We start from the raw sequence: 288,358 nt of genomic DNA, 5'->3' as shown, positions 1-288,358 counted from the left end.
TATACCACAAAAGTTACTACTAAAACATGTTTTACTTTCCAGAATAATACATAAAACTGTGCAGACATAAAACAGAAATACCGCAAAAGCAACACTGTAAATTGTCACTCATTAGTAGCGTCGTGATAAAATCATGTAACTGTCGCATAAACTAACCACTGTGTCATCTGGTATCTCACAGAAAGTACTTTAAATCCAGAATGTATTTTCAAGTAAACCAAAATGTTGCATTAAAATCTCATTAGCAGTACCAGTATATGTTCTAAGTATGTAAGTCTTATAGTCGTTACGTAATCGTGCAACTAACAAGCAAGAATGTACATACACAATAACACTGTGACGTCTGTTTACTATAACAATGCATTCGTAATTTCTGTTTAAATAAGTCTCTTGGTTCTTGATTGGATAATTAACTTCAAACATTGTTGCATGGTAACAGTTTCTAAGTCTGACAATGCATACTAGAAATGTGAAGTGAAAAGTTTTATGGCAAAGACAAAGTTAAAAAGCAGATTATCTTTCAATAAACGGTTTTACATGTGAAATGTGGTGCAATCCTTTACTCTTCCTAGTACGCAGAGTTTCAACTTCAACGCAATTATCATGTGGTATACGTGGGATTCTGTAAGGTCCACTGTAAACTAGAAAGTATTTGTGACTCAAGTGTTTCTTCTTATGTGATAATGAATGAGCTTTAATGAGAACTTTCTGACCAATGTATAATTTCTTTGCATTTGCTTTATCGTGTAGTTTTCTCCTTTTGTCTGCTGCAGATTTTATATTTTTAATAGCCAAATCAATTATGTCCTTGTGTCGAAGTTTACGTGTATTCGGGAAAGATACAAGCTCTCTGATTCTGTTCGGTGGTTCTTCATTCTTCAGTACAAGAGTAGGTGGTAAAGCAGTAGAGTCATGAGGCATTTCATTCAGCACATTTTGAAATAAGTGTAAATATCTGTCCCAATGCTGATGCTTTCTGTGACAATAAAGTCTGCAAAGCTTATTGATTTCTTTCATAATCCGTTCAGACAGGTTACAATGTGGTGAGTACAATGAAATAAAAACAGGTTTGATTTTATGATTCCGAAGCATGCGTGACCAAACAGCAGATCTGAATTGCGGTCCGTTATTTGAAATGACTTCAGCAACGTGGCCAACTTCACGTAAGAAATTTTTAACAAAGGCGTTGGATACCGACCGTCCAGTGGCTTTACGTAACGGAGTGAAAGAAACAAATTTTGGAGTAAGTTCAACAGCGACTAGAACTTACGAAAATCCATTCGATGTTCTGACAAGGGGTCCCAAGAGATCAACAGCAGCAAATTCTTTTAATTTAGAAGGAATAATAGGAAACAACGGAGCACGATGTGAGATAGTAGATGGTTTCGCCTTTTGACAAAGTTTACGAATAGACAAGACTCTTCGAATTCTCTTTTCCATATTGTTAAAATAACAAGTCGTTCGAAGAATATAATAACATTTTCGTGGACCAAAATGTGCGTAGCTGAAATGAATGTACCAAATGAGCTTATTAACAAAATCGTCTGGAATGCAAAGTACCCATAGCTTGTCATCAACAGTGCAGCGTTTGAAGAATATGTTGTTTCTAACCAGGTAATAATGCCGAATCTGAGTGTGTGTCTTTTCATGCCATTTACTTTTGATGTCTTTCCAAATCGGATCTTTATCTTGTTCATGAGCAATGTCCTTTAAAGATGTGGTGATGAAGTTTTCAAAGGCGACTTTCTGAATGTAAAGAATACTGAAATTTTTCTCGAGGTTGCCTGCTGTGTTACTTTTCTCAAGCCCAGCCGGTGCGTGTGACAGTGCGTCCGCAACAATGTTCTCCTTGCCGGGAATGTAGACTATTGTGAAGTGGAATTCTTGCAGAAACAATGCCCAACGTTTTAACCTGTCATGATTTGATTTTGAAGACATATGAAATTGTAATGCACGATGATCACTGTATACTTTTACGTGCTTACCAGAAAGAAAGAAACGATTCCGCACCTATTGAAATGGGGTGGACAAAAATATGGGAATATAAAAAACAATATGCAGTATTCTGCATCATACGCTGTAAGAAAACGGATGGCGATTGGACATATACAGGTTCTGAACGGTTTTCAAGGGAATCCTACGCGATTTTTCTTTCAAGTGACGATGATGAAGGTGGACAGCGAACATGCATCCTTATCTACACAGTAGACCACAAAGGCTCAATAATATCGAGATCTGGTGACTACAGTGGCTAGGGAAGATACCACAATTCAAACTGAGCTTAAGAAAACCAGTTGTGGACGATGCGAGCTGTGTCAGCAGGGGCTCTGTTGCCTTGGAACACCATTCGGGATCAAACATTGTACAATGGAGTCGACCTGATCCTCGAAAATTATCACATACTCCTTGGCAATAATGCTACCTTGCAAAGTAACCATGGGGGCCATAGAATACAACGATATGGCTGCAAAATCATCATATGTTTCACTCTTGGCACGTAAATTCGACTAGAATGTGGAAAGAGTGTGAAACAATACTCATCCGATCAAATGACTGCCATCCATTGCTACGTAGTCCAGGTTTCATGACTTCGGCACCACGTTTCCTGCTACAGGCGTTTGCGTCACAGATGAGTGATCTTGGAATACTAGCTCGCCCTGCAGGGGGCTCTCTTTGAGTTGTTTTGGTGCTGACAGGGTTTCCGAGTGCGACATTCAGTTCTGCAGTGACTATTGCAGCTATCGTCCTCTTACTTTTTGTCACAATCATCTTCAATGATCATCTGTCACAATCACTCAAAACACAGTTTCGTCCGCGTTGTGACTTATCGGATGATGTTTTTCCGCTTTCACTATATATACGGTATATACTTGCGACACAGTACCTCTTGAAACCCAAAACACTCCACCATACGAGCACCAACAATATGTGCGCGTTCGAATTGACTTAGCTCCGATATAATGCACTCCCAACTACACAGAATATTGTTCTGACCACGGCTGACACATGCAACGTATAGATGACATTGCACAGGTGCCGTTCGTGGTCAAACACGACAGCGCAACCTGCGTGCATGGCTAGCATCTGCATTTATGTTGAAGCATGCACTTCTCGCGCTGCTTCCCAATCTTTATCCAAACCCTGTAAATCACTTCGGCATGTCTAGAGGAAACTGCATTCAGGATAACGCGCAGCCTTCAGTCTTAGGAAACTTTAGATCCAGTCGCAAACCTGGTTGGACAGCCCACACGAACATCTTTTCTTCAGCAGGTATCAGTAAGGAACTGAATCAAAAGCTTTTTGGAAGTCTTGAAACAACGAATCGTCCTGATCACCTTAAATCAGGGCGCTTTACATGTAGAGCATGAAGACAGTGAGATGAAATTACTGTGACTGACGTATTTGTATCCATTCTTGGTCGGTCTTTATATAGTGAAATTCATCTGTAAATAAAAGTATAGGGCGGTAGCTTTGTGGCGGAACGCAAAACAACCGCATTTCAAACTAAGATTTACATTCTCCGAAGCTATATTATGCGATCAAAAGTATCCGGACACCTGGTTGAAAATGACTTACAAGTTCGTGGCGTTCTCCATCGGTAATGCTGGAATTCAGTATGGTGTTGGCCCACCCTCAGCCTTGATGATAGCTTCCACTGCCGCCCGGGGTGGCCGAGCGGTTCTAGGAGCTGCAGTCTGGATCCGCGCGACCGCTACGGTCCCAGGTTCGAATCCTGCCTCGGGCATGGATGTGTGTGATGTCCTTAGGTTAGTTAGGTTTAAGTAGTTTTAAGTTCTAGGGGACTGATGACCTCAGAAGTTAAGTCCCACAGTGCTCAGAGCCATTTGAACCATTTCAACCATAGCTTCCACTCTCGCAGGCATACATTCAATCAGGTGCTGGAAGGTATCTTGGTGAATTGTAGCCCATTCTCCACGGAGTGCTGCATGAGGAGAGGTATCGATGTCGGTCGGTGAGGCCTGGAACGAAGTCGGTGTACCTAAACATCCCAGAGATGTTATATAGGATTCAGATCAGGACTATGTGCAGGCCAGTTCATTACAGGGATTTTATTGTAGTGTAACCACTCCGCCATAGGCCTTGCATTACGAACAGGCTCTCGATCGTGTTGAAAGAGGCAATCGCCATCCCCGAATTGCTCTTCAACAGTGGGAAGCAAGAAGGTGTTTAAAACATCAATGTAGCCCTGTGCTGTGATATTACGACGCAAAACAACGAGGGGTGCAAGCCCTCTCCATGAAAAAACACGACCACACCAGAACACCACCATCTCCGAATTTTACTGTTGGCACTACACATGCTGGCAGATGACGTTTACCGGGCATTCGCCATACCCAGACCCTACCATCGGATCGCTACATTGCGTCCCGTGATTCGTCACTCCACACAACGCTTTTCCAGTCTTCAATCGTCCAATGTTTTCGCTCCCTACACAAAGCGAGGCGTCGTCTGGCATTTACCGGCGTGATGTGTGGCTTATGAAATACAAGTTTTCTCACCTTCCGCCTAACTGTCATAGTACTTGCAGTGGATCCTGATGCAGTCTGGGATTCCTGTGTGATGGTCTGGATAGATGTCTGCCTATTAAACATTACGATCCTCTTCAACTGTCGATGGTCTCTGTCAGTCAATAGGTCAGCCTGTACGCTATTGTGCTGTACGTGTCCCTTCACGTTTCCACTTCACTATCAAATCGGAAACAGCGCACCTAGGGATATTTAGGAGTGTGGAAATCTCGCGTGCAGACGTATGACACAAGTGACACCCAATCACCTGACCACGTTCGAAGTCCGTGAGCTCTGCTCTCTAATGAAATCTAATGACTACTGAGGTCGCTGATATGGAGTACCTGACAGTAGGTGGCAGTAGAATGCACCTAATATGAAAAACATATGTTTTGGGGGGTGTCCGGATACCTTTGATTACATAGTGTACGTGCTTAGCACAGGAGATCGTATATCGTTATTTGTCTTGTTTCCTTCCCTTCGATCGGCTGGGTATTTCAACTTACAAGAAAAGTCTACAGTATCACAGGTTTTTTACCAATGAGGATGGTGGTGGTGGTGGTGAAGGGGGGCAAGGGGGGGGGGAGGGTGCGATGAATCTCTTGAGTTGCGAAAAACCTTCAATATGTATGCCCAGGCGGAATGTCGACTCCCAACTTGGCCCGAAAGTTGTAAAAAAAATACAAAAACCTTCAAACCAATTTGGCAGTTGGCACACACCTGATCTCTGTTTTCAAGCAATGAGATGTTTGTTTGCAAGTGTAGCTGGACAAGCACATGCAGAAAGGCATGTTCTGCGCACCTCGAAATGGTACCTGCCCAGGCAAAAAAAGTTAAGTATTTGAAATGAACGACAGTAATTAAAAAATAAATGGCCAGTTGCGAGTAGGACTCGTGCTCTAAGGGTTTCGTGCGAACTTAGTTACGCATGTAGACAATTCATCCATCCTGGGATCGATAATCTCGACGATTTTTGCCCGTTATACACATTGATACTGGAAAGGTATCGGTCCTGACAATTCCAAGACTTTCGATAATGACTTAATTTTACGCTTGAGGTCGGATAGTAAATGAAAAAGATGTTTCCAGAATGAGATTTTCACTCTTCAGTGGAGTGGTGTGCGCTGATATTAAACTTCATGGCAGATTCAAACTGTGTGCCGCACCGAGACTCGAACTAGGGGACTTTGCCTTTCTGTCTACCATCTAAGCTACCCAAGGACGACTGACGACTCCGCCTCACAGATAATATATTTTTCTGAAATCGGATAACAAATGACAAAAACCAATTTTTTCGTGTGATATAATCAAAAACCAACGATTTTCTGATTTCTTTTCTGTACTTGCAGTGACAAACCTTCCTTACTGCAAAGTTTCATGATTCTGTGTCAACGGCAAGTACTCTATAGTATTTAACGACTGAGTCTGCGACTGTCAAAACCTATGACGTAAATGATGTAAAGGACGAAAGACCTTGACACGTCTACCCATGCCTGAGAAAAAGGGGTCTTAACAATCGGACAACAACATATAACAAAAAAAAAAAAAAATAAATAAATAAAAAAAAAAAATCACGTGATGTAATTACAAATAACAGTTTCTTGATTTTTTTTTTCACTTGCACTGTGAAACGTTGCTTATAGCCAAATTTCATGAATCCAGGTCAACGGAAAATACCCTTCTGTTTTGATGAGTGATTTTGCGAGTATCAAAATGTGTGACATAAATGGCCGTATCTTTTGGCTGCATTGACTTAGAAGCTTACATTTATTACTGCGCCAAGAAACTATAGACCTTAGTATGTGACACAAATTTCCACTTGATACGTCTACCCTTTTCTGATGAAAAGGATTTTTGACAGTCGGGCTGACAGACAGATAACAAATGACAAAAAAAGTTTCGTTTAGTATAATTATAAATCAACAATATTTTCGGATTTTTTTGATGTAGCTGTACTGTGAAACTTTGCTTCTTGACAAACTTTATGATTGTAGGTCAACGAGAAGTACCCTATACGTATTGATGGCAGAGTATTCGAGTATCAAAGAGTATTAAAATATGTGACATGGATGGCCGTATGAAGATTGGGTTGACTTAGTTGCTTCAGTATTTTTACACCGCCAAGGAATCGTAGACTTTAGTATGTGACGTAAATGTTAACTTGATATGTCTACCCGTTCCTCAGAAAACGGAAAATTCATCTGCAGCCAAGTTTTAGTCCATAATGGGTAAAAATAATTTAGATTTACTTTGGCTCGAAACCGCATCTAATCAAGACATTTATTTAGTCATCCTATTGTTGTTCAACCTAAAATAGATTTTAGAAAAGCAACAATAAAAGTAAGTGACGGTTTGCAGTAATTCTGTTTTTAGTTACTGTTCTTGCTTTCAAGTGACGTAAGTGCTTTAGAATCACTTCTTCTTGTGTTAAAGATGGTCTCATTTCAGTTTTGAATTTGAAAATTTGGTACTGGTTTTATCCCGCGCGAAAATATTTCAAACAGTAACTTCCAGCGAAAGAGCAAATGTGATTTTGTTACTTTTTGTCCCGAGACGAACTGCAGAAGCTAGGCGTCACAGCAAATTCAGCCAAAGGTCGATATCTGAAAAAAAAAAGAACTGCACAACAGCAGGTCGATCACTCGAACCAAACCAAATATCTCTTTCCTTTGTTTGAGTTTAAGCTTTCGGTTGCCAAGAAATCAGAAAAGGATTAATGTAATCTTATCCGATGGAACAGGAGAGTGTCTACTTATGTGGCGATAACTGCATCTGATCACAGCTTGATCAGTGGACTAGCAGACGACTGTAAACGAGGGTCCAGACATAAATCAAATAAGCTGGCGTTTCATACTGTGGTATATATTCTAACTGCTTAACGGATCTAGCGAAAACAACGTTACCGTATGTTGCTACTCACTATCTATCACACACCCATCCGACGTCGCTACTGTGTGCGAATAATTGTGGACTCGAGGACAATGTTGCGAAGGTCTCGCGAATTAAACAAACTGTTTCTAAACGTAACAGGCGCCCTTCAGTATTAAACACGATTTTCTTTCTCTTCTAGATTTGTATTGTATTGTATTGTATGTAAACTGGGGGCCTATAAACGACGGAGAGGTTCCGTCCCCGCCGCAGCTGCAGTAGTCCACAACCCCACGACAACCACCGCAGTCCACTTCACCCCTCCGCCGCCCCACACCGAATCCAGGGTTATTGTGCGGTTCGGCCCCCGGTGGACTCTTCCCCCCCCCCCCCCCCCCCCGCCCCCCAGGTAACATCTCACACCAGATGAGTGTAACCCCTGTGTTTGCGTGGTGGAGTAATGGTGGTGTACGCGTACGTGGAGAACTTGTTTGCGCAGCAATCTCCGACATAGTGTACCTGAGGCGGAAGGGGAACCAGCCCGCATTCGCCAAGGCAGATGGAAAACCGCCTAAAAACCATCCACAGACTGGCCGGCTAACCGGACCTCGACACAAGTCCGCCGGGCTGATTCGTGCCGCACAGTGGGTCAGAATCCCAAAAAGCTGGTCAAAATATAAGTAGTTGTTCAATTTGTACCAAACTTAGTATGTAAGGGTTTACGGAGTTTCTGATTAACAATATGATATCAAAAAGTGAAAAAAACAAAATGGCGGACCCAAGATGGCAGGTTCTATGTACACTACTATCATTTTTTACGTATAAAAGTAATTTTTAGGGAATTATCGAGGTTACTGATGATGACAGAGTTCAAAAAAATTAAAAATGGTGGATCCAAGATGGCGGTCAAAATCTATGTCATTTTATTTATTTATATTTACATATTTTTATTCATATAAAAGTCAGTATTTAGGGGTTATTGTAGTTAATGCTCAAAAAATAAACCAAAAAAGTGGAAAACTTGAAGAAAGGACCAAATATAGGTTACAACATGGTGTAAAATATTACAAAAAATTATTTCATTTTAATTACAATTATTTATTTTGTAAATTTTTTATAACTTAATTTACAAGTTTTCATTTTCTTATTCTTTTTCATCTTCTGCTTCAACTGAATCGTCATCATCCTCAAACACTGTGTCCTCATTTTCTGCATCTCCATCTGAATCTTCATAGTCTTCCGCCACAGGAACTAAGAGGGCAACGGCTTCTGGCGACAAACTCTTCAGTTTCATCGGCGAAGATTTGCGTAAGGAAGAAACGTAGGGGTCTGTCGTTGTCAACAATCTCCTGAACACGTCTTCCATAGTCTTAACTCTTGAAAACTTTCGAGAAAAACTCAGGCGATATTGCTTTATCAACTTATTGGTTGATTCCTGAGCATCCTCCGATAGTTGACCGATGGGTAAAATGGCCGAAGAAATAATGTCTGGACCGTGAATCAACAATCTATGGACTGCTGTTGGCATGTTGTACCAGGGGTATTCTTTCACGTAGTGCCTGGCAGTTGCTAAGGCGTATGCTCGAAACTTTTCAACGTCGATCTGACGTCCGCTGGAAATCGTCTGAAAAATTATATGGAAACGGTGGATTAGTTCTTCGGAAACTCCAGTTATCAGCGCTGATGTTGGAGTGTTTTCAAAAAAACGTCGAGCGGTGTTTCCGTCATTCGTACTGCCAAACCCTTGTTTCGGCATGTCAATTACAATTCGAAGCTGCTCTTTGAAAGCTTTTTGAATGTTGGCTTTCAGTATTGCTTTTTCCTCTTTATCTTCTGCTTTACGTGCCTGCCACTTTTTTGTTTTCATTTGGTCTGCCAAATGAATACAACATTCAAAACATCTAATCCAGGTGTGAAGAGCTGATAGTCCACCGGCCGGAGTGGCCGTGAGGTTCTAGGCGCTACAGTCTGGAACCGCGAGACCGCTACGGTCGCAGGTTCGAATCCTGCCTCGGGCATGGGTGTGTGTGATGTCCTTAGGTTATTTAGGTTAAAGTAGTTCTAAGTTCTAGGGGACTGATGACCTCAGAAGTTGAGTCCCATAGTGCTCAGAGCCATTTGAACCATTTTTTTGTTGATAGTCCGTACTGCAGATAATCGGCGGTAACTTGTTTTTTCAAAACATCGTCAATGTTATTAAAATGGGCAGCCGCAGCCTTGCAGAGATAGCACCGTTGCGCAGATTTCGTGTTGGTGATAGCATTGCACACTTTACCATCTACCATGGTCATGCATAAATTGTATTTAATGGAAATGTCTTTCCCATGAATAATTGTTTCGAATGACTGGAGTTGTTCGATCTGTTTGTCGTAATACGCTTTCTCATTTAATGACGTTTGCTCCGTTTCCTTTGTAAATTCTAACTTCAGTGGTCTGCAAGAGAGGGTTGAAGACGGCTTCGGATTAATCCATAAGATCTTTTCTTCTTTAGTTTCTTCATTTACACCTGCAAGTTTCAGTGGAACAAGCGAAGTGAAAAATAAAGTTGCATCTGAAATACTCGAATCTGAAAACTTCATTTTATACATACTTTGCCTGGAGGTTCCCTCAAAGCCCCACTTACAAATAAGGGCCATATTAGACATTTCCGAATCACTCATATGTAAAACATCGTCTCGTTTCAGCAGTAGAACACGTTGAACAGTGTGGTCTAACAAAGCTTGCAACCGTACCTCAGCTTTTGATTCGGTAAAAGTGAGGGTTACGTCTGGAGGGCAGCAAGCTTTTTTTGCTACCAAAACAGCTGAATACGGTGGATATAGTGTGTTTAAGCCTTTTCCTTTAGCCCCATTTCTCAAATGTTGGTAAGATTCTTTTGACAATTTCAAGTCGAAAAGGAGTACTAGACCTTCATTTGCATCATATGAGGATGGCGATGATGTTGAAAATCGCAAAGCCTGCCTTGTATTTTTTCACCTTGGATGGACTTGAGAGTGCGACGTCTTTCACAATCTTCGCAGCATCTGGGTGCCCCGAAGATCGAAGACTCATTTGCGCGGCGAACGATAATTCGACAGGACTGAACTTCGTAAGAATCTCCTCAGTTCTCCTTCTTTTAGACCTATCAGATAATGTTTCAAATTTTGTGGCAGGTCGGCCTGGTGATTGTCACACTTGCAAGTTTCGAATCAATCGGAATATATACTATTGTATTTAACCAGGTTTCGTTCTTCTTGAAAAAATATCCTTGTCGCCGAGTTGCTTCCTTATACTTGCTTCTTAACTTTGTTAACAAAATCGAAATGGTAGGCCTCATATCATAGGGAATTTTAATTGTATGTCCACTTTTTTCTGTCAACGACCTTTCCAAATGTTCTATGACCCCTTCCAAATCATTTGACAAATACTCTTTTGTTTTTAGAAAAATATCTTTCCTCGAAAATCCGATTCTGGAATACGCTGGATCAGAGGAAACTGAAATTTAAAAAAAAATCTGTGTTACACTTTTCGTCATTTTTCTAATTATTTTATTCTTTACAATGCTTCTACGTGTCGATTGTAATTTAAATTGTACAAATAAAACTCATAATTAATTGATTCTACTGTCATTTTTGAAGATGTCTGAACAATGACATTTTGCAAGTGTCGCTTAAAACGTGGCTCAAAGTCAGAATCGCAACTAGTCGCAGGATTTGAAGCTTAATTTACAAATATATACTTGGGTACACAGCGCAAAAGAAGGCGGAATGTCGTGGAATTCGTAACTTATCTCTATTTTTAAGCGCATTTTACGATTTTGTCATTCATTTCCCTGTAGTACGTTAATTGAAATGTAAACGTGCATAATTGATGATTTAATAGTGATATAAGTGTTTTTTCACTAGTACATACCTCCTGGAATACATTCCATATTGAAAGTATTGGTTTCACTTGCACAAAACATAAATAACTTCCTTCAACAACACGACTGTTTTTGTAGCCTGGCCAGCTGCGCGCACGCTAACAATGAACTGCCGCATTTGACGTGAGATATTACCGAACAAATGAACATCTGGTCGTACGCACAGCCGGCATTCAGTTGTCCCAGCATTGCTGCTGCCAACCTGATAGTCCAAAATCCCCATCTTTGAACTTTTTTTTTTCCTTTTTGGCCACGTTTTCAAGATTCTGCCCCACTGTGTGCCGGGGACCAGGCACTCCTTCCCAATCTGGAAAGCCTTGAGTTAGACCGCCCGGCTAATCGGGCGGGCCTTTTCTTGATTAGTAGATAGATAGTTTTTATTTTTATGTTTATTGTCATTTGGCGCTTTATGTTCGAGACGCGTCGTATGATACCCAGTGATAGCGTAAAATCACCACGGAACCTGCGTACTACAAGTTGAAAGATCCCTTTCGTCCGTCCTCTTATCTCTCTAGTCGGCGCTCGATATCTCATTCGCGCCCACGAAGAAAATTCATACAGTCTCGGCGATGTGCGGAGCGCAACAGAAATTACGTGACTTGTTGCTACGTAGATTACTCAGAAACATTTACTGGTGGATCTGAATTAATCCTCGGCACTGCTATCAGATTAACCTAAATGAAGGTCGCCAGCCTTCCATTCATCCATGAGGCAGGCTAAATCTTCTCAGATAATTAGTTACATGTTACATACATCATTTGAACGATTCTTTTATAGAAATTATGTGGAACGAGTCAGTTTACAGGATACGTGAACTTGCTTAAGTATTAACATTAACGAACACATTATTTTTTAGTCCTACTCATGCAACTTTATTTAAAAACTAAGTTTGTTTTACTTTCAAGCTACAAGTTTTTAAATAGAAATTCGTCCATGGAATAGTAGGGGTTGTCGAGGAAAAACGATTTTAGGTAAGATTTAAAGCTTGCTTTGCTACCTTGGAGGCACAGTATCTTATTTGTCAAATAATCAAAAACATTTTTTACTGTATATGGAATTTTTTTCTGGGTCACTTACAGCTTTATTAATGAGTCTTAAAGGTCATGTTGTCCTCTAGTGTTATTGGTAAGGACATCACTATTCTTCTCAAATTACCAGGGATTCATGCGAATCACTTTAGCAAACATATGTACCGTGGTGGTGCAATTAAACTGCCTAACTCGTTGAAAAGGTAACGCGATGCCGACCATGGGTGAACAGCACGTATTACTCTTACTGATGGCATTTGTGCAACCAGTGCTCTCTTTCTAAGTGGTGCACATCTAAATTTAATTGTTTGAGCTCAAAAATATGCTTCTTTCTGTTCAAATTTTCATTAACATGAACACATAATAATTTGTAGCATTCTGCCCTATTTACTGATTCTTGTTCAGGTCTTACATCAAATGTTGGTATGACTCCACTTGTGATTAACTGAATATAGCGTGCTTTCTGAAAAACTCTTCTGTGGCTTTCACTTTAACGGTATTTATCAAACACTAGTTTCGTCTGCAAACAGTACCAATTCTCATTGTTCAATGGCAAGTGGATGGTCATTGATACATATAATGAATAGGAGTGGATCCAAAATCAACCCTGTGGGACTCCCACCGTGGTTTTTCCCCAGCCACTAAAATTTTCTACTTTTCCGTTGTTGTTTGAATTACTTACACTACTGGCCATTAAAACTGCTACACCAAGAAGAAATGCAGATGACAAATGGGTATTCATTGGACAAATATGTTATACTAGAACTGACATGTGATTACATTTTCACGCAATTTGAGTGCATAGATCCTGAAAAATCAGTACCCAGAACAACCACCTTTGGCCATAATAACGATCTTGATACGCCTGGGCATTGAGTCAAACAGAGCTTGGATGGCGTGTACAGGTACAGCTGCCCATGCAGCTTCAACACGATACCACAGTTCATCAAGAGTAGTGACTGGCCTATTGTGACGAGCCAGTTGCTCGGCCACCATTGACCAGACGTTTTCAATTGGTGAGAGATCTGGAGAATGTGCTGGCCAGGGCAGCAGTCGAACATTTTCTGTATCCAGAAAGGCCCGTACAGGACCTGCAACATGCGGTCGTGCATTATCCTGCTGAAATGTAGGGTTTCGCAGGGATCGAATGAAGGGTAGAGCCACGGGTCGTAACACATGTGAAATCTAACGTCCACTGTTCAAAGTGCCCTCAATGCGAACAAGAGGTGACCGAAACTTGTAACCAATGGCACCCCATACCATCACGCCGGGTGATACGCAAGTATGGCGATGACGAATATACGCCTCCAACGTGCGTTCACCGCGATGTCGCCAAACACAGATGCGACCGTCATGATGCTGTAAACAGAACCTGGATTCATAGAAAAAATGACGTTTTGCCATTCGTGCACCCAGGTTCGTCGATGAGTACACCATCGCAGGCGCTCCTGTCTGTGATGCAGCGTCTCCGAGCTGATAGTCCATGCTGCTGCAAACGTCGTCGAACTGTTCGTGCAGATAGTGGTTGTCTTGCAAACGTCCCCATCTGTTGACTCAGGGATCGAGACGTGGCTGCACGATCCGTTACAACCATGCGGATAAGATGCCTGTCATCTGGTCTGCTAGTGATACGAGGCCGTTGGGATCCAGCACGGCGTTCCGTATTGCCCTCCTGAACCCACCGATTCCATATTCTGCTAACAGTCATTGGATCTCGACCAACGCGAGCAGCAATGTCGCGATACGATAAACCGCAATCGCGATAGGCTACAATCCGACCTTTATCAAAGTCGGAAACGTGATGGTACGCATTTCTCCTCCTTACACGAGGCATCACAACAACGTTTCACCAGGCATCGCCGGTCAACTGCCGTTTGTGTATGAGAAATCGGTTGGAAACATTCCTCATGTCAGCACGTTGTAGGTGTCGCCACCGGCGCCAACCTTGTGTGAATGCTCTGAAACGCTAATCATTTGCATATCACAGCATCTTCTTTCTGTTGGTTAAATTTCGCGTCTGTAGCACGTCATCTTCGTGGTGTAGCAATTTTAATGGCCAGTAGTGTATTTTCATACTATTTGTTAATTATTATCCGAACCAGTTGTGTGTAAAGCCATCAGTTCTATGAAATTTAAGTTTTTCGAAGAGTATAACTTGATGTACACAAACAGACGCCTTGGATATATCGCAAGTAATGCGAGCTGCCGATATTTTACTACTTAAGGCTCGTAATATTTTATTAGCGAGTTTGTAAATAGCATTCTCAGTCGAGCTAAACTCCTGGTATCCAAACTGCAACAAAGCCAGTAAGTAAAGCCCTGTAGCGATACGAGTATAAATACTTTCGGATAAACTCCGAGATCCGGCCGATGGATTAGAAAATGCACACCGCTAACAGTGCAATACACTACCTCGGGCTGGCTTCTAGAAATTTGCACCGATGATCTCCACAGCAACAAAACAACAGGCAATTTAAAGTCAACAAGTAACAGTCACACAAAAACAGCACATCTCTAGTTTACGTGAAAACAGATGTAATTTATTGGTTTCAACTAAACTTCGTGAAGCTTGTCACTTTTATCAAATATCACCTCGAGCATCAATAACTTTGTGCACTCACTATGAGACATGTGTTATGAATGACTAATGATAATTCGCTCTGACGAAGAAACGTCCCATATGACATGCCAATGACGTCGTGTCCTCATTTTGAGAAATCATGTGATGGGACCAGGAGCGGGTGCTCCTACGAAGGGAACTCTCATATTAATTATAAACTGTCATCAATGTGACCCATAATATGTCTGACTAACGATAATGTGCTCTCAGAAAGAGGCCTCTCGTGTGACAGGCGAATCACAACGGTGCACTAACTATGAAAACCATAAGATGCAGTGACATCACGTCATCACGAGACCTGTCATAGGTTCTAAGCATTGCGTTTCTGTAGTTTGCATTTTCAATCTCAGGATACTCAATACTCGGCCAATATTGAGGTTTTTAAACCTAAAGCATAAATGGTGAACTCTATTTTCAAATATTGCTGTATACAAGAGGGTCGAGGAGTACTATCCCAGTTTAATTCTGTCATCACAGCAAAGATGAGTAGTATAGATATTAATGTCAAGAGTGTTGAGAACATCTGAAACCGCTAAAACTGAACAAGACCCAAATGCCAAATGGAAACACTGTCAGATTATGTACAGTACGTTCAGCTGAGTTAACGCCTCTCTTAACTGCAGTATACCGTGGACACCTAACAAAAAGCTGTGGACAACTGTTGGAAAAAAGCGTAGGTCACACCTGCGTACAAGAAGGTTAGCAGAAATGATCCATAAAGGGGAAGGAAGCCTGTGTGCACTCCGTACGCATTCCGGGGGGAGTCATTCCGGATGTGGAAAGGGTGCTTCCGGATGCCATGAAGAGTGCAGGGTGCAGCCAACTGCAAGTGGTGGCTCATGTCGGTACCAATGACGTGTGTCGCTTTGGATCGGAGGAGATACTCTCTGGTTTCGGGTGACCAGTGGAAATGGTAAAGACTGCCAGTCTTGCTTGCGAGATTAAGGCGGAGCTCACCATCTGTAGCATCGTCGATGGAACCGGCTGTGGCCTTTGGAGCAAAGCCGAGAGGAGGGTCTGAATCAGAGGCTCAGGCGGTTCTGTGACCGTGTAGGCTGCAGATTCCTTAACTCGCGCCATCGGGTGGTGGGTTTCGGGTTCCGCTTAACAGATCAGCAGTCCACTACACACAGAATGCGGCTACACGGGTAGCGGAGACTGTGTGGAAGGGACTGGGCGGTCTTTTAGGTTAGATGCTCTCAGAAAACTACAGAAAGGGTGTCCGTCTAAAAAGGGGAAGGTACAACACAGTAAGGTAGTTGTAGAAACCATCGGTATTGTAGCTGTAAACTGTCGTAGCTGTATTTAGAAAGAAGCAGAGCTCCAAGCCCTAATAGAAGGCACTGAAGTTCAAATACTTATAGGTATGGAAATCTGGTTAAAGCCGGAAATAAGTTCAGCAGAAATTTTTTTAAACGACCTAACAGTGTTCAGAAAGGATTGAGTAAATACAGTTGGTGGTGGAGTATTTATTGTTGTAAGAAGTAGTTTACCTTGCAGTGAATTGAAGTAGATAGTTCCTGCGAAATAGTATGGGTAGAGGTTATACTTGACAATCGGACTAAACTATTAACTGGATCGTTTTACCGATCGCCCGACTCAGAAAATATCGTTGCTGAACAGTTCAAAGAAAATATGAGTCTCATTTCAAATAGGCACCTCACTCATATAATTATAGTCGGTGGTGACTTCAATATACCCTCGATATGCTGGAAAAATTATACATTTAAAGCCAGCGGCAGGCATAAAACGTCATCCGAAATTGTTCTGAATGATTTCTCAGAAAATTAATTTGAACAATTAGTTCATGACCCCACTCGAAGCGTAAATGGTTGCGGAAGCATACTTGACCTCTTAGAACAAATAATCCTGGAAAATAGGGAGTATCAGGACGAATACAGGGATCAACGACCACAAGGCAGTTGCCGCTAGGCTGAATACCGTAACACCCAAAACCATCAAAAAGAAACGCAAAGTACATCTATTTATAAAAGCTGATAAAAATTCTCTTAACGCCTTTTTAAGAGACAGTCTGCACTGCTTCCGATCTGATCATGTAAGCGTAGAGAAGATGAGGAATGATTGCAGACAGATAATATCGACGACAATTGAGAGATATATACCACATGAATTAATAAGTGAGGGTACTAATCCCCCATGGTACACAAATATGATCAGATCGCTGTTGAAGAAGCATGCCAAATTTAAAAGAACGCAAAATCCCCAAATTGGTAAAGTTTTGCAGAAGTTCCAAACACAGCTCGTACTTCAATGCGAGATGCTATTAATAATTTACACAACGAAACTTTGTCTCGGAATCTGGCAGAAAACCCAAAGAGATTCTGGTCATACACATATAGTGGCAAACGCAGTCAATAGCTTCACTTCGCGATAACAACGGTGAAGCCACTAAAGCAGAGTTACTAAACACGGTTTTCTGAAACTCCTTCACCAAAGAAGACGAACTAAATCTTCCTGAATTCCAATCAAGAACAACTGCCAAGATGAGAACTTAGGAGTAGATATCCTTGGTATAGGAAAGCAGTTTAAATCACTTGATAAAGGCAAGGCCTCCGGTCCAGATCGTATACCAGTCAGGTTCGTTTCAGAGTATGCTGATACAATAGCCCCATATTTAGCAATTATATAGAACCGCTCGCTCATAGAAAAATCCGTGCCTAAAGACTGGAAAATTGCTCAGGTCACACCAATATCCAAAAAGGGAAATGGGAGTAAACTACTGAATTACAGACGCGTATCACTAACGTCGACTTGCAGCAGAGTTTTGGAACACACGAGACTGTGTTCGAACATTATGAATTACGTCGAAGAAAACGATTTATTGACACGTAGTCAGCACCGATTCAGAAAATATCGTTCTTGCAAAACACAACTAGCTCTTTAAACTCATGAAGTAATGAATGCTATCGACAGGGGATGTCAAATTGATTCCGTATTTTTAGTCCAGAAGGCTTTCGACACCGTTCATCACAAGCGTCTTCTAACCAAACTGCGTGCCTACGGAGTATCGCGTCAGTTGTGCGACTGGATTCGTGATTTCCTGTCAGAAAGGTCACAGTTCGTAGTAATAGACGGAAAGTCATCGAGTAAAACAGAAGTAATATCCAACGTTCCCCGAGGAAGTGTTACAGGCCGTCTATTGTTCCTGATCTATATTAACGACATGGGAGACAATCTGAGTAGCCGTCTTAGATTGTTTGCATATGATGCTGTCATTTACCGTCTTGTTGCGTCATCAGATGACCAAACCGAATTGCAAAATAATTTAGATAAGATATCAGTATGGTGCGAAAAGTGGCAGTTGACCTTGAATAAAGAAAAGTATGAAGTTATTCACATGGGTACTAAAAGAAATCCGCTAAATTTCGATTACGCAATAAGTCACACAAATCTGAGGGCTGTAAATTCAACTAAATACTTAGGGATTACAGTTGCAAATAACTTAAATTGTAACGATCACATAGATAATGTTGTTGCTATAGCAAACCAAAGACTGCGATTCATTGGCAGAACACTTAGAACGTGCAACAGGTCTACTAAAGAGTCTGCTTACACCACGCTTGTCCGCTCTATTCTGGAGTACTGATGTGCTGTGTGGGATCCGCATCAGGTGGGACTGATGGATGACATCGAAAAAGTTCAAAGAATGGCAGCTCGTTTTGTATTTTCGAGAAATAGGGGAGATAGTGCCACAGACATGATACGTGAATTTGAGTGGCAATCATTAAAAAAAGGCGTTTATCGTTAAGGGATCTTCTCATGTAATTTCAGTCACCAGTTTTCTCCCCCGATTGCAAAAACATTCTGTTGGCACCCGCCTACATAGGGAGAAATGATCACGTTAAATAAGAGAAATCAGGGCACGCACAGAAAAATTTAAGTGCTCGTTTTTCCCGCGCGTCGTTGGAGAGTGGAACGGTAGAGAGACAACTTGAAGGTGGTTCATTGAACCCTCTGCCAAGCACTTTATTGTGAATACCAGAGTAATCACGTAGATGTAGATGTAAAGTATCGTCCAGCATCTTTGACATCCATCTGTTGTCGAATCTGAGAATTTGCACTACCTGATCAAAAGTACCCGCACATCCCTATGTAATGTGGAACTGATCACATGATGTCACGGAGGCGGACCCACGGGAAAAAAAAGAGACGAGGACGGGAGTATTGTGTTGTCAGTATAGAAAATGTGACGAACGTGAACTAGTAATTTGATGTCTTCTGACAAGGGAACCTCCCCATCGCACCCCCCTCAGATTTAGTTATAAGTTGGCACAATGGATAGGCCTTGAAAAACTGAACACAGATCAATTGAGAAATAGACAACAACAAGGCCGGAGGTACTGAAGGAGCGCCGTGGTCCCGTGGTTAGCGAGACCATCTGCGGAACGAAAGGTCCTAGGTCTTCCCTCGAGTGAAAATTTTAATTTTTTATTTTCAGTTTATGTGACAAACTCTTACGTTTTCTTCACTTTTTTGGGGGTGATCATCACATCCACAAGAAAACCTAAATCGGGCAAGGTAGAAGAATCTTTTTACCCGTTCGCTAAGTGTACAAGTTAGGTGGGTCGACAACATATTCCTGTCATGTGACGCACATGCCGTCACCAGTGTCGTATAGAATATATCAGATGTGTTTTCCTGTGGAGGAATCGGTTGATCTATGACCTTGCGATCAAATGTTTTCGGTTCCCATTGGCGAGGCACGTCCTTTCGTCTACTAATCGCACGGTTTTGCGGTGCGGTCGCAAAACACAGACACTAAACTTATTACAGTGAACAGAGACGTCAATGAACGAACGGACAGATCATAACTTTGCGAAAATAAAGAAAGTAAAATTTTCAGTCGAGGGAAGATTTGAACCAAGGACCGCTCGTTCCGCAGCTACTCACGCTAACCACAGGTCCATTTTTTTTTTTTTTTTTTTTTTTTTTTGTGCTCCTGAGACGACAGTTTCCTTGATGTTGCTTATATTGCTCATCGACTACTCAGTTCGTATATTTTGCTTATTTTTTTCATAGTTCTACACAACTTATTCCTGTTTTCTCGATTGATCTCTGTTCAGTTTTTCAAGGCCTATCTACTGCGCCAACTTATAACTATCTGAGGGGGGTGCGATGGGAAGGTTCCCTTGTGAGTAACAAGTTCCTCAGGGACCTTTCAGTCCACGTAAAGTTACCCAATTCGACTAGTGCCGATGTCAGTGGGAAGTGATAAACGCGAAGGAACAACCACAGCTAAACAGTGGCCAGGTTTACGTCATGTACTGATGGACAGGGACCGTCCGAGCATTGCGGACGGTGGCAGTAGAAAAATCGCATGAAACGAGCAGAAGGAATCTTCTTGAGTTTCAATGTGAAGTACGGTGGGCCGGCAGCGGTGGCCGAGCGGTTCTAGACGCTTCAGTCCGCAACCGCGCGACTGCTAAGATCACAGGTTCGAATCCTGCCTCGGGCATGGATGTGTGTCATGTCCTTAGGTTAGTTAGGCTTAAGTAGTTCTAAGTTCTAGGGGACTGATGACCTCAGATGTTGAGTCCCATAGTGCTCAGAGCCATTTCAACCATTTGAAGTACGGTGGAGGTGGTGTTAGGGTATGGGAGAGTTTTTACTGGTTAGGATGTGGTCGCCTTACTACGCTTCGGTAAACTCTAAACGCGGCAGGATATAAACACATTCTACAGCATCGTGTATTACGTACGGTGGAGGAACAGTTTGGACAGAGTGACTGCATCAGCATGACAATGCATCTGTGAGACAATGGACAGCATATGTGAGGCAGTGGCTTGTGGCCCTGAAATGGAGTGTCCGACCCAATGTACTCCCTGGAACCAAATGGAACACCTTTGGGATGAGTTAGAATGTAGATTTGCTCCAGACCCCAGAGTCCAACGTCACTACCTTGTCTGGTTTCAGCTCTTGAGGAGGAATGACCTTCCATTCCCCCACAGCAATTCAGACACCTCACTGGTAGAGATGAAGCCGTCATAAAGGCGAATGGTGGACACACCCGACATCAGTGTCCACTAACAGGTGTCCAAATATTTTCCATCAGACACTGCAGTCTGAGCTTAACGCAATGAGGCATCTCGTACAGAATGAGTTTCTCCACGCGAGACAGTACGGTTTGCTAAAATACGTGGCCATGCGACATCCAACTTGCGCTTTTCTCGAATGACATCTTGAAAGCCACGGCTTACCACAAAGGGGTGGATGCAGTAATCGTGACTTTCGAATGTCTTTGGACTCGGTACCACAACAACGCTTCCTAAAGAAAGTGCGATCGTATTGAGTGACTACCGCAGCTTGGTAGCAAGGACGCAGCACGTTACCTAGAGTTGAGAGTCACTGACACATGTACGAGCAAATTCACGAATAACAAACGGCTTCTGTCTCGGGTTCTTCGGCATACATTCGTCTGATAATTTTTCTGACCTTCCACGAATGTCCCAGGGAAGTGTGTCGGCACGGTCACTGTTGAATATGTATAGTAATGAGGTGGTAGTCAATATTAATTTTTACCTCAGATATTTTGCAGGTGATGCAGACACAGTAGGACTCATAGAAATACATGGCTGTAGCAATATGGAGGGGGAATAAAAAGCTAAGTTTCAAGAACCAGGATCCAGGAATTTGCTACAGCTGCATTCAAGAACAGACTAACTGTAGCGAGTGCATTAATTATCTCTGTGAAAATGGAATAGAAAGAAACCTTGAAATGTGGTACCGTGATAAACGCACTCTGCCATGCAGCTGCATCGTCATATGACAGACGGTGCTGGGTATACGACATTCATATTACATCGTGTGCACACGGAGCCACGACTACGCGTACCCACAGATGAGCAGCTGCATTCTCGAGTATTGCTGTTCTTTCTTTCTTGCTTCGACCAATGTTTTACTTGGATGTGGCATTAGTCCATAATACTATCATATTTTGTAGTGGCTGTCTTAATTACAGTAACGCACTGTATCAGATAACCCCGAGACTTGAATATTTGACCGCAGTCAAATCATTGGATTCAGGACAATGTCACAATCCAGTTTCCGAAGTCGAGCAGAAGCTGGGCTTTAAATGAGGAACACTGTCGCTGATGTAGCACTTATACCACGGGTCTCATGAAACAGACGTCGCCAGGGTCAACTACCGCCAAGGTCGACAACATGTGGACCCAAGTGGTCACTGCAGAGTGGCTTAAGCTCGCATTTTAACAGTGGCCAACTGGGCCACACCGCAGCAGTTCGCTCTCTAGTTCATCGGACAACAGCAACAACATCGTTTGGAAAGCGGTACCATCAGGAATCATTTCCTGGCGTAGGAGCACTGCAAACAACACACTGAAAGCGTTGTTTTCCTAATAATCCGCATCAGAATGCTTCTGACGAACGTATACGAGACTGGCACTGAAAGTGAGCCCCGAGACTACGTTCTCTCTCCATTCTTAATGCATGGTCCACTCACATTAATTTGACCACTGTCTAGGTTCCAAAATGGTTCAAATGGCTCTAACCACTATGGGACTTAACATCTGAGGTGATCAGTCCTCTAGACTTAGAAGTACTTAAACCTAACTAACGTAAGGATATCACACACATCCGTGCCTGAGGCAGGATTCGAACCTGCGACCGTAGCAGAGCCGCGGTTCCGAACTGAAGCGCCGAGAACCGCTCAGCCACAGCGGCCGGCGCCTAGGTTCCACGCCAGTGTGCAATAGCCCACTCACAGACGGCAGGTGGCAGAACTAGCAGCGGAGGGTATACAGGAAATCGGGAGGAAAATACATGCTTTGAATGGTGATAGTATTAATGATTCTAAACAAAAAACTTAGTATGCGCGTATGTCCTATTCCGAATGGATTCAGAGATAGAACACATTTAATGTACACTGTTATTTATTTTCTGTATTATTCAAACATTGTCATTGTTTACAACGTACCTCAATAGTGCAGAGGAAGTTGAGATGAGCAATTTGATACAGGACGGGAATCTATCTCAAATGGGCCTACAAAAACTATCAAAGCTACAGTGCATGTGAGTCGCTCAGAAGTTTCGATATTCTCGCGCACTCTTTGCGTCAGCTATTAGTCCTAGAGAAAAAATTAATAGCAAATTTCTTGTAGGAAATGTAATATAATTCTATTTTGTACTGTGACACGTTTTCGCTGGAAGGTCCGGTTTTCGAGGTATTGAAGAAAAATGTACAAGACCAATTGAGCCGTGGAAGGGGAACAAGGGGGAAATAAATGGTAGCACCAAAATTTTTCTTTTAACAGGGTGGCTTTATTGGTGTGAACAGTTACACTCACTTTTAATACAGCAGCAAAGGGAAAGCTGGGAAGACAATGAAGTTCAAATAACGACTCTCCAGAAATATGGCTTTACAAGTAAGATTAAATTTATGATTGTTAAAATTTTTTAAAGAAACTTTCAACAAATATCCCGTAATGCCTTCAGTAAAACAATAAGTAATAGGCGTAACGAGAAAGTGCAATCCACCCCAACATTTCCATAGATCATAGACACAAGTTGCACAATTTAACCGCAAGGATTTGCCAAGGTAAAATTTCCCCAAAATGTATAAGATAAATCATTACACTAAAATGCTGCATCAGTTATCAACATTGAAACACGTATGTAACGCAGCAGCGATGGCGAGGCATTGTAGCATCTGTGACCAGAGAGTATGCGCTTGACCGCGCGAGTGTTGCGAGTCTGTCAGTAGTCGTTGCGAGTCTGTCGAGTCAGTCGTTGCGAGTCTGTCAGTTCAGTCGTTGCGAGTCTGTAGCTCTGTCTAGTTGAGAGCAGTACTCAGTCTGTAGTCGTCATGCAGAGCGGTCGGTCAGTAGTAGCAGCCCAGTGCGGTTGTGTGATGTAGGCGGTCGGCAACACTGGTCAAGATGAGGAATAAGGTATACTGTTAATTAATATAATCATTAGATAATGAAAAATTTTATTTATTGTAATTATTCTCCAACAAGTCTCCCAATAATAATTTTTTATTTCAAAAGCATTTTCTCAAAAATTTAATTTTTTATTGAACTCAAGATTTCGTTGCACTTCCCATTTCATTCCACTTCTTTTGAAGAAAAATTCCAGTAAAATCACAAAAAAAGAGAATATTATTATTTGCAATGCAGTTCCTCCAAGCGGTGCGCAACAACAACAGCAGATATGTGACATTGATTTATTCTGAGGTAAGACTTTAATTCTGATTGTTTTACACAGGGCCAAAGACCGATATTTCGGTTTAATTGAATTTTCTTGTCACTGAATGGACTTTAATTTTTTGAAGGATTTATATTTGAGTCAGATTGCGTATTTCACATTTTTGTTGCCATTGTCAGTACATTTCATTGTGGGCAGGTTACGCTTAGAGCAATGTCCATCAGCATTTCTAATTAGCATCGTCCTTTTTCTTTTAAAATTTTTGTAGGGAGGTTACACTTGGTTCCCATTTCTATTGAGTAATGTCTTTTCTTTCAAAAATTTTGTGGGGAGGTTACACTTGGCGACACCCAGTCCAGGATCGTATTTCGTTGAGAGTCTTTTGAGCGACAGTCAGATATCTGCTCTTATTTGCTTAGATAATTAGGATTTAGCGCAACGCTGTTAATAATATTGTGACTTTCTCTCTACAGGTCAACGGCAATTTGTTGCTTTGTTGTATTTGTGTGTTGCTTTTGCATTGTGCTCATTTGTTTTGTGAAAAATTTTGACTATTGTAAAAATGCCGCGAAAGACTGTGAATAGTGTATCGCGAAGTATTGTGAATGAAATTACCGACTTAAACAACGTGACCGATAGTAATTGTGATACGCAACGTAATGATGACAATCCTGCGTTCACTAACAATCAGTGCATTCCAACCACTAATGATGACTTTCACCTTAATGATGAACAAACGAACTCAATTGCCTCGTCTGTTAACTTGACGACAATTGATGACGCAGAATGCTCTATTGTAATGAGCGCTGCAGAGCTTAACACAACCGATTTGGAAAACCCAAGTAACGAACAGACAAATTTGTCTAATGAATATGAACAGATCACACAAAGTAGGACGGATTTATTTAATTCCGAAATAGTGAGTGACAGTGTACATCGGACTGATAATCCTTTTTGTAAGTTGCAAAATGACCAAATGGTCACACAAAGTGCGACAACTGCAGGTACATCATTAAACAGTACTGAGAATAGAAATGCTAATTTTGGTTCGGATCAAATTATGACACTATTGCTGCAACGAATTAACCAAATAATGGAAAACCAAGACAACAGTAGTAAAGATATCAAACAACAGAGTGAAAATTTCAAACAACTTAGGGAAGATAACAGACAGCTTAGTGAACAAATTAGAGACGTTGCCGCGCAGTGCCATGACACTAAGGAACAGTTGCGCGTGGAAATTGAGGCTTGTTCACAAAAAAATAGCGAAGAAATAAAGTCGATTGCGCAAGAATTAAGGGAAATGCAAACAGCCGCAACAAATACACTCAGAGACGAAATTAGCGGAGTCGCCAAACAGTGCTCTGAAAAAGCTACACAATTACGGGACGAGTTTAGAGCAATGACGGTAGAACTTTCGCGCACTATGGACGCAAAGATAGACGCGAAATTCGAACAGCAGAACACTCAGATTAACGAGCGCTTTAATCAGCACATACAGAACAGTGATACGCGTTTCCGCAGATTTATTCAAGATCAAAACAAAGTAAAACGACAAGTCATGGAAACAATCAGTGCACAGAGACAAGAGGACAAACGTAAAATATTCGCGAAAGCGAAGACGTATGTAGACAATAATATTACTACAGTGTCCGACAAAATTAATACCATAGAACAATTGAACGCGGAATTACGGGATGAAATTTCTGATCTTAAAGCAAAAACAGATACACACACAGTAAATATTCAAACAGTGACAGATAGATTCGAACAACTAGATCTAACACAGGATTGCGATGTCATCAAAGCTGATGTTAAAAAACTGAGCGAAACTACGCGCAAGTTGCAAAAACAGATTAATGCGTCTGATTCTAAAACCGATGATCAGGTTAAAATACTGACTGAAAAATGTGATGAATTGGCCAGTCGTATTGATGCTATCGAAAATACTAATGACAATAAATCAGACGATACTGCACCGGTTTCATTTATCCAAACACCTGAATTTCAAAATTTACAGCAGACAATTAATGAGATCGATTCATCTAACAACACGTTACGTAGGAAGTTGTCAAATTTACAACAAGAAGTAACAGAGATAAAAAACATTTCAGTTAATAACATGCCACAACAGACGCCACTTTGCGAACATTTGTCTGACTCACGCAGCGTGTATAATGTGAATAATTTACAGAGACTACGCGAAGTAAAATCCGAAAAGCCACGCGACTTAAAATCTGAAAAGCTATGCAACTTGAAATCCGAAATGACACAGACGAACAGATTCACACACAAACCTGAACGTGTTATCAAACTGAGTGACGAGAACGTAGATTTCGAGCAATTTGCATTTGTAAGAAAATGTAAAGAATTTAATAATGACAGAGCACAGATACACGATTTGCACTGTATGCGACAATTTATCTTTGTACATTCACCGCTATTGCCTGTAATGCAGAAGCTAGCTTTGAAACAGATGCGACAATTTATTTTTGTATTAACAACAGCATTGCCTGTAATGAAGAAATTTGAATTAGCACGGATACAACAATTTGCCTTTGAAATTTTACAGCTATTGCGTGCAACGCAAAAGCTAAAATTTAGTTGCAGTGCGTAATTGACCTCAGGGGATTCATTACGCTTTAATGAATATGTGCCGTAGCGAGCATAGGGCCCCGAGCTGTAGTAGTGCTGTTTCATCTTTAGTTTTCTGCACTGCTGCCTTCTCTTCTACTATCCTTTATATCTATCCAAACTGCTCTTTAACTATTGCTCTACCTAGTATTAAGAAACAAGTAACGAAAACCGGATATGAGAAATATTTTACCGAATGTGACAATTTTCAGTAGGCACTCCCGTAATGACAACTATCGCCGTAATTTTAATAACAGATAAAATCATAATCATCAGTATGTGTAAAATTAACAGCAAACGCATTTTTGGTAACAATAGACGTTTTCCACCACAATAGCATGAAAGTCAGCCGCTTAGCATACCTAACCAACAATGCAGTCTACAAGGTCAACCAAACTTTAATGTTTCGCCGCGTGCACGTATAGTCCCAGCTCCAACAAATAGTAACGCATGGCAGCAAAGAAATAACTACATATAGACAACACACTATTTCAACTCCTATCGCAATGCGCCGTATAGAAATTACTATCATGACAGACGTAAAAATAACGAGCACAATTTTCAGCGTACATTTAATAACAGTCGATCTTATGAGCAGCAACAACATCAGCAACAACATATTATGATGAATGAAACAGACAATAGGTGTCATCCTTAGCGTAATACGTCAGTAAGAAATAACAGAGCAGTTCAAATAGTCGAAATGCCACAGCATCCTCCCGTAAATAATAGCACGTACGACAGAATTTGACCAGGCACAGTACAGATTGCATATTCCAGTAACGTAAGCAATAATTTTGACACGCAGAATTTTGTTCACGAAAATGTTATTAATTTTGACGCCATCCGACACACGTTTGCATTAAGGACAGAATTACGACGTATGTAGACGACATTCTTATCGCAGAAGCTAACTGGTCCGAACACAATCTGATTCTTGAACAACTGTTGCAAACTTTCCATGCACAAGGACTTACAGTTAACCTCAGTAAATCGCATTTTGGCAAAACTTCTATAAAATTTCTTGGACACGTAATTTCAGCAGAAGGCATTGCACCTGATCCGGAAAAACTTCAAGCTCTACGTGACATTAGTGTTCCTACGACGAAGAAGCAATTACGCAGTTTTTTGGGCTTAATTAACTTTTTTCGCAAATTTATTCATCACTCTGCTTTAGACACACCCAGATTATGTCAATTAACAGGTAAAAACAGTATTTGGTCTTGGGATAAGCAAGCACATTTTGAATTCATGAACCTGAAACATGCTCTGTTGAATGCACCACTATTATCGCACCCAGATCTCACCAGAAATTTTTCCATTGCCACTGACAGTTCCAACACCGCTTTAGGTGTACATATTTTTCAGGAAATTGAAGAAGATGGTTCTACAGTAATTAAAAACATCGCATTTGCAAGTCGCATTTTGTCACCTGCTGAACGAAATTACTCCGTTACAGAACTTGAAACATTATGTGTTGTATGGGCTTTTATGAGATTTAGGCACTTTCTTTATGGCAGACATACCACCGTTTACACAGACCACAGAGCGATACAATTTTTACTTTCGGCCAAATTCACGCATGATAGATTAAGCAGATGGAAACTTTATTTACAGGAATTTAATTTTACAATAGTTCACATTCCCGGCACACAAAATGTTATAGCAGACGCACTATCGCGTTCTCTCGGCAACAATCAGCAAGACGTAGCAACCAACTTCTGCAAAACAAATTTCAGTGTCATGTACATTCAGCAAGTCGCATTTGAAAATTTTATTTCATCGTCATTACAGGACATAGCACAAGAGCAAAATAAAGACAATGTGTGGAAAGAAATTAAACACCTTTGGCAAGATAGGAATAATGTTACGATTAGAAACCACTACACTGTACGCAATGACATTCTGTTTCGCCGCTCTCATCCTGACAGCAACATTTGGTTATTATGCATTCCTGACGAACTGGTTAACAAACTAATTTGGTACACTCATTTAAGTTACGCACATTACGGAGCAAGAAAATGTTTTCTTATACTGAGACAGAACTGTTATTTTGCCAACATGGAGAAACGTATACGACGAGTTTTAGCGTCTTGTAAAATTTGCCAGAAAGCTAAATCAGACACCACTTCACATATTCCTCCTTTATATCCCATTATACCTGTGAAATTAAGACACATGGCCGCAGTAGACATTTTTGGTCCGATTCCGAGAACTAACAGAGGTTTTTGCTACATTTTTGTCGCTGTTGAGCTCACTTCAAAATTTGTTACTTTCACTCCATTACGCAAAGCTACTGCTAAAACTGTTTCGAAAGCATTTGTAAAACATTTTCTATCTCAGGTAGGGCATGTAATGAAAGTAATTTCTGATAATGGATCTCAATTTCGTAGTAGCGTATGGACACGCATGTTACGAGCCAGAAACATTTCTCCGATCTATATATCCAAGTACCACGCTTCTTCGAACCCCTGTGAAAGATTAATGAAGGAAATTGGTAAACTGTGTAGAATATACTGCCACAAAAGACATATTGATTGGGATACACACATACTCTCATTCCAAGATGTAATTAATTCCATTCCAAATGAATCCACTATGCTATCTCCGTCCGTTATACTGAAAAACGTTGAACCACCGAACAAAATTAAAGAATTAATAGAATTTCCAAAAAGTCGTCGCCTACGACACCACGAAATAATTAACATTGCGCTGAACAACATCAAAAGTGCCGCAGAGCGCCGGAGAAGACAGCAAAAACAGGTTTGTAGACGCCGAGACTTTCACGTTGGACAGAAAATATTAGTACGTACACATTATTTATCCAGTAAATTAAAAGGTAAGTGCAGTAAATTTGAACTTCTATACGCAGGTCCATATCGGATTCGCAGCATCCCTCACCCCAATGTTATACATGTCGAAACTTTGAGAACTAGAAAATCGAAAGGCAATCACCATATATCAAACATTAAACCGTTTATTGAGTGAAGCCACTGTATGATTCAACACACTATGATGCCATTTACTAATGCAATTATTTCACGTGACTACTTATCGATGATTATCGTGTTTTTTCTTGGCAAGTGCCCGGCAAGGTAAGGTTAGCAGGTCGCTTTTCTTGTCGTTACACATCAGACCGTGCACATTTTCCATTTTTTTGTGTATGTGACTGTACTCCAGTTTTGTTTGTATGGACTATGAAATAGTTAAGATATAACACACACCAGTCGACTTTGACATTTTTTTTGCCTTATGACATCTCAACATCGTGACTGTTTCACATTTTTTTTGCTGCTGCATTGTATTATTCTGTGTATATCTTTGTTTTTGAACACTGTCAATGTTTTTGACATATTACGTTTTCTGTCATGTTATGCTGTAGGGTTAATTATGTTACCATAAACCAGTCATTATCTAGTGGGTATATGATTTAAATGCAGGACATTAATCTTTGTTCATCAATTTCAGAAAGGAATGATGATTCTAAGAAATAAATTTAACATAAATGGAATTTCACCTACGGAATAAACGAAAGGAGATGCAATAACTTTATGAGGAAGAGTAAATGGATCAGGATTAACAAACATTAACAAGAATATACTATACTCATCGAAGAATAGCAGTCTTAACTAATTTTTTCTTTCAGAATACAAGGTGATTGATGCAGGCTGTCAGACTGAACTACACATCTTAGTTTTAGTGATGAAATATGCTAGAGATAAGGAATAGTTATGAAATGAGTAATGAAGTGATTTTTTGCAGATGATAATGAATACTGATGAATAATGATGAAGGATATGCTGTTATGGATAATGAAGTTTTTTTTTTTTTACAGATGAGGATAATGTTGAAGTTATGTATTTATGTTATGTAGTTATTTAAGTATTTGTTGCAGTTTGCTTTGACAGCAGGTGTTACATTGCATAGTAGGATGACTGAAAGTTTTGGAAAGGACAGCTATGGAACACATTTTATACACATTTCACTACTTGTTAATTCGAAGTTCACTACTTTTCAGCATAGTGTGCGTTTCTTCTTTCAGGTCAATAATCCGTTTTTGTATTTTTTTTTCCAGGAGAAGTTTTTCATGACACTTACTAAACCTGTTACTTATTATACCTGTTCTAGTACTTGCATTTTTATATTTTTTACCCATTTGTGTTTATCATTTATAAATGTGATCACATGTACTGCCTTGTTACATAATCTTGCTACAGCTGACTCATGACGAATGACGTTACCTATCCTCATTTGCAGCAATAGGTCAAAAGCAAAAAGTATTATGCCTCAGCAATTAATTATCGATCCCAACGCAATGCATTGCTACCAAAAAAATGTATTACCAGTCCCACATAATGTCACTAGTTTATGATAATTCTGAATAATACTGATCAACTCTGAATAGCATGTCACTTGAGTAATGACCTCTTAATGAGACTATATTCAAAATAATGCTTTGTCACTAGCTAATAACTGCCACTGTTTGTTGTAATGATACTACTTATAATGCTTGTGATTACTAATGATTTGACTGTAATTCACTGATTTTAATAATGCCTTTGTAATGATCTGAATACTACTGAATGAGGAACACTGTTTATTGTAATGAGTACTTGTAATGCCCATGATTATTAATGCTATGACTGTAATTAACTGATTTTTAATAATGACTTCGTAATAATCTGAATAATACTGAATGATGATTTTATTCAATACTTGCTGGCCACTGAGTGCCAATAATTAATGTCACTCCACGAATTGTTATTAATTATGCCATTGATTAGCTCTTGTTTCCAATGTTGATACTTTGTAATTTGAAATGAATGTGACTGTTTAATAATACTTTGTAATTAGGAGAAGGCTAATAATTCTTAATATATTGGAATTTCAAATGATTAATTAACGATGCCATACTTTGTTGTTGGAAATGAATGTGACTGTTTCATAATGCTTTGTAATTAGGAAAAGACTAATGATTCTTAATAGATTGGAATGACACATAATTAATTAACTATGGTACTCAGAATGAGATTTTCACTCTGCAGCGGAGTGTGCGCTGATATGAAACTTCCTGGCAGATTAAAACTGTGTGCCCGACCGAGACTCGAACTCGGGACCTTTGCCTTTCGCGGGCAAGTGCTCTACCAACTGAGCTACCGAAGCACGACTCACGCCCGGTACTCACAGCTTTACTTCTGCCAGTACCTCGTCTCCTACCTTCCAAACTTTACAGAAGCTCTCCTCGCAGGAGAGCTTCTGTAAAGTTTGGAAGGTAGGAGACGAGGTACTGGCAGAAGTAAAGCTGTGAGTACCGGGCGTGAGTCGTGCTTCGGTAGCTCAGTTGGTAGAGCACTTGCCCGCGAAAGGCAAAGGTCCCGAGTTCGAGTCTCGGTCGGGCACACAGTTTTAATCTGCCAGGAAGTTTCATATCAGCGCACACTCCGCTGCAGAGTGAAAATCTCATTCTGGAAACATCCCCCAGGCTGTGGCTAAGCCATGTCTCCGCAATATCCTTTCTTTCAGGAGTGCTAGTTCTGCAAGGTTCGCAGGAGAGCTTCTGTAAAGTTTGGAAGGTAGGAGACGAGGTACTGGCAGAAGTAAAGCTGTGAGTACCGGGCGTGAGTCGTGCTTCGGTAGCTCAGTTGGTAGAGCACTTGCCCGCGAAAGGCAAAGGTCCCGAGTTCGAGTCTCGGTCGGGCACACAGTTTTAATCTGCCAGGAAGTTTCATATCAGCGCACACTCCGCTGCAGAGTGAAAATCTCATTCTGGAAACATCCCCCAGGCTGTGGCTAAGCCATGTCTCCGCAATATCCTTTCTTTCAGGAGTGCTAGTTCTGCAAGGTTCGCAGGAGAGCTTCTGTAAAGTTTGGAAGGTAGGAGACGAGGTACTGGCAGAAGTAAAGCTGTGAGTACCGGGCGTGAGTCGTGCTTCGGTAGCTCAGTTGGTAGAGCACTTGCCCGCGAAAGGCAAAGGTCCCGAGTTCGAGTCTCGGTCGGGCACACAGTTTTAATCTGCCAGGAAGTTTCATATCAGCGCACACTCCGCTGCAGAGTGAAAATCTCATTCTGGAAACATCCCCCAGGCTGTGGCTAAGCCATGTCTCCGCAATATCCTTTCTTTCAGGAGTGCTAGTTCTGCAAGGTTCGCAGGAGAGCTTCTGTAAAGTTTGGAAGGTAGGAGACGAGGTACTGGCAGAAGTAAAGCTGTGAGTACCGGGCGTGAGTCGTGCTTCGGTAGCTCAGTTGGTAGAGCACTTGCCCGCGAAAGGCAAAGGTCCCGAGTTCGAGTCTCGGTCGGGCACACAGTTTTAATCTGCCAGGAAGTTTCATATCAGCGCACACTCCGCTGCAGAGTGAAAATCTCATTCTGGAAACATCCCCCAGGCTGTGGCTAAGCCATGTCTCCGCAATATCCTTTCTTTCAGGAGTGCTAGTTCTGCAAGGTTCGCAGGAGAGCTTCTGTAAAGTTTGGAAGGTAGGAGACGAGGTACTGGCAGAAGTAAAGCTGTGAGTACCGGGCGTGAGTTGTGCTTCGGTAGCTCAGTTGGTAGAGCACTTGCCCGCGAAAGGCAAAGGTCCCGAGTTCGAGTCTCGGTCGGGCACACAGTTTTAATCTGCCAGGAAGTTTCATATCAGCGCACACTCCGCTGCAGAGTGAAAATCTCATTCTGGAAACATCCCCCAGGCTGTGGCTAAGCCATGTCTCCGCAATATCCTTTCTTTCAGGAGTGCTAGTTCTGCAAGGTTCGCAGGAGAGCTTCTGTAAAGTTTGGAAGGTAGGAGACGAGGTACTGGCAGAAGTAAAGCTGTGAGTACCGGGCGTGAGTCGTGCTTCGGTAGCTCAGTTGGTAGAGCACTTGCCCGCGAAAGGCAAAGGTCCCGAGTTCGAGTCTCGGTCGGGCACACAGTTTTAATCTGCCAGGAAGTTTCATATCAGCGCACACTCCGCTGCAGAGTGAAAATCTCATTCTGGAAACATCCCCCAGGCTGTGGCTAAGCCATGTCTCCGCAATATCCTTTCTTTCAGGAGTGCTAGTTCTGCAAGGTTCGCAGGAGAGCTTCTGTAAAGTTTGGAAGGTAGGAGACGAGGTACTGGCAGAAGTAAAGCTGTGAGTACCGGGCGTGAGTCGTGCTTCGGTAGCTCAGTTGGTAGAGCACTTGCCCGCGAAAGGCAAAGGTCCCGAGTTCGAGTCTCGGTCGGGCACACAGTTTTAATCTGCCAGGAAGTTTCAACTATGGTACTGTTTAATAATGCTTTGTAATTAATTAAGGCTAATAATTCTTACTATATTGAAATGACAAATGATCAATTAATTAACTGTAATTAGACAAATGATTAATTAACGACAAATGATTAATTAACTGTAATTAGACAAATGATTAATTAACTGTAATTAGACAAATATTAATTAACGACAAATGATTAATTAACTGTAATTAGGCAAAGGATAATGATTATTGGAATGACAAATGATTAATTAACTGTAATTAGGAGAAGGTTAATGATTCTTGATTATACTCTGTAACTGAAAAGAATGCGATTATTTCATAATGCTTTGTAAGCAGGAAAAGAAGGCTACTGATTCTATGTACAACAATTAATGAACATTTTTCTGTAATACTACATACTTGGTACAGAAATGTTCAATAACTGGGCTATGAATGCCACAAACTACTAATTAAGTCTGTAATTGTCAATATTATGTGACATAATGTCCTTCTCCTCATAAGCTAACTACCCTGAATTACTGCAATGTCCATTTGTCCTGTTTATCCTAGTGATCATGGAGCACTATCTTTGGTTTTGCACTAATTCTACGTTGGTGTGCCTTGTAAGAGTGTGGTGTTGACACGACATGCTGTCCACCACCGTGAGCAATGAAGACGTTATTATGGTCCCACTGTTTGGTGTACCTAATGTACTGCCAAAATGAAAACATGGAACATTACTACGACAGTTCAGTGTCTTTGCTACACTGATAAATTCTGATGGGAAAAGATCTTCAAGTTGTGTCACTTGGTGTTGTACTTCTGTGGAAAGATATGGACTTTCAGAGCAGCTGTGTGCAATCTAAAGTGCTACAACCATGATGCAATCCTTCCCTTTCCTATCCTGATTCTTGCCACATAGTTCATAGGTTATACATTTTTCGATTCGCTGAACTCCAATGCGAATACACTTATGTCACTTGTCAATATAATATTTTTGCCAGTCTGTTCATTTGTTCTGAATATGCTAAAGAATTTTTTCAGTGCCTGTGCACTTTATTATCTGTCAAATAATTTGTATATACTTTTCTGATTTGCTACTATGTTTTGTACTCACATTTTGTCTTTGTCTGATATATTTTGTACTTAGTGCGTGTGCACAACATTTACTTTATGTACTACATCTAATTATTCTTGCCAGTCTGTTTATTTGTTCTGCATATGCTAAAGAATTTTTTCAGTGCCTGTGCACTTTGTTATCTGTCAAATAATTTGTATATACTTTTCTGATTTGCTACTATGTTTTGTACTCACATTTTGTCTTTGTCTGATATATTTTGTACTTAGTGCGTGTGCACAACATTTACTTTATGTACTACATCTAATTATTCTTGCCAGTCTGTTTATTTGTTCTGCATATGCTAAAGAATTTTTTCAGTGCCTGTGCACTTTGTTATCTGTCAAAAATTTTGTATATACATTTTTCTGATTTGCTACTATGTTTTGTATTCACATTTTGTCTTTGTCTGGTATATTTTGTACTTAGTGCGTGTGCACAACATTTAAATATTCTGTAAGTTGTAGGATTTTGTTAATTAAAGAAAAATTTTGCCGCGCTTGGCAAGTCCAAATGACTCACCATCGCTGCCAAATTTTTGCCCCCCCAGTGGAGGGTTATGAAACACGTATGTAACGCAGCAGCGATGGCGAGGCATTGTAGCATCTGTGACCAGAGAGTATGCGCTTGACCGCGCGAGTGTTGCGAGTCTGTCAGTAGTCGTTGCGAGTCTGTCGAGTCAGTCGTTGCGAGTCTGTCAGTTCAGTCGTTGCGAGTCTGTAGCTCTGTCTAGTTGAGAGCAGTACTCAGTCTGTAGTCGTCATGCAGAGCGGTCGGTCAGTAGTAGCAGCCCAGTGCGGTTGTGTGATGTAGGCGGTCGGCAACACTGGTCAAGATGAGGAATAAGGTATACTGTTAATTAATATAATCATTAGATAATGAAAAATTTTATTTATTGTAATTATTCTCCAACAAGTCTCCCAATAATAATTTTTTATTTCAAAAGCATTTTCTCAAAAATTTAATTTTTTATTGAACTCAAGATTTCGTTGCACTTCCCATTTCATTCCACTTCTTTTGAAGAAAAATTCCAGTAAAATCACAAAAAAAGAGAATATTATTATTTGCAATGCAGTTCCTCCAAGCGGTGCGCAACAACAACAGCAGATATGTGACATTGATTTATTCTGAGGTAAGACTTTAATTCTGATTGTTTTACACAGGGCCAAAGACCGATATTTCGGTTTAATTGAATTTTCTTGTCACTGAATGGACTTTAATTTTTTGAAGGATTTATATTTGAGTCAGATTGCGTATTTCACATTTTTGTTGCCATTGTCAGTACATTTCATTGTGGGCAGGTTACGCTTAGAGCAATGTCCATCAGCATTTCTAATTAGCATCGTCCTTTCTTTAAAAATTTTGTGGGGAGGTTACACTTGGCTCCCCATTTCTATTAAGTATTGTCCATTTTCTTTCTTTTAAAATTACGGTGGGGAGGTTACAACATAAAAATTCACAAGGAGCCCAAGGCTAGATTTTAACATCGCAGCAGTAGGAAAGACAAAATTAGCTCAGTTAACAAGTACAATTACACCAAAACTCAAATACAAGTTAAAATTTAACACACACGGCGACAACCGCCAGCTTACAATAGTTCACAACATTATTCAATCTCATAGGTGCGCAGATGTCGTTACCAAGGGGAGTATGCGAACCAACGTTAAGCAATTATAACATGGCATAGATCAAATTACAGATTCAGCAGTCTATGCAGACAAGTCGGCAAGAAACGGTAAACAAGTCAGGAAACGATCATCGTCGCCCACATACACACTCGCGCACGGTCACAGAAGAGCCAACCGTAAGCCAGGGAGATAGGACAGGCAGGGTGCTAATAAAACAATTCGTCACGGGACCCACCGAACCACTGCACGGGAACTACCAAAATTCACTCACCTTAAACTTTACGTAAGACGCCCGGGCGAGGAAACGGGAAATCGTACCGGCACAGGCCAGCAAAAACCCCAGACAAACACACAGAATCCCATAAATTCCGAAACATAATTTAATCAATTATCCCTCAAAACCCCGGAACTTGGCACAAGCGAAATTACAGGCCACAGGATCCAAAGGCACTCTGCAGAAGAGTAAGGAGGGAAAAGGTTAAACAAAGTTCTGCAACGGCACAATAGAACGCCAAGAAAAACACACTAAGTGAGATACATCACCCCACAGAATTCCGAGAGACTCGAACACTGGGGTTTGCCCACGTTTCCGACACTATCATAACAACGAAGATAATCTTCTTAGCCACAGCACGCTGAGACACACAAACAGCACCAAACTTCCGAGGACGGAAAAGTACTCCCCTGTAAACTATATCCGGGAGCAGCACAGCCACAAGCTCCTGCCAAGGCGCGGTCCAGGGAAATCGCCGCGAGAAAGATGATCCAGCACGAGTATCGTCGCCCAGGCCTCAGCAAGGAGCAGTCAGAGAGGGCAGGAAAGCTGGTAACCAGGCGACGACTCCAACCACCGACCCGGGGAGCAGCAAGCAACACCATCCCCGGCCAGCGACAGCGCGGAGGGACCCACCGTCCGACGCGAAAGGCAATGCTCGAGCCGCATGCGCCCAAACTTGACTGCCCGCGCACACGCCACCGGGCAGAGACGGCGCCACCCGCCGCCAGGAGACGCCCCGTAACGGAGAAAGAAACAACGCTCGGAGGCCCAACGATCGAGAATCGATCGGGAATACCGCCGCCACGGCACACCAATGTTAAATGTGTTCCATCTCAGAAACCTTCTGGAATGGGGAGTATGTCTACAGGGTGATTCAAAAAGAATACCACAACTTTAAAAATGTGTATTTAATGAAAGAAACATAATATAACCTTCTGTTATACATCATTACAAAGAGTATTTAAAAAGGTTTTTTTTTCACTCAAAAACAAGTTCAGAGATGTTCAATATGGCCCCCTCCAGACACACGAGCAATATCAACCCGATACTCCAACTCGTTCCACACTCTCTGTAGCATATCAGGCGTAACAGTTTGGATAGCTGCTGTTATTTCTCGTTTCAAATCATCAATGGTGGCTGGGAAAGGTGGCCGAAACACCATATCCTTAACATACCCCCATAAGAAAAAATCGCAGGGGGTAAGATCAGGGCTTCTTGAAGGCCAGTGATGAAGTGCTCTGTCACGGGCTGCCTGGCGGCCGATCCATCGCCTCGGTTAGTTGACGTTCAGGTAGTTACGGACAGATAAGTGCCAATGTGGTGGCGCTCCATCCTGCTGAAATATGAATTGTTGTGCTTCTTGTTCGAGCTGAGGGAACAGCCAATTCTCTAACATCTCCAGATACTGTAGTCCAGTTACAGTAGCACCTTCGAAGAAAAAGGGACCCAAAAACTTTATTGGTTGAAATGGCACAGAAAACGTTCACCTTAGGCGAGTCACGTTCATACTGAGTTGTTTCCCGCGGATTCTTAGTGCCCCATATACAGACATTGTGACGGTTGACTTTCCCGTTAGTGTGGAAAGTTGCTTCATCATTAAACACAATCATTGAAACGAAAGATTCATCTGTTTCCATTTGAGCAAGGATAAAATCACAGAAATCGATTCTTTTAATCTTATCAGCTGCAGACAGTGCTTGAACCAATTTCAGACGATAAGGTTTAATAACTAACCTTTTTCGTAGGACTCTCCATACAGTTAATTGTGGAATTTGCAGCTCTCTGCTAGCTCTGCGAGTCGATTTTCCTGGGCTGCGAACAAATGCTTGCTGGATGCGTGCTACATTTTCATCACCCGTTCTCGGCCGTCTAGAACTTTTCCCTTTGCACAAACACCCATTCTCTGTAAACTGTTTATACCAACGTTTAAGACACCACCTATCAGGAGGTTTAACACCATACTTCGTTCGAAATGCACGCTGAACAACTGTCGTCGATTCACTTCTGCCGTACTCAATAACACAAAAAGCTTTCTGTTGAGCGGTCGCCATCTTAGCATCAACTGACGCTGACGCCTAGTCAACAGCGCCTCAAGCGAACAAATGTACAACTAAATGAAACTTGATAGCTCCCTTAATTCGCCGACAGATAGTGCTTAGCTCTGCCTTTTGTCGTTGCAGAGTTTTAAATTCCTAAAGTTGTGGTATTCTTTTTTAATCACCCTGTATATGGAGGTTTTTAAATTGAGAATTACTATCATTCCTCAATGTATGTACCTTTTCCTCCTTACTCACCCTGTATAAATAGTGTAGGGAGGGGGGGGGGAGGGGGGAGGCAAGGGCGCGGACAACAGTGCAGTCGTTGTTGTAATGCGGAAACGAAGCAATTTATCTTACGTCCAAAAGAATATACATTTGACTTTCGGGCCAATGGTGGAAGCATTTCCGAAACGACTAAGTTTCTAGGGGGGGTACGGGTGCCACCGTGTTCAAACTGTAGCGTGCGTAATAAAATGGCGCTATCCAAAACCGGCGCCAAGGCAATTGTGATGCACCATGGGCCATAGATGACAGGGGTGAACGACGGCTGCAGAGATGTGTTCGGGGACTGGCCGTCCAGGCGAACCACATGGCTACCAACAGTATCTCTTTAACGACCGTTCAGCGAACTTCGCTGCATATGGGCGTCTGCAGCAGTCGCCTGGTTCATGCACCCAAGCTGACTGCTGTTCACCGACGACGAAGGCTGGAATTTGCGCGCCAGTACCGCAACTGGGTGTACACTTAGTAGCGACAGGTGGCGTTTTCGGATGAATCATATTTTATGCTCCATTGGACAGATGGCCTTTGGCGTGCACTGCGCTAAGCATCTGAAACAAAAAACCTGCAACAATCGTCGGAACGGTGCAGGTCGGAGGACGGTGCGTTCTGGTCTGTGTTGTGTTTCCGTAGCATTCCTTGGTGATATCGTCACTCTGGAAGACACTGCATCAACACAAGTGTGTATCTATCCTTGGGGACCATGTTCTCTCCTAAGTGAAGCTTTTTCCTCGGCTAGATGGGATTTACCAGCAGGACATTACAATGTGTCAAACAGCTCTCAGTATACGCGCGTGATTCGAAGAGCACCAGGATCAGTTTATCGTACTCCCCGGATTTAAAGACACTCGAGAATATACGGGACCACGTCGCTCGGGCTGTTCGCACCGTGGACCCTCAACAGAGAAACCTAGCCCAGCTGGTCACGACACTGCTGGCGGCATGGCTCCACATTCCTGTCGGTTTCTTCCAGTACCTCATTGACTCTCTTCCTGCATGTCTCGCAACGGTTCGCCCTGCTGAAGGTGGTCATACTAATGTAACTGGACGGTGTATATGCTCTACAATGTTTGTATACGTGATACCCTTCTCCTGCCCATCTTCCTCTGATTAGTTAGTTAGCTAGATCTTCCATAGATTCTTTCAACGATTCTTTTATCGAAAAGATGTAGAACGAGTCACATTAAATGCCACGTATACATAATTACTGTTAACATTAGTAAGCCCATTATTTTTAGTTCTACTCATGCAGCTGCACCTAAAAGCAACGCTTCTTTCAAGCTACCAATTTTTTAAGTAGAAATTCATCAATGGAATGGAAGCAGTTGTCCAGGAAAACGATTTTAAATTAGATTTTAAGTCTGTTTCGCTACCTGTCAGAGATTTTATGTTATTGGGCAAAAGATCAAAAATTTTTGTTGTTGTGTATTGAACTCCTTTCTGAGCCACCTACTGTTTTATCAGTGGGTAACAAAGCTCACTTTTCCCTCTAGTATTGTAGGCATGGACGTCACTGTTCTTCTCAAATTTTCAGGGATTATTTATGACGAAGTTCAAAAAAATGGTTCAAATGGCTCTGAGCACTACGGGACTTAACATCTGAGGTCATCAGTCTCCTGGAACTTAGAACTACTTAAACCTAACTAACCTAAGGACAGCACAGACATCCGTGCCCGAGGTAGGATTCGAACCTGCGACCGTAGCGGTCGCGCGGTTCCGGACTGAAGCGCCTAGAACCGCACCGCCACCGCGGCCGGCTATGGCGAAGTTCATTAGCGAATATATGTGTTGCGATGATGCAGTTAAAATGCCCAACTCCTTAAATAAGTGCATACATGACGACCGCCGGTGAGCGCTACATATTCTTCTTATTATCGCTAATGTGCAATCAATAATTTCTTTCTAAGTGATGAGTTAACGCAACAAATTATTCTGTAAGACATTATCGTTATCCGTCCACCTCCAGAAACCGGTAACTACTCAAGATAAACCCTTCCAAAACCCAGAGAATAATTATAAGGTGAACCTCCTCAGTTCTGCCTCAACGAATTTGCATGATCACTAACAACCATCTTATCAAATAAACTACTACATTAAAATATCTTGGACTACTGCTTGACCATCAATTAACGTGAAAACTTCACAAGCTAACCATCCAACAGACGTCATCCAGCAGATTAAAACTATTAACGACCTTCGACATTCCACCAGTCCGCCATCTTCCACTCCTACAGAGCCATGATCCGACCTATTTCCACATATGCCGACGCGGCCTGTACAGTGGCTCCTCCAGCATTTGTAAGTCGCTCCCAATCCCCGAAAGACATGCACAGAAAAAACGTTTGTCTTGATTTGTTGCAACGTTTCGAAGCTGAGAGGGAGGCCATCTTCTCCCGCATTGTGACAGGTGATGAAACCTGGGTTCACTATTTTGAGCCCGAAACAAAACCACGGTCGATGGAATGGCGCCATTCGCACTCCCCACAGAAGAAAAAATTTAAAGCAAGTGCTTCCGCTGCTAAGGTCATGATCGCCGTGTTCTGGGACTGTGTAGATGTGATTATCATTGATGTGATGCCAAGGGACGAAATCATTACTTCGGAAGCACATGTCAACACGTTAACAAAACTCAAGAAGCGCTTCCGATGACTTCGGCAACCCAGCAGATGTTTTGTTGCAACACGATAACGCTCGGCCCCGCTCAAGTCTGAGGACTGCTGAACACATCGCTTAGCAAAGTTGGACAGTGTTACCCCATGCACCCGACAGCCCTGACCTAACCCCCTCGGACTTCCACTTGTTTGGCCCATTAAAGGATGCCATTCGTGGAAGATATTTTGAGAACGATGAGGAGGTGATTCACACAGTGAAGCAGTGGCTCCGCCACCAGGACAAGAATTGGTACCGACAGGGCGTACACGCCCTTGTTTCACGCTGGAGGAAGGCCATAACGGGATGGAGATTACGTGGAAAAATAGGATGTGTAGATAAAACACCATTCTTTCGTGTGTGTAATTCTCATTATGTTTAATAAAGAATTGCTGAAGAAAAAAACGCGGTGCATTACTTTCTGGGCAACCCTCGTACTCTACCAGGCCTGGTAACAACAATAAAAACGATCTACACTAAGGCAATCTGATGTCTGTTCTATCTGTCACAGACAATTGCAACTCTATTCATTTGCACAACCGCCAATGGTGCGTACACGTACGAAGTTAAATTGACATCTGGGTGCTTTACTTTTTTGTCAGTTAGTGTACTTTCGCTGAAGAACGGATCTTTGTACCATAGAAGTTCCATCCTCGCCTGTGAGGGGGAGATAATTAAATAAAAAAAAGAAATGAAAGTTAGAAAAGGATCTGTGCGGTACTTTGTCCTCGAATTGCGACAAATTTTGTAAGTCCCTTGAGGTTCTGTGGTATGTTTCCTGGACACCGAGGTATTCTTTGATATCTACATCCACATTTACACCCATACACTGGAAACCTCTGCAAAGCGCACGGCAGATGGTACTTCCCGTGTACCACGTATCAGGCTTTCTTCCCATTCGTGTACGAAGTGCTACCACGTAAACTGTCTTCTTTAATACGTTTACACCACACGAACGCGCGCATTTGCGTCTGTCGTACCAGGCGGCAAGTCTCGATGACTCGAGTACAGCTTGTTTTTCCCGTTACCTGTATAAATAGTATCCGGTCTTCCATTACTGGCAGAAAAGTGGCTCAGACACTAGAATAGAGAATACTGCGCAGCACCTGACAAACAAAGTCGTCAAGCTTCGCCATACATATGTATGCTCTGAGAGCTCCCAGGATGCGAGGAAATTCTATGCCCTTACCTCTTTGAGATTCATTCGCTGTCAAACGCAAGTATAAACCGCCTCTTTTGTCTGTTGGTTCGTTTAGCTATCAGTTGGTGATGTCCGAACAACAAGAAACAAGCGTGCAGAGAATACCATCTCCCAGCCTCCTACCAGTAGTCGCATTGAGGAATGAGAGTAGAAACCTACCAGATGCGATCTTGTTTTGTAAACACTGGAGGTTTCTGTCACGGAACGGTCCTTGCCCAAACTACTTTGTCCTCAAAAACTCGTTACACACCGGGCTACGCGGCAACAATTCAGCGTCGAAATGAGCGGGGCTCATATTGATGGGGCATTTCTTGATCTCTGGAAAGCTGTCGGTACAGTTCCGTAGCGTTACATAAAACAACACACGTCCTCACCGAATATGTGAACAGACGTGCAGTTGGGCTGAAGAGCCTCTAAACAAAAAGAACCCTGAACGTCGTTTTTTCACCGGTACACTCAAAGACAAAAAAGCGTCACACCGCGAAGGAATTGTCAGAAAGGATGGAAATCAGCAGATATGATGTTCATGTGCAGATAAACAAATGATCACAATTTACAAGAAATTGGATGATTTATTCAAGGCAAAGAGCTTCACAAATAGAGCAAGTCAATAATGGTTGGTCCACCTCTGGCCCTTATCCAAGCAACCGTTCAGCTTCTGATACAGTTGTTGGATGTCTCCTGAGGCATATCATGCCAAATTCTGTCCATGTGGCACGCTAGATCGTAAAAACCCAAGCTGTTTGAAGGGCCCTGTTCACCATAATGCTACAAACTGGGGAGAGATCCGGCGACTTTTCTGTCCAAGGTAGTGTTTGGCAAGCACGAAGACAAACAGTAGAAACTCTCGCAATGTGTGAGCGAGCATTGTCTTGCTGAAATATAAGCCCAGCATTGCTTGCCATGAAGGGCAACAAAACAGGGCTTAGAATACCGTCAGCGTACCGTTTGAAACGTCCCCTTAGAACAATTATACACAATATTTTTAAGCGCAACGCAATCTGACTTTCAATAATCCCTACAAAAGAATGGCCCTGACTAACATTAACCTATGCCTTTCACAAATCACTTACCTCACAAAAATCTTCGTTACTCGAACTACTGCAATACAGCGAGCGCTACTACTGCCAGCTAAATAAAAGATTCGAACTACGGAAGGCACTAACTACTGATAGGCATAGTTAGCAAATGAAAGATTTTAATAGAGAACAAACAATGTATTTACCTTAATAGTGTTGAAAAATCATAATATACATAGCAGTTCATGACATCCAGTCTTACAAATTTCAAAACTCCGCCATTTCTCTCCTCACATCCACCACTGCTGGCGGCTCACCTCCAACTGCGCAACTCTACGCGCTGTTAACATCCAGCTGCCCAACACTACAGTAGCCAACAACAATGCAAACCAGCCACAGACTGCACACAGCACAGCCAGTGATTTTCATACAGAGCGCTACGTGGCGTTACCAATCTTACATAGCCCCCATGCTCCCCACAAAAAATTTTACAAATTGTTTTGGGCAGTGGCCAATACAGATTTGAAAAAATTTTTCATAATTACAATAACAATGAAATCAAATGCACACACTTATTGATACAATGTTGGTCAAAAGCTAAAATTTTCTCACAGCCCATAAAGACAGTTCTGATCATTCATCACAGTAAAATTGCAGTGTTTTTTTTTTTTTTTTTCAAAGTCTGAGCAGTAAAGGAGAATGCTCACGGAAGTAGTGGATTTCCATGCAGTCTTGAAGAAGTAGTGTTATCCTTCCAATGGAAAGACAGTGCTGACTCTCGACATGCAGACAGGTAATGGGCAACAACAGAGCAAACCCACTGCAGAGTCAGTCGAAGTTTTGAAGAATGTTGGTAGGTAGGTCATCACAGAGTAGACCCACTGTAGTCCTGGTAGAGATTACGGTATTGGTGGGCCATCAAAGATGCAGACCCACTATAGTCCTTGTAGAGATAATGGTATTGATGGATCATCAAAGGTGTAGACCCACTGTAGTCCTTGTAGAGATGGCCAGCAGCCATCTGCTGCGACTGTGCAGGTGCACAACCACCATTGAAGAGTCTTGCGGAGAATATAGCAAGTCCATAAACCACCACTTGTGCACGCACAAAGTTTTTGGAATTGTCCTTAGAACCAGCAATGCTGTTAATCAGTCCCTTGCTGAATTATTAACACACGTGCAAACACTAACAGTCCCTACTCCTCACATATTGTCCATATACTATGACCAACAGAAACGTGTGCAGTGAATTGTAACTTACAAGCTACTTAATTTTATGAACTGGTGTCAATTACAATTTTATAACATAAGAATACAATAACAAAGGTACAAAATACATGATTAAAAACATAACAATACAGATAACATTTGTAGTACAGGCTTTACAAAAGAATCGAAATAACATATACATCAGTGTTACAGGAATTATGACATGAGTACATACAAACATTGTATTTACCTTAATAGTCATAATATATATAGCAGTTCATGACATCCAGTCTTACAAATTTCAAAACTCCGCCATTTCTCTCCCCACATCCACCACTGCTGGCGGCTCACCTCCAAATGCGCAACGCTACGCGCTGTTCACATCCAGCTGCCCAACACTACAGTAGCCAACAACAATGCAAACCAGCCACAAACTGCACACAGCACAGCTAGTGATTTTCATACAGAGCGCTACGTGGCGTTACCAATATAAAAACCTAAACAGCCTACTTACACGTTGTGCTGTAAGGGTTCCACGGAGACAATCAAAGGAGTACTAGTATGAAAAGAAATGGCGCCCCAGACTATGACTCCTGGCTGTCGGGCCGTGTAGTGGCGACAGTCAGCTTGGTATCCGACCGCTGTCTAGGGCATTCCCAGACACGTCTTTGGCCTGGAATCTCGTTGATAGAGTAAAACTGCCTTCAGTGATTGGTCCTGCTTCGAACTGAGCCCCGATGACCGTCTCGGGATTCTGACGATCTAACGCGGCAGTCAGAATATGGCACAATATCCCTCAGAAGGATATCCAAAAACTCCATCAATCAATGTCAAGCCGAGTAATTGGTTGCATACCGAACAGAGGTGGACCATCGCACTACTGACTTGGCCAATTTGTGAAGCTCTTTCTCTTGAATAAATCATACAATTTTTTCTGGAACTGTCACAATTTGTTTCTCAGCAAATGGACATCACATACACTGATTTTCATTCCATTCGGATAATTCCTTCGTGTTGCGTCTTTTTTGTTCTTTTCATCTCTTAGAGCGTATACCCGTGGTAGACAAAATAAAACTGACGTAGAAAATATTTGAAATACTGACGTGGAATTTACTCTTGTTAAGGAACTGAAGCTGGAAGCTGTGATTTCGGAGCACCAGTCGGCAGGGTTCACATTTCTGCACATGTGCATCTCCCGCTTGATCTATCCCGACTACTTCGCTGTGTCATTACTTTTGAGTAAGTGAGAGGAGCAGACGCGTTTAGTGAGCAGCTGAATGCAAAGCACACAGTGTTGCTCACGATGAATCAACACTTGATCACTGTCGAGTGTTATGCGAAGCACAATTCGTGGAAAGCGTTGCGGAATTGTTGGTGCAAGAAGTTAACACTGGAAGTGTTTAGGAAAAACCTTCAGCAAGGTTTTCAAAGCAAAGCCGGCCGAAGTGGCCGTGCGGTTAAAGGCGCTGCAGTCTGGAACCGCAAGACCGCTACGGTCGCAGGTTCGAATCCTGCCTCGGGCATGGATGTTTGTGATGTCCATAGGTTAGTTAGGTTTAACTAGTTCTAAGTTCTAGGGGACTAATGACCTCAGCAGTTGAGTCCCATAGTGCTCAGAGCCATTTGAACCATTTTTTTTCAAAGCAAAATTTAGCGACAAAATGGCACGAAACGGGTTCTGTCAGGAGTAAGAACCGTAATTACTCAGAACAGTAGAAAATATTGCCGGCCGGTGTGGCCGAGCGGTTCTAGGCGCTTCAGTTTGGAACCGCGCGACCGCTGCGGTCGCAGGTTCGAATCCTGCCTCGGGTATGGATGTGTGTGATGTCCTTAGGTTAGTTAGGTTTAAGTAGTTCTAAGTTCTAGGGGGACTGATGACCTCAGATGTTAAGTCCCATAGCGCTCAGAGCTATTTGAACCATTTTTGAACCAGAAAACATTGCTCAAGCGAAGGAAAGCCTGGAACAAAGTCCTACCAAATCTCAACGCCGTTTATTTGTGCCAGTGGAAATTAACAAATCGTACTGTCGAAACATCTGTATCCTTACGTATTTATTGCTGTTCATGAGTTAAAGAGTCCACACGAATTTCCGCGTGTTGGGTTCTGTTGGTTGTTTCTGAGTAAAGTGTAATTAAGACTTTTGAGTCCTCAGTTTTCCATTTCATCAGATGAGATCTGGTTGAACCTGCTACGGTATTTGAATTCACAAAAATGCGTCACTATGCATCAGAAAAATCCCATCGGTACTTTGAACAGCCGTTGCATAGTCTCATGGTCAATGATTGGTGCGTAGTGTCTGGTGTCCACATCGTAAGACGATTCTTTCACCGAACACTTAATGCTAATCGATGTTATGAGAAGCTGTTTATTCTATATGTGAATCAACTCAGAAGATGAACGACTGTATGGATATTTTGAGCAAGATGGAGCAACAGCATACACCGACTTGACAACTTCGTCACGAGTGCTTGAGGTGGTCTGTCGACAGAGGACAGTCAGCAGAAAAGTGCAATCCCCTGGCCAACTCGATCGCTTGATCTCTCTGCTTGTGAATTTTACCTGTCGGGCAAATTGAGGGTCAGGTGCACTCAAACAGACCTCACACACTGGGAGAGATAAAACAGAAAACTCAAACTGTATTGCTGCAACCTCTCAGGCAGAGTTGTTACGCTTGGTCAAAGTTAAATAAATCTAGCACAGCGCCGCATCAGCGTCAACAGACCATCTCCTGCATCTTCTGTGATATTCAGTAACAAGGGTCCAATCCCACGTTAATCTTATTGTAAATAAGAATGCTCACAACCTGCAGTGGAACACGGTACAAAGAAGAGGTTTACCATCGTGAAGACGCTAACTCACAAAATTCTAACGATCCACCGTCCAAAGCGAGTCAAGAAATGTACTACTTCTCCCTCGTTTAATGACTATGACGTAATATTAGAGAAATTCAGGTTCGTACGGAGGGAAAACGATACTAATGGGCTATGTAGGCGTCATACACACCGTGATTTGTGCACAGTTACAGATATAGTCGCACATCCTTGATGATTAGATTCCATATAGCTACCAAAAATAATGGGAATGTTGATTGTTACGTGTCATCGGCTGTCCCAAATAGTCTCACATATTTCATAAGGGATCGAGGTGGTGTGATTTAGCTGACGTGTCGACGTGCGGTAGGGTGACTGCGTACTCGTCAAACCAGTAACGTCTGCGTCCTGTGAAGACACCTGTTGTCATCTTGGAGGTTCGACTTTCGACAGCGTACCTGTTACGGAGGTCTTGGAGAAAGGACAACACTTAGTCATCGAGAATGTTGAAATGTACACTGGCTCACAAAAAAAGTGAAGCACCCAGAAGGGAGGAGGAGACGAAATGATACTTCACGGATTGAGAACGATTCCGATGTTATTTCAGTGATTACAAAATAGTGTCAGATTTACAAAGAACATGGCAGTAGGAGCCCACTTATAAGTATGATGTTGCACCCCTCTGGTCTGGACGCAAGTACTGATTCGGTTAAGAAGGGTGACACGAAGCCGTTATATACCCTCATCACTTCCCGTCTTCAGGGAGGGTCGTCGAACCGACGCACAAAACTATAGGACTATATCTCTGACTTCGATCTGTTGCACAATTTCGGAACATGTTTTATGCTCGCGTATTGCGACATTTCTGGTGCCCGGCAGACTCCTCTGTAGGAATCAACAAGGGTTCCGAAATTAACGATCGCGTGAAACCCAGGTCGCTCTGTTCGTCCACGAGACCCAGGAAGCAGTAGACACTGGTGACCATGTAGATGCCGCGTTCCTTGGCTTCCGGAAGGCGCTCGATACAGTTCCGCACAGCCGTATGCTGAGTAAAGTACGAGCGCGCCAAGAATAGGACTAGATTTGAGACTGGACTGAAGACTTCCTAGCAGATGGAACTGAACTCGTTGTTCTTAACGAGACAAAATCGACAGACCTTAAGGTAATTTCGAAAGTATCCCCAAGGAGTTTTAAAGCGCGTTGAAGTTTACGATACATATTAATGATGCAATGGAAAACACTGGACGATGCCGCTATCTGCAAGACCGTTGCAGCATCAGAACACCGTAGCGTAATCCAGAATGACCTGCAGAGAACCTATGACTATTGCAAGGAGTAGCAGCTCAACCTGACCGCAAATACACTGAAGCGCCAAAGAAACTCGTATAGGCATGCGCATTCAAATACAGAGATACGTAAACAGGCAGAATAGGGAGCTGCGATCGGCAACGTCTATAAAATGGTTCAAATGGCTCTGAGCACTATGGGACTTAACATCTTAGGTCATCAGTCCCCTATAACTTAGAACTACTTAAACCTAACTAACCTAAGGACATCACGCACATCCATGCCCGAGGCAGGATTCGAACCTGCGACTGTAGCAGTCCCGCGGGCCCGGACTGCAGCGCCAGAACCGCACGGCCACCGCGGCCGGCCAACGCCTATATAAGACAAGTGTCTGGCGCAGTTCTTAGATCGGTTAATAGTGCTACAATGGCAGGTTATCAAGATTTAAATGGGTTTGGACGTGGTGTTATAGTCGGCGCACAAGCGATGTGACACAGAATCTCCGGGGTACCGATGAAGTGGGGATCTACCCTTTCGACCATTCCATAAGTGTACCGTGAATATCAGGAATCTGGTAAAACGTCAAATGTCCTACATCACTGCGGCCGGAAAAACACCCTTCAAGAACGGGACCAACGACGACTGAAGAGAATCGTTCAACGTGACACAAGAGCAACCCTTCCGCAAACTGCTGCAGATTTCAATGCTGGGCCATTAACAAGTGTCAGCGTACAAACTATTCAATGAAACATCATCGACATGGACTTTCGGAGACGAAGGTCTACTCGTGTGCCCTCGATGACTGCACGACACAAAGCTTTACGCCTCGCCTGGGCCCGTAAACACCCACATTGGACTGTTGATAACTGGAAACATGTTACCTGGTCGGAGGAGCCTCATTTAAAATTGCGGATGGACGTGTACGGGTATGGTGACAACCTCGTGAATGTACGGACCCTGCTTGTCAGTAGGGGGCTGCTCAAACTGGTGGAGACTCTGTAATGGTGTTGGGCGTGTGCAGTTGAAGTGATATGTGACCCCTGATACGTCTACATACGACACTGACAGGTGACTCGTACGTAAGCATCCTGTCTGATCACCTGCATCCATTCGTGTCCATTGTGCAATTGGGCAATTACTGCAGGACAAAGAGACATCCTACACTTCCAGAATTGGCTCCAGGTACACCCTGGCTACCAAACTCCCCAGACACGTACAATATTGAGCATATTTGGGATGCCTTGCAAAGTGCTGTTCAGAAGAGATCTTCACCCCCTTGTGTAACACCTCCGTTTATTATTCTGACCTCGTCAGATCGAATAGCAGCCCAATATTTATTATTAATATGACCGTGTACCTAATGGGGCTGGTAATCGGAATTGACTGCTACGGAAGTTGTTACTTTCCAGTTCGTTCTGTTCAATACTGTAATAATGAAATGTCTGGTAACAAGAAAAACACCAACACAGTTTCACTAATTACGAACCTATATTCGTCTCAAAAACACAAAAAAAGGAGACAGCCACTGCCTTCGTCATACATATCTAATTACGACTAATCTCAGCACAGGCTTCTTCATTTTCCATTATCGTCACACGCTAATCCATCACTGCATCCAACACTTTCCCGGTATTATTTCTAGTACAAAGGGGTCTAACCACGGCGATGGCGACTCCCTTCTCCGTTAAAGCCTTGTATTTCAACAACAACCTCCACACACCTCTACCCGCAACTCCACACTCGCTCTCGCAACACGACACAATCGGTTGTTCGCCCTATCGGCCTGTGCCGAGTGCAAATTTATAGTAAGGGCCTACGGACCCCTTACAAGGACAAAGAGACATCGTACACTTCCAGAATTGGCTCCAAGTACACCCTGGCTACCAAACTCCCCAGACACGTACAGTATTGAGCATATTTGGGATGCCTTGCAAAGTGCTGTTCAGAAGAGATCTTCACCCCCCTTGTACTCTTACGGATTTATGGACAGCCCTGCAGGATTCATGGTGCACTACTTCAGACATTAGTCGAGTCCATGACACGTCATGTTGCGGCACTTCTGCATGTTCGCAGGGGCCCTACATGGTATTAGGTAGATGTACCAGTTCCTTTGGCTCTTCAGTGTAAATGTAACGAATTGCGAATACATAGGCAAAAATGTCCAGTACTGTTCGATAACGCTATTGCCCATAAACTACTGGCAACAGCAACGTCACTAAAATACGTAGGAGTGAGAGTCCGGAGTGACCTACACCCACGAGCCAAAACCTTATCACCATCAGTTCAGTAGCGTGTGGGCCACCTTTGCAACGCAGTACAGAGGCGCTCCTGTGTAAGACGCATTCGCCATGACCGTAGTAGGCTTCCGGAGGTATCTGGCTTCAGACTTCTACGCCTAGAATCACGTGTGTGTTGCCGCGGAGCTAGCGCCGACAGCGTCCCAAGTGTGTCCCATCGGGTTCCCATCAAGTGAAATTGGTGGCCAAGACATCAACGCGAGTTCACTGGCATGCGCAAGAAACCACTGTTGCGCAAACTTCAATGCGAGATACTTTTAATACACTGCAGAGCCAAAGAAACTGGTACACCTGCCTAATATCGTCTAGGGCCCCCGCGAGCACGCAGAAGTGCCGCAGCACGACGTGTCATGGACTAGACTAATGTCTGAAGTAATGCTGGAGAGAACTGACACCATGAATCCTGCAGGCCTGTCCATAAATCCGTAAGTGTACGAGGGGTGGAGATCTCTTCTGAACATCACTTTGCAATGCATCCCAAATATACTCAATACTGCACGTGTCTGGGGAGTTTGGTGGCCAGCGTAAGTGTGTAAACTCAGAAGGGTGTATCAGGGGCCACTCTGTAGCAATCCTGGAATTGTTAGATTCCGCTGGAATGCAGATGAATGGATGCAGGTGATCAGACAGGATGCTTACGTATGTATCACCTGTCAGGTTGGTATCCAGACGTATCAGTGATCTCATATCACTCCAACTGCACATGCCCCACACCATAACAGATCCTCCAGCAGCTTGAACTGTCCCCTGCTGACATGCAGGGTCCGTGAATTCATGAGGTTGTCTCCATACCCGTACACATCCATGCGCTCCATACCATTTTAAACGAGACTCGTCCGACCAAGCAACATGTTTCCAGTCATCAGCAGTCCAATATCGGTGTTGATGGGCCCAGCCGAGGCGTAAAGCTTTGTATCGTGCAGTCATCAGAGTACACAAGTGGGCCTTTGGCTCCGAAAGCCCATATCAAACATGTTTCGTTGAATGGTTTCCACACTGACACATGCGGGCTCATCACAGTACACTCGTGAAATGGTCGTACGGGAAAATCCCCTCTTCATCGCTACCTCGGAGACGCTGTGTCCCATCGCTCGTGCCCCAATTATAACATCACGTTCAAACTCACTTTAATCTTGATAACTTGACATTATACCAGCAGTAAGCAATCTAGCAACTGCCCCAGACACTCGTCTTACAATACATAGGCGCTGCCGGGCGCAGCGCCGTATTCTGCCTGTTTACATATCTCTGTATTTGAATACACATGCCTGTACCACTTTCTTTGACACTTCAGTGTAGTTTCCACAACATTCTCTGTCTCGAAATGTGGCAGAAAACCCAGTGAGATTCTGGTCGTATGTAAATTACGCCAGCAAGACGCAATCAGTACCTTCACTGCGCGATGACAGTAGTGATATCGATGACAGTCCAACTAAAGCAGAATTACTAAAAGCGGTTTTCCTAAATTCCTTCACAAAAGAAGACGAAGTAAATACTCCAGAATTCGAATCAAGAATAAGCGCCAGCATGAATAACTTATTTGGTTGATAGCAGCTTAAAACGCTTAAGAAAGGGGAGGCTTCCGGTCCAGATTGTATACCAATCAGGTTCCTTTCAGAGTATGCCGATACACTCGCACCTTATTTAGCAATCACGTACAACCGCTCGCTTGTAGAAAGATCCGTATCCAGAGGCTGGAATATTGCACAAGTCACACTTATACTCAAGAAAGGAAATAAGGGTAATTGACAGAATTACGCCTCCATATCATTAACGTCGATTTGCAGTACGATTTTGGAACACATACCGTGCTCGAACATTATGAGTCACCTAGAAGAAAACAATCTATTGACAGCCGACACGGATTCAGAAAGTAACGTTTTTCTGAAACACAGACAGCTCTTTTTTCTCACAAAGTAATCAGTGCTATCGACAGGGGACGTCAAATTGATTCCATATTTTTCGATTTCCAGAAGGATTTTCGCACTCGTCCTCACAGATCGTCTTCTAACCGAACTGCGTGCTTGTGTCTCAGTTATGTGACTGGATTGGTAATTTACTGTCAGAAGGATCATAGTTCATAATAACTGACCGAAAGTCATCGAGTAAAACAGAAGTAATCTCTGGCATTCCCCAAAGAAGTGTTATAGGCCACTTATAGTTTCTGATCTACATAAACGATTTGAGAGACAATCTGAGCAGCCCTCTTAGATTATTTGTAAATGATGCTGTCATTTATCTTTATGTAATGTCATGATGTGATCCAAACGTATTACATAAAGATTTAGACAAGATATCTGCATGGTGAAAAGAGTGGCAATTGACATGACCATTAGAAAGATTCCGGTAAATTTCAGTTACACGACAAATCAGCTTAATCTAAAGGTTGTAAACTCAGCTAAATGCTTATGGATTACAATTACGAGTAACTGAAGTTGGAACGATAACATAGATAATGTTGTCGGGAAAGCAAAGCAAAGACTGCCATTTATTGGCAGAACACTCAGAAAATGTAACAAGTCTACTAAAGAGACTGTTTACACTACGCTTGTCCGCCTTCTTCTCGAGTGTTGCTGTGCGGTGTGGGATCGGCATTAGAAAGTATTGAAAGAGGACATTGAAAAAGTTCAAAGAAGGGCAGCTCGTTTTGTATTGTAGCGAAATAGGGGAGAGGGTGGCACGAATATGATACACGAACTGGGGTGGCAGCCCTTATAACAAAGGCGTTTTTCGCTGCAGCAGGACCTTCTCATGAAATTTCAACAATCAACTTTGTCCTCCTAATGTGAAAATATTCTGCTAGTGCCGATCTACGTAAGAAGTAATGATCATCATAATAAAATAAGAGAAATCGGAGCTCACACGGAAAGATTTATTGTTGTTGTTGTTGTGGTCTTCAGTCCTGAGACTGGTTTGATGCTGCGCTCCATGCTACTCTACCCTGTGCAAGCTTCTTCATCTCCCAGTACCTACTGCAGCCTACATCCTTCTGAATCTGCTTAGTGTATTCATCTCTTGGTCTCTCTCTACGATTTCTACCCTCCACGCTGCCCTCCAGTACCAAATTGGTGATCCCTTGATGCCTCAGAACATGTCCTACCAACCGATCCCTTCTTCTAGTCAAGTTGTGCCACAAACTCCTCTTCTCCCAATTCTATTCAATACCTCCTCATTAGTTATGTGATCTACCCATCAAATCTTCAGCATTCTTCTGTAACACCACATTTCGAAAGCTTCTATTCTCTTCTTGTCTAAACTATTTATCGTCCATGTTTCACTTCCATACATGGCTACACTCCATACAAATACTTTCAGAAACGACTTCCTGACACTTAAATCAATACTCGATGTTAACAAATTTCTCTTCTTCAGAAACGCTTTCCTTGCCATTGCCAGTCTACATTTTATATCCTCTCTACTTCGACCATCATCAGTTATTGTGCTCCCCAAATAGCAAACCTCCTTTACTACTTTAAGTGTCTCATTTCCTAATCTAATTCCCTCAGCATCACCCGATTTAATTCGACTACATTCCATTATCCTCGTTTTGCTTTTGTTGATGTTCATCTTATATCCTCCTTTCAAGACACTGTCCATTCCGTTCAACTGCTCTTCCAAGTCCTTTGCTGTCTCTGACAGAATTACAATGTCATCGGCAAACCTCAAAGTTTTTATTTCTTCTCCATGGATTTTAACACCTACTCCGAATTTTTCTTTTGTTTCCTTTACTGCTTGCTCAATATGCAGATTGAATAACATCGGGGATAGGCTACAACCCTGTCTCACTCCCTTCCCAACCACTGCTTCCCTTTCATGTCCCTCGACTCTTATAACTGCCATCTGGTTTCTGTACAAATTGTAAATAGCCTTCCGCTCCCTGTATTTTACCCCTGCCACCTTCAGAATTTGAAAAAGAGTATTTCAGTCAACATTGCCATTGAAGGTCTCTAAGTCAACAAATGCTAGAAACGTAGGTTTGCCTTTCCTTAATCTTTCTTCTAAGATAAGTCGTAGGGTTAGTATTGCCTCACGTGTTCCAACATATCTACGGAATCCAAACTGAACTTCCCCGAAAGATTTAAGTGTTCGTTATTCCCGCGCGCTGTACGAAAGTGGAAGTGTAGAGAAGCAGCTTAAACACGGTTCAATGAACCCTGTGACAGGCACTTAATTGTGAATTGCTGAGTATTCATGTAGATGCAGATGTACATTCTGGCCTTCTGACACGGACAGTTATCTTGCTGGAAGGTGGCATCGCATGAAGGCATGGGTAAGGGAGCAGCTGGGCCGTGTAATGTGGAAAATACCTTTCGTACGACGTACCTGTTGACTAATAAAACGAAATATATATGATTACGTTGTAGACTGAAAATTAAAATCTTCTTCGGAGAAATCATAAGAAGATGCATATTTGTAAATGCAAACAAAGAATGAGCGTTCAATGTCTCGATCGGTTTCATCGTCAGATGGAACACGCAAGTATCGCACCACATACGTACTTTCAACAGTGATCATGAAACGAAATGGAGAGATATAATTATTTGAACCAGGTCAATGAAATAATTTTAATTAATTTGTCTGGCTCACCGAATACTATTTATCGTTTGTTGCTTCAGTGACGCTACAATATTGCATTCGCAGGCGCCGAGCATATCTATTCTAGCCTGTTGAACTCTCCAAAACACAGAATGGCTGGAAAATGGATCCTGACAAAGTTAAATTTTTGTAATGGAGCGAGGAAAAAAGAAGGGCGACAGAGATTCAAATCTCGCGGGCAGAATGCCTATGAATTCTCGAAATGTCAGAGACAGTCTTAGCTGACGATGTCGTTCTGCACTGTTTTCTCCAACACTTGCGTGCGCACCATCACTGCACTCTGCCAGATCTGCCACAAAACGCCGCCTATCTTGTTTTACAGTGCAGGTAGGAAACTGATCACCACCTTCTGTGGGGAGGCGTGAACGTCGAAGACCTGGTCGTCTACTCGTACGTAGTTCCTCCGACGAGCTCCGAATTTTCCGAGACGCTCGTCCCAGACACCGGGCCATAAAATTTAGCCATTATCAAAGCCGCTACGCCAGTGGACTTCGTCATTTGTGGCCCGTATCGTCGCTAGGATTCCCTGGACACCATTCGTGTCTGGTCCGCTTATACAGGCCTTTGAAGGTCAACGAAGGTAAAAAAAGGTGGCATGAACGTCCATTTAGAGAAGGTGTTCGAAGTGATGACCATTGGTATCAATGCCGTGCTGCAGTCTTCCTATCATGGATTGAGTGGTATTCCTTATCACTTCGGCACTTATCGAAGCACATTCTCTGACAATTCTCTCTCGCATATCCTAAGGTGCAGTTGGAACGTCTTTATAAACAACGTCTTTTACGAATCCCCACAAGAAAAAATCCAGAGGCGCCCTGTACATAACCTTTCGCTCCCTGTATTTTACCCCTGCTACCCTCAGAATTTCAAATATCGTATTCAGTCAAAATTGTCAAGAGCTTTCTCTAAGTCTACAAGTTCTACAAACTTAGGATTGCTTTTCCTTAACCTATCTTCTAAGGTAAGTCGCAGGGTAACATGTTCCTCACATGTTCCTACAATTCTCCCTAATCCAAACTAATCTTTCCCGAAGTCTGCATCTACTAGTTTCTCCAGTGTAATGTGAAGAATTCGTGTTAGTATTTTGCACCCATTTTTATTAAATTGATAGTTTGGTAACATTGAAACCTGTCAGCAGCCACTTTTCTTGGAATTGGAATTACATTCTTATCGAATTCCGATTGTACTTCGCCTGTCTCATACGTCTTGCACACCAAATGGAAGAGTTTTGTCATGGCTGGCTCTCTCAAGGAAGTCAGGAGTTCTGACGCGATGTCGTCTTCTCCAAAGGCCATGTTTCGACTTAGGTAGCCGCGCGTTATACCCGCCTGGTCTAGGCGCCTTGTCACGGTCCGTGCGGCTCCCCCCCCGTCGGAGGTTCGAGTCCTCCTCGGGCATGGTTGCATGTGTTGTCCGTAGCGTAAGTTAGTTAAGTTAGGTTAAGTAGCTCATAAGCCTAGGGACCGATGATCTCAGCAGTTGGGTCCCATAGGAACTTAACATAAATTTCCAAAATTTTCGACTTAGGTCTTTCAGCGTTCTGTCAAATGCTTTTCGCAGTATCATGTTGTAACCTCCCCACAAAATTATAAAATAAATAATATGAATATGATTCTAATTTAGTGTAACCTCAAAACAAAATTCTTTTCACATTTACCTCCACACAAACTTCTTTCTGATTTAATCTAAGCTCAAAATTCATTCACATTTAGCGTAACCTCAAAACAGAAAAATTCCTAAACCTCTCAACAGTAAAAATTATAATTATGTCGTTCACATTCGGTGTAACGTCCCAATAAAAAATTAATTCAGTAACCTGGTAATAAAACAATGTAACTAACCTCTCAATTAAATTGTCGCTCACTTACGACTTTTCAATAATTCACTGTGAATTTAACCTGGTAAATTTTGGACGACAGCAGTGCTGCGTCATGGCCCTGAAAGATCATTCTGAATAAAAAAAGGAAAAATTCTTACCCCAATGAAGTCGCCAGATACATCTGCTCTTACAATAAATTTTTCCGGCACAGCTCTGTGCAATGCTGGCCGATATATCTCTAATTTATGAAAGGAAGCAACTGATTTTTTTTCTTTTGCAACAATCGGGATGATCATGGATGGGAGAAATTAGTAAATTCTTTAAATTGAAATGAATGGTTGTTAAAAGTTATTTTTTATGAGCAAGATTATTATTACGAGATTTTTAAAACATTTACATGGCACTTGAGATAACGTTACTACATATGAGCGATGCTGCTTTTTACCTTATACAATAATACTCAAGCTCCGGCATCGTTGCACCACGACCAGGCCAGCCAACACGATGCACCATACCAGACCAGAGCAGACTCCAGACTAGCAACAACTTACTGCTACAGCTACACAGTTCCTACTGCAGTCAACACTGCTCTCTGGTCAGAGACCTTGCATATCGCAGGCAGCGCATGAGCAATACATTGAAATTACATCTGCTCGTACCTCTTACATTACCCTGCACTGGGGGGGGGGGGGGGGGGGGGGGGCAAAAATTTGGCAGCGATGGTGAGTCAATTGGACTTGCCATGAGCAACAAATTTTTCTAAAATCTACTTAATTAACTAATTTACAGTCACAGAGTATATGCATATATATATATATATATATATATATATATATATATATATATATATATATATATAAGTGCAGAACATGAAATGAAATAGAGTGCACATGCACTGAGTACAGAACATATCAAGCAATGACAAAATGTATACGCAATGAGTACAAAACATATTAACAAATGACATAAAGTGCACACGCACTGTATATATAAGAAATGACAAAATGTATACGCAATGAGTATAAAACATATTAACAAATGACATAAAGTGCACACGCACTGTGTGTGTATATATATATATATATATATATATATATATATATATATATATATTACCATTTTACAAGAACTAGGAAAGGAAAGGGAAGGATTGCATCATGGTTGTAGCACAGTAGGTTGCACGTAGCTGCACTGAAAGTCCATATCTTTCTACTGAAGCACAACACCAAGTGAGACAGTCTGAAGTTCTCTTCCCTGAAGTATTAATCAGTGTAGCCAAGACACTGAAATGTCGTATTAATATTCAATGTTATCATTTTGGTAGTACATTAGGTACACCAAACAGTGGGACCATAATAACATCTCCATCGTTCAAGGTGATGGACAGCATGATGTATCAACACCACATTTATGTAAGGTACACCAACGTAGAATTAGTGCAAAAACCAAATATAGTGCTCCATGACCATGAGGATAGACAGGACAAACGGATATTGCAGTAATTTCTGGTAATTAGGTCAGAAGGTAAAGGACATTAAGTCTTATGCTAGTCATCATTGAGAATTACACTAGTCTATTAACCGATTTGAGTAATTGTTGACACCCATTGCCTAGTTACTAAACATTCCTGTACTATGTATGGAGTATTACAGAACATCATTCATAAGTCATCTGATTACACTAAATATTGGCACTCATTGGCCAGTTACAAACCATATTTATGCATTGTTCAGAAGTCATCATTCAAACAGGAGTTAATGAGTGTAGCATCAAGCTACTGGTATTCATATATAATAGCATGTAAGTGACATAAGACAAATTTAAAATATAAGAAACAGTGGCATTCATTGGCCAGTTACAAAGTATTCATATAGGTTTATCATGTAAGTGACATAAGACAAATTTAAAATATAAGAAACAGTGGCATTCATTGGCCAGTTACAAAGTATTCATATAGTTTTATAAAACATTATTCAGTATTATTCAGAAGTCATCATTCAAAATGAGAGTTAATTATTGGCATAGCGTTTATAGAGTATAACAAAAATATTATTTACAGAAATTATTGGCATAGTATTTATACATTATTACAAAACATCTTTCAGTATTACTCAGAACTCATCATTCAAGTGACATAAGACATATTTAAAATGTAACACACTATAACTGTTACTCAAGGTCTGTGGTCCAATAATACATAGATATAATGGATTTAATACATCTGACAAATCTGCATTATATTTAGTACTATAAATATCTCTTAAACTAGTATCATTATTTGGGACTGCTAATACATTTTTTGTGCTAGCAATGCATTGCGTTGGGATCTATAATTAATTGCTGGGGCATGAAAATATTTGCTTTTGACTTATTGCTGCAAATAAGGATTAGTAACGTCATTCGTCATGAGTCAGCTGTAGCAAGGTTATGAAACAAGTAGAGTATATGTGATCACATTCATGAATGACACACACAAATGGGTAAAAAAATGCAAGTAGTAGAACAGGTTTAATAACTAACTGCTTATAGCACATTAATTTCATGAATAGCTTCTCCTGGAAAAAATACAAAATGGATTATTAAGCTGAAAGAAGAAATGCATATTATGCTGAAAAGTAGTGAACTTCGAATTAACAGGTAATGAAACGTGTACTCAATATGTATGTACTCTAGCTGTTCTTTCCAAAACATTCAGTCATTATACCATGCGATATAAGACATTCTGTCAAAACGAACTGCAACAAATACTTAAATAACTACTAACAATAAATATAAAAACTTCATCATTATCCTCATCTGCAAAGAAAAACTTCATAATTCATATTACCATAACTTCATCACTATCATCAGCTGCAAAGAAAAACCTCATTATTCATATTAGCATATTCTTCATATAACTATTCATCATCATTCATTATCATCTGCAAAAAGACACTTCATTATTCATTATTCATATTACCATTTACTTCATACAATTATTCATAGTATAGAGTTTCTTATTTCTAGCATATTTCATCAGTAAAACTAAGATGTGTAGTTCTGTCTGACAGCCTGCATCAATCGCCTCGTATTCTGAAAGAAAAAATTAGTTAAGACTGCTATCATACGATGTGTATAGTATATTCTTGTTAATGCTTGTTAATTCTGATCCATTTAGTCTTCATCACAAGGTATTCCATTTTCTTTCGTTCATTCCGAAGGTCAAATTCCCATTTCATAGTAATCCACTGTGGTTTGTTTAAGTTATTTCTTTTACACGTTATTGCTTTCTGAAAATGATGAAAAGGATTAATATCTTGCATTTAAATCATATACCCATTAAACAAAAACTTGTTTCTAGTGATATAATTAAGCATACAGCATATCATGACAGAAAACGTATTATGTCAAAAACATAGAGACTGTTCAGGTGCAAAAATGTACACACAGTCTCATAATGCAGTGGCAAAAAAATGTAAAATAGTCAAGCTGTTGAGATATCATAAGGCAAAAAGTCAAAGTCAACTGGTGTTTGTTATATCTTAAAGATTTCGTAGTGCATACAAATAAAACAGGAAAACAATCATACATACACGAAAAATGGAAAATGTGCACGGTCTGATATATAACGACAAGAAAAGCGACCTGCTAACCTTACCTTGCCGGGCACTTGCCAATAAAAACTATGATAATCATCAGTAAGTGTTCATATAAATATCTGCAAATGGCATTACAGTGCGACAAATGATAAAGTATGTTCATTCAATAAAGGGCTTAATATTGGAGACATGGTGATTGCCTTTACTTTTTCTGTTTCTCAAAGTTTCGACGTGTACTACATTGGGGTGAGGAATGCTGCGAATTCGATATGGACCTGCGTATAGAAGCTCAAATTTACTGCATCTACTCTTTCCTCTGTTGGATAAATAGTGTGTACGTGCTAATATCTTCTGTCCAATGTGAAAGTCATGGCGTGTACAAACCTGTTTTTGCTGTCTTCTCCGGCGCTCTGCGGCACGTTTGATGTTGTTGAGTGCAATGTCAATTATTTCATGGTGGCGTAGTCGACGAGATGTAGGAAAGGATACTAATCCTTTAATTTTGTTAGGTGGTTCAACATTTTTCAGTATAACAGTCGGAGATAACATAGTAGATTCATTTGATATGGAATTAATTACATCCTGGAATGAGAGTATGTGTGTGTCCCAATCAATATGTCTTTTGTGGCAGTATATTCTACATAGTTTACCAATTTCTTTCATTAGTCGTTCACGAGGGTTCGAAGAAACGTGATACCTGGATATATACACTCCTGGAAATGGAAAAAAGAACACATTGACACCGGTGTGTCAGACCCACCATACTTGCTCCGGACACTGCGAGAGGGCTGTACAAGCAATGATCACACGCACGGCACAGCGGACACACCAGGAACCGCGGTGTTGGCCGTCGAATGGCGCTAGCTGCGCAGCATTTGTGCACCGCCGCCGTCAGTGTCAGCCAGTTTGCCGTGGCATACGGAGCTCCATCGCAGTCTTTAACACTGGTAGCATGCCGCGACAGCGTGGACGTGAACCGTATGTGCAGTTGACGGACTTTGAGCGAGGGCGTATAGTGGGCATGCGGGAGGCCGGATGGACGTACCGCCGAATTGCTCAACACGTGGGGCGTGAGGTCTCCACAGTACATCGATGTTGTCGCCAGTGGTCGGCGTAAGGTGCACGTGCCCGTCGACCTGGGACCGGACCGCAGCGACGCACGGATGCACGCCAAGACCGTAGGATCCTACGCAGTGCCGTAGGGGACCGCACCGCCACTTCCCAGCAAATTGGGGACACTGTTGCTCCTGGGGTATCGGCGAGGACCATTCGCAACCGTCTCCATGAAGCTGGGCTACGGTCCCGCACACCGTTAGGCCGTCTTCCGCTCACGCCCCAACATCGTGCAGCCCGCCTCCAGTGGTGTCGCGACAGGCGTGAATGGAGGGACGAATGGAGACGTGTCGTCTTCAGCGATGAGAGTCGCTTCTGCCTTGGTGCCAATGATGGTCGTATGCGTGTTTGGCGCCGTGCAGGTGAGCGCCACAATCAGGACTGCATACGACCGAGGCACACAGGGCCAACACCCGGCATCATGGTGTGGGGAGCGATCTCCTACACTGGCCGTACACCACTGGTGATCGTCGAGGGGACACTGAATAGTGCACGGTACATCCAAACCGTCATCGAACCCATCGTTCTACCATTCCTAGACCGGCAAGGGAACTTGCTGTTCCAACAGGACAATGCACGTCCGCATGTATCCCGTGCCACCCAACGTGCTCTAGAAGGTGTAAGTCAACTACCCTGGCCAGCAAGATCTCCGTATCTGTCCCCCATTGAGCATGTTTGGGACTGGATGAAGCGTCGTCTCACGCGGTCTGCACGTCCAGCACGAACGCTGGTCCAACTGAGGCGCCAGGTGGAAATGGCATGGCAAGCCGTTCCACAGGACTACATCCAGCATCTCTACGATCGTCTCCATGGGAGAATAGCAGCCTGCATTGCTGCGAAAGGTGGATATACACTGTACTAGTGCCGACATTGTGCATGCTCTGTTGCCTGTGTCTATGTGCCTGTGGTTCTGTCAGTGTGATCATGTGATATATCTGACCCCAGGAATGTGTCAATAAAGTTTCCCCTTCCTGGGACAATGAATTCACGGTGTTCTTATTTCAATTTCCAGGAGTGTAGATCGGAGAAATGTTTGTTGCTCGTAACATACGTGTCCATATAGCAGATCGAAACTGTGGTCCATTGTCGGAAATTACTTTCAATACATGCCCTACATGAAATAGAAAATGTTTTACAAATGCTTTCGAAACAGTTTTAGCAGTAGCTTTGCGTAACGGACTGAAGGTAACAAATTTTGAAGTGAGTTCAACAGCGACAAAGATGTAGCAAAAACCTCTATTAGATCTGGGAATCGGACCAAAATGTCTACAGCGGCCATGTGTCTCAATTTAACAGGTACAATGGGATGTAACGGAGGAATATTTGAAGTCGTGTCTGACTTAGCTTTCTGGCAGATTTTACATGACGCTAAAACTCGTCAAATACGTTTCTCCATGTTGGCAAAATATCAGTTCTGTCTCAGTATAAGAAAACATTTTCTGGCTCCATAAAGTGCGTAACTTAAATGAGTATACCAAATTAATTTGTTAACCAGTTCGTCAGGAATGCATAGTAACCAATTGTTGCTGTCAGTGTGAGAGTGGCGAAACAGAATGTTATTGCGTACAGCGTAATGGTTTCTGATGGTAACATTATTCCTATCTTGCCAAAGGTGTTTAATTTCTTTCCATACGTTGTCTTTACTCTGCTCCTGTGCTATATCTCGTAATGACGACGAAATGAAATTTTCAAATGCAACTTGTTGAATATACATTACGCTAAAATTTGCTTGGCAGAAGTTGGTTCCGATGTCTTGCTTATTGTTGCTGAGAGAACGGGATAGTGCGTCTGCTACAACATTTTGTGTACCGGGAATGTGAACAATTGTAAAATTAAATTCCTGTAAATAAAGTTTCCATCTGCTTAACCTGTCATGTGTAAATTTTGCTGAAAGTAAAAACTGGATAGCTCTATGGTCTGTGTAAACGGTAGTGTGTCTTCCATAAAGAAAATGCCTAAATCTCGTAAATGCCCATACAACACATAATGTTTCAAGTTCTGTAACAGAACAATTGCGTTCAGCAGGTGACAGAATGCGACTCGCAAAGGCGATGTTTTTAATTACTGTAGAACCATCTTCAATGTCCTGAAAAATGTGTACGCCTAAAGCGGTGTTAGAGCTGTCGGTGGCAATGGAAAAATTTCTAGTAAGATTTAAATGTGATAAAAGTGGTGCAGTCAACAAAGCTTGTTTCAGATTGACAAATTCAGACTGTGCTTGGGTATCCCAGGACCAAATAGTGTTTTTACCTGTCAATTGACATAATCTAGGAGTGTCTAAAGCAGAGTAATGAATAAATTTACGAAAAAAGTTAATTAAACCCAAAAGACTGCGTAGTTGTTTCTTCGTCGTAGGTACAGTAATGTCACGTACAGCTTAAAGTTTTTCTGGGTCAGGCGCAATGCCTTCTGCTGAAATTACATGTCGAAGAAATTTTATCGAAGTTTTGCAAAGTGCGATATGCTAAGATTAACTGTGAGTCCTTGTGCACGAAGGGTTTGTAACAGTTGTTCAAGAATCAGATTGTGTTCAGACCAGTTAGCTTATGCGATAACAATGTTGTCTACATACGTTGTGATTCTGTCTTTCTTGCAAAAGTGTGTATCGGATGTCGTCAAAAGTAATAACATTTTGGTGAACAAGACTCTCTGTGCCAAAAGTATTGCTTGCGTTGCTGGAAGATGCAGCCGGCCTAAGTGGCCGAGCGGTTAAAGGCGCTACAGTCTGGAACCGCACGACCGCTACGGTCGCAGGTTCGAATCCTGCCTCGGGCATGAATGTGTGTGATGTCCTTAGGTTAGTTAGGTTTAAGTAGTTCTAAGTTCTAGGGGAATTATGACCACAGCAGTTGAGTCCCATAGTGCTCAGAGCCATTTTTTTGGAAGATGCAACCTGTACTCTATCTAGTCAAATTCTATCTGACGTGCTATTATTTGCCGGAGGATGCTGTGGCATTTCGACTATTTGTACTGTTCTGTTATTTCGTCCTGACGCATTATGTTCGGGATGATACCGACTGTCTGATTCATTCATGAAAATCTGTTGTTGCGGATGATTTTGCTGCTGGTAAGGCTGACTGTTATTAAACGTACGCTGAAAATTGTGCTCATTACTTTTACGTCTGTCATGATAGTCATTTCTATACGGTGCATTGCGATATGAGTTGAAATGGTGTGTTTTCTGTACGTACTGATTTCCTTGTTGCTGTGCATTACTATTTGGCGGAGCCGACGCTATACGCGTAGGCGGCAAAACATTAAAGCTTGGTTGACCTTGCACATTACATTGTTGGTTAGGTATGTTAGCCGGCTGGTTTTGATGCTGTTGCGGAGAAAAAGCCTCTATTGTTGCCAAATGCGTCTGCGATAGCTGAAAATTTTGTACATACTGATGATTAAAATTTTGTCTGTTATTAAAATTACGCTGATAGTTCTTGTTGCTTCGGGAGTGTCTAAAGAAAACTGTCACGTTCGGTAAAATTTGTCATATCAGGTTTTCTTTACTCATTCTTAATTCTAGATAGATAGATAGTTGAAGAGCTGTTTTGATAGATATAATGGATAGTAAAAGAGAAGCAGCAGTGCAGAAAACTAAAGATGAAATAGCACTACTATGGCTCGGGGCCCTGTGCACGCTACGGCACATATTCATCGAAGTGTAATGAATCCCCTGAGGTCAATTACGCGCTGCAAATAAATTTTGGTTTCTGTGTTACAGGCAATGCCGGTGAAAATTCAAAAACAAATTGTTGTTTCCAGTCCAATGCGTGAATCTGTGTTCTCTCATTATTAAATACCTCAGATATTTTTACGGATAAAAATTGCTTATAATCACAATTGTCTCTGAATGTGTGAACGGGTTCAGGATTGCATGAGAATCTATTTATCTGTATCTGTTCGGATTCTACGTCACGTAGTCTCTGTAAATTACCTAACTTATACTGGCTGTGTGAGTGTGACAAATGTTCGGAACGTGGCGTATGCTGTGACGTGTTAGTGACTGAAACATTTTTCATTTATACATCTACATCTACATCTACATTGATACTCCGCAAGCCACCCAACGGTGTGTGGCGGAGGGCACTTTACGTGCCACTGTCATTACCTCCCTTTCCTGTTCCAGTCGCGTATGGTTCGCGGGAAGAACGACTGTCTGAAAGCCTCCGTGCGCGCTCTAATCTCTCTAATTTTACATTCGTGATCTCCTCGGGAGGTATAAGTAGGGGGAAGCAATATATTCGATACCTCATCCAGAAACGCACCCTCTCGAAACCTGGCGAGCAAGCTACACCGCGATGCAGAGCGCCTCTCTTGCAGAGTCTGCCACTTGAGTTTATTAAACATCTCCGTAACGCTATCACGGTTACCAAATAACCCAGTGACGAAACGCGCCGCTCTTCTTTGGATCTTCTCTATCTCCTCCGTCAACCCGACCTGGTACGGATCCCACACTGATGAGCAATACTCAAGTATAGGTCGAACGAGTGTTTTGTAAGCCACCTCCTTTGTTGATGGACTACATTTTCTAAGCACTCTCCCAATGAATCTCAACCTGGTACCCGCCTTACCAACAATTAGTTTTATATGATCATTCCACTTCAAATCGTTCCGTACGCATACTCCCAGATATTTTACAGAAGTAACTGCTACCAGTGTTTGTTCCGCTATCATATAATCATACAATAAAGGATCCTTCTTTCTATGTATTCGCAATACATTACATTTGTCTATGTTAAGGGTCAGTTGCCACTCCCTGCACCAAGTGCCTATCCGCTGCAGATCTTCCTGTATTTCGCTACAATTTTCTAATGCAGCAACTTCTCTGTATACTACAGCATCATTTCTGTCACTTTAAAACGTTCGTAAATTTGGCTGATTTGTTGTTCAAATTTCTTATCGACTTCCGTATCCAGAGTGCGTGAAACTTCTGCTGACATTAATTTAAACTCGTCGCGTAACTGTGTTGCGTTTTCAGAACATTGTTTAGCGACTGCGCTAATTTCATCTCTAAGTGATTCTGTTGTGGCTGCATGTGTATTACTTAATTCTTGAGCCACAGATGTAATTTCTTCACTACTGTTGCTAGTACAAGCCTTAATTTCCTCACATAATTGTTCTTTAGTATCATGGCGTTGCACGGTAACGGCTGTAATCTGTTCACTAAGTTGTTTGTTCTGTTCATTAAGATTGTCGTGTCTTTTATTCGTCTGTTTGAAACTTTCATTAAATTGTTTGATCGACCTGTCATATTTTTCATTGAGTTGTTTGAAATGGTTGTCGTAATTTTCATTAAGTTGTTTGAGATTTTCATTAAGTTGTTTGTGCTCATTGTCTAGTTTTTCATTGATTTGTAGTAATAATGCTACAACTTGATCCCAGCCAAAATTAGCGGCTCTATTCTTTGTACTGTGTGATGGTGCATCTCCATGTGTCACGCCTTGTGCAACCATTTGGTCATTGTCTGACTCGCGAAAAGGTTTGCCAATTGGATACGCACTGTTGGTCACTACACCGGAATCAAACAAATCCGACATATTTCGAGTAAACCGTTCACCTTCATTAGAAACAATTATCCGTTCGCTACGTAAATTTTGCAAATCGGGTGTGTCAAGCTGGGCAGCGTTCATTGTAACGGAACGTGCCGCGTCATCAATTGTTACATTTACTCTGGACATAATTGCATTTGTTTGCTCATCATTAGGATCAAAATCAATATTAGTGATCGGCACGCACTTATTATCTGTAATTAGAGGATTATCACTATTACACTGGGTGTTGCAAGTATTATCGGTCAATTATTCGAGTCAGCTTTTTTACTCATTGCACATCGCGATGTACTGTTTTTCGCGGCAATTTCACAAATCAAAATTAAGCACAAAATGAAACAAAGTCAAAGCAAAAATGGAACAAATACAATTACAACAAAGAGCAATAAATTGCCGATGACCTGTGAAAGAAAGAGTGACAAATTAGTAAATGCGTTGCGCCAGATGCAAACTACATTTAAGTAAATAAGAGCAGATATATGACTACTTCTCAGAGATTCACAAAGAAATACGATCCTGGCCGGTTGTCGTCAAGTGTAACCTCCCAACAAAATTATAAAATAAATAATATGAATATGATTCTAATTTAGTGTAACCTCAAAACAAAATTCTTTTCACATTAACCTCCACACAAACTTCTTTCTGATTTAACCTAAGCTCAAAATTCATTCACATTTAGCGTAACCTCAAAACAGAAAAATCCCTAAACCTCTCAACAGTAAAAATTATAATTATGTCGTTCACATTCAGTGTAACGTCCCAATAAAAAAATAAATTCAGTAACCTGGTAATAAAGCAATGTAACTAACCTCTCAATTAAATTGTCGCTCACTTACGACTTTTCAGTAATTCACTGTGAATTTAACCCGGTAAATTTTGGACGACAGCAGTGCTGCGTCATGGTCCTGAAAGATCATTCTGAATAAAAAAAGGAAAAATTCTTACCTCAATGAAGTCGCCGGATATATCTGCTCTTACAATAAATTTTTCCTGCACAGCTCTGTGCAATGCTGGCCGATATATCTCTAATTCATGAAAGGAAGCAACTGATTTTTTTTTCTTTTGCAACAATCGGGATGATCATGGATGGGAGAAATTAGTAAATTCTTTAAATTGAAATTAATGGTTGTTAAAAGTTACTTTTTATGAGCAAGATTATTATTACGAGATTTTTAAAACATTTACATGGCACTTGAGATAACATTACTACATATGCGCGATGCTGCTTTTTACCTTATACAATAATACTCAGGCTCCGGCATCGCTGCACCGCGACCGGGCCAGCCAACACGATACACCATACCAGACCAGAGCAGACTCCAGACTAGCAACAGCTTACTGCTACAGCTACACAGTTCCTACTGCAGTCAACACTGCTCTCTGGTCAGAGACCTTGCATATCGCAGGCAGCGCATGAGCAATACATCGAAATTACATCTGCTCGTACCTCTTACAATGTTTCTCATCTCATCTTCATCTACGCCCTCTTCTATTTCTATAATATTGCCTTCAAGTTCATCTCCCTTGTGTAGACCCCAATTATACTCCTTCGACGTTTCAGTTTTCCATTGCTTGCTTAGGACTGGTTTTCCATCTGAGCTCTTGATATTCATATAGCTGTTACTCTTTTCCCCAAAGGCATTTTTAATTTTCCTGTAGGCAGTATCTATCTTTCCCCTAGCGAAATATGCTTCTAAATCCTTACATTTGTCCTCTAGCCATTCCTGCACTTTTCAGTTCTTGTCGATCTCGTTTTTTTAAACGTTTGTATTACTTGTCGCCTGCTTCATTCGCTACATTTTTATATTTTCTCCTTCTGTCAGTTACATTCAATATTCCTTGTGTTACCCAAGGATTTCTGCTAGGTCTTGTCTTTTTACCTACTTGATCCTCTGCTGCCTTCACTATTTCATCTCTTAAGGCTACCCATTTGTCTTCTACTGCATTCCTTCACCATGTCCTAGTCAACTGTTGCCTAATGCTCTCACTGAAACTCTCAACAACCTCTGGTTCTTTCAACTTATCCAGGTCTCATCTCCTTAATTTCCAGCCTTTTTCCAATTTCTTCAGTTTTAGCGTACAGCTCATAACGATAAAGTTTGGTTACAGTCGATATCTGCCCCTGGAAATGTCTTACAATTTAAAATGTCTCCTAAATCTCTGTCTCGCCATTATATAATCAAGTGTGAAACCTTCCAGTGTCTCTAGTCCTCTTCCACGTTTATAAGTTGCTTTTATGATTATTAAACCAAGTGTTAGAGATGGTTAAATTATGTTCTGTGAAAAATTCTACCACTCGGCTTCGTATTTCGTCCCTTTCCATAAGTTCATATTCGCCACAATTTTTCCTTCTGTTTCTTTTCCTATTATCGAATTCCAGTCCCCCATGACTATTAAATTTTCGTCTCCCTTAATTATCTGAATAATTTCTTTTATCTCATCATACATTTCCTCAGTCTCCTCCTCATCTGCATCTCCCCTGGTCACCACAGTTGCCAGCCTTTGTGATTTACTTTCGAGAGAAGTGTGCGTAAGCGCTATGCCCCTCAGTCATCGTTACCTGAACTTGCCATTATTCTGCAGATACAAAACAAGACTGGACCTGTATTTGACCATTCCGAGACGACTGAAAGCTGTTCTGAACGCCAACGGTTTTCCTACGCCGATCAGGCTTCCTTAGCCACAACGAAAATAGCAAGGGGATTCTTTTTTATGCAAAATATACCTGAAAATTCTTGCGGAATTTCAGGGGTGCTGGACTAAAGGATAAAAAAAATGTGCTGAAAATATCCCTGCAGAATACCAACTTGATTTCCAGCAAATAGAGGCACTTCCGATCAGTTATTTGTTATTGGAGAAGTAACTGAAAAATTTTATGAATATGGCAAAGATTTCCACTTCCTGTTTGTTGGTTTTTAGCAAGCTCTTGATAGTGTTAACAGGCCACCATTGTAGAAAGCACTAAAAGTATTGGTCGCATGTGACAATTTAAGAAGATTAGTTGGGTGAAAAATGAAGGATACAAAGTCAAACGTAAAGGCGAGCAACAAAATGAGCAAGAGTTCTAATTTTATAGATTTATCTCGGTACTACAAAGACTGATATAAAAAATAGACTAGAGAGGTACATAAACGATGAAATCCAGCGAGCTATGTGCATATGCAAATGATTTTGCAATTGTGGCAGGAAATATAGAGACCCACACAGGAACAAACGAAGTAATGGAAGCAGAAAGAGCAAAACAAACTTAACTGTAAACGAAAACAGACAAAATACGTGGTACACCAAATGATCTGAAGGGCTCTAATAAATGTTTTAAAGCTGTCGGTTGCTTTTGTATCCAGATGTCCTTAATAACCAGCGACAATAATATGAGACACTGCAAAAGAGAAAGGATACAAGGGGAAAGTAGAGCCTGTTATGCAAACTTACTGGTGATTGAGACGTGTGTAATTACAATAACCACAAAGTTAAAGTTTACTATTACCTTGTGCGACCAGATGTTGCAATGGGAAGGATCAGAGTTGAGGTCTACCAAAACAACGGTTCTGTAGTTTTGGTACAGTAAATTGTAGGATTATCGGTAGTATTGGTAGCACTGCTAGCGAAATAAGCATAATTGTATCTGTGAGAGAGAAAGTGAGAGCCGGCGACTTCTCTTTGTTATTTGTTTGTTTTGTACATAATTAGAGCTGCACATCGTTCAGTGTTAGTCCATTGAGTGTTTTATACCCTTAAAAATATAAGTTGCATTTTATAGGTAATAAAAATTGGTTGATCACGAAACTCCTGTGCTTTTATGTAAGCAAAGCAATTGTTTTGGATGAAAGTACAGTTGACATGCACAAGTAAATAAAAATCTTTATAATTATTGTTGTTATTTGGTATTCACTAGAACGTTTTTCATCATGATCAATGGCAAGAGTGGCCGGCCCGTGTGGCCGTGCGGTTCTAGGCGCTTCAGTCTGGAAGCGCGTGACCGCTACGGTCGCAGGTTCGAATTCTGCTTCGGGCATGGATGTGTGTGATGTCCTTAGGTTAGTTAGGTTTAAGTAGTTCTAAGTTCTAGGGGACTGATGACCACAGATATTAAGTCCCGTTGTGCTCAGAGCCAAAGGCAAGAGTTTCCTGTTATTATCGAAAGACACAAAGGAATTACAGACATCTTCTGCGAATGGGCATCGATTTAAATCAGTGGGGAGTGTTGAAAACTTGTGCCAGGCGAGGATTCGAACCAGGATATCCTGCTTACTACTCAGATGCTCTGACCATTGCATCATCCGGACACAGTGGACAGGAGACCTGGTTTCAAGTTCCAGTCCAGCACAAATTTTCAACTTTCCTCATTGATTTAAATCAATGTCCACTAGCGAAGTATGATATGTTTTTCTTCTGCATTTCTTTTTCTTTGATTTTACCTTTTTTTCAGAAAACTGCATTTTCTAGCGCTGTATGATAAACCTGCATTGTTTTTTATTTTTATTTCAACATCCGTCTGTTTCGCATTGCAAATCAACAATTTTCGAATAAGACCTGAATTAAACATTGACAATTTAAATTTTGCTGCAAATGTTGTTTATTTTTAAGAAACAGACAGGAGGATAACTATGCAGAACAATAATGTTCTGTAGGTCAAGAGGCCTTTTAACATCCTACTCAATTTTTAGAAGGTTCATCGCTTCCGTTTTCTAGAAGAATCTAGTAAGACATTGATTGTGTGCACAAACAAACCAATTAAAATGAGGTAACGCCTGATAGGTATGCAACGCACTTAACATAGAGGTAATGCAGTTATGGTCTTAACTGAGCACTGCTACAAGGAGAACTACTGCAGTCTACGCTTACTTATGGTAGTCTACGGTAGCCTACTCCTGTTTTACAACTGTAGACGGGACAGAACTGTAGAAATATGCCTGCGTATGAGTACGTGAGGCATGTGGAGAACCGTATGGCAATCAGCACCTGTGCTGAGACGAAGAGGATGCTGGCGAGCGACAGCAATGCAGCGCTGCATCAAAACAACCTTGTGCTGAAAGGGTGAAAATGGAGGGCTATCAATTGCACGGAGTGATTAAGGGGAAATGGCGCATGTCAAGCACGTGACAAGGGCTGCCAGGCGGCTGGGCAATGTCGGCCGCGTTATCACGGCAAGAGCAGAGCCTTTATCTGTGCCGTGTCCACAAGGGAGGGACAGCGACACTGACAGCGGCAGGGGTCCCAACCAACCCAGCGACGTCTGCCCGACTGCTGGGTGACCGATCGCGGCCACCTGCGTGACACTACTCACCTCTCTTCCTTCTCATGTTCCTGGCAAGTGTTCAACGCGATAAATAGGCTTCATCGGCAGGCCCCGTCTGTGGAACATGGTATCTCGGAAAGCGCCTGTGGTATGGCCACCCGCCGCTATACTCATTAGCCTGAAAAGTGGAAGAACAACGGTACTTTCTCACGAAAGACACAACTGATTTCTGCAACTGAACTTGAGGGCAATGTTATAGAAAAGGGGCAGGTAATAGATGAGGATGAGACGGAAGATATTACACTGTGAGAAGAATTGACAAAGCACTGAAAGACCTAAGTCCAAACAAGGCTCGTGGAGAGGACGGAAATTTCTCAGAACCACTGAAATTCTGGGGAGAACTGGCCATGACGATAGTCTTCCATCTAGTGCGCAAGATTTACACTGACGGAAAAAAATCGCAACACCAAAAAAATAATTTATATAGGATGACCAAATTTCGGAAATACATTTGTCTAGGTCACATATTTATGTGATTAACAATGCAAGATCATAGGTTAATGCATGCGTGAGAGAAGTCATTGCAAACGTGTAATACTGGTACATTTATAAACAGTGTAACCGCCAGAATGTTGAATGCACGCACGCAGACGTGCATGCATTGTGTTGTACAGATGTCGGATGTCAGTGTGTGGGATGAAGTTCCATGTATGTCGCACTTAGTCAATACAGGGGCGGTTAACGCTGTTTATGGATGACGCTGGAGTTATCTTCCGATGATAGCCCGTATGTGCTCCATTTGACACAGATCTGGTGACCGAACAGGCCAATGTAGCATGCAACACTCTGTAGTTGGGTTATATCAGCGATAGGTGAGCGTTATCCTGTTGAAAAATACCCCCTGGAACGCTGCTCAAGAATGGTATCACTACTGGTCGAATCACCAGATTTACGTACAATTTTGCGGTCAGGATGCGTCGGATAACCATGAGAGTGCTCCTGCTGTCATATGACATCTCACCCCTAACCATAACTCCAAGTTTAGGTCCAGCGTATCTAGCACGCAGGCAGATTTGTCGCAGGCCCTCGACTAGCCTCCTAACCTATACACGGCCATAACTGGCACCAAGGCAGAACCAGCTTTCATCAGAAAATACAACAGAATTCCACCCTTCCTTTCAGCGAACTCTGGCTTGACACTACTGAATCGCAAATGTTGCTGGTTTAGGGTAAATAGAATGCACGCTACAGGACTTCTGACTCGGAGCTGTCCCTGAAGTAACCTATTTGCAACTGTTCGTTACGTCACTGTGATGCCAATTGCTGCTCAAGTTGCTGCTACAGTAGTACGATATGCCAGAGCTATACGCTGAACACGATAGTCTTTCCTTTCGGCAGCGCCATGTGGTCGTTCGGAGTCCGGTCTTCTCGCGACGGTGCATTCTCGTGACCACCACTGTCAGCAATCATGTACAATGGCTACATTCCTGCCAAGTCTTTTTGCACTGCCGGAGAAGCAACTTCCAGCTTCTCGTAGTCGTATTACGCGACCCCATTCAAAGTCAGTGAGGTGTTGGTAACAGAGTCTTTGTCGCTTTAAAGACATTCTTGACTAACATCAGTTCACCACGTCCGACCTCAAAGGTAACTAACGCTCACGACCGTCACAGTGTGTATTTAAAGCAAACCTGATTTGCGTCCTCATAGTGGTGCTACTAGCGCCACTCTTATGCGACTGGCGCGAAATTTGATTAAACATCATCTTTCAGATGTAGAAACACGCTTACCAACTTTCGTTTGTGTTGCACAACTTCTTGATGGTCTCTGTTGATCCACTGTGGACATGGGACAGCGGGTGGTCAAATATTAAACAATGAAATTCGCCAAGCAGCCGTGCAATTCAGAAGTTATTTTACTTTCTTTTCGTTACCAGTTTCGGCAATTCATTATGCCATCTTGAGGCCTCTTGTGTACCTCTAAAAAATAATCGCGTTGACATACTGCAGCGTTGACTGGAACTTGATGATGTTGCGATTCTTTTTCGTCACTGTATGAGATAGGTGAGATATTCCCAGGCTTCAGCAAGAGTGTAATAATTCCAGTTCGGTGGAACGCAGATGCTGACAAGTGTAAATATTACCGAACTATCAGTTCAATAGGTCATGGCTGGAAAATACTGGCACGAATTTACAGAAGAATGACAGTGTTCCGGAGAAAAGTTAGAACACGCGAGGCAGCACTGCCCCTACAACTAGTCTTAGAACACAGGTTAACGAAAGGCTAACCGACGCCTATAGCATTCGTAAACTTAACTTTTGTCTATGTCGACTGGAATACATTTTTGCAAATTCTGAAGGTAACAGGGATTAAAAACAGGGAGCGAAAGGCTATGTACAACTTGTACAGAAACCATACGGCAGTTAAGAGAGCCGAAGAGCACGAAAGGGAAGCAGTGTTTGAGAAGGGTTGGAGACACGGGTGTGGCCTATCCTCGATGTTATTTGGTAGGTACATTGGGCAAGAAGTAAAGGGAACCAAAGAAAAATTTGGAATGAGAATTGAAATCCAGCGAGAAGAAATAAAAAGTTTGAGGTTTGCCGATGACATTGTAATTCTGTCAGAGATAGCAAAGGTCCTGGAAGAGCAGTTGAACAGAATGGACAGTGTCTTTAAAGGAGGATATAAGATGAACATCAACAAAAGGGAATTAGATTAGGAAATTAGACACTTAAAGTAGTAGATAAGTTTTGCTATCTGGGGAGCAAAATAACTGATGATGGTGAACTATACAGAATATAAAATGTAGACTGGCTATGGCAATGAAAGCGTTCCAAAGAAGACAAATTTGTTAACATCGAGTATAGATTTAAGTCTCAGAAAATCGTTTCTGAAAGTATTTGTATGGAGTGTAGTCATGTATGGAAGTGAAACATGGACGATAGATAGTTTGGACAAGAAGAGAACAGAAGCTTTCGAAATGTGGTGCTACAGAAGAATGCTGAACATTAGATTGGTGGATCATGTGACTAATGAGGAGGTATTGAACAGAACTGGGGAGAAACAAATTTGCGGTAAAAGCTGACTAAAAGAATGGACTGGTTACCAGGGAACATTATGAGAGATGATGGAATCGTCAATTCAGTGTTTGAGGGAAATGTGAAGAGAGGAGAGGGAGGTAAAAACTGTATAGGGAGACCAAGAGATGCAGGTTCAGGACGGAAGGAGTGGTAGTTAGTCGCAGATGAAGAGGCTTGCCCGGGATAGAGTAGCGTGAAGAGCTGCATGAAGCCAGTCTTCGGACTGAAGACCACGACAACAACACCGTTGGTCAATATGGAGAGAGCGCTCCAAATACGAAGATGGAAAACAGACAGTAAAATAAGATTATCAGCTATATTAATTCCTTTCACAGTTTACTGTGACGGCAGTTTCCAGTGACACATGATAGCTTTTTATTTTATGTTTTGCCGCCACTCTAAGAACGATGCAATACAGACCAACGTACATAACTTTGTTACGTGATGATGCTCTGTGGCCGAAACTGACAGCGAATGAAGGTTTATTTAATCAGCATCTCTGGGCGTTACTTAAATCGTTGATCGTAACAGCACCATCTTTCGCTGAAATGACGTAATATGCTGACTACCATTTTTCATGTTTCAAATTGTGGTCACAGGTTTGTTTCGCCCGCTGGAGAGTCACTGGGAAAGAACTGAACTGGAAGACTGTTGAAGACAGAGGGAAAATATCCCGAGAAAGTCTCCTAACGAAGTTCCAAGAACCGGCTTTAACTGATGGTTCTATGAGTAGACTATAGCCCCCTACATATCGCTCCCATAACAATTGTGAACGTAGGATTACAGTAATTACATGACGCACACAGGCGTTTAAACGATCATTTTTCCCGCGTTCCACTCGTGACTGGGACGGTAAGAAACGCTACGCCGGCCGCTGTGGCCGAGTGGTTCTAGGCGCTTCAGTCCGGAACCTCGCTGCTGCTAAGGTCGCAGGTTCGAATCCTGCCTCGGACATGGATGTGTGTGATGTCCTTAGGTTAGTTAGGTTTAAGTAGTTCTAAGTCTAGGGGACCGATGACCTCAGATGTTAAGTCTCATAGTGCTTAGAGCCATATGAACCATTTTTGAAGAAAGCCTAATAACTGGTACAATGGGCCGTATCCCCTGCATTCACTCTGCTGAGGTTCGTACAGTATAGTTGTAGATGCACTTGTAGATTAGTGTTCTCGTCTGCCTGTCTTACAATCTTCCCATTGTGCTTCCTGAGATTAACGTAAATCATCTTCTCTCTTGCCCGTCTCACCACTTGTTCTCAGAAACAGGAATGCATTTCCAGACCCAAAGTAGATACGCTGAGGAGGAAACGGTGACTGTAGTTATGTTTCGCGGCAGACTGACAGAGCGCAGACACTGATCCCTGGGCGACGGAATGCCATTAAGGTTACCCGCCACTCCCACGTGCTGAAAGCATGACGTTACGTTATGCAAACACGTGGGTCGCCTCAGCAAACAGGTTCTGTAGGGCAGGGCCGAATCCAATCCACCACGGAAGTCGTAATGCCAGGTTCGCTGACCTCCCACACTCAGTGCAGTGTTCTGCCGCGCAACGGTTTCTTAGACTTGGCACCAACAGCTGCCTGTTCTCTCTCTCTCTCTCTCTCTCTCTCTCTCTCTGCTGTCCGAAGAGAAGTCGCAGGAATCAGGGAGGACGGAGACATTCCCCTTTTTTCCCTTCAATTCGTTATCTAGCAGATAAGCGACCTATAAGTTTTCAGTTTTGTTGAGAACATAGCTCTGTTTATCACAGGACGTATGATTGAGCCAGTCATCTCATATCCTTATAAATTGTTATACCCACTTATCTGTAGGGGTTGACTAAATTCAAACCACTCACACCTTTTTCTTTCAGGAGCAAAATTTTACATTTTTTGACATTTAAAGGGTACTGCCAGTCTATTAAATCTTGTCAGCTGACTGAATCTCTCGACAGTACTTTATTATAGACAATTGCATCACCTACAAAATGTCCGAATTTACAATTAATATGGTCTGCTGTGTCATTAATAAATACGTGAACAAGAACTGACACAACATATTTCCCTGGGGCACACCTGGAGTTGCGTCCTTTGACGACTCTCTACCCGAGATAACGTGTTGCATCCTCCCTACCAAGAAATCATAAATTCAATCAAAAATTTTTTTTGATATACTGAATAAGCGTTGGTTTGGTACTCGTCAAATGCTTTTCGTCAGTCGACGGATACTAAAAGCACCTGACTGCCTTGAAGGATAGCTTTCAGGATGTCGTGTGAGAAAAGGTTGGGTCTTGTTTCCGTAATCCATGTCCTGGGAGGAGATAATAATGTTCCAGAAACCTCCCTAATTCATTTACTTCGTGATTTACGTCTGGCCCCTTTTTATACGAATTAATTTTCAGGGATAGGAGACTGACGTTACAGAATCTGTTATCTTCTATTTCAATTAAAGGCGAAAGATTGCCACTCGATTCACGTTTAAAACACTGATTCAGCTCCACATTCAGTATTTAAAAAAAGTTTAATTTTTTGCCCAATTCCATTGCTATACAGGATTATTTTAAGTACCTCTGGGGTTCCAGAAGATGAAACTACAATATATACAGGAAATAGACACTTATCAGTGGATAAAGCATCTCTCCTTGCCTTTTAACTCACATCACAGGTCCTCCATATGGGTACCACGACGCAGCAAATGTCAATACGTGCGTGCAATTCATTAAAGCTACTGCACGCCGGCCGCTGTGACCGAGCGGTTCTAGGCGCTTCAGTCCGGAACCGCGCTGCTGCTACTGTCGCAGGTTCGAATCCTGCCTCGGGCATGGATGTGTGTGATGTCCTTAGGTTAGTTAGGTTTAAGTAATTCTAAGTCTAGGGGACTGATGACCTCAGATGTTAAGTCACATAGTGCTTAGAACCATTTGAACCGTTTTTTTTCATTAACATCCCTCATATCTCGTAAAGGGTTCGACGTATCGAAACAAGTTTTTAGCGAGTAAGAGCACGCAAAACAGAGGGTATATTGCCCTGTAGTTAACTTGCAAATCCTTTTTATGTGCTGTGACGCATGACTAACTACATATTTTTTTATTGAAGCAGTGTAATTATTTTAATGGCCATTGATAGCTGTTGTCGTGAGAATTATTACTGATTTGGAGCAACACAAATGAAGAAAATATATGTTTATTTTTAAGCTATGCTCTTTTCATATGCTGTTGAAATGACTTTTCCTCTGTTGTTTATTTAATAACAAGCTGTTTCAGGATTCTGTCGCAATTTCAACTACATTAGCATGTTAGTGAAGTAAAATTGTTTAAAACACCGCTTTCTTTTCGCACAAAAGCTAATTTTAACAAGAGAAAGAAAAAAAGGGTTACAGGTCAGGCGAAAATGATCACCCCTTCTGTTGCAGTTTCAGCATAATCTTGTAACCCATTTTGTATTTAATAACAAACATTTGAGTTGTCGATTTATTGGTTGTACTGGCATAACAAGTTAATATGATCGTTTGCAAACTCACTAGCTGCAGCTTACAAGTTCTGCGGGACAGACGTTTGTGTGAAGGCTTCAGCAGTAGAGCTACACCTCCCCTACTGTGCTCTGCCCATCCACACGAACCCCCCCCCCCCCCAAACTGTTTTGTCCACTCCCTTACCGCACTGTCTTCACAACTAGGAGCCAAGTAATCTTGTGTGCCCTCTACTGTTCATATTTTATATATAAAATGATAAAAAAGTTTTGTGACACTTGCAAAGTTTGCGTTCTTTTTTTAAATTGGTAACATGTTCCTCAATACTCTTATGACCCCAAAAACCACTTGAGCAATCTGTACAGATCAGCAGAATGTCCCACGTCTGCAACAGTAAATGGGACAATAGTAATGACTGCGACAGAACTAACCAGAATTTCGTCGTCGTAGCACCTACTCCTGATCATCTTGAAGTTGAAAGTTCACATAAGTGTGGAATGGTGGCTTGAAAAAATGTACACAACACCAACAGTTTAATGGACATTATTACACACTTTATTCCTCATAAATTTTGATTATTAATTACAGTCACCAGTTTCTACATTACAAACAAATTATTAGCACGATTCTCCAGGCCAGCACACGCAATTACAGTGGTGAACTATTCAATTGTGGCAGAAAATAATCAGTTCACTTTTACATAAAATCGACGCAATTCACAGCTAACACTGTCCTACAGTAGGTTCTAGGTTCTTAACGAAGAAGATCACAGTGTAGTAGTTCAGTTAAGCTGGTCCCTAATGAGATACACCCAGTTTAACAATCACTCACTTCGATGACAATAGCTATATACATTGTGATAATCACACCACCGTTCAGGCAGAATAGTCATTAATTTTGCATACCGTACAGAATTCGCTCAAAAGTAACTAACCATTAAAATTCGTGACTTTTGCACCTTCCGATGCTCGTGCTCCCGCGAGCAAAATATACATAATAAAAATCTGATTCAATAACAAGAGGACGTCCGGTATAGGTGTTTATCGTTTGCTCTGTAACTGCAAACTGACAATTTCATGACTAGGATGATCTTATAAGGACTGACATAGGAAAAATCTGTTACGCTGAAAACACCAGAAAGCTTTAAAATATGTCAATATCGAAATTTACTGTATCTCATGAAATATAAGAACCAATAAGATTTTTATTTATAGAAAATGTTGCAAGTCAGAAACTTAGAAAAATGCAGGAAGCTATTATCCTTACACCATTGTGAATCCCATTGTTTATGGCCGCATCTCGTGGTCGTGCGGTAGCGTTCTCGCTTCCCACGCCCGGGTTCCCGGGTTCGATTCCCGGCGGGGTCAGGGATTTTCTCTGCCTCGTGATGGCTGGGTGTTGTGTGATGTCCTTAGGTTAGTTAGGTTTAAGTAGTTCTAAGTTCTAGGGGACTGATGAGTCCCACAGTGCTCAGAGCCATTTGAACCCATTGTTTATATGAATGAGTGCCATTTTGCAAAACACAGTAAATTGCGAGGGTTATTCCAAAAGTAAGGTCCGATCGGTCGCGAAATGGAAACGACTATGAAAATCCGATAAAGCTTTGCACAGATGTGTTGGGTAGTGTCTCTAGTATAACCCCAGTTAGCATCACGTCGCTCTTCTCATTTCTGAGCTCGCAGTGAGTGCGTAAAGATGTCTAGAAAATAGTGTCTGCCGCCAAGTACGAGGGCCTGGTGAGAAATTTCGCCTGAAGCTATGCAGCCAACATTACATAACTGTCGTGCTGTTTCGTCTTCACGACAATTCTCAGCCGCATTCTGCAGGGGCAATGAAGATGCTCCTGCATCGTTTTCAAATGGAAATGTTAGATTACCCACAATACAGTCCGCAATTGTCTCCCCCTGAGTTTCATCTCTGGTCACATGAACCGCTGTCTTTGAAGACAACATTTTGACACAGACAACGAGGTGTAGGCCAGCGTGGAGAATTGGCGGAAAGCACTGGCGGCTGCCTTCTATGATGAGGCTATTGAAAAGTTGGTACAACGCTATGACAAAAGTCTAAGTCAGAACGGCGACTACGTAGAGAAGTAGCTGAAAGGTGTAGCTAATTGTTACAAGTAAAACATTTCTGATGTTCACTGTGGTTTCAATTTGGCAATCAATCGGACCTTACTTTTGGAATAACCCTCGTACATGAAATTGATTAGGAAGTTAATAAATCAATTCTGTATTCCTGCCGAATGGAAAAATTCAAGTAACCAAAGTATGCAGACAAAGTCCAGAATTTGACAATTGTTTTGACGAAATCTGCAATCGAAAACTTTAGTGATTCAGAACTTCAAATGTAATTATTGTGGATAGTAAATAGTGATGTTGTTGTTGTCATCTCCAGTCCAAGATTGGTTTTATGCAGCTCTCCATGCTACTCTATCCTGTGCAAGCCTCTTCATCTCCGAGTAACTACCCCAACTGACATCCTTCTGAATCTGCTTAGTGTATTCATCTCTTGGTCTCCCTCTACGACTTTTACCCTCCACGCTTGATACTTCAGAACGTGTCCTACCAACCGATCCCTTCTTCTACTCAAATTGTGCCACAAATTCCTCTTCTTCCAAATTCTAATCAGTACCTTCTAATTAGTTACGTGATCTACCTATCTATTCTTCAGCATTCTTCTGTAGCACCATATTTCGAAAGCTTCTATTTTCTTCCTGTCTACACTATTTAACCTCCATGTTTCACTTCCATACATGCTACACTCTATACAAATACTTTCAGAAAAGACTGCCTGACACTCTCATCTATACTCGATAGTAACAAATTCTTCTGCTTCAGAAACGCTTTCCTTGCCGGTAACTAGTGATAGGTAATTTAAAATACTTTACAGAAGTGGGAATGCTTAACTTTCAAATGGTATGGGTCACTTTCTTCAAATATAAGTATGAGGTCGTAGGTTTTTGCATCTAGCGAATTACTGTGTTAACTGTAATGAAATGTAACGTTTAATTTAGAATGCCCTACTCAAAATTAATTACACAGATGGAAGCAGAACATTTTACATAATAATCTGAGTAATAAATTGAAGTAAAATTGGGTGTAAATAGTATTTTTATGTTTTTTGGTAACTACCACATGTCTACAGATAAATGTCTCGGAAATAAGATAAAACTTTGCGAAAAAGATTGGTTATTTTTGAGAGTAGAAAAAACACGATCGAAAGAATCCACTTGCTCTGTCATATGATGAGCGATGTAGGAGAGTGTGGCATCATTGTTCATCGCAGGCATGTAGTCCCACAGGTTCAGCTGAGAGGTAAACCAGTCGTTTTCAGTGAAATCCTTTTAGGTATTAGTCATTATGGAGCACTAAAATAACAAAATACCAACTAAATCTTCGACGTTTCAACCGTCTTTACAGAGGTCCTTTTCAAGGCGACTAACTGATGGATTTTGATGATTGTTTTCCTCTATATACTGCTTTATTGCAGTTGTCAGGTGGCTACCGACATCGCGTTCTGGAATGCCATTGGATAGTTCGAAGTAAAGATTGCTATGGAGAGATGGATATTCCCAGTGCTACTCTGGCAGGTGACTGGTAGGCAATAGTGAGTCAGCAGACAGTACCTGGGGGTAGCGTTTCCCTGCAGCGAGACGTTGGTGCTACACGGCAGTTCTCTCGTAGAACCTAACTGATGTGGAGCAGCTGGCTGGCGAATACAAGCTGTCTGATCGACCAGCCGCCCGCTGTGGACGAGCGGCTCTAGACGCTTCAGTCCGTAACCGCGCTGCTGCTACAGCCGCGGTTCGAACCCTGCTTCGGGCATGGATGTGTGTGATGTCCTTGGGTTAGTTAGGTTTAAGTAGTTCTATGTCTAGGGGACTGATGACCTCAGATGTTAAGTCCCATGGTGCTTAGAGCCATTTGAACCTTTTTTTCTGATCAACTGGGACCGCCTGCTATGAGGCCAGCGGCAACTTGTAGCCATCCTTCCTGTTCGTGATATTGGGGTATTTAATTGTTTCAATGGCCTCTCATTTTTCACGGCTACATTCATTGCTTCTGAGCATGCACATGAGGTTTTTGTACATTAGTAGGTCAGCCACAGTCCTGGTGGTGATCTGCTATAGCTGATTCGATCTGTTGCCCCAATCGCACTTAGCATTTGTGCTCCGACAAGTAAGAACTAATCGGTCTCCCGACTTCGCCACATTCACGTTGTAGGACATAGATGCCTGTAGTGTGGAACGAATCTATGGAATCTTTCGTGAGCCTCATCAGATTTCGTATCTTGCAGCCACTCTGGAATATAGGTCTAATTCTTCCATGGTGCAGCACTTTGCCTCCATGCTTGCTTACTTCTCTCACGTAAGACAAGCGAGTAACAGGAAGAGATTCTTCTGTTTATTTGTCTGTTTCATCTTCACTGTACCTCAAAGTTCATATATATTGTTGTTACTATATCCGTTTGCACAGAATATTGTCCAGATTTTGTTCAGTTCATATTGCAGGTTGTCAGACTCGCTAATTCGCTGAGCTTGGGCTGTCAGCGTATGTAGCAGAGCTTTCTTCTGTGCTGGGTTGTCGTCTGAATCCGCATGCAAATGTCTGGTTTCCCATACACTTTATGTCCTAGTTTTCCGTCAGATGTTCTGTATATTGCTACATCCAGAAACTGATTATTGGACGACATTTTCAACTTAATAGTAGTGCACTCGTGTGTTGTGCAGCAGAAAGATATCGTGGGTGAATGTAAAATATTTTGGAGTCTCGCTCTGGCCAGCAACGAGCCAAGTCAAGGTACGCTCGTGCACAATATCTGCGCTGGAAGGTCAAACAGCCAGGAGAGCCGATATTGCAAATGGTGTGGCACACAACCAACGTCATTGTTACATATCGCTTGAGCGCGGTACCTGAATTGCCGATAAGCAGTAGGGCCTCACTGTGAACGGAGCGTGATGTCATTCCATCAGTCATGCACAGTGGAGTAACAACTCGTAAATCATAATCATTCCCAAGAACGACTTTCAGCACACTGACATTGCAGAAAGTAACAAGCTGAAAGCCACAAACGAGAGTTTGCGATGGCTTGGCACAGCGAAGCACACTGATGGGCTGAGAAAACTAGGTCAGATTCGGTCATCGTTGTCAAGGGATAACGTCATTTCGCCGGCCAGAGTGGCCGAGCGGTTCTAGACGCTACAGTCTGGAACCGCGCAACCGCTACGGTTGCAGGTTCGAATGCTGCCTCGGGCACGGATGTGTGTGATGTCCTTAGGTTAGTTAGGTTTAAGTAGTTCTAAGTTCCAGGGGACTGATGACCACAGCAGTTAAGTCCCATAGTGCTCAGAGCCATTTGAACCATTAGATAACGTCATTTCCCCCAACAGACAGCTACAAACACTAGGGTTTCCAAGCCCTTCCTCTACTCAGCTGCAGTTAGCCAGTTCAGAGGCAGGACCAGTGATATATTGACTGCCAATCGCTAGATGACTCCTATCTTCGACACAACGGCCACCCCAGCCTGTTGGACTTAGCCATTCTGAGCTGCCATCCCCTCCTCTCCTAATGTGAAGACTTGGAGTCTTCTAGCACATGACCACTGGAATGAAACTGATAGTGTTTGGCTCTCTGTCAAACTGCCACTGTTTTGGGGAGGCATGCTAGCTGCTGCTGCTCCTGACTAGCATCTGTGAAAGGATACCAGCGTCCACGGCGTTCCTCTGTTAAAGAGGCCATGACATAACTCGACATAACTCTGCACAGCCACCACCATCCCTTGCAGAGTTTCAGGGAGCTTACTGGGGTGCTATTTCAATACCCAAGAATAGGTCCTAGTAAACAGTATCGTCACGCTGTTGGACGTCACTGCTGAACAGGCAATGCCAGCCACCAGCTGCGATGACTACCTTGCATGGCACCACTTCTACTGGCGGCCCTTACTGCGACCGCACCATTGAGACTACTGTGGTGGACGCATTACTGTGTTCCAACCCCCGCTTTTGTCATTGCTGCTGCGGAGGAGATGATTCAATTAGAAAACTAAAAACAATCAATGTGTAAACCGCCAATTCTGTCTCATTAGCACCCTAGGGAACCTGGAAGGCCCTCGCCACTGCACTCTACACTTCATCATCCTGCATCTGTAAGAGTCGCATGTCACAAACCCCTTTATATAATTCCTTCTACAGCAATTTTTCATTCGGATTAGTGCTACTCTCGAAAATTCACCATGAAAATTATTAAAGTTTAATGAATCCCGATAAAGGGAAATTACCATTTTTAACTGTGCATGTCATTGTTGTGGTCTTCAGTCTACAGACTGGTTGATGTAGCTCTCCATGCTACTTTATCCTGTGCAACCTTCTTCATCTCCGAGTAACATCCTTCTGCATCGGTTTAGTGTACTCATACCTTGGACTCCCTCTACGATTTTTCCCCTCTGCACTTCCCTCCAATACTAAACTGATGATCCCTTTGTGCCTCAGAACATGCCCTACCAACTGATCCCTTCTTCTAATCAAGTTGTGCCACAAATTCCTCTTCTCGCCAATTCTATTCAGTATCTTCTCATTAGTTACATGATCTACCTATCTAATCTTCAGCATTCTTCTGTAGCACCACATTTCGATAGCTTCTATTCTCTTTTTGTCTAAACTATTTATCGTCCACGTTTCACTTCCATACATGGCTATACTCCATACAAACACTTTGAGAAACGACTTCCTGACACTTAAATCTATACTCGGTGTTAACAAATTTCTCTTCTTCAGAAACGCTTTCCTTGCCATTGCCAGTCTACATTTTATATCCTCTCTACTTCGACCATCATCAGTTATTTTGCTCCCCAAATACCAAAACTCCTTTACTACTTAAAGTGTCTCGTTTCCTAATGTAGTTCCCTCAGCATCACCTGAAATAATTCGACTACATTCCATTATCCTCGTTTTGCTTTTGTTGATGTTCATCTTATATCCTCATTTCAAGACATGGTCCATTCCATTCAACTGCTCTTCCAGGTCCTTTGCTGTCTCTGACAGAATTGCAATGCCGTCGGCAAACCTCAAAGTTTTTATTCCTTCTCCATGGTTTTAATTCCTACTCCAGATTTTTCTTTTGTTTCCTTTACTGCTTGCTCAATATACAGATTAAAAAACAATGGAGGTAGGCTACAATCCTGTCTCACTCCCTTCCCAACCACTGCTTCCCGTTCGTGCCCCTCGACTATTATAACTGCCATCTGGTTTCTGTACAAATTGTAAATATCCTTTCGCTCCCTGTATTTGTCCCCTGTCGCCTTCAGAATTTGAAAGAGGGTATTCCAGTCTACATTGTCAAAATCTTTCTCTAAGTCTACAAATGCTAGAAACGTAGGTCTGTCTTTCCTTAATCTATCCTCTAAGATAAGTCGTAAGGTCAGTATTGCCTCACGTATTCCAACATTTCTACGGAATCCAAACTGATCATCCCCGAGGTCGGCTTCTACCAATTTTTCCATTCGTGTGTAAAGAATTCGCGTTAGTATTTTGCAGCTGTGACTTATTAAACTGATAGTTCGGTAATTTTCACAGCTGTCAACACTTGCTTTCTTTGGGAATGGAATTATTACACTCTTCTTGAAGCCTGAGGATATTTCGCCTGTCTCATACATCTTGCTCACCAGATGATACAGTATTGTCATGGCTGGCTCTCCCAAGGCCGTCAGTAGTTCCAATGGAATGTTGTTTACTCCTTGGGCCTTTTTTCGACTTAGATGTTTCAGTGCTGTGTCAAACTCTTCACGTAGTATCATATCTGCCATTTCATCTTCATCTACATCCTTTTCCATTTCCATAATATTGCGCTCAACTTCATCGCCCTTGTATAGACCCTCTATATACTCCTTCAACTTTTCTGCCTTCCCTTCTTTGCTTAGAACTGGTTTTCCATCTGAGCTCTTTATATTCATAGAAGTGGTTCTCTTTTCTCCAAAGGTCTCTTTAATTTTCCTATAGGCAGTATCTATCTTACCCTCAGTGATATAGGCCTCTAAATCCTTACATGTGTCCTCTAGCTATCCCTGCTTAGCCATTTTGCACTTCCTGTCCATCTCATTTTTTAGATGTTTGTATTCTTTTTTGCTGCTTCATTTACTGCATTTTTTTATTTTCTCCTTTCATCAATTAAATTCAGTATCTCTTCTGTTACCCAAGGATATCTACTAACCATCGTCTTTTTACTTACTTGATCCTCTGCTGCCTTCACTATTTCATCTCTCAAAGCTACCCATTCATCTCCTACTATATTTCTTGTCAATCGTTCCCTAATGCTCTCTCTGAAACTCTCTACAACCTTTGGTTCTTTCAGTTTATCCAGGTCCCATCTCCTTAAATTTCTTCCTTTTTGCAGTTTCTTCAGTTCAGTTTCAATCTACAGTTCATAACGAACAGATTGTGATCAGAGTCCACATCTGTCCCTGGAAATGTCTTACAGTTTAAAACCTGGTTCCTAAATATCTGTCTTACCATTATATAGTCTATCTGAAACCTTCCAGTGTCTCCAGGCCTCTTCCACGTATACAACCTTCTTTCATGATTCTTAAACCAAGTGTTAACTATGATTAAGTTATGCTCTGTGCAGAATTCTACCATGCGGCTTCCTCTTTCATTCCTTATCCCCATCCCATATTCACCTACTATTTTTCCTTGTCTTCCTTTTGCTACTATCGAATTCCAGTGCCCCATGACAATTAAATTTTCGTCTCCCTTCAATTTCTGAATAATTTCCTTTATCTCATCATACATTTCTTCAATCTCTTATTCATCTGTGGAGCAAGTTGGTACATAAACTTATACTACTGTGGTAGGTGTGGACTTCGTGTCTACCTTTGCTGTGCATACGTGGCTGTAAATCTGAAACACCTGAGACACTTAAATCCACATGCAGCTTTCTTAATGATTTCTTAGAAGTATTAGTCTGCTTTCCCCTGAATTCTTTAATTAATTTTCTTTTTTTTCTCGCACTTCCACATCCTACATGTCAGTGACATTTCTCTGACTTTTAATATTCACCAGTCTTCTGTATAACTTTTATTCTGCCTGTCTCTGCACGTGACGCGACCTACTGGCTCCACCACTGACACGCCACGGTCCCATTTCTACTGACTGAAAACGCATATGCACTCGAATCGAAAAACTCGTCTTTTTAGCACGAGAAGCCCACAGAATTTCCACCTTACAAGGAAGTTGCCCCCTACAGTTTGGTTCATTCACACTGTGTCTTAGTTACTGTATCTGCTCGCTCGGTGCTCTATATTCTTACATTATCTTAAAGACGCTGACTGTATGGTTTAACAGCGAACAAAGTGTAACACTATCCGATAAAAAAAAAACGCTCCCAAAAATCCAGTTATCTCATGTGTGCAAATGAGGCACGAATACAGCGCCCCAAACTTCCATAAAGTTTTTAGACAATTACCACGGTAAGAACATACTCAGTTGTCTCAAAGAACATACTCATTTGTCTCATCGTTTTGTGCTATTGTAACTGGAAAACAATTTTCCTGGTTATAAGTATCTTTTTCCATGTTGCGTCGTGTATAGTACATGAAGACGCGTAGGCGTTCCTGGGGAGCGCCAATGCGGACGCAGAAAGGATGTGGCAGCTCTGCACAGAACCAGAGAACGCCGCTGCCTGGGCGACGTGACGCGGTCACGTGACGGCCATCCGGCGCCCGCAGCCGGCGCGGCCCTCGGCTATACGGTCAGCGTCCGCGGCCATGTGACAGTTTATCAGACGCGTTAAAGTGCCTGGGATTAGCCGCCAGCAGGGGCGGATTACCGCTGATCGCTGTCCTTTGGCGCGAGGGCGATAAGTCGCTGCCCAGTCATTTAAGCCCGACACTCTGCTCTATAAATCACAAATTAGTCTCCCAGAAGCCGCGCTACAAGATTGTGAAAGACAACGTCCAATACGGCTACTTGAGCTCTGCGTAGCAGCCAATATATTGCAGTAACAGATATCATATCCCACTTTTTCCCCCATGAATTCTTCCCGTTTAACACATGGTGGTGAGCCATTGGAGGGGCGATGTTCCTCAGGTACAGTCCAAGTACATTTATCACGCGAAAACAATGAATTTTTCAATTGTCTTGTGTTTTCTCCCTGCCGGAAGAGATATAAGGTGGCGAAGAGGCCTTTTTCTCCCTTTCTGTTTCTATCCCTGATATTACCAGGACTGCGGTCCAGTCTGGTATTGAAAGAAGCTTAATTTCTTTTGATAAAATTTAGTCTGCATTGCCTTTCGGTTTCGTGTAATTAATCGAATGGCATCACAACAAGCGCAGTCACGCGACAAGTCGCTAGGTGCCAGTAAGCCTCTCATTGTCTCTGACGACCATCCGTTCCTTACTTGGGTCGACAGAGTATGACAACTGGTGTTTTGAATAGTTTGGCTTAGTTTAGTTATTTGCATGTTCCATTCACCATAACACTTACGATATCACGCTACGATGTCGTTTTCACGTCAGTCTCACATTTGTAAATATACCTGCATTTACATGATTGCTTAGGCTACATTTTTGTTAGAAACTGTGACTTATACTTAACTATGTTCAATACCTCTCTCTCTCTCCCCCTCTGTCCCTCAATAACACGCATACACTTTATGTTAATACACCTTCATAAATTTTTAACATCGTTACGTAAGTGGTCGAAGATTTTTATGGTTGAATGCCTCACTACTTCCCGTGCCACTCTAAGGCTGAATGAAAGTAGGGTGAGTCATTTCTCCTCCTAATGTTGTATTTATGAACTTTACTGTCGTTCTCAGATTGTGGCTGAGTGTTCGCAAAGGGCTTCATAAAACATTAAAGACGAAAGTAAATTTTGCATGATGCGTCACTACCAAGTAAGAGCTCGATGAAACTTTGACCACTGATAGGAAGAACTGCTGCAGTATAGTACAGAACGTAACTGCAAAAAGTGTACAAGGAGCCGAACAGAAATGCCACTTTTATTCAAAGACAATAATACGAGGGCGAGTCAAATGAAAACCTTAAATATTTTTTTAAATATTATTTATTGTGCAGAAGTGGTACGAAGCTGTATCATTTTTCAACATAATCTCCCCCACGCTCAATGCAAGTCCTCCAGCGCTTAAAAAGTGCATAAATTCCTTTAGAAAAAAGTTCTTTTGGTAGTCCGCGCAACCACTCATCCACCGCGTGGTGTACCTCTTCATCAGAACGGAACTTCTTTCCTCCCACTGCTTCTTTGAGTGGTCCAAACATATGGAAATTACTTGGGGCAAGGTCTGATGAGTTTGGTGGATGAGGAAGACACTCAAAATGCAGGTCTGTGATTGTTACAACTGTTGTACGGGTAGTGTGGGGCCTTGCATTGTCATGTTGCAAAAGGAAACCTGCTGACAGCAATCCACGTCCCTTTGATTTGATTGCAGGCCGCAGATGATTTTTTAGGAGATCTTTGTATGATGCACTGGTGACAGTGGTCCCTCTAGGCATATAATGCTCCAGAATGACGTCTTTTTCGTCCCAAAAGAGAGTCAGCATAACCTAACCTTCCTTGCTGATGGTTCTGTTCGAAACTTCTTTGGTTTTGGTGATGAGGAATGGAGCCATTCCTTGCTCGCTCTCTTCGTTTCCGGTTAGTGGAAGTGAACCCAGGTTTCGTCCCCAGTAACGATTCTTGCAAGGAAGCCATCACCGTCTCGTTCAAAGCGCCGAAGAAGTTCTTCACATGCATAGCCACGTCGTTCTCTCATTTGAGGAGTCAGCTGCCGTGGCACCCATCTTGCAGACAATTTGTGAAACTGGAGCACATCATGCACAATGTGGTGTGCTGACCCATGACTAATCTGTAGACATGCTGCAGTGTCATTCAGTGTCACTCGGCGCTTTTCCTTCACTATGGCTTCAACTGCTGCAATGTTCTGTGGAGTCACAACTCGTTGGGCCTGACCTGGACGAAGAGCATCTTCCACTGAAGTCACACCATTTGCGAACTTCCTACTCCATTCGTAGACTTGCTGCTGTGACAAACATGCATCATCGTACTGAACCTTCATTCGTCGACGAATTTCAATAGGTTTCACACCTTCACTACGCAAAAACCGAATAACAGGACGCTGTTCTGCCCTGGTGCAAGTCGCAAGTGGGGCGGCCATCTTTATACTCATACTGCGACGGTATGTGTGCCTCTGCACTATGCTGCCACCTACAGGCCATTCTGCAAGCTGTTTGTAGCACGCTTACCAACTTACAGGATAACGGCGCGAAATCTCGATTTGTTATTACAAATTTAAGGTTTTCATTTGACCCACCATGGTAACACTGAAGTCGCCGAGATTCACGATGATCCCCTGGATACTACAAAAAGCAGTACATGGTGCTTAATAGGGTGTGTGATCAGCATGGGCGGCAAAGCATGCTCTGCAATGTGGTCCCATGCCACAAGGTTGGTAAGGAGTTCTTGTGGTATGCGTTCCATTCCTCCACCAACTCGGTTGACGCCTATAGGTGGTCATTTCTGCATGTGAACGTGCTGCGGTACGTCTTCCCACCATATCACACACCGCTGGGATTTAAGTCGCGGGAATGGGCAGGTCAGTCCATTTGCCGAATATCCTCTCATTCCAAGAGATCGTCGATCTGCGCTATTTCTACACGGTCGCTCATTGTCACCCATAAAAATGAATACACGGCCGAATCCGCTGCTGAAGAGACCCCACATGAGGAAGGAGTACAGTGTCACAACAACTTTGACTTGTGAGTGTACCGCGTTCAAATATCTGGAGCTCAGTATGACCATCCAACATTATGCCTCCCCACCCCATAACGCTGGGACCACAGAACAATGATGTTAGGTAGTGTTTCTAGATGCACTACATGATCCCACCTCTTGCCTTATGAGGGTACTTTCAGCACTGTCGATCATGATAGTTTTGGTGGTCCTGGTGTTATAGAGTGGGGAGGCATATTGTTGCATGGGCGTGATGGCCTCCAGTTCTTTGAACACGCTACACTTACCAATCATAGTTATTATGACACTGTAGTCCTTCACTTTTATGGATGACAATGCACAACCAATCGATCAGCGCAGATGGACAAGGTCTTCGAAAGAGAGGATATTCGGCGAACGCATTGGCCTGCTCGTTCCTCCAACTTAAACGCCATCGAGCACGTGTGGGATACGTATTGGAGCACATCCACGTGCGCCAAAGACCAGAGCATGGGAGCACGTTGTAGAGCATGAATTGCTGCCCGTGGTGATCACACACACCATTTACAACACTGTCCAGCATTTATAAAATCGAGGGGGCCATCGCGAATCTCGGTCACTTCAGAGTAATTACTGTCTATGAATGAAAGTGTCATTTCTTTTTGTCTTATTGCATATTACTTTCAGTTAATTTCCGTATTATAATGTAACAATTCTTTCTACATGGTCCATGTTTCATCGAGCTGTGTTACTTGGCAGTGACACAGTTATTTTCACCCTTAAATTTGTTACATCAGTGTCAATTAGAAGATGTGAACGGTGAAACGTCCCCTTTGAAAAATTATTAATGACTGCGCTGGTAAACTTCTACGTTATTTGATTTTCAAACAGCTGAGCAAAACTGAAAATACTCAGACAGTTCTTTCTTTACTCACTAAACTGACACACAATATTTTTAACGGAACGCAATCTGACTTTCAGTAATCCCTACAAAAGAATGGCCCTCACTAACAATAACTTACAGCGTTCATGAATCACTTACCTCACAAAAATCTTCGTTACTCGAACTACTGCAATACAGCGAGGGCCAATACTGCCAGCTAAATAAAAGATTCTAACTACTGAAGGCACTAACAACTGATAGGCATAGTTAGCATATGAAAGATTTTGATAGACAGCAAACAATGTGAAACTTCCTGGCAGATTAAAACTGTATGCCAGACCGAGTCTCGAACTCGGGACCTTTGCCTTTCGCGGGCAAGTGCTCTACCATCTGAGCTACCCAACCACGGCTCAGGCCCTGTCCTCACAGCATCACTTCTGCCAGTATCTCGTCTCCTACCTTCCAAACTTCACAGAAGCTCTCCTGCGAACCTTGCAAAACTAGCACTCCTGAAAGAAAGGATATTGCGGAGACATGGCTTAGCCACAGCCTTCTGTAAAGTTTGGAATGTAGAAGACGAGGTACTGACAGAAGTGACGCTGTGAGGAGGGGACGTGAGTCATACTTGGGAAGCTCAGATGGTAGAGCACTTGTCCGCGAAAGGCAAAGATCCCGAGTTCGAGTCTCGGTCTGCCATACCATTTTAATCTGCCAGGAAGTTTCATATCAGCTCACACTCCGCTGCAGAGTGAAAATCTCATTCTGGGAACAAACAAGGTATTTTCCTTAATAGTGTTCAAATGGTTCAAATGGCTCTTAGCACTATGGGACTTAACATCTGAGGTCATCAGTCCCCTAGAACTTAGAACCACTTAAACCCAATTGACCTAAGAACATCACGCACATCCATGCCCGAGGCAGGGCTGTAGCAGTCGTTCGGTTCCGGACTAAAGCGCCGAGAACCGCTCGGCCACCACGACCGGCTAATAGTGTTCAAAAGTCATCATACATATTATATATATATATATATATATATATATATATATATATATATATATATCAATTCATGACATCCATCTTTACAAATTTCCTTTTTCTGGTGGACACACGTCCAGATCGTTCGCTTATAGTAACCCCTCACAACTGGCATCTCTCTCTCCACATCCACCACTGCTGGCGGCTCACCTCCAACTGCCCTACACTACAATAGCGAATATTCGAACAATGTCAACCAGCCACAGACTGCACACAGCGCAGTCAGTAATTTTCATACAGAGCGCTACGTGTCGTTACCAACATAAAAACCTAAACAGCCTACTTATAGTAACCTCTCAAATCTCTGGCATCTCTCTCTCCACATCCACCACTGCTGGTGGCTCACCCCCAACTGCACAACGCTACGCGCTGTTCACATCCAACTGCCCAACACTACAATAGCGAATATTCCAACAATGCCAACCAGCCACAGACTGCAGACAGTCAGTGATTTTCATACAGAGCGCTACGTGTCTTTACCAACATAAATACCTAAACAGCCTACTTATAACGGGAGAATGATATGGAGGAGGCCTTTTACAGGGTATGTGTAGTATATCTGTTTGCATAAATGGCAGTATGCTAGACATTCACAAGTTGCTAAAGCATGTAGTGGCTTACATCAAGGGGCTGATAGGTGGGTGTGGTTACAGGTCGAAGAAACGGACTTGGCAATGAATTTCAAAGTGGAATGGTTCCTATGGGGTGTTTATAAAAGTGGAAATAAACCATATTGTTTTGCTTATCCATTACGGATATTTTTGAACCATGACTGTCCCAACGGACACAAGTGAAAGACAAAAAGAAACAGAAATTACTAAATCAATTGCCTCCACCAATGGGTACAACCCTGCAGTAATAGATTAACTAATCCATACAGCAAAATTAAATCAACCAACTGCTGAACAACCACCCACAAACAAGAAGACCACATTTATTAGCCCACCTTTCCTAGGGAAGACTTCTCAACAAATTGCCAACCTCTTCAAGACATACAACATAAAAATAAGTTTCTTCACCAACAACAAAATACAAAATAAAATCATACACAGCACAAAAACCACTACACAACAGTATCAAAAGTCAGGTGTGTACAAACTCATTTGCAACTCATGTCCAAGCTTCTACATTGGACAAACTGGTAGAAGCTTCACAACAAGATTTAAAGGTAATATCCTACCACAGAATAAAAACTGTATTATATTTCTAAACGATAAAGTCTTCTACTACTAACATAATCAGTACTTATATACATAGTAATTCTAGCTGGAACAAACAGAAGCTGCCTTTACCAATATTCCAGATCACTCTAATGTAAGAAGAAAAATAAGTCAACAGTTAAAGAACTTTTGTTCATAATTTTTTAATTATAAAGTGTACAGCCATACAAACAGCTTTAGTCCATTACAATCACTATAAATTTTATACAAATACCTTTAGCTAAAATAAACAGAATCTACTCTTGATAATAGCCCAGATCATGTTAACATAACAACAGAAATAAGCCAACAGTTCATCTGAAGATTTGTTATTAATTTAAATATAAAGGTACTAGTCATACAGACAGCTGCATTTCCCTGCAGATGCAATATCTCTGTATTATTGATTCCTGGGTATTCATGTTAATGCTAATCATGATAAAAAAATTTAAAAAGATGCTATAAATTGCCTGCAATATACAAATAGAAATAATATATCAGATCACCTGAAGTTTGTTCTTGTAGTAATTTATTTATTTATGTTACTTGTGCACTCATGTTATCGCTATTCTGATTAAAATACTTGCCCTTACATCGACTTTAATACATATAAAGAACAACAAATTACATCTCTGTACAAAGTAGGCCTATGCCATATCTTTCTGTCAAGATCTTTGTGACAAGCAACAGTTGTAAGGCGCATGCTGGATGCTGGAAAAGTCTCGCTGTCAGAGTGTAAATTAATATAGTTTGTGTGGAAGTGTGTGTACTGATATAACTACTGGACATCAAAATGGAGGCAGACAGATGGACACTAACCGAAAAAAGCCGACTATACTGTCACAGTAAATAAAAACTAAATTTACATCCATGTCGACAGATAAGCTATAGTCAAGGCGATACATTAAAATGTGACCCATCTTTTTGTCATAGAGCCAGCACCCAGCATTATGCTAGCAGTAATGATGTAACTTCATGAAACCATCTGAAGATGAACCTGAAAAGGTTCGAAAACCGGTTCATGGAAAACATAATTATTCAAAAAAGTGACTGGTTGCAGTGCTGTATAACTTATTTACAACCATATTGTTTCTGTAGTGTAATCTTTTAAAGTAGAAATAGACCGTATTGTGCCAGTGGAGAATTTATTAAACTCGCTATAAACCACACTGTGTGACCGAGCAACATGGCGCAGTGTTTCAGGCAATGGACCCTACTCGTTCAGGAGAACGACCTTTCAAATCTCCATCTGGCTGTACAGATATATATTTCCCGTGTATTAATTATACCGCTTAATGCAAACACTGGGATGGTTCATCTGAAAAAGGTTGTCTGATTCCCTTCCTAATGCTTGTCAAATGCGAACTTGTGCTCTGTCTCTAATGACGTCACCGTCTACACCCACCTTTTCCTTTTCTGTATTTTTTCCATAGCGCATTTGATTTTTCTGTTTAGTGTTATCAGAAGTACTTTGAACTTTCCGCCGCACATCGTAAGGTGGTTTGCAGGATTGGAGTTTAGATGTGGATATGACGGTGATTTCTTTGAAAGGGCAAGACCAATTTCCTACCCAAAATGTCTCTGATGACCGCGTCATCGACGGGACCTTAAAACTAATGTTCCTTCTTTCGATGTCCTTTCGAACCTTATCGAGTATTTTGAGGAGCTGCATCAGTATGTTATGTTGCATCCCATCAAATAGCTCTTTCATAACCTAACAAGCATAGCCATAACATTTTCTTTTATCGCAACGGTTCTGGAGAAGGGACCACCGCTTTTCTTGTACCCAGCCCCTGTCTAAAGCCAAATTGTGAGCCATAATGGGTGACTCGTAAAACTAATGAGTCTGTGATCTTCGTATTTTCATGCAATGGTCTTTTTAGACGATGGAGTAAACGTGGAGCGATAGTAAAGCGTGGACATTAGGTCATTATAAACGGCAGTACTGTCACATCTTGGTGGTAGTAATACGAAGAGATCTGTGAACGTCTGCACTCTATTTATTATCCGCAATATCTCCTTAAGTGACTTGTATGACACTGACTACGATGGAAGCCATCCTCGAGCTCAGGATAAAAGAACGGGAATGGCCTGAAAAATGTTATGAAGAAGAAACAGAACTGCTACGCCGTGGATCCAAAGATCTGGGGTTCAATTACCTATAATTTTTACTGTTACTTATCACTTATACCACATCTGGCAGTATACGCTCTTGTAAGAAATGCCAAGCTGCAATGTGATTCGATGTCGACATTAAAAAATAGGTATCCCTGTAACTGCCTGAGTCAGTTCAAAGGTAAGAAGAAGGACCATACATAGTAAATCACTGTGGTGTTCAGACCAACAATCGGGTGGAAGGCAGCCTAACATTTACGTATGGAGGACATCGTAATAGGGATCCCTGGCGTAGAGAAGCAACTGAAAGAATTGGAAACCAATAAGCCGCGAATCTCTCGCTCAGCGCAAAGTCATAAGCGACTGGAAAAATGCGCAGGTGACTCCTATAGAAGACGGATAAAAGAACAGACCCGCAAAATTACGGACCAATATCCTTAACATCCGCTTGCTGCAGAATTCCTGAACATATTGTCAGATCAAATATAATTAATTTCCGACAGAGGAAAAGTTTCTATCTACGAATCTGCAAGGTTTTAGAAAGCATAGCTCTTGTGAAACTCAGCTTGCCCTTTTCTCACAAGATGTCCAGCGAACCATGGACGGAGGTCAACAGGCAGATTCCATAGTCCTAGATTTCCGAAAAGCGTTTGACTTAGTGCCTCACTGCAGACTATCAATGAAGATATGAGCGTATGGAATACGTTCCCAGATGTGTGAATGGCTCCAAGACTTCTTAAGTAATTGAACCCAGCACGTTGTCCTCGACGTTGAGTGTTCGTCAGAGACAAGGGTATCGTCAGGTGCGGACTGTCAACGAAGATACGAGCACATGGAATAATACTGTGGTGTCACCGCCAGACACCACACTTGCTAGGTGGTAGCCTTTAAATCGGCCGCGATCCGCTAGTACACGTCGGACCTGCGTGTCGCCACTGTCAGTGATTCAGGCCGAGCGCCGCCACACGGCAGGTCTAGAGAGACTTCCTAGCACTCGCCCCAGTTGTACAGCCGACTTTGCTAGAAATGGTTCACTGACAAATTACGCTCTCATTTGCCGAGACGATAGTTAGCATAGCCTTCAGCTACGTCATTTGCTACGACCTAGCAAGGCGTCATTATCAATTGCTATTTATCTTGTGATGCATGTACCGTCAGACCGATGTTCACCAATTATGGATTAAAGTTAAGTATTCCCGCAGCTACGTACGTTCTTTGCTACTATAACTTCCTTTACCTGTTCCAGACCTCACGCCAGCCTGCGTGAGCTTAAACGCGTGCTTTTCGGCTTCACCTCCTAGTGGCCTGGCTGTCTTGCCAAGTCACAACAAATACGTTCCCAGATGTGTGAGTGGTTCGAAGACTTCTTAAGTAATAGAACCCAGCATGTTGTCCTTGACGGCGGGTGTTCATCAGAGACAAGGGTGTCGTCAGGTGTACCCAGGGAAGTGTGATAGTTCCCTTTTCATTCTCTGTGTACATAAATGATCTGACGGACAATGTGGGCAGGAATCTGCGGCTGTTTGCTGATGATGCTGTGGTGTACGGGAAGGTGCGTCCTTGAGCACTGTAGGAGGACACAGGATGAGTTAGACAAAATTAAAATTTGGTGAGATGAATGGCAGCTTGCTCTGTATGTATGAAAATGTATGTTAACTCAGATGAGTAAGAAAAAAGCTTTTGTAAAGTTCGAATACAGTATTAGTGGTGTGTTGTTTGACACAGTCACATTGATTAAATATTTAAGCGTAACGTTGCAAAGCGATATGAAATGAAACTAGCACGTAATGCGTAATGACTGTAGTAGGGGAAGCGAATGGTTGCTTCCCTTTATTGGGAGAATTTTAGGAATGTGTGATTCATCTGTAAAGGGGACGGCTTATAGAACTCTAGTGCGACCCATTCTTGAGTACTCCTCGAGTGTTTGGGATTCCCACCAATTTGCATTAAAGGAAGACATCGAAACAATTACGAGGCGGGCTACTAGATTCGTTACCGGCATGTTGGATCACCACGCGAGTGTTGCGGAGATGCTTGGGGAACTCAAATGGGAATCCCTGGAGGCAAGGCAGCGCTCTTCTCGAGGACAACTATTGATAAAATTTAGAGAACCGGCTTTTGCAGCTAAGTATGGAACGATTCTACTGCGCTACATTTCGCGTAAGGACCACGAATATAAGAGAAATTAGGGCTTGTGCGACGACATATAGACAGTCGCTTTTCCCTCGCTCTGTTTGCCAGTGGAACAGGAAAGAAAATTACTAGTAGTGGTACAAGATGTAGATACGGTAGCGTATTGTCTGCTCGTCTGCAGTGCTCATAGCATAAGGTTCATTTTCAAAGAATCAACCGGCATTCGCTTGCAAATGTTATAAGAAAGCCACAGTGAACTTACACCGCAATATGTGGACGGAATTTGAACGTCGCGCCGCCAGAATCCCAGTCCACCATTGCCTTCGCCGCTACGGCGCCATTCTCAGTCGTGCTCGTTTCAAGGCCAGGATTTACTTGGACGTCCACTCCTCGGCATTCTACAGTTTCCCCGTAACCTCCGAACAACATCCAGCTCTGATGGAGGATCCTACCTAGGATTTTTCCGGTGTTGTGCCACATTGAACGATGCCCCGTGACGACTGAGGTGCACAGCCACGATAGAGGGGGGATGAACGGCACCAGACACACGTTAGCTCTAGCAGCTAATGGGAGCCGGCACTGCCCGTGCAGCTGCGATCTAACGCGCTGAACTGCTCGCCGGCCTAATCCAAGAAACTGAACGATGTCTTCTGCTACCAAAGGTAATCTCAATATCAAATACCTTTCAGTCTTCTATATTAAGTAGTCTCCATAAGTCTTCAAAGCATTGTATTTACATGTATTTTAAAGAACTTCCTTTTCCAAAAAGTAGGGAGAAAATTTGTAATTTCCTGGATCGCACAATTTACATCGGGTGGGTAACGGAACTAATTGGTGATCGAGTGGGGTTGTGCATTGGTTAAGGCGCTGGACTCCTATTTCTGAGCACATTGAGATATCTTTATTTGGATTTCCCGTGGCTCCCATAAATCGATTAAGACAAATGCAAAGATGAATTCTATGACAGCAATACTGCCTATTTTCCCCCCCACCCTTACCTGAGCTCATGCAGTCTCTCTAATGGTTTCGTCATCGACAGGATGATAAGCTGGTAGTTCCCTTCCTTTCTTTTCTTTATCTGAGATGATCGAATCTACACACACCAAAAAAAGTTTTGCATCACCTAGGTTCCGAGAGTTCCGGAGCCTGTAAAGAAATTTGGAATAGACATCAACATAAACATCATTTCTGTCCTTTTTATTGCTCATGGAAACCACACTCTGCGTGTTGTACCACCATACTGCGAGATCTTCAGAGGTGGTGGTCAAGACTGCTGTACACACCAGTACCTCTAATACCCTCTTGCACTGATGCATGCCTGTATTCGTCGTGGCATACTATCCACGAGTTCATCAAGGCACTATTGGTCCAGATTGTCCCACTGCTCAACAGCGATTCGGCGTAGATCCCTCAGAGTGTTTGGTAAGTCACGTTGACCATAAACAACCCTTTTCATTCCGTCCCAGGTAAGTTCTATAGGGGTCATGTCTGGAGAACATGCTGGCCACTCTAGTCGAGCAATGTCGGTATCCTGAAGGAAGTCATTCACAAGATGTGCACGATGGGGGCGCGAATTGTCGTCCATGAGGACGAATGCCTCGCCAATATTCTGCCGATATGGTTGCACTATCGGTCGTGTCGTACAGCCGTTACGGCGCCTTACATGGGCACTAACGGCGAACGTCGGCCCCACATAATGCCACCCCAAAACAGCAGGGAACCTCCACCTTGCTGCACTCGCTGGACAGTGTGTCTAAGGCGTTCAGCCTGACCAGGTTGCCTCCAAACACGTCTCCGACGATTGTCTGGTTGAAGACATACGCGACACCCATCGGTGAAGAGCATGTGATGCCAATTCTGAGCGGTCCATTCGGCTTTCTGTTGGGCACATCTGTACCGCGCAGCATGGTGTCGTGGTTGCAAAGATGGACCTCGCCATGGACACCGAGAGTGAAGTTGCGCATCATGCAGCCTATTGCGCACTGTTTGAGTCGTAGCACGACTACCTGTGGCTGCACGAAAAGCGGTCATTCAACATGGTGGCGTTGCTTTCAGGGTTCCTCCGAGCTTTAATCCGTAGGTAGCGGTCATCCACTGCAGTAGTAGCCCTCGGGCGGCCTGAGCGAGGCATATCATCGACAGTTCCTGTCTCTCTGTATCTCCTTCATGTTTGAACAACGTCGCTTTGGTTCACTCCGAGACGCCTGGACACTTCCCTTGTTGAGAGCCCTTCATGGCACAAAGCAACAATGCGGACGCGATCGAACCGCGGTTTTGACCGTCTAGGCATGGTTGAATTACAGACAACACGAGCCGTGTACCTCCTTCCACGTGGAAAGACTGGAACTGATCGGCTGTCGACCCCCTCCGTCTAATTGCCGCTGCTCACGCATGGTTGTTTACATCTTAAGGCAGGTTAGTGACATCTCTGAACAGTCAAAGGGACTGTGTCTGTGATACAATAGACATGGCCTGCACCTCAACAGGTATGGGAAAGGGAGGTTGGCAAAGCTTATAGGTGACAGCATAGGTGGGGTTGGTGGGATCACTCATGGGAAAATTCCTGCAGTAGTGGGTGTTAGAGCTGCACCTTTTTTAGATTGAAGTCAGCTGATAGGTATTCCTGCTTAAGGGAAGTCTCTCTAACAAGGGAATCACTTTTGACAAAGCTTAGGTATCCGAGTAATGAGGGAATTAGTATATTTCATCAAAATATACAAGGTATTAGAGATAAAGTTCGTGAACTGCTTATAGATGTTGACTCTGAAATTATTGTTATATCTGAACACTTCCGCGCAGGTCGCCGAAGTGGCGTCAAATCGAAAGACCTGCACCAGGCGAACGGTCTACCCGACGGGAGGCCCTAGCCACACGACATTTCATTTCATTTCACTTCTTAAATAAGGAGATAATTCAGAGGCTTCCTTTACCAGGATACAGGTTGGCTGGCAGCTTTTCGAGGAGCTCTTTGCGGTGTGGGGGAGTAGCCATGTATGTGAAAAACGGCATCCCATTTGAGTCAATTGATGTTTCAAAGTACTGCACTGAAAAGGTGTTTGAATGTTGTGCAGGTGTGGTTAAATTTAACGGAGCTTAACTTCTAACTGTTGTTATTTATAGATCCCCAGACTCCGATTTCACAACATTTTTGCTAAAGCTAGAGGAGGTTCTTGGTTCACTTTATAGGAAATACAAAAAGTTAGTTATATGTGGTGACTTCAATATTAATCGTATAAGTGATTGCGCAAGGAAGAGGATGCTGGTAGACCTCTTTAATTCATATAATCTTATGCAAACCGTATTCTTTCCAACGAGAGTGCAAGGGAACAGTAGAACAACCATAGACAACATTTTTGTTCATTCCTCATTACTAGAAGGGCATTCTGTTAGCAAAAAGGTGAATGGCCTTTCAGATCATGATGCACAAATTTTAACTTTAAAAGATTTTTGTGCTGCAACACGTGTTAAACATAGTCATTAGCTGTTCAGGAAAGCTGATCCAGTTGCTGTAGAGACCTTTGTAAACCTTATAAAGGAACAAGAGTGGCAAGATGTTTATAGCGCTGACACAGTAGACGATAAATTTAATGCTTTTCTCAAGACTTTTCTCATGCTCTTTGAAAGTTGCTTTCCGTTAGAACGTTTAAAACAGGGTACTAGCGCAAACAGGCAGCCTGGGTGGCTGACTAGAGGGATAAGAATATCTTGTAGAACAAAGTGGCAATTATATCAAAACGTTAGAAACAGTCAAAATCTAAATGCAGCAGCCCATTACAAACAGTATTGTAAGGTGCTTAAAAATGTTATTAGGAAGGCAAAAAGTATGTGGTATGCAGATAGAATAGCTAAGTCTCAGGATAAAATTAGAACCATATGGTCAGTCGTAAAGGAAGTTGCTGGTCTGCAGAGACAGGTCGAGGATATAGAATCAGTGCATAGTGGGAATGTCCGTGTCACTGATAAGTCGCATATATGTACAAAATTTTATAATCACTTTCTTAATATAGCAGGTGAACTAAATAGAAACCTAGTCCCAACAGGGAATCATATAGCGCTCTTAGAAAAAAGTGTTCCGAGACTGTTACCTGAAATGCTCCTCCATGATACTGACAAGAGGGAGATTGAGTTAATAATTAAATCACTAAAGACCAAGAACTCTCATGGATATGACGGGGTATCTAGCAGAATACTGAAGTATTGTTCTATGTATGTTAGCCCAGTTCTCAGCCATATCTGTAATTTTTCCTTTAGGAGTGGTCGGTTTCCTGACCGATTAAAGTACTCGGTAGTGAAGCCACTTTATAAAAAGGGAGACATTGATAATGTTAACAATTTTAGACCTATTTCTATGCCATGTGTGTTTGCTAAAGTTATCGAGAAGGTTGTATATACAAGGTTACTGGAGCATTTAAATTCACATAATTTGCTGTCAAATGTTCAGTTTGGTTTTAGAAATGGTTTAACAACTGAAAATGCTATATTCTCTTTTATATGTGAGGTTTTGGACGGATTAAATAAAATGTTGCGAACGCTAGGTGTTTTCTTTGATTTAACGAAGGCTTTTGACTGTGTTGACCACAAAATATTACTGCAGAAGTTGGACCATTATGGAGTAAGGGGAGTAGCTTACAATTGGTTCGCCTCTTACTTTAAGAACAGAAAGCAGAGGGTAATTCTCCGCAATATTGAGAGTGGTAGTGATGTTCAGTCCCAATGGGGCACTGCTAAGTGGGGCGTTCCCCAAGGGTCGGTGCTGGGGCCACTGCTGTTTCTTATTTATATAAATGATATGCCTTTTAGTGTTACAGGTGATTCAAAAATATTTCTGTTCGCTGATGACACCAGCTTGATAGTGAAGGACCTTGTGTGTAATATTGAAACAGTAACAAATAATGTAGTTCATGAAATAAGTTCGTGGCTTGTGGAAAATAATTTGATGCTAAATCACAGTAAGACTCAGTTTTTGCAGTTTCTAACTCACGATTCAAGAAGAACCGATATTTTGATCAGACAGAATAGGCATATTATAAGCGAGACGGAACAGCTCAAGTTCCTAGGCGTTCGGATAGATAGTAAGCTGTTGTGGAAAGCCCATGTCCAAGATCTTGTTCAGAAGCTAAATGCTGCTTTATTTACCATGAGAACAGTATCTGAAATAAGTGACACTTCAACACGAAAAGTAGTCTACTTCGCATATTTTCATACGCTTATGTCGTATGGTATTATTTTTTGGGGTAATTCTTCTGATTCAAAAAGGGTATTTTTGGCTCAAAAACGGGATGTTCGAGCTATATGTGGTGTAAGTTCGAGAACCTCTTGTCGACCCCTATTCAAAAATCTGGGGATTCTGACATTGCCCTCACAGTATATATTTTCTTTAATGTCGTTTGTTGTTAGCAATATTAGCCTATTCCCAAGAGTTAGCAGCTTTCGCTCAGTTAATACTAGGCAGAAATCAAATCTGCATGTAGAATGCACTTCCTTGACTCTTGTGCAGAAATGAGTGCAGTATTCTGCTGCATCCATTTTCAATAAGCTACCACAAGAACTCAAGAATCTTAGCAGTAGCCCAAACTCTTTTAAGTCTAAACTGAAGAGTTTCCTCATGGCTCACTCCTTCTATTCTGTCGAAGAGCTCCTGGAAGAGCTAAAAAATTAAGCAAATTCCAGTGTTACATTGTTGATTTTCTTCGTTTAAACTTACGACTTGTCACCTGAATATGTTTTTTTATATATATTTCATTTTATCTGTTTCTAATATCGTGTTATAAATTCATGTATTGACTCGTTCCATGACCATGGAGACTTCTCCTTAATTTGGTCCCACGGAACAATAAATAAATAAATAAAATAAATAACCAGTCAACGTCTGTCTTCAGGAGTTCTGGGAACCGGGGTAATGCAAAACCTTTTCTTTATGTGTGTATAATGTAATTATCCTACCCCACGCGTTTGAAGTAATATTCTTTGCAGGCATGCTTACAATTGTTGGATATGGTAATTAATTATTGCTATTAAAAATATGAACGCCATTTCCCACGAATAAATCATGTAAGGTTTAATTCCCCCCCCCCCCCCCCCCAAATCAGAAATATTACTTTTTCACATATCTACAGTTACTGACTTAACCACTGCTGTCATCCAAAGTGTTAGGAAAATGTAGCACGTGTAGCGAACCTCTTAACAACGCACCTAAAGATACGCTGAGGTGCCAAAAGTCATGAGACAGCGATGTGGACCTATACAGATGCCGGTAGTATCGAGTACACGATGTATAAAAGGGAAGCTGTCGTTTCCACTCAGATGATTAATGTGAAAAGGTGTCCGACGTGATTCTAGCCGCACGACGGTTGTTAACACACTTTGAACGCCGAAAGGTAGTTGGAGCTAAACGCGTGGGGCATTTCATTTCGGAAATCGTTAGGGAATTCAATAGTACGAGATCCTCAGCGTCAAGAGTGCTGAGAGTACCAAATTTCAAGCATTGCCTGTCACCACGGACAACGCAGTGGCCGACGGCCTTTACTTAACCAACGAGAACAGCATCGTTTCTGTAGAGTTGTCAGTGCTAACAGATAGGCAACACTGTGTGAAATAACCACAGAAATCACTGTGGGACGTACGACGGACGTATCCGTTAGGACAGTGCGGCGAAGTTTGGCGTAAATGGGCTGTGGCAACCGATGACCGATGCGATTGCTTTTGCTAAAAGCACGACATCGCCTGCAGCGCCTCTCATGAGCGCGTGACCGTATCGGTTGGACCGTAGGCGACTGGAGAAAAGTGGCCTGGTCAGATGAGTCCGATTTCATTTGGTAAGAGCTGATGGTAGGGTTAGAGTGTGACGCAGAACCCAACGAGTTATGGACCCAAGTTATCAACAAGGCACTGTCCAAGCTAGTGGTGGCTCCACAATTGTGTGGGCTGTGTTTACATGGAATGGACTGGGTCCTCTGGTCCAACAGAACCGATCAGTGACTGGAAATGGTTTTGTTCGGCGACTTGGAGATCATTTACAGCCATTCATGGACTTCATATTCACAAACAAAGACGGAATTTTTATGGATAACATGCGCCATGTCATGGGCCACAGTAGTTCGCGGCTGGTTTGAAGAAAATTCAGGACAATTCGAGCGAAAGATTTGGCCACTCATCGAACATTTATGGGCCAGAATCGGGAGGTCAGTTCGTCCACAAAATCCTGCACCGGCAACAGTTTCGCAGTTATCAAAAAATGGTTCAGATGGCTCTGAGCACTATGGGACTTAACATCTGAGGGCATCAGTCCCCTAGACTTTGAACTACTTAAACCTAATTAACCTAAGGACATCACACACATCCATGCCCGAGGCAGGATTCGTACCTGCGGCCATAGCAGCAGCGCGGTACCGGACTGAAGCACCTAGAACCGTTCGCTCACAGTGGCCGGTTCGCAGTTATCGACGACTATAGAAGCAGCATGGCTCAATATTTCTGCAGGGAGCTTCCAACGACCTTCTGACTGCTTGCCACGTCGAGTTGCTCCATTATGCCGGGCGAAAGGAGCTCCGACACGATATTAGGAGGTATGCCATGACATTTGTCACTTTAGTTCGTTCGCCCAATCCGATAATGGAATATATCGTTGGTCATAAATACCCACTAGCGGCTCATTGTTTCTCTGGAAAATGGAACTCAGTTATTTTTCTGTATGTATAGAAAAGGTAGCCTCACAATATCGGAATCCGGCGACTACGTTTTCTAGAATAAAGTAAAAATTAAAAATATGAAACATAAATTTTGACCTGTTTCCACAAAACAGTATGGAACGAATTTAGGAAGCATCTCTTTCACGTTTCATACCTGTGTTAGTTTTCCCAGACTGTAAATATGTTCTGTAAAAACGTTTCCAAAAAGCTAAAACTTTACGTCGCCAGTGAACACCGAACACAATATTAAGATTTCATGTTCTGCTTCGCTCACCAAAACTCAACGAATTTCTTTACCACCTTCAGTAAGTGCGTGGAGAAGCTGAATTCCATGCCATGTCACTATAATATATTCCAAACGGTATTGGCAAGGAAAGCCAGGAACGTCGCATCGATAGTCGCGTACTGTCGAGTTTTCACGTTTCCTCAGACCAGAGTTTTACCACAAGCGAGCATCCATTCTCGTCAAATTTGTTGTACCACCTTCTAATGTCATGAGTAGTCAAAAGTTGCAGGGCCGAATAGTCGACGGAAATACAGCTGCACTATTGTAAGAAATTCGCAGCTGTGAAATCGGAAACACAATGGTTTCACCGACTTGCTAGCCATCTAGAACAACACTGCGCCGCTCTGGCCTTTAGACTGCAGTGACATCTCGCGTCACTGCTTCGCCTCGTTAGTCCAGACTACAGAGACATCTCGCGCTAACTTATGAAGCTTGGCTATTCTATGTAGCAATCTTGATTCTTTCGTAACGAAGCGGATCACTAAAATGTGCTCAGAGCCTTTGAAGTTACACCTGTATACCTACAATCACCCCTGATACACTTACTGTATCAGTTGGTTGATCAGTTATCTATAACACTGAAACAGACTGACTTTCTGAAAATCCAGCACATCCCACTTTGACTCGTCAACGAACATACTACTCCTAAGAAAACTCATGAATATACACAATAGGTAACAGGAAATCCAGCTGTTGTAGCTGATAGACAGATATTTAGCGATGTGTCTGAAAACTGGAAAGCGAGTGTCAAGATACGATGTCAACGACAATAGTGGGTCTGTTGGATACAACAGTCACAGTTACCCCTCATAAACGAATATCTAGTTCACACATCGTGAACATGAAATGACACATTCTTCCTCAATAACAAGAAGACTGAATTATTTCAGAACACGATGCTCTTGTAAAAAGAAAAAAAACCTACCTGCTAATCAGTAAGGCCTAAAACCACAACCACTTGAGCAAGATAATGGCTTAATGACAAAGTCTTGGTCTACATTCCGACTAATATGGCCTTTTGAAGCAACATTTCGATCATTCACTCGAAGATACGTAGGAAATTTGTCGAAACGTTGCTTCAGGGTCTCTCTGTGACTCGGAAGATAACAAAGAAAACCCGTTGACGAAATTCGTCCAGAAATTTATTGTTCAACTTCCTACTTTTTGTCTGTTTCCATTTCTGTGAACTTTACCACTTTCTTTGCCTCTTCCTACCTCGAATCGCTGCCACTAATGTTAGAAAGAATGGTACTATTTTCTTGTCTGAATTACATTATGTACATCACATTCGTAGTACTTAGATGTCACACAGTAAATTTCCGCGAGATGCGATTCGCGTACTATTCAAATCGTTATATCTGTTTCCTATTTGCATTGCCACTGCACACGAAAGTGCCATCTCCTTAGTGCAGTACTTTCCAGCCTGGGGTGATTACCCCCCTTCGGGGTAAAGAGATATTTGTGAGGGGTAAAAGCAAAATGGTTCAATTGTTTTTCGGTCACCAAATTAAGTTAATTTTTTAAAAAATCACTATTTCGTAAGAGGGTAATGCTGAGTGCATAAGTAACCAATGATTGATTTTCTTATTTTAAGTGCTAGTACTGTGGAGAAGGCTACAGTTTGGGAAACGAACGTATGAACATCTTCCTCACGTCGACCACCCACTACAAGTACATCGTGCCATCCATCTATGGCAGTAAAACTGAGACACATATATCGCATATGTTTAAATATATAATGAAATGCCTTCTCCGAGTTGTCGGCAGTTCCCACAATAGAACAGAAATTGCAAACTCGGCAATTACAAGTACAAAAGTTATGGGCAGTTACGAAAAATAACACCATCAGGTAGGTACAAATGAAATTTATAGAAAGAGATACAAATCAACCACAGTTTTTTTGTTTTTAAGGGAATGTCAAAAAGCATTAAATAAATAATGCTGATTACATTTCTGTTAATTACAGAAATACTACTCCATCCCTAATCTCACCTAACATGTTTCTGGTTTCAAATATGCGTACATTGTTTTTTGGTGTGAACTGAATTTCAATAAATATTACAGTAGTCCAAATAATCGCTTTGTTTGCATCGCGAATAAGATTTCGTTAAGTGAGTTTCAGGAATTCCTAAGTAATTAGTTGCCCTCTTGATTAGCAGTTTCCTAGTAAGCTGAAAGTATGTTAATCAAAGTTGTTATATGTTTCAGACATTATAAAAAACAGTATTTTTGTGTTTCTTTCAGCATTTGATTGTTTGTAACTGAACAGTTCGAACTGTAACTAGACGAACTGATTATACGTGTTCCCAGCAATGGATGGATGTAATATTGATGAGTATTTTGACGTAATGCTATTGAAAATTACAGTTCAATGTTCAAAAGGTGAAATTACCTACATGGTACTACCTAATTACATAACATTAAGGAACCTTGAATTAGCTTTAGTGTCACGTGAATGATTAATTAAATTATTTCTTCGAATCAGCTGAAGAATGAGCTGTTACGTTTCAGAGAGGACTGGTGCAGGAAAGCATGTTATGTACCAATTGTCGACCCTCAGCGTGGATAGTTTAGCCGCCTTGTCTGAGGAAGAGTTGTAGATAGCAATCGCGAATCAGTAACAACTGTTTCATTATTCTATAAAAACAGTTCTTAGAAATAAGCAGTACCAATTGTCGTCTCGTGAGTCTTTTGTTCTATTACACTCACAAAAACTAAATATTATTTAGCTTTCATAATTTTAAAAATAAAATTGTTCAAAAAAAATTAGTTGTCTTAGATTGAGAACCACTGCCCTAATGATTCTTTCTTGTGGCCAAAATGCTTACATTTCATTTTTGTGGAAGGTACTCAGCGATCATAGAGGCAACCATGTAACTTCCAACGTACTTCTCACGTATTAAGTGTAGCACCACACGGAGAATAGCTGACGCAGACAACGTGACTAGAGTATTATAATATTCCCAGGTAGAAAATGTTTATATCATGAGGTGATGTTTTTCGCATTTTTTCTGTATTAGTCAACTATGGATCTCGGTGAATACAAGAAACTGGAAAAAAAATTAACAGAGGGGGTGAGCAGCCCATCAAGCATGGCTCAGAGTGAACTATGACGAAGTATCACAGTTGATATAAGCGAACTTTTCTCACAAACATATTCTCGTACTGTACTTTCAGAATGTTGGTAAGTATACCTCAAATTCCGATATAGGTGTCTTGGCATCCTTTTCTTGCAGAAAACATCCTGCTTTCAGCATAGCCTTGTGGCTAATAACACAGATTTCACAATTAATGTAAAATTTAAAAAAAGAAAGATAAAAGGAAAATGTACGAATTTTAGAGCCAGAGAACATTACGTTCATACATATTTCACGTCCATATTTCAAAAAGAAATAAGAAACGCCTATTAACAAATTTACAACAATTATGAAGCAAGATTTGACCATTAAAGGCAATATTGTGCCCTTGCATGAAGTGAGACCTTTTTAATCGTTATATTGTGCAAGCACAGGAAAATCTATGATAAACGACTATAACGACTAAAGTGCTCATAGACAAAACTGGTTAACAGAATCTAGCACTAGCTAGCTGTTACATCACACCAGTTATTTGCTCACTGCAATTCGAACAATAAATACAGGTCTGCTTCTGGGAAACCCCGTAGTTTTGGGGCTCGAGCATGTTCGTAGCTTTAAATTATCATAAAATTAAAAACCAGCGAACACTGCTTCGTATAGCAAATTTCATTTTCGATCACACACTCACGCGCACGCGCACACACACACACAAACACACACACACACACACACACACACACACACACACACACACACACACAAATTCTAAGAAGTGACATTTTACGACTTACGACGTGACAGTATAATATGAACACAGGGACGTGACAAAGTCTTAGAATAAATATCGTGCCTTAGTATATTTTCTTTTGTTTTCTACATCAAAATTATGAGACGGAATATAACTCTTCGCCATGAATATCCGGGTGATTAAATTAGATCTAAGAATGAACTATTATATTGATGATACCGCTAGCTTATGCGTTAATTGTTATCATGCCATCGGTAATTATATCTACATCTTATAAGCCAGTTTTGTACACTTACGCCTTCCAACTTTTGTCCAGTATTTCTTAATCTATTTGGACATCCTTCGCCCGTGTCTGAAGCTTGAATTCTATTTGTTCATTCCTTTTCCAGTTTCTCGAACGCTATCGTAACGTTGTTGAAATTCTGTGTAGGAAAGAAGCTTTAGCGACGCCTACCTGTGCGCTCATCTAACAATAATCTTGTTTCATATCATTTTTTCTTTGTTTTAAAACAAAACTAATGATGTGACTGACCTCAAGACTGCCATTGAGCTCTTTTGCTTTCTATTCCTAATGAATACGTGATTAATGTACATGTATCGTACATCACGTAACGATGTAGGAAATCGTGAACATTTCTAGTGATTTGTTGCTTCAGATCTACAAGTCGCAAGTGTACAAGTGCACTTACGGCGTCCTAGGCCTTTCTGTGTGCAGCAGTTGGTAACGTTCCGTGACTTATGACGGGAAGTGAAACGACGAATCATTAATCGAATGTGGGTGGCCAATCACACTGTTGTTCGTAATTTATTGTGCTTCGTAAGTGAAGCTGTGCTCTTAGGCCTCAAATTAACAATAACCTCAAAACAGTCAAATATTTCTGACAACCAGGGTTATAAATGTCAGCGCCGCCCTTTTCATTCACAGCAACTTAAGCTGTGCTGTTAGGTCCCATCCTAAAAACAACCTCGGAAATCGCAAATATTTGTGACAAGATTGATTATAAACGAAACTTCCTGGCAAATTGAAATTGTGTGCCGGACTCGAACCTGGGACCTTTACTTTCGTGGGTAAGTGCCCTACTCAATGAGCTATTCAAGAACGACTTACGATTCACTTTCATAGCTCTACTTCAGCCAATATTGGTATCCCATAAGCGCCTGCAAAGGGGGGGGGGATGTTGGGTGGCAGGGCCGGGAATTTGCCCCCGACGCTTCAACCAAACCATTTATATAAATAAGGCAATTTGAGAGTCTTGCCCCCTCCCCCGTGCCCGCCCCCAGATAAATTTCTGCAGACGCCCGTGATTGAACCAGTATTAAAAAAAAAAAATAACAAGACACTAATTACAGAAATGCGCCATGTTCTAAACAGAAAAAGCAATAACTGTTTTTTTTTTTTATTCGTATGAAAGTTTGACGTCTCTCTTCACAGTGTCCAAGCAAGTTATCTCAGTGATTGTCTCTGAAATGTGGAGGTTCTTAATGCTGAAATGAAAAAACCAGAAAGTAAAGAACGTTTTGGCATAGATAAATAAAAACGAAAGATATCAGTACAAAACTTTACTTACAAAGTTCAAGGGCCTTACTCTGTTTTTCATTGTAGGCGCGTATTATACAACATGAGATCAGTTTTTCACTTCTCATGTTGTATTACTCTGCCACCAAAGATCTGAACCAGGAATTGACTGCTTGTTTCAGTTCTTCACGTTTGCGAACTGTTTTCTACCCAGAAACTATTTTAGTTTCGTGCCAACTCAGAGCTGTACGGAGGATGTCCAAAGATTTCCTACTTTGAAACGTCGTAGTTCTTGCTGTGTACGAGCTGATGGATGAGGCCACACATTGTCATAAATCAGAAACACTTTTAGCGATAGCAATCTACGTCAGTGAAGACTCGTTCATTCAACTACAACCATAAACATTCTTTACTTGCCTTTAAATTTCGAAAAGATCGAATACTTTGTACGTTCAGTAAACGAATGACACTACGCACTGCGCATTTGGCGGGATTTTCAGCCCCCTAGACTTAGAACTACGTAAACCTAACTAACCGAAGGACATCACACACATCCATGTCCGAGGCAGAATTCGAAACTGCGACCGTAGCAACCGCGTGGTTCCGGACTGAAGCGCCTAGAACCGCTCGGCTGCCACGGCCCGCGTTACAGAACAAGAGGCGTGACATTCGGGAACAAAACTCTGGTCACACTGAGTATGGGGAAGGGGCTAAATGGAACACTTGCAATCTCGGTGGTGGGGGTCACCGCTGGGTGTGGCACATAATCGTTCTATACTTTGTGGATGACACTCGTATATACTTTATTCCAAATTTCCTTTATTACCAGTACAATTTAGTAATGTAAGTTAGCGTTTACTCTGACCACGGCCCCTGGAGGACCTAAGAGTATCCACCGACCGCCGTGTCACCCTACGCCAATAGCGTCATTGGATGCGGTACTGAGGGTCCTGTGGGCAACACACCGCTCACTCGGTCGTTGTCGGGTTTCTTGACCTTGGAGCCGCTACTCCTCGCTCAAGTAGGTACTCGGTTGGCATCACGAGGGAGTGAACGCCGTTCCAGTCCTGGCACTAAAGAAAAATCCCTGGCAGTACTGGGAATCGAACCGGATCCTCCCCACAGTAGTTAGCCGCACTGACCATTCACCTACGGAGGCGGACAGTACAGCCTCGGAGAGAGAATTAGTAACACATTCCTGTAAAGAGCCACGATATAGGGAAGTACATGTCCTTCTCGAAGGGGCGACAGCGCTGCACGATTTGGGGAACATAGAGGTTAAAGGGTCAGTGGTTCAGAATTGTATTAAACAAGATTGTACTCAGGAGTGTGTTCTGCATCATGTTCTTTTTCTTTCTTTATGTGGTAATCATTATACAGTGTGGGAAAAAGTCACTACCCAGTGTAACATAATTGAACTCAAAATAAACAGTTGAAATTTTTAAACAACCTCATCCTCCACTGAAGTTGCAAATTATCTTAGAAAACAACTCGTTATCAGCTTCTGTTAATTCAGTTAGCATTGTCTCGCAAAACTGAAGCCTACGATGAGAGTCATTTTCCAATAGCCCGTATGTGAGACGAGGTATGTAATGTCTGAATTCTGCCTTATGTAATATGCTCCGCACAGTTGTTTAGAAATATTCTGTTCGAGAGATAGTCTGCGAATAGACTTTTTAGGACTCTGGATCTTTTATTGATGGCCAACCTGACCTGTGGCAATCCGCTGCAGATCCACTTTTCTCAAACGTATTCGTACACGGTAGACAGCCTTCCTTGTAGCTGGAACAATGGTTCAAATGGCTCTGAGCACTATGGGACTTAACACCTGAGGTCATCAGTCCCCTAGAACTTAGATCTACTTAAACCTAACTAACCTAAGGACATCACACACATCCATGCCCGAGGCAGGATTCGAACCTGCGACCATAGCGGTGGCGCGGTTCCAGACTGAAGCGCCTAGAACCGCTCGGTCACACCTGCCGGCAGCTGGAACAAGGTTGAAATTACTATTCCACTCATTTATTATTACGTCAGAACCACATTCGTACCACGATTACAAAACAAAAACTCTTTCTTCATTAGCAAACATCTCCACAACAGATTAGAATCAATAGTCAGAGATGTTTGACTTAACAGCAGTGTACTCTGGTGTTCGTATCAATAACTATCTCAAAAAAATGTACTAGTGCACACTGGTGTTTGTGTGGATAATTACCACAAGCAAACAAGACTATCTTAATGTACCAGTGATTCCACTCGAAACTCATTTTGAGATAGAACGTAAATTAATTGACACACTTCTCGTCGGTCCGATGTTCTGGTTTTGCAACGAGAAAAATCCGTCCCGAACAGAGCGTACTAGAACGAACCGTTTCCTCTGAAGTACCAACGCTGCGCGGAACTTGTTCGTTGTTCCTCGACAATGTGCAGAACAGCACCATCTGCTGTCCACGCCGAACGTGTCACGGTGTGCTAAAACTCTCCCCTCGGTTCTGCGCGGTCCGGTGTGTACGCGGCTTAACTGGGATTGGTTGGTTGGTTGATTTGTGGGAGGGGACCAAACAGCGGGTCATCGGTTCAATCGGATTAGGGAAGGGTGGGGAAGGAAGGCGGCCGTGCTCTTTCAAAGGAACCATCCCGTGATTTGCCTGAAGCGATTTAGGGAAATTACAGAAAACCTAAATCAGATGGCCGCATGCAGGTTTGAAGCGTTGTCCTTCCTAATGCGAGTCCAGTGTGCTAACCACTGCGCCACTTATCTCGGTGCTTAACTGTGAGGCACTGCTGTTCTAGGCATTCGCTTCCGCCTATTTCCAGGCCAGCCTTTGTGCTGTGGATGTGTGCGCCTTTAGCTCGCTGAAATGTCCTCTGCAGACGGTCGGGCTGGACACGCACTTACCTGGCAGGCTGTCTTGAAAGCAATTGAACCGTAGCTTTGTTAAATTTAAAACAGACTTTTTTATTGTCCATCTAGATTGCACGCAACTGCAGTGCAATCGAGACGGACAATGAAAAACCAGTTTGTAACCAGGGACTGTGAATTTCCTCCGAGGAAATTGTTTCACTTTTTGTATTGTTGAATGTAGCTTCAAATTTCTATACACCTCGCAATTTTTCGAGACTTGGGCTTAATTCTCGTGTCACTTCATTCTCCGAAAGTTAGTTGCGAAGTTTGGTATCTAAAAACAAAACAAAACAAAAAATATACTTTTCTAATAAACTTCATTGCGATAGGGTCTGCAGCTGCGATGAAATTTTTAAATGATTTCGTGATGTCTTCAGCTATCATTCTCTTATTTGATGTACAGTTGTACAATTTCGATCGTCGGCCATTTTCACGTACCTAAATCGGAAACAATATACGTTGGTTCCATCACTATCACTTATCATTTTATCATAGGAACAAGTCATATCCCAGGATATGTATGAGGATTACAACTTACTTTATAGGCGTTTCTTTAATGGTCTGTTATGCCATGTACGTCTTTACTACTATGACTGTATGTAATTGTAATAAAGTGAATTAGAAATAGTTCTTATTATTTTAGGAGAACTTTACTTCTGAGAGTTGTTGGGAAGTTCATCTAAGGTCGATGTTTTTAACATACCTACACAAGGAAGATTATTAGTGGATTTCTGGAAAATAATTATGATCTTCATAGCATAAGTACCAGAAAAATATCGACCTTATATACAGGCTGTTTCAAAATTACAATGATAAACGTGTAGGGAATGTAGAATGTGTCGTGAGAAATAAATCGAGGATAGGTACCCGTGTCCGTAAACGTCATTCCACGACGCTACATACCATCAAAGTTATAGGCGCTAGCACCTGTAAATGTATTTTTACAGGGTGATTCAGCGATGATGCTTCAAACTTTCAGGAATTATGGAGAGCGATACGGAAACGAAAGAGTCCAGAGTTATAAGACTATAAGAGAAAATAGTTCTGATACCCCTAATGTTAGAATACATGTACTGGAACTGTTGTTGTACGATTGTATTGTATGCAACTTTCAGAGGTGGTAGTATGGACCAAAAAAAGGAAAAAAAGTCCGGTAAACATGGGTTCTAAAATGCATACCTGAGGAGCTATAAGCACTTGTTAATCTTCGCTGATGTGAAACACATCTCCTCTATTAAACAACAGCTCGAGCTCTTAAGGGTATGCATTTTAGAGCCAGTTTTTACAAGACATTTATTTTTATTTTTATCCATACTGCCACCTCTGAAAGTTGCGTACCTACAATCTTAACAACATCACTAGTACATGTATTCCTCTGTCAGAAGTATGAGAACGAATTTCGCTCTTAATTTTGCGACTCGTTTGTTTCTGGACCAGGACCCTTTACTTCAGATTGGTACATCTGTCTTTCTCTACAATCGTTGAAACTTTGTAACGTCATCACAGAATCATTCTTTTTATGCACCTATAGTTCTGACGCTCTGCAGTGTCGTTGGATGGCGTTTTCGGACACGGATTCCCGTCCTGACTTCGTTCCTCAAGACACCTTCTACATCCCCTCGAAGTTTGTCGGTGTAATTTTGAAACACTCTGTATAAGAGCTTTCCAACATGCTTCAACAATAACGAAATATTATTTCTAATTTATTTTATGCAATTAGAATCAGTCTTAGGAGCAAAGTCGTACACATCATAATAACCCATTAAACAATCATCTAAACAGTAAGTTATAGTCCTCGTGGTATATTTTGGGATATGACTTGTTCCTGTGTTAAATTCATAAGTGTTACTAATGCTTCCGTTTTAGGTGCTTGAAAATGGCCTAAAAGACGGAAATAGTACAATCGTACATCAAATAAAGAGAATACCAGCTGAAGAAGTCACGAAATCATTGAAAAAACTGTTAACAAACATATTTACTAGGGAGACCCTGACCGCGCCTTAGATCGGCGGCTGAGTAGACGTCCGGGACATAATTGCCTGTGAATGAGCCGGTCGTTAGCCTTGAGTAGCGCCTAAGGCGGTGGGACTGTGTTGTGCTGGACGACCCGCCTCCGTGTTGCAGCGACGCTGGTGGTGGGGAGCGCGCTATGCCGGCCCGCTGCAGCCGCCGCCGCCCCCGACGCTGGGACCTACCTCCGCCTCCAGCAAGCGCCCACCTCCGCCGCCCCCGCCGTGTCCCTGCGCGCCACCGACGCCTGCATGCCGCACCCCCTAGCAGTCAACACGACGGAGCGGCTGCGCATGCTCAGGGAACGGATGGAGTACTACGGCATCGCCGCCTACATCGTCACCTCCAGCGATGAACACCAGGTAAGCCGAGCTGCTGACAACCGTCCCCTGCTGTGCCTTTACGTTCTGAAGCTAGCAGCGTCTGTACCGTTACTACGATTGCATTCAGTGGCACGGATTTTAAACCAAATAATACATGACATCTACAGGCCATATGCATAGTAGGACTTTACTGATACACACCGATTGGCCAAAACATTAAGACCACTGCCCACCGCGTCTTTTGCCAATCTATTATATCAAAACACCACTTAAATCCAACATTCTCAATTATTTATTTTATATATTCGAATCGCGGCAACGGTCTTGCTGCAGTGGATACACCGGTTCCCGTGGGATCACCGAAGTTTAGCGCTGTCGGGCGTGGTCGGCACTTGGATGGGTGACCATGCGGGCCGCCATGCGCTGTTGCCATTTTTCGGGGTGCAGTCAGCCTCGTAATGCCAACTGAGGAGCTAGTCGACCGAATAGTAGCGGATTCGATCAAGAATACCATCTTATGACCGGGAGAGCGGTGTGCTGACCCAACGCCTCTCCTAACCGCATCCTCTACCGAGGATAACACGGCGATCGGATGGTCTCGGTAGGCCATTCGTCGCCTGATGACGGGGTGCTTTCATATATTTGAATCGCTGGCCCCGGCCTACAATATCTGCTCCACATAGCTCCCTCTAGTAGCACGAATTAATTCCCTGATGTCTCATCCCGTGACCTATCTTCATGTTCCCCCTTGTAAATAGTATTTTCAACATATTCTTTTCCTTTCCAATTCTTCCTTGTTTTTTATTTTCTCTGTCCACTTAATTTTCAACACCTTTCTGTAACACCACGTCGCAAACGAGTCGATTCTCATCTCTTCCTGTTTTTCCATAGTGCATGACACTTCCACTCAGTGCTGTGACCCATAATGTATATCCTAAGAAATTTCTACCTTCAACTCAAGTCCAGTTTTTTATAGTGTAACCTCGTTTATCTGAAAAACATGGGACCGTTAGACATCGGATCATCGAAAATCCGGCTAGTTCGAAAATTTAGAAAACGTAGAATGGATTGAATGCTGTAAGACACGCGTTGCATCTATTTTCCTGCGAAGCGACAAACTATTCCTTATTATATTTTGACAAGATATTGAAAGGAAAAAAGGCGAGTTTTATACACTGGAACAATTGCTACGTTTCTTTCACAGCAATAGTTCGGCCGCAGTTTTTTTTTCGGACTTCCAAATAAACCATTATTTTGCCCAGAAGCATTGTTGTGCCCGTATGCATCACAATATATTCAGCTGAACGTCAGTTTTGTCAGCTGACCCATCATCACTATCGTCATTGTCTGCAGACGAACAAGCGACGACAATTTTGTCATCAGGGACATTGTCTTTTAACAGCCACTCATTTACGCCATTGACTGAGCAACCTGGAATTTTCCATCATGCTTCAAAGCCAAATTCAGCAGCAATGCTTTTCAACTATTCACCTTTATCCAACTTATACAGCGCATCTAATTTTTTGCCCTTGGACACTACCACGTTCTTTCTCTACGCTGCCATTTTACACTTGCCGAATGGGGACAATGCAGTAGATCTGCGGTACAGCTCAATGCAACTTGTTAAACTGGCACCTTGCCAACCACTTCAGACTCTTTGAGACATAGTTTTGGAGAACTGTTGCAAATAATAGGTGCACTAAGTGATTATATTCGAGTAAGTAATGTAACAGACACATAAATATCCAAATACACAGGATGTTAAAAGAAGATAGCCCGGCTTTTGAGAGGTGCTCGTATGGACGGAAACAAGAAATAAAGTCCAATAAACATAGGCTCTAAAATGCATACCTCAAGAACAATGAGCGCATGTTAATTTTTGCTACTGTGAAACACATCTCTTCTACTCCAAGCTTTTTGATGTTGCGAACGACCTAAAGGGTCCAACACAAAAGGGACGGATCGCATCGATCTCTCGCGTGGACGACCGATCCCTACATAGATCGCACGTGTCTAAGCGACCGATCTCTTCGTAGATCGTACGTGTGTGGATAAATCGCAGCGCTGATCGCTTGGAAACCCCAGGCATTCTGAAGAATCGCATGCTATTTGTACACCCAGTACGACTGCCTGGCTGGTTAGCGGCGGTGTGTGCCAATATCTCTGAGACTCGTTTCTGTATACATTAAGCGTGATTGTGGCGTTTTGTTTCGTTTCGTTTTGCCCAAGTTGAGTAAGAACTGCGACGCGTAGTGGGCGCGTGATTTGAGGCTCCATGTCACGGATTGCGCGGCCTCTCCGGCCGGAGGTTCGAGTCCTCCCTCGGGCATGGGTGTGTGTGTGTGTGTGTATGTGTGTAGTCCTTAGCACAAGTTAGTTTTAGTAGAGTGTAAGTCTAGGGACCGATGACCTCAGCAGTTTGGTCCCTTAGGAATTCACACACATTTGAATTTGAGTAAGAACTTTATGTTAAAATTTATAGTTATTCAGGGACTACCAGCTACTACGAGAAGAGAAGTGGTGGGCGGAGTGGTCATTTTTACTAGGAAGTAACATAAAATACGCCCTCCGATTTTGCAGTGATTAGCATTCTGTAAATTGTGCTATAGACGTAGAATTGACGGGACGTTCTTAGTAACAGTCACGATACAATGGGCTCAATCTGATGATTTTCAGTGACTTATGAACAGGCATTATTAAAGCTTTTAATTTCTAAACAGAATAACATCTACATCTACATGACGACTCTGCAGTTAACACTTAAATGCCTGGCAGAGGGTTCTTCGAACCACATTCACACTATTTGTCTATTGTTACACTCTCTACAGCGTCTGCGGAAAATGAGATACCGTAATGCCAAGTGGACATTTTAATTTAAATGTTCATAGCAAATCTGTAATACAACTGTGTTCAACTCCCTTGTCATTTCATATAACATAACTCTCCCTCATACAATTTATAACAAGAATTATGGTAATCAGTAGGGTTGCGACTGAAAGCACTTCTCTAGACACATCGAGATTGGAAAACAAACAGTTTGAATACTTGAAGTTAAGCTATAAGGCTAAAGAATTGAATCTGGTCCCTTCAACCCCCACAAACCAACCAACCAATTGAAAAGGACTAATAATAGTATTAACATACTGGGAAGATCTACAGCACACTGTCGACTTCAGCGAAAAATGTAATATATTTCTTTAAAAAAGGTGCAGCTTACAGTAGAAGAGACGTGTTTCACATTACAGCGAAGCCGAACAAGTGCACAAAGTTCTTAATGTATGCAGTTTAGGGCTCATGTACACTGGATATTTTTGTCTTTACCCCCTCTCAAAATATAGAATATGTGTTTTTAACGTCGTGTATTTTTATTCATAACTGTGCATTAATTAGTTTTTTTTAAATATGTTCCTTCGTGGCTTAGGATACTGTTCCCTGTATTTTGTGAGCAACAACTCATTTGATTCACTCTTAATATTTCTATTTTGGTATTCATCTGCCTTAACATCCCACATTTTGGTGCAGTCTAAGAACAGTATTTCGTCTTGTTTTGAACTCACTTTCAATAAAACAACAATGAACAGCGAACACATACATACCCAGAGACTGTATCACGCGACATAATAGCGATGATATTGTCAATACTAGCCACATTTTCAGGCAGCGCAGTCTATTTCAAAATTTTTTTGATTTCCTCAATCTTATTGCGTGACTTCTCAATCGCATCCTTTACGTTCAATATTACTGCGTATTCGGAAATACTGCGCAGCACTACTGACTAAGAGGCCGCTTTATCGTTGAAATCTTCAATAAATTTCCGTAGTCGAGAGACGACTCATTCCCCTCGCTGTACGCCTCTTTCACATCCACTTCATTTTCAATACTGTTAAAATTAAATCCTACACTCCATTTTCTCCTTATCTATTTGTTGATTTTACTGTCTGTGCTAGTAATTCCTATCGTGCGTCCTGTACGCTGATTGTTAGTAGCCGGCCGCTGTGGCCGAGCAGTTCTAGGCGCTTCAGTCCCGAACCGAGCTGCTGCTACGGTCGCAGGTTCGAATCCTGTCTCGGGCATGGATGTGTGTGATGTCCTTAGGTCAGTTAGGTTTAAGTAGTTCTAAGTCTAGGGGAGTTATGCCCTCAGATGAAGTCCCATAGTGCTTAGAGCCATTTGAACCATTTGGTTGTTAGTAAACACTGGCTGGAAGTTGTCTGTTTGCATGGCTATTTTCATGATTAATCTTCGATGTAGGGAACAGCTGCTAAATTGGGACTTTGAGAGTGTGGCTGTTTCGTGGACATTCATCATGACGATCATTATATTAAAAAAAAGGAATGCCATTGATTTATTCAGTAATGTGTCATCTCTGACACACAGGGCGGTGTTAGTGATCGCAATAAACACCCACAGGATGAATTTGAACAGTACACCAACGCACGAGGCCCATGTCGGTCAACCTTTCGTCTATAAAGATGCCCATCCTGCCGAGTACCACTGTTAAGCGCTGTTATCACAGCTAACACTGCCAGAAGAACAAATCCGTGACGGAACCGTGAAGTACTAAACGCAAACGTGAGGATGAAGAATGAACGAGACATTAATGTTGTCAGCAGCAACGGCCGTGAGTGATTGGAACAAGGTTGTTTCCAAACAAGACACACAGCGCATATCGTCGATATTTGCTCTAATGTGCCGACATTTTCAGTGCAAAATAGACAAGAAGATAAACGAGGTTAAGAAATCAAACGAAATAGAACTACTCTGTAACAAGCCACCCGGTGTCTCATACGAAAAACTCAGATAATACCCCTCAACAACGGCTGAAATTGTGTCTTTGCAGTTCGAGCACATTCTTCAGCCTATAGAGTAGAGTGGGGTAAGTTGAGCGGCAGACAAGACTGCGCAACGCATATATCTCAGTTTTAATAATCCAGCAGTCGGCTACTCTGCAGGGCACGAAATAGCATAGACCATAGATAACATAGACAGCGCTGGAAGTCATTTTACTGAAACCAACATATAAGTCACGTGACCGGGAGCACGAAGCCGAGTATGTCATTACGCATTTGTGCTGCATAATTTACGACATTCTTTTTACAAACCAAATGTCGTGCTGTTGTGCTTTTTACTACACTCTGTTCATCATAAGAATAAACGTGACGTAAATATTATTCCGCGTGTCTTGAATCCTATCGGATTTCGTTTCACGTGAAGCGGAAGCCAAGCTGTGACCAGTGCAGCCAAGTACGATCATAAGGCTACGTTTTATCCTGTGTTGCACGCACATAGCCGGCCGCGGTGGTCTCGCGGTTCTGGCGCTGCAGTCCGGAACCGCGGGACTGCTACGGTCGCAGGTTCGAATCCTGCCTCGGGCATGGGTGTGTGTGATGTCCTTAGGTTAGTTAGGTTTAAGTAGTTCTAAGTTCTAGGGGACTTATGACCTAAGATGTTAAGTCCAATAGTGCTCAGAGCCATTTGAACCATTTTAGCACGCACATAGACTGAGCGATAATGCAGGATAACGGCCTTACCGACGCATTAAACTTGGACAGCACTGGCCAGCCAGCGTTCCAACTAAGGCTTATTTCACATCTACCCGGCACCCGGCACCGGCTCTGAGGGTGAGGCGCTTGCGGGAAGTTTCACATCAGGGCGACAGCCGGGCCGAGGCTGTGGGATGCCGGCGGCCCCCACTGTGTCGGCCCGTTGTCGGTGCCGTGCGTTAATACTGGTGCAGGTGTGGGGCGTGCAGAACAGTAGAGTGCTACACATCTACCCGACAACTATCGTGTGCCGGGCAGTTGTGTTTTGCTTTGTTGGTGGTTCAATCTGTTCTGGACGTTCCTAGTGTACTGTGTCATGGCGGAAATTGATATATAGATCCTTACATCAAGTTTCGTGGGACAAGACTTTAGGTACTTACAAGGATACCATACAAACAAGGAATGCATGGATCGAAGTTTGCAAAGAACTGAACGAAGGCTTCGAACGGATGTGTGACAAACACGACTATAGTAGGTACAGTCTTTATTTTTTACGTTAAATATAAAAAAATTACATCCGTGGCACATTAAATTTTAGATAATTGCCGTTTCACAGACACCTCAGGTGCCATAAAATAATCCGTCAACATTTTTCGTACATTACGGGCAAAAATTCCACCACGTAGACATTTACTTCTTGTTATACGAGTACTTTCAAGTCCAGTTATGGACAGAGTATCCTCGGGGTGTAGCCTTCTTTTTTGAGAATGGTATTGTGCAAAACAACACACTCCTTGACAATTTCAAGAGCAAAATCGGGTTTTAAATTTATAGCTCTGTGGAAAATCCTCCATTCATTAGTCAGTATCCCAAATGAACATTCTACGTACCTCCGGGCTCTTCACAGGCGCTAATTGAACACTCTTTTAGCAACTGTTAATTGGTGTCCAGAGTACGGTCGTAGAAGGCGTTGATGCAGTCCAAACGCTTCACCACCAATTAAAAAATAAGCTACCTTTGGACTTAACTGTACTACGAAGGCACCTGTCTTCAGGAATTAAGTTTTTTTCCATCATTGATTTCCACAAAGAACATTCTTTATGTAGTAGAATCACTCTCTTTGCTATAACCTCTAGTTTCCATCTTTATTAGGAAAAAGAAGCTACAAATGTTGCAGTAAACAGTTAACCACCCACTACCGACACACAGTATTGCGAACAAGCAGTGGAACAATTTTCAGGAACATCTTCCGGATCTCCATGCTTCATAAGTCTCTGAAAATTCAGTATTGGATCGTTTAGTGTTTAAGCAATGTTTAAATTTATTAAGGTGCCAACAAAAATGTACATCCTTTAGGGTAATAAATTTTTAAAAAAATTTAGCTATTGTTTTCTTTCGCACTCACCTGATTGTAATTGCCAACATTTGTATAGACTGGATACATTCTCGGAGGGATGTATTACGGCGTTGAACGGAACTCTTCATTCGTGCATGTAGATCGTCAAAAGTTCGTAAACTCATCCGAAAATAATTAAAAAACTTATCTTCATCTCACCTTATTAACTCAAAAAGGACAGACTGCACCCACTTCATCTCTTCTCATATTGAGTGGATGGACCCAATGCACTCTTCTTTTTCCTCTATTTTCCAAACGTCTGTACAGGAGATACCACGCTAACAGCTGGTCCTGTTCCATTTGTAGTCGAGGTCAACTGAATATGCACCAGATACGGAAGGACGTCACGGCATGCCGTCCGGCTGTCGGCTACGTGTGAAGAGGCGGTAGGTCCCCTGTCGGCCCGGCAAAAATGTCGACTGCCGGCTTGGTGTGAAATAAGCCTAACCTGCAATGATGTGGGTAGTTGCAGTTCAGACGTAAAAAGAGACGAGCAAAGAAACAATATAGCTTCGAATCTCATTTAATTTTTAAAGAGAGGGAATAATATTCGGAAAAACTCCAGCAGTAACGCGCGCTACTTACGTGACCAGACGGTAAGCATAAATTGCTCTCGTTCTCACCTGACATATTATCCTAATTACAAACAAGAGTGATGAAAACTTAAACGGTAATTTTTCTGAGCGAGCTGTGTGTGATTCAGGGATTTCATCGTTCTGTTGAATACTGAAGCCTCTGAAAGTATTAATTACAATCAGGCGTCTGGTAATCTCTTAGCGCCTTCCTTATCCGAGTCCGAACATTTCAGTTCTGGAAATGTCAGCTGCTACGTTGATAACGAGCCTATCAACAACGGAATCCACGAAGCCAACCAGGCGCCGTATTTTTTCCTCTTCCTTCATGACGAGCCGTTCTATTTGCCGCCAACGTTCGGCAGCGACGTGCAAAACAGCTGCGGGCGTTAGTTACAGAACGTTTGGCAGCTGAACAGTCTTGTCACTTCTCTGGCCAAATCCTGTAACTTGGCTCCAGATCAGTTCTGTTGGGTTCATATTGTAATGGTACAGTGGCAAACGTTAAATTTCAGTATTTGTATGGTGTGCTCGATGCTATGAAAATGATTGTTTTTCATGTTTCTACGATGCTTATCTACATCTGTGGTATAAAACGATGGACATAGTCCAAATAAAGAGTATTTGGTTTTTCATTTTTGCCTAAAAAATTACGTTTTCTTAATTCCAGCAACTTCGATTAACAGTCTTTCATAAAATATCGTTAATTAAGAATTTGTATTTGAAATGAAGACAGGAATTCCGCGTGCAATACGTAATTAGAAACAGGAAGACGTGCATTATTCATAAAAAATGATGATGAATTTCACAATTATGAGATGTAGGTATTTCAAATTGAACGAGAAATTAAAATGACTCAGACGAGATTTAAACCAGCGAACCATGAATTGTAATTGGTTATCATTCAATTACACTGCCGATTCCGATATACATCCGATGAGTAGTTGTGTCGCAACTGTATATAACACATTCTCTCGGAAAACTTAAAAGCCGATTATCTCTGTAAATTTATGAAAAACATTAGGAACAACCTATTTCTCGGCATCGTGTTCCACACGCGTTTCACTACGGAACAGGAAGCAGCTTCAGACAGTTTCATACTGCGCATTAATGGCGCGACAGAGCCAACACTGCAGAGGCTGTGACTGTACATAACTTTTGAAATAAAAAGTACGTAGCTAAAGCGTGATTGGGTAAAACATTGATGGCTGTTAACACATTTGAATATCTTAAAGTTTCATTTAATGCAACTTAGTAATAATATATCTAATACGTAGAAGGACCTACTTCCAAGAGCTTAACAAGACAAGTTCAAAATGTGTGTGAAATCTTATGGGACTTAACTGCCAAGGTCATCAGTCCATAAGCTTACACACGACTTAACCTAAATTATCCTAAGGACAAACATACACACACCCATGCCCGAGGGAGGACTCGAATCTCCGCCAGGACCAGCCGCACAGTCCATGACTGCAGCGCCTAAGACCGTTCGGCTAATCCCGCGCGGCCGAAACAGCGCAAGTGTACCTGTGCTAAGGCTTCTGACCAATCATCGCGCTTGTGTTGTTTACATCAGGTTTATTGTTATGATGAACGGAGTATAGATTCAGAAGTAAAGACATATGCTAAGTGTTTCTTAGTATCCCTCATATTAGGTAAAGTGACGAAAATCTCGGTTGTGTAAGTGAATCACTTTAAAATACTCGAGGTATTTCCATAAGTTGAAAATTGGGGTGGATGTTGGTCCTCAGATGTAAAACGTGGTGAATGACTAAGCTTTTGAGACGACATATCGTTAATATGCAGCTCACTGCACCAGTATAATCAACATTTTGTAATATATTACGCTACCTATCTTGACATCGTTTCGGTATCTGTACTAGATTAAGCAAAAGTCAGAAAACGTATGTGCGTATTTTGTGTAGGTACCTGACATTATGCACATAAGCGAATTTCCTTTCTTACAAAAGCTTACTAAAGCATTTCACATATATTCCTATGGAATCGTTGGAAAAAGTATGCTGCGCTCGAAATTGTTATCTTGTCTTCCACTCCTGTGGAAGCGGTGAATTACAAGAATTCACAGTACAAAAAGGAAAAAAAAGTATTCACTAAAGAACAGTGATTCTGTCGCTGTTAAAAGAACTGTCAATACGTTTCCACTTGCCCACATGTAAAAGAAAGGATACTGCGGAGACACAGCTTAGCCACAGTTTTCGGGATGCTTCCATTATGGAAATTGCCAGAAAAGAAATAGTATCTGGAATCCCGTTTAAGAAGTAACTGGAATCCCAGGTAACAGAACAAGGAATAAAGAAGCCAAGCTGCGCAGGGTAGCCGCTTGGTCTGAGACGCCGTGCTACGGTCCGCTGATCTTCCTCCGTCGGAGGTTCGAGTCCTCCCTCGGGCATGGGTGTTTGTTTTGTTCTAAGCGTAAGTTAGTTTAAGTAGTGTGTAAGCCTAGGGACCGATGACCCCAGGAGTTTGGTCCCATAGGTACTTACCACAAATTTCCAATTTTTCAAAGAAGCCAAAGAGGAAACTGTTTGATTCACATCAAGCAAACAAAAAGAAAGCAAAGCAAAACCTAAATACGTCGATGGAAATCCCACAGACTTTTCACTGGCCGAGTTGTGCTGAAAAGTACAATAATCTACAAACAGAAGACTGGATTCAATGTCTAAAGTGCAAGGAGTGGTGGCATGAATCCTGTTCTTTTTACGGAGGTTCTGGACACTTCATCTAAGATCTCTATTAAACAATTGTTCCCCCCCCCCCCCCAATTGTAATATTTTTACGAGGTTTTATTCACAGACCCCAGAATTGTTCATTAAATCAAATCCTGTATCAACAATAACAGAAACAAGGCATATTATGTTTATGTACTCTATAAATTAAATAAAGAAGAAAAACTGAATGGCACACGTGTTTTTCTCAAATAATAATATGCAAATTTACCCCACTAGAAACGCACTCCTACCCCACTCCTATCCCCCCCCCCCCCAGACTGGGCATTTGCATTACTTTTTTTACTAAGTACGAACTACAGTTTAGATTGCACATATGGGTTTCAGAAACTGTTATATAATAGGCAGAAGTTAGATGAAATGGCAGTTAAAATATAATTGTAATTTGTGAAGTTTTCTTCAGTATATCCCTAATTAAACCGTAAGTGCTCAATCTTGCACCATTTTACAGCGTTGAGACGTTTAACTGTCCTACAAGCAGTTCTTATACAATACCAAATAAATGTTATCTACCCTGTAGTCTCTTCTTGAACTGTCCAGCTTCTCCGTTCTAGAAAATTAGTAATATACTTTCAGCGCGTCTCATCTATCCATTTCATCGTACATATTGCAAGACACTTTCAAAAACGATCATTCGTCTGTAAATCTCAAGACAGGAATTCACTGAGCTACAGCAGGCGCGATATTTTGTTGGCTTCAAGATATGAGCACTCCAGTCGACGGGTATAACAGCCACGGTTCTGCAGTAATATCATTATTTGACAAAACAGTAATACGTCAAAAAGTGGTCGCAAAAATCTTTTGTCAAGACGGTATTCCAGACTGTCGATTCGAAGGGAAATAGATTTAAATGATATCCAATTTATCTCCATGCCTGGCTCAAAATTTATCTCTTCGTCCTCGTAATAATTGAAAAAATTATTCCAGCCAATCACTGGTACTTATAAAGGCCGATAGCGCTGGAAATATCTCAGTTACATGGAGGCGTGCGAGTACACTCCCAAGTCAAAAATAGCTAGCTGCTCGTTACGCTCGACGGACGGCGTGCTATTGTCGACATTCCGCTTTCTCTGACAGAAAAAGGCACCAGAAGTAGAGCCATGCTTTGTACTGGTAGCGGAGTACTTCCGTGACTAATCGAGCCGAGAGGTACAGGTGACCGATGCAGCCGGCGCAAAGTTGCTGCTCCGAGAAAATGTGAAATTTTAGCATTGGTCGTTTTAGATTGCTGGCTTTTAAAATGGCAACACCAGAAAGGACAGCAAAAAAACTGGATTTTACGTATTCTATGTACACAGTATAGAAGGTAGAATTATACGCAGTTAAACTTGTAACTGATTTGCTAGTACACAGGGAGCGAAATGTATTACACAGAGTTGCCATCTCCGGTAACTAACAACTAACAATAACACAGAGTAGAACAAAGCTTAGGTGACACTTGGGGATAGTAGTTTGAAAACAGGCTGCGAGGTAAGTGTCGACAAAACTAAGACAAGGGTAATGGAATGTAGTTGCTTACGATGCGTAGGGAACATATAAAAGAATGCAAGAAAAGCATTTCTGAAAATAATAAATTTCTTATCAACGAATTTGCAGGATGTCTCATGAATAATGGTCAGTTTCTTCATCTTCGACACTAAGAAACAAATCTGAACAAGTGTCCTTAGCTCTTAAGGTGTGCGTTTTAGAGCCCATGCTTACTACATTTTTTGCTTCGAATGATGGTCGCTGTCACATTCCTGAATATTGACCATTACTCCTCGGACACAGGGGCAGTGCCGGCCGCGGTTGTCGTGCGGTTCTAGGCGCTCAGTCCGGAACCGCGCGACTGCTACGGTCGCAGGTTCGAATCCTGCCCCGGGCATGGATGTGTGTGATGTCCTTAGGTTAGTTAGGTTTAAGTAGTTCTGAGTTCTAGGGGACTGATGACCAAAGATGTTAAGTCCCATAGTGCTCAGAGCCATTTGAACCACAGGGGCAGTCAAATGCACACAAAACAGATGGAAAAAAGTAAATAAACTGTTCATTATTCCAAAAGTAATTGCCAAAACTGTTAACGCATTTATCCCACTGTGAGAGAAGATGGTTGGTGCGTTCACGAAAAAATGATTGCTGTTGCCTACGGAATCAAGATTGTACCGAGGAGAACACCTCTTTGTCCGAAGCAAATCAACGGCTCCGAATGCCTTTCTTCACGGCTTCCAAAATATGTAAATCGCATGGGGGAGAGATCGTGGCTGCATACAGGATGTGTAATGGCTTCCCAGATAAATTCCTGCAGCGTAATGGAAACAACGCGCATGCCAGCTCCCGGGAAGTCATGCTGGTCTTTTTATTTCACTTTTCTGGAGCACAGCGCCACAATTAATGCACAGAGATGCGTGGGCACTTTGCAAGAAGTGAAGTGCGCCATCGAATTTAACCGTCCAGGAATGTTAACGGAGGCATCATTCTGTCGCAGGTTAATTCCCGCCTGCATGTTGGCAACGCTGTTTCGGCTACGCTGTAAAAGTTTCGCTGGAAAACGATTACGTATTTTCCATATTATCCCGATCTCTCCCTGTGCGATTTCCATATTTTTCATCTACATCTACGTCTACATCATACTCCGCAAGCCACCTAAAGGTGAGTGGCGGAAGGTACTTTCGGTACCGCTATCTGATCCCTCCAACCCTGTTTGGTATAGACAATGCATCATCCGCGAATAGCCTTTAAGAGCATCCGACGCTTTCTACTGGATCATTTATATATATTGTAAACAGCAACGGCCCTATCACACTTCCCTGTGGTACTCCGGATATGGGGAGGTTCCCTTGTCAGGTTAATTGACAACGTCTTGCTTTCAAAATCACTGAACGATTCTCTCACTGCTCTCCTTGCGCTCATTTTCGCTTAGTTCAGCTTTTGTTTGTCAGCTAGGTTTTTACTTATCTTGAATCTGAGATGAAGTGCTCTTTGTTTACGTAGCGCTTTTCTAACTTGGCTATTAAACAATGGTGGGTCTTTCCCATCCCTTCAAATCTTACTCGTAACATACTTGTCTAGGGCATATTGAACGATGCCTTTAAATTTCTTACATTTGTTTTCCACATCTTCGTCCTAATCACAGAATATTTGCTGCTGACTGTTGACGTATTCTGAAATTTGTATCCTGACACCCTTGCTGAGCAAATATATCTTCCTACGTTTTTTAACATTCGTTGTAGGATCCGTCGTCATAGATGCTGTCACAGCCTTATGATCACTGATACCTTCCTGCACCTTAACTGATTCGATAAGTTCAGTTCTGTTTGTTGCTAGGAGGTTTAAGACGTTACCCTCACGAGTTGGTTCTCTATTTGCTCAAGATAATTTTCGGACAAGACATCCAGAACAATGCCACACCAATCCTGGTATCTGGCACCAGTTTTGATAGCATAATACTCCGAATTTATACCTGGTAAGTTGAAGTCACCCCCTATTACAATGGCGTGATCAGGAAAATTACTAATGATATTCTGCAAATTCTGTCTGAAGCGCTCTACAGCTGTAGATCCTGACCCAAGTGGTCTATAGAATCCAATCACTATTTCTGACCGTTGTTTGACACTCAGTTTCACCCACATTAATTCACATTCGGAATCCGTGATATCCTCGCTAGATTTTATCGAATTTTTTACTGCAATAAAAACGCTGCCACCATTGGCGTCTAACCTATCCTTACCATAAACATTCCAATCTGAACTTAGGATTTCGTTGTTACTGACGTCTGGTTACAACCAGCTTTCTGTTCTCAATACTATCTGTGCATTATTACCTTCAGTAAGAGGTACTAATTCTGGGACCTTTCCTTGGATACTCCTGCAGTTTACTAAAATCATGTTAATCTTTTCTATCTCTGATCTACGAGGGCCACGATTCTCTGAGGTCACTGTGGCTGATTTAGCAGGCAAATCGTCTTTGATCCCAAGGGAGGGGTTTTCTAACTTAAAAAAAAACCCATGTGCACGCCACACGTACTCCGCTACCCTAGTAGCCGCTTCCTATGTGTAGTGCACGCCTGACCTGTTAAGGGAAACCCTACATTTCTGCATCCGATTTTTGGAGCCCAGAAGCCAAACATTCGTGGGCGTCGATTTGCTTCCGTCGAAGAGTTGCACTTCTGGGTAAAATTATTCTTCCGTAGGCAACCACAAACATTTTTACGTGAAAGCTCCGAGCGTCTTGTCTCACAGTAGGATAAATGTTATGGCTTACCTTTGAAATAATAAGCAGGTTACAGTTTACTTACTTTTTTCGAGTCCTCCCTCGGGCATGGGTATGTGTGTTGTCCTTAGCGCAAGTTAGTTTAAATTAGATTAAGTAGTGGGTAAGCTTAGGGACCGATGACAGCAGTTTGGTCCCATAGGATCTTACCACAAATTTCCAAAAATTTCCTATGAATACCACAAAAAAAGAAGAAAAAGCAGGTCTTTTGAAGCGTACCAGTCAGCGAGCAATTTTCGTACATTTTCACACGAATTGAAGCGTTATTCAGCGAGAGTGTGTCTAGAGTTGCAAATAGATTATAATCGGACAGAGCCAAGTCTAGAAATTAACCGCACGCCCTAGTATTTACCAACTAAACGCCTCGATCGTTTCTCTGACCCGTTCTGCTGTGTTATATGGGGCGTTATAACGGAGCAATATGACTTTGCGTTGCATTTTTCCATATTCCGGTTGTTTTTCACGTAATGCTCGATTTAAATCGATCATTTGCTGTTGGTAACGTTCAGTGTTAACGGTTTCATCAGGTTTTAGCAGCTCATAATAGGTGACACCCTTCTGATCCACAAAACACAGAGCATTGTCTTCTTTCCAAAGCGATTTGGTCTTGCAGTGGATGGCGATGGTTTGCTGGATTCACCCATGATTAACGACGCTCAGCATTCCCAAAATATTCCATTTTTCATCACCTGTCACTCTTCAATGGAGAAATGGCTTTCTTTTGTATCTGGTGAGCAGCATTTCACAAGTGGTCTTTCGATTTGCTTACCGTCTTTCATTCAGTTCGTGTGGAACCCATTATCCCACTTTCTGCAACTTTCCCGTAGTTTTTAACCTAAGAGAAACGGCTTCCTGCGTCACGTTAAATTGTTCCTCGAGTTTCAACCTAAGAGAAACGACTTTCTGCGTCACATTCAATTGTTCCGCGAGTTCCTGTTGAGTTTGAGTATCATCTTCATCCAATAAAGCATGCAATTCGTTGTCTTCGAACTTTTCCAGTGGTTTCCCGCTCTCGTCGTTTCTCACGTCAAAATCGCCACTTTTGAATTTTTTGAACCATTTTCGCCGAAAGTTTCGACAAGCATTCGATGCGATTTCGCAGCAGTTTTCTTCAAATGATAACAGAAAACCAATGCTGTCCATAAAGCGTAGTTCGTAGGCACAAAACTCGACATGTTTACAGGTTTGAAACAGACACCGATGTATGGAACTTGGTTTACTGGGTGTTGACATTTATCGTCAGCCGTTTCTTCAAATGATAACAGAAAACCAATGCTGTCCATAAAGCGTAGTTCGTAGGCACAAAACTCGACATGTTTACAGGTTTGAAACAGACACCGATGTATGGAACTTGGTTTACTGGGTGTTGACATTCGTCGTCAGCCGTTACAGCAATCAGAAGGCGCTGCAGACGCGGTCTCACGGGCCCTACACTGACGGCTAGAAATTCCGGTTTCATACTTCTACACACTGAATAAAGCCGTGCAAACTACTCTCGTAGATACAGCGCGTCTCGATGTCAGAGCTGCAAAACCTAATAACTGAGATACGCAAAGGTGCAGTACGTTCTCTAAAAACATTGCAATCAATCTTGATTCATAATTTTTGACAATGGTTTTAAGTAAATTGAAAAATTACTGACTCTTTGGATGTGGACAATGATTCTAGGTTAAATGGACTCAATAGCAATCTCATACCATTTGCGTTAATGAAATTTAATGAAACTTCAATAATAGTTTTCTTCGGAAACTGTGATCCAAGGATTACAAAAATTAAGCTTCACGTATATGATCTTTCCTTAAACAAAATTCCAAAATCAATTTCTTAAATCCATTTCTCTCACAATGATCCATAAATAGGGAAAAAAAGTATGAAAAGCAAAATGATTCGTGGTCTGGATGTCTGACGAGCCAGGAAATCTGCATTATCAAACCGCTGCTACAAATAAAACAAACTTAATCTTGCCTGTAATCCATTCTTCACAAAGAGTATGATCGTACCACCACAAAAATCAATCCTTTTTCTTGTTAGTATTCGTAAAAGACATTGTTTATAACTACACCCGAAGATATGCGAGATAGAATTGTCAGAGCATGTGCTTCGATAAATGCCGAAGTAATAAGGAATACCTCTCAATCCTTGAAAAGAAGATTGCAGCAATGCATTGATACCAATGGTCATCACTTCGAACACTTTCTGTAAAAGGACCTTCATTCCACCTTTTTGACATTCGTTGACCTTCAAGAACCTTACTGTTACAAATCATTGGATTCGTCTCCATAGCCGCTATCAGAAAATAAGTACCAAACTATAGCATCCCATTTAAAAAAACAAAGTTGACCTTCATGTCTCTGAAGCGACCCCACTTAGCAACAACAAACCAACGTCACTTTATGGCCCCCGCTGCCCCATGCAACTATTGTCCCACAAACTTTTCAGCTACTGTCGTACTTTCGGAGTTATTCTAGGTGACAATAGTTAGAGACTCACCCTGTTTACAACATTGTTAGTGGAATATCATTTATAAAATGTGAAATAAGTTCCATCTTGTTGTTTTTAGTATAAATAATGATAAATTAAAAGCCGGACGGGGTGGCCGTGCGCTTCTAGGCGCGTCAGTCTGGAATCGCGTGACCGCTACGGTCGCAGGTTCGAATCCTGCCTCGGGCATGGATGTATGTGATGTCCTTAGGTTAGTTAGGTTTAAGTAGTTCTAAGTTCTGGGGCACTGATGACCACAGAGTCCCATAGTGCTCAGAGCCATTTGAACCATTTGAAAAATTAAATGTGTTAACTGTGTACCTCCGGACTCCTTTTCTCCTTCTTTTTTATTTATGTTCTTAGTAGTTATTGTTAGTGTTAAATGTACCGTATGAGGGCCAAAAATACTCGTCTTCTTCCTATGTGATCCAGGTAAGCCAAAGCGTTGGACGCTCCTGCGCTAGAGGGCTTAGAGATGTCTAGCTTTCACTTGAGTCCTGGAAGCCGGCCTTTTTCTTCCACCAGTTCTGTTGGAGCGATTAACTTCATCTCCGTCTTCCCTGACGTTGAGGACTTAAGCGTAACCCTGGCACAGACGATCAAAAGGTACTGTCACACGGGACATTATAATGCGGCCTTTCCAAGTACTGATGCCAGATATATCTACAACTTCTACTTTCACGAGCAATGGTCTTAGGCGATATTCAACCACTTAACTCCAGCGATCTTCCCAGGTCTTTGCCCCATCGGTCTGGAGACCTTGCTGTTATCTCCAGGATGTCATTGACCTCGATCACTGATCTGACGTCTTCTGCCTCTTTTTTCTCTTTCCTTATAAACCACTTTGTTTATTCTTGAGGTGACCAGGTCTCACAGCCATGTCAACACGGAGAAGATGCATTGATGAAAAATTACTTTTTTCCGGTTTTGTTGCCATGTTTGACCTGATGATAGTTATTCCTTCCAAATGCTTGCGAGCCTAATTAGATGCGTCAAAAGATTTCTGCTCTTATGTCTCCAGTCATATTTACAAGTTGGCCAAAGCAGATGTGTTCTCTGACAGTATCCAGCACTCTATTTTTGATTTGTATGTTTCCTATCGTGTTCCGTTTATTGACATAACTTTTGTCTTTCAGTCCCCCTGCCTGATATTCCGAGGCGAGATCGGACGTCGTATGTAACTGTTCAAAACATGTGCCAATAGCACAACGTCGTCTGCGAGTCTCTTCCTGTTGATTATAATTCCCTTTTCCTGCCAGTTCAGTTTTTACATTCTCATTTCCGAGACGGGAGAGAACAGTTTGGGACATCATGCGATCATTTTGTTTCGCTCCTCTGTGAATTGGAAATTCTTGAATTGGGTCTCTGACTTTAAAAAAAGCTGTAGACGTTTCATGTATATTTTGCAGCGTTTTATTATTGGTCACTACGACCACTTGCTAAGCAAAGGGTTCAACGACAGCAGGATGGCTAACTGAATCACTGGTCTTTTCACAATCTACAAAAACTGTAGTAGACACTCCCGGTATTTGTTTGCTCTGCTTATCAGTTCCCAGATAACAAAAATGTAGTCTAACGTGCGGAAAATGCTGCGTAATCCAGACTTCTCAATGGGCTGAGTTGCGTCAAAGATGGGACGGACAAGATTTAACAGTATCCTTATAAAAGCATTGTGCAGAATACAGATTAGACATACGGGAGGATAGTTTTGTATGTCGTAAATGTTTCCTTTCTTATCGAGCAATATTATCATTAGTTTGTTCAAAAAATGGTTCAAATGTCTCTGAGCACTATGGGACTTAATATCTGAGGTCATTAACCTAAGGACATCACATACATCCATGCCCGAGGAAGGATTCGAACCTGCGAAAGTAGCAGTCGCGCCCTTCCGCACTGAAGCGCTTAGAACCGCTCGGCCACACCGGCCGGCATTGGTTTGTTCCATGAGGCTCGTATGAATGCCCAGTTACTTGTTGTTGTTGTTGTGGTCTTCAGTCCTGAGACTGGTTTGATGCAGCTCTCCATGCTACTCTATCCTGTGCAAGCTTCTTCATCTCCCAGTACTTACTGCAACCTACATCCTTCTGAATCTGCTTAGTGTATTCATCTCTTGGTCTCCCTCTACGATTTTTACCCTCCACACTGCCCTCCAATGCTAACTTTGTGATCCCTTGATGCCTCAGAACATGTACTACCAACCGGTCCCTCCTTCTTGTCAAGTTGTGCCACAAACTCCTCCCCAATTCTATTCAATACCTCCTCATTATTTATGTGATCTATCCATTTAATCTTCAGCATTCTTCTGTAGCACCACATTTCGAAAGCTTCTATTCTCTTCTTGTCCAAATTATTTATCGTCCGTGTTTCACTTCCATACATGGCTACACTCCCTACAAAGACTTTCAGAAACGACTTCCTGACACTTAAATCTATACTCGATGTTAACAAATTTCTCTTCTTCAGAAACGCTTTTCTTGCCATTGCCAGTCTACATTTTATGTCCTCTCTACTTCGACCATCATCAGTTATTTTGCTCCCCAAATAGCAAAACTCCTTTACTACTTTAAGTGTCTCATTTCCTAATCTAATTCCCTCAGCATCACCCAACTTAATTCGACTACATTCCATTATCATCGTTTTGCTTTTAATTGATGTTCATCTTATATCCTCCTTTTAAGTCACTGTCCATTCCATTCAACTGCTCTTCCAAGTCCTTAATCTTTCTTCTAAGATAAGTCGTAAGATCAGTATTGCCTCACGTGTTCCAATATTTCTACGGAATCCAAACTGATCTTCCCCGAGGTCGGCTTCTACTAGTTTTTCCATTCGTCTGTAAAGAATTCGCATTAGTATTTTGCAGCTGTGGCTTATTAAACTGATTATTCGGTAATTTTCACAGCTGTCAACACCTGCTTTCTTTGGGATTGGAATTATTATATACTTCTTGAAGTCTGAGGGTATTTCGCCTGTCTCGTACATCTTGCTCACCATATGGTAGAGTTTTGTCAGCACTGGCTCTCCCAAGGCCGTCAGTAGTTCTAATGGAATGTTGTCTACTCCCAGGGCCTTGTTTCGACTCTGGTCTTTCAGTGCCCTGTCAAACTCTTCATGCAGTATCATATCTCCCATTTCGTCTTCATCTACATTCTCTTCCATTTCCAGAATATTGTCCTCAAGTACGTCGCCCTTGTATAGACCCTCTATATACTCCTTCCACCTTTCTGCTTTCCCTACTTTGCTTAGAACTAGGTTTCCATCTGAGCTCTTGATATTCATGCAAGTGGTTCTCTTTTCTCCAAAGGTCTCTTTAATTTTCCTGTAGGCTGTATCTATCTTACCCCTAGTGAGATAAGCCTCTACATCCTTACATTTGTCCACTAGCCATCCCTGCTTAGCCATTTTGCACTTCCTGTCGATCTCATTTTTGAGACGTTTGTATTCCTTTCTGCCTGCTTCATTTACTGCATTTTTATATTTTCTCCTTTCGTCAATTAAATTCAATATTTCTTCTGTTACCCAAGGATTTCTACTAGCCATCGTCTTTTTACCTACTTGATCCTCTGCTGCCTTCACTACTTCATCCCTCAGAGATACCCATTCTTCTTCTACTGTATTTCTTTCCCCCATTTGTGACAATTGTTCCCTTATCCTCTCCCTGAAACTCTGTACAACCTCTGGTTTAATCAGTTTGTCCAGATCCCATCTCCTTAAATTCTCACCTTTTGGAGTTTCTTCATTTTTAATCTACAGCTCATAACCAATAGATTGTGGTCAGTGTCCACATCTGTCCCTGGAAATGTCTTACAATTTAATACCTGGTTCCTAAATCTCTGCCGGCCGGAGTGGCCGAGCGCTTCTAGGCGCTACAGTCTGGAACTATGCGACCGTTACGGTCGCAGGTTCGAATCCTGCCTCGGGCATGGATGTGTGTGATGTCCTTAGATTAGTTAGGTATAAGTAGTTCTAAGTTCTAGGGGACTGATGACCTCAGTAGTTAAGTCCCATAGCGCTCAGGGCCATTTGAACCTAAATCTCTGTCTTACCATTATATAATCTATCTGATACCTTCTAGTATTTCCAGGATTCTTCCATGTGTACAACCTTCTTTTATGATTCTTGAACCAAGTGTTAGCTATGATTAAGTTATGCTCTGTGCAAAATTCTACCAGACGGCTTCCTCTTTCATTTCTTTTCCCCAATCCATATTCACCTACTATGTTTCCTTCTCTCCCTTTTTCTACTCTCGAATTCCAGTCACCCATGACTATTAAATTTTCGCATCCCTTCACTACCTGAATAATTTCTTTTATCTCATCATACATTTCTTCAATTTCTTCATCATCTGCAGAGCTAGTTGGCATATAAACTTGTACTATTGTAGTAGGTGTGGGCTTCCTGTCTATCTTGGCCACAATAACGCGTTCACTATGCTGTTTGTAGTAGCTTACCCGCACTCCTATTTTTTCATTCATTATTAAACCTACTCCTGCATTACCCCTATTTGATTTTTTATTTATAACCCTGTATTCACCTGACCAAAAGTCTTGTTCCTCCTGCCACCGAACGTCACTAATTCCCACTATATCTAACTTTAACCTATCCATTTCCCTTTTTAAATTTTCTAACCTACCTGCCCGATTAAGGGATCTGACATTCCACGCTCCGGTCCGTAGAACGCCAGTTTTCTTTCTCCTGATAACGACGTCCTCTTGAGTAGTCCCCGCCTGGAGATCCGAATGGGGGACTATTTTACCTCCGGAATATTTTACCAAAGAGGACGCCATCATCATTTAACCATACAGTAAAGCTGCATCCCCTCGGAAAAAATTACGGCTGTAGTTTCCCCTTGCTTTCAGCCGTTCGCAGTACCAGCACAGCAAGACCGTTTTGGTTAGGGTTACAAGGCCAGATCAGTCAATCATCCAGACTGTTGCCCCTGCAACTACTGAAAAGGCTGATGCCCCTCTTCAGGAACCACACGTTTGTCTGGCCTCTCAACAGATACCCCTCCGTTGTGGTTGCACCTACGGTACGGCCATCTGTATCGCTGAGGCACGCAAGCCTCCCCAACGGCAATGTCCATGGTTCATGGGGGGGGGGGGGGGCCCAGTTACTTAATGAAGTAAAAAATTTTGACAAGTGTTCGTAAGTGTCGTCAGCAGCAAATTTCAGAATACCAACAGGCAACTCTTCGTGACCATGAGCAGTGACCTTTGCCTCTGTAATCTATTGATGAACTGACATGTTCCACGTCGTAACGTGGATGCATTGGTGTGCATAACTTAAGGACGAAAGTAACTTCCGCATGATGTGTGACTGCCAAGTAACTTAGCACGATGAAACTTGGATCCTAGGCGCGCAGTCCGGAACCGTGCGACTGCTATGGTCGCAGGTTCGAATCCTGCCTCGGGCATGGATGTGTGTGATGTCTTTAGGTTAGTTAGGTTTAAGTAGTTCTAAGTTCTAGGGGACTGATGACCACAGCAGTTGAGTCCCATAGTACTCAGAGCCATTTGAGCCAAACTTGGATCATACATAGTAAGACTACTACAGTATAGTACGCAATGAAATAAACAGAAATTACATTTTTATTCACAGAGAGTAATTATGTGGAAGTCACTGCAGTTCATAATGGTCCCTAGAACATTACAAAAGGTGGGGCATGGTCCGTAATAGGATGTGATCAGCACGGATGGCTGTGCATGCCCTGCATATGTTCCAATGCTGGCCACAAGATTGGCAAAGAGTTCTTGTGGGAGGGCGTTCCATTCCTCCAACTGCGTGGTTATCAACTGCTGGACGGCCGTTGGTACACTTGAACGTGGTGCAGTATGTGTTCGCAAGGCATTCTGCACGTGCTCTATGGGATTTTATTCGGTGGGACGCGAGTCGTGTTCGACAATGCTGGATGCACTCTCATATGGCGAGAAGTGGGAACAGGAAAAGCAGCCAGGAACAATGTCGAATGTGATCGTTTTTATGGTCCAGGTGTATGGCGTGGAGAGGCATAATGTTGCATGGGCTTACTGAGCTCCAAATCTTTAAAGACAGTACACTCATGGGCGACCTTACCCTTCGACCGCTTCCCACTACTGACCCCCTAGCTCTGAGGGGAAGGGAAAAATATAGTGTAGTCAAGAATTTTTCTTTGAAGAAAATGATGTAAATGCCCAGAATGAAATTTTCACTCCGCAGCAGAGTGTGCACTGATATGAAACTCGCAAAGGTCCCGAGCTCCAGTCTCTGTCTGGCACACAGCTTTAATCTGCCAGGAAGTTTCACATCAGTGCACACTCCACTGCAGAGTGAAAATTTCATTCTGGAAACATCTCCCAAGTTGTGGCTAAGCCATGTCTCTGCAATATCGTTTCTTCCAGGAGTGATAGTACTGCTAGGTCTGCAGAAGAGCTTTGGAAGGTAGGAGTCAAGGTCTGGCGGAATTAAAGCTGTGAGGACGGGTCATGAGTCGTGATTTGGTAGCTCAGATGATAGAGCACTTGCCCACGAAAGGCAAAGATCCCAAGTTCAAGTCACGGTCCGGCACACAGTTTCAGTTTTGAAAGAAATATCGATATCATGAAGGTTTTTAATGGGGTCGGAACTAGAACTTTTTTATGGTTACTTACAACCCACCATTTGTCTTCCAGAATTTTAAAAATACCCCATACCCCCAAGTATGTCCACCCCCAGTAGCCGAGTGGTCAGCGTGGCATAATGTCAGTCCTATTCCCAGCTGGGTTAGAGATTTTCTCTCCGGTCAGTGGCTGGGTGTTGTGTTGTCCTAATCATCATCATTTCGTCCCCATCGGTGCGCAAGTCGCTGAAGTGGCGCCAAATCTAAAGACTTGCACCCAGCGAATAGTCTACCCGATTGCAGGCCCTAGTCACACGACATCGCACCCTCAAGTATGTCCCCTCCCCTTACGAACTATCCTATGGGACTCTTGGGTACACACACCAGTCACCATTAGTGTCACACTGCACTCTTTCCAAATTTTCGTCTTTTCGGGGTAGCTCTCGGACCTCACTTCATTTTCACGGATGACAGTGTGCAACTACTTCGAACTGCGCACGTAGAGGACTCTAGGAACGAGAGGATATTCGGTGAATGGTTGGGCTGCCTGTTCCCCTGACTTAAATACCATCGAACAGGTGTGCGATTCGCTGGAGGGGGGGGGGCCTCGTGTTGCAGCATGTCCACGTGCACAGACCATATAACATTCTTAGCGGTTGTTTTACTCATCGTATCTGGCAATCTGTCGCAGCATAAGTCCTAAAACAGTAACTGTAAAAAAACTATTAAGTTATTTTTTAAATAATTAATTCTGTTTTTTGTTTCTACTGAACATTTATTATAATCTCAAATTAATTGAAAGCATCTTGATAAATCTGAAACAAGTTGTAATATACTTACAATAATGAAATAAATCTGCACAACAAGCTACATGCTTTCTGTCTAAAATCCAAAACCAGACTGACTCCTATGCCAATATGGCTACCCTTATATATATATTCTAAACAATCCCGAACAATCCTCGGCATTGTTTAGAATCATTTTTCGATTAATTAGCAATTAAAACTCTCATCCTAAAACAAATGTCACATTTTAAAGATTACCTAGATTCTTATATATTAAATACATTAGTGAATTCTAATCTTTATATAAATTGAAGCACATATAAACACTTAGGTATCGAATGTTAACAATACACTTGTTATATTTACAACTTACAGGAGATTCATATCATATAAAATGTTCCTACCACTTCACAGACTTCTACACATTAGTGTAATTAAGATTCTGTAATCATTTCCTTCGTAACCTTTTCACAAGTACATATTTCCATACACCTCTATGTCAGAAACTACTGTTTATGGTTAAAATTTATGCGTTTTTATTAGTTTTAATTGGACTGTTACGTTTCAACCACCATCCAGTAGTTGTCAACTGTGCTGATGGAGGAATGCAATGCTCTACGACAAGAACTCCTTACACACCTGGTGGCTAGCATGGGATCACATAGCAGCACATGAGTTGCCATCCTTGGCGATCAGTCTCTCTACTAAGAAGCCGTGTTGCGCCTTTTATTACGTCCAAGGGACTAGCAAGTATCGTGATGACTTCAGTGTAGTTATCGTCTTTCAATAAAAGCGTCATTTCTGTTCGTCTAATTCTGCATTTCTGTGTGTTATCTTCTGCACTACACTGCCCTGTGACAACTCTTTCTGTGTACGGTCCACGTTCCATCGAGCTACAGGGTGGCTCACGAAATCTGTTACCAATTGTTTCTTTCACAATTTACGACGCACATTAGACATCCAGCTGGGATCCAGCAGTACCAGCAGAGCTTGGAAAAACAAAGGAGTTACGAAATGACGTGTAATTCACGATACTGCCGCTAGGAGACCTGTAAGCAGCAATGGCTGACAATGGAAGACTGACGACACAGCAACGATTGGCAATTGTGTTACTTTTCCATGAAACGGAAAGCCTTGTTGTGAGTCAGAGGCGTTTTCGACAACAGTTTAACACACGATGGGTCCCTTGCAAGAAGACCATCCACAGGTTGTACTATAAATTTGTACAGGTAGGAACAGTACTGGAAGCGAAGCGACCTCGGCCTAAGCCTGTTTGTTCACCGTAGAATACTGAAGCGGTACGAGTTGCTGTACAGAGAAGTCCTGGGAAATCGTGTAGAAAGGCAGCAGTGCAACTGGGAATATCCAGACGCTCCGTTCAACGCATTCTTAAAAGTGACGTCCGTATATACCCTTACAAGATGACCTGTGCACAGAAGCTCACTGAAGAACACAAGCAGCAGAGATTACTGTGTGCTCGGCGGGCGGAGGATAGGGAAGAAACTCTCAACAACATTTGGTTTTCAGACGTGGCGCATTTTTATTTAGATTGTGTGGTTAACAAACGAAATGTACGCTTTTGGGCCAATGAAAACCCACAAGTGCTTCATGAACGACAGCATTATGCTCCGAAGATTACAGCGTGGGCAGCAATTTCCAGTCACGGCCTTATTGGACCCTTTTTCTTTGAAGAAACTGTGAACAGCGAGCGTTATTTGAGCATGATTCGCAATAGCTTCATTCCACAGCTTCTTGCTACTGCCCTGCCCTTCAACACACAGTGGTTCATGCAAGATGGAGCAAGGTCACATACTGCAAACACTGTGTTGGAGTTTTTACACGAGCATTTCGACATGCGGATCATTTCGTTCAGGTTTCCAGGTCGCTTCAATGATGGACAAAATTGGCCCCCCAATAGTCCAGACCTCAATCCATGTGACTTTTTTCTTTGTGGGTACCTAAAAGAAAAAATTTTCCCAAAACGTCCACGTGATTTAATGGAGCTCAGAAGACTTATTCTTCAAGCTTGCAGTGAAATTACGGAAGAAATGTGCCGTAGGGTAATCACTAACTTCAGTGTTCGTTTGAAGGAAGTTAGGAAACGAAATGGTGGACGTATTGAGCATGTGCTGAGTTAGAACAAATCTCCATGGACGGCTCTTCATTGTAGTATATGTTCCTTTCGGACTGTATTAACAATAAAGTTTACGTTCAAAAACAAAATGGTAACACATCCGTGCGCCACCCTGTACGTTACTGGTCAGTGACGCATCATGCGAAATTTCCTTTCGTCCTTAAATTTTTCACAGCAGTGTGGCTCGAAACAGCATATCCAGACACTCCGGGATGATGATGGCATTGAAACAGAGGATTACACGCGTAAAGCTGAAATACTAAACACCTTTTTCCAAAGCTGTTTCACAGAGGAAGACCGCACTGCAGTTCCTTCTCTAAATCCTCGCACAAACGAATAAACGGCTGACATCGAAATAAGTGTCCAAGGAATAGAAAAGCAACTGGAATCACTCAACAGAGGAAAGTCCACTGGACTGTCGGGATACCAATTCGATTCTACACAGAGTACGCGAAAGAACTTGCCCCCCTTCTAACAGCCGTGTACCGCAAGTCTCTAGCGGAACGGAAGGTTCCAAATGATTGGAAAAGAGCACACGTAGTCCCAGTCTTCAAGAAGGATCGTCGAGCAGATGCGCAAAACTATAGACCTATATCTCTGACGTCGATCTGTTGTAGAATTTTAGAACATGTTTTTTGCTCGAGTATCATGTCGTTTTTGGAAACCCAGAATCTACTCTGTAGGAATCAACATGGATACCGGAAACAGCGATCGTGTGAGACCCAACTCGCTTTATTTGTTCATGAGACCCAGAAAATACTAGATACATGCTCCCAGGTAGATGCTATTTTCCTTGACTTCCGGAAGGCGTTCGATACAGCTTCGCACTGTCGCCTGATAAATTAAGAGCCTACGGAATATCAGACCAGCTGTGTGGCTGGATTGAAGAGTTTTTAGCAAACAGAACACAGCATGTTGTTATCAATGGAGAGACGTCTACAGACGTTGAAGTAACTTCTGGCGTGCCACAGGGGAGTGTTATGGGACCATTGCTTTTCACGATATATATAAATGACCTAGTAGATAGTGTCGGAAGTTCCATGCGGCTTTTCGCGGATGATGCTGTAGTATAAGAGAATTTGCAGCATTAGAAAATTGTAGCGAAATGCAGGAAGATCTGCAGCGATTAGGCACTTGGTGCAGGGAGTGGCAACTGACCCTTAACATAGACAAATGTAATATATTGCGAATACATAGAAAGAAGGATCCTTTATTGTATGATTACATGATAGCGAAACAAACACTGGTAGCAGTTACTTCTGTAAAATATCTGGGAGTATGCGTGCGGAACGATTTGAAGTGGAATGATCATATAAAATTAATTGTTGGTAAGGGGGGTACCAGGTTGAGATTCATTGGGAGTGTCCTCAGAAAATGTACTCCATCAACAAAGGAGGTGGCTTACAAAACACTCGTTCGACCTGTATTTGAGTATTGCTCATCAGTGTGGGATCCGTACCAGATCAGGTTGACGGAGGAGATAGAGAAGATCCAAAGAAGAGCGGCGCGTTTCGTCACAGGGTTATTTGGTATGCGTGATAGCGTTACGGAGATGTTTAGCAAACTCAAGTGGCAGACTCTGCAAGAGAGGCGCTCTGCATCGCGGTGTAGCTTGCTCGCCAGGTTTCGAGAGGGTGCGTTTCTGGATGAGGCATCGAATATATTGCTTCCCCCTACTTTCAGAGAGTCGTTCTTCCCGCGAACCATACGCGACTGGAACAGAAAAGGGAGGTAATGACAGTGGCACGTAAAGTGCCCTCCGCCACACACCGTTGGGTGGCTTGCGGAGTATAAATGTAGATGTAGATGTAGATGATATACACAACAGGGGACTAGCTAAGCAGCGCTACGCGCCGCGTGTTCGCAGAGCGAGTACGTGGCGGACCACGACCGGCGGCGCGACTACGTGAGCGGCTTCACGGGCAGCGCCGGGGACGCCGTGGTGACGCTGGAGGCGGCGGCGCTCTGGACAGACAGCCGCTACTACCTGCAGGCTGAGGAGCAGCTCGACTGCAACTGGCAGCTCATGCGCACCGGCGACTCACAGGTAGGTACCCAGCAAGCCCCCACTGTTGTGAACATTTATCTTTTTGTTTCTGTAGCTTCAGCACACGGTAAGGAATTCATCTCTGGAACACATTAATTTAGTAGATGTGGTAGCTGATGTTTGCATACACAGTAGTTGCAGTTAGATTGAAGCCAAGTGTTGTGACGACTTCTTACACAATGGTTAGGAGAGATGAGTTAGTTGGTGTGCCAACTGACATCATAGGAAAGCTGGACAGGAGCAGAAGTGATTAGCGAACAAGTTAACACGGTAAACAGAAGTTTTACTTTCTCCAAGTGTATGAAGACTCATTACAAATAATGCAGCAAGAAATGAAGTCCAGTGCTCAACATCAACAAGGAAGAGGCTCTCTGGACTAACCACGAACGATCGTGTCCTAGCGAAGAGGCTCTAAGAGTGAGTGACCCGAGCAGCTCCCAACGACCGTCCTGTATCGTGGCGGCAGAGGACGCTTGTGGTAATGAGCTGCTGGAAGTATGGCTCAGTCGGTGCACACCATTGGGTCTTCCAGATCTTGCACAACTGCTGTCGGCATCTGGTGGAAACTTCCAACTCTGTTGCCAGCTTTGGAACGCCTGTGGGGTGGTATTGATACGTGGTACCACACTGAGGTTGTTGTGCTCCTCAATCCTGAGACTGGTTTGATGCAGCTCTCCATGCTACTCTACCCTGTGCAAGCTTCTTCATCTCCCAGTACCTACTGCAACCTACATCCTTCTGAATCTGCTTAGTGTATTCATCTCTTGGTCTTCCTCTACGATTTTTACCCTCCATGCTGCCCTCCAATACTAAAGAGGTGATCCCTTGATGCCTCAGAACATGTCCTACCAACCGATCCCTTCTTCTAGTCAAGTTGTGCCACAAACACCTCTTCTCCCCAATTATCTTCAATACCTCCTCATTAGTTATGTGATCTACCCATCTAATCTTCATCATTCTTCTGTAGCACCACATTTCGAAAGCTTCTTTTCTTGTCTTGTCCAAACTATTTATCGTCCACATTTCTCTTCCATACATGGTTACACTACATACAAATACTTTCAGAAACGACTTCCTGACACTTAAATCTATATTCGTTGTTAACAAATTTCTCTTCTTCAGAAACGCTTTCCTAGCCATTGCCAGTCTACATTGTATATCCTCTCTACCTCGATCATCATCAGTTTTGCTCCCCAAATAGCAAAACTTCTTTACTACTTTAAGTGTCTCATTTCCTAATCTAATACCCTCAGCATCACCCGACGTAATTCGAACACATTCCATTATCCTCTTTTTGCTTTTGTTGATGTTCATCTTATATCCTCCTTTCAAGACACTGTCCATTCCGTTCAACTGCTCCTCCTGTCTGTGACAAAATTACAATGTCATCGGCGAACCTCAAAGTTTTTATTTCTTCGCCGTGGTTTTAACACCTACTCCGGATTTTTCTTTTGTTTCCTTTACTGCTTGCTCAATATGCAGATTGAATAACATCGGGGATAGGCTACAACCCTGTCTCATCCCTTCCCAACCACTGCTTCGCTTTCATGTCCCTCGACTCTTATAACTTCCATCTGGTTTCTGTACAAAGTGCAAATAGCCTGTCGCTCCCTGTATTTTATCCCTGCCATCTTTAGAATTTGAAAGAGAGTATTCCAGTCAACATTGTCAAAAGCTTTCTCTAAGTCTACAAATGCTAGAAACGTAGGTTTGCCTTTCCATAATCTTTTTTCTAAGATAAGTCGTAAGGTCAGTATTGCCTCACGTGTTCCAATGTTTCTGCGGAAACCAAACTGATCTTCCCCAAGGTCGGCTTCTACCAGTTTTTCCATTCGTCTGTAAAGAATTCGTGTTAGTATTTTGCAGCTGTGACTTATTAAAGTGATAGTTTACACTGGTACCACACTGAGGTAGGAGGTCCAAAAGTATCACAGCTTACTTCTGCTTCACCATTTCCAGTGGTGCTATGTTTTGTAGTACCCCTGTGCACTCGCTAAGAATATTCTTAGCCCAGAAAAGGACAATCAGGCAGATCTACAGGATCAGTTCTCGAACTGGCCTAGGTCGTTGTTCAGGTCGCTCAGAATTCTGTCATCCCTAAACCGTATGCTTATGAGTGGGTATATCATTGCTGTATATTGTCCTTCAAACTATTTTACCTTGGTTTTACCTTTACTTGATGCCTCTTTCATGGGATTTGCTGTTGACGATATTGACTCATTCAGGAGAAAGCCCAACGTTCATCCAACAAACACCAAATGGAAAAATTGGCAAGGTGTGAATAGGCCTCGCTGTCTGAGGGCTCTGTACAAACTTATGTATAGGCCGGCTGGGTGGCCGAGCGGTTCTAGGCGCTACAGTCTGGAACTGCGCGACCGCTACGGTCGCAGGTTCGAATCCTGCCTCTGGCATGGATGTGTGTGATGTCCTTAGGTTAGTTCGGTTGAAGAAGTTCTAAGTGCTAGGGGACTGATGAGCTCAGAAGTTAAGTCCCATAATGCTCAGAGTCATTTGAACCAAACTTATGTATATAGACAGTTCATTCACCCTGCGAGTCGAGAATCTCGGCAGTTTTTGCCTGTTATCGACTTTGATACTGGCGAGATATTGATCCCAGGAATTCCAAGACTTTTGTATTTTAAGTCCGAAGTCTGATAACAAATAATGAAAGAAATATTTTTTGGTGTAGTATAACTAAAAATTAACAATTTTATTATTTTTTTTTTTCCTTTACTTGTGCTGTGAAACCTCTCTTCTCGCCAAACTTCTTGTCGTAGGTCAAGGGGAAGTACCCTATAGGTTTTGATGAATGAGTTTGCGACTATCAAAACATGTGACATAAATGGGCATATCTTTTGATTGCACTGACTTAGAAGCTTCAATTTTTACGCCGCCGAGGCACCATAGGCCTTAGTGTGTGACATAAATTCCAACTTGGTATGTCTACCCATACCTGAGAAGAATGGTTTATAACAGTCCGACAGACAGATGGGCAACATTTTTACGGATTGAGGCACGGAACCCTAAAACCGATACTGAGTAGAATATCACTTCTCACACATTATATACAAGGGTGTGCTTTAATTAGATGTTCAGTATACTTCTAGCAGAACTGAAAAAATTGGTAGATAAACCTGAAATCTTCGGGTCTGAGATGAAAGGTTTCGTTATGGCACAGTCCCATTCTACAGAGCAGCTCCACGCAGTAGGTCTGAGTGTTAATGTATTCCTGCAGTTTCTCACAATTTTTTTGTCTTTTATCAAGTCTTTTGTTTAAAAATTTTCTGATCATTGTTCGGTAAACTGTGTAGTGGCTCGTTCTACGACCTAGTAGCTTTGACTTGTATGCTGCCAAGGAAGTGGATAAATTAAATAGAAACTGATCCTCTAGTTATACTTCCCCTAATCATCTCGCTCCTAAGCGTAGATTTTTATTAATGAAGAGATTATTTTGGTTCTGGGACAGTATAAGATTTAAATATTAAATTTAAAACATTCGACTGGGTCACCGGAATTTTAGAATGTGTTCAAAGTGAACAGCATTTAAGTTATAAAAGAACTTGAATAACTGCAATACTCGGAAATTCGCTATTAAACACCTAAAAATTACGAAAACAACGTCACTGTTATGTGAAAGTACGGGTGATTGCTAAATGTAGTCCCAGTCCTACATCGAATAAAATATATTGTATTGTTGTGCTGAAATAAACAATCACTTTGTAACATTTGTTGTATCTTCTCGTGGTCAGATTAATGTTCACGGCGAAACTAACAATTGTGTTGGTGCCGAACACAACAAAATTACATCGGCTGTGCGAGCTAACATCGCAAAGATTTTTGGGCTCACATGCGGTTCCCCTTCATCGAAATGTCTTGGTTCAAACTCGTCTAGGAGTTGAACCGCACGTGTCTCATTACACGTCCTAAAGTAGAGACTTGTGACCCTTTGGTTAAATTGTCTGGCTGATCGCAAGTTTGCGAAATACAAAGTTAATATAACTTATAATAATAATATCGGGAACTAAGTTAACGACCGATAAATGATTTAGGCCACACAGCTGCGAATTGGTTAGAATAATGTTTATTCTGAAAGCAAACTAATAGCGAAAGTGGTCGTATTTAGAGTTACTGTTACACTCGAGCGCATATCCATTTGATACAGTTCGATCATTCACAATCTCATCGTGAAATAGAGGTCCGATTCTCCACCTCATCATTTACACGAAAAGTTAAGAGTTCACACCATGCACGCGGCTGCTCACCGCTCAAAGACTAAGTCCCGCGATACCACACAACATGAAATTTTCTAAGTCGTTTCATTTCCTAGCTGCCTAAAGGCTGACTGTCCTCTTACACGTCTCAATCCTAACTCTTCCTCTCTGCCCGTCTCCGGCCGCGTTTTTCCGCGCGCCGAACATCTTCGCTCAACTGACTAGAGCAGTTCCCTTTCCTGAGGCCGTCCGTCTGATTGGCTACAGCTTTCTCTATATTATTTTACATTTTAACATATTTAAATAATCAAAGCTTGACCATATTCACGTTCTAAATAAAGTAACAATAATATCCATTTTATAGTAAACGTTAAATTCTTTTACATAAAACCAATACAATTTCCTTCTTAACTTTGAATGTCATGGCCAGTAGCCTTGCACCTTTTGTGCTTTCTGATAAATAAATAAAGAACAAAAGTAGCTATTATGCACTAAACCTTACATCAAATATTCTATTACCTATTGATTCAATAAGGTGTCATGCTGTCATCGTGTGGAGGAAATGATAGTCTGATACTTAACTGAAATACTGGTAGTTTAAAGTTACTATATCTTTGAAACAAATGAAGTTACAAAATTGATATTTACAACGTTTGTCATTTTAATTATGCTCTTCTATATGAAATATCGATCGTTAAGATCGACCAAAGTATTCAGATTTTAGCCTTCCGGTCTTTGTTACAAAACCTGTTAATTTCACTTTAACAGTAAACCCTAAACTATTATAGATATGAACGATATTGAAGTTTTATTGGGATTACCATGAAAATTTATGAATGATGGTAGATTAAAATTACTGTGACTTCATTCCCTGAATTGCTACAGAATTAAATAGTTTTCATAAATGTTTCCCTTTATGGCCAATCTTAGGTCCGCCATATTTAACACTTCTACGTCTCCTTGGCCACAAACAGCTTCTAAGGGGTTTCCCTATGACGTAGGTTTTCATCTGTCTCACTCGCACACTACAGTGCTTAGCCCTCATTCACCACAATAGATGGTTTCCCTATCTCATGGCGGATCTGCATTCTTTGTAGCATACAGTTCTGGATGACGGGGTTCGTTTTACAATTCCTGAAGGCTGACTCTTTCGGCCATATACTTAAATGAGAGCGAAATGCTCCTTAACTCACAGGTGAATCTGAGTGAACATGGAATGACAAAATATCTGCTGGACAACATTCCGTTGGACATAATTCACTGTTAAAGTAGAAGACAGGCAGGGCTAGGGGGGGGGGGGGGGGGGGCAGCGTAGGGGAGGGGGGGGGGGGGGGCAGCGTGGGGGAAGGGGGGGGCGTTGCAACATGTTAGTACTGACATACCTGCTAGTACTGCATCTTTGAAGACCAGCCGCAGTGCACAAACCTGTGAAACTCACCTGGCCTTACCTCTAGTGCAGTTACCAGCATGCTGCGCTCCAACATATGAATTCTCCCTAATTAATCTTTCGACACAACTGCATTTGAGGAATTTGCATATAACTACCAAGAAGGAGAAACTAATTCTGTCAGAAATGAACTATATTGTGGAGGCCCAATGTCATCAAATTAAGTGGCTGTACATTCATCATTACATGAAAAAAATTAAAGATGTGCCTATCAGAATTTACAGAACTTGCTCAAATATGAATGTGCCATTACCAGTGGTACAAATAACAGATAAGATACTGCACTCACGTAAGAATTTCTTTTTATAAATATCACAACACAGCTAATCCGTGATGGGAAAATACCGTCAGTGCTCTTTGCCACGCGAGAATTCTCCCACCTCCAAATAAACAATCAGATATTCTCCAAGTCAACGAACCTCACCATATTACAAGCCACGACCGAAGGGTCATCGGTGATGACAGTACAAGAGCTCTTGAGTAGAGAAGAGCTCACCAGTACACTGCACTCACCTACCTTCACACACGGGTGGACTGCGTCGCACATGTCTCAAGCTATGTTCGTAAACTATTCACTTGTAAGCCTCTGCAAACTGTCACCAGCAGAAATATTCTTAAAACACATTATTAAAGTTCAGTATCTGCATGATTTTAATTAAATGACGTTACTAGCACCACATGTGGCATACAAAGCCTATTGTGTCATTAGGAACGAGCAACACTAGCCACATGTCGGTCCCGTTCAACTGCTGAGACACGTCTCTTCCAACAGTGGCGTGTCTCCTCACAATTCACAATTCTTGGTGGCTGTGACTTCAGACACCACACTTTACCAAATATTACTTCTGCTTGCAGTTGAAGCATTTCCTCCAATTTATGTGCATGAAGACAAACTCTCAAGAATGCTTTTATAAATACAGCAAATTCTCCACTGTCTGCCACAATAAAATGTACAATGGAATATTTTTCCGTCCCTTCCCTCTGGTTGGGTCCACAGATGGACTTGTCCACAGGGACCAAAGTGAAGGAGTGTTGACCCACGGGAACTGGATTTTAGCTTTTACGATTGGTCCCTTCTCTACATCCCTGCACCTGCTCCTACCCCTTCCAGCACTGCTGGCTGTTTCTACATGATGACATGATAATGGGAGGTTGCCATCCGCACCTACCCCCGAACACGCTACCTGGACAGCCTGTGATGCACTGCATTCACCTCTGAATTAATTCTCATAGGCTCGCTTAATTAAAACTTAAATACCTCCACACTCTGATTGTTAGGCTGTTTTTACCATTCTTAATGTAATGAAACACTGGAGAATTTAACTGATTCTCCAACTAGTTATATTTCTGAAATATTATACTCAATTTGTTTAAACTGCTAATTATCAGCAAGACTGTGTGCAGTATCATGACAGCACATTGATACATCTCAATTTATTCGATAGTGTATGACACATTAGCATATTCCAGCATGTTCTAGGCACATTGTAGTTTAATATTACTAAAAGCAATAAAATTGCCTTGACTGTAAATAATAGATTTCAGCTATCAGTCGTCCTTTTGAAATTTTATTGGCAGATCTAGATTTAAGCTAGAAACTAGTCATTCTCAATGCACTGTCGTTTTTGATCAATGAATGTAATGCCTGTTGGTCAGTCTTCATCCACAGTTCATTGAATATTGAACTGAGAATACAAGGTTAATTCATATTAATTGTAATAAAGTAATAAAATAATTTCTTTTTGTACATTTTAGCCTGAAATATATAATACATCGTATACAAAATCATATGAAATTCTTTTTAACTAAAAGGTCAGATAATATTAACCTGTTTAAAAGGTAGAAAGTATTTTTGGTATTGATGACTTCTGTTGAATAAAGGTAATGTTAGAGGAGGGTGTACATTTACAACGTGAGACTGGGACCTTTTGCTTTACTGGGGACTAGGAGTTGTCAGCACGCAGCAGCAGGAGACCAGTAAGTTCAGTGGGGCTCTGTGGAGCCTTTTCTTAACTTTTTAGTCAGATGAATAACTTCAGTATAATTATTGTCTTTCAATAAAAGTGTCATTTCAGCTTGGACCATTGTTAATTTCTTTCAGTTACTTTCTGAATTATATTGTAGCATTCTCTTCTATATATGATCCAGGTTTCATCGATCTGTGGTACTTGGCACTGATGCTTCATGAGAACGTTGCTGACATCCTTAAGTTTTGCACACCAGTATATAATAAGGAATGAAAATTAAAGCACCTGCAGCCATCTCTTTTGAATTTAATTTATTTACTCAACCTGTTTTGGTGTTCCACTCATTATTCCATATTCAGGCCCCTTGACCAATGTAAACTGGGAAAAATCCAGTCTCGAGTGCAGTCAAAACAGGAGCCAATATTAAATAAGGGGCCTAAGTGATGCCATCCCTTTATCCATCAACCAATGACAAATAATTTGTATAGGGCGTCAATGGTGGGATCTGCATTAGATCTCTTTTACCGCATTAACTGGCGTTGCTCAGTTATCTGTCCAAATCTTATATTAGATGGGAATTGAAATTAAATATGTCCGCAATGTAAAAAAAAAATAAAGTTAATAAATGTAACCATGGTCCTTAATAGGATATTATGGACCATGTTTATGTTTATTATGCATCTGGAGGCAGTGGATCCTCAAAAATACAAAATTTTAAAATAAACTTAATTTATTTATGAGCTTTCATAAATATGAGTACAGTATTCAGGATATTGCATAAACTCAATGTGATTACATAAAATATTAGTAGTTTCCCCTCCAGGTGCAAGAGCAAGTTAATTCTTGGTCAACAGCAATCTTAAGCAAGCAAGGCAAAATAGCCAATGAAGGAAACAGCAATCTCAAATGCATTGTGTAGTACTTAATATTTTGTCCATGTAATTTATTGATCCTGGTTGGAACACAAGTCTCACTGTAAATTGTTGTTTCTTAAATGTAAAAGGGAGATCCAACAGAATGAGTGATAAGATAATTCCTTGATAATATTATCATTTCACTTCAGTTACGTATAGAAAACATAAAATTTTGTTTTAAACGTCCCTTGCTTTCACCCCTGTAAACTTACCATATATGCTCAAATGCTTTGCTGAGGTGATATTCTTTTTTATTTCCTCCAGTGCTTAACTTGAGCTGCTGGATGGCTGGCTAAAGTTCGAGCATTGCCATCAATGAACAATGATGTGAGCTTAAGAATGTGAGGCGTATGGTTAAACTGAAGCATGGAGTCCGCCAAGTTATCTCATCTATAGTTGAGTCCCTGTAGGTTGATCCCTGATGGTCGCAGTGGGCTGGGCATGGCACCTTTGCCAGACCTACCTCAACCAGTAGAGGTACACAATTTTGTAAATGTCTCTAAGGCAACACTTCAGTGTTATCACAGCTCTGAACAGGGCTACTGTTTTTGCCTGCAGCCATTAGTGCTTCACAGTTGAAAGCCGGCAACAGTGCTGCGAGCTGTCAGGGATGCCCTTACACTGTCTCTGCTATAGCACTGTACCTCCTAATATTGTGTCAGACCTTCTTATGCCTGGCATAGTGCAGCAACTCAACATGGTATGGACTCAACAAGTTGTTAGAAATCCTGTGGAGAAATACTGAGCCATTCCGCCTCTTTAGCCACCCATAAATACGAAATTGTTGCAAGTGCTGTATTTCATGCATGAACTGATCTCTCGATTATATCCCATAAATGTTTGATGGCATTCATGTCAAGTGATCTGGGTGGCCAGATCATATGCTCAAATTATCCAAAACATTCTTCAAACCAATTGTGAACAGTTGTAGCCCACTGAAATGATGTTGTTGTTTGGGAACCTGAAGTCCATGAATAGTCTCCAAGTAGCTGAACATTATCATTTCCAGTCCAGAGGATCCAGTCCATTTCATGTAAGCACAGCCCACACCATTAAGAACCTGTCACCAGGTTGCACAAAGCCTTGTTGACAAATTGGGCCATGGCTTCATGGGGTCTGTGCCACACTCAAACCCTACTATCAGCTCTTACTAAATGAAACCATGACTCTTCTGACCATGCCACAATTTTCCAATTGTCTGAGGTCCAACCGATATGGTCAGAAACCCAGAAGAGGCACTGCAGGCGATTTGTGCTGTCAGCAGAGGCGCTCGGGTCGGTCCTCTGCTGCCATAGCAAATTAATGCCACATTTCACCACACTATCCATATGTCCTACATTGACTTCTGTGGTTATTTCACACAGTGTTGCTTGTCTGTTAGCACTGACAACTCTACTTATAAATCGCTGCTCTCAGTCGCCAAGTGAAGGCCGTTGGCTACTGCACTGTCCATGGTAAGAGGTAATGCTTGAAATTTGTTATTCTTGGTACACTCTTGATACTGTGATTCTCAGGATATTAAATTCCCTAATGAATTCTGAAATGGAATGCCCCATGCATCTAGTTCCAACTACCATCCCTTATTCAAAGTCTGTTAATCCTGTCATGTGGCCATAATCATGTTGGAAAATTTTTCACATTAATAATCGGAGAACAAATGACAGCTCTGCCAATGCACTGCCTTCTTATACCTTGTGTATATTCCATCTGTATATGTGCATATCACTATCCCATGACTTTTGTCACCTCATTGTATATAAGAAGTATGGAATAAGTTGCTAGTATTTCTCATAATAATTTAATCTTCAGTGAAAGTTTCTCATCAACATTTGTATGATTACTCAAATGGAAAGGTAAAATTGTGTCATATAGATTAGAAGCATGTGACTTCGAAAGGATAGGCATTAGCTACACTAACTCTTTGAAAATAAACTCAGCAACAGTGGAGCTAAATGTTAAAAACGTCCCTATTTCAAGATTTCCTTTCATTGATAATACAACTATTTTAAAATTAGAAATCTAACTGGATTCATATTTGCTGAGGTACCATGATTATTGTTGACCATAATGCAATCTATGGATGTGAGGTCACTACTCATCTGAACAAACTATAATTGTAGAATTAATGGTAAGAGAGCTTACAATATTCACTCCCAATCCCAGGGATGATCTGTCATCACGACTGTCACTAAACAGCCAAAAAACACTGGAAATTGTGGTTTCAAAAGCAATATCCACCAGTTGTGGGCAGGTGTGAAAATTACTGAACTATCAGTTTAATAAATCATGAGTACAAAAAACAATTGGATTCTTTACAGAAGAATGGAAAAACTGGTGGAAGCCAACCTCAGGGAAGATCTGTTTTGATTCCAGAGAAATACAGGAAAATGCGAGGCAATACTGACCCTATGTCTCATCTTAGACGATAAATTAAGGAAAAGCAAACTTGCATTTATAGCATTTGTAGACTTAGAAAAAGCTTTTGATGATGTTGGTTGGAATACACTCTTTGAAACTCTGAAGGTAGCAGGGGAGCAAAAGGCTATTTACAGCATATACAGAAAGCAGTCATCAGTTATAAGAGTCGAGGGCTGTGAAAGGGAGGCAGAGGTTGAAAATGGAGTAAGGCAGGGTTGTAACCTACCCACAATCTTATTCAATATGTACATTGAAGAAGCAATAGTAGCAATTAAAGTTCAGGGAGAAGAAATAAAAATTTTGAGGTTTGTCAGTGACATTGTAATTCTGTCAGAGATGAAAAGGACTTGGAAGTGCAGTTGAATGGAATGGACAGTGTCTTGGAAGGAGGATGTAAGATGAACATAAACAAAAGCAAAACAAGGATAATGCAATGCAGTCAAATTACATCAGGTGATGCTAAGGGAATCAGATTAGGAAATGAGACACTTAAAGTAGTAGGTGAGTTTTGCTATTAGTGCAGCAAAATAAGTGATGATAGCCAAAGTAGAGAAGATATAAAATGTAGACTGTCAATGGCAAAAAAAACATTTCTGGAGAAGCGAAATTTGGACCATAGCCATTTATGGAACTAAAACATGTACAATAAAAAGTTGAGATAAAAAGGGAACAGAAGCTTTTGAAATGTGGTGCTGCAGAAGATCACTGAAGATTCGATGGATTGATCATGTAACTAATGAGGAAGTACTTATTAGAATATGGACGACAATAAATTTATAGCACAACTTGACTAAAACAAGGGATTGGTTGACAGGATACTTTATGAGACATCAAGGAATCTTCAATTTAGTATTTGAGAGAAATGTGAGGGGATAAAAATTATAGACGGAGACAAAGAAATGAATGTACTAAGCAGATTCAGAAAGATGTAGGTTGCAGTAGTTATTTGGAGATGAAGAGGCTCGCACAGGATAGAGTGGCATGGAGAGCTGTGTCAAACCAGTCTTCAAACTGAAGACCACAACACAACAACAACATTGATTGCTATTCTAGAAAGTCCCAGACATTTTCTTAGATCAAGATCAGGTGATTTAGTGGACTAGTCAAGGTGATGTAAGGATCCTGGGTGTTCATCAGACCAGGAACATATGTTCGCAGCTCCGTGTATTGTCATATTGGAAGAAGGGAGTTCCCCAGCATGCTCATCCTGAAGATGTAGAAGAAAGGGCAGCACTTTGGCATTGAAAATGTTGAAGTAAATCTCCTGGTGCACATTCACAGTAACCAGAATTAGTGGGCCAAAAAGCATCCGCAAAACATAACATGACCACTCCTGGACCGAACTATGCCCTCTCACACTGTTGGTTAAAATTCTGTGGGGCCCTTTGGTGTATTTGACTCCTTGCATCCTTTTAAAACAACCTTGCGACTCACTGGAGGGCACTACATGCCTCCAGTCAACTGTTGTCCACTTACTGTGTTGTTTGGCCCATTGAAGACATACAAATATTTGTGCCGCTATGAGCAATGATAATTTGTTACACAGCCAACTCAAAAAGCCAACAAAGAGAAGGCTGAAAGTATTTTGTTCTTGTTTTCCTGAAAATGATCTTGCTGTGGACCTATGCTTCCTCCTTTGAACTCAGCACAAACTCTGAAATTACATGTTAAGTGATAAGTGATTGTGAACACAAAAAACAAACAAACTGACTGCACAGAAGGATTACAAGTGGATGCAATGGTGTACCTGTGCAGTTCTGAATAGATAATGCAAAAGAAATTGCTCCTCTTCTAAGAGCAATTTATTGTAAGTTGTTAGAGAGTAATAAAGCTTTCAAAATGGTTTGGAACATGTTTGTTGTCCAGTCCAGTGGTCAGATTTAGGAGTCTTTTGAGAGTAGTCAGATGGCTACAGTCAGTTGAGTAGTTGTGTAGAGAAAGTGAATGTTTAACCCTGTCTCTTGAGTCAAAGTGAGGATGGTGACCCTGATTTAACTGACAGGATATTTTTAGCAGGGCCTAAAAATTATCCAAGTCTGCCAACAAACATTTCAGAGGGAGTCTCCGGGGCAATACATTGCTTCACTTGTCTCGTACACAGCACAGTGCTGAGAGTTGGTGGGCTCCAGTTGCTAACCTCAATGCTGATGATGACTTCAAGCAAGAAGAAACACAGAGGAGCATGCCTACCATACAGCACTCTGAGGCAAGTTCATCAACCAATTAGCACTTCAGGCTCCTCCCAATGTCAACATAAGGTAGGATTCTGAGCCACTTAAAATTGGAGTCATTCTGGACAATAAGATCAGAATTATGATTCAGGCAAGCAGAGAGCATTTTTGAACAGCATGGCATCAGGATTAACACTGATTGTTTTCTTGGTGCACTTAAATGAAGTGCAGATAGTTCAAGCAAAAGTATTGCAAACTCAGTGTTACATTGAATTAAGAAACTATTTCATCAAACATTTCTAACTGGAGAAATTACTCGGAGATAAATAATTAGGAGGCAAGTCTCCCAGCCGGCCAGAGTGGTCAAGCGGTTCTAGGCACTTCATTCTGGAACCGCACGACCGCTACGGTTGCAGGTTCAAATCCTGCCTCGGGCATGGTTGTGTGTGACGTCCTTAGGTTAGTTAGGTTTAAGTAGTTCCAAGTTCTAGGGGCTGATGACCTCAGATGTTAAGTCCCATAGTGCTTAGAGCCATTTAAATCAAGTCTCCCAAACAGTTATAAAAGAAACTTATGTCACTGGTGCATGTTTTGGCTCAAACAAACATCCACCTAACATTCAGACCATTTTAGCAGTTAAAACAGAGATGCCTCTCAGTGTTCTGGTGGGTAAAGTGGATACCATATCAAACAACTTGCAATAGAATGTTTTCAGCATGGAGGCAAACAACAACATGACAGATAGCAAAGAACATGACAGATAGCCCTGGACAGTGCATGCTTTGGGGAAGGCCACATAGTGGACCCAGACCACATATAACTTCCAGCATGCCCATGGCAACAACTGATGAAGTGGTGCCCAAATAGCAGCACTTTAACACAAACAACACTCAGAGGCCATACTACATAATAAGTGGTGAACCAAAACTTTTATTCAAGAGCAGGATGAAAAGGATTGTGTTGTTAGTAGTAACTGGTGGTGGTATCATCAAAGATGTGGTAGCAAGGTTAAAAAATATGTTGCACTCTGCAGTCACCCAAATGCACCTCATGCCCACAAACATCGAATTAGTCGCTCTCCCTCCTATCCTCCACCCATGGCTACCATGTCGTGTTTTCAGTAAACATAAATTTCTGCTCATCCCAGCAGATTGCCGTCAGTTGTACCACACTAGATGTGATAGCAGAGTGAATTTTGTAGTGGTAAAGATAAATAATGATTACATAGTTCATAATACTTATATCCACAGAGGACATATTACATGATACACACACAAACAGGAACTGCTACTCAAAGATAGTTCACACCTCATAGACAGCAAGGACAAAGAAGAAACAAGGAGCCAGATTACCAATATAACAGTGCTACTTAAGGTGGCAACAGTTTCAGCTTGTGAGCAAAATACATGTATTGCTCTCTAGCAAGTGGTTCAGTTAACACAGCAGCAAGCATTTCCTTTGACGGCGAGTACCTAACAACAGTCTCATTCCTTTTTACACATTGTATAATAAAATTCTCTTTAGCACAACTGCATTTCAATCTAGAATGCAACACAGGATTTTGTGTCAGTCTAATAGAACTTTGGTTGTCATGAAAAATTATTACAGTATTTTGACGCATATTATTTAACAATTCTCCTGTCAGCCATCTTAAATATACTGCCTCTTTGGTTGCAGAATTTAAAGCTGCACATTCAACTTCAGTAATTGAAGTTGCAAAGTGCTTCCGTTTCTTGCTCTCCCCCCAACAGAAAAGCACTTGCATACTGTGACAACCCTGTAGTTAAATCATCTACAAAATCTGAGTCAGCATAAACAGTTATATGCAGATCTTCAAAATCTCTTTTGTAAAACACAATGCCACAATTCATAGTACCCTTGAGATAATGACCTGTTGTACACATACCTGTAAAGGGCTTTGCTTCTCCTAGATCTTTAACTTCAAAAAGCTCAGATAATACCCAATACAGTTTGTCTTTCATCACATTGTTATTACACATTACATAAAAATCGTCCACATATGAAGCAACAATTGCAAGATTTTTGCCTGACCTTTTAATGAACAGAAACTCTTCATCATTATTTGCAGCATAATCTAGATCTAAAACCACACTTTTGCCTTTTCAGTCCTCTGTCTTAGCTGAATTTTAAACTGTAAATGTCCTTTTGAAGTAAAACCATTTGGTTGTTCATGAAAATAGTTTCCTCCAAGTCCACATACAGAAAAGCAGTCTTAATATCAAAATGATAAATCTTAAGATCAACATTTACAGCTAAACTAATGAAAATTCCAAGAGTACTATATCTCATAACATGTGAAAAGGTTTCACAATAATCTCTTAACAAACTTTTGTGTAAATCTTTTAGCAATAAGTCTAGCTTGGTAGAGTGCTGTACTACCTGCATTCCTTTTCGACTTAAATACCCACTTATTACCTACAATATTTTTACTCTTTGGTGGGCCCACAAGTTACCAAACACCATTGTTCTGGAAACCCTTTATTTCCTCTTTCATGACCTTTATCCAGTCTTCTCTGCCACTTGTCAATATTGTGTCCTCCAAGTTAACAGGATCTTCTCCCAAACTGAAAAAAAACTCTTGCCAAATAGGTGACATAATCTGGGTACTCCTTGGGTTTTGGTACCTTCTGACTGGATGGTCCCTTCTGGAGCATCAGGGTCCATTGGCTGCATCTCAATCTCTACTATGTCTACCACTGACTGAGTATCTGGGATATAGTGTGGGTTTTGATCAGTATCGGCTTTGTCAGTCCCAGCATTGCTGATGTCCACTATTTCCTTTGTCTATCCTCATTCAGTATACCATTCATTCAGCCATAACATACAGTAATCTTCATTATTTATGAGTGTCCTGGTGCTGTTAGTCATGAACTCATTCACCACAAAAATGACATTTCTCCCTTTCACAATTTTCGTGGGGTTTTATGGATCATTTAGTCTGTAGCCTCTCATTGTTTCATCATAACATATGAAAACAAGTTGTTTAGCTTCGGCATCCCAGTCTCTTCTATTTTGATCTGCTATAAGGAGAAGGGTCCATCAACCAAACACCTTTAAATGGTTCAAAAAAGACACTATTCCCTTCCCTAACTTCTGTGAAGTCTTACCATTAATTGCTCTGTGACAAACACAGCTGTAATTCATACTTCTGCCCGATATTGCGTAGGTAGACCCAATTCAAATAACATGCACCATGTCATCTCACAAATTGCCCTGTTAGTCCTCTCCACTACACCATTCTGTTCTGGACTATAGGGCACACGAGTCTGATGCTACATTCCATTCTTTCTGAGAAATGAATCAAACTTAGAGATTACAAATTCACTGCCACTGTCTGATCTAACTAATTTGATCTTTGCACCCACTCTATTTCCTTCCTAAGTTTTAGATGCAGAGAAAAATTCCGATGTTTGATCATTACTCTCAAGAAAATAACAGAATATCCTCCTGGAACAATCATCCACTGCTACGTACAAGAACTTTGCCATACCATGTGACATTTTTTCCATGAGGCCACATAAATCCATATGCACAAGAACAAGCATCCCAGTTCCATGTTGTCTTCCAGTCTCAGAAAATGTAAATTTTGAAATATTACCAAGCACACACAGTTTACACTTGGCAATATGTTCAGTTTTGCAACACTCCAACTTTATGCCACCACTCTGTAAACGTAACTTAAGTCCAGTGTCAACTCTAACATGGTCAAGTCTATGGTGCCGTAACTCTTCCACATTATTAATTTTGTTTAACAGTTAGAGCATGCTCATCTGACAACACAGGTTCAAAAATTTTTAGTCTATAAATTCCATTTGACTATGACCCAGAACAAATGTCTCTCCACTTTTGAGCATCTTGTATCCATCTTTGTAAAAAACAACATTTGTGCCTTTCTCAAGCAAAGCATAAACTTACAACAAATTGGTGGCTAAGCCAGGGACAAGAATAATGTTCCTGATAGAAGCTAACAATGTAATGAAAAGGAAAGTTGCTGCTACTCACCACATAGTGGAGGTGCTGAGGTCGCAGATAGACACAGCAAAAAGACTTTCATAAATAAAGTTTTTGACCATTAAGGCCTTCGTCAAAAATAGATGACAGACAACACACACACACACACACACACACACACACACACACACACACACACACACACAAACACACACAGCAAGCAAACGCAACTCACACAACTGAAGTCACACTGCGAGCAGCAGCACCTATGCATGGCATATGATGGGAGTGGCGACTGGGTTGGGGTAAGGAGGAGGCTGGGGCAGGGAGGGGGAGGGATAGTAGGATAGGAGTGGTGGACAGTGAAGTGCTGCAGGTTAGACAGAGGGCAGGGGAGAGGTGGAGAGGGGGGTAGCAGAAAAGGGGAGAAGTAAAAAGACTGTGTGCGATGGTGGAATGAGGGCTGTGTAGTGTTGGAATGGGAACTGGGAAGGGGCTGCATGAGTGAGGACAATGACTAACGAAGGTTGAGGCCAGGAGTGTTATGGGAATGTAGCATATATTGAAGGGAAAGTTCCAACCTGTGCAGTTTGGAATAGCTAGTGTTGGTGGGAAGGATCCATATGACACAGGCTGTGAAGCAGTCATTGATATGAAGGATGTCATGTTTGGCAGCGTGCTCAGCAACACTGTGGTCCGCTTGTTTCTTGCCCACAGTTTCTCAGTGGCCATTCATGCAGACTGACAGCTTGTTGGTTGTCATGCCCACATAGAATGCAGCACAGTGGTTGCAGCTTAGCTTGTGGATCACATGACTGGTTTCACAGGTAGCCTTGCATCTGATGGGACAGGTGATTGTGACCGGACTGGACTAGGTGGTGGCAGAAGGATGTATGGGGCAGGTCTTGCATCTACGTTTATTACAGGGGTGTGAGCCATGAGGTAAGGGGTTGGGAGCAAGGGTTTTGTAGGGATGGATGATTATATTGTGTAGGTTTGGTGGACAGCGGAATACTACTGTGGGAGGGATTGGAAGGATAGTGGGCAGGACATTTCTCATTTCAGGGCACAACGAGAGGTAATTGAAACCATGGCCGAGAATGTAATTCAGTTGCTCCAGTCCTGGATGTTACTGAGTTATAAGGGGAATGCTCCTCTGTGGCTGGATGGTGGGACTTTGGAAGATGGCAGGAGACTGGAAAGATAAGGCATGGGAGATTTTTTTTGTACAAGGTTGGGAGGATAATTACAGTCTGTGAAGGCTTCAGTGAGACCCTTGGTATATTTCAAGAGGTAATGCTTGTCACTGTAGATGCGATGACCATGGGGGGCAGGCTGTATGGAAGGGACTTCTTGGTATGGAACAGGAGGCAGCTGTCAAAGTGGTGGTATTGCTGGCGGTTGGTATGTTTGATGTGGATGCAGGTACTGATGTAACCATCTTTGAGGTGGTGGTCAACATCTAGGAAGGTGGCTTGTTGGATTGAGTAGACCAGGTGAAGCAAATTGGGGAGAAGTTGTTGAGGTTCTGGAGGGACGTGGACAGGATATCCTCACCCTTGATCCATATCATAAAGATATCATCAATGAATCTGAACCAGGTGAGGGGCTTAGGATTCTGGTTGTTTAGGAAGGATTACTCTAGATGACACATGAATAGGTGTCATGTGGGTGCCCATAACTGTACCCCAGATTTGTTTGTAGGTAATGCCTTCAAAGGAGAAGTAATTGTGGGTGAGGATGTAGTTGGTTGTGCCGACTAGGACAGAGGTTGTTGGTTTGGAACCTCTCAGGCATTGGGAAAGGCAGTGTTCAGTAGCAGTAAGTCCGTGGGCATTAGGGACTGTGGAGAGTCAGTGGAGGAAATGGTTGGTACCTTTTATATAGGAGGATAGGTTCCAGGAAACAGGTTGAAGGTGTTGGAATACAAGATCAGAGATTCTCTCAGTGGTGGCACAGTAACTGGCCACAATGGGGCATCCTGGGTGGTAGGGTTTATGGTCTTTAGAAAGCATGTAGAAGGCAGGAGTGCAGGGAGTGGTAGGGGTGAGCAGAGAGGTGGTCTCTAGGAAGAGGTTTGGGACAGGCCTAAGGATTTGAATAGTGACTGGAGATCCTGCTGGATTTCTGGAATGGAGTCACTGTGGTAGGATTTGTTGGTGGAAGTATCTGATAGCTGGTGGAGTCCTTCTGCCAGGTAATCCTTGTGGTTCAAAACAGCAATGGTGGAGCCTTTGTCTGCAGATGGGGTTATAAGGTTGGGATCAGTTTTTAGATGGTGTGCTGCGATTCTTTCTGTGGATGTAAGGTTATTTTGCATGTTGAGGGATTTGGTGAATGATGGTGAGGCAAAGTTCAAGGTTAAAAAGTTCTGGAAAGTTAACAGGAGGTGATTTGGAGGCAGTGGGGGTGGATTGCGGTTGGATGGAGGAGTGAACTGAGTTAGGCAGGGTTCGACATTGGTCTTGGGTTGAGTCTGATTGGTAGGGTTGTTGGTGGTGAAAAAGTGTTACCACTGTAGGGACTGGGAGAAGGAGAGGTCTGTCTTTAATAAGTCCTGCATGACTGAATTTGGGAGTGGGCCGAAAGGTGAGGCCTTTGGAAAGGATTGATATTTCTGTGGGACTAAGGCTTCTGGAGAAAAGGTTCATGACTGTGTTGTAAGACTTTTTAGGTTCTGGATTGTGTGTAGTGGTGGAAGGGAGTTTTAGAGGGTGTGGTAAGTGGAGTAGGCCTGCGAGACAGGGGTTTGTCACCGATGAGAGGATGTGGGGGAGGTTTGGGGGTTGTTGTAGAGGTGGTGGACAGTGAGCAGGGTGGAGAGCTTTTTTGGGTGGTATTGTGCATGTTGCTCTAGTTCGTGTGGGGCAAGAGTTTCATTGTGTGTTATGGGTTCCAGGAATTTGGAATTGCATAGTAGAAGAATTTTGCAGATGGAGAGAAGGTACTTTCTGATAGAAGATATGTCTGGTGAATTGACAGTAACATCTCCTTTCCCTTAATTTACTAATTCAACATTATCAGCGTATTGGAAATTTTTTTGTTTGGAGTGTTCAGATACAAAATTGTGAAGCCCTTCCATTGTTGAAGTCATGTATCATGGGGCCCCAGAATCAAAGATGCACTCATTCTGGTTGAAATCTGACATACCAAGTGTACAAAGCAATGAGGTGTCTGCTCCCTTGGAATCCTTCTTTGGTGATTCTTGCTTTTGGGGACAGTCAGACTTGATGTGACCATGCTAGCAACAGCTGAAACATTTTATCTTATGTTTTTCTTGTTTGTCTTTGCAGAAATCCAGACATGATTTCATAAAATGCTTTGTGAACAAGGCACTAACACTGCTATCTTTTTCCAACTTCAGGTATTCTTCCACGTTTTCTGAGGTGAAATTTTCGTCCATTGTACTGGATTCTAATCCATCTGGTAAGGCACACAAACTTTTGGTGAACTTCTGAGAGTAATGACTGCAATTAGTCCATCATCAAATGGTTTGCCCATGCTCTGCAGTTTGTTGGCTACATCCAGAATATGAGTAACGTAACTTTGAACATTTGCTTCAAATTTGGATAATGTAGTATCCAACAGAGCATCCTAGAGATTCATCCACCAAGTTTTATTCTTACCAGCAAGCAAGTTTTCCAGAGTCTCCCACACTTCCTTTGTATATGTTGTGTTTTCCACTTATACATATAGAGATTTGAACATATGCAAAAGAATAAGTGTCCAAGCATCTATATGCTTCCTTGTGTTTGTAACAGTGTTTGCATCTATGTCAATATCCCATAATTTTTTGTGCATTAGAATGAGTTTAATTCCAAACTTCCATGTACTCTAATCCTCTTTGCTTCTCGACTTGTCTACCACTGGAGTAGTGGTTTTGGTGAAACATTCGTCTGAAGACATTTTTGAAAACCTGAATTCACAGGCACTAAATTACATAGCTAATTTCTTTTGAAAACCAAGACTTTAAATGCTTCAGACTGTGACAAAACACAAATCAAAACAAATGTCACTCACAATGTGGTCAGATAACCTAAAATCCTTGCTCAGCTATTCATCTTCCTACCTACACAGCACGTAGTTCACTGCACAGATTTACACAGTTACTGGCAGCCGCTAATGATCTGCACATTCAAACTTGTGGTAGGAAGTATCTAGAATTGGACCTCATTATGAACAGGAAAATTTAGTGGAGCTTCATAGTAGCTGATGTACCATCTGTCATTAGTGGAGGTAGATTAAATGCACTTCAAGCTTCCTTTTGACTACACTGTATAGAAATTTCTGGAGACCACATCTACAGAGAAGGCAGGGCGAACATGCAAACACGATACAATAAATTATATTTGGACATCATCCATATCAGCAGTTGCTGCTAAGCCTCACCATCTAACTCCAAAGAAATTTTTGTAGCCACAGGAGGACATAAGCAGGCAAATAAAGGCAGGTACAATGGGCCCCACTGATGAGTCTCACTGCTCCATACGGTTTTGAAGAGAAACAATATATGGTGTTTATGTGGTGACTACAGAGCTCTAAATGCAAGGACAGTGCCTGATAGATATCCCATTCCACACGTGATGGATTTCAACAATGCAACTGTGAACCCATAGGTATTTAGTGTCACTGATTGTGAGAAACCCTATGCAAAAATACCGGTAGCTCCAGAAGACATTGAAAGGCAGCTGTCACTATCCCATTGTGCCTGTTGACATATCACTACAAGCCTTATGGTTTGCAGAACATGGTGCACACCTGGCAATGATTCATCCACCAAGTACTTCATTGCTTGGATTTTTTGTTGTGTTGCATGGATGATAATTTGGTGTTCTCTGATTCACCAGAAACAACACAAGACTCATCTCAGGCAGTTTTGCTAATACTTTCAATAGTATGGTATAGTTATGTATGAGGACAAATGCATCTTGGGTAGAGACAATCTGAACTTTTGCAGTTTTAACGTGTCTGCAGTGGTTGTAACTCATATGCCAGAGGAAGTGTGAAACATACATAAAATTCCAGTGCTGAAAACATACAAAGATCTAAGGTCTTCCTTAGTGATGCTTAATTACTGTAAAAAGCATGTGCCTACAGCTGTGGAACTACAAGCACCACTCAGTGACATTTTAACAAAACTGGGTGCAGTCATGCAAAAGATGTCAAAAGTGCATGCATCTACATTTGTACTTCATGAGTCCATTGCTGTACAGTATAATTGATTGTTGACAGTGGTAGGTAGATTTACTTGTTGGCTGGAAGCCATTCCCATCATAAACATGACAACAGAAACTGTTCCCAGAGCTTTTGTCGGTGGCTGGCTGTATCACAAGATTTAGGGTGGCTCATATGACAACAGATCATGGGAGGCAATTTGAGTCACTGTACTCCATGAGCTTCTACACCTATGTGGCTGCTCATATATCAGGACCACAAGCTACCATCCGACAAGCAAAGGCATGGTAGAAAGGTTTCTTAGAACTTTGGAGGTAGTTATACTGTGCAACATGCAACACAACTGGTATGTGGAGCACAAATATGACTTCTGGCTGAGCTCATTTCCAACAAACCAAGACATCTTCCAAGTGAAGAAGCTGCGATGGACTTCAGCCAACATCTACTGAGAGGAATGGCTCAAATTCAGCCAACAGCACCAAAAATACATGGAGATAAATCAGTCTTTGTCCACAAGGACCTCCTGGTAATGACACATGTCAGCACCCTTTATGATTTCCATACATGGGATGTTACAGAGTCCTACAACTAGACATCAACACATTCAAACAGGAGGGAATGATAAGGACAAGACTGTTTTCATCGAATGCCTGAAACCAGCCTGTTCAGAAAAGGGCAAGAAGTGCCTTTGGCCACTGGTCACAGTGTCTAAATGACCAGGGGCAGAAACAGTATTTCCTCTCCACCTCACAAGCCAGCAGCACAGAAGATCTGGATTATGCTTTGACCTCTACTTAAACCCAACACTGGATAAGGACACTATTCCCACTATTACCAGCAGTGGTTGGAAGAACTGCGAAACACCATTTCCCTGACATCTTCGTTGCTCCTAGATTTAAAAAAAAAAAAAAAAAAAAAAAAAAAAAAAAGTGTGTGTGTGTGTGTGTGTGTGTGTGTGTGTGTGTGTGTGTGTGTGTGTGTGTGTGTGTGTCTGTGTGTGTGTGAGGGGGGGGGGGAAGGGGCTGCTGTAATGACCTCAGTGATTGACCTATCACTTTGCACAATGAAACAAAATTAGTGTATGATATCTTTAAGATTACTTTCTTTTGTCTATCTCCTTGATGTGTGCTTCTCTATTGTGACAGGCTTTTGTAGATGTTAAATTATTCTGAAATTAACATGAGTTATTCAAGATAATGTTTATTCAGTTGGTGTAGGTGTCTACTTACCTTACAACCTAAAACTCATAAACACTTCTCTATCTTACGGTATAACTTATTGTGTGTGGCCTCACTACCAGTATTTTATTTATACATGTTGCTCTTTCACATTTCAGACACCATCAATTGCAGAATGGCTGAAAGCATCTTTAAACCCTGGAGTCAATGTATCTGCAGATCCCAAATTAGCATCATACAATGAATGGTCTGCATGGAATTCTAGTTTATGTAAGTACTGAAACCAGATATAAAGACTGCGATGTAGCTGGCAATGGTTACTTTACTCTGCAGAAACACCAGATGTTACTGTGATTTACAGCTGATACTCCCTCCCCCCTTCCCCCACCATGAAGTCTGGGATGGGCCCTGTGTTTTGCAGTCAAATGCACTCTGGGATAGGCAGCTCACCAGGTCTATGCCATACATGTGTACATCCATCACTCACAAACAGAGAGAACCCACCCTCATTGCTGAAGATAACAGAGCACCATTCCATGTTCCAGTCAACTCTTTCACAACACCAAAGTGTAGCCAAGTTTGGTGGTTTCATGGTTTCAGTGGTAGGCTGGCCAGAGGGACATGTAATCTTATTCCTGCTGCAAGAGACAGTTCCTAATGGTAGCTGGTGACACAGGAGGTGCAACATGTTCTAGGATTTATTTCCTAGATGATGTTCAATAGGCCAGCACTGCTTATTCAGGGCACTAATCTTGATGTGCGTCTATACTATGACTACGTCCAGAACCTGGCCTACATATGTGGGAATAATCTACAAACTACTGCTGAAAGGAGCTACACACCACTGGTACGGTGTGCCCAACAAGTGCAGCAATCTGTCAATATGACCATCCAGCTTCCCATGGACCCACAGTGTGATCCCGCTCAACATTCAAATGAATGAAACTGTTCAGCCAGAGTATATACTTAGTGGAGGGGCATGATTGTACTCTAGAATGAATGTTGCAAACACTGTTTATCTATGAAGCCGGCACAGTTATTGCCTACAGAGTTAAGACAGAGGGTGCACAGAGATACTTCCCAACCATCACCTGATTGCCAGTGATGGTGACAAATTAATCGCTAACATTGCAGCCATTCACTATGCACATATTGTATCCTGGTGCCATTGGCTCAGTTCTTGAGGGTATTCCATTTTTTTCTGACAGAGTAGAAATCAGCAGTGGCTGAGCACTGTCTAAATGAAGAACACATGTTTGATTTTGAGAACACCAAGTTTCTGTACCAAGCAAGAGGCTATTGGGAAATTGGTATAAAGGAATCAGTAGATATAAGGGTCCACAAGTGTCACATCAATGAGGGCGAAGATTAGAAGGTTATCAACTAAGTCTGGCATGGAATCCTGTGTTAGCACCAATATGATGAGAGCATGTCCAGCAATGACCACCACAGAAGGTTGATCGAGAATGCCCTTGCTGCGATACAAATGCAGCCTTCAGCCCACCCCAACCCCACCACTGCATCAACCACACCCCTCCACTGCTACACAGGATCCTGGCATCCATAGCCTCACTAATATAAATATAGGGACATCCACAGTATCTCAATGCTTCACCTGAAGATGGTGAGCATGATACCCATCAAAACATCTAATAGTTCAACAATGCCTCCCAGCTGTAAACTAAAGAGCTTCTCATCAGTGATGTTCACTGGGAAGTGTGCATTTGCACAAGATATTCAGTTCCTTGCCTTTTCTTGCTTTCTTGCTTGCTTGCAGCATAATGCACGGAGCAGATTACATTGCGCCTGCATTCTTGTCCAGCTGTGCCTAAGTTAGCATTGGGTCCTGTGTCATACCCTTATTTTATGTACAATTAATATGTTTTTTCAAGCTTTTCCTTCATTTTGCAACTGTAAGAAAAATCTAGCGTTCTTTCTAACTTCCTATTTGTGTTTGTCTATGTTGCTGCTTGGTAAACAGAAATTATTTCTGTCTCTATGTTAATGTAACTTGGTATATAAGATATATTATTCAATTACCATTATCAGTTCTTAGTTACTGAGATATTTCTTGAATTTTATGTTGCTCCAATATCTAAGATAAATGCATACCCTCATTAGGCACTATTTAATGTGAGTTAAAATGTTGTCTTTATGTCTTTTTATCACACTATAAGAGAGAAATACTTACGTGGAATAATATAGCCTGCCATATTATTTGTTTGAAAACTACTTGTTCAACATAGCCCTGTTTTGTGATGTTTTGTCAATGATCACAACAACTAATTTCAGATTCCCACCCCACACCTCCATGTCCCATCATTTGATGAGTTACCAGTACAAAAATAATTAATTTACTTATGAAATAGTTATCTGGGCATGTAATTAAGTAGATTTACAACCAAACATATTTACCATTTAACTTAACATGCACACATCTTTACAGAAATACATAGTATTATATAAAGAAAGTATTGCTCTATAGGGCTACCACATGATTTGTTTCAGATGAAGCTGGTCTGGACCTTGTTGTCATCACAAATAATCTTGTTGATGAAATATGGGGATCTGAAAATGGACAGCCTCCTTATCCATCTGACAAAATATTTGTACTTGACCAGCAGTTCACAGGTCTTTCACTAATCATGATATGCTTATCATTTTATACACTATTAATTAAATAATTAACTAAGCATGCCAATAAACTGTGAGATATTTAGCCATTATTTTATTCATAAAACACAAAGGTAAAGGAAAATTTAGAATATGGAGTCGATAAAAATAAAAATATCAGTAATACGCATGCTTATGTCCTAGTCTTGATAAATGTAAATGATGTATATGGCAATGCTTTTATAAACTGTATTGTTTTCCAATGACTCATACCAGCATACTAAGCAAGAGTCTGATTTCAGTCTTTTGAGGCATTGTTGAGACAGTTGCTAAACAACTTTAAAATTGCTTCACAGCAAACAGTGCAGATCACAGTCTTACACCAGCCTTCATTATACAATTTGAAACAAATAATATGAAAAATGCAGGATTTCTCAGCAAATTTCACTCTCATATTATCAGTGTTAACTGCATAAATCTGGAACAGCTCCACTTGGTTTGATGTTATTCATGATACAAATACATTTGGGATTATATGATCTCCTGCTATGTTGTGGAATGAGTCAGTCTTATAATCATAATATTTTCTCAGTAAAAATGTAGCAACATGCTAACCATTTACAAGGTTGTCTTATGCTACCCTCTCTTGGCCTCCCTCCCCCACCCCCCTTTTTTATACCAGGAACTGACTGTGTTGCTGCTGACTTTGTATGGGACACACATCAGTGGTGTGCCAATTGGTGATACTGAAAGATGGGGTGTACAAGACAGAGGACACAGTCTGCACTTTAACAAGAGAGGAAAGGAAAAGATACAGGTTGTAGGAGGTGGGTAGCAGCAGGGAACCCGATAGAAGTTGCTGAGATGCAGATTTGGAGAATTGCAGTCAGATGAATAAATAATTTACTGTTTGTGAGGACATTATAGGAAGTAACTGATACTGAGTGATTATGAGAATGGAAATGGTTAAGTGTGTAGAAGACATAACCTATGCAAATGGGAGGGTTACAAGTGTAACCTAGGAGTACAAAGAAGCATATTGATTATCCAGATTTAGATGCCACTTTCAGATCATAATGACCAGCTCACAAAGAAAACATACAGTAGAATACAGAAAATCATGGATCATAATTGCAGATTCTGCAAAAAAGTAATAAGGGTTGGAATACCATAGTGGGAGAACAGAAAGAGAGGACCATGGCAGTCAATCATGGTCTTAGGAGGAATGACAGAGGTCAATAGTGAACTCACTAACTTCTGAAAATAAAGACAACTAATAGTGATAAATACATGGTTCAAAAGTACTTTTGGAAGTGACTGGGGGATAATTATAGTATAAGTGAAGAAAGTATATTGGAAATAGTCTCACTAAAGAGAAGGAATAATTAAATCTGGACAGAAAATACAGAACACATAAAAGGCAAAAGTCTTGGGTTGAGCAAGGAATGACTTTCAAGATTGAGGGGAGAATGAAATTCAAAAAGAAGAACAGTTAAGAAACAAGACAGATGTACAGGAAGCTGAATGATGGACTGTGTGGAGAAACATAGTAAGCTATGGAAAAAATGGCTAAAAGAGGTGTGAGACACAACTGAAGAAGTAGAGAGGAGGAGAAGGTATGATTTATTGTACAACAGAATAAAGAGTACAATTTGGATCAAAACAGACCTATAAGTGCTACTTTGGAAATTCTCAGAAAAAAATTAAGATCACACTGAAGTCCTCCAGAGATGGAAACACTTTAAAAAGAACTGTATGCCACAGATAACTAATAAACAATTCTGGAACTCGAATCCTTGAACAATGTGGATGATGATTACAAAGGATCACCATCCATAATGGAAGAGAGAATGAGAGCAATAGTTGCAACGTAAAATGGGATAACAGTACATACCAAGAGAAATATTACAATGTATGAACCGAGGAGGAATAACAGAAATGTTGAGGTTATGGGACAAAAAGAAATGAAAGAGGAAATGGACGGAGACCACTTGACTGTGGCAATGCTATCAATACCAGAGAAACAGGGAACCAAGAAATGCAGTGGTTATTAGATGATTAGCCTCATTTCACATGCAGCTAAATTTATGTTGATGATCACAAATAAAAGACTGAGAAAGGTAATGGAGAAGAATTTGACTGAGGAGAAGTTTAGTTTTAGAAACTATATGAGCACAAGAGATGCAACAGTTCTTTTGTGAATTTTCAACAGAAGTGTACTGAGAATGGAAGAGGCTTCTATATGCATTTTATAGATTTGTAAAATGCATTTAACAACGTGATTTGGGATAAGTTGTAATAGCTGCAAGGGAAAAGAAAATTGACTGAGAGAACAGGCATTTTATAAATGCGTTATATTTGAATGGAAAAGCATCAATGACAGTGAAAAGAGAGCTGGTTTGTAGCTGCTTTCTCTTACATTTTTGACAGGATTGGTAGAACGAAATAGAGCAATAGTCACATATGCAATACATCACTATTACGGGGTATATTCCAGAGACTGGAATATGATATTGTCAGGCCCCTTTATAAGAGAAATAAAAAGATTGATCTTAAGATTACTGTCCAGTCTTATGTCTGCTTCCTGCTCAAAGGTAATAGCAAAGACTAAGTACACAAGAACAATACACCTATCCCAAAATTAAAACTTAGTCTCAAAATGGAATTTGAAAGAGACTCTCCTCAGAACAGGCCACTTTAGTTCATGAAACAGATTATAAAAAATTAAATGACAAAATACTGGCAACTGGTATTTTCTGTGATTTGTCAAAAGCATTTCATTGTGTGGTTCACCATAAGCCCTAGATAATCTCAAAAGTAATCTTCTTAGAGATCCAACTAGTAAGTGTTTTTCGTCCTGCATCATTAAAAGGATGCAGAGCATTACATTATTAAACCCTCTATGAAATAGTTTCCTCAGAATGGAGAGTAATCACTAAGTGTATACCACAGAGATTTGTATAACATCCACTCTACGTTTTGCCATATTTATCCAACAAGCTGAAATGGTTCTCTTTGCCAAATATGCAAGCATCAAGATCACTCAATTTTATTGAAAATTAACAACTGGTTCTCTGCCAATGGATTGTCATTCAACTTAAATAAAACACAAGACATCAAGTTCTGTACACATGGTACGATTTCACCATTAGGAGTAGTATATGAAGATAAATCAATAACTGAATAAATTATTAGCTAGTTGGATTCATGAGAACCTGTATTGGAAGTTACATGCTACAGAACAATTGAAACATCAAAGATCTGCAACTTTCACATTGCAGATAATATCAGATTTTGAAGATGAAAATGTCAAAAAGTTGGCTTTTTTCTATTTCAATTCACTAAAAGCTTCATTTTTCATGGTAAGATCATTGAGGAAGAAGTTGTTTGTTGCACAGAAGTGTGTAATAAGGATCATATAAGGACCTGTTGTAAAAAGCTCTTTAAACAGTTGGGAATACTGACAGCAGCCTCGCAATACGAGGGCAGTTCAATAAGTAATGCAACACATTTTTTTTCTGAAACAGGGGTTGTTTTATTCAGCATTGAAATACACCAAGTTATTCCCCAATCTTTTAGCTACACAACACTATTTTTCAACGTAATCTCCATTCAATGCTACGGCCTTACGCCACCTTGAAATGAGGGCCTGTATGCCTGCACGGTACCATTCCACTGGTCGATGTGGGAGCCAACGTCGTACTGCGTCAATAACTTCTTCATCATCCGCGTAGTGCCTCCCACGGATTGCGTCCTTCATTGGGCCAAACATATGGAAATCCGACAGTGCGAGATCGGGGCTGTAGGGTGCATGAGGAAGAACAGTCCACTGAAGTTTTGTGAGCTCCTCTCGGGTGCGAAGACTTGTGTGAGGTCTTGCGTTGTCATGAAGATGGAGAAGTTCGTTCAGATTTTTGTGCCTGCGAACACGCTGAAGTCATTTCTTCAATTTCTGAATAGTAGCACAATACACTTCAGAGTTGATCGTTTGACCATGGGGAAGGACATCAAACAGAATAACCCCTTCAGCGTCCCAGAAGACTGTAACCATGACTTTACCGGCTGAGGGTATGGCTTTAAACTTTTTCTTGGTAGGGGAGTGGGTGTGGCGCTACTCCATTGATTGCCGTTTTGTTTCAGGTTCGAAGTGATGAACCCATGTTTCATCGCCTGTAACAATCTTTGACAAGAAATTGTCACCCTCAGCCACATGACGAGCAAGCAATTCCGCACAGATGGTTCTCCTTTGCTCTTTATGGTGTTCGGTTAGACAACGAGGGACCCAGCGGGAACAAACCTTTGAATATCCCAACTGGGGAACAGTTGTGACAGCACTACCAACAGAGATGTCAAGTTGAGCACTGAGTTGTTTGATGGTGATCCGTCGATCATCTCGAACGAGTGTGTTCGCACGCTCCGTCATTGCAGGAGTCACAGCTGTGCACGGCCGGCCCGCACGCGGGAGATCAGACAGTCTTGCTTGACCTTGCGGCGATGATGACACACGCTTTGCCCAACAACTCACCGTGCTTTTGTCCACTGCCAGGTCACCGTAGACATTCTGCAAGCGCCTATGAATATCTGAGATGCCCTGGTTTTCCGCCAAAAGAAACTCGATCACTGCCTGTTGTTTGCAAAGCACATCCGTTACAGACGCCATTTTAACAGCTCCGTACAGCTCTGCCACCTGTCGGAAGTCAATGAAACTATACGAGACGAAGCGGGAATGTTTGAAAATATTCCACAAGAAATTTCCGGTTTTTTCAACCAAAATTGGCCGAGAAAAAAAATGTGTTGCATTACTTATTGAACTGCCCGCGTACATTAAACTTTATTCCCTTATAGTTACATCATAAATACGATAATAGATATGGGCACTCATCCTGTGTATGGCACAAAAATAAATGACATACTCAAACATAAAAATCTTTGACCACTTATCCAGGGCTATAGGGAATCTAATAGAGATTAGATTAACTTCAAACACAAACTGTATTCATATTTGCTTGACAGCTCCTGCTGTTCCATAGCAAAACTTCTGAATATATAATAATATAGTGTGTGTGTGTGTGTGTGTGTGTGTGTGTGTGAGAGAGAGAGAGAGAGAGAGAGAGAGAGAGAGAGAGAGAGAGAGAGAGAGAGAGGGAACACAGTTAAGTGTAAACGACTGTCTCATGATTATTACAAAATATTTACAAGAAGCAAGTAGATTCTGTTTTACTGTTCTGTATAGGAGAGTCATGGCAAGATAAAATAGGCAGATTAAGGATCTGGCTGCAGGAACGGTCTGCGGATGCTCTTGTACTGACAGCCTTGGATGAGATTGCATGGAACCTGAACCTGAGAGGAGGTGATGTTCCATACACTCCAGTATTCCGCTCCTATCTGATAATTACCCTGGAGGATGCTACACTCTACCTGCCTGCAGGCAAAAGCACTGCTGCTGTTGTGGCGCATCTCAACAGTGATTCTGAAGTTGCACAAGACAGTGTGCGGTGAGTGCAAAATGACCCACCATTTTATTGCAAATTAGCTTACAGACAGGACTCACTTCATTTCTGTGTGTGTGTGTGTGTGTGTGTGTGTGTGCACAGACAAGCTAAAACATTTTGGCACCTACCAAATAGCATGTTGAGCCACCTTTCAAGAGCAATACAGCAGCGATTCTCTGTGGCATTCATTTAACAAGCCCTTAATATGTTTCCAGAGGTGTGGGGCACCAGATGTCATGTGCAAGGTCATGCAATTCCCGTAAATTATGGGCTTCCAGATTGTGGGCATGAACCTAGCACCAGACAGCATCTCAGATGTGTTCTGTCACCTTCAGATCAGGTTACTTTGGTGACCAACATATCAACATCAATTCACTATCATGTTCCTCAAACCACTGCAGCATGATTCAGGCCTTGCAATCCTGCTGGAAGATGTCATCACCATCGGCAAAGGCATTGAGCAGGTGGTGCACAATAATGTTCACATTGCCCACAGCTGTCATGGTGCCTTCAAATTTTACTGCAAGTAACCTCAGATGAATGTCCCATATAGAATTAACCTCCTAGTGGAACTAGGAACATGATTCATCCAACCAGATGATATGTTTCCGTGGATCCCTAGTCCAATCTCAAAGATCCTGTGCCCACTTCGATTGTAATCGAAGATGTTGTTGGGTCAACAAGGGAACACATAGAGGTTACCTGCTGAGAAACTTCATGTTCAACATCATTTGCTGAACTGTGTGCTCCAAGACTCTTGCATATATACCAGCTTTGTATTCTGTTGTCAGGTCTGCCACAGATCATCACTTCTCTTGCTTTAAAGAGTTGGCAAGCCTCCAACCTCCAAATTCTGTGAAGAGGTGTGGGAGTCTGACATCTTGTCACCTACTGCCCTTCGACCATTTTCCATAGATGATAATGACAGCTGTACATGAGCACCTAACCTGCTTCAATTTTTCATTTCCAACAATAGGGCCATAATAATCTGCCCTTTGTCACACTTTCTTAAGCCAGTGGATTTCCCCATTTGCTCCCCATATCATTGGTAGAGTGATTCCCCATCTGCTTCTGCTCTGCTTATATTCTTTCCTTACCATGTCATATGCTTATAATGGCATCAGGTGGCATTCTGTCTTGGGTTAGGCAATGGTCAAAATGTTTTGGCTCATCAGTATAATTAGACCATAAACTTACGCTTGTCATTTTATTTATTTATTAGCCCTTTTCTGCAGCTATGGCCATATATGTATTCAACATATAATTTCCACACATCTCCACCACCCCCCACTCTCTGTCCATCTCATCCTCCTTCTCCTCCTCTCTCTTTCCATCTCCTTTCCTCTCTCTCTGTGTCTATGCTGTTCATCACCTCCTTTCCCTCTCTCTATCCACCTCCTCCTTCCCCCCTCTTTCATCTCAGCCGTGCCCATCCTCACTTATACTCCTGGGAATGCATTCCAATACTACCTGCACAACATGTCACTGGATGTCAGGCATTACCAACCCTTTTTCACCTCCAGCCTACGTTTATGGAACCTACGTGGTACTTAAACATTTATATCATTACATCACATGGTACATGAAAAAAATAAAAAAAATAGTGAATACTAGTATGTAATAGTTTACAGCATTGTGACAGAATGCTGTAAAGTATTACATAATATTGTTTACTTTTTGTTATTCAAAACAGAGTGAGCTGATATATTCAATCTTTGGGTTGTGAATGTTCTAACAGCAGTTTTTCTTACAACAATATTTTTGGCACATTTTTCAGCCTCACCAGTAGCTAAGCTGCAGTGCTAATACAATGCAGTCAGTTGGAACAATTTATCTGTGTGTATATATCTCTGTAAGTGTTCTGCATTTGTTAGCTCTGAAGAAAAGATATTGTCTAAAAGCTTAGCAATATTTTCAATCTTGTTTATATGCCTAGTGATCACTCAGTGTATCTGAGTATTTACCTCTACTCCTTCTAGTGTTTGAAAATACAAGATGTTTCATCATAACATTTACAAATAAAAATTATACCTGAATCACTTTTTTTTATTGTGATCTGAGGTAAATGACTGCAGTATATAAAAATAGTTTTAGACCTATTTCTCATTCACAAATTGTATCATAAAACACCTTTGTTGCAAAAATGTGGTGCTTGGCTGAGAAAGGGGATGAAAAAAGAAGTTTGTGTTTTGCATCATCACAGAGAACCCAGTCTTATAACTATAGTGATTTGAACTGTACTTTGGTTGTAAAAATGTGTATTTCTACCTCCTCATCAACAGCTGCACCAAAAAATTCCTTTCATTCAACCTGATCCCCTGGAATCAGAACAGCAACAATGACAAGCAGTCCTTCTCCCAGTACACCAGAAGCCTTGTTAACGTCTTTGCAAAATGATGCTACCTTTTCCATCTTGTCCAGAATCAGGAATCCTGTGTATTATCTCCACATATACCCAGTACTCCTTATACAAGTACTGACAGGCCACAATAGTACACCCTGTTTGTCACTGATTGACACCATGGAGTTGTACCACTGGACAATTCCCTCCACTAGGGCTTCAACTACCTTTCTTTGAAATAAGGACTACCACTCCTAGTATCCTTCTCACCCCTCCAAAAAAGGCATTGCTAACCTATCTCCTCCTCTTCCTCTACTGTCAAGAATGGATTGGTTCACCCATGTGATTAATCATGTCTCGTATGGGTGTGGTTCTCAGAACAGGTGCAGAGCTCCGCCTTTTTAAGAGGGCTGGAGTTGTGGGTAGTGTGCTGTTACTTAGTTAATTTTGTTATTGTTGTATTATTATTCATATCTCTGTTTCTGTCTGAATTCCCTGCAGTATTTCAAGTTTTCCACTTTTTTGTGTGATCACAAAATTTCTGTGCTTTGAGATATTTATGAATGCCAGTGATCACAGTATCTCACCTTTTGAACACATTTTCAGTAAATTAAAGATGATAAAAAGAAACTTCTGGTTGAGTACTGGTGAAAGAAGCAGACTGTCAAATTTAGCTATATTGTCAACAGTACACAACACAGCTGCTAACCTTGACTTCAGTGACATAATCATTGTATCAACTCCACTCAAAGCAAAAACAAACCAACACTGTCTGAACAGGCTGTGAAGCCATAATGGTACTAATTGGCTGACGTGTCATCCTCAGCCCTCAGGCATCATCAGATGCAGATACGGAGGGTCACTGCTCTCCTGGCAGTTCAAAGCAAGAAAGTACAATTACACACACACACATTCACAACTCACACTCATATAACCACTGTCTGTGGGCTTAGTGGCTAGAGACAGTGGACATATGTGTGTGAGTTGCGCTTGTGTGAATGTGTGTGTCTTTTCTACTTTGGAAAAAGACCTTTTGGCCAAAATCTTAAATTTATAGCAGTCTTTTTATTGTGCTTCCTGCGGCTTAGAATGAGGAGGAGGAAGAGGAAGGGGAGGAGGAGGAGGAAGAGGAGGAGGAGGAGAAGGAGGAGGTTAGTGTTTGATGTCCTGTCAACAAGAAGGTCATTAGATATGGAGCACAGGCTTGGATTAGGGAAGGATTGGAAAGGAAATTGAATGTGCCTTTTTTCAAAGGAACTAAACTGGCATTAGTCTGAAGTCATGGAAAACATGGGAAAAAATCTAATCAGGATATCCAGGCGTGGGTTTGAACTGTTGTCCTCCCGAATTCTGAATGTGAGTCCAGTGTGCGAGCCGCTGCTCCACCTTTCTCGGTCTGTGACTTAGTGTTTCTCTACATGATGAATAGTAGTCTATCCTTTTTATAAGATATAGATTTTGTTTTACTTTAAGTTTTTTTTATAAAGTTTATACAATTCATAATTTATTTAGTAGAGTGATATATTTAAGCAGTTGTGTGCAATATTTTTCATCAGTTGTTCAATGCTTCACTTTTATTAAACCTTCTTACAGAATTATAAAATTTTCTAAATCTTAGTTGAAAAACACTGCAGAAGGTAAGTAGGCATGAGGAGGAGGATTGTAATACAGCTTTGGCATTTCTGCCTGAAGCCCAGGATCCCCTCAGTTTGGCCCTGGTTGCAATTGATCAACCTCCAAAAAATTCATGCATCATTATCATTTAGAAAAATCCTGTACACTACAACCTGAAATAAATTGCATGATGATGAAATTTGAAGTATAATGTAAATGTAACACAAACATAATCTCCATAAGTGTGTAGATATATAGCCATTATCCTGAAACAGACACCTCAATGCATTTGTACCTCATGAGTGCTGCTAACAAGCTTTGTCCAATTTAAACATTAGTCCCAGAGCACACACAACACAAATAACAATAATAATTCAAAAAACATTGTTTGCAGGCAAAGATTATATTTTTTTCTTATGGATACAGTCTAACCAGCTGTTCTTGCATGACTATTGATTCCAGGACTTAATATGCAGCAACATGGGATACTAAGCATAAGGGAAGCACCACAAATTGAAAGTAAATAACACTGATATGTGGGAATTTATAGTCAATACAAGATGACGTGTCAAATATCTCAGTAGAAACCCAAGAACTTATTTCAATACTGATGATGCATTTGTGGCATGGTAGTGTGACAGACCAGCCCAGAAAGCTTTCCTGGATTACCACAGGGTACCCATCAAAACATTGTGTTTGTTATGTGATTAGAAGAGGATGGATGTAATTCTTTCACTGGTATCTAAATAAGTGAGAAGACAAATAATTTACACACACACACACACACACACACACACACACACACACACACACACACACACATCACCAGGTCTTAGCTAGTGGCTCAGAGGGGACGCAGCAGGTTTGCTGGCTAAGAACATGGAATGGAGGGGTGGCAGGTGCACAGGCTATGCCTGTGAGACACAGGTACAAAAGCAAGGTAGGTGTGGTGCATGATTCAGTGATATAACATTCCTGTAGATCTAAAAAGAAATTATGCAGTAGAAAGACTTAGAATGCAGGAAGTTTTGTCCTGTTATTGTGGCAATTTGAGTGGCATGTCATCTGGCAGTTTACTCCATTTTCTGCAAATAGTGGTGCAAATGTCATGTATTGCTTGTCTCAGTGGTGTTTGTGAAGAGTGGCATAAACTTCTGAATGGTGCACCATTCAGATGACTGCTACAAGGAATAAGCAATAAGGAATAACGATTAATGACAACTATTATCAGAAACACAAAGAACTATGACACGGAATCTACAATTAGCAGAGCACCCAGTGGGCGGCACAGTGATTGTGACAGGAATTGCCATGAAGAGAACAAAAGATCCCCACCCCCTTTCCTTCCTTACTGGAGCCCAGTAACTGCACACCTAGAGGGTGAGCTCATCTCTAGATGTATAAATATGAGGAATTGCACTTTATCTTGACATTCCACAATGAAATTATGCGTATAACACTTCTCAAAACATCACAGAATTCCAATGCTGTCACCCGGTTGAGTACCTTAGAGATCTATTTTTGAATAGTCAAACAAAGATGTCATTTGTTTTGGGTATGAAATATTATTCTGCTGAAATTTATGAGATGGTCTTTTATGTCATGTGACTATGAGGGGTTGCTACTTTATGCGTATAACACTTCTCAAAACACCACAGAATTCCAGTGCTGTCACCAAGCTTAGTACCTTAGAGATCTATTTCTGAGTTGCCAAATAAATATCATTTGTTTTTGGCATGAAATAGTGTTTTATATCATGTGACTTTGTGAGGTTGCTATTGTAGTCATTTAAAAACAATGATTGTTATTTTTTCAGCATAAAAAATTATAATGAAGTATGGTATGACCTGGCTGCCTTGGGACAGAGAGTCACAAAAGTAATTTTGCCACAACAGTACAGCTATGCCAAAGGAGTTAGTTATCTTGTGTATATACAGGTATGTAGCAGACAAAGCTTCATTGCTACAACAGTTTGAATTTTGAAGCTATCAGTTCTTCTGCACTATTCGTGAAACGTAATTGAGCAGTCCTTAGCATAAAATTAATATTTTCTGAATGATTGTTTTCCAGATTCCAGAGCAGAAGATACAAAGAGAAATATCACCTGTTCTTTTGATGAAAACACGAAAAAATTCTGTTGAAGCTATGGGAATGTGGAACGCACATATACGAGATGGTGTTGCTCTTTGTCAGTTTCTTGCAGACCTTGAACATGGTGTAAGATATCTCTGATTAATTTGCCAGGAAGTTTCCAAATCTGTTTTTGCCATAATTGTGCAATTATAATGTGATTTGTAGCCTTATTATTAACGCAAAATTAATACAAATAAGATAACTATATAATAATTGAGATATGTGTATCCCACAATAGAACCACTGCATTTAATGACCTTTCAAATTTTTTAACAAAGTTTGACGGTTTCTTGCTGCTACAAAGTTGGAAATCTGGAGACTATGTCTCTTGTATACAGGTAAACTTACTACCAAGATGTTATGGTGGTGAAAACATTATTTTCTCACATTTGGGGAGTAATGGGATCCAGACTAAACACAGAAATCTTGGTATCTCTGTGGTTTTGCTAAATCACTCCAAATGAATGCTGTGATTGTTGCAACAATAAAGCTACCTTTTACTGTTTCCTCTACACTTTTCAGACCGAACTGGAACTTAGAACTGACTGACCTCCCTGGTGATAAGGCATTAAACTCTAATCTTCATTCTTGCACATTTAGTGCTTGGCCGTTTTCACATAATTATACTGAGACAAAAACAATTTTATTTTGGTCTTATGCAACCAGATATGCTATTTTCACAAAATATGCAAACTTTGCACTAAAAATCTTCTGCACTGCTGTTCAAATGAGACTGTACTTTGTTTTCATCCACCTTATAAATCCATTGGCGAGACAAACAAAGTAACTTCATATAGCTTGTTTTGAAATAAATCATCAGGATATCCCATGAAATTACTTTGATTAACAGCAAAAACTAATTTACAATATAATCTTTAATTATTTTATAGAATTTTTGGTTAGTTGCAATGAAATTTATCATAATAATGCTTAGTTTGTTAATCCTACTGCAAGTAGTAATGACAGCAAACAACATGACTTTCCTTACAAGTGATTGCTGCCTGTGTTAAGTTTTGAAATTCTGTTGAACTGAACCAAAAGTGGTTGGAGGATGGCTGCAAGCAGAGTCAATTTAAGGCTCAAGAGACACAAGCTGCCACTTATGGAGCCAAGCTGAGAGGGGTGTCACAACTGTAAGGCTTCCATAGAGGACATATCAGAATTTAGTAGCAAAAACTGAAGTAGGTGGAAGTGTTTGAGGGGAAACTGGGAGCACTAAATGTTATGTCACTTGTATATATGGTTCAAATGGCTCTGAGCACTATGGGACTTAACATCTGTGGTCATCAGTCCCCTAGAACTTAGAACTACTTAAACCTAACTAACCTAAGGACATCACACACATCCATGCCCGAGGCAGGATTCGAACCTGCGATCGTAGCAGTCCCGTGGTTCCGGACTGAGCGCCTTAACCGCGAGACCACCGCGGCCGGCACTTGTATATAAAAATGTTCACAAATCAGCCCTGTCCGTGAGAAGATTTGCACACATGGATGTGAAGGCAGTTTTTTGTCGAACAGTACATTGCAAACATATTAAAATATTATGTCTCTCTTTATGGTATAACAGCCCTAGTATAAATGCATTTAGGCAAAGCAGATTCCTTGGTTCAAAGCATAAAGCAAGGAAGTCATAATCTTGACAAAGTGATGCAAAAATCTTTAAGGAGCTGTCCTCAGAAATAAGACATGGAATTAAAAGTCCCTGAAAACTGAAAATAAAATTAAGAGAATGCTTTTTATATGTATTTCTTCATTGTACTGCCATCTGGCCATCATCACACAGGCACCAAGCACATATACACACTATTATTCTTAATAGAAATTAGGCTATACATTTCATAAATTACACTGGCTCTGTTGCCCATGAATGGCCAAGGAAGTCAGTCAGTCATAGGAACCATTCTGATACATTTAGACAAGAGATATTTATTTAGGCATGAGAAACTGAAGCATTCATGATTTTATAGGGATACTGTCATTTGTCCATCATACAGAGGCCTGTATCAGCAACATAGCATAATAAGCATCCCTGGTATAGGGGAACAACTGAAAGAATTGGAAACAAATAAGTCACCAGATCCAGATCGAATCCAAATTTGGTTTAATAAAAAGTACCCTCGGCACTGGCCCATTACTTAGCTTGTGTTTATCGTGAAACTCTCACCCAAAAGTCCCAAGTGAAGACCAATAAGCTTATGTTCATGTAACAGCTCAGTTTTAGAAAGCACTGCTTGTGTGAAACTCAGCCTGCCCTTTTCTCACATGATATACTGTGAACTATGGATGGAGATCAATAGACAAATTCCATATTTCTTGATTCATGAAGAGTATTTGACACAGTACCCAACTACAGACTGTTAACAAAGGTATGAGCATATGGAAAAGATTCCCAGTTATGTGAGTGGCTTGAAGACTTCTTAAATAATAGAACCCAGTAAGTTGCCCTTGATTGTGAGTGTTCATCAGAGTGCTGATGGAAGTGTGATAGGACGACTATTATTTTTTACATAGGTAAATGATCTGGCAGACTAGTGAGCAGCAATCTGTGGTTGTTTGCTTATGATGCTGTGGTGTATGGTAAGGTGTTAGAGATGAGTGACTCTGCAATGAAACAAGATGACATAGACAAAATTTCTAGTTCGTATGATGAATGGCAGCTGGCTCTAAACATATGAAAATGTGAATTAATGTGGATGAGTAGGAAAAACAAAACTGTAATGTTCAGATGCAGCATTAGTAGCATCCTTCTTGACACAGTCATGCCATTTAAATCTCTGGGTATAATACTGCAGAACAATATGAAATGGAATGACCATGTGAGGATTGTGGTAGGGAAGGTGAATAGTAGACTTCAGTTTATTGGGAGGATTTTAGGAAAGTGTGGTTAATCTGTGAAGGAGACTGCATGTAGAATGCTAGTGTGACCTACTCTTGAGTACTGTTTGAGCGTTTTGGATCTGCATCAGGTCAGATTAAAGGAAGACAGTGAAACACTTTAGAGGAGGGCCACTAGATTTGTTACTGATAGATTTGAACAACACACAAGTGTTACAGAGATGCTTTGGGAACTCATATGGGTATCCTGAAGAGAAGACAATGTTCTTTTTTAGGAACAATGTTGAGAAAATTTAGAGAATTGCCATTTGTAACTGATTGCAGAATGATCCTACTGTCACCAACATACATTTCACATAAGAATCACAAAGATAAGACGGAAGAAAGTAGGACTCATATGGAGGCATATAGACAGTCATTTTCGCAAGTGGAACAGGAAAGGAAATGACTAATAGTAGTGCAGGGTACCCTCCACCATGCACTGTACTGCAGCTTGCAGAGTATGTATGTAGATGTAGGTTTAGACATGAATCACAGTTCTGAATGCAAGATCACTGTTTGAATCAGTGCTACACTTCCAAGATGAAATATTCAGTCTGCAATGGAGTATGTGCCGATATGAAACGTCCTGGCAGATTAAAACTGTGTGCCGGGCCAAGACTCGAACTTGGGACCTTTGCCTTTCACACAGAAGTGCTCTACCACCTGAGCTGCCCAAGCATGACTCATGACCCATCCCCACAGCCTTAATTCCACCAGAACCTCGTCTCCTACCTTCAAAACTTCACAGAAGCTCTCCTGCAGACCTTGCAGAACTGGCACTCCTGGAAGAAACGATATAATGGAGACATGGCTTAGCCACAGCATGAGTTCAAGTCTTGGTCTGGCACACAGTTTTAATCCACCAGAAAGTTTCACTGCCACACTTGTTTACATATTTGCCACTTTTGTGATCCTTTACCATGCCTGTTACATGAAATTTAAACTCATGTGTTTAAATCATTATTTCACCAGCTTTCTGACATGGCTGGTATATGGAACAGCAGATAAGTACACAACACCACATGCAACTGCTCAAACACAGAATGTCTTAGCTTGACATTATTGAGTGGATTGCAGCATCCCACAATACTTAAAAATGACCAATGTTGAAATTGCAGTCACAATAAATAATGTTTTAACAGCCAAAAGCAGAATGATTTTATTTAAAAATTGAAAATATTCTAATGATTATTTTATTCACTGCCACATCATTAGAATACTTTTGTCACTGCTCACCCTATCCCTTACAGACAGCTAATTTTCAAGTGAAATTGTTTTATACCACTAAGAATAAAAAATAAATATATTTTATATTGTAAGAGATTTGTACCAAAAAATTTATTCCACTGTATCTGTTACTTTGAAGTACTGCAGTTTCCACAAGCAGGATTCTTTCAGTTATAGAAATAGAAAATCAGTTTATTTTACATATGATTTCTGTAGCTACTATTAACAAGATCTACATTTACTATTTTCAGGTGTTGAATGGAGAGTACTGGGATGAACTGCAAGCAGTAGAAATCCTTGAGCAGTACAGGTTGCGGCAGGTTTATAACAATGGTTCTAGCTTTGGAACTATTGCAGCTTTTGGAATTAACTCAGCACTTCCACATTATCAGAGCACAAACAGTACAAATTTACGTATAGACACATCTGGGTTGTTCATGCTGGATTCTGGTGGACAGTATCTTGGCAAGTACAAACTTGTGTTGTAGCTGTGCTTGTATGTCAATAATGGTGTTTTTGCATTTACAAACATCATGATTAATATCTAACAATGGAAAATCCAGGATGGAATAATGACAATATTGTGAAAAGGATAGTTACTACTCACCATATAGCGGAGATCCTGAGTCACAGACAGAGATATAACAAAAAGACTGTCAAATGCAACACACACATAACCACAGTCTCTGGCTGCCACTATTCTGATGAAGGCCTGTTTGGCTGAAAGCTTTATTTGACAGTCTATCTGCAACTCAGCATCTCTGCTATATGGTCAATAGCAACTATACTTTTCATGATTAATATCTATTTATATTTGTCCACACTTAGTTATTATGTTCATTGAAGATAGTGATGACATCTTAAGAACAGAAAACGAGACGACTAAAGACAAATGCAGAGCCAGTGTACTGCGTAAGATTCACTAATGACTTACTCTATTCACAAATTCAAAAAAGGACATGAATAAGATACAAGAAATATTAAGAGGTTCTCTGAGGCAGTACAAGTCAGCCATAAATGTAAAGAAGACAAAGCTCCAAGCAGCAAATAAGAGCCGCCAAATGACTAATGCAAGTGAAACATTTGTGTTGCTTGCAGTGCATTCTGCCAGAAACTGAAAGAGAGCTATGCCTACCTTTCATAGAAAAGGAAATTTGTTAATGAGCAACCATATGTATGGAAAAATGTAAGTTACAGCAGGTGAGTAAGACAAACAATCACGTAACATTCAAATACAGTATTATTGGTGTGCTGCTTGAAACAATCATGATGACTAACTATCTAGGAGTAACATAGCAAAGCATCATGGAATTGGACAAGCACATAAGATCACTTTCAGGGAAGGCAAATGTTCAGCTTTGGTTTATTGGAGAAATTCTAGGAAAGTGTAGCTCATCTTTAAAGGAGACCATGTACAGAACAAAAATGTGACCCATTCATGAGTACTGCTGAGGTGTTTGAGATTACCATCAGGTCATATTAAAGGAAGACATCAAAGCAATTCAGAGGAATACTGCTACTTTTGTTAGTGGTAGGTTTGATTGATAAATAAGTACTACAGAAATGCTCTGTGACCTCAGATGAGAATCACTGGGCTGAAGAAGATGTTCTTTCTGTGAAATGCTGTTGAGGAAGTTTAGAGAACTGCCATTGCAACAAACACTAGAATGATTCTAGTATATCTCACAGAAGGACTTGAAGCCAAGATTGGAAAAATCAAGGCAGAAATCATATAGATGGTTGGTTTCCCTCACATCATTTGTAATAGGAACAGGAAATCATTGGTACCCTCCATTGTGCACTGTGTGGGAGCTTATAAAATATGTATGTAGATGTAGATACAGAAGAATTTCAGCTGCGATTTCTCCCAAGAGCCTACACTAATAGTGAAAGATGGACAAGAGGTGAGAAAATATAATTTCTGTGCACTCTTATCTGCTTTATAAATACGTTTCCAGTAATCACGTGACTTTTTCAGTGACACGTCTCACTGCAATTTTTGATAAGAGCATGTCATCAAATACTCTATGAAAGCTTTTGAAGGGCCAAGGGATACTCCTACTGCTTGGGAATTTTTATTTATTTTTTTCAGCTACATATTACAAAATGTACTACAGTTGACAGGGTACTTTGACCTCTTCTGGAACCATGCTGGATCACTCAATAATTATATACACATAATTAATATAATGTGCCAACATTCCTTTTAACATTATTTTCCCAATCAGTTTGCTGAATGTTGAGGTCAGGATAATAGATCTGCAGTTCTAGACTCAACACATTTCCCCTTTTTTGTAAGGCTTTGAGTACACCCAGTTTCAACTTGTCAAGTACACTATCATCAAGAACACAGTTTATTATATATAACTAATGTCATTTTGCAATAAGATTTTGGAACATATGCAGTCTTCAGACATTATGAATTACCTCAAAGAAAATGACTTATTGACAAATAACCATCACAGATACAGAAAATAGTGTTCATGTGAAACACAACTTTCTCTTTATTCTCATGAATTAATGACTGCTATTGACAGGAGGTGTAGAAACCAATTGCAAAATGATTTAGACAAGATATTTATGTGATGTGAAAAGTGTCAATTAACTCTAAATAATGAAAAGTGGGAAGTCATCCACAAGTGTACTGAAAGTAATTCACTAAATTTCAGTTACGTGGTAAATCACCCAAATATAAAGGCTGTGGATTCAGCTAAATACTTAGGAATTACAATTATGAATAAAATAAATTGGGATGATCACATAGATAATGTTGCGGAGAAAGTGGATCAAAGACTGTGATCTATTGCCAGAACACTTAGAAAATGCAATAGGTCTACTAAAGAGACTGTCTACACTGCACTTGTCCATCTTCTTTGGAGTATTCCTGTGTGTTGTGGGATCCTCATCAGATAGAATTGACAGAGGGCATCAAAAAAGTTCAAAGAAGATAGCTCATTTTGTATTGTTGTGAAACACAGGAGAGGGTTCCACAGATTTGCACAGTAGCATGGCAGTCATTAAAGCAAAGGCATTTTTCATTGTGACAGGATCTCCTCATGAAATTTCAGTCACAAGCTTTTTCCTCTGAATGCGAAAATATTTTGCTGGTGCCCTCCTACATAGGGAGAAGTGGCCATCATAATAAAATTAGAGAAACCAGATCTTGCACAGAAAGATTTAAATGTTAGTTTTTCCCACATGCTGTTCAATGGTGGAATGGTATAAAAATAACCTGAAGGTGCTTCGATGAACCCTCTGCCAGGAACTTAATTGTGAATTGCAGAGTAATCATTTAGATATAAATGTAGATAAACTAGTGGTTTTACTAGTTCATATTTACATTTCTTCAACCAAAATGGAGAAATTTCATCTAATCCTGCAGATTTTTTGTTTCTGAGGCTGTCAATAAGCTTCAGAATGTGATCAGTGCATACTGCATGTTTGTGTACTTTATATATGATCATTAGCAGACTCAAATGCATACTGTGCACCCAGTTTCATGCAGACATCACTTTCAACAGTACCTATAAAGTAATTATTAAAAATATTGCTAACTAGAAGGGAATCAGGAATGACTCATTATTTACTGTTAATTCTGCATCATTACTTTTAGTTTCTGTTGCATTGTCTGTAATTTTATTTACAACTGACTAGCAAGACTTTGAAATGTTATCTTAGCTTTGTGCCTGTTGGCTAATTCTTTCTGCTTTCAATATCCTGGCTTCATTGCAGAACTTATGTTTGCACTGCAATTTACAGTCAGCAAATTCAGACAGAGAATGAAGAGAAAGTTTTGAAACCTACACTATAGTGTAGACAGTAGATAAGACAATCTTTAAATGAGATTATTTCAGAATCAACAAATAAAATAAAAATAGCTTGGAATATAATTAGCATTGAGAGGGGCAGCAAAAAATATGCACAGAAAACAAATGAAACCGAAAGGACGAAAGTGAGTAACGAAATAGTTTCAGATAAAAAAGAAATTGCCAAAATTCTGAGTAATAACTACTAGATACTGTAGAAAACTTAAAACATGGAAGTGATAGCTAAGAAAGTCACCAGACGACAGTCACATATAACCCAAGCCACTAAACATTCTTAAAACCAGTATCTGATGAGGAAGTGGTAAAGGTTATAAAAAATAGCTTAAGAGAGAGAATTCTGCTGGACATGATGAAGTGTCAAAGTACATAATCAAGCATGTGGCAGCAGAAATAATTACACCACTATTGGATATTGTCAACTGCTCATTCTAAAATGGAGTTATTTCCTGATCAACTTCAGTTAAATAATATAATGCCTGTTCACAAAAAGGAATGAATTAAGATCCTAACTATTGCAGACCAGTATCTTTATTTATTTGTTTAGCACCCATATTATTCACATTCATGATACTGGACTTGCCAAACTACAAAATAGTATAAAATATTATAACAATATTACGAAAAGGAAAGTTGCTACTCACCTTATAGCAGAGGTGCTGAGTCACAGATAGGCACAGTGAAAAGATTGTCAGAAATAAGCTTTAGGCCAGCAAGGTTTTCATCAAAAATAGACGACAGACACACACTCTGCGCATGGCTTCAGTTGCCAGAGACTACAGTCATGCGTGTGTGAGTTGCATTTGTGTGTGTGTGTGTGTGTGTGTGTGTGTGTGTGTGTGTGTGTGTGTCATCTATTTTTAATTGCACCTGAGTCCTGCATCAGTGAGGGTTTGGAAAAGGTAATCCAGGTTCCGGAGATGCTCATCTAAAGTAGTGCCCAAGCTGATGATGTCATTCAGATAATTGTAGCAGGACAGTACCTTCTATATTAGGTGCTCCAAAAAAGTTTGGAAGATAGCTGGGGCAAAGTGCTGCCAAAGGGGAGACAATGATATTAGAACAGCCCAATATAAGTGTTGGTGACAAGGAGGGATTTTGTCACTTCATCCAATGGGACTTACAAATAGGCATCCTTGAGATTGATCTTTAAGATAGATGAACATGTTTCCTTGTACTTTTTCCATTAACTGTTCAGGGTAAGAGAGAGGGTATGAATCCATGACAGACTGTGAATTAAAGGTGAACATAAAATATGTGCAATGGTGGAGTCACGTGTTGGATTTTCTTACTGTGACGAGGGGTGAAGGCCACTGACTGGCAGAAATGGATGTGATAACCCCCAGGTCCTATATATGTCTGAACTCTGCCCAGAATCCTCCTAAATGTCATGGGGCACCTCTCATGCTTTGAAAAATTGCAGCTGGGCAGTGTCTTTCAAACTGATGGTGGTAAAGCATTTTCCCCTACCCTGAGGGTTGTCAAAAAGCTGATGATATTTGTCACAGAGCTTCATGATGCTGTTAAAGGGGATATGGGAGTTAATCATTACTGCATTATCAAAGATTTGGAGGCCAGAGGTGTCAAAAATATTAAGGCTAAAACTGGTAGAACGGTCATAAGGGTGAAGCACCATGACAGGAATTAACTTATACGTAGATTGGTACTGCATCTATAGGGGAAAAGTTCCTAGGATTGTGATGCAATTACAATTGCATGTGGTGATGGCATGTTTCAGAGCTTTGAGCCATGGGGACCCAAGCTTTCCAAATGTGGACCCATTGATCAACGTCACAGAAGACCCAGTATCAAGCTGGAATTGTACAACCTGATTCTGAATATGCAGCCAAATGAAAAGTTTCAATGGCTCACTTATAAGCACTGAGAAACACTGGGTCAGACTGAAAACCTGGGATGAGTTCTGCCTTGTGTAAATACTGTATTAGGTCTGAACAGGCAATGCCTCATCACGAACTGAATGGTTGAGGAGTGTGGCATTGTGAATATCCATTGTCTCAGAAGCTTGGGTGGCTGTGGGAACAAGCAGGACTGCAACTTCATTGAGCAAATGTCTTGGATGTGCCCAACCTTTTCCAAAACAAATATTGGCTTGGCAGAAACAAGCATCCCTATCACTGCAGGATTGCAATTTGCCACCAATATGAGACTTCAGCAGGCATGCCATAGATTGTTCATGGTGCCCAGAAGAAGCAGACATACCATTTGAAAAAGATCAGAGGGTGTGAAAAGTGGCCACCATAGGAGGCAACATTTCCAGCTCTGCAGTGTCAAACAATTCCTGCACCTGAACTATATGAATGGCATCCTCAAGAGAAGGATCCAATAGTTTGAGGACATTTGCCCACAGTCAGGAATCAGTAACATTCTGAACAATAGTGTTGTGCAGCATGGCATCTGTGTAAGACTTACTACAAGGGCATGTAAATTGGCAGGTGTGGGTCATACCATGTAACTCTTTGAGCCACTGCCAATAGGACTGGATAGGTTAGCACTTCATTTGAAAGAACCTATATGGTGCAGCAGTGACCAGCAACTTTGAGTCTAAATACTTATCAAGAGCAGCAGTGAATTCCAGGAAAGGAACAGATTCAGGCTGAGTAAGTGACGAAAGCTTAGTGCAAATTCCTGAGATACCCATGCCAACCCATGAGCATTGAAAATCAAATGAAATGTTGAAAGCCACAAAGTGTTGAAACATCTGCAGTTTGTATTCATCCCATTCCTCTGTGACAGCATCCAGCTTGCAGAATGGTGGAGCTGAATGGTGTCTGCTGCTGTCATCATCAGCATGGGTGACAAGTTGAAACAGGGCTTTTTGCAGAAGCTGTCAGACCTACAACAGCAGTGATATCTTGTCCTTCAGTTGAGTGTACTGCATTCACTTAAACTTAAGAAGTTTCTGTTGTGACAAGGTTTCCTCTTGCTGGGCAGCCACCAAGGTAAAAAAGAATAAGTGACAAGTAAGACAAACACAAGAACAAAGAGAAACTCCTCCAAAACCTAAATCTAAACACCGTCCACTCTGGAAATGAACAACAACAGAGATTCCCCATCAGAGGTGATGAGACATACCCATGGAAAGCGTGGACATGCCACCAGGGCAGAAAATGAAAAACAGTACTAGAACCAGCCTCTGTGACCACTATTTCTTGTGTCTGTGAATGTAGAAAAACAAATAACAGTATGTGTGCATAGAAAACAAGTTTATTCCACAATAAGGAAAAAGCCAATTAATGATATTGAGCAGCCACTGGGATGGATGTCAGCAGAGTCTGTGGATGACACTGAGGTTTGATTGCTGTGAAGCAGAATCCTTGGGGTAGTCCATTTCCAGAGTGGGATTGATATCCTGATGATCGTGATCTGAATGGTGTAGCCTCATGGTATCAGCAGTAGTGAAGCCCAAGATGAAACTGCTCTAGTGAAGGACTGCATGCACTTATAAAGCCCCAGGCAGCGTAGAAATATACCTACCATCAGTGAGTCTACTGTGGCATGGCATTGCACGATTGGTGCAGTACTGTCATGTAGCTATTTGATGTGAGTACACTGGCTGGACATTGCCATGTTACTGTGGAGGCAGCTACATGCATGAGCCATGTCTGTGCTGTCCTCATTGGTAGCTCTGCACCTGTGTGGAACAGCTGCCTGTGAGCTGTCTCACATGTGATCTGTGGTCATGCGGTGGCTGACATCATGGTGTAGGCATTGACGATACCCGAGTTAAAAGATTATGTACTGTAAATCACCATGAATTATGGAACATTATACATACATTGTGCAAGCTATTATATGTATTTACTGTGGAAGCTGTTATATGTACTGCATATATTGCTAGATTGTAAGCATAATAACATGTCCTATGTTACAAGTAAATTGCTGTACAAAAGGAAATTTATGAGGCAATTAGACAATTAAAAATCACAGTCTAGCCACTGGTCTCTGAGTAAATTATCCAAGAAGAGGCCATTTAATATGTCTGCTGAGGACATGTGGTCATAATTTGTTAAAACATGATTTACTGAACTATTATGTGTGCTAACTATTCTAGTGGGTACTAGATCCAGTAGATCTTTAGCCTCATAAAATATGATACAATCTGCAAAACATTTGCTTTCCTGGCAATCATGTAAAGTGTTGATGTTCAGGTCTCTGAATATCATGAGATTTACACTTACATGACCTGACATTAACCTACTCAAAACTCCATCATGTGATTTCAGGAAAGTATTAAAATTTCCAGAGAGGTATCAATATATGCCTTCAAAAAAGAAAAGAAACAATATGAAATACAAATTTGAGAATTACAAATTTGAAATCTTTTTCAACAGCAAACTTGTTCACGCAGTGCACTTTTTGTATGGTGGTTATAAGCTTACCTTTTCCTCAAGTAAATGGTAACACCACTGCCTTCGTTATGTGCACTATAGTAAGATGTTGCTAGATTGTGGCTCTCTAATTTGAAACAATGAATTTTATCAACTGGTTACTGATTTTCTGTGACGACTACAACGCATCCAGCAGTACTGTAACAAATTATTCAAAAGTGTTTATTTTGTTTCATGTGCCTTGTAAATTATGACAAAAAATGATAAGATTATTCTCATATGAATTTAAGTCTGTCTGAAGCATATATGTGTGGTTAACTCATGAAAAGATTTATTTCTACATATAAATTAATTACACAGAAGTATGTGGTTTGCTTGGCAGCAAGTCAAAAGGAGGAATAATTATATTACCAAAACCCAGAATAAAAACAATGTGGCACAGAACCATGGCACTCTAGTACAGTCTACACCACTTTACTGCAGAATGTGTATAGTAGGAGTCACTAAACAATTACCCCCACTCCCAGTGTCAGCAGTACTTCTCATTAAATTTGATATGCCATCCAGATCAAGTTGTCATGCCTTTCTTAAAACCCAGGGGGTATCTCCTTGGAATGGGTGTGTTCTTCTAGCTGCAGGGTTGTAGCTCCTGCTGGTGTTTCCTGTGTTGCAGCATCCAATGTTCATTGAGACTCCTCTGTAGCTTGCTGTGTGGGAGAATCTTTAGTTGCTGCCTCTCCCTTCTTCATGTTTCTCAATGCCAGTTCTTTTTCTGTTGGTTGTGAATCTTGAAATGCCAGACTAATACAGTTAAGCACAGCTTTGATAGGGTAGCCTATGGATGTCAATCTTGAAATTGTTGTCACCTTGACTAATTACTGTATATGGACCTGCATATGGCAGTTGCAGTGGTCTGTATATGGTGTCATTACGTAATGGCACACTTGAACAGGTTGCTAAATCTTCAAAGACAAACATGTGGCATCTGGTTTGTTCATGAGGCTGTACTGGATGAAACTGATGTATGTGGGATTGCAGCTTGATAACAAAGTCTGGTACTGTGATGGTTTTATCTCCCATGTCATGAATGAACTCTCCGGGCAGGTGTAACAATTGGCCATACAACAGCTCTGCTACTGTGGCTTGGAGTTCATACTTGAATGCTGTTCTCAATCCTAGTAAAACAACTGATAGGCTTTCTGTCCACTTGTATTTTGTGTGACTTCAAAGGGCTGGTTTCAGTTGTTGGTGTGGGTGTTCCACCACGGTGTTTACTGTGGGGTGATAAGCGGTGGTCCTTGTTCGCTTGCCACCTAAAAATGTGGCAAGGACCATAAAGAGGCGTGCCGCAAATTGACATCTTTGATCTGTCATTATTCTCAACAGTATGCCAAAATGCATAATGTATCCTCTGAAAAACTTTTTCACCACATTCTTTGCAGTGATATCTGCCATAGGTAATGCTTCTGGCCACCTTGAGTATCTGTCCATGATTTTAAGGCAGTAACTGTAGCCTTTGGACGTTGATAGTGGACCTACAATATCCATGTGGCTGTGATCAAATTGTTAGTTAGGCAGTCTAAATGTACCTAATGGTGAAAATCAAAAATGCAATATCCGGATGTAATAATATTATGAAAAGCAAAGTTGCTACTCATCATATAGTGAAGATGCTGAGTCGCAGATAGGTACAACAAAAAGACTGTCACAAATAAAGCTTTTGGCCATTAAGGCCTTCATCAACAATAGATGACAGATGCACACACAAACATTCTCATGCAAATGCAGCTCACAGACATGACTGCAGTATTATGCAACTGAATCCACAGTCTTATGAGTCTTTTAGTTGCACCTATCTGCAACTCAGCATTTCTGCTATATAATGAGTAGAAACTTTCCTTTTCATAGTGTTGTACCTAATGATGCCCTGACATGTTGCGTGATTTTCTTCTTTTGACAGGCCATACATTGTTAGACATACAATTTACTAACAATGTTCATACTGGGCAAGATGTAACTCCATTTAACCTGCTTTATGGTTCCTCAGATTCTGGTATGTGCTAGATTGTGTATTGAACTGATTGCCTGGGTTCAAAATTGCTGCAGAACAAATGGCCGAAACTTTAGCTTGGTGACATCACAATATAACTCCATGTTCGTGCCCGGTTTGTCACTCGTCATAGTTGGAAACCTGATTGTTGTCACACAATGTATGCAGCTCCTCATCATCTTGTTGCACCCATCCCATGGCATCAAATTCAATAGCTGCAGCTATGGCCTCTACTTGTAATGATGTATACTCGATTACACCCATTGTCTCAATCTGAGAGTGTGTCACCAGGTATATTAAGTTTGCCTTGCATATATATGATGTTGTTTGGAAACTGGCCAGTGTAGTCAATATGCCTCACTTTGAAGGCACAAGTTAACAACTTGTTGTCCATAAAGATACTAAAATTGCGGCTTTCCAAAGAATGCTTGAATTTTTTGCTGCAGCATAGACTGTGTACAGCTCACAATCCTACGTCATCCACTTCTGTTGTGAAGATGACAGCTTTTGGTTAAAGAAAGCAAGCTGTTGCCAACACTGGTTTATCCTCTGCTGCAACACTGCACCAACTGCATTAGCAGACTCATCGACCATTAATGCTAATGGTGCATTGCTACTGGGTATGTGAGTAGAGCTGCATCTACTTTTATAGCATTGAAAGCAGAGTCTGCCTCACATGTCCATTGCAGCCTGTTGTCTGGCCTATGTATACCCTTCAAGAGTTCATTCAATAGTGCTATTACTGATGCATGATGTGACACAAAGCACTGGTAGAAATTTATTGAACCAAGATAACGTCACAACTGCCGAATTGTAGCTGGCCATGGGTACACACACATTGCTTCCACCTTGTCTTGCAGTTATTGGATGCCATGTGCATCCACTGTGTAACTGAGAAACTGGACTTCCTTGATACCAAAAGTACATTTTGATGGGTTCAGTATCAGTCCTTTTGCATACAAACATTCAAACAACTTCATCAAATGCTGCATATATTCCTCTTCAGATACATAACAAAATTCTAGATCATGCGTTATCTCGCCCATGAATCTCTTCAGTCTGTGCTGCATTACAGAGCCTGAATAGTATTCATGAGAACTTGAATAAACCAAATGGCATGGTGACAGCATCTTAGGAATTTCTTCACGAGCAACTGGAATCTGATAGTATGCTCTGACCAAATCTATTGTTGAAAAAATCATTTTGCCTTGTATCCCAGCAGAGAAATCCTCAATATGCAACACAGCTTACCTTTCTGGAATGGTTCTCACATTTAATTGCCAGTAATCACCACAGGGGTCTTCAATTCAATACAATTTATTGCTCATAACATGTAATTTTTCCTGCATGTGCATTTTTAGCTGAGTATACAGTTTTAGCAATTACTTTTTTTTAGTTTACATTATTTCTTATTACATTATATTTTTGGAATTTCTGTTGGGTTGTAGCCCAAAGAAACACACTCATTTCTGTAAGAATCAGTATATTTCATACAAATGTCCACATTACAACAAATTATAAAGCGAACTGAACAAGCAAGATGGCATGAGCCGTTAGGTTCAGAGTCAAAGAACTTGTGATGGCAGAGATCTATCATTCATATTTGTCAATGCCACATGGACACCCCCCTCCCCTTCCCCCATAGTGTGGAGCATGGTTTGCTGGAAGGGGGGCATGTCCAGCAGTGAAGGCAGTGAGTGTGATGGCAGTGATGTGATGGGGATTTCCATCTCTAGAGGTTGTTGCAGCAGGGAACATGCTGGAAGGTTGACGTGGATCTCCTGTAGGTGGTGTGGACAGATGAGGCATTGGCCCATGAGTGAGGATGTAGTGGTGTGGGGAGGGACTGTGTCCCCCATGTGGTCGTCTGGCAGCATTCGAACTGTAACCATCCCTAGGGGGGTTACCATAGCTTGGAGGAGCGTGTGATCAACCCCATGCGGGAGCGGGTGGGAGCCAGCGATCAACTGGCAAACTGGGTCCCTGGTCGGGTGGGGCGAGTTGTCTTGGAGAAGGATGAAGATGTTATCGTTGATGAGGATGGTGACATCCTCCACACATTTGGGTGGCATATTGGAGGGCAAATAGGAGTAGGGTGGGGTGGGGGAAGGGGGGGGGGGGGGGGGAATGTGGCTAGATGAGAGGTCAGGGAAATGTTTGCAAAATGCGATTGGCTCTGGCTTACGAAGTCGGGAAGGGGGAGGGGGGTTGTCGGGGAAGAGGGGGATTGTAACAGCTCGAAGGACAGGGTTTTCACCATAGACAAACTCACTCGTGGTGCCCTCAATATCTGGTTTGCACGATGACCGTAGGCTGAGTAGTACCCATGGGAGAGCCTCAGCCCAAAGACTTATGACACTGCAGTGCTGTCTTGAAAGTGCGATGCCACTGTTCTACCACTCCGTTTGCTTCGGGATGGTAGGCATTTGTGCATCATTTGTTGACACCACACAGCTGGCAGAGTTGGGTGAAGAGTGCTGATTCAAACTGCCAGGCCTGGTCGGAGGTGATGGTAGTGGGGCAGCCGAAGCAGGAAATCAAGGAAGAAACACAAGCCTTAGATACAGTTTCAGCAACTATGTTGGTGAGAGGTACAGCCTCTACCCATCGAGATAAACAATCAATGCAAGGAAGAACATATCAGAAGCCCTCTGAGGGGGGGGGGGGGGGGGGGTGGCAGCTGATGTACATGGCAAAAGTGGCTAAATGGAATGTCGAATTTGCGGAGAGGTGGAACACGTGCCTGGTGACTTTGTTGCACTGGCAGGTGATGCAGTTCCATACCCAGGTCTGACAACTGCACTTCATGTCTTGCCACACAAACCTTTCTGACATGATAAATGTCGATGACTTAATTCCAGGATGTTGGTTGGTTTGGGGAAGGAGACCAGACAGCATGGTCATCGGTCTCATCGGATTAGGGAAGGAAGTCGGCCATGCCCTTTCAGAGGAACCATCCCGGCATTTGCCTGGAGTGATTTAGGGAAATCACGGAAAACCTAAATCAGGATGGCCGGACGCGGGATTGAACTGTCGTCCTCCCAAATGCGAGTCCAGTGGCTAACCACTGCACCACCTCGCTCGGTAATTCCAGGATGTCCTAGAGAAAGTAGTGTGTCAAACACTGAACAGTGGGGCACGGTGGGGATGAGGGGTTGGAGGGTGCTGGTGGATGAGTCGCACAGTGACATCCTCTCGGATGCTGGCGAGTCTTGCTTTGGTGAAAGACAGCAAAGTGGAGGTGCTGTTGAGAAGTTGCTGTGTATCCTCATCCTGGTTTTGTAGTATGCTTCTGCAGTATGAAAACCCTTTTCATGTTAGTTTGGCATGTCCCACCCCACAGTACTATTCCATAAGAGAAGAAAGGGTACATCAATTCATAATATACAGTCCTTAGAGTTTCAGAATTAAGATGTGATAATCTTCTTAATACATATGGACTGGGTGTCATTTTTTTACAGACATAATCAGCTTACTGTTTCCATGAAAGTTGATCATCTATGCATAAAACCAAGAATTTACTATCTGTGTAGGTTTTTGGTAGAATTTCATCAGTCACAAATTTTGACTGTTTGGACCACTTGGCTTAAAATGAATAGTATTAGTTTATTCTATGTTTACCTTTAGGTTGTCTCTTTCAAAGTGAGTTCTTGCCTTTTCAGTAAAGTTATGTATCTATTCAGTTAGGCTGGGCTCACTGTTTGCATAGCAGACACCAGATTTATCATCTGCATACATAGTGATCAACTGCTCATTGTAAGAGAACTAGGGAAATCATTTACATAGCATATGAATAGTCCTGAGGAACACCAAAATATGTATTTCTTATAGCTGACCTTCTCCTCTCCAGTATTTCTCCTTTAAAGTACAGAATCTCCATGCATTGCTGTAAACCCTTTACATATGTTTCTAGCAATTGGATGAGTGTTCCAGTGACACCGCTCTTTGCAGTTTTTGATAAGAATGCATCATGATGCCAACCATTCTTCTTTTTGGTACCATATGAAGAGGGTCTGCCCAGCTGCTACTTGAAGAATGGCAAATACCTTGAGCTAACATGCTACAAAACTCTTTTTTGATAATTTGTAATTTATCTGTTGCTAAAAGTCAAGGGCGTGCATCAGTTGGCAGACCTGGGGTAGCGAGGATATGATGAACCATCAAGTGTTTGATAGGTGCTAACATTAATGAATGCCTTGTGATCTCTGGGAAATTTTTTAGTAGTCGTGTATATTACATGTGCCCAGCGATCACTCTGTTGTGGTGGCAGTACAATTCACCTTACCTTCTGCAGGCATGTACATTGTAGCATCATCTAATTGCTGTTGTCATAGGTCAGGTACAAGATCATAGAATGCCAGGAAGTCTGTTACTAGTATGGGGTGTAATACATCAGCCACAGTATACCGCCACTCGAAGGTACGATGCAGTCTGAAGTTGAGTAGTAAAGTGATGTGTCCATATGTCGTAATATTTGTATCATTTGCAGTATACAGGCAAGCGTCATCATGACTGTGACAAGGTAACATGGTCTATCTGGTACTGTACTTTTGTGTTGTGTTCCTTAATAAACAAGTGTTGTGCACTGCCTGTTGACGTGGCTGTAACTGCTACTGTATCAGCATCACGATTCACTTTACAAGATAGTATACATTTATGTGCATCTTCACCAAATTTTCTGTGGTGCCAACATATGTTGTGTATCACTGACAAATGATTTCGACTCCTTGACCATTGACCTGTGTGTTACCTTTTGTGTGCTTTTTGTAATGCAGTCACTTGTACTGTAAGCTCAGCTAGAAGTCTTCTGTGCATCCACTGGTAGTCAGGATAGCCATGTATTGCATAATACATCATCACTGGCAGTATTACCTGCAAGAGTATGCAGCTGATGAAGCAGTTGTGATGGAGTTCTTTTGCCTAATCCCTCTATTTATAAATACTTTTCCAGACATTTAGCTTCAGACTGGGACAACCACATAATCAATGACTTCTTTATGGCAGCATATCGTTTGATTTCAGGAGGTGTAGGAAGAATGTCTTGGACTTCTGTGGCAAGATCATCCCTTAATGCAGCTACCACTTAACTATATTTTGTTTCATCTGCCGTAATCTGTGCTAAGATGAACTGGCTCTCTAATTCTGTGAACCAAAGCAAGGGGTCATGCTGCCAAAAAGGTTGTTGTTTGATCGTAACCTTGCTGAAATTTCCATTACGTGAGGCTGGCTCAGTAGGCACTGGTGAGGAACTCATCTTTGTGCTGAATGAAAAACTGACATGGTTGGTGCAGGAGTAACAGTTGTAGTTTTCACATGTCACGGAATGTCAGGCCAGCATGGAACCACTGTTATGCATGATCATGTTGCACGGCACCATTTATATGTAGTTAACTCATGAAAAGGTTTATTTCCACATTTAAATTAATTATGCAAAAGTAAATTCTTCATTTGTGTGGCCATATTGTTTGTAGCTACCTTACAATTCCAAAGGGTATTTTCATTCTGTTGTTGAACTACTAGAAAATGAGTAATTTTTTTTCCTAACAAGAAGCATTTCACTTTATCGAGGTAAAGCATCATAAGTGGCTGTGATTTCCCCATGGTTTCTCACCTACATTGGGAAATGCCATCTGTTAAGACATCTTTGCAGTTTTCCTTCTTTAGACACTGATACTCATAGCTTAATTTTTAATTTCTCTGCAGAACTATGCATTTCTCATGTTTTACACAGCAAACTTTTTCATACACCATTGTTTTCTGTCTCTGTTTATGTGGTTTGCATGATATTCCATGTCAACAAGACAAAACAAGGATTAACCATATAATCAAAAACAAAGAATAAACACAATGGGGTATAGAACCATGGAACTCTGATACAGTCTACACCACTGTACTGTGGAATGTATATAGCAGGAGTCATTACATATATATCCAGTGAATAGGACTCAGACACATTTGAGTTACATCTCTGAATACTTGTACGATGGTCTTTGTTCTAGAAAGGACTCATGGTTGTAATCTAGGGACAATTGATCCTCTTGCTTACAAGCTTTGTTGCACAGTTCACTCAACAGGGGAACTAGCTTGGTATTTCCCTTTCTGTTTATATTCAGTCCATTGCTCATGTGTTCTTCAGGGTTCATTTTACTTAGTTCTAGCAAACCTACATAGATAAACTTATCACACAACTCTTTTAGCTCATAATTGTAGAGCTGTACTTCTCTTTTTGCATGACTATTGTGGTATTTACATGACTGTTGTGGCATATCATGTCACAGTGGCTTGTTTGTGATGAAAATGTTTATATTCAGTTGTATTGGCTTTAAGTTTCACAACCATTGCAGGGTTGCCTTGATTTTGTTTCTATATACATGGTTGGTGCTGCTTGTAATCATCACATGGCCATCTTATTTTAGCTGACTTTCTCCACCACTGCACTATATATGTAATAGCTTATGCCATGGGCACAAAAAGTAAGAGTAGATCATCCAGAATCACATTTCAGGAATGGAATCTGCTCAAGGAAAAAAATTCTGTACAAAGTGATCTGATCCAAAAGAGTATTATGTACAAAATTAGTACATGTTGCTACAGAAGAATGCTGAAGATTAGATGGGTAGATCACATCACTAATGAGGAAGTATTGAATATGATTGGGGAGAAGAGAAGTTTGTGGCACAACTTGACCAGAAGAAGGGATCGATTGGTAGGACATGTTTTGAGGCATCAAGGGATCACCAATTTAGTATTGGAGGGCAGCGTGGAGAGTAAAAATCGTAGAGGGAGACCAAGAGATGAATACACTAAGCAGATTCTGAAGGATGTAGGTTGCAGTAGATACTGGGAGATGAAGAAGCTTGCACAGGATAGAGTAGCATGGAGAGCTGCATCAAACCAGTCTCAGGACTGAAGACCACAACAACAACAACATAGTACATGTTTAATACATGTGTTTGCATGGCCATCTTCCACAGCAGTAGCAGTCAGCTCAAGACGGATAACCTATAGTAACAGATAGTACATGTTTGTCCAAAAACACATTTTGCATTTTAGGTTGAGAACCTGTCTACTTCTGTATCAGCCTCATTTCCTCCAACAATTTCCTCTTGTTTCAGAAGATATGATTTTTGTCTGTTGTTCATGTGCACCTGGTGAGATAGAAGTTGGGAGGGGGGTGAGAAGACAGAGTTTTAGTAATAAGTATCCAGGAATTGGGACAGTCAAAAATTTGAGAGCTAAGCAGATACATCAGTTTCTGTATGTTCATGTATCCATCATAATACACTCCATCTAAGAGGTTGATGGTGACCTGTCCCAACCATAATTTTGTTTCGCAAATAAGTTACTTATAGTTTTTACAGATGCAACATCTAAAGATAATTTTTTCAGTTTTATGCAAGATCTAAAGATATTTCTACTATCATGTTTCGTTGATTTTTTTTTTTGCATGTGTAATGAGTGTTGTACTCAAATTTAAATTTTTGTTTATGTAGATGGAACAACAGATGTCACTCGCACAATGCATTATGGAGTACCAACTGAAGAGCAACGTACTATATACACTAAACTGCTCATGGGTTGCATTAATATTGCAACAACTATTTTTCCTGAAGGCAAAACTTTAAGTGAACTTGAGATTTTAATACGAGCACCTTTATACAGTCTTGGATTGAACTACGGACATGGAAGTACACATGGGATTGGCTCGTTTTTAGCTGTGCATGAAGGTCTTATAATTCTTTTAATTCAAATTCTTATTACTTGCTTAGGACATTTACATTCTTCTAACAATCAGTTTTATTTTCAGCTTTCAACACTACGTACCATGAGAACTTCTTTGGATCACAAGGTGTGTAGTCATTCGCGTAAGATAATATTACAAGAAGAGAGATGGATCATACTTACAAATGGTCGACAAACTGTCCATGAAGAGATGCATTTCAGGGTGTCCAAATTATTACTGGACCCAACATTTCCTTATTAAATTTGACAATAGCAGATATGGAGCATGGAAATCACAAGCCATTTCATGTAATTGTGATGGTTTTATTAGCTGTTATGACAGCATAGACCACTTTACAACACTGAACCCCATTTTATCTTAGTGTACATACACTCCTGGAAATTGAAATAAGAACACCGTGAATTCATTGTCCCAGGAAGGGGAAACTTTATTGACACATTCCTGGGGTCAGATACATCACATGATCACACTGACAGAACCACAGGCACATAGACACAGGCAACAGAGCATGCACAATGTCGGCACTAGTACAGTGTATATCCACCTTTCGCAGCAATGCAGGCTGCTATTCTCCCATGGAGACGATCGTAGAGATGCTGGATGTAGTCCTGTGGAACGGCTTGCCATGCCATTTCCACCTGGCACCTCAGTTGGACCAGCGTTCGTGCTGGACGTGCAGACCGCGTGAGACGACGCTTCATCCAGTCCCAAACATGCTCAATGGGGGACAGATCCGGAGATCTTGCTGGCCAGGGTAGTTGACTTACACCTTCTAGAGCACATTGGGTGGCACGGGATACATGCGGACGTGCATTGTCCTGTTGGAACAGCAAGTTCCCTTGCCGGTCTAGGAATGGTAGAACGATGGGTTCGATGACGGTTTGGATGTACCGTGCACTATTCAGTGTCCCCTCGACGATCACCAGTGGTGTACGGCCAGTGTAGGAGATCGCTCCCCACACCATGATGCCGGGTGTTGGCCCTGTGTGCCTCGGTCGTATGCAGTCCTGATTGTGGCGCTCACCTGCACGGCGCCAAACACGCATACGACCATCATTGGCACCAAGGCAGAAGTGACTCTCATCGCTGAAGACGACACGTCTCCATTCGTCCCTCCATTCACACCTGTCGCGACACCACTGGAGGCGGGCTGCACGATGTTGGGGCGTGAGCGGAAGACGGCCTAACGGTGTGCGAGACCGTAGCCCAGCTTCATGGAGACGGTTGCGAATGGTCCTCGCCGATACCCTAGGAGCAACAGTGTCCCTAAATTGCTGGGAAGTGGCGGTGCGGTCCCCTACGGCACTACGTAGGATCCTACGGTCTTGGCGTGCATCCGTGCGTCGCTGCGGTCCGGTCCCAGGTCGACGGGCACGTGCACCTTCCGCCGACCACTGGCGACAACATCGATGTACTGTGGAGACCTCACGCCCCACGTGTTGAGCAATTCGGCGGTACGTCCACCTGGCCTCCCGCATGCCCACTATACGCCCTCGCTCAAAGTCCGTCAACTGCACATACGGTTCACGTCCACGCTGTCGCGGCATGCTAGCAGTGTTAAAGACTGCGATGGAGCTCCGTATGCCACGGCAAACTGGCTGACACTGACGGCGGCGGTGCACAAATGCTGTGCAGCTAGCGCCATTCGACGGCCAACACCGCGGTTCCTGGTGTGTCCGCTGTGCCGTGCGTGTGATCATTGCTTGTACAGCCCTCTCGCAGTGTCCGGAGCAAGTATGGTGGGTCTGACACACCGGTGACAATGTGTTCTTTTTTCCATTTCCAGGAGTGTATGTTTATGGGTTACTATTCCTTCCTAATATATCTACAAGAAGAATTCAGAAGTCTACAGATTCCATGAGCAAGGGAGCCTCTTGAAACAGTGTTATCTATGTGTTGTGAGCATAAAAAGATGGGGGTGGTTCCAGTTTGCATCAAGTAGTACTGTTGAAGCATGTTGCTTTATCAATACCATAATTCTGGACTTACTGAATGATTGTCCCCAAATGTCTTTGCTGCTGAAATTCTGTTTCCTAACAAGGGAAGAGAGAAGTCACTAATTTTACACAAGGCACTCAGAAAACGTTTTCATCACCAACATTTGTCATAAGGTATGATTCCTTCCTTATCGTAATATGTCTGCTAGATGCTGTGAGTGACAATCATTCAGCATGATATAACTAACATTGTTCTCTCTTCCACCATGCACTCATGTTAAGAGATAACAAAATTACACTTTTAGTTGCCCTTTGGAGAGAAAGTATCACAAACCTATGTTATAAAGTTGACTTAGCAGTTAAGAAATAAATGCATGAATTCTTTTTCTGATCTCAATTCAGCATTCTTGTGACTGATATTAATCATGCTCCTGAGATTCTTGATCTTGCATATTTACTGGGTGTCCCAGGAGGAATGGTCAGTATTCAAGGATATGACAGGAATGATCATTCAAAGGAAGAAAGTGTAATAAATGTGAGCTCTAAAATGCACACTTTAAGAGCTATGAGCACTTCTTTGATACTGTGGAACAAATATTTCATACTACAAACTTTTTACTTCCCATGTTTTGGGAGCTGATAGTATGGACCAAAAAAAGAAAAAAATGTCAAACAAACAAGGGCTCTAAAGGGCAAACCTTAAGAGTTATGGGGACTCATTTATCTTCACTACTGTGAAAAACATCTCTTATAGTGAGTAAGTGCTCATAGCTCTAAAGGTACATATTTTTGAAACCCATGTTTACTAGACAATTTTTTTCTTGTTTTGGTCCATATTACCTCCTCCCAATATATACTATATAAAGAGCTTGCAGTACGAGAGATCAGTTTGACAATACCAAAGATGAAGAATTGCTCATAGCTTTCAAGCTGTGCATTTTGCAGCCCATGTTTACTAGACTTTTTGGTTCGAATGAGCGTCCGTGTCCTATCTCTGTTGTAGGTTACCTATCTAACAGATTCCAGTGGGCAACAAAAACCTGATTTTCATTATTTTACATAATTACTGAGGAAATTTAAAAATTGGCCATAATCTACTCGACATGATGTATAATCTTGTGTTAAAGATTTGATGCAATGAAACAAATATTACAGACAGAAACTCTGTATATGTTTTGAGATGGCTTAAGTCTCCACAAATAGACACCAAGACTGTATTCATCCAGATTTAAGAATGGAGCACTTAGCAACTTCCAACAAACTCTACACAGTAATTTCAAAACCATACAAAACTTTTTCTCACTGACACTTCACACAAAATGATAAAAAGAAAAAAAGTTTATCACTTACTATATTTTTACTGTTCATGCAGTAAGACTTCATTATCAGGTGTGACATTTTAATGTATTACTTCTTTACTACTAATTCTATTTGCAACATATTGTGCAGATAGTATGCACATATACCACTGAATGTATCCGCAAAATCATATCATTCAGGGTGAGGAGCCATGATGGTAGTTGAAGAAGGTGAGAGAGATAACAAAATATTTGAAAAAAGTGATAAGACCTTTTAAGAAAGTGATTAAAATTGACAAATTATTTCCACAAAAAATATGGCATGGATGAATTATTTTCATTTTTGATATTCTCTATAAAAAGGGCCAGTTAATACCATAATAAACTTCCTCATACAAATTTATTAATGCACTGGTATGCAGGTACATTGGTAATTCAGTATTGGTAATCGTAATTCACAAACAAAATCTCCAACGCATTTTTATTTTTACAAATATTGACATTCTACACTTCAATACTGAAAAAAGATCAACAAAATATTGTTGTATTACTGTTTCTTAGGAATCTTAGAAAAATTAAATAATCATACTAGATTTTCTTTTCTCAAGAGTTTTTTGAATTGTTTCCACCTCCCTGTGTTTCGCTCATTCTTCTACTTTCATGACTTGTGCATCCTCAAGCATACTCTGGGCCAATGTTGCTGTCTGTAAATAATTTTCTTCAAGTGTTTTCTTCAGTTTATCTGAAACTTGAGGGACAAGCTCTTTTCATGCCTCCTTAGATAGTTGGAGTTCCTTTTTATTTTCTTTCAGAGCAGCTAGCTGGTAGTCAACTGATTTTTCCATGTTATTCATCTCTTTAATCTCCTCTTCAAGATACATTCAGTTGTGTGTCTCCTTTTGCTTTTCTTCTAATTCAGGTTTGCTTTCATTTTCACATTATTCCTTGTAAGCAGCATAATTTGCAAGTGATCTCCATACATAATGAATTGTCAGTCATTGGTTACTGAAGGTAAATGGGTATATTGTGCCAGAGCACCCCTCACAGTCAAAACATTATTTACAAATCTTTCAATCATTCCTGCCTTGTCTTAATGTAATGTGTGCTTTAAAATGGAATACCTCTATGTCTGCATTACCATGGAAAAATGTAGGCAAAATCTTAACAAGTTTTGAAACATTTGGGTACTTTAATTCTGTGAATGATAAGCCTGTTTTTGAAATGTATTGCTGCCAGTAATTGTCAATACCTTTATTATATAAAGACGGGTCATCTTTTTCAAACTATAGAACTTCCACTCATTTAATAATTAATTTGCCAGGCATCAGACAGCATCATTTTTGTAGCCTTTAACATTCCATTGCAGTTTCTACTGTTTATTCTTCCTTTGGGATCTAAAAACCTAAACTTTTCCCCCCAGGGGAACCATAGCTCTTTTGTTGGTATGTGTGTGGTGCACATGTGTCCCCAAGCTATTGCAACCTTTATACTTTTCCGGGCTCCTTTACCTTCCCCTTCCTTCTCCTTCTCCTTCCCTGTCCTTGTTCCTTTCCCTTTGCCTCTTCCTTTCCCTCTCTTGGTGTTCTTCTTTATGTTGGCCTGGCTATCCTTGTGACTTTGCTTCCTCTTGCAGTTTTCATTGATTAAGTTTTTTCCTCCTTTTTGGCTTTTATTTTTTGTCCTCCCTCAGGGATTGACCTCCGTCTCTAAACCTGAAATCTGTAGTGTGAGTCAGATGGGGAAGAATTCCCTCCCTATCATCTTTGGCTCTCCCTTTTCCCCCCTTCCCCTGCCTCCCTGCCATAGCTCTTTCACCTCCTTGCTAGGTCACCAGCTTGATAGCCAGTCCATGTAGTGGGGCTGTTATGTACCCATCTAGCTAAGTCCTCTGACACCGCAGGGATTACACTGCTGGTACCTGCATTGTGAACACATTGTGCAAGTCTAGGAATGGTTGCCCATCTTTTCAGGGAATCGGAACTCCAGGCAGTGACCATCCTGCCAGGCAGCCACTGCTGTGGCTGGGTGGCACCCAAAAGCCAAGCCCCTGTTCAAAGTGGGTGGTACTAGGGCGGACATTTGGCACATAAAATGTGTTAAACTCTCTGGCCACTCTTCTGCAGCTGCATCTCTTCCTCGACAGAGTTCTGTCTCAATTCCTGTTTCTGCTTTCCCAGTCTTACCCTCCTTGGCTGCCCCCTAGGAGGAGGGCCAGGCCCACTGGCTTGAGGCAAAACCCTTTCCACGGTTTCTAGTCTGTACCAGTACTGATGGGGAGGCTTTTACTGCCACCAAACCTCTTTTCTTTGTGGAACATATTAGGACAAGTTCAGTGAAGTTGAGTCATTAAGCAAGATGAGATCTGGCTGTCTCCATATAAAGACAACTTCTGCCAGTAAATCAGCCTTGCTCTGTGACTGCAACTGTTTAGGAGACATCCTTGTGACTATCATTCCCCACAAGTCACTCAATATGACACAGGGCGCCATTTTTCATGGGGACCTTCTCCTCAGTCCCATGATGAACTTAGAGCTAATCTTGAATGACATGGCATTCGCACTGGCACTTTCATTCTGACATTTTAGGGGGATACCCTGCTTCAGAAGTTCAAGGTAACAATCTGCAGATGCAAAGTGAAACCATACATTCCACCTCCCATCCATTGCTTCTGTGGCCTCAAGTTCAGTCACATGTCCTCGCGATACAATGCCACTACCATCTGTGGCGACTTTGGCTGTCATCTTCATGTTGGAATACGTTGCACCCCACTGCCTTACTGTGTAAACTGCTCTCATCTCCATTCTCCCCACTCACTGGAGTGTCCAGTGTACATGAAGGAAAAAAGAATTCAGAAAATAAATATCTTTGACTGTCTCAGCTACTTTGAGGCCCAGAAAAAGTTTGACAGACTTCACCCTATCAATCTCTCCTCTGCTTTTGCCTCAGTTACATCTTCCCCTCCTCACACTCCCCCCCTTACCCTCATCCTACCACCCTTCTCTCTCCTCACCCTCGGCGGCTCCCATCGCAGCCCCTCCAGGAACCCCTCCTCCTCCTCCTCCTTCTCCTCCTCAGCCAAGGAAGACATTCTCTTCCCTGGCTCCTGCTAGGGGTGGGGCTCCCTCTCAGAATACCCCTCCCTAGTATTCTTGGGATAGGAAGCTTGCACCCTTGGGTTGGACGAGAGACCCACGCTCTGAGAGCACCAAAGCCACTTGCTCTCTGTCAGATTCTGACTTCACTGCACCTAATCTCTTACTGGTGAAGTCTCCTCCCTCCCTCCAAGGGAGAAGGAGAAGAAGCCGTGCAAGTCAAAGGATGAGGCTTGCCTAGATGGTAGCCCCTCCTCTTCAGCCCAAATTAGACCCAGTTTTTATGGATGTCACCCTATCCTTGTTGCTGACAACCACTGACTGAGTGACATGACCTCTCCTCGACTTCTTTACGTCTCACCTGGACTCTCACCACACAATAATCCAGTGGAATTGCTACGGATATTATTGTCACCTACCGGAAATACAACACCTTGTTTACTCCTACTCTGTGTTCTGCCTTGCTCTTCAAAAAATGCTCTTCTGTGATGACCTCTCTTCAATATTTCATGGTTATCAAGTGTCCTGTTGGAATCGTGACAGGCCTGGGATAGTGTCTGGAGGGGTCTAAACTTTGATTAGTACTAATGTCATCAGCGACTGGATCCCCCTTCATACCAACCTGGAAGCAGTAGTGGTTAGAGTGCAACAGTTCAGACAATCACCATTTGCAATGTCTACCTTCTAGGCCAGTTCCTTATGTTGAACCATCTACCTTAATAAAGCAACTACCGCCCTCATATCTCCTCCCTTATTACAGACTTTGATTTGTGTCTCTTCAATGATAGTTCCCTTGCCCACTTCAGTGCTGCTCATGGAATTTTTACTGCTATTGATCTCACAATCTCCTCCCCTGCTCTCACGGCTTCCCTACATTGGTCACTCCATGATGATCTTTGTGACAATGACCACTTTACAGTGATTCTATCATTCTTCTGACATCGCCAGGTAGACAGGTCCCCACATTGGGCATTCTGCAGGGCCAGTTGGCCTTTATATATGTATGCTGTACACTTCAACACCTCTCTCTTGAACTGCATAGGTGCGGTCGTGCACGGCATCTCCGCCACTTTTGTTCATGCTTCTGGCACTGCTGTCTCCCTGTCCACAGGTCCTCTTCGACATCAAACAATATTGTGGTGGACCAAGGATGTCGTAGTCACTGTCCAGGACCACTGACGGGCACTGCAGTTATTTAAATGACACCCTTCACAGACAAGCTCCTCACTTTTAAGTGTCTCCATGATAAGGCTCATTACTTTATTAAGCAGAGTAGAAAGGAACGCTGGGAGTGCTGTCTTTCCTCCCTGGGGATCTATGCCTCTTGGTCACATGTTTGTTCCAAGCTCTGCAGCCTTCTGGGCTGCCAGTGACAGTCAACTGTCCAGGGCCTTATCCTCCAAAGTGCTGTGTGTACTGATCCATTGGTCCTTGCAGAACACTTTGCGATACGCTTTGCGACAGCATTGGTGTCCTCTTCCTATACTTCTTCCTTGCTCTGGCAGAAACACCAGGTTGAACTGCCCCTGCCCTGTTTCACTTCTCATCAAGCTGAACCCTATAATGAACCATTCTCTGAATGGGAATTCTAGCAGGCTCTTACCTCTTCACTTCACATGGCCCCAGGCCCGGATTCCATCCATAACCATATGATCCAACACTTGGATGTTATGCAGGGGCAACATCTACTCATAGTTTTCAGTAACATTTGGCTCATCGGTGCCTTCCCATTGCAGTGGTGAGACAGTATAGTTATTCCTGGGAAGAACTCAACATCTCTCAACAGCTATCAGCCAATTAGCCTGACAAATGTACTTTGTAAGCTGCTTGTGAGGATGGTTAGCTTCTGATTATGTTGGGTTCTAAAATCTCGGTGTCTTTTGTCCCCATATCAGTATGGCTTCCAGGAAGGATGATCTTCAACTGACCATTTACTCAGATTGGAAACTGCAATTGGTCAGGCTTTTACTAACCGCCAGCACCTTGTCGTAGTCTTCTTTGACCTACGTATGGCGTATGACATGGCTTGGTGTGATCACATTTCAGTTACCCTCCATGACTGGGGCTTTCACAGCCCCCTTCTGATTTTTATTAATGAGTTTTTATCCCACCAGCTCTTCCTGGTTCGAGTTGTCAGTTCACTCAGCACCCCTCTCAGATTGTGGAGAATAGTATCCCACAGGATTTTGTGTTAAGAGTCACACTCTTCCTCATAGCCATCAATGAGCTTGTAACCTCTGCTGGGCCTTTGGTTACACAGATGTTGTAAGTTGACAATTTTTGCATTGGTGTAGCTCCCAGTCAGTAGCATCTGCTGAGTGCTGGCTCCAAGGTGCCCCTGTGTGGGCTGTTTCACATGACTTCCAGTTTTTCCCTCCAAAATGCAGGTTATGCATTATTGTCACCAACCCACAGTACACCCCAATCCATAACTTAATTTAGACACCCAGTTGCTAGATCTTGTAGCACAGTCCCATTTCTTGGGCCTTATTTTTGATAAAAAGCTGACATGACTGCCTCATATTCGCCACCTTAAGACTACAGGGATGCAGAAGCTTAATGCTCTCCACCTCCTGGCCCACACAACTTGAGGTGCAGATCGTGCTACTCTTCTCCATGCTGTGGTCTTGTCCAGACTAGATTATGGTAGTCTGGTTTATGGCTCAGGGGCTCCTGCTCCTCTGAAAATACTTGAACCTGTTCACCACTGTGGGGTGTGCCTGGCTATTTTTGTCTTTCGCACTAGTCCCGTTCATAGTCCCCTCACAGAAGTGGGGATTCCCTCTCTACAAACATGGTGGAGCCAACTCCTAGTTTCTTATGCAATCGCCATTTGTAGATCTCTTGACCATCCCATGTACCCTGTCCTGTTTACAAATGAGGTATGTCTCCCTCCTGATCACTGCTCATAGGTGGAATTGCTGGTTGGAATGCGTCTCATTTCTCTCTGTCGGGAACTCCATCTCCACTCATTGAAATGCTCCCTATGTATTTCCTCTCAGCCCCCCCCCCTCCCCCTTTGGATGGTGCCTAGACCATGAATTTGGACCTACCTATTCCAGGGTTGTAAGGTCTCTGTTGCCCCTATGCTCTTCTGGCGTCTTGTACATTCCATCCTTGCAGAGTTCCAGGATGCTACCATCTTCTACACTGCTGGTTCTAAGATGATAGATAAAGCGGGATATGCTTTCACTTCAGCTACAGGCTTAGAATGCCATTTTTTGATGGTATCATGTAGTGTGCTCACAGAAGAGCTGCTAGCCATTACCAGAGCCCTCCATTTTGTTATTCAGGCCTCCCTCCATAGTGTTTTAATATGTCCCGACTCAATGAGCAGCCTGCAGGTGATCGACCGATGTTATTCTCATCATCCCTTGGTCTCTGCTATCTATGACCTTCTCTCTGCCTGTGGCCATGCCGCCTGCTCAGTTGTCTTTCTTTGAGTCCCAAGTCATGTGGGTATCCCCGGGAATGAACTGGCTGACCATTTGATACTTACCTCACATTTGCTTTCATGACTCAAGCTGTGGATATGTAGATCTACATCAAATCTCTCTTTGCCCAAACGTGGAATGACATCTGGTGCACTACTGCTCTCAGTAATAAACTCTGCGCAATCAAGGAGACAACTGCAGTTTGGTGCTCTTCCTTCTGCTCCTCTCGCAAGGAGTCCACTGTCTTATGTTGTCTACGCATTGATCATACCAGGCTCATCCATTGTTTCCTCCTGTGTAACAAACCACCCCCAAAATGTGGTTGTGGAACCAGACTGATGGTATCCCATGTATTGGTGGAATGTCCCCTCCTTTTGGCCCTATGTACTAAGTATAGTCTTCCCAATTCCTTAATATTAATGTTAGCAGATGATCCATGGATGGTTGAAGTGGTCCTCATTTTCCGCTGTGAAAGTGGTTTTTATTTCCAGATATAAGGTTCTGCTTTACTCCTGGAGCAGGAGCAGAGTGGTTGTGGTTGGGGCATCTCTTCGCGTTTTCTTGGCCTGGGACACCATGACCACTCCCCCATGTAAAAACTGATCTTTTTCCCAGTTTTTAGATTTGATCTATAACCTTGGATGCCTTCTGCTGTGTGTGTTATAACTTCCTCATTTTATAGTTTGACTCCCCTGACTGGATCCATTCACTTTTAGTAAGTAACTTTGGAATCACAGGAATGATGACATTGCAATTTGGTCCCATAACACCTCTCAATCAATCAGTCAAACTAAAACTTTTCAGTGGTGCATTTGATAAGCATGTGGTTTTGATCACAAGTTTGCAAGTTGTGATGTAATGTTGTTGGGCATTCTGTGGAACTTGTCATGTTCTTCCAGTTCACTAAGTTCTTTGGTAACTTATCCTGAGGCCTGAAAACAAAGACTAGGTATGCCAGTAAAAAAAAACCTACCTGCCTACAAACAACGTACTAGACGAATGCTATTAGGTTTCTGTAAACATTGCAGCACAACATCTGCCTTAACAAAAGGTAACAGAGGACTGGAAGTTTGCCATGGATGCACAAGAGGCAACTATCATGTTATTCTTAGGCTTCAGCAAAGCCTTTGACATTGTCGAATATGACATTTTACATGCCAAACTTAGCAGCCAAAATTTTTTGCCAAGTGCAGTGCAGTGGTTTCCCTCATATCTGACGCCTTACCAACAATGCATCATGTTCAGCACCATAAAGTCACAATGGAGGAAGGTAGTATCAGGCATCCCCCAGGCTCTGGTGTTAGGACCTCTTTTCATTGTATGTAAATAATGTGTCATCAGTTCTGTCCTGCTGCAGATACCACATGTATACTGGTGACCTCCAATTGTATCTAAGTACAAAACAAATAAACCTGAAGGCTGCTATTGAGAATCTCAGTACCAAATTGTGTGCACTATGTAAATGGATGCAGGGTATAGGGATAAAGTTCAACCCATCCGAATCCTAAGAGGTACTAGTTGGTTACTCTAGGCTCATTAGCTTGAAATGCCAGGAATCCCTACCATATTTAACCCTAAATGGGACAAATATCAACTTCTCTACTTCAGCACAGAGTCTAGGAGTAATAATGGAAGACAATCTAAAATGGACTGAGCAGACAACTGCAATGTGCAAGAACCCATCAGTATCTCTCCATGACCTACAAAGATATAAAAAGGCTATTCCCTCTTGACCCAAAAAAGAAACTTGTACAAACACTTGTTGTTGTTGTGGTCTTCAGTCCTGAGACTGGTTTGATGCAGCTCTCCATGCTAATCTATCCTGTGCAAGCTCCTTCATCTCCCAGTACCTACTGCAACCTACATCCTTCTGAATCTGCTTAGTGTATTCATCTCTTGGTCTCCCTCTACAATTTTTACCCTCCACACTGCCCTCCATTGCTAAATTTGTGATCCCTTGATGCCTCAGGACATGTCCTACCAACCGATCCCTTCTTCTAGTCAAGTTGTGCCACAACTCCTCTTCTCCCCAATTCTATTCAATACCTCCTCATTAGTTATGTGATCTACCCATCTAATCTTCAGCATTCTTCTGTAGCACCACATTTCAAAAGCTTCTATTCTCTTCTTGTCCAAACTATTTATTGTCCATGTTTCACTTCCATACATGGCTACACTCCATACAAATACTTTCAGAAACGACTTCCTGACATTTAAATCTATACTCAATGTTAACAAATTTCTCTTCTTCAGAAACGCTTTCCTTGCCATTGCCAGTCTACATTTTATATCCTCTCTATTTTGACCGTCATCAGTTATTTTGCTCCCCAAATAGCAAAACTCCTTTACTACTTTAAGTGTCTCATTTCCTAATTCCCTCAGCATCACCTGACTTAATTCGACTACATTCCATTATCCTCATTTTGCTTTTGTTGATGTTCATCTTATATCCTCCTATCAAGACACTGTCCATTCCGTTCAACTGCTCCTCCAAGTCCTTTGCTGTCTCTGACAGAATTACAATGTCATCGGTGAACCTCAAAGTTTTTATCTCTTCTCCCTGGATTTTAATACCTACTCCAAATTTTTCTTTTGTTTCCTTTACTGCTTGCTCAATATACAGATTGAATAACATCGGGGAGAGGCTACACCCCTGTCTCACTCCCTTTGCAAATACTGCTTCTCTTTCATGCCCCTCGACTCTTATAACTGCCATCTGGTTTCTGTACAAATTGTAAATAGCCTTTCGCTCCCTGTATTTTACCCCTGCCACCTTTAGAATTTGAAAGAGAGTATTCCAGTCAACATTGTCAAAAGCTTTCTCTAAGTCTACAAATGATAGAAACGTAGGTTTGCCTTTCCTTAATCTTCCTTCTAAGATAAGTCGTAAGGTCAGTATTGCCTCACCTGTTCCAACATTTCTACGGAATCCAAACTGATCTTCCCCGAGGTCGGCTTCTACCAGTTTTTCCATTCGTCTGTAAAGAATTCGCGTTAGTATTTTGCAGCTGTGGCTTATTAAACTGATAGTTTGGTAATTTTCACATCTGTCAACACCTGCTTTCTTTGGGACTGGAATTATTATATTCTTCTTGAAGTCTGAGGCTATTTCACCTGTTTCATACATCTTGCTCACCAGGTGGTAGAGTTTTGTCAGGACTGGCTCTCCTAAGGCCGTCAGTAGTTCTAATGGAATGTTGTCTACTCCCGGGGCCTTGTTTCGACTCAGATCTTTCAGTGCTCTGTCAAACTCTTCATGCAGTATCGTATCTCCCATTTCATCTTCATCTACATCCTCTTCCATTTCCATAATATTGTCCTCAAGTACATCACACTTGTATAGACCCTCTATATACTCCTTCGACCTTTCTGCTTTCCCCTCTTTGCTTAGAACTGGGTTTCCATCTGAGCTCTTGATATTCGTACAAGTGGCTCACTTTTCTCCAAAGGTCTCTTTAATTTTCCTGTAGTCTGTATGTATCTTACCTCTAGTGAGATAAGCCTCTACATCCTTACATTTGTCCTCTAGCCATGCTTGCTTAACCATTTTGCACTTCCTGTCGATCTCATTTTTGAGACGTTTGTATTCCTTTTTGCCTGCTTCATTTACTGCATTTTTATATTTTCTCCTTTCATCAATTAAATTCAATATTTCTTCTGTTACCCAAGGATTTCTACTAGCCTTCGTCTTTTTACCTACTTGATCCTCTGCTGCCTTCACTACTTCATCCCTCAGAGCTACCCATTCATCTTCTACTGTATTTTTTTCCCCCATTCCAGTCAATCGTTCCCTTATGCTCTCCCTGAAACTCTGTACAACCTCTGGTTTAGTCAGTTTATCCAGGTCCCATCTCCTTAAATTCCCACCTTTTTCAATTTCTTCAGTTTTAATCTACAGTTCATAACCAATAGATTGTGGTCAGAGTCCACATCACTTTCTCAAAGTCCTTCTCGGCAGTAGGAACCTGACTCTGGAAAAACCTTCCGCTTTGTATTAGAGAACTGAATAACATCTCCAGCTTCAGAAGACAGTTAATGACAAATCTACTAAAGCAACAATAAGAAATACCATTGCCCCTGTATGCACTTTGTACCCTTGTACATCCTTCTTTTCAACAAGGTCTTCCCCATTTCCCTGTATACTTAGCTGGTGCAGTCTCCTTAAATTTCTTTTCCCCAGACCTCCAAATATCATTAAACATCTATTTTGTCACCAGTAAATTCTTTTTATATCTGCCACTATCAATATTGTTATTGTTGACATTATTATTATTATTATTGTTATTATCACTATTGGTGGCAGCAGCTGAAGTACTTACCTTCAATGGCAAATAACTACCCAGAGAGATCATTGAATGTGTGATTGTTGGAACAGCTTCATAAATTTGGAGCTCTGATCTTCCACAGCCTATGACTGCTTGTGAAGCCTGCAAGAAGCCCCTCTGAGAATAACATCATACTTGTATTTTGTTAAAATGAAAAATTGGAAGGGCAGTGCTCCTTCACTGATAGTTATTCTTGCAGTTCATGTTTCTGTTGGCTGAACATATTTCTTATTTGCAACTTTAGTGCAATTGCTTTCATCATCATGGAACACAGTCTTCTTTAGCTGGCTGTGATTAGCATTCATCATTACAGACAAAGAAATCCCAGAGTCTACAAGTGCCTATGCTGGTTGACTGTCAATGATAGTATCAATGAGATTTACTGACATCTTGGCAACTAAAACAATTTTTCAGGTGGCTGTCAACAGCAGCAATATACTTGGAGAAATGTATGATACACATTGGGTTGTCTTTGACCCCATGGACCAACTTCACAGTGGAAAAATATGTATTGTGACAACTTCACATCATACATGCTATTTAACCAGAAATGGTGTATACGTCCCTGGTTAAATAGCATGTATGATGTGAAGTTGTCACGATACATATTTTTCCACTGTGAAGATGATCTATGGTCAAAACCAGTTGTGAAAAAAAATACATTGTAAGATAGCACAGTGTGTATCATTCATTTATCCAAGTATCTAGGCAACTGTCATCCATGGATACAGGGTTATCTTGTCAGTTAGGCAAGTGGCTGGTCCTCTTTATGGCAAAGAGAAATGCCTACAGTATGTTGGGGAGTGAGATTCTGCTGGGTATAATGATGAGCTTTGTCCCACAGGTCAACTATAATTGCCTGCAGTTGACTCTTGTGATTGTTGATGTCTTGCAGCATAACAATTATTGACACAGTGAAAACAGAGCAGTGTGTTCTCCACTGTCCTCTGAATGTGTGTTTTCCTGTGGGGCATTTTAATTGGTGGAAAAGTGGGTTTCCTGAGTCAGTCAGATACTGGGTTGTTGTTTGACGGTAATGGACAAGTACATTCTTCAAGATGCGACTGGTGCCAAAGATTGATTCACCCCTTCTTCAACATTCTTTGTTACCTCCTGACCTATGGGGTTGATGTTCATGGTTGCTATGTCTTGTGTGCACTTTATGACAGTTCTGGACACCATGAAATGCTGTATCTCTGCTCTTACAACTGCCATAGGGACCACATTTGGGAGATAACCATACCTCTTTCATCTGATCTTTCTTTTTTTGTGTGTTTCCTTGATGCACTGGCACTATCTGATGAATTCTTCTGTCATGACATCCTTTCCGAGAACAGCTTGATAATTGTCTTTGCGTCTCCTTCACCAGACATGAGATTTTGTTGACTCTTGTCAGATTTGGATTCACCATGTTGCATAGGGGTAAAACATTTTTTATGTACAATTGTGTAATTTCACTTGATGTTGGGCTCTTGTTTTTCAGTTGTAATTCTGATGAGGTATCTTGCTGTTGATTATCACCAAATGTTTTCTTTAGTTCAGCCTGGAATTTATTCGAGCTATTGAGCTTCTCTTCATTGTTCTCAAACTGTTGCTGGGCTATGTCTTTCAAGTAAATGTATAAATTTGTCAACCGCATCATGTCATTCCACCTGTTGTATTGAGGGACAGTGGGACACAGTTGAATCCCTTCAGATATTTCATTGGGTCGTGATCAGTATCTCCAGTGAAGACTGGTGTACAAGTGACTTACTGCTGACTTGGAATTCGTAGGTGTCCTGATTATGTGAGCCATGGGAATGATGTATTCCTTGTATTCTGGTTGCTGTACAAGGAGAGAACAGCTTTCACATTGCCTAATTGGAACCTCAGTGATGTAGATGTTTTGATGTATGGGGCATTTCTACCAAACAGTGTCACATCAAAACTACAATTAAGTCCAAATCCAGAGGCAGTGGTATCAGTGAAGTACAACATATGGAACTGAAAGCACATTTATTATGAACACCAATGTAGAGCCAGACCAGAACTGACTTCCTGGACAGAGAGTGCAGCTATTTATACAAACATACATCAAATAATCCAGAATGCTGGTATTTATAAAGCACTGAATATTCCAGAATATACAGACATTATAAACATAAAATACATACTTCAAGAACATTCCAGAAATGATAACTACTATGCAACAAATAATTCCTGGTAGTCAGATTTGAAGTGGTTGCCCACAGCATGCCAACCAGTGACACTAACTGCTGTGCTACACTGCATACATCACAACTTGTGGCAGTATAGAGTTATTACAAGTAGAATTATTAAAATGATTTTATTTTATAAAAATAAAAGTGGTACAAGTGATTATATTGCAACAATTAGACTAGTCTGACCAAGTAAATCAGGGAACAGGTTGATCACACCTGCTAGCTAACTGGCAGATCCTTTGTCTACATTACAAGAAAGATGTTTGTTGACTCTGCTAAAATTAGATGTTTGAGCTCAAAATGCCATTAGAATCATTTTCTGTATAAACTGTCTCTGCTAGAAAGTATTTTTTGTCATGCAGTGACTTATTTTCATGTTCCCAGTCTTTTTTAAATTTCCTCTCAAGTTACTATCACTGACAATAATTTTTCTCATTTCAGAGCCTGGTTACTACAGAGCTAATGAGTTTGGAATGAGACTTGAAAATATAGTGACTGTTGTTCCTGCTAATGTCTCAGTAAGTCTAATATTTAAAAACATAACCTACTCTGATAATTTGGAAACACGCTTTACACCACTAGATTACAAAGCAGAGAATAAGGAATAACTAGCCCTTATTCTTTTTCACCAGCCTCCCATTGACCTTATGAATGTCTCCACCATCTTTATTCTGCACTCATCCTTCTTTCCTTTGCTACAAACCCTTGCACACAGTGTCATTAGTATGCATAAGTAAACTTCTTTGCTTGGAAGAGATCACTATTATCTACTCGCACTCACTGCAACAGCAGCAACTGGAGCATTGCTGAACACACATTATTAAGCATTTGTGAATTAAAGTATTCAAATACTTCAATGAAGTTCTTATATAATATGGAAAGAACAGAAAGAAGACTGAAAAAAGGAGAAAATAAAGTGAAAGTAATTTCACACACCATGTCAGAGGAGCTTTCCTCATTTCTTGTCTTCTTCTTTCTCTTGAAGTACAATCTCATTTAAAATCAGAAAGTGCTGAAATTCAGTGCTTGATTTCTAATTTCTGTGTGTCAGTCCTGCTCTGTAATGCCCCGTTTCATCTAATGGTAAACAGCCATCTCTTTTCTGGCTCAAATAATGATAATACTGAATTCTGAACTGTAACAAGAGCTAATAATTTATGTTATCATGTTATAATTGCAGGGCGAGTCTGGAGAAACATTCTTGACATTTGAAACTGTCACTCTAGTCCCTTATGAACCAAAGCTCATAAACACCCAACTTATGACAGCTGACCAGGTATGTAGAGTTACAGAACAGAGTTCAGATGTAATACACTGTAAGTCAACTTTAAAACTTTTAACAGATGTTATGAAATAAAACAAAAAGAAATGCAGGAAGAAGCACAATGTAATAATGACTTTACTCTCAGGTTCCAGCTCGTTTTTTTGTATCGCTTTCATTATCAAATTGCATACTTATTTTGTGAATTTGTAAATGTCTGCAAATATAGGGAGAGTAAATATATTGAGAAGGACACTGAACATTATGGACACAAAACAAGAAACCATAACACTGATGAGAATGTAGACACAGTGCAGGTTTCATTTACTACCAATTAAATTTCTTGCTGGATAGAAAGTGCTGCAAAATTTTACATTTTGGATAGTTGGTTTTTGTAACTATTGCAACAGCAACTGTCCAAATATGACTGGGTTTTGGTACAGAATGGTCCAACAGCTGGCTTGAGACATACTCAACAACTTATCAAACCCTTGTATGCATTGGATACCTTTATAGACTGGGACTGGGTCAGTGAATACTTGGAAGAAATTCAGTATTAATATTACTGCATTTTGATGCAGTTCTCAGCTTACGCTTCTTTACTTGCTGCCCATTGGTGGAAGATTTTAGTGACAGTAATACCTCTTATTACTTAAAACTACTCAGCGGAGGACGTAGAAAGAAGGAGAAACATTTTCCAGCCTAATCCCATGTGCCTTACTGCATCCAGCATCTCCATCCATTATCATTGTGAAGTGAAAGCCTAAAATATCAAAATTAGTGGTGCATCAGAATCTGAAATGAAATTAGCATTAACTGAAAATACTGACACATGAAATTACTACTTCTGGGCAGTTCCTCCCACAAAATAAATATAATGGTGATGATGTCAGATACAGTTCACAAACAGAGCTTCAGACTACAAACATAAAATGGTTCAAATGGCTCTGAGCACTATGGGACTCAAGTGCTGTGGTCATCAGTCCCCGAGAACTTAGAACTACTTAAACCTAACTAACCTAAGGACATCACACACATCCATGCCCGAGGCAGGATTCGAACCTGCGACCGTAGCAGTCGCACGGTTCCGGACTGCGTGCCTAGAACCGCGAGACCACCGTGGCCGGCCTACAAACATAACAAATGTTCATTGTCCACTTACATCCACATCCACATCTACAGTTACATCTGCATACATAGTGTGCAAGTCACCATATGGGGTGTGGTGGAGGGTACACATACCATGATTAGTCATTTTCTTTCCTCTTCCACTTGCATTATTTCATTGAAAAAAAGTCTGTGATTACTTGTGTATTGCAGTAGATAAGGAAGTTTTGCATGTGAACTACATGGAAAAATGCTCTCTGCATTGCTTGCAATTATTTACCAAAAACTCATTTTGTATCTCAACAGTTTGTGAGCAAAGACAAATGCTTCGAATATTTCACTTTCACTCTGTCCTTTGTGCATGTGAGCATAAGTGAGTGCACTACTTACAATCCATTTTCTTGAGATTGGAGATAGATATAAATCTTGTTTCAAATTTAACAGAAAAATTCAATATGTTAGCTACATTTCATATGCAGCAATGTGTTACCTGACATGTACCAAATGCAGACTCATTGCAACCTATATTTTTTATTGTAAACTAATTGAAATGTCATGCAATAAATTACTTAATATTGGTATATCACAATAATTATGACCATTTAACAAAATAATAGGTAGTTCATCATGAAGCTGACAAATGAATCTATGAAATGTGAGAGAACCTAATTTTTTTTACCAAATACTTTCTTTTAAAACATTTGAGAAAGATTGCAGAGCTGGGGGCATGCTTACACCTTCATTTCCACAGTGCAGCGAGTTGGTCAGCAGCCCCACCAAAGTGGGTAGAGAATGTTTTGTTCATAAATGATGAAAAGCACAGCTTAGTAGGTTACAGAAAATCGAGACAGGCGCCCCTTTGGAACAGAGGGCTGGAGATGCCCAATGCAGGGAACTAGAATGCATTTCTGCCCAGGGGCCACGTTATTTTTTATGAACTCTAATATCACCAGTCAGACCTCATGCCACCATTGTCAGAAAACAAAGAATTTCGCCTATTGAGTCATTGCCAAGTGTATTTAATTGATTCTCTGAGAGGACAGAAACATGAAATACAGTTTTGAATGGAGTACGCCTGCTTATACACTATGTAATCAAAAGTATCTGGACATCCCCAAAAACATACGTTTTTCATATTAGGTGCCTTGTGCTGCCACCTACTGCCACATACTCCATATCAGTGACCTCAATAGTAATTAAACATTATGAGGGAGCAGAATGGGGTGCTCTGCGGAACTCACGGACTTCGAACAGGGTCAGGTGATTGGTTGTCACTTGTATCATATGTCTGTACGTGAGATTTACACACTTCTAATCATCCCTGGGTCCACTGTTTTCAATGTGATAGTGAAGTGGAAATGGGAAGGAACATGTACAGCACAAAAGTGTACAGGCCGACCTTGTCTGTTGACTGACAGAGACTGCTGACAGTTGAAGAGGGTCATAATGTGTAACAGGCAAACATCTATCCAGACCATTACACAGGAACTCCAAAATGCATCAGGATCCACTGCAAGTATATGGCAGTTAAGTGGGAGGCAAGAAAACTCAGATTTCATGGTCAAGCAGCTGCTGATAAACCACACATTGCACCTGTAAATGCCAAACGATGCCTCACTTGGTGTAAGGAGCATAAACATTAAATGATTTAACAGTGGGAAAACGTTGTGCGGAGTGACAAATCATGGACACAATGTGGCAATCCGATGGCAGGGTGTGGATACGGTGAATGCCCAGTGAATGTCATCTGCCAGTGTGTGTAGTGCCAACAGTAAAATTCGGTGGCGGTGGTGTTATAGTGTGGTCATGTTTTATATGGAGGGAGCTTGCACCCCATTTTGTTTTGTGTTTCACTATCACAATACAGGCCTACATTTACGTTTTAAACACCTTCTTGCTTCCCACTTCTGAAGAGCAATTTGAGGATGTCTATTGCATCTTTCAACACGATTGAGCACCTGTTTATAATGCACGGCCTGTGGCAGAGTGGTTACATGACAATAACATCCCTGTAATGGACTGGCCTGCACAGAGTCCTGACCTGAATCTTATAGTACACCTTTGGGATGTTTTGGAATGCCGACTTCAGGGTAGGCCTCACTGACCGACATCCATACCTCTCCTCAGTGTAGCACTCCGTGAAGCATGGGCTGTCATTCCACAAGAAACCTTCCAGCAGCTGACTAAATGTATGCCTGTGAGAGTGGAAGCTGTTACCAAGGCTAAGTGTCGGCCAACACCATATTGAATTCCAGTATTATTGATGGAGGGCACCACGAACTTGTAAGTAATTTTCAGCTGGGTGTCCGGATACTTTTGATCACATAGTGTACATGCAATTCAGTGCCCTCAGCCCCAAGTACTTAGCCAACAAGCAAGTATGGAAGGCATGATAGTTACAGAGAAACATGCACAAAAGCAGTTGTTCATACTAAGTGTGCTTGGCTGTCTGACGGTTATGGCCCTCTGATGGCGATTAGTGGAAATGTGGCATGCGCAACTTCTTTCACCCTCCCTCAGTTCATTCTGCCTCAGTCTGTCTAGGTGGGGGCTTATGTAGCCTTCCAGATCCTTTCTCACATTCTTGTTCTTTTCTATTCCATACTTCTCAACATTTCGTACTGTGTCCAAAACCTGCTACTAGTATGGTGATCTTTTTCATCCCACAAAATATTTCTTTTTGCATGACAGCCATACTGCAATAAGAAGAAATTTGTAGGTTTATTTTGGATCACAGAGTGGCCACATCCTTTCCAGTGGGTGATATTTGAAAATCTGAGAGTTTAAAGGTAGAAGACAGGATAAAGAGCAAGATAAAGATTACTGCTTAAATATCATGCATCATGAGTTAATAAAGGTGCATTGTATGTAACAGAGGTGGGAGGGGGGGAGGGTGGAAAATATATGGGTAAGACAAAGAAAGAAGTAGAAATCTAAAATGGAGTGAAGAAAAGAGTAGTTACTGTGAATTAATGCTGAGACAGAATAAATTAACATAAATTACAGCCAGGTGGGTGTCAAGAGCAAAGCACATGTTGTAGCACTAGTTCCCACCCTCAGAGTTCTGAGAAACTGGTTTCTGGCAGAATAACCCAGATTGCAGTATGGTGAAACAAGCACTGACATCATGATTGTCTTGTTGTAGAGCATGCTCTACAACAGGATATTGTAGGCCCTCTGCTTATACCCATTCATTCTAATTGATGATATGGTTGTAGTCATGCTGATGTAAAAGGTCAAACAGTGTTTACGTAACAGCTGGTGAATAGTTGTTGTTTCACAGGTGGCTCTTCCCTTGATCATACATGTTTTGCCAAATGCAGGGATGGTATAGGTGGTGGTAGGAGGGTGTATAGGGCAAGTCCTGCAGTGAGGATGGTCACGGGAGTAGGAACCATAGGGTAGGAAGATGGGTGCAGAAGAAGCGTAGGATCTGACAAGAATATTGTGAAGACTGGGAGGGTGATCTACATCTACATCTACATGGATACTCTGCAAATCACATTTAAGTGCCTGGCAGAGGGTTCATCAAATAATCTTCACAATTCTCTATTATTCCAATCTCGTATAGCACGCAGGAAGAACAAACACCTATATCTTTCCATACGAGCTCTGATTTCCCTTATTTTATCATGGTGATCGGTGTCAACAAAATATTTTTGCATTCGGAGAAGCAAGTTGGTGATTTGGAATTTCGTGAGAAGATTCTGTCGCAATGAAAAATGCCTTTCTTTTAAGGATTTCCAGCCCAAATCCTGTATCATTTCTGTGACACTCTCTCCCATATTTCGTAATAATACAAAACGTGCTGCCTTTCTTTGAACTTTTTCAATGTACCCTGTCAGTCCTATCTGGTAAGGGTCCCACACCGTGCAGCAGTATTCTAAAAGAGGACGGACAAGCATAGTGTAGGCAGTCTTCTTAGTAGGTCTGTTACATTTTCTAAGTGTCCTGCCAATAAAATGCAATCTTTGGTTAGCCTTCCCCACAACATTTTCTATGTGTTCCTTCCAATTTAAGTTGTTCATAATTGTAATACCTAGGTATTTAGTTGAATTTATCGCTTTTAGATTAGAATGATTTATCGTGTAACCAAAGTTTAATGAGTTCCTTTTAGCACTCATGTGAATGACCTCACACTTTTCATTATTTAGGGTCAACTGCCACTTTTCACACCATTCAGATATCTTTTCTAAATTGTTCTGCAGTTTGTTTTGATCTTCTGATGACTTTATTAGTCAATAAATGGCAGTGTCATCTGCAAATAACCCAAGACAGTTGCTGAGATTATCTCCCAAATTGTTTATATAGATAAGGAGCAGTAAAGGGCCTATAACACTACCTTGGGGAATGCCAGAAATCACTTCTGTTTTACTCGATGACTTTCCGTCAATTACTACAAACTGCGACCTCTCTGTCAGGAAATCACAAATCCAGTCACATAAATGAGATGATATTCCATAAGCACACAATTTCGCTATGAGCCACTTGTGTGGTACAGTGTCAAAAGCCTCCCAGAAATCCAGAAACATGGAATCAATCTGAAATCCCCTGTCAATAGCACTCAAAACTTCATGTGAATAAAGAGCTAGTTGTGTTTCACAGGAATGATGTTTTCTAAGCCCATGTTGACTGTGTGTCAGTAGACTGTTTTCTTCAAGGTAATTCATAATGTTCGAACACAATATATGTTCCAAAATCCTGCTCCATATTGACGTTAACATTATGGGGCTGTAATTTAGTGGATTACTCCTACTGCCTTTCTTGAATATTGGTGTGACCTGTGCAACTTTCCAGTCTTTGGGTATGGATCTTTCATCGAGCGAATGGTTGTCAATGATTGTTAAGTATGGAGCTAATGCATCAGCATACTCCAAAAGGAAGCTAATTGGTATACAGTCTGGACCAGAAGACTTGCTTTTATTAAATGATTTAAGTTGCTTCACTACTGAAAAACTATTCTAAGTGTGGTGGGTAAAGTCTCAGATAGAATGGATCTCATTTCAGGTCATGATTTTAAGAAGTCATGGCCTTGTTGAAGTAGCTGATTAATACATTCCAGTCCAGGATAACACTGAGTTACCAGTGGCGTGCTCTGAAATTGTTTTTTGGAGGGATCAGTTCCAGGAATTTATGTGAAGACCCATCATGCTCCTGTGACCCCCCCCCCCCCTCCCACTGCAAGACTTGCCCTATGCACTCTCTCACCACCACCTATACCAGTCCTGTAACTGGCAAAACATATCCTGTCAGAGGGAGAACCACCTGTGAAACGACATGGCATATACCAGCCGTTATAGGCAGAGCGTCTATGCTGGCAACACACAATATCCTGTTGCAGAGCAAGCTCTATAACATGGCAATTGTGATCTCAGTGCCTGCTTCACAACACGCGCCATCTGGATTGTTCCACCAGACACTAGGTTCTCAGAACTCCGCAGGTGGGAAGCAGCTCTACAACATGTCCTTGGCTCTTGACACCCACCTGGCCTTAATTTACGTTAATTTCTTCTGTCTTAGCGTTTCTTCACATTAACTACTCTTTTCCTCACTCCGTTTTAGCTTTCTATATCTTTCATTGTCTTACCCATCTATTTTTCACTGCCCCCTCCCACCTCTGTTACGTAGAATGCACTTAGGTTTTAACTCTTATTAACTCATGCATGATGTTTAAGCAGTAATCTTTGTCTTGCATATTACCCTGTCTTCTACCTTTAAGCTTCCATGTTTTCAAATATTGCCTGATGCAGTCTCCAACAATCAGTCATTCCTTCTCATCCTGTCTGGTGAATCTCCACTGACCCGCACTTCTGGCTGACTTTCCCAAAATCTACCCCTTTTCCTAGACCTCTTCAGTCCTTTTTGTTCACCCCTCTTTGTTCCCCTTCAACCCTTCTGCCTGAAGAAGGAGCCACAGGCTCCGAAAGCTTGCCTAATAATAACATTTTTATGTGTGTATTCTGCCACCACTTGGTGAGTAAATTTTCTATCTATCCAATTAAATTATTAGGTATAAGACTTGTATTTCACATTAGAATTTGAACACATTGATGCATAGACTTAAATTTATTTTTAAAAACAAGTCTTTCTATTCTCCCTGAGATTACTTCAATTCTGTTATCATGCTTTTGAGTTTCTTGTTTGCAATAAATCGTTTTCTTTCTCTCTCCCTCTATTTTCAGTTTTGATAAGCTTACTATAATCTACATGATGTGATTTGAATCCCCTTCCAACTCTATTAAGCTCTGTTTTTGTATTCCAGACCTCTGCAGTTTGTTGCCCCTAAATAAAAAATAGTAGCAATAGTTGGAAATCTATAGCCCAGGGGAAAGAGTAGAAGAAATGGTTACAGGAGAATAGGGGCTTGGGACAAGGAATGAGAGAGGAGGAATGCTAATGGAGCTCTGTAATAAATTTCAGCAAGTAATAGTGAATACTCTGTTCAAGAATCACAAGAGGAGCAGGTATGCTAATAAAGGACGAAGTGATACGAGAAGATTTCAGTTAGATTACATCATGGTCAGACAGAGTTTCCAAAATCAGATACTGGATTTTAAGTCATCCCCAGAGCAGATATAGACTCAGATCACAATGTAGTAGAGTTGAAGAGTAGGTTGAAGTTCAAGAGATTAGTCAGGAAGAATCAATGCACAAAGAAGTGGGATACAGAAGTACCAAGGGATGATGAGTCAACTTGAAGCTCTCAAAGACTATAGATAGAGCAATAAGGAATAGCTCAGTAGGCAGTACAGTTGGAGAGGAATGGACATCTCTAAAAAGGGCAATCACAGAAGTTGGAAATAAAAACATAGGTACAAAGAAGGTAACTGCAAAGAAACCATGGGTAACAAAGAAATACTTCAGTTAATCGATGAAAGAAGGAAGTACGAAAATATTCAGGGAAATTAAGTAATACAGAAATACAAGTCGCTGAGGAATGAAATAAATAGGAAGTGCAGGGGAACTAAGATGAAATGGCTGCATGAAAAATGTGAAGAAACCGAAAAAGAAATGATTGCTGCAATGACTGACTCAGCATACAGGAAAGTCAAAACAGCCTTCGCTGTCATTAAAAGCAAGGGTGGTAACGTTTAAAGTGCAATGGGAACTCTGCTGTTAAATGCAAAGGAGACAGCAGATAGGTAGAAAGAGTACATTGAAGGCCTCTATGAGGGTGAAGACTTTTTTGATGTTATAGAAGAAGAAACAGGAGTCAATTTAGAAGAGATAGAGGATATAGTGTTAGAATCAGAATTTAAGAGAGCTTTGGAGGACTTAAGATAAATTAAGGCAGAAGGGATGGATAACATTCCATCAGAATTTCTCAAATTATTGGGGAAAGTGATAACAAAACAAAATGACTATTCATGTTGTTGTGTAGAATATATGTCTGGTGACATACCATTTCACTTTCGGAAAAATATCATCCACACAGTTCCGAAAATTGCAAGAGCTGACAAGTGCAAGAATTATCACATGAGCAGCGTAACATTTCATCCCTCCAAGTTGCTGACAAGGATAATATACAGAAGACTGGGAAAGAAAATTGAGGACATGTTATGTCATAATCAGTTTGACTTTAGTAAAGATAAAGGCATCAGAGAGGCAATTCTGTTGTTGCACTTGATAATGGAAGCAAGACTAAAGAAAAAAGCAAGACTAAAGAAAAATAAAGACATGTTTATAAGATCTGTCAACTGGAAAAAGAGTTTGACAATGTAAAATGGTGCAAGATGTTCGAAATTGTGAGAAAAATATGGGTAAGCTACAGGGAGAGATGGGTAATATACAATATGTGCAAGAGCCAAGTGGGAATAATAGGAGTGGCTGACCAAAAACAAAGTGCTCAGGTTAAAAAGAGTGTGAGACAGGGATGTAGCCTTTTGCCCCTACTGTTCACTCTGTACATCGAAGAAGCAGTGATGGAAATAAAAGAAAGGTTCAGGAGCTGGGTTAAATTATAAGGTGAAAGTCTATCAATGATATGTTTTGCTGATGACATTGCTATCCTGAGTGAAAGTGAAGAAGAAGTACATGATTTGCTGAATGGAATGAACAGTCTGATGAATACAGATTGAGAGTAAATCTAAGAAAGACAAAAGTAATGAGAAGTAGCAGAAATGAGAACAGCGAGAAACTTAACATCAGGATTGATGGTCACAGAATAGATGGAGTTAAGGAATTCTGTGACCTAAGCAGCAAAATAACCAATGATGAATGGAGCAAGGGGGGCATCAAAAGCAGACTATCACTGACAAAAATGGCATTCCTGGCCAAGAGAAGTCTGCTGGTATCAAACATAGGCCTTAATTTGAGGAAGAAATTTCTGAGAATGTACATTTGGAACACAGCATTGTATGGTAATGAAACATAGACTGCAGGAAAATTGGAACAGGAAAGATTGGGGCATTTGAGATGTGGTGCTACAGACATATGTTGAAAATTAGGTGGATTGATAAGGTAAGGAATGAGGAGGTTCTGTGCGGAATTGGAGAGGAAAGGAATATGTGGAAAACACTGACAAGGAGAAGAGAGAGAGAACATCTGTGAAGATATCAGAGAATGACTTCCATGGTACTAGAAGGAGCTGTGGAGGGGAACATTGGTAGAGGAAGACAGAGGTTGGGGTACATAAATAATCAAGGACATAGGTTGCACAAAAAAAGTTCCTTGTTCTTGTCCATTTAGCTAAACTTTGAGTTACAACGTGCCTGCACAAAAGGGGCCAAGCTTCCTTCCACGTCTTGAAGCTACTGCTAGAGTTCCCTCAGTTCACTGCTCACAATATTTTTTCACCTGAGACGGAATACTGATGTTCCTGGAAGGAAGAAAGATGGAAGATAAGGGTTTAATGTGTTGTTGACAATGAAGTCATTAGACACAGAGCACAAGCTCAGAATGTTTCAAGGCTGGGAAGGGCAATTGACTATGATCTTTCAAATGAAACACCCTGGCATTTGGGCATTTGCTTGGAGTGATTCAGAAAAATCACAGAAAACCTGCATGAAAATGGTCAGACATTTGCTTGAAACACCATCCTACCAAATGAGAGTCCATTGTGCTAACCACTGAACCATCTCACTCAATGTTCGTGGAAGTCATGTGTCTCACACCTTGAGATTTTGGAGAGAGGCAAAAATGGTGTTAAATTTTGGCAGAGTTGTGCTCCAGCATACTAAACCCAGACCTTAGTGCTTCTGTTCTCACAACTTTTGAACAAGATGACCAGATGGTGTGTGCATCATTTTTTGCAAAGCCCTTAATCTGTCACTCAGTATTGTCATTTAGCAATGTGCCAGGGTTCGTCTCACCAATGACACATTTGGTCTGGGCCCTAGCAGACTGTGTTAAACTGGGTATCTGCAATCCAGTTTGAAGATAAGCCATCCACATTTGTTTCCAATAAGGCACTCCACCAAGTTTGTTAATTTATGGGTACTAATAGCGGTGTGGTGTGAATCCACCTTAAGATGTAATTAAGTACCTACTTTTGAGTCCTCCTTCAGAAAAACCATTGTTCACTATTGTATTCTAACAGATTCAAGGACAGGTTATCCATGGCACAAAGCTTTGTTGTATTTGCAAACAAATGCAATTCTGCTTACTGTCATCTTCTTATATTTACAGATAATGTGGTTAAACAACTATAATTTTCAAGTTCGTAATATAATTGGTGCGCAGTTGGTTCAGGTGGGAGACAATGAAACTTATGAATGGCTGTTGAGAAAGACAGAACCTTATATTTTGCTCTCAGGAGGTTCTACAGTGCACAGATGTTGCTTACTGAGTTTGGTTTTGATGCCTGCATTACTTATCTTTGCTCAAGACATCTGAAACAAGGTACATAAGCATATCTATATCATTAAGCAGAAAAATAGCTAGAAAATTCCCAAACTACTATAAACAGCATTCTGTGTCTTACAAATAATACTTTTTCCTAAAAACACACAAATAAAAAAAGCTTACCTTCAAACAGCCAAAATCACTTTTCATTTGTACTTGGTGACCAGTTTTTGTTAACTAATCATCTTCACATCAAAATGTTCATGGTGAGTTTGTACCAATGGCAGCAGTGATGAAGTAATATGTTGAACTAGACATAATTCTGTGGTGTAAACAACAAGTTATTTCTACTTCTATGTAAATACCTTGCAAGCCACCTTACGGTGTGTGGCAGAGGGTGCTTAGTATACCAGTGCCACTTCACCCCTTTCCTGCTACATTCTCAAAAGGTCAGCAGAATGATGAAGTCTTGGTAAGTGTCTGTGTGAACTCAAATCCTACTAATGTTTTTTGTAGTCTTTTCACGGGATATATATAGGAGGGGTAGTATATCAGTTGATCCTTCTAGGAACATGTGATCTTGTTATCAATTGTGCACATCTGCCACTGGAGTTGGTGAGCATTTTAGTGATACTTTCACATTTTCTAAGTGAACCTGTGATGTAACACACTGCTCTTATTTGGATTTTCTCTATATTTTCTATCAGTCTTACCTGGCATAGATCCCTGTTGCTGAGCAGTATTCAAGCATTGATCAAAACAGGGTTTTTCTACACTAACTATTTTGTCAGTGGACTACACTTCCAGAGGAACCTTCAAGTAAATCTCAGTGTGGCATCTGCCTCACCTGTGATTAATTTTATGTGGTAGTTCCATTTTAAATTGCGTTTTCCCAGATATTTAATAGATGTGAATTAGTCCAGTGATTGTTCTGTAGTTGTATAGTCAGATATTAATGTGTCTTTATGCCAACCTTTTTTTAATACCATTGTGATCAAACAAATGTTAAGCTGATAATAGCAAGTAAACAGCAGCTTCATTGTGAAACTGAGGAGGCATCAACTTTTTTTCAGAACAATAGCTTTCTGCATAAATTACTTGGTTACATTTAGGTGTCACAAGTATGAATAGCACTAAACAATCTACAGATTTAGAGTCTGTGATCTGTCATCATACTGCTGAACACAGTTTTTTTGCTTATGCAGCTAAGTGTAATCTAGCACATTAGAAGGAAAGCCACTAGTTAGAAAATAGCTGCTGCTTCCTAGTTATGTTAAAGAGCTGCTGTAATTTCTCGATTGGTAGCTGAATATTTACATGTATAAACTGGTATTTTTCAAAGAAAACAGGTACCAACATTTGTTACAACAAAGCACTGCCCCCCAACATTTGTTACAACAGAGCACTCCCCCCCCCCCCTCCCCCCCCCCCCGCCATTCTTCCCACCCCCTCACCGCTCATTCTCTCTCTCTCTCCTATGTTTGTTCAGCTGATTGCTGTTACTGTGGGAGTAAAGGACACCACTCACCATAATGGACAAGTGTCGAGTCATTGACAGGCACACACAAAAATGACAAAAAATTTGCTAGCTTTGAGAATAAATCTTTTCTTGAGCTGGAGTACAAATGCACACACTTGCATGCACATGTGCACACACACACACACACACACACACACACACACACACACACACACACACACACACACACAAAAGTTCTTACTCTCTATACTTCTACATAGTGCCAGCTGGATGCACAGTGTGAGGAATGCAGTTCGGCAGGTGGACTATGGTGGGCAGATGTTGTGTTGGAAAGAGCGGATAGAGGGGAAAAGAAGTGTGAGGCACGAAGAGGGTTGGGTTGGGTAGCTAGTAGCCTGTAGGGAGGCAGTTGATTTGCTGGCTAGGAATGCTGGAGAGAGATGTGGCAGGTGCCTGGGCTATCCATGTAATGCATGGGTATTGGATACACTGAGGAGCAGTGAACAATGAAGGGGATGAGGAGAGGCGAATTGGGAGGGGGTGACAGGACAGACGAAGAGCAAGCTGTTTGTTTAAGGGTGTGGGGACAGTCGATTAACAGATATTGAGGCCAGGATGGTTCCAGGAGTGAAGGATGTGTTGCATCTGCATGTCCCATTTGAGCATTTCAGAAAAGCTGGTGGTAGAGGGGAGAATCTAGATAACCCAAGTCATGAAACAAAAATTGAAATCAAGAATGTTGTGTTCAGGTGCATGTTGTGCGAATGGGTGATCTATTTTGTTCTTAGCCACAGTTTGGTGGTGGCCATTCATTCTCATGGATTGCTTGTTGGTTGTTGTACTGAAGTACTAAAAGTCCATGCAGTGATTGCAGCAGAGCTGGTATATGACAGAGTTGTTCAGTTGATGCATCCCACATTATAACATTTATCATGAATATGTTATATGAAGTAAGTAACTAACTAAGTAAGTACAATACTACTTGTCATGCAGCTTCACTATCAACTCTGCTATTTGCTATGTGGTTAACAGGAAGTTTCAATCCCTGAATCCAGATAATCAGATAATTCACAGAAGCTGTGACTAATGGTGTCTTCCTTTAAATTTTTGTTGGAGTTGATAGAGATTCTTTATTTTAAATTAATTGTGCAAATAACAGTTCAGATGAAACTCATTTTTATTATCAGCAAAAAGAACTGTTAAGGAGTAAATGTACTAGGAAATGAATGTAAGAACATTCTTAAAAAGGATTCTGCAAGATGAGTGGTTATTTATTTTAACATTTGTTTCTTATAGCTTACTACATACCATTTGATATTATGATTTTAGGTATAAAACCATGTTTTCTATCACATTGAGCATACCGAATTAAAGCCATTTTAAATTCATCATTACCTCAATTACATGCAAACGTTTAAAGGTGAATGGATGAGGTAAAAAGGCGAAGTCTGTGGTGCACAGCCCCTGACTGAGCTATTGGTGTGACTGTAGATAAGAGTAGTAGTACAGCCTTTACTCATCATAGAACTAGCAGGGGGTTTGTAGTGAGCCTATGAACTCAGCTGTCTTTTACTCCCAGAAGAGATCCCTGGTACTCATTTGATAACAGGCTGAGTGGACTTGGAGCCATCCTGAAGGGACTGGAATGAAGACAAATCTGCATCCCTACCTGGGACAGACCCAGGGGCTTCCATAGCTGGAGTGTAGCATTCTACCTGCTAGACCACCATAGCCACTAAAGATGGACAAATAATAAATAAAATTTTTAAAAAATCTCATAAAAGCTGTTAGGTACTGCGAAATTTTCATATTTATTTAAGATTCCAATGGTATCTTCTACAAGTCAATTTTGATGTAAACAAATGTCTAACTTTTTCACACTCAGACAGAAAACACTGTAATTTGTTGATTCTGAACATCTGTTGTTTGAGAAGTTACTGCTTACATTTGTATGCATAATATATGTAATTTTAGTTCAATTCACAGTTTTATGCACAGTTTTTGCATTTTCTGCTTTTAGAAAAAGATAGCTGTATTTCAAAAAACATTTCATCTCTTAATGTCTCCTATGTTCATGTTTCCTCTGTTCTCAGCTGTATCATCCTAAACCAATTATTTAACATTTTCTAACTTTATTGTTTACAGAGCTTTATGCAAGTTAATAAAAATTTACGTCTTATTTAACCAGGCACATTGTTAACTCTGTACTTTCTTCTCAGTAAATTTTTCTATTTCTTTTTTATTTCTTTACAGGTTAAATGGCTGAACAGCTATCATGATAGAGTTCGGAAAACTGTGGGTGCTCAACTGTTATATGAAAATGACTTTGATACTTATTCATGGCTTGTTGAGAAGACATTGCCCCTTCAAAATGTATGGAAATATTAATTAGTGAAAGAACACACTTAATTCAAAAGAAACTGAAATGAAAAACAATGTCTTAAAGTAAGTTTTGGTCACAAAAAAGACTGCCACATAAAAATGTGTGAGAAGAAGGAAGCAGTTTGAATTATTAAGTGTAATTATAACTTCTGTGATGAACATTGTCTGTATGCTTTAGTTAATATGAAATTCTAACATGAAGTTCCTATGTTGATAATCCTGAAATAAATTTACAAATCAACTGAACAGTTACTGTCTCTTGCATTTTGGGTATGAAACTCAGTCTCATGTACATATATATATATATATTTATGGATATAATAGAGGGAAACATTCCACGTGGGAAAAATATATCTAAAAACAAAGATGATGTGACTTACCAAATGAAAGCGCTGGCAGGTCGATAGACACACAAACAAACACACAAACACAAACAAACACACACACACACATGTTTGTTTGTGTTTGTTTGTGTGTCTATCGACCTGCCAGCGCTTTTGTTTGGTAAGTCACATCATCTTTGTTTTTTTTTTATATATATATAAATTATAAATACAAGTGTCACTGGCAAATATAATGTAATTTCTATCCACCACAATGTCGAATTGTTGTATTACTGTCCTCTAACTTCCGTGAAATAGTCTCTTACTGCATAGTTGATCAAAATGTATTTTAGAAGATTTCATATTTTAAACAATGAATTGGAGTCTCGTACCAAATAAGTAAAAATTGTGACATTTTTCTAACAAAGATTCAGAATGTAATTTTATTGACCATGTAAACAGCTGTGAGCTTCAGCCCTAATTCATTATGACAGAGCAGTTAGAAGAAAGGAAAATATTATGTGTCAATGTGATGTCTAGCCACCAAATAAATTTCTTTTACTTGCAAAATAATGTTTACTGTTGTATGAACAACTTCTTGATTTACTGGTGCTCTCAGGCTGTGATTGAAACTGCTTTCACATATATGTTGTAATAATGATGGTTTCACATATATGTTGTAATAATGATGGTCTATTTTAAAGTTTTTTTTCTTTTACTGTATCAACAAACTGTTACATCTTTCTGTTTAACAGTAATCAAAAAACATCTTTCCTTAAATTTCATATTCCTCTACATGCTACTAAATTTCAAAAGAATTTGTACAAGCTATATTTTTGTAGCCACATAGATTACACAGGAAGATATTCTGGTAACACAGCTACTTTTCAACATAATTGACTGGATTAATGAAACCATAACATTAGCAGAAAGAAACAACACAATTGCACATTACTGAAACAAGGATCTTGATGTGCAATCTTTTACAGTTAATCTTTAAATGAGTGTGTGTATCATTCACTGCTCTTATTTAGCACAACCACAACACTTACCGATACATGACATGAGCCCCATACATGCAAGCCCTATAAGTCCAATTGCAGACTGCACAATACATCCTGCAATTTCTTTTGCACACCAGTTTCCACACTTTGTCCCACAGTCTTCTCCTGTTTCACCAGGTATATCTGAGTCAGACATTATGTAGAAAATTAATACTTGCTCATAGTTTTTATTAGTTGTTTTCCATATTTACTAAATGAATTCTTATTAATTCATGATAGATGTTCTCAGAATTCATGTAACATGAGATATAATGAAGTTTTTCATAAATTCCAAGCTGCTTCATGTTTAGCTTTGGAGCAACACAACTTCAAATACTAAGTTTCACTTGATACTTGGTGCTCTCTACTGTAGTGGAAGGAGCAAGCCAAATAAAATAAATCTGTGATTCAACAGTAACACTTGAACATAACCTGTAATGAATACATTAAAATTACATAACTTGATCACTCTGCTTAGTAAATAATGTGTCAATGTTTTCCATACATTTATTACTCTGAATGTGGACAATTGTACACAAAGTTAAGACATACGAGTACTTGGTACAGTCAAATGTAGTGCTGTCTTTCTAGCATACAACATCTCACACACTGTCAACTCCAGCAGGATGGATGCTATCTCTGCAGGAAGATGTGTGTAATTCTTTTATCTTAGTTCCTTGTGTGATATATATATCCTGTTAGAGATGTGTTATACGCATTGCATCAAAGTCTGAGATAGATGTGGCCTTGATTTATTCATTGGTCATCCAAAATATTAAAAAATGAGTAAGCTGTTGCTATAAAACTACTTACAGGGTGCTGTATTAATGTTCAAGTTTAATATCATCCACTTCTTGGACCCATTTATCTCACACTTTATGGGAATTTCACGAAACAATACTAATTAGACAGTAAATGAGACAACAATTTTTTCAAATTTAATTGATGAAAAGAGAACCCATTTATCTTACACTTAATGGAAATTTCACAAAACACAACTGATTAGGCAGTACATGAAACAATAATTTTTTACACTTTTGGTTAATGAAAATAATGCCAGGAGTGATTCAGATCTTTCATGGGAGTATTAAAATAAAAATAAAAAATCCAGTTACCTTCTCAAAATCTTTAATTCTGAGAAAAATGATCTATTGGTTCTTTCCATTGCTTTACAATTTTCAAATGGTCTGTATGTTATTCCCAGTGCTAAAAGCAACTCATATTATCTAACATCCTGACTAGTGTGGTGTGATATGTTTAAAGCAGATAATTTGAATATAGTATTGAGGAAAAGCTGCAAGGGATAGAAAGATCACAATGTGTTGTCGATGTGTGTGCTTGCAGGACTTTGTCAAAATGTTGAAGAAGCCCTACCAACAGCCATTCAGTGCAAAGTGGCTGGAATGGTAACGTTTCAATAGACATAACTGAAACCAGAGACCAAATAGTAATAAAGGTACTGGTGACATTATTTGCATATGATCTGTGGAAGAAGATAATATCCCCAAAATTCAAACACTGCTTAACTGTTCTACTTTACAAGAAAGAAAATAGGCAGTACACATGGAAAAAAGCTAAGGAACATGATGGTTTTCGAACTGGGTGTGGCACAACACATTTGAAAGTTGAACGTGAAATTATAAAACGTGAGTTTGAATTACCACTTTTTCTGGGATTCATAGATTTTTGACTAAACTTTTGACTCAATTTCAACATAATCTGTACTAACAGCCATTGAGAAACAGGGCAGTGGTTCTACCTGTGTTGGCATAGTGAAGTACATTAATTTTATCATGGAACTATACTGATTGTTTATAGTGCAGATAAACTTCTACAACAAATACAAAAACTTAATAGAACAGATTTGCATTTAGGCCAAAAAAAGGATTGTTGTTAGACTAAAGAGATGTATAATCAGCACACCAGTAGAAAAATTGTACATATTAACAATGAAGTAATGGCTTTAGCTTATGACTTTTAAAATTTAGGCACTTGAAGACACTAACTAGGTAAAGAGCAAAAGAAATAACCAGAAGAGTAAAAATGGCATGGAGTGTTTCTGGCAAACTACAGGAGATTTTAAACACAAATAAGATTCAGATCAGCTTGAAACAACCAGTGTGTCTTATTTATGGCTGTGAAATATGAGTTTTTAATGTGATTTTCTGCCACTTTTGAGTTTCTTATGTGAGTCTTTTAGTGAGAATAAATATGACAAAACAAAAATTTGAGTTGCTTCAGGAGATAAGCAAATTTTATCCCAGATTTTTGTTTTGTTACAAACAAAAAGCAGTTTCTTGGTTAGTTTATCAGTTAGTTTCATGCTCCATGGGTGATTTGCATGAAAACTGTAATTATGTGAAATGAGACATTTTAAACACACATCAAAACTTAATTTTTAAATATGGCTACATTCTAAACGTTTACAAAGTTTTTTTAAAAAATATCTACAAATGTGAGTTAGTAATTCCTACCTACCACCTTTTACAAATTACAGTAATAGGAATTCTTGTACAGAGTAGAAGTTGTCAAGGGGAAACTGGTTTTGTTTGAATGATATTGCGGTGCCTGTGTTATTCTGAATTATGATGCAATGCTCCTGTCACTGTGGTGACTACAGCTATTATGAAATACAGGAAATGTATTCGCAGTTGCGAATATAGACAACCATCAGCTGTATAATGGAATAATGACAATGAAAATTTGTGCCGGACTGAGACTTGATCCCAGATTTCCCACTTATCGCAAGCGATCGGCTTGTCATTTGGCTATCTGAGTACAGCTCATGGCCAGACACAAACTTCCATATGTTGTCAACCTTGTATCTACAACCTGAACTCATACATCCATTTGTACATTCTGGTACAGGGGAGAAATTTTACTTGAAAGTCGCTTGCCCAGTATCAGCAGATAAACACGATATAGCAGAGCCTGTGTTATTCCGATGCAGTGTTCTAACTAGAGGCAAGATCATGGTGTTCAGTGTACAGCTCTAGTTAATGCATCATATTGCATCTGCAGCAGTAATCTGAGCAGCACTTGGCACTACAGTGACACAATGAGCTGTTGCAAATCAGTCACTTGAAGGACATGTCCAAACCAGATACCCTGTAGCATGCATTCCATTGACCCCAAACCACTGCAATTTTTGACTCCAGCAGTGTCAGGAGAGAGCTCATTGGAGGGCAGAATGGAGATCTGTTGTTTTTTCTGATGAAAGCTGGATCTACCTCGGTGCCAGTTATAGCCATGTGTTGGTTAGGAAGAGGCCACTTGAGGGCCTGCAACCAATCTATCTGCTTGCTAGGTGCACTGGACATACACCTGGGCTTATGTTATGACCTGGGCTGCAATTTTGAATGACAGCAGGAGCACTCTTGTGGCTATCCCATGCACTTTAACTGCAAAACAGTACATCAATCTGGTGATTTTATCTGTTGTGATGCCATTCATGAACAGCATTTCTGGGGGTATTTTCCAACTGGATAATGCTCACTCACATACCACTGATGAAACCCAACATGCCCTACAAGGTGTTGACATGACACCTCGGCATGCTCGATCACCAGATCTGTCTGCAGTTGAACACATATGGCACATCATTGGACGACAAATCAAGTGCCATCAAATGGTTCAAATGGCTCTGAGCACTATGGGACTCAACTTCTGAGGTCATTAGTCCCCTAGAACTTAGAACTAGTTAAACCTAACTAACCTAAGGACATCACAAACATCCATGCCTGAGGCAGGATTCGAACCTGCGGCCGTAGCGGTCTTGCGGTTCCAGACTGCAGCGCCTTTAACCGCACGGCCACTTCGGCCGGCAAGTGCCATCCACAGGCAGCATTAACCACCCCTGTATTGACTGACAAAGTGCAACAAGCATGGAATTCCATCCCACACACTGACATTCAGCATCTGTACAAGACAACACATGCATACCCGCATGACTGCATTCAACATTCTGGTGGTTACATTGGTTATAAACGCATCAGCAATTCACGTTTGCAATAGCTTATCTCATGCATCAATTAACCTGTGATTTTGCAATGTTGATCAATTAAACATGTTACCTAAACAAATGTATTCCTGAAATTTTGTCATCCTACAGTAATTACTTTTTGGTGTTGTGATTCTTTTCCATCAGTGTAGATCTTGTCATGGCTGGATCTCCCAAGAATATCAGTGGTTCTGATGAAATGCTGTTCATGCTGTCCACTCCAGGGGCCTTGTTTCAACTTCGGTCTTTCAGTACTTTGTGAAGTTCTTCTCACAGTGTCATATCTCGTGTCACATCCTCATCTACTTCCTCTTCTATAATATTGCCTTCAAGTTCTACTGTAGAAATCAGCTGTGTCTTTCATCAGAATACAGTGTTGTTCTTCCGCTTTTCAGCACAGTGAGTGCTGCAGCAGAAGCCCACGTGATAGGTATTTTCTGATATACCAGTTTCCATACACAGGGACTGCCAATGAAGCCTGTTTATCTCATTGAACACTTTAAAGGAACACGACAAGGAAGAGAGATGAGCCAAGCCATGCAGATGGTGGTCATGATCAGTTTAGGCCAGAGAGACTGAACTGATGAGAAGTGGTTATTGATCATTGAGACTACATACAACATAATAGAGCCAATTTTCCATCTACCAGACACAATTATGGGAATCATGCAAATGAACACCTGACAACCACAGTTGCATTGGCCAGGTGTATCTTTGGAATTTCTGCCAGGACCAAATACAGCATTTCTAAATCAAACTACAGACCCTGACCTAATGCATTCCCTGGATCGTTCATTGCTGTACAGGAAGGGCACATTTCAAAGAAGGACAATGACATATAACAGCAATGGCGAGTATCACAATAACAAGTGCTACAGTGGGTCTAACTCTGTTGTGAATACCTTTTATTCTTTTGAAGTGGAGAGCCAAATATCAGCATAAACTGCTAGTAGTCCAGATTCCAATAGATTGGTTCCCTAGAGCATAAGAGAGACTGAGAGTGAAACCTCATAGTGTGAACATGTAATGGATGTAAAGCCATGAAAGTTGAACTGCCAGAAGCATAAAACAGATGTAAGAAGTGGATTCATAGGTTAAGTAGCAATAAGCAGCATAAGAAGTAAGATTGGATGCCTTAACTAAACCATGAGAACAAGTTCCAATTGTTTGGTTATAAAATTTCTTTGCATTCTGTGTGAAAACGCAGCTTGATAGGAAACCAATTTTAGGGTTTAAGGCTGACCCATGGATCCGGTCTTGTTCATAGAAGACAGTGGCGTAGTGTAATGACAATAGATGGGCATATTAGTGTGAGCCTGAGTAGTGCATAGCAGCAGCGTTGATTGTGAGCAAGCACAAGATGATGTCACTGTAACAATTCGACAAGGCCAGTGCAGTGTTGTGAGGCAGGTTAGCTTGCTGAAACAGCAAGCTCAGTGGTTCTGCACTAACTAGTGCTGCAAGGGGCAAGGCAGGTTTCCACAATGGCAATGGCAGTATCATTTTAAGATACTTGATTGGTAGTGGTGCATATGCACTGCAAGAGCACTGCTACCAACTGCAAGTACTGGTCATTTTTGTAATAGAATTATTCTGAGTCTTTCAGCTGACAAGGACAATGGGGCTGTGCTGGACAAGGTCACAACACAGACCTGCCAGCAGAGGTCACTGATTCTGTGTCAAGGCAGGGCAACAGCTCTGTACAATAAGTCCCTCCTCAAACTTAATGCCATGGCACAGATGGGCACATTATGTCACCTCCAGTAATATGGTCGACTCCTGCCCAGGGGGCAGTGGATCACTTTCCACACACACCAGCCACCATTTGTTGCTGTCAGATGGGAATCTCATGCAGTGACACCACTAGACAGCACCAGGGGTGTAACGGACACAGCAGCATTCAAATGGTTCAAATGGCTCTGAGCACTATGGGACTTAACTACTGTGGTCATCAGTCCCCTAGAACTTAGAACTACTTAAACCCAACTAACCTAAGGACATCACACACATCCATGCCCGAGGCAGGATTTGAACCTGCGACCGTAGAAGTCGCGCGGTTCCGGACTGCGCGCCTAGAACCGCTAGACCACCGCGGCCGGCCAGCAGCGTTCAGTTTGCACACTGCTGGTGTGAGGTTTGTACAGCCAGCTTATGTGATGAGGCCACCAGCATGCTGCAGTACAGTGTCAGCAATGCAAGGTGTATGGGCAGCTAGCCTATTAGGATTCAGTGGCCAGCCAGCCACTGGACCAATGTATCGACCCGTGCAGATCTGTCAATAAAAAAAACTTGTTACATTTGCAGCTCCCTTTCTCTGGAATCACCTGTGCTCCCACCTTGCCCCCACCACTTGCTCACCACCATCCTGGCTCATAGCTGCCCCACCCTGCCACAGGCAGGGCCAGTGCAATTGATGACAATTCATCAACCAACCTGAATAAAATGTTTACAGGTAGTTTATTTAAAGTATATTCTGTCTAATTAAAATTTCTAGTAGTATATAAAACACATTGTTTTAGCTTTAAGAAACATTCAGGCATCTCTAGACAAAGACAAGTTAGGTATTGCATTTTTTCAAATCTAAGAAAGCTAATATAGTAATTTCTCCATGAATAGGGATGTTTATTACTATGAAAGATGAACGACCAACGTTTCTGTTTTGGTTTTGACAAATATGCTGCAACGGGAAGGATTTAAATGGAAAACTGTCTGACAAAACTGTAGTTGTTTCCATAAAATACTGAAATGTACAAACTTTTGAAATAGTTTTCCTAAACCTCAGCTGAAGGGCCAAAAGGTATCTCATACTATAGCACTACATACAAAAGTCATAGCTGACACTGTAGCTGTGTTGTACAGGACATAGGAAATGAGGTTTGATCTTAGTAGTGTAGGCCTGTTTTTGCATATAACATGGCTTGAAAGCTCTGCTTGGTGGGCTTCCACCACAATAGCTAATTCTGGTCACACTGCTTTTCAATTTTAGTACATTTCTTGGATTCTTTTGTGAAAGATTTCAATGTCAATAATATCAACAGTTACATCAATGTCTTTCCAAGAGCTATTGAATGTAGATAGTTATGAAAAGTAAATGGTTCCATTAAAATAAAAATACTTGGTTCAATACCTTGGTTGATGCTGGAGTTTGGTGCACTACACATACAAAACATTATGTGCACCTCAGCATACTGTCAATATCCGAAAACCTCGTATCAATATCTGGAACCATTCAAGAAATAAAATGGGTACTTCGCCTTACATGACTCACTTTGTATTCTTCTCCATCTTCATTCACAAATAATTTTATGAAGTCATCAGCTTGACGTTGTAACTCATGAAGTGAATTAATATCTGAAAACTGCTGTCACTTAAGGGCTGCTGTCTTTACTATTTACATCATTCTTTCCACATCTGACTCTGTTAATGATTTTTAAGGATAGTTGTGAATACATACCGCAGCATAATTTCTTGCCTCATGAAAACAGAGCTGAGAAAACCTTTGTGAGACAGTAGCCACTTGCTGCTAAAGACCTCGTTCCTAGACCTATAGGTGGCAGGCAAGCAGTAGATTAAAAATGTGTCATATGGACGCATGAGATCTGCAGCGATTTGCTGTATGCACAGGCACTGGTACAGACAGATAGTTGCAGGTGGTCTAGCCCATAGTCGTACCATGCCCGACTGTTTTCAAAGTGGCATAGGAGAGTGTCACCTAGATCTGTCCCTCTTCCTGCTACTTCCATCCTACGCTGTAGTGTGTGCAAGAGTTTCACAGACTGTGAAATCTCACTGAGAACTGGCTGGTGCAATAAGCTCACTGGGCAAAAAAAACTGGTCACCCCAGCATTAGGCACAGATGAATCACTAAGCCTTTATAGATGGTGCAGTGATCAAATCACATAGTCAGTCACATGTGTACTACTTCTAGGTGAGCATATGTCGAAGCCCAACTTATGCCAGGCTAATTAGCCATGTCTTTATCCCTTGTAATTACTCGCAGCGTATTTACCCATTCAGAATATGTCTAGCCACTGTAGGCACTGGACGTGTTTGACTGTAGTGATGTTCAACCATTTTTTTCCATAAAGCGAGAAGAATAAAACACTCGGAAACTGCCATTGAACGGCTTAGCAAAATTGCTTCAGGCTAAACATGTAACCGCAGTATCGAACATTGTATTCGAATTTCCAAATTATATTTCGTCTTCTGCAAAATTAGTTGTGAGTAAATGCACGGCACGTAACAGGCTGGCAGCGCTCCACTTATAAGAATACTGGCGTGTACACCAAACTGCTTCTCCCTCTCTGTTCCTCCGGTGTAAACATGATGGTTTTGGCGAGGAAGAAATTAGTCCTCCTCCCTCCCCTTGTTCAACAGGGGCGGCCGGCAGGTAGTTGAGGCGCCATGCCACAGTTTCCGAAGCTGCTCCCTCCAAGGCTTGGTTTCGAATCCCCTTTTGGACATCAGTGTTGAGATTGTAAAAAAAAAGGGGGGGGGGGGGGGTAGAGGGGGGCGGCAGATTTGCCGCCCCTCGAAAAGTGGAAAGTGCCGCCCCATGCGGCGGCACGTTTCGCACGTGCCTTACGCCAGCCCTGTAGTTATAGATTACAAGGTATAGTGTTAGTATAGTAATAAGTTGATCAAAATTAAGGTCAACAAGGCCTAATTAAAATTAAAATTTGTGGTTACATTTAATACCATATTAAATACAGATAAGCATTAAATAATTCATAGAATAGTTAAGTTTTACTAGATAAATATAATAAGTACATACAAGTAGTTCAATTTTTAACAGTCAGTTAGGCCTTATGGAAATTTACATTTTGAAGATAAATTATAGTATAGAAAGATAAGTATTCAGATATATTACATAGAAAAATCACATTCAAAACATTCATGTAAGTTATAAAAAGAGTATTTTAATAATATCAATGTAAGCCTTTTTTTAAATGTGCTGGGTTGTTGATGTTTTTTATGTTTATTTGTAGAAGATTATAAAGTTTAATCCCCATGCATTTTACACTATCAGCATATAATTTGATGGAATGAGGAAACTGTGTCAGCAAGTATTTCCCCCTAGTGTCACGCTGGTGATAGTAAAGATTCTGCTTCAGGCTGCCAATATTGAGCTTGGTAAAACTTAGTACCTCCAATATGTACTGGCCTGGAAGTGAAAGAATACCTAGTTTTCAGAATAGTTGTTTACATGAGGCTCTTTGCTTTTTAAATAACATTATCATGACAGCTTTCTTCTGGAGTTTAAATATTTTATTGGACTCAGAACTGTGGCCCCAGAATATGAGGCCATGTGCTAGGATTGAGTGAGAAAGACCATGGTACACTGACATTAGGATATTTATACTCATCACTTCCCTGAGTGACAGAAGCATAAAACATACTTTTCTTAGCTTGGTAGCTAAGCTGTCAGTGAACCTTTTCCAGCTTAGTGTGTCAAAAATAGATACTGAAGCGGGAACGTGTGGTATCTCCGCTTACAGTCACTCATGTGCAGTGAACCGGCTTTATCGCTGCACCCACACACTATGCTCAAGGGAGAGGCTTGGTGACAAAAAACGACTAAAGCAGTTTCGGGACAGGACACATTTATTCTTCCTAGCATTACAATAAATGACGAATACCATTCGTCGCTAATGTCCGTCCATACAGATGCGTTGCACTGGCGGCACGGCTCGATCACCGATCCCAGAGGGTGTACACTCCAGTGATGAGCCGTGGCGTGACCGCGTGGACCGAGTGAGACAAAAGGCCGCGTCACTGAATGTTCTGCTCCTGGCGCGACCGGAGGCGCCGTAACGTCCGCGAAGGAGCGAAAGACACTTCAACAGTCTGGTGCACACTGCGGAACGGCGACTGCGTTTATGACCGCGCGTACGCATTTACGATGGAGTCACTTTGACTCGACGCAAGTGGTCCGCGGTGGGAGAACTGAGAGACGTGTGTCGCGTCACGTCGACTAGCTCGCACTGTCCGCCTGCTTTTGTCTCCGTGTGGTCCGGTGTGCCACGCACCATTGCCGAAATTCGGCGTAACGGTACAGCTGCCCCTACTTGTGTCGGCAGTGCCGTAGTTCAGCCCTTCGTGCGTTGGTCGGTGCTGCCGCCACAATATTAAAAGGAATTTTGTTACATTTTCCTGTTCGATACTATTTCCACCTATCTGTATAGTTGGGACGGTGGGATTTCTGTCCTGGACTGAATGAAATGTTAGGCCGATAGTCTTTTCTGCATTAAGAAGTAGCCTATTAGCTGCAAGCCATGAATCCAATACAGTTTTTAGCGGTTCGCCTATTTTTATTTCTTCGTTTGTTGTCCTCAGTGACAACGTACTGCTTTGCTACACTGGCTGAAAAATGAGGTTTGTATTTCGGACACTGACTACGGTAAATGATGTAGCTGACAGATGCATAGTTGTATTTCGCAGTCTTTTATTTCACTTTTCAGAACCCCCCAATAATACACAATTATATGGCCAGTGCACTATTGTTTTACCTTCCCATGAGCCTCATTAATAGTTTGCACACTAACATCCACATACTGATACAATAGTTTCCTGTTGAACATCTATGAGCAGTAAAAACATAACCACAAAGTTCACAGTTCTTGAAGAATGGAAAGGAACGTATGGAGCACACATTGTCATTGTTTTTACACACAGCCTAATTGTTTAACACTTATTTCACTATTAAGTTGATGCCTTGTTGTCATTATAACCAACACAGATTTCTCGTCTGAAACTTGGCCGTGGGCTGACTGTCTCGTGACCAAAAATCAAGCCCTTATGTATCATCACAAAAATAGGTGCCGAAGCTACACATTGTTCGAAGTTTAATTTGCAGAAAATCCAATTAAATCTTGAAAAATTGCATCTTTTCAACAGTTTCTTGTATTGCAAGAGTTAGGCCGAATTATTTGTTTAAACCATGAAATTAACATATATAGTTACGCAAACAATACTTTTGTTAAGACTGTTATTTACTACGTAATTAATTAATGGCTGGCTTTGCTAACAAGTTTTTGAACAGAGCCAAATAAATACTTTAAGAACACTATTGTTTCATCTTCCAGATGTTTATAATTAGTATAGAATTTATATTTGTTTATACGTCAACAGTAGAATTTAAGTTACGAAACAATTACTGATTTCGGCCTATAATAAAAGATACTAACTAGTAATAGTCAAAATAAATTAGAAAATCAAGTACATTCATAAAACTAAGCACAAAATTAGTTCTAATGTTACATTCTTTAAGACAAAGGGCCAACCTTTCTCTTTTAACGAAAATGCAGATTATATTCATGTATGTTAATGGTACTTAATTCAAAATTGAAAAAATGAATTTTAAAGAGGCAGATGGCAAAACAAGAAGAAAAGTAAAATTATCCCAGCTTGCTTTGTGACATCACCCCCTCATTGTATTGACCAGATAGATACTGCAAATAGCTAACTGGACAGCTCAATGGCCACAAGTGGCGCCAGAAATTGGGTTTAAAATATACACACAAAAATATTACATAAGAAATCTTATAAAAACTACAGTATATATGTTTTTTTTCAAATTTATACTTATGTGAACTGGCCATATGGAAATCCCCATACAAAATAATTACACACAGTGTATTATTGTGCAATATCACACAATATCCACATGTTATACTTTTAACAAAAAATTAAGCGTCTTCATCATAAGTGATGCCCTTCTTGGGCAAGTGAAGATTACATTTAAAGATATGTATCATTTTATGCAAGTCCTGTCTTGCTTAACAAACAATTAGTCCTCATGGATAGCAAAGAAGTTAAATTACACTGCACCTTAGACAGAAAATTTCACTTGCTTAATGTTTAGTAATTTTCACTAAGACTTTCACATTTTTAATTAGCATTTTCACATTTTCTCACCAAGTTGTCCATGCCTTCAACAGTTCCAAGTGCCAGTTACCCAAGGAAATGCACTGCTATCAGTTCCCTTGGAGGTGGTTCTCCTCTGCCACAGTACATGAGAAAAATAGACAAAATATCCTACTTTAGTACGCTTACTTTTACTTTTAAGTCTAAAAAATGTTTAACACTAATGGCAAATGATAGTCATTACATCATAAATAAATAAATTGCATAGTTCTCATAACATTACAATTACTAGTGTGGCTTTGATAGGTCACATCGCCACATAAAGCATGATCTTTGAACTCTAACTACTCTGACGAACCGCCATGTTAATTTCCAGTCAGCCTTTGTACCTTTTACAGTGTACAAGTGTATCTTTCTTTGTGCTGAAATATATGTATGTATAAACATTTATGCGAACAGTTTGTTGTGTACACTGTTATCTGTATTCCCGTTTCCCATACTAGCACTAAAACTGACTATACTATGAAAGGTGTGGACTAGTAAAAATTTTAAATCAAGTACACATTACACCACAAAACATTACTTTAAGTCATAACTGTCTGAAACTGATTAAACTTGAAAGACTTTTCTTTCTTTTGCATTTGCAGAATAGCAAAAACTCAAGATGTGCAGTAGCATAGATGCACTAATCATTACGTTATAAAAAAAGAATAGAGACACCATTACATAACTTAATTACTAATCAGATCAAAATAAAGGGGATGTAAGTTGTAGCAAATCATAACCCCACTTCTCTACTCAACTCGGAGCACTACTCTCAGTCAAATAGAAAATTAAATCCTCACAAAATGCTACCAAATGGTTGACCTGTCCAAATATTCACATCAGTCTAGCATCACAGTTATCAGTTAATCTGTAAAATTAATTTTCATTGTTCCAACATTACCACTTTAAGCTCGTAATTCCTCAAAACCCAAACAGAAGTTTTCAGATATGTGTAGATACAATAATGCAGCATTATATGACTTGTAAATATTGCTCTTTCTGTTAATCTCTCACTCCAGCTGCAGTGTCATGAATTGCACAATATAAACAGTTCTTAATGTTGCCTGGTTCACAAATAGATTATCAAGATCGTTACACTACATTGGTTTGTATACAGTTACCTTTTTCATTACTCAAGCATATCTGTCAGCTCCATTATTTTATTTACATTTCTTACCTTGCTGACTAGTGGACTGCATTCTCAAAAAATATCCCTACTGCAGAGATACGCTCCCTAACCATTAAGACCCTAACATTATTCATTATTTTCTTATTTCATTATTGTTTCGTTATCTAATAAACAAACACCTGTTCTCCTTATCTAATGCAAAATGGACTCTACTGAAAAACACAGTAACAGACCCTTATGCTAAGGCAAATTTTAACTCTCATTACTGATCAGGCAAAATTATCCTGTGGTTAGCGTGAGCAGCTGCGGAGTAAGAGGTCCTTGGTTCAAGTCTTCCCTCGAGTGAAAAGTTTAATGTTTTATTTTCAGACAATTATCAAAGTTCGGGCACTCGCACATAATCAACTTCGCCCTCCAAAATTCCAGGACATGTTCAGATTTGCTTGGACATATGCAGGATTTGGCGGTCTACACAAGGAAAAATTTTAAAACTTAAAAACCGTTAAAATCATATGTTTTGACAGAGCACAAGGAAGACTGTGCGACTGTGAAACTGTTGCATTCATTTGTTGCAGTTTATGTGACACACATTTATGTTTTCATCACTTTTTTGGGAGTGATTATCACATCCGCAAGAAAACTTAAATCGGGCAAGGTAAAACCCATTCGCCAAGAGTACAAGTTTGGTGGGTCGACAACATATTCCTGTCATGTGACGCACATGCCATTACCAGTGTCATATAGAATATATCAGACGTGTTTTCCTGTGGAGGAGTAGGTTGGCCTATGATCTTGCGATCAAATGTTTTCGATTCCCATTGCAGAGGCACGTCCTTTCGTCTAATAATCGCACGGTTTTGCAGTGCGGTCGCAAAACACAGACGCTAAACTTATTACAGTGAACAGAAACGTCAATGAACGAACGAACAGATCATAACTTTGCGAAAATAAACTTTTCACTTGAAGGAAGACTTGAACCAAGGATCTCTCACTCCGCAGCTGCTCACCCTAACCACGGGACCACGGCGCTCGTGAGCTCTGAGTATCCTTGATGTTGCCTATCTTGCGCATGGACTACTCAGTTTGTATATTTTGCTTATTTTTTTCATAGTTCCACACAACTTCTTCCTGTTTTCTCGATTGATCTGTGTTCAGTTTTTCAAGGCCTATCCACTGTGCCAACTTATAACTAAATCTGAGGGGGGTACGATGGGGAGGTTCCCTTGTAAGAAATACTATTACTTCCCTGTATTCTATCAAATTGCTCACTATTCTAGCCTGAAGGGTGACATACCTATAAATCTTGCTTATTCTTTCCACACATTACTCCAGGCAACTACATTCAGAGTTGGAATTCCTTAATGTTAGAACAGGTTGTACCTTGATACACTTCTATAGGTAGATAGTTACCTCCATACACTGACTGCACTGAAATCAAACACTTCTATTATACCACAATTAATATTAAGATCTAGTATTTAAGATGATTTTATTGCATATTGCCTCTGCTGTTGCATCAATGAGCTGATTACTTCAGATGTTAATTATCCTCCACATATGCTGACACCTTTCATTTTCTGTTTACCTTACGTCTCCAGAAATAACTGAGGAGCACTCTGGTGTAGTGGTTCTGATACTAAACTGTTGCATGGAGGGTCGTGGGTTCAAAACTCACGCTGACTGTAGAATTTTAATTTCTGTATTCGATTCAAGTACATTCTAGAAGTATCCACAAATGGCAAGAACCATTGTACTGGAATGTTCTGTAGCTGTATATATACCGTATGTGTTCTGGCCAGAGGCAGTTCACTCTGCGCTCTTATATGTGCAAGTGCTGAATAAACCTTGTTAAGTGAAGTTAGTGTTTGTCATTAATCTATTTACACCTTCCTCTACATGACATTATTCTGGTGGAGGCACTGGTTAGTGGAACTTGTGATACCGCACATTATTGACGACACAGTGGCTCCCGTCAGGCCATGACAGAGCCCCCGTTTACATGGTGAGAAACCTGAGGTCGAGCCATATTCAGCAGATCACAATCTATCGGAGACAGAAGAAGAAGAGGACGTTACGATGACGGCAACTGTGTGCCACCACATGAGACAGCCTTCTGGGTTCTCTGGTGACGATGGCCAAGATCCAAACAAGTGGCTGAAGGTATATGAGAGTATAGCCAAATTTAACAAATGGGATGACACCGTGTGTTTGGCTAACGTATTTTTCTACTTGGAGGACACTGTCAAGCAATGGTATGAGAACAACGAGGAGACGTTTACAAGTTGGGAAATATTTGAGGCGGAACTGTGCAATTATTTCAGCATCACACAAAGACAGAAGTGCAAGGATGAAGATAAACTAAAGTGGAGGGCACAGCGTCCAGGATAAACTTCAGCGTCCTACATTCAAGACGCCTTGGAGCTGTGTAAAATAGTGGATCCTAGAATGAAGGAGGAAGATAAGGTTGCACATATCATGAAGGATGTTGCTGAGGATATGTATCAAGCCCTACTCCTGAAGGAGGTTTCGACAGCAGACGACTTCATAAAATGGTGTCAGTATATCGAGACAATGCATCAAAAAAGAATTACAGGCAAGCAGTTTGAACGGCTTTCAAACGTCGTATCGATGTCTGTGATGGGAGAAGAAACTGATTTCACAATAGTTCTTCATCAGATAGTGAGAGACAAAGTTCAAAAGCCACTTGGATTGCCCCGCGAGCAAAAATCCGAGGCGCTTCAAGAGGTAATAAGGGAGGAAGTAGAACAGACATTTAACCCAATCTCTCGTCCTTCATTTCCCTTTAAAACGGTGAAAAAGTCGATACCCAGGCGGAGTTACATTCCTACAATGCCGCATGAGGAACCTGATTGGGCACCAAGGAAGACTGACATCTGGAGGACCCAGGATAACCAACCAGTATGTTTTCACTGCTGACGACTTGGGCATGTGGTGCGCTATTGTCGAGAAAGGCGGCAGATATTTGATGACGCCCGCGCCAGAAGGCAGCAGACCGATCTTAGCCGACGCCAACTCTGGAACAACAAAGATGAACAGGAAGATGTGGGTGCAGGACGACGTAGGTCACCATCGCTGCAAGCTAGCCGCTGAAGAGGACACTCCCCAACATGCCAATCAATGTCTCCATCGCCGTTTAGAAGCTCCAGCCGATCACCTAGCCCGCCGCAACCTGGAAAACTAAAGGGTGCGACCTTCCTTGGAGGTGAGGCTGCCAAAGAGAAAAATCCTCCGCAGTCGATCACTACAAAAATGGTAGGAAACTACGTCGATATCCTCATGGATGGCCAACCAGCCCAAGCTCTTGTTGACTCTGGAGCATCATATTCAGTCACTTCGGACAAGTAGCGTCACCAGTTGCAGAAAACCGTATTCGTCAACAACAAAACATCTCTCCTGAAAGTGGCTAGTGGGAAATATGTAAAACCTACAGGAAGATGTGTCATTCATGTGGGTACAAGATGTGTCATTCATGTGGGTATAAGTGGCCATATACAGCCCTTAGAATTCATCGTCTTACAAGAGTGTAGTCAGGACGTCATTCTCAGATGAGACTTTTTGAAAGCTTCTCAGGCAATTATAGATCATGGTCACTCGAAGATTATGCTAGACAAGATGAGATACTGTGGACAGGAAGATGCACATCTGAGTGTGAGGAGACTATGTGTGCTGAAGTGATAATTCCTGCAGTCAGTGCTAGAAAGGTAACTGTCACATGTCATGTCATGCATCAACCCATGGATCTTGTAGTGGAATGTAAGAGAAGCATACAACTGAAGAATAACTTGGTCATCCCAACTCTGTCATCTCGTTTAAGAACGGATTCAGTGAATTGTGGATAGTTAACTGTTGCTGAGAACTGCAGATCCTTCCAATAAGAATATGTGTAGCAAACTCTGAGCCGTTAATTGAAGAACAGCTGAGCATCATAGAAACCTCCCATGCTGAGTCTGTGGGCGAAATTAGCGCTACCACTATGAGACAAGATCTTCTAGCTCAACAATCACCAAATCTCACTAAGGAACAACAGAAGAAGCTACTTGCCATTCTTCAAGAGTTCTCTGAATGCTTCAATCGCCCGCATCTCGTGGTCGTGCGGTAGCGTTCTCGCTTCCCACGCCCGGGGTCCCGGGTTCGATTCCCGGCGGGGTCAGGGATTTTCTCTGCCTCGTGATGGCTGGGTGTTGTGTGCTGTCCTTAGGTTAGTTAGGTTTAAGTAGTTCTAAGTTCTAGGGGACTGATGACCATAGATGTTAAGTCCCATAGTGCTCAGAGCCAATGCTTCAATCAACAGGTGAAGATCAAATTAGACAAATCGACGGTGAAGGACCAGCTTAGCACTGGAGACCAACCAATAAGCCAGAGAGTACACCGTGTGTCAGCAATGGAACGTCGAATAATTCGCGACGAGGTAGAGAAAATGATGAAGAATGACAACATTCAGCCGTTGCAGAGCCCATGGTCGTCACCAGCGGTCCTCGTCAGAAAGAAGTATGGCAGTTGGCGCTTTTGTGTTGATTACAGGAAGCTTAATAAGATAACTAAAAAGGACGTTTACCCTCTTCCACGAATCGATGATACACTGGATAGTCTGAAGGGGGCTAAGTTTTTCTTAACCATGGACGTGTACTTGGGGTACTGGCAAATCGAAGTAGATGAGGCTGATCGTGAAAAAACTGCATTCATCACCCCTGAGGGCCTCGATGAGTTTAAGGTAATGCTGTTTGGTTTGTGTAATGCACCAGCAACTCTTGAACGGATGATGGATAATCTTCTAAGGCACCTGAAGTGGATGATGTGTCTTTGTTATTTAGATCACATTATAGTGTTCTCAGAGACATCTGATGGACATATAAAAAGACTGAGGTCCGTTCTTAAGTGTCTCCAACAAGGCGGACTGAAACTTAATCCAAGAAAGAGCAGAAGAAATCAAAATACTTGCACACCTTCTGTCAAACGAAGGTGTGCGGCCAGAACCAGAAAAGGTGAAATCTATAACGGAATTTCCTAATCCTAAAAGTATTAGAGATGTGAGAAGCTTCCTCGGATTATGCTTTTATTACTGTCATTTTATCAAAGACTTTTGTATCAAAGTCAGGCCACTCCAAGAGTTGTTAAAAGCTGATGCTAAATTTACCTGGGATGGTGCTCAACAAGATTCTTTCGATGTGCTGCGAAAAGCTCTGACGACTGACCCTGTACTTAGTCTATATGATGAGACAGCACCTACCGAACTACACACAGATGCCAGCGGGTCTGGGATCAGTACTGTTCTGGTGCCAATTTCGGATGGAAAAGAGAAGGTTATAGCCTATGCTTCTAGGACACTTACAAAAGCAGAGAGAAACTACTCAACTACAGAAAGAGAATGTCTTGCTGTGATCTGGGCCATGTGCAAGTTTCGACAGTATCTCTATGGAAGGACATTCACAGTTGTTACAAACCATAATTCACTTTGTTGGTTGAGAGGTCTTAAGGATCCAACAGGACAACTCACCAGGTGGACACTACGTCTTCAAGAGTATGACATTACCATATTGTACAAAAGTGGAAGAAAACACCAAGAGGCTGACTGTCTCTCAAGAAACCATGGCAAGACCATCAAGACTTTGATGAAGAGTGACTGTCTCACTGCACTCCAGGATCTCTCTGCTGAGCAGAAGATGGACGCCACGATATCTCAATTTATGCTTGCCTTAAAACGGTCAGAGGATGTGAAAGGACAATTTATGCTAGTTAATGGATTACTTTGCAAGAAAAACTTTGATCCGTTTGGAAAGAGGTGGCTACCAGTGATTCCTAAACACACGAGCTTAGATGTTCTACAGGAATTCCATGACACACCTGAGGCCGGACATTTAGGATTTATTAAGACATATGACAGAATCTGCAAGAGATTTTTCTGGCCAGCTTTTTTTAGGAGTGTCCGTCACTATGTGTCGCACTGTCGAGAGTGCCAGAGGAGAAAGGCAGTTTCTCAGAAAACAACTGGCCAACTCATACCAATTCCACCAGCCAAAACGCCTTTCCAGCGTTTTGGGATTGACCTCCTCGGACGATTTCCGACGTCTGCTACTGTCAATAGACGGATTATTGTTTGCATTGATTATCTGACTTGTTATGCCATTATAAAAGCTTTGAAAACAGCCGAAGCATCTGAGGTAACCAAATTCATCATGGAAGACATTGTATTAAAACACAGTGCCCAAAGGTCGTTAATTACGGATCGAGGGAAAGTTTTTCAATCGAATCTTGTGACAGAGATAAACCGTCAGTGCAACATTACTCATCACATGACGACTGCCCACCATCCGCAAACTAATGGGCTTACTGAATGCCTTAATAAGACCTTGGCTGACATGCTATCAGTGTTCGTCAATGTTGAGCAGAGCAACTGGGATGAGGTGCTACCTTTCGTGACGTTTGCCTACAACACCCCCAAACAAGAAACCACAGGATTTACGTCCTTTTTCCTTCCTCGTGGGCATGAGGCGACTACGATGATGGACACTGTGTTTCCGTTACATCCTGATGACGTGGACGATGACTATAGTTCAATTCTTTTATCTTGGCGGCTCGCACATGCCCGCCCAGACGCTGGAGATTGCTGCGTTGCCAGTTGCACACGACGCACGCGCCAATAGAAGCAGCGCCATAGTATAGCATAGTTCGCAAGCTTACGTGTAGGGGGGAGCGCGCAGTTCATGAAATACAGCCACCACGGCCGCATTAACCCTTTCGCTGCTACAAAGACGTGCTCCCTGCATTTCGCGCTGTGGGCGATTTTGTCACTGCACTGCTCGCCTGTGCAGACACATTGTGTTCCGACTGCTTTGACACTCTGTATCATTCGATTCCACAAAAACTATTTGGCTCAAAAATTAGATTTTTACCTATCTTCTTGACTGATACCTTCCCCCCATAAATGACTTAATTTTGTTTCGATGTTCAACGCAGTTATTACGCAGCATTAAATATAGTAAACCTTTGCACGAAATTTTGAAGAGTTTGCAGAGGTAAAAGACCATAGAGTATACTTTCCGTATGGTCGATTTTAGTTGCCACAATGTTGAGAATGAAATGTGGACAAGATACCTATATATTTCATTTAATGTAAGTACCACATAAGTGTCGTATGTAATATTGAGAAATATTCCACCTTTCGTGACTGTAACAAAAGTTTTACTTACACTGGGCACGTTTGGCTTTATTTTAAATCACTTCATTCAATCAAAAGGAAGTAGACAAAATACATTAAACAAAACTGTGGACTTACAAAAACATTAGGACTTGAATATACCGTCAGTTAGTGAAGTGCTCAGAGCTATGTCAAATATAATTTTGTGTGTGGCACACATAAACAGCATTGATTTGCTGAAACACTGATGAGCCAACACAAACGTTGAATATTGTGCTACCGCAGCACAAAACTACGAAAGGTGACTTGGCAATGGAGGACACAAAATACAGTCCTCTTATGATGCTTCAAACGCGTCTGGTCTAAATAAGTCGCTTATTACAGTTGCAGAAGAGGGATATATTTCAATACCATTGGTAAAACTGCGACTGTGGAACAAAAACAAGAAATAGAACATGAATACCATTGTGTATGTGCCATACCTTTCCTTGATTGAAGTGCTTTAAAATAAAGCCAAACGCGTCCGGTGTAAATAATACTTTTATTACAGTCGCGAAAGACGGTATATTTCTCAATATTACATACGACACCTATGTGGTACTTAAATTAAATGAGATATTGTTATACAGTAAATATTATATGAAATTTAGGTATCTTGTCCACATTTCATTCTCAACACTGTGGCAACTAAAATCGACCATACGGAAAGTATACGCTATGCACTTTTACCTCTGCAAACTCTTCAAAATTTCGTGTAATGGTTTACTACATTTAATGCTGCGCATCACAACAAAATCAAGTCATTTATGGGGGGAAGGTATCAGGCAAGAAGACTTGTAAAAATCAAATTTTTTGGCCAAATAGTTTTTGTGAAATCGAATAAGTGTGTCAAAGCAGTGGGAACACCATGTGTCTGCACAGGCGAGAAGTGCAGTGATGACAAAATCGCGCACAGCGCGGAATGCGGGGAGCACGTGTCTGCAGCAGCGAAAAAGTTAATGAAGAGGTAAAGCACTAGAAATTTCATTCAAACGAATAAAATTCGTGAAGTAAGGGACTCCAATATTGTTTTTAAATAAAGAAAATATTATGCACCGCACAAGGTTTGAACTTATAACCATTCACTTGGCAGCCCAACACCTTAACCATTCTGCTACCTCAGCTCATCGAACAGCGTAGCTCCATAAGGACTCTAACACCTCACGCAACTACTTATAAACACTGTTGGTATGACTATGAATTACTCACGCTTCGTCGAAGTACAATAGGAAATAAACAATTACCGCTGTTCTTTATTGCGAAAAAGCAGTTTGTGAGATTGAAACAAACACCTTTCCTTGCTGTCGCCTGAATTAGGAGTCTTATTGCTTGTTTGGTTTAATTAATTAATAGAATATGAAGCAATTGGTATAAAGAATGCTTTTTCCAAACTTTCTGTAAAAGAAAGTCTGCTATCAAGACATTGCTTTTGTTCTATTACTTTATTTATGACTGAACGTTTCTAAAACTGAAGACACTCGTCCGTGTTCTGCACTGCTGTCGAGATCTGGCAACGTCGTTCTCTGTTCATTGGCTGACTGTGTTTTGTGACGTCAGATGCGCTGAACGAACCTAAACTCGGCCGCCAAGATCTATGACGCGCACTTTAGATCAGCCAGGTGTTAAGCAGAGCTGAGGAAGCTAGGCAGTTAGCTCGACTCCACATGCTGCAGGCTCAAGAAAACGATAGCTGAAGGTATGACACAAGCCACTGCCCTGTTGTCTACCAGTTGGTGACCTTGTCTGTATCTTCACTCCTGTTCGGAAGGTTGCTCTCTGAGAAGCTCTCAGGCGCTACTTTGGACCTTATAAGGTTGTAAGACAGTTGTCTGATTTACTTATGAAGTTGAAGATTTCGACCCCGATACAAGGCGACGAAAGATCAGTGATACAGAGATACAGTCCACGTCCTTCGAATGAAGCCCTACCAGGATCCTGCAACCCAGGGTAAATTCGACGGTCCAGCGACAAGCAACAAGCGGAAAGATGACGAAGAGCGTAGCGGCAAAAGAAACTCTAAGAAGACCACCTCCAGGGCGAAAATCAGTCATCGGGAGTCGGAATATGCAGGACCGATGACTCGTACCCGGACTAGGATGATGTAACACCGAGACGCTGTTCACTTAAGGAGGAACCAATGTGGCAGAAGAAGCTGAGAAGCACTGTGGTGTAGTGGTTCTGAACCTAAACTCTTGCATGGAGGGTTGTGGGTTCAAAACGCACCTGGACTGTCCAATTTTAATTTCTATATTCGAATCGAATACATGCTAGGAGTATCCACAAATGTCAAGAATCATTGTATTGGAATGTTCTGTAGCTGTATATATACTGTATGTGTTCTGGCCAGATGCAGTTTGCTCCGCACTCTTGTATGTGCAAGTGCTGAATAAACCTTTGTTAAGTGATGTTAGTGTTCGTCATTCATCTAAATCCTCGTCACTACCGATACTGGATTCGTCATTGCTATCATCATCACAACTGCTGTTAGAATCAGACCCATTTTCACTTTCTCTATGCTTTAGATTTTGTACCTCTTCCACCTTTTTCTCCATTTCAGTCAATTTTGAATCTACATTTTCATTTACTTTCACCAGTTTTTTCCTCTACCACTGATGCACACTTGGTTTCTATCTCAGTTTCTGAATAATTTCTAATGTGATCGATTTGGTTCTCAAGTTTAACTCTATTTTCAGGACACTATTTCTCGAAAACCTCCACCTTCATACTATTTTCATCAGAAAGTTTCTTTCTTTCTTCTACACATTTACTATTCAACGTTAATTTCTCATTAGTATTATCACTATCTTTAGCTACTGCATCAAATGTCTTATTTAATTCTGAAAGACTTGATCTAATTACCTTAATTTCCTTTTTAATTTATTTCTTCATTTCATGTTTTAAGCTAACCACATCTGTTCTATTGCCGTTAGTTTTCTTTTCCAACCTATTAATGTCTTCTTTCACACTATTTTTCACCCTACTAATGTCTTCTTTCATACTACTTTCCATCCTCTTCGTGTCTTCTTTCGTACTCATATTACTCAAACAACTCAAACTACTCATAATTGGCTTTAACATCGCTTCCAAATTTCCGTCTCCCATAAACTGTTGCCCTTGCTGACTTTTGCTACTAGATTCCTCCTCCTTAAGCTTAACAATCTCACCCACTTCAGTAAAGCTTTCGTCCATTTCGCTCACATCACCACACAATGTAAATGAAACTTTTATCATTTCATCTACAATAGGACTTTCGTACCCATCCTTCAAAGTTACATTCATGTTTGATTTATAATCGGCTACAGAACCAGTCCCACTTAGGTCTTTCTGTTCATCTAACAACCTAACCTCTACAACTCTGTTTTCAGTCACACTGTCTTGTTTGTTAAGAGGACTCATTATGTATCACTTAATATACAAAACAGCTTTTACTATGAGCTACCTTATTTTTCATTGCTGTTGTTGCCGCTAGTACGGTTGTCATCTCAGTCCACCGTCTGCACGGCTGTGGCAAGTTGTAATTCCCTCGGCAAGGGTGTGTCACCCTGCGTGCCGATTGACTGCTCCTGTACTCAATGGCTGTTTGCATAGAACCTGCTCCCTCACTGACTGCTACTCCTTCTTCATTATGAAACCTCAGCGCTGATTGGCTGTATCATCTCTTCCATTTAAAACTGCACTGTAAACGACTCGAGTCCACACTTCCCCGTCAAGATGACAACAGCAAAGTTCATCGGGCTTGAAGAATGTGTGACTGGTTTTCTGGACTCTCCCCCCACTCTATTACATCTCGACTGGCCTGCAAAATGATCTGACTTGAGCCCAATACAAAAAATCTGTGAGATATGTGGGAAGAGTGGATAAAATGCCGACAACTACATCCTCACAATTTGGTGGAACTGCACAATCAAATCCTCAGCGAGTGGCTGAACCTGGTTGTGACGTGAAGTGAATTAATATTTGAAAATATTTGAAAACTGCTGTCGCTTAAGGGGCTACTGTCTTGACTATTTACATCGTTCTTTGCACCTCTGACTCTGTCAAGAATTTTAAAGGCAGTTGTGAATACTGACCACAGAAGAATTTCTTGCCTCACGAGTTCATGTCCAGAGCTGAAACAAATGACATCCAAAGTGTGTTATTATCTCCCTACGATACGTGATAACCACTTTAGATGTCTTTATACATTTATTTAGCGCTGAAATATGTAAGAACAACACTGCAGTACAGAAGTTGCGCGCCGAGAAAGCATAGAACAAAGGTGCTAGAGTCCAAAGATATGGTGCTTTACGCCAGAGGCGCCACAAACCTCTGCGGGACGGTAGCTGCTTGTTGCTAAAAAATTCGTTCCTAGAGCTACAGGTGGCTGGCAAGCAGTAGATTAAAAATTTGTCACCTGCACACATGAGATCTGCAAAAAAAAAAATGGTTCAAATGGCTCCGAGCACTGTGGGACTTAACATCTGTGGTCAGCAGTCCCCTAGAACTTAGAACTACTTAAACCTAACTAACCTAAGGACATCACACACATCCATGCCCGAGGCAGGATTCGAACCTGCGACCGTAGCAGTCCCGCGGTTCCGGAGCGAGCGCCTAGAACCGCTAGACCACCGCGGCCGGCTAAGATCTGCAGCCATCTGTGCGCCTAGAACCGCTAGACCACCGCGGCCGGCTAAGATCTGCAGCCATTTACAGCATTCACTCGGGCAGTGTCTGTCTGGTGGTAACGAGAGTCAGTAGTAGCGAGCGAGCGGGTCGGACGTAAGACTTGTTTCAGTGCCTTGTGGACTCACTTCCTAACCAACCCCAGGTGGTTATCAAGTGCAGGGGCGAAATATATTGCGCACCAGGGCCCAATTCAAGTTAGGTTATATCCGCCACACACAGAGTCCAAGGCTAAATTCCTGTTTTTAGTGTTAGTAATAAGTTCTTCACATTCGATCTTTCCCAGTCCACTGTTGGTTTCCCTTGAGTTTCTGAGGTCAATAGGGTGAAATCTACCCACTGTAATAACTCCTATCACTACAAACACAAGCACAGATTACACATGACACACATTTATATGGAAGAATGGTGTGGAGAGACAAACCAGAAAACAATACGAAAGCTTCTCACAAGATGCAGTCACAAGCTGCCAGAAGTGCTGAAACTTCCGAAGACTCAAAATTAGCCAAACGTGAGGGACCAGATGAACCTTTAAATACTGATTGTGATGAGGAAGAGAACACTACTGGAGGCTCTGACTTGGGTTGGGTTGGGTTGTTTGGGGAAGGAGACCAGACAGCGAGGTCATCGGTCTCATCGGATTAGGGAAGGATGGGGAAGGAAGTCGGCTGTGCCCTTTCAGAGGAACCATCCCGGCATTTGCCTGGAGTGATTTAGGGAAATCACGGAAAACCTAAATCAGGATGGCTGGACACGGGATTGAACCGTCGTCCTCCCGAATGCGAGTTCTCCTTATCATAAGAGTTGCTCAGATATCAGAACCTGCCAAAGATGGTACAGGCAAACTCCCGAAGCTCTCTTCACGACCGAAATAGAAAACCCTGATGCAGGTAAGCATATTTATGAGTTTCGAATTCTACTTTCTCAGAGTGAAGATGGAGTCATACAGAGCTCCAAAAATGCCGGCCGCGGTGGTCTTGCGGTTCTGGCGCTGCAGTCCGGAACCGCGGGACTGCTACGCTCGCAGGTTCGAATCCTGCCTCGGGCATGGGTGTGTGTGATGTCCTTAAGTTAGTTAGGTTTAAGTAGTTCTAAGTTCTAGGGGACTTATGACCTAAGCTGTTGAGTCCCATAGTGCTCAGAGCCATTTGAACCATTTTGAACCAGAGCTCCAAAAGGTCCTTTATAACGCCATAACACCAACCAGTTCTATAATGGCTATAGGCACTGCAGCTTATCTCCTCGTTGTGTTACAGGTGGTGCAAACTACAAAACACCAGACTGCAAAGAACTACCTGCAATTCACCTCAAAAGAGCAAACTATGGTGACGACCACACGACAAATTACTGTAAATGCCCTGCATATGTCGACATCCTAAATCAATGAAATTCGAGGAAAGCAAGAGCACTTCAGTCTGAGAATCAACAGGGGCAGAGTTCCACATGGATTCAGTTCAATTTCCGGAGCTGCTGACCTGAGAAAAATCAGTTTTAAACTTCACCCCTTCAGCTTCGCTACACCATCAACCAGCTCAACAACCTGCAGTCCTTTGGCCTCGGAGATGACTTGAAATTTCTTTCCGGTATGTTTTCAGAACTGAAATGCCAGAAAATCCGCACTACAATTCAGCAAACTGTAGTACAACCAGCTCAACAACCTGCAGTCCTTCGGCCTTGGAGATGACTTGAAATTTCTTTCTGGCATGCTTTCAGAACTGAAATGCCAGAAAATCCGTACTACAGTTCAGAAAACTGTAGTACAGCTCTGACAGGCCTCAGACCTGTCCTAAAAATTCGAAAGGCAGTAATTTGTTCTGCTGTCCATAATTTTTCAACGGATCAGACTAATAGAACACAACACTTCACTTTTACAAACTGGAACGCCAGTGGGGGTTCTACAACGACGTGAGATCCTTGAAGAATTCCTAGATGTGCATAGAGTGGAAATCGCATTGATCACTGAAACATATCTCCTACCATGACTACCTTTCAGAATTCGAAATAATGTCACTTACAGGAATGACCATATAAACTGCCCTGGCAACAGTACCTCAAGAGAAACCACATTGGTCATAGAGAAATTGCCCTCGAAATCTGAACAGAGCAAAGGCTTCAAGGATTGAACTTCAAATTCACAACATAACTGTAACCCTAATAGTTGTGTATTATCCGCTGAACACTCAGAACTGACCTGAACTCTCTGATCTTGATCTCCAGATAAGAGACCACTGTGATCTAAATTCGAAGCATTCGTCGTTAATTGCAGAGCAACTACTAGGAATGGGCACTTACTACACGATTTCGTTCAAAATACAAGGAACATTACTGTTGTTGCTCTGAACACAAGTATCCGTTCCCACTATCACCATCTCCTTCGTCCAAACATTTTGGACATATTTTTCTTGAAGAATATTCGATGACACTCAGATCTAAACGATTTAGGCCCAGACCACAAGTCTGTCTGGGATCAGAAGTTCAACACCAAGACATGTAGAGATCCTTTAAATCCAGCTGCATCATCTGGAAGCGATTTAAAACCTTCGTTTCCAACAGGACTCCACCGATATCTGTTTCAAACTGCAAAGAAATCATCATGAAGCTATTACGTCACTCACAGCAATCATCACAGAAAGCAGCTAAGAAGCTACTTCTATTATCACTCATTACACCAACAGAAATTCACTTCCGCAGCATCTCCAGGACTGCCTTTCAGAAAAAAGAAACGACGTCACACAGGATGCTGGCAAGAATCCTGAAGTCCAGCAGACTGTCACCACATAGACCAACTTAGCCAACAAATTATGACCCAACTCCAAGAATACAGGAGTCCCCGTCAGGAAGACTCTCTCCATGAAGCCAGACAAGAACATACATCTTCACCTTAAACGTTTCCCACCTAAATGCAGTACATATCTCGCCACATTGCTGCTTTTCAAAACCATGGATATTGGCATAGGTCATCACCTTACCAAAACCAGGTAAATATCAGTTATTTTCTCAAAATTATAAACCAGTCTCTTAGTTGAGTTGTACCAGCAAGATTTCCTAATGCATCATCCTGAGTGCTCTTCAAAACTTTCTCTTAACAAACATTATTATACCCCAATAGTTGAACTTCTGCAACAATCGTAATATCATTCATCAAACAACGAGACTACTGGAACAAATACATATGTGCAGCTCGTCAGATTAAACATAGTCCTGGGGGCATATTCTTATATACCGAAAAGGTCTTCGGTAAACTTTGGTGCAAGGGCGTTACCCTCAAAGTCATCATACATAGCTGCCTACTTCTCATCGTCAAGATCATTCATCCCTTTCTCCGTAAAAGACAATTTTATACTATTATACAAAACTACAATGGTTATTCGAAAAACAATTTCAGGAGTCCAACAAGGCTACATTATCGGTCCCACTCTATAATTTATATACAGAAATGATATTCTGCATCAACTAGGTTGGCAGTTATCACTCTCAGCTGATGATACAGTTATATAAATAAATAACTCCAGCCTGACTTACGTTGCACAAAAACTTCAAGGGCACGTAGAAGAAATTCACCAATGGGCTCTCCTCTGGAAAATTCCTATCAACTCATCAAAAAGTGAATCCATCATCTTTACCTTTAAAGGATTACCTCAAGATGCCTACCTCTCCTTAAATAGGAATGACATCCCTTGGAAAACTCACATCAGATATTAAGGATGATTAATTGACTCTCAATCAACACTTCAGAAACATGTCTACATCTCTATCTATACTCCGCAAACCACCGTGAATGGCATGGCACAGAGAGTAAGTCCCATTGTACCAGTTATTAAAGTTACTTCCCATTTCATTCACGCATGAAGGGCAGGAAGAATGATCGTTTGAATGCCGCTGCATGTAGTGTAATTATTCTTGTCCTCATGATCCCTAAGTGAGCGATACATAGCTGATTGCAGTACATTCCTAGAGTCATCATCTAAAGCTGGTTCTCGAAACTTTGTTATAAGACCTTCATGGCATAGCTCACGTCTATCTTCAATATCCTGCCAGTACAGTTTCTTCAGTATCACTGTAACACTCTCTCATGGGTCACCAAACCTGTGAAGATTTGTGCTGCCCTTCCTTGTATACAGTCAATATCCTTTGTTAGCCCTGTCTGGTACAGGTCGTGCACATTTGAGCAATATTCTAGAATGGGTGGCACGAGTGATTTGTAAGCAATCTCCTTTGTATGCTGATTGCACTTCACCAGTATTCTGCAAATAAACTGAAGACTGTCATCTGCTTTACCCACGTTGAACCTATGTAATCATCCCATTTCATGTTGTTGTTGTTGTGGTCTTCAGTCCCGAGACTGGTTTGATGCAGCTCTCCATGCTATTTTATCCTGTGCAAGTTTCTTCGTCTCCCAGTACCTACTGCAGCCTACATCTTTCTGAATCTGCTTAGTGTATTCATCTCTTGGTCTCCCTCTACAATTTTTACCCTCCATGCTGCCCTCCAATACTAAACTGGTGATCTCTTGATGTCTCAGAACATGTCCTACCAAACGATCCCTTCTTCTAGTCAAGTTGTGCCACAAACTTCTCTTCTCCCCAATCCTATTCAATACCTCCTCATTAGTTATATGATCTACCCATGTAATCTTCAGCATTCTTCTGTAGCACCACATTTCGAAAGCTTCTATTCGCTTCTTGTCCAAACTAGTTATCGTCCATGTTTCACTTCCATACATGGCTACACTCCATACAAATACTTTCAGAAACGACTTCCTGACACTTAAATCTATACTCGATGTTAACAAATTTCTCTTCTTCAGAAACGCTTTCCTTGCCAGTATACATTTTATATCCTCTCTACTTCGACCATCATCAGTTATTTTGCTCTCCAAATAGCAAAACTCCTTTACAACTTTAAGTGTCTCATTTCCCAATTTAATTCCCTCAGCATCTTAGTTCGACTACATTCCATTATTCTCGTTTTGCTTTTGTTGATGTTCGTCTTATATCCTCCATTCAAGACACTGTCCATTCCATTCAACTGCTCTCCCAAGTCCTTTGCTGTCTCTGACAGAATTACAAGTTCTTGGTGCTCTCCATTTGTAACGCTGGAATTCAGTATGTTGTTGGCCGTCCATAGCCTTGATGACAGCTTCTGCTCTCGCAAGTGCTGTAAGGTTTCTTGGGGAATAACAGCCCATTCATCACAGACTGCTGCACTGAGGAGAGGTATGGATGTCGTTCGGTGAGGCCTGGCACGAAGTCGGCGTTCCAAAACATCCCAAAGGTATTCTATAGGATTCAGGTCAGGACTCTGTACAGGCCAGTCCATTATAGGGATGTTATTGTCGTGTAACCACTCCGCCACAAGCCGTGCCTTATGAACAGGTGCTCGATCATGTTGGAAGATGCAGTCGCCATCCTCGAATTGCTCTTCAACAATGGAAAGCAAGAAAGTGCTTAAAACATCAATGTAGGCCTGTGCTGTGATAGTGCCACACGAAACAATGAGGGGTCCATGCCCCCTCCGTGAAAAACACGACCACACCATAACTGTCATAGTACTTGCAGTGGATCCTGATGCAGTTTTTAATTCCTATGTGATGGTCTGGATAGATGTCTGCCTATTACACATTAGGACCCTCTTCAACTGTCGGGTGTCTGTGTCGGTCAACAGATGAGATTGGCCTGTAAACTTTTATGCTATACGTGTCCTTTCAGGTTTTCACTTCACTATCACATCAGAAACAGTGGACCTAGGGATGTTTAGGAGTGTGGAAAACTCGCGTACAGACGTATGACACAAGTGACACCCAATCACCTGACCACGTTCGAAGTCCGTGAGTTCTTCCGAGCACCCCATTCTGTTCTCTCACGATGTCTAATGACTTCTGAGGTCGCTGATATGGAGTACCTGGCAGTAGGTGGCAGCGCAGTGTACCTAATATGAAAAACATATCTTTTTGGGGTGTCTGGATACTTTTGATCACATAGTGTATGTCAGAATCAGTGGTTGGTCTGTCAGCGCTACTCTGCCATGTTGAGGTTTGAAGCCAACAATTAAGTCTCGTGATGGAAGGTGAAAGACCGAGTTTCTGTCATGATGGATTATGCGATGTTGAGCACAAATGGATATAGATCAAAAGCATCTTTCAATATGCCTCAGACAAAAACGTACTGAGCTAGGTGTTACGGATTTGGAAATACCAATTATGGTTTAACAACCGTTTTAGAAAGTTGCTACAGTAACAAAGAGAGTTTCATCACAGGGTTGAGCTATGTCACAACATAGCTAACAACCAAAAGGTTTACAAAGGGAAAATAAGTGTAAGAATAGCAAAGAGAGAAGCGTTCAGTGAATCTGAAAGTAAAATTTTGTGAATCGATCTGACTAAGAACTATGAGAAATTTTTGCCTTATGTAAAATCCATAATCTGTTTAGACGCTCGGTGATCATACTGCCACTGAAACGGAGGATAACGAAGAGAAAACCGAAACATTGAATTCCGATTTACGAAACTGTTTCACTGCAGATGATCGTCATACGATCACTCTTTTCAGTCATTGTACGAATGACGAAATGGCAGATACTGACATGAGATACATCTTAGATTCTACAGATATAATGCGAAAGAACTTACTCCTTCTCTATTGAGTTGACGCATAAGCTCGTAACGTTTTTCCTTAAATTTAGTAAACACAAAGACACACTTGATAGAGAGTGTAGTTATCAATAATACACTCCTGGAAATTGAAATACGAACACCGTGAATGCATTGTCCCAGGAAGGGGAAACTTTATTGACACATTCCTGGGGTCAGATACATCACATGATCACACTGACAGAACCACAGGCACATAGACACAGGCAACAGAGCATGCACAATGTCGGCACTAGTACAGTGTATATCCACCTTTCGCAGCAATGCAGGCTGCTATTCTCCCATGGAGACGATCTTAGAGATGCTGGATGTAGTCCTGTGGAACGGCTTGCCATGCCATTTCCACCTGGCGCCTCAGTTGGACCAGCGTTCGTGCTGGACGTGCAGACTGCGTGAGACGACACTTCATCCAGTCCCAAACATGCTCAATGGGGGACAGATCCGGAGATCTTGCTGGCCAGGGTAGTTGACTTACACCTTCTAGAGCACGTTGGGTGGCACGGGATACATGCGGACGTGCATTGTCCTGTTGGAACAGCAAGTTCCCTTGACGGTCTAGGAATGGTAGAACGATGGGTTCGATGGCGGTTTGGATGTACCGTGCACTATTCAGTGTCCCCTCGACGATCACCAGTGGTGTACGGCCAGTGTAGGAGATCGCTCCCCACACCATGATGCCGAGTGTTGGCCCTGTGTGCCTCGGTCGTATGCAGTCGTGATTGTGGCGCTCACCTGCACGGCGCCAAACACGCATACGACCATCATTGGCACCAAGGCAGAAGCGACTCTCATCGCTGAAGACGACACATCTCCATTCGTCCCTCCATTCACGCCTGTCGCGACACCATTGGAGGCGGGCTGCACGATGTTGGGGCGTGAGCGGAAGACGGCCTAACGGTGTGCGGGACCGTAGCCCAGCTTCATTGAGACGGTTGCGAATGGTCCTCGCCGATACCCCAGGAGCAACAGTGTCCCTAATTTGCTGGGAAGTGGCGGTTCGGTCCCCTACGGCACTGCGTAGGATCCTACGGTCTTGGCGTGCATCCGTGCGTCGCTGCGGTCCGGTCCCAGGTCGACGGGCACGTGCACATTCCGCCGACCACTGGCGACAACATCGATGTACTGTGGAGACCTCACGCCCCACGTGTTGAGCAATTCGGCGGTACGTCCACCCGGCCTCCCGCATGCCCACTATACGCCCTCGCTCAAAGTCCGTCAACTGCACATACGGTTCACGTCCACGCTGTCGCAGCATGCTACCAGTGTTAAAGGCTGCGATGGAGCTCCGTATGCCACGGCAAACTGGCTGACACTGACGGCGGCGGTGCACAAATGCTGCGCAGCTAGCGCCATTCGACGGCCAACACCGCGGTTCCTGGTGTGTCCGCTGTGCCGTGCGTGTGATCATTGATTGTACAGCCGTCTCGCAGTGTCCGGAGCAAGTATGGTGGGTCTGACACACCGGTGTCAATGTGTTCTTTTTTCCATTTCCAGGAGTGTATATTCTCCTTAACTATTTACAACTGTCTGCCAACGATGGGGCAATTTTTCGATTCCGCGACTGTAGAAACCACTTGGTTTTGAGGAGAATTCGTCGAGCCATATTCGGAACACATTTTCATCCAGAAAGAAAGCTCTTTGAAGGTTGTTTAGTACAGAGCGGAAAAGATGAAAATCTGATCGCATAAGATCCAATGAATAAAGCCAATGCGGAATGACTTTCCAACCCAACTCTTGTACAGTGTTCTTTGTCAGTCTAGCAGAATGCGGGTGGGTGTTATCAGTCTTCCTTGCCGTTTTTGTTGGGCTGCATCTGCAAGACGTCTCAGTTGTTGACAATAAATGTCAGCAGTGATGGTTACTCCTCGAGGAAGCAATTCGTAGCACACCACACCGTCGTTCTTCCACCAGATGCATAACATTATCTTTTGTGGACGCTCGCAGGTCTTTGTATGCGGAGTTTGTGCTTTGTGTGTGCTGTGTCATTTTGGCATGAAGACGGAATTTCTCGTCACCAGTAAAGATGCAGCATAGGATTTGTCAGTGTTGTTCACGAGGCATTTGATGACGAGCAAGCAGAGGCGCACATTTGGTCATCTGCTGATTTTTGTGGTTTTGGCTTGGAGCATGTATTACCCATACACACGATTTTTGAACTTTCCCCAATGCATGCAAATGTCGCATGATGGAGGAATGAACACAGTTTATCACATTTGCCAGTTGTCGAGTACAATGAGGTGGGTCATTGTAGGTTAATGCATAAAACGATCTTCAACAAACCCGAAAGGTTTTCCTGCAAGTGGAAGGTCACTAATGTCAAAACGGTCCTCCTTAAAACGAGGAAACCATTTGCTTTCCATTCTCTGTCCAGTGGTATTATCCCCAGACACGGAGCAAATGTTTCTCGCTTCCTCTGCTGCTGTTACGCCTCCATGGAACTCAAACAGGAGAATATGTCGAAAATGTTCTGATTTTCCCATTTGATGCTCCATTTTCCAGAGTCCACAGCTCTATTCACTATCTGCAAATTGCAAGATGACAATACATAAACTCAAGTAGCAACAGCGAAATAAAAATAAAAAATGACAATTGGTAAATAAACCCATAGCAACTGGAACACCTACATGCAAAATAAAAATGCTTCAAACTCATGCACCAACCTAGTATTAACAGTTTATAATAGATCGCTGGGGGAATGAAGAGTATGTAGCAATGGGAAAAAAGAGCAAATCAACGGTTTTCAAGAAGGATCGTAGAACAGATGTACATAACGATAGGCCTGTGGCACCTCTGGCGTTAAGGGCCATATCTTTGCACCCAAGGATCTTTGACCTTACTTTTGTCTATATCTTCTCAGTGCACTACGTTTGTACAGCATAGCTCTGTGGTCATACCACGATCACCTTCCACCCACTTTCTTAACAGCACCAGCCATTCCACCCCCGCCAGTTACCAGATCAGCCCTCCTGTGGCTGCACCATGACCACCTTCCACCCGCTGTTGCAATGGCACCCCACACACACAGACCTCAGGCGACGCATTGTCCACCACTACTGCACTCCAAGTTTTGGGGGTTCCTACCCTGCTCACTCAGATCTTTGCCTCCCAGTCTGCATCAACATGTGTTACCCAGCAGGTTTCCTAAGCTGTCTGCTTTGCAAAATGACGACCCAAACACTTGGTTCGCTTTGGTGGATCATCTACTGGATAGCCACGGTATTTCGGACGCCGATGCACGTTTCATCTACCTGGTGAGCCACCTGCATGCTCGTCCAGACTTCATCAGTGATCTGCTCCTCTCACTATCCACCTCACCCAAGTATTTAACGGTGAAAACATTGCACAGGCTATCCACCACATCATTCATGACGAGTACCTCAATGACTGCACACCTTCGCAGCTTTGGTGGCGCCTTCGTTCATTAATTGATGATCAAGCACTACCAGGCACCATGCTCTGGACCTTGTGGATTGTCAGATTCCTGTTGGGCCTGCAACTTCACCTGGTATCTCATGTAGCTGACCCTCTCGAGGATCCTCTACGCACGGCCGATCAGGCCTACACAGTAATTCGTCAACCACACTGCCTGTCACGGATGACGTCATCATCATCTTCAGTTGGCACGCCCGCACCTTCGGTTCCGTGCCCTGCCAGCAGGGGCCAGTGCTCATGCCTCAGCAGCTCAGCAGCCTGTCGGGAGCTGCCACTTGGTGGCCTACAGGAGGTGCTGCATGCGACCTCCCGACAGTGGCAGACCCTGCTCAAGCAGCAGCCCAAGTGGTCTTGGTCAACTACGCCATCAGCTGCTTCCCCCACACACTCCATTCCGCCATGCCTCCAAGCTTACCTGCTATGCTGGTACCCCCGCGACTTACGGGGATGCCACTTGCAACTGCCACGCACCTTGTGCATACCCAAACGATTTCAGCCGCACGTTTAGGTGCCACGTCCCACCATGATTGTCCATGGTGCCTACCGTATGCCGCCACACCTCTTGCTCCAGTGACGCATTGCCTCTATGTCACGGATTTGTCATCAGGCGCTCGCTCTTTTGTCGACACCGACGCCAACGTCAGTGTTATCCCGGCCAAGCATGCAGGCAAAATGCTTTCTTCTGCTAACCTTGCTTTGATCGCCACAAATCACTCTCCTATCACAGTCCTAGGCTCCATCAAAATGTCGCGTCAACTATCACCAATCGCCACCTTCCTTGGACTTTGCACGTAGCCGATATGGATGAACCTGTGATCAGGTTGGATTTTCTATACCATTACGAACTTTCGCCAGAGCACCAGGCCACAACTCTCTGCCACGTGTATGGTTCTGCTGTTCTGTGCTCGAACAAGTTCAGCTTGACTCTGCTCTCCACCCCCTTGGCTACCACTTCCATATGCGCATCTCTGATCGAGGATATTACTGCATGACTCTCTGACTTATCGGACATATGCAGACAGATCAACGAACTCTGCACACATAATGAAGCGTTACACACCTGCATTGCCACCACCTCTGCTGAATTGGTTCATGCACAGGGTTTGATTCACAGCCTGTCTGCAGAGCTACATCATTTGGTACCGTCATTTACTTATACTGCAACTTCACACTGCAGCACTCCTGTTCGAGTTTCCCTCCTCCTGCTGCTGGTTCCACACTGCCGCAAGTGAATCTACAAGATGCTCATGTTCTCCCTTCCTGAGATTCCTTGCATCTTGTGGCTACCATGCCACGTCCTCCACCATCGTCTGCTGCTGAAACCCCGCCCATGCCATTCTGGCCCAGCAAGGAAGCTCATGTTCTCGCTTCACGGGATCCCTCACATCACGTGGCTTCTGCACCACACCCTCCATAATCATCTGCTGCCGATACTCCACCCACGCCATTCTGGCCCGGCATGGTCAGTGAACCGCTGGTCCCCCCTCTCGCCCCCCTCTGCCTGCCTCCGTTCATGGGTATTGGGCAACAACAATGGCACTTGCCATAGAATCCACACCACAGGCGGCCCACCTGTACACATAAAGCTAGATGTCTTAACGCTTCCGAACTTGTGCACATGAAAGAAATTGTACAGGATTGTTTGGCCTCCAGTATGCTCCAACCATTGGAAAGCAACTGGTTTTCGCCTATCCACCTTCTTTCTAAGAAGAACGGCTCGTTACTCATGTGTGGGGACTACAGGTTCCTTAATGCTCAGACAATTATCGATAACTAACCCATCCCTCATATCCAGGATTTCACGCAATTATTATATGGCTCAAAGTTCTTCTCTGTCTTAGATTGTTCGAAGGCATATCACCAAATCCCTATGTACCTGCGGAATATTCCAAAGATGGCCATCATCACATCCTACGGAATATTTGAACACTGTTACAAGCCTTACAGCTTCAAAAATGCTGTGCAGACGTGGCAATGGTTCATTGATTCCATTTTACTACCTCTACCTTTCGCTTTCGCTTATTTGCATGACATCCTGATTTTTTCCTTGTCTGCCGTGGAGCCCCAGTTTCACCTACACGCAGTTTGCTTGGCTCTCACGGCCAACGGTGTGGTGATCAACCACGACAAATCTCAACTCCGTTCTACATCTGTTACATTCCTTTTCCATACTGTCTCGGCCGACAGCCTCCGACCATCAGATTCTGTAGTCGAATCCTTTCTCGCACTGCTTCTTCCTTAGGATTATGCTCAACTCCCTCGCTTACTGGGTATGGTAAATTTTTATCGATGCCATATCTCTCAGGCAGCCTCTGTCCAATCAGCCCTTATCGACGCCCTCCGGTAAAAATACCACAGGAAAGCGAAAATTTGACTGGACTAAGCCCATGCTCGACACATTTGATAATCTGAAAACTGTGATTGCAATAACGGTCACTCTCGCCCACCCCAACCCCGTATTTCTGTTACGACCGACGCTAGCTAGTCAGCTGTGGGCGCTGTCTTGCAACAGTACACCCCAGACTCCACTCAGCCAATCTGTTTCTTTTCAAAAACCTAACCGGGAGTCAATTAAGTGGTCGACTTTTGACCACGAGCTTCTCGGGGTTTACGAGGCAGTCAAACACTTCTGAAGCGACCTGGAGGGGCGTTCTTTCACTATCTACTCAGACCACAAACCTCTCATTGACGCAATATGCAACCTGGTGAAGGATCTCTTGCTGCGACACTTTCGGCACATGGACTTTATTTGCCAAAATTCCTCAGACACCTGTTACATTTGCGGTGCAGAAAATGTTATAGCTGACTATCTATCTCGTATCTTGATGCTCTCCGCACCCTTGAGCTTAGAAGACCTCCTCTGACTCCAGACTGAAGATGCAGATACATAGCAATTGGTTTCGAACAACGAGTCTTTACTTACTATCAAACCTGTTGTCCTAAACTGGTCGACGACCCTGATCCTCTGCGACGTTTCTGTGGGCTCCCTCTGCCCCTTGGTGCTGTCCACTCTTCAGTGCGGGATCTTCGATGCTTTACACAACCTGGCCTACCCCGGAACATGGGCAAAGACAACACTAGTCACTGAGCGTTTCGTCTGGCCTGGTGTGCGGCATGATTGCCGCCCTTGGACCCTCACATGTGTCCCTTGCCAACATTGTAAAGCGGGCAGACAAATGCAGCCTCCTTTAGGACAGTTCGACGTCCCCAGGGGTCATCTTTGGCACGTCCACATTGACATGGTCGGTCCTCTCCCCCCTTCCGACAAATACATATTGTCTATGATCCAATGCGCAACTCGTTGGGTTGAGACAATTCCTCCTGCCGACATAATGGCAGAGACCATAGCTCACACTTTCCTATCGTCGTGGGTAGTGAGATTTGGCTGCCCCCTTTCACTTACTATGGATCAGGGATGACAATTCGAGTCCACCCACACTTGTCGCTCGACTGTGCAAGCTGTGCGGTTTAGCAAAATTCCACACTATGGCCTATCACTTGCAGGTGAACAGCCTGATTGAGCGATGGCACTGAACTCTAAAAGCTGCTCTCATGTGCCATGGTGGGCTTTGGTCCAATCACTTCCTTGGCTCTAACTCGGCATCTGTTCCACCCACAAGGAGGACCTGAATGCTTCTCTGGCGAAGGTGTTATATGGAGAATCACTCCTCCTGCCAGCTGAATTCGCCGAGGATACAACCCCGACTGACCAATTTGACCACCCCTGCCTCACTTTCATTCCTCATTGCCAGTGTTTGTACACAAAGATCTGGAATCGTGCGAGTTCATAATGCTGTGTGACGACCCCGTATGTGCGGCCTTGCAACCACCTTACTCGAGTCCGCACTGCGTCTAACACTGCGTAGCGAATACTTTCATGATACTTCTCAATGAATGACCCAATATGGTTTCAGTCAACCGATTAAAACGGGTGTGGTCCCTCGCTGAACCGCGTTCTGAAGCTTCTGGTCTGCCTGCCATCGTCGCCGCCTCGCCCGCTGACGCCGCCGACCTGACCTCCAGTGTTATCCCACTGTCTGCGCAGCAGTCAGACGCACATGACGCTGATTGCGCGGCTTCCGAGGCGCCCACTTCTCGCGCTGGACATGGCCTTCAACTGCCATGCTGGCACCAAGATTTTGTGTTAAACTGAGAAAGGTTCCCTCAGCCGTGCTCTACACTGCCAGTAGGGGGGGGGGGGGGGTCTCTGTGAAGCCTCTGGAGTAAAGCGCCATATCTCTGGGCCCCAAGGACCTTTTACCTTACTTTTGTCCATTTCTTCTCAGCATGCTACGTTTGTAAAGCCATGTTGCATTCACCTTGTTCTGTGCTTAAATAAATTTCCATTCAACAGCTAAAGTGTGTTATTACTGATCTAAGACGCATAATATCCACAGGCCTATATCGATGACATTAATAATGTAACATGTTGTATGCTGATGTACAGGGGCGCTGACTTATAAAAAACATTGGAGGGGGAGGGGGCATACTGGGGTCTTGCCTCAGGAAATTTTCCAAATTTCAGATGAAAAATAGTCAGTTATAAAGTTTTTTAAACATTTTAGTGTCATATAGTCAACATTAGAACCCCAAAAACTGGACTCTCGATAAGCCGACCTCCAGGATACTCGACAACCCTGACACATTTTTTGGCTTTGAAAAAAGAGACAAAAAATAAACACACATGGTATTTTCGTAAAAAGCTAATTTAATTTACAGTAATAATCATGCTTATAGACTATTACAGAGCAGTGGATATACAGCTCTGAAAAGACTAAAATTGTGTTTAAATAAATCCTAAACTGTCATTAAAAGAATAAAACATAAAATATTGCTGTCACACTGTAATAGCACTTTGATAAGTAAGTGAAATAGCTAATTTAAGCTTACTTTGAACAAGGCTCAGGGTTTATTAAATAAAAACAAGATCTCAATGCTTTAATACAGTTAATAACGTTAATACAGCATGCCTAACACTTTCAGTCAAAAAGTATGTAAATTGCAGGTTTTAATAGTGTCTTACACCCTAAAAATATTTAAGTATTTGAAAATAACTAATATAGTACTATAGTAATATAGCACTAAACTAGTACCAATATTTCGAAACACATGTCTAATTTTCTATTTTATAAAGATTTTTAATATTATATGTAATAATTTTTTAATATTATATTTAATAATTGACACTCACAGTTTTCCTCTCGATAATTCCGCTAATTATAAGTCTGGATGCTGGGAACAAGATTCTTGCAGATCGAATTAGGTTTATTGTATTGTTGATAAGTCTCTCTTCACTGCTGCTCCAAAGCGAATTTGTTCCCACATGAACAAAAACGGCTTTGTAGGTCATATTTATATCGAAGTTACTGCCTTCTTTTGAGCTGAGACGGTTAAGAAGGTTAAGTTGGTGTTTCCTGATTCTTGGCAGAACATCAATTTTACAATTTTGAACTTCCACGTTTTTCTGCAAAGAGACCCCAATAATAAGAAAATAATTTTCCTTCAGAATTTGGCTACTGCTGCGTTGATCCTTGATTTTGGTGGATGATTTTGACGTCCATTTACATTTATTTATTAATTCCATTTTATTTTTGGTCCCTCTGTGAGCACTGGATTCGTAATTTTTGTCGTCCTTATTTTCATTTCCCCTAGATTCACAATTTTTTTCTTTCTTATTTTCTTTTCCCGCAAGTAAAGTTATATGGGAGCTCTAATTGTCTGTTAATTCTGTTTATTTTGAGTACTTGGATCGTTATTTGTGTCGTTTTTCTAGCTTGGAATTTTGCGGTTAGGTACAGACACTTTCGGAGAATTTTCACATATGACGTTTTTTTTACGTATCAGATCATAATTTTCTTTTCTAAGTAACTCTATTTTTAATTTGAGTTGTTCAACATCGTTCTGTAGTACTTTGATGATATGGTCTTTAGAGATGCTTTCGCTTATAAGTTCGTTTTTCTCACACTATAAACACTCGGGACACGACCACCGAAAATCGTCCTCAATGTATTTTAGATTAACTTTCCCACAATTTTCATGTTTCCAGCTGCTGCACTGTATACATAAAATACTCTTCATCACACGTTTATTGCACACTTTACACGATGAAGCGTTAAATTTCTTCTTTTTTGGAGAGTACGTCGTGACACTGCACTGTTTACCGGACGCGGAGATGCTCAAAAAACTCCGCTGGCGGACGCTACAAGTCATTCTGCAGTATGGAGTGGTTTGCTTGTGAAATTCTGCCAGAGTATGTTTCAATAAGGATCAAGCAACGTATTGCTTCCTCCCACATATGTCTCGCTATATTACCTCAACGAGAAAATTCGAGAAATTAGAGCTAATACGTAGATTTGCCGACAATCATTCTCCCCAAGCGCCATTCGCTCTAACGGAAGAAGGGTATGGGGGATCAGTTAGTGGTGCCATAACTACCCTCAACCACACACCTTGCTGAGCATTAATGCAGACGTGGATGCGAAGTGGATCCGACAGTAAACAGTTTTTCTACTTATTTAGCTGAAATCAAACATCGTTTTTAACCACTGAACAACTTGATATATTAGTATTACAAACACAGTAGTGCAGTGTACCTAATTTCTCTGAAATTCCCATTATTAACGCGATGATTATCGTTTTTACATATGGCTAGGTAAAAAGACAAAAAAAAATTTGGAGCATCGTATTCTTTATTTTTACAAGTGACAGAATTATAGTTGTTTGGTGAATTCCTGCATTTGTTTTCCTGCAAGTGAATTAGTTCACCACTTCCACAGGAGTACACCAGTTCAGAAGAAAGTGTTTCTTATGACTATTCCTGAAAAATTCGTGTGTTATGTTTTATTATACCTTTATAAGAAATGACGTCCGTTTCTATTCACGATATCTGTGTTTACCAAAAAAGCGTCTACATGTTATAATTTCTTGCTTATCCAGTACATATACTTACAAAATATGAAGATAAGAAGCACAATATATTAGAAAACGTTGATTATAGAGAAAACTCCTGTAGTGAGTTAGACATCCAGTTTACGTCGTCTCAAAATCTTCATGATTCATCAAGTGACAGATCTGAAGACCAACGTATTTTTTCAATGCGGATATATAATGATCAACGATCCCTATTATTTTATTTTTACTGTTTAGATACAAATAAATATGGTACTCTCAATTAAAAGACCACTTGCATTTGCTTGTTAATGGTATCGCTCCTTAGCTTCACCTTCTAAATTAATTGTCTTTATCTGGAAAAACGTGCTCTTAGTGTTTTCAGAATAACTTTACCTGTGGAACGAAATATTACTTTCGTTCACATATCTTTCTGAGAGAGTTTTCGCTACTGTAAAGAAGACAACTCTATTGAAATTACTACAATTAATACAAATTGGTCCTTGCCAAAATCAGTAGTAATAAATGGAGTTAAGGCGTTCGGCTATCTACTGAAACCACAGATAGGTCTACTTGACTGCAGTTTATTTTTATGAAAATGCAAAATGAGAACAAAAACATGATTTTGAAAAACTACAATAACTTCTCGAAACCAACGGAGAGTAGCTAAAACTTGTATACGAAAACCCTATAATAAATTCAATTACATACAACCACCAAAAGGCAAAGCCTGCGGGGAAGGAGCAGAGAAGAGAATCTGGTAATTAAGTCGCTTTCCACCGAAGTAAATCAAATATACGTTTCCGTGTCGGACATGAAAATTGCGTCGATCTGCTGTCGGGTAAATAAATCACTTGAAGGGTATCACATGAAGGAACCCCAACTGCCTGAATCATGCATGAGCCATCGGGTACAAAGCAAAACTTCTATCAAAGAAACGCGCCTAGAATTGTGTCATCACTGTCATCTCACACTCGCCTTCGCAGGGTGAACTTGCCAGGGTTCTTAGTCACAAGAAAGTGGACTGCAGTCACCACCTGGACAAACGAAAAGCCAAAGCAGATATCTTCAGAGCGAAGATGGCCTCCTGTCTTCATGTCTCCAAGTCTAAATCATCTATCTCTTCCCGAATCCGCAAGCTAAGAAGAAGTCTGCAAAACAGTGCTCCTCCAAGTTCTCCGCAGAGAAGCCATCAAAAACAGCCTTTTGCCAGTCAGGAAGCTTATTAAATGCACTTACAATGGGATGCTACGTGTTACATCTTGCTTTCCCACCTGAAAAGTTTATTTTACCCACCACAGCTGCAAAACGATTTAGAAAAAATATCTGAATGGTGCGAAAAGTGGCAGTTGACTCTAAATAACGAAAGGTGTGAGGTCATCCACATGAGTGCGAAAAGGAACTCGTTAAACTTCGGTTACACGATAAATCAGTCTAATCTAAAAGCCATAAATTCAACTAAATACCTAGGTATCACAATTACGAACAACTTAAACTGGAAAGAACACACAGAAAATATTGTGGGGAACGCTAACCAAAGGCTGCGTTTTATTGGCAGGACACTTAGTAAATGTAACAGACCTACTAAGGAGACTGCCTACACTACGCTTGTCCGTCCTCTTTTAGAATACTGCTGCACGGTGTGGGATTCTTACCAGGTAGGACTGACGGAGTACACAGGAGAAGTTCGAAGAAAGGCAGCGCGTTTTGTATTATCGCGAAATATGGGAGAGAGTGTCACAGAAATGATACAGGATTTGGGCTGGAAATCATTAAAAGAAAGGCGTTTTTCGTTACGACGGAATGTTCTCACGAAATTCCAATCACATAATTTCTCCTCCGAATGCGAAAATATTTTGTTGACGCCGACCTACGTAGGGCGGAACGATCACCACGATAAAATAAGGGAAATCAGAGCTCGTACGGAAAGATATACATGGTGTTACAAAAAGGTACGGCCGAACTTTCAGGAAACATTCCTCACACACAAATAAAGAAAAGATGTTATGTGGAAATGTGTCCGGAAACGCTTAATTTCCATGTTCGAGCTCATTTTAGTTTCGTCAGTATGTACTGTACTTCCTCGATTCACCGCCAGTTGGCCCAATTGAAGGAAGGTAATGTTGACTTCGATGCTTGTGTTGACATGCGACTTATTGCTCTACAGTACTAGCATCAAGCACATCAGTACGTAGCATCAACAGGTTAGTGTTCATCACGAACGTGGTTTTGCGATGCCCATTTGATGTATGGATTAGCACGGGGCAATAGCCGTGGCGCGGTACGTTTGTATCGAGGCAGATTTCCAGAACGAAGGTGTCCCAACAGGAAGACGTTCGAAGCAATTGATCGGCGTCTTAGGGAGCACGAAATATTCCAGCCTATGACTCGCGACTGGGGAAGACCTAGAACGACGAGGACACCTGCAATGGACGAGGCAATTCTTCGTACAGTTGACGATAACCCTAATGTCAGCGTCAGAGAAGTTGCTGCTGTACAAGGTAACGTTGACCACGTCACTGTATGGAGAGTGCTATGGGAAAACCAGTTGTTGCCGTACCATGTACAGCGTGTGCAGGCACTATCAGCAGCTGATTGGCCTCCACGGGTACACTTCTGCGAATGGTTCATCCAACATTGTGTCAATCCTCATTTCAGTGCAAATGTTCTCTTTACGGATGAGGCTTCATTCCAACGTGATCAAATTGTAAATTTTCACAATCAACATGTGTGGGCTGACGAGAATCCGCACGCAGTTGTGCAATCACGTCATCAACACAGATTTTCTGTGAACGTTTGGGCAGGCATTGTTGGTGATGCCGTGATTGGGCCCCATGTTCTTCCACCTACGCTCAATGGAGCACGTTATCATGATTTCATACGGGATAGTCAATCTGTGCTGCTAGAACATGTGCCTTTACAAGTACGACACAACATGTGGTTCATGCACGATGGAGCTCCTGCACATTTCAGTCGAAGTGTTCGTACGCTTCTCAACAACAAACTCGGTGACCGATGGATTGGTAGAGGCGGACCAATTCCATGGCCTCCACGCTCTCCTGACCTCAACCCTCTTGACTTTCATTTATGGGGGCATTTGAAAGCTCTTGTCTACACAACCCCGGTACCAAATGTAGAGACTCTTCGTGCTCGTATTGTGGACGCCATACTCCAGGGCTGCATCAGCGCATCAGGGATTCCATGCGACGGAGGGTGGATGCATATATTGTCGCTAACGGAGGACATTTTGAACATTTCCTGTAACAAAGTGTTTGAAGTCACGCTGGTACGTTCTGTTGCTGTGTGTTTCCATTCCATGATTAATGTGATTTGAAGAGTAGTAATAAAATGAGCTCTAACATGGAAAGTACGCGTTTCCGGACACATGTCCACATAACATATTTTCTTTCTTTAGTCTGAGGAATGTTTCCTGAAAGTTTGGCCGTACCTTTTTGTAACACCCTGTAGGTGTTCATTCTTTTACGCGCGCTATACGAGATTGGAATAATAGAGAATTGTGAAGGTGGTACGATGAACCCTCTGCCAGGCACTGAAATGTGATTTGTAGAGTATCCATGTAGATGTAGATGTAGATCCAATCCCTTATTTCTCCAAGTTAAACAAAATGCTAACAATCAGATATCAGTCTCCCACTCTCGAGAAAAGTTGTGGCACAAACCAATGAGAACAAACCGACGCCTCCTTTTCTTGGAAAACGACGCCTAATTTCCAACTCTGTCTACTTCTTTAGGCACCGTCCAATCATCGTGCGTCCCAATTTCTTCAGTAAATGGGTCAGTAATATACATGCCAACATGAACTCATGCCGGCTTTTTTCAAAGTAAGCCCAACATTCCTCAAGTTTGGCACTTCCATGGACCTGCCAGGATGCTATCTTCGTTCCAGCTACCCACACTCTGTTCTTTTACGACCTGCGAGCAGCATGCGCTGCAGGGTGTACTATTTGGTCGAATTGGACACAGTGCGGTCTCCCACATTTGCAGCTCTTTCTTCATTTCCTATAACTACAGGTTAATCGTACAGCCTGTTCGCCACAGGCATAATCAGTTTCTCTGAAAAAGTCTTCCAGCTGCTTAGCTGCAGCCTTACAGTACCACAGTGGTCAGCCGAGAAGCGACAGGCCACCGGACAGGGCTCAAGAAAGGGCGGGGAGCTGGCCTGTCCACACGGCACGGCTCTTAGTTAGGCTATCTCTTTTTGGGATAGAGCATGTATACATGTGCCGTGAGCACAGTCTACTGCGCATGTATATCTGTGGAGTGGCACAGTCTACTGCGGATCTTTTCAACACCAAACCAGGCTAGTCACGTGATTCTGGGGCGACGGTGCTTATCTGCAATTTGCGGTAATAGAGAAACGTGAATATTACACCTTGTTTTATACAAGGCGTTCGGAAATTCCCGTTGGAGACTTTTAGAACTTGAAGAGGGGAGTGAGAACATAATATTTTGAACAGGAACCCATGTCCGGAAACATGCCGTTTTCGTTCTACGACGTTTTCAATTTAGATGTGTAGCGCCTTCACGTCTGCTGAGTGGAAAAGAAAAGTCTCAGCAGTTGCTTGTCCTGGTATGCAATAGGGTAGATGTGTACTTCTTGTGGGGTCACATGCAATGTTTCATTTACGAGAATCGTGTGGAGACAGAGGAAGATGTGCTAGCATGAGTTCTGGCTGCTGCACTACAATCAGGAGAGACACCAAGTGAGATGGACAGTGTGACCACAACACACTTCGTAGATACAATGTCTGTAGCAACATTGGTGGTCACCCCATCAAGCTGCTGTTCTAATGCATCAGTACTATTCTGTACATACAGAATCTTGTTTTTTTGTGTTTGGAATAATGTTACTATAAGCAAATGAGCTTAAGTGATAAATAAATGTTGCTTTCTGTTTTCTTTCGAATTGTTACCTAATAATTCTACTGCATCGCGTCTAATGCAGTTCCTGAAGCAGAAGTGGATGAGTTAAATATTTGAATTGAAACCATCGTAGAATGGAAACGGTCCTTTTCTGGACATGGGTTCTTATTCAAAATATTATGTACTCACTGCGCTTTACAAGTGCTAGAAGGTTGAAGGGGGATTTTTGAACAAGCTATATACATTTCTGCATGTTTGACTTTTAGTAACAGCTATGGTGCAGTACTGTCAGTTGGTACGGATGCAAAGGGAAGTATGTGAAACGAGAACTAGTTACTTTTCATAGGTATGTACGACAAGTGTATAACTGTAAATGCAACATTGATATGAGGCACTCCATATGTTGAAAACTGTTAAGGTATTATAAAGTCTTGTATTGTAGAAATAATTTCTGCGATTTTATGGTCATGTGTTTGCGACATAAGTTCTAGATAAATTTGCAAGTGTGTTTGAGTAAACCGCCAGTCAATGTATACATATTAGTGCTATGTTCATATGCAGAAGACAGTTATACATGAAAGTCTAATTAATTTCCTCCAATTTATACAGGTTCTCAAACCCTTGTGCGTATCTAAGCATTTCTGCACAAGGCAGTTTCCTATATAGTATCATTGCCACATAATTAATCAGAACAGATTCGACAATATGAATCGGTGCAATAGAAAACCAACTCCAGAATTCTAGCATTGATCTTGTATTTCTTATTTTTTATGCGTTGTGTATGGTTTTACTTTTCTGATGAGATGGCGAAAAAAGGTTACAGATATTACAATTGTCTATAAAAATCGGAAGGGTAAATAAAGAAAAATTGAAAATAGTGACTGACGAGCAAATGGTAGAAATTCTTACTGTACTTACTGTA

The 288,358-nt window shown here is 41.5% G+C and overlaps 1 protein-coding gene and 1 long non-coding RNA gene across 2 annotated transcripts; one reads left to right on the top strand and one right to left on the bottom strand.

Annotated features, from left to right (window-relative positions):
* Window positions 1-95,414: 95,414 nt before the first annotated feature.
* LOC124593948 (xaa-Pro aminopeptidase ApepP-like) lies at window positions 95,415-239,677 on the top strand. Its single transcript, XM_047132297.1, has 14 exons — window positions 95,415-95,472; window positions 118,630-118,877; window positions 147,123-147,302; window positions 170,914-171,025; window positions 173,264-173,386; window positions 178,602-178,863; window positions 184,632-184,752; window positions 184,886-185,032; window positions 189,306-189,519; window positions 206,771-207,004; window positions 207,085-207,126; window positions 223,750-223,826; window positions 224,489-224,584; window positions 239,193-239,677. The coding sequence occupies exons 1-14, from the start codon at window positions 95,415-95,417 to the stop codon at window positions 239,325-239,327; spliced, it is 2,049 nt and encodes a 682-aa protein (XP_046988253.1). The 3' UTR covers window positions 239,328-239,677.
* A 1,189-nt stretch (window positions 239,678-240,866) lies between these two features.
* LOC124595809 lies at window positions 240,867-241,310 on the bottom strand. Its single transcript, XR_006978249.1, has 2 exons — window positions 241,193-241,310; window positions 240,867-241,119 (listed from the first exon to the last, which is right to left on the bottom strand). It is a non-coding gene; the product is annotated as an uncharacterized LOC124595809 (long non-coding RNA).
* Between the last annotated feature and the right edge of the window lie 47,048 nt (window positions 241,311-288,358).

Source organism: Schistocerca americana, chromosome 2 (assembly GCF_021461395.2).
Source record: "Schistocerca americana isolate TAMUIC-IGC-003095 chromosome 2, iqSchAmer2.1, whole genome shotgun sequence".
Lineage (NCBI taxonomy): Eukaryota > Metazoa > Arthropoda > Insecta > Orthoptera > Acrididae > Schistocerca > Schistocerca americana.
The sequence above is the reverse complement of the archived record's forward strand: the minus strand, read 5'-3'. Positions and strand labels throughout refer to the sequence as shown.

Excerpts from the sequence above, each read along its gene's own strand:
- LOC124593948 (XM_047132297.1), top strand. The coding sequence starts at position 95,415 with ATGCTAGACATTCACAAGTTGCTAAAGCATGTAGTGGCTTACATCAAG. Across the intron at positions 118,878-147,122 it reads CCTCCAGCGATGAACACCAG|AGCGAGTACGTGGCGGACCA; the intron begins GTAAGCCGAGCT and ends GCGTGTTCGCAG. Across the intron at positions 185,033-189,305 it reads TTGCAGACCTTGAACATGGT|GTGTTGAATGGAGAGTACTG; the intron begins GTAAGATATCTC and ends TACTATTTTCAG.